The 285515-nt window shown below is 39.4% G+C and overlaps 8 protein-coding genes across 8 annotated transcripts; 5 read left to right on the top strand and 3 right to left on the bottom strand.

The window, feature by feature from the left end:
• Window positions 1–13457: 13457 nt before the first annotated feature.
• Window positions 13458–91830, bottom strand: gabra3 (gamma-aminobutyric acid type A receptor subunit alpha3). The gene is made up of 10 exons (XM_029447968.1): window positions 91348–91830; window positions 61996–62102; window positions 43923–44044; window positions 40734–40801; window positions 26668–26888; window positions 20723–20805; window positions 20109–20252; window positions 17795–17947; window positions 13978–14183; window positions 13458–13613 (listed from the first exon to the last, which is right to left on the bottom strand). The coding sequence occupies exons 2-10, from the start codon at window positions 62079–62081 to the stop codon at window positions 13458–13460; spliced, it is 1239 nt and encodes a 412-aa protein (XP_029303828.1). The 5' UTR covers window positions 62082–62102; window positions 91348–91830.
• Window positions 91831–147546: 55716 nt separating this feature from the next.
• Window positions 147547–205230, top strand: gabrb4 (gamma-aminobutyric acid type A receptor subunit beta4). Its single transcript, XM_029448013.1, has 10 exons — window positions 147547–148441; window positions 150323–150417; window positions 180534–180601; window positions 182016–182236; window positions 189874–189956; window positions 193312–193449; window positions 195439–195591; window positions 196794–197050; window positions 197748–197837; window positions 198097–205230. The coding sequence occupies exons 1-10, from the start codon at window positions 148362–148364 to the stop codon at window positions 198448–198450; spliced, it is 1539 nt and encodes a 512-aa protein (XP_029303873.1). The 5' UTR covers window positions 147547–148361; the 3' UTR covers window positions 198451–205230.
• Window positions 205231–214244: 9014 nt separating this feature from the next.
• On the top strand, window positions 214245–220708 carry LOC115019218 (V-set and immunoglobulin domain-containing protein 1-like). The gene is made up of 7 exons (XM_029448666.1): window positions 214245–214314; window positions 214422–214582; window positions 215511–215718; window positions 218953–219108; window positions 219192–219308; window positions 219793–219937; window positions 220026–220708. The coding sequence occupies exons 1-7, from the start codon at window positions 214272–214274 to the stop codon at window positions 220120–220122; spliced, it is 927 nt and encodes a 308-aa protein (XP_029304526.1). The 5' UTR covers window positions 214245–214271; the 3' UTR covers window positions 220123–220708.
• Window positions 220709–227430: 6722 nt separating this feature from the next.
• On the bottom strand, window positions 227431–236805 carry tmlhe (trimethyllysine hydroxylase, epsilon). The gene is made up of 7 exons (XM_029449005.1): window positions 236452–236805; window positions 236185–236361; window positions 230618–230897; window positions 230358–230477; window positions 229922–230158; window positions 229573–229711; window positions 227431–229292 (listed from the first exon to the last, which is right to left on the bottom strand). Exons 1-7 carry the CDS (start codon window positions 236597–236599, stop codon window positions 229161–229163), a joined length of 1233 nt encoding a protein of 410 aa, XP_029304865.1. The 5' UTR covers window positions 236600–236805; the 3' UTR covers window positions 227431–229160.
• A 4148-nt stretch (window positions 236806–240953) lies between these two features.
• On the top strand, window positions 240954–251891 carry mpp1 (MAGUK p55 scaffold protein 1). Its single transcript, XM_029448253.1, has 12 exons — window positions 240954–241313; window positions 245318–245446; window positions 245601–245679; window positions 246215–246300; window positions 246412–246480; window positions 248408–248604; window positions 249495–249598; window positions 249699–249779; window positions 249944–250024; window positions 250116–250318; window positions 250976–251050; window positions 251143–251891. Exons 1-12 carry the CDS (start codon window positions 241191–241193, stop codon window positions 251317–251319), a joined length of 1404 nt encoding a protein of 467 aa, XP_029304113.1. The 5' UTR covers window positions 240954–241190; the 3' UTR covers window positions 251320–251891.
• Window positions 251892–255519: 3628 nt separating this feature from the next.
• Window positions 255520–267006, top strand: vamp2 (vesicle-associated membrane protein 2). Its single transcript, XM_029448127.1, has 5 exons — window positions 255520–255872; window positions 260369–260468; window positions 260751–260909; window positions 261152–261203; window positions 262082–267006. Coding segments are annotated over exons 1-5 (330 nt in total). The 5' UTR covers window positions 255520–255870; the 3' UTR covers window positions 262099–267006.
• A 6748-nt stretch (window positions 267007–273754) lies between these two features.
• On the top strand, window positions 273755–279886 carry pcolcea (procollagen C-endopeptidase enhancer a). The gene is made up of 9 exons (XM_029448729.1): window positions 273755–273910; window positions 276373–276481; window positions 276580–276838; window positions 277805–277929; window positions 278042–278178; window positions 278671–278987; window positions 279070–279147; window positions 279226–279396; window positions 279541–279886. The coding sequence occupies exons 1-9, from the start codon at window positions 273822–273824 to the stop codon at window positions 279669–279671; spliced, it is 1416 nt and encodes a 471-aa protein (XP_029304589.1). The 5' UTR covers window positions 273755–273821; the 3' UTR covers window positions 279672–279886.
• A 793-nt stretch (window positions 279887–280679) lies between these two features.
• Window positions 280680–284046, bottom strand: tmem88a (transmembrane protein 88 a). Its single transcript, XM_029448732.1, has 3 exons — window positions 283604–284046; window positions 282077–282398; window positions 280680–281269 (listed from the first exon to the last, which is right to left on the bottom strand). Exons 2-3 carry the CDS (start codon window positions 282383–282385, stop codon window positions 280982–280984), a joined length of 597 nt encoding a protein of 198 aa, XP_029304592.1. The 5' UTR covers window positions 282386–282398; window positions 283604–284046; the 3' UTR covers window positions 280680–280981.
• Between the last annotated feature and the right edge of the window lie 1469 nt (window positions 284047–285515).

Below are 285515 nucleotides of genomic sequence, written 5' to 3'. Positions count from 1 at the left end.
ACCTAACGTGGGCAATTAATTTAGCTTTTGCCTGATATGAAACAAGCTAGCATGCTGGCTACGTGCTCTTAGTCACATCAAGCTAGACAGCCGTTTGCTGGAGGTTCAGTTAGCAACAGCGCTGACACGGGATAGCTTAGCTTTAGCTACCAAGACTACCTTGCTGGAGAATGGTTTTCTTCTTTACCCCGGGAACAACCTCTCAGGCTGCTGAGCACTCATTTCATTGGTAAACATAAACATAGGTGCTGCATTCAGCGGTTTATGTTAAGTGGGGTTAAGTGGGTAAAGTGGGCATAGTGTGTGTCATGAAACCTGACAAATATCTACAACAAGTAAGTAAAGTAGAGTGCAGAATCATGTGCACACATTTTAAATAGAGATGTTGGTGATAACTGTACAATTAAGGTACACATCTATAATAACGCTAGCGATATCTGCTTTTATTGAATGTTGAAATGCACCTGGATGATAATAGACTGTTTTACTTCACTACTCAACCAAACACGTTGTACTCTACCTGAGAGCCAAATCTGAGGGCAAAAAGCATTGTAACCAGGAAGGACACCCACTACATGTGATGCTTGTGATGGTGCGTTCATGAAGAATCCGGAAACTTCTAAATTCTTGTTGCATTTGAGAAACAAATTGCCCGTAAATGTAGACTTGTTGGTGTTTCTGTTCTATTGCTTCATCAGCACAGGGGCTCCTAAACCAACTGAGTATTACTTTAATTTCACCACACGTTCGAGTAATGACAAACTGCATAATAACAATTATTTTGTTAATCGGTTTCTTTCCCAGCAGGGAAACATCTATGGTAAAGACATTAATTAAATTCCCTGCTATGCATACAAAAATATTCTCACATGGGGTTTTTGGGATCGATTATCAGCAAGAGGAGTTCTGTTGAATGATTTCCATCCTGTATTTATAAAATGATCGAATGTGAACCAGATACACGTATATCAGAGCATTACATTTATCACCTTATGTTACCACTACTGAGTAACAGCAAAAATAAAGCTCAAAGCATATTCACACAGGACACATACTAGCAACAGTAATCTCTCCTCACATTTAGGCTTTAGTGTGGTAAATAAAAACTAAATTAAAAATATGTTCACAGCAGCGTGGGTTTATCTTTATTTCTCCATATTTGTTGTTTTTATATATTTTATAATGCACACATTTTAACATACTTAATTCGTATTTCAATTTTTTTTTACAACTTCTCTCTGTCTGTATATATCTTTATTCTTAAATGGAGCAACTGTAATTTAACCAAATGTCCCCCCAGGGGAGCAAAAAAGTATTTCTGCTTCCGATTCTGGATAACTGATGAGATTATATGTGGCAACTGTAATTTATTTAAGTTACGTATGATCTACTGTAGTTCTTTTACAGTTATTGATTAGCCCCAATTTTGTGAGAAAAACAATCCATACCCACTGCCACTTCATATGTAGGTGTCACTCCAAATGAGGAGTAGGTAATAAAAGGAATGGTGGGACACCTTCATTGCTGTTGAAGAAAGCACAGCACCATGTCGCTCCATTGACACGTCGCTCCGTTGTTTAGTCTTTTCAACGGTCCTTCCAAATGCACCACACCAAAGAAATAACTGAAGGTTATCAGATCACATGTATCCTCCTATAGGACACAAAAATGATCAAGGGCCACACTAATGGGAAGGTTGTACAATTTGGGTTACGATGGGACCTAAATATTTTTCCCTTGAAATCACTTCAATAAGTTTGAGGAACAGCAAAGTCTGATTTAAGTGAACTACAAAATACATAACTTGCCAATATAAAATGCACAAGTCCACAGAGAACTCATTTGTAAGCTGGTTTCCTCCATTCTCATTTGGCATTGTGTTGCCATCGTAGTAGGGGGGTAGTGACGTATTCTCCACACTAATTGGTTTGGGATTTGCTTCAATATGGCAAATACCTTTTCTCAAACAAGCCAGGGGAAATGGAGTGGAATGGATGAAGGTGAAGGGAATGAACTGACATGGAGAAAAGAGGAGAAGTGGAAAATGCTTTGGGATGCTTCTAATGTCTCCCACAGTGCCTGCTTTGGTTGGCCGATGCTCGCTTTTTTAAATAACCACACGCTGACATAATTCCATTAGTGTAAGGGTGTGTGTAGCACTCAGAGTGTTTGAAAGCTGGTCCAGCAAATGACTCTGTGTTGAAACGTTGTAATCGTGGCAATAACTGCTTTAGTATGCACAGTGAGGGAGTACATGGCATTGTGGTTTTGTGGTATGTGTATAGTGGTTGAAACTGAGCCTGAGTGTATAATGAGTTTCTAGTCTTGAAGATTATTGCATAAAAAAGATGAGTTTTATATGAAAAGGTAATTTCTTAATGACATAATTTACTGATAAATGCACAAAGAGGACTCACGAGGAGGAAAAGAGGTGAGTTAAAAATTAATATATACATAAATAAATAAAATGCATGAGAGGGACTGAAACTATCCAGTAGACTTCAATACAAACAGTTCCTGTGAGGGAAAAGATCCCATAAGTCTATTATTATGTTCATGCCACTCATATTACCATTGTTTTCTATTTAAGAAAAAGATGGACAAGTGTCACCATAGATCTGTGTGCCATGACTTGATCTGACCAATCAAAAGTGACATCTTCCTTTGTAGAAAAGAGATATTAAAGATATTAAATTAACATAATTAACTTGGAAGAGTCCAAACTGGGTGATTCAGGCCTCCATTCAGGAGCTAGAGGGCCCGCTGTCATTTGATAAGGAAACTGTCTCATCCGCACTCTTTCCCATGACTTTCTGCCCAGAAAAATGAAATGGACCCCATTTCAACATTGTTAAAAAGGGTAATACATTCTGTTCTCTCAGTCCCATAAGGAAAAATACTGACTCAGTTTATGATCCACTGGGGCCTATAAAGTCCAGGCTTCGTTTTAGGATGCTGAGAGGAGCAGGACGAGGGCGAAAGATCAACTGGTTTCCCAGCACTTGATCCTGAGGGATAAAGAGCCTCGAGATGCTGAACTCCTCAAGAACAAAACCTGTCAGACAGAAGCAACTTAGTGAAATCGAGACCCTTAAGGTCCGGTGGAAAAAGACCAATTAGACTGAGAAGAAACTAGAATATATTTTTCATCCTGTGTTTGTTCATAAAGGTTCAAGGCTGCATTGTTTATCAGGACACAGAGAAAGCAGATGATCACTGCCTATGGAGAAATATGAAAGCAGTATTTCTCAGCTCTATTTCATTTTCAACATTAGCCGGTTTTCTCCAGAGAGGGATACATCATTTTAATAGTGTGTATAACTGCACCCATATGTCAAAACACACTCGATGGGATTTGTTTGAATGTGCTACAGTTTGCAAATGATATACTTGTCATACTTTAAAGTGTTTTGTTAATATTTTCTTTATTTTGTTGACCACAGGATCTTCCCAACATTCCCGTAGTCCTTGTTCCCATGTCGATTTCATGCTCTACGTGTCATTTATCCGCATCTTTTATAATCATCTATGAATAAGACAATTTGTCCCTGAAAGAAGTGTCAGTTTTTGAGCTCATACAGAGCTGCATGTCAGTTTTTAAGCTCCCAGTCAACCCAAAAGCATTAGGATTCAAAGCTGGTTTGACTCTCCATACTGCACAAATGATGAGCCAAGTGTTGCCACAACTGAATCAACCCCTAGTTCAAATATGAAATGGATTATTTCGGAAGCAAAAACACAGGAAGACAGATGCACAAAATCCTGTCTCACACTTGTCAGTGCTGTCTGTAAGGTCTGTACTTTGCCGTTCTGTACACTTATGTTAGCTTATTGCTATGAAACCGAAAACAAAAAACAAACAACCGTTGCTAAATTAATTTTCATTTTGAATTTGAATGCTTCTGAATTACAGTTTTTAACCACTTTCAACAGAACAAGCTTTTTCTGAGTGTTGCTAGTGTCACCAGGGGGCGATATTACCATTTTTCCTCCCTATGTGGATTTCAGCATTTTCCATATGAGGCTTTTTGGATATTTGAAAAAGCACTATTACTTGGTAAATCTGAACCTTTTTAAAGACAGACCAATTTATTATATGGTTATAGCTCTTTAGCTGTTTCATGTGCACTAATATTAAGCATTTTAATGTCATAGAAGCAAAATCCACACTGTGCAGCTGCCAGACCACATTTGGAACTCACATTATACATTAATCTAGTTATTATAGTTCAACATAAATACACTATACTTCTTCCTACTCCTTTTCGGACCTATAATATTTATTTTCCTTGTTTAATTATGTTGTTAATGAGAAATCGTATATCAAGAGATTGCAATATGTGCACTGTTTTTCCTTTTTTTCCTTATTTGTTACAAAATAAATAAAATAATTCAAGCTGATTTGCAAGTTTGTTTTGCCTCCATTTATTTCATTATACTTTTTATTGCTTTGATTAGTTTTCTTTAGTTCTGAGGTGTTAAGTTATATAGTTTGTTTATTAAATATTGATTCAAATCATTTCACAGTTTGGGCTGCAGGAAAATTATAATTGCTACAGAAGAAGCTCCAAATGGGGGCACCAAATAAAACAAATAAATAAATAGATAAACGTTTGAAGCAGTCAGATTTGTATTTGCGTATATTTTCATTTAAATAACTAATTCCTAAGTGTATAAAATAAAGAATAAATCCCAGGCAGCAGACTTTCCTTTAGGCGAAACAAACGGACAAATAGAGCTATTTAAAAAAAAAAAGCAAATGTGGACAGCTGGGCCTGAGGACATGGCATCTAAATGGACAACAAATAAAGTATCTTCTGGGTCTAGAAGGTTTATGTTTGTCAGAATGGTGCGAAAATCAATGGACTCCTGAGGGGGCGGCTGTGCTCTGATAGGCCTACTCCTCTCTTCACCACAGAGCAGGAATCAGTCAAGGATATTAATCTAAACATCAGTCATGCATGGGGAACACCCCACAAGGAGAATAAGCTTGCTCATCCATGCATCTCTACGGGGAGGAAGGGGGGTTTTGAGGAAGGGAGTAGAATGGGTAAGTATGTCAGGGTATCATCTCAGGATATGTGATGTGGGCTGACTTTGGGCACACAGACGATAAAACCCAAATTGAAGAGGTTGGCACCATCAAATCCGAAATTCGCGCATAGCTCACTGAACCACATTATAATCTGTATAATAAATATGTCAGACAGATCTGAGAACGCCACAGTCCAAAGGACAATACGTGTCTCCCGTGTGGGAAAAGAAGCTGTATTTCCTGGAGTTCTATGTTAATGTAATTCATCATAGTGCAATCTAATCCTCCAGCCATTCCAATAAGACACACAAGTAGCTGGAAAATATTAAAATTCAGGGCCAGTCCATTTTCTTATTACCTAAAATATGCTGTGTTTCATTTTCTCTCACCACCTTTATGAAAATGTCTCCTCTGCCTCTCTGCTTCAACAGCTCGTATTGGGTTATCTTCCTAAGGACAAGTACAGATGTTGGGTTGTCAGCACACACTGACTGCAGGGCATCTTGAGCTTTCCACTCCACAGCTAATCTAATGTACCTTAACTGTCATCAGCTACAGAAACACGCCAACATAGTCAATCTTAACTCGCTAATCGATGGCATAACATAAGCTGAATATAAAACTAAACTCCTGGAAATACAGCCGGGCTGAGTAGAGGCAATCAATTCCACATTCAGCTATACTGCTACTGGATAACTCGATGATATTACAGTTGTTGAGAAAATGTTAAATAGTTGCAGAGATCTCAGCAGAGTGGAGTCTTGTTATGCTTCTCATATATTTCGGAAATGTACTTACTGAATACTAGTACAGCTAAATGACTTGTGACATTACAACAATAATATGACGTTCCACGGAGGTCCATGTAATGCTTTGTCTTGTTCAAGCACCCATGTGTGTGTGTATCCAGTGTCTCCTTCCTCCTCATTGAAGACCAGAGAAACTTTTCTCCATGTAAAGTTTTCATCGGGTCATAACATATTTATTTCCAAACCCATTTGTTATTCATTCTGAAGCCCTGGGGTCTTTGCTTGTCCCAGCAGCAGAGAACTGAAAGGCAGATGAATGGCCTCATCGTAATGTTTAGACCAGGCAGTCTGCTCGTGTATGCTTGAGAAATCATTAAAGATTATGAGGCAATCTCTTCCCAGGCAGATGAAGATGACAAACCATCAAACACGCTCATTTGAGAGAAAACAATTAGAGCAATTGTTTTGTTTTTTTTACAAATCTTATTTTGGCAGTTTTCTCTAGTTTAAGCCTTGTGTATACAGAGAAAGAAGACACGACAATGACATGCGACTTTTGGTTTAAGCAAAGCAAACAATTCGTTCTCAATGAAAGGATTGCAGCTGTTGAGTAAAGCCACATTCAGCAGACACCAGGCTGAACTCTGATGTTAAATCCTCACAGCTATGAACCTAAATGTTGAAGGCATCAAAGGTGCAATCAGCAGATTTCGACTCTTTAGTATGACCTAGTGACAGCTGTAGGAAACTACATTTGTAAATGCTCATAGAATAGAATTCCTATATTGTCATTGCACGAGGTACAACTACATTCAATAACGATCCCGAGGCTGCCTACGCACATATCAAACAGTAATACAGATAAGAATAATAAAAGCAAATGTTCAAAAAATTAAGAAAATAAGAGTTTACTGTGACCTATAAAAGCAGTAAGATGGTTGAGATATTGCACTTCTGGATACAAGGTGCAGACGATATACACACATATTTGAAGTGCAGTTGGACGTATAGCTGTAACTGTAAGTATTGTCGTGCTAAATAGTCAGTGGACACAGTGTCCAGATTATTGTATGGCTCTGGGATAGAAGTCTGTTTATTGTGATTTGATGGACCTGAAGTGTCTACCAGAGGGCAGCAGGTCAACAGATGATGTGTAATGTGTAATGTTATATTTTATTTCTATTTTAAGATACTCAATGAAGTATCTCTCTCCATCCATCTCCGTCCGTCCGTCTATCTGTCTGTCTCTCTATCTAGTTAACCTAAAAGGCAATTTGATTGATTTGATTAACATGTATTACTTTCCCAGAATAAAAATGTTTTTTTTTTTAATAGAATGAGAGTACTTGAAAATATGAAATAAATAAAGATAATTCCAGCATTATTTTTCACTCGAATACAAAACAAGCAACCTAATTAACAACAAAGCTACAAAAGCCTGCCCCGACAAACCCTTCAGGCAAAGTATGTGCCTGCGGGGCTCCAGTACCTGAACTAATCGCTGAAAAGTAGCATACACCTGGGGCCAGCCGTATCTTGCTCAGTGAAAACCACCAAGCTGAGCCGAGGTTCAGTGAACAAGGTGTCATCAAAGTAGAGGCGCCCTAAAGGGGAGGAAAAAAATCAAAGTAAACAAATGCTGGATAGTCCAGTTTTGCCTCACACATTAGTGGATATGTTGACAGCAGTTCCATCGAAAAGGATCTAATAAATCACATAAGTCTTCACAATAATTGTCACTGTTATTATAGTGATCTGTTGATAATAACTGTATTATTACTGTAGTTTGTACATTGTCAATAGTACATAGTTCGTTGTAAGTCTTTTTGCTATTATTTCTTTATCATAATAGATTTAAATGTATTGTCCAAGAGGAATATTTGTTTTCACAGCTAGTACACATAATGATTGACTGATTAATTGTAGTACCAATAATTACATAGTAAACAATAAGTAGTTGCTGATGTGTTACTTAGGTTTTAAACAGACCATATCATTGGGGAAGCACAACAAGAGACACTGTAATTGTGGCCAAAAGAATGCTTGCTCACACGGGATGTAGAAGAGACTAAATTGTTGAAAAGGATCCTGTACAAATGGGATTACATTGTATTCTGATGGAACAAATAATAAAAGAAATTCACCTGAATGCTTGAAACTGAGCAGTGGAAAGAAGCAGGCTGTCAGAGTTGACACCAGAAGCTGCCTCCAAAGGCTTGAAGATGGCGAGGCAGTGGACTTGTTCACCACATGGCTACGATTAAAGATAATAATGTGGTTGTCAGCGACATCAGTGGGAGGAAAGGTCAGGCTTTTAGAAGTTGAGAGATGCAGAAGGGTAGATTAAAGTTGACTCATTGAATGTCAGTCCACAGACGCCATGTCTGTGGTGCCTCTTATTCCCCTCCTCCACGTGCATTTCTAAAGCATCTAAAATGTCTGACTACTTTGACAATTTCTAATCCATAAAAAAGATCTCCTTTTATTTCCTGGACAGATTGGTGCTTTCAAAAAAGAGTCATGTTAAAAGGTTTCCATCTTACATGTACATGTAGATAGATATATGTTGAGCAATATGGTCATTTTAGATTTTGGTCAGTGCCACTAAACTGTAATTGTTTTCAGTGTGCTTATTTAATCCTGTGATAGTGATAGTTATGAGCTATAGGCCTATATATACATTTTGTGTTAATGTAAATTACATGGTTGGCTTGGTTTGGATGTATTTTACAAATTTGGTTTGCACGTAGATAACATTTACAGCTTTACTCTTTTAATTATGACAATTTTGTAAGAAAATAAATAGCAACATTAATTAGACTTAGATTTGACTAATATGCTTCTGGCCATATTTGACGATGGTGTGCTGTTGAATTAGATGGTCAAATTAGTCCAATTAGACTTTGAGAGATAGTTGGGAATGTAAATTAAGATTGGCCTTTATATGACTCCATAGTTGTGCTAGACAAATTAAGATCCTTAATTGGAAAAATGTAGCAATACCATGACTTAGAAATACTCCATTACGCCTTAAATTCTCGCAGTCAAGATGATACTACACAATGTTTACCTCCCAAGATACAGAGATAATTAACTTCAAAACTGGGATTCAAAAATGATTGAAACCACTGCCACAATAGTCTTTGGCAACGACAATCTCAAATAAATGTAATGGAGTAAGAAGTAAAAATAAAATAATATTATTTAGTATTTATCTATATATATATCTATCTATAGTATTTAATATAGTATTTAATATAGTATTTAAGTAGTTATTGCTGGGACACATAGAACAGAGACATTATTAATGTCATTAGCAACACCTGTGCTTTTAATACTACTACTATACTACTACTGTACAAGTCCACTGTGAGAAGGCCTATTGTGTGGAGTAAAAGCTTTTATGCCTGTCAGACAACCCTCATGACTAGGGACAGCATTATGTAGCTCACCTGCAGCCAATCATGTCATCAGGAGGACTTTGTGGAGAAGTATCCGTGTTAGGCTGCGCTCGGGCTCCTAGCTGGACTTCTGCATCCTGCATCACCTGTTGGCCTCCAGCACAAACTTGAAGCTGGAAGTGGAGTTTTCCTAAACTGCAGACTACAGTGTCTCTGCATAAAGACTTTCTTCATTCTTCTTCACTCTTGAGACGCAGACGCTAGGTAAGCTAAGTATTTGGTGCTTGTGCCTCTTGTCACTCTTTGTTTATGTGCTTTGCGATATGGCTGCCGAGGCTGGAAAGCTGTCGCATTATATATTATATATATATATAATATATTATATATATAATCTATATACTATCTATATGATCTATATATATATATTATATATTATTAATATATATTATATCTCGATGATATATATCCTCTTCTCTCTCTCTTTTCTCTCTTTCTCTCTCTCTTTCTCTCTCTCTCTATCTCTCTCTTCTTCTCTCCTCTTCTCATCTCCTCTTCTCTCTCTTCTCTCTCTCTCTTCTCCTCTTCTTCTTTCTCTCTCCTCTTCTCTCTCTCTCTCTTCTCTATGCTCTCTCTCTCTTATACTCTCTCTCTCATCTCTTCTCTCTCTCTTCCTCTCTCTCTCTTTCTCTCTTTCTATCTCGTCTCTCTTCTCTCTCTCTTCTCTCTCTCTAACTTATTCTCTCTCTCTCTCTCTCTCCTTCTCTTCTCTCTCTCCTCTCTCTTCTCTCTCTCTCCTCCTCTCTCTCTCTTCTATCTCTCCTCTCTCTTCTTCTCTCCTCTCTTCTCTCTCTCTCTCATCTCTCTCTCTCTTCTCTCTTCTCTCTCCTATTCTATCATTCAATTGTAATCGTAATCGTAAAATCGTAATTCAGCAATCCAGCTGATATGCAGCAACAGGCAAATGTGATCTGTGCAGCAAACGCATATTAACTAAAGCATATTAAACTTGCAAAAAAGCATGGCTTGAAGCAGACAATCTCTACCGTATGTCTAATGTTATACTGGGTTGTTATGTAACAGATGACCTTAAGTGTGTGGAAATTAGTTTAAAATGACCATAGGGCTTGACATTGGCACAGGTCCATTTGGCAGAGGGTACATTTGAGTATATAGGTATATAGTGGCATATATTATATCTATATATAGTATATATATATATAAGATATATATAGATATAAGAGATATATATATAAATATAATATTCTATAGATATAATATATATCATATACTAAATTATATTATTTAGTATATATATATATATAGATATATAGATATTATATAGAATATATATATAATATAGTATATTATTTCTATTATTTATATATATTAAATATAGATATATGTATATATATATTATATATATAATATTATATATATTATATATTATATATTATCTTATATATTTATATAGACATTACGGGTTAGAGATTGATTTTGCTTCCAAGCCATGCTTTTTTGCAAGTTTAATATGCTTTAGTTAATATGCGTTTGCTGCACAGATGACATTTGCCTGTTGCTGCATATCAGCTGGATTGCTGAATTACGATTTTTCCATCTCAGTTTATTCTCTGCAACGTTTGGAGGGTCTTTGTTGGGTGATGGCCACATGGCAGCTGGTGTCCTCACTTAGTGGATTCTACATAATCTGGTGTGAGGTTGTCTAATGTGATTATGGTAGGGTGGAGTTTATTATTGTAACTCTGCTATTTCTGTGAAGTGACACGAAGTGATGAACTTGGTGCGTGCTTGCTTGCAGGAAATGACAAGGCCAGGGCTAACACGCAACATATCAACCTTGTACATTCTGCATTCATATAAATCTGTTCCATGTGAGTTGGCTGACGGAAATGTTAAGATGCGTTTCTGCACCTTTTGAACTGCACCAAGTGCCCCCCAGCTGGCTGCAGCGTAATGGTGTCACCCCCTGTGCAGAACTGCATGTCTGTGAGATTGAAGACTCCCCCGAGTGGCTTTCGGTGGACCAGGCAATTACAGGGGATGTCTTTGGGCTGCAGTGTTCTCTGTAATGTCTTTCATTAACTTAAATCAGTTGTGTAATTCACCAAACACTCAGTCACACTAACCAAAACGTGAAAGCACTTTATCTTTATTCACTGTAAAGAACAGCAATTCCTGGACAAAAGGATGGAAACAGTTTGTCCGTAGCCCTACAGATAAACCTCAGTAATAGAAAGGTGGACACTTTTAAAACGATGATTAACAAAGGTTGAACACAAAGGGGAAGCATCTTTTATGGCTGAGAGGATTGCCCCTCATAAGTCAGTGAAGATTGGATAACTTCCTTCTCATCCTGGTGTAATGAGAGGGTCATTGATGAAGTCCTTTTTTCCACAATACTGACTTCATGTCACAGACAAGCACATTAGCCCTATTTGCATGTTACGTGTTAGTATCTATTGGCTTTCCATAATAACTGAGGTCACAAGTTCGTACAAATTACACACTGAAACAATTGCATTATAATTTCCTCATGCATAAATGGCCAACATATCTCTTAACTTGGCATTGTTCTAGAAATTAGAGCAAGCATCCTGTGATGTTATGTTGCTGCTTATGTGATGAAACATATTTGTTCATTAGTGGACATTATATCTCATGTGTTTTGTGATTGCTTCATTCGGGCTCTATATTTTCATAACACTCCACTTTATTTTTGTGATCCGTCCTCATTATTCCTACTAATATGTATGTTTCTGGTAGGGTGCCGGTTTCATATATAGAATGGGTGTCCAAATTAGGACCATCTGTCTACCAACAAACCCACATCAGGATTCTATGATTGTGGCTCGGAGAGTTCTATCCTGCATGTTATGCAAGATAAGCTGGATGTATCCCAGTAGAGCATGACCAATTGGGGCTCGCGGTGGGTGCTCTTAAAATGACTGAAAGGTTCCAAGGCAGCAATATACATTTCTGCCAATCACTCGGAGGACCAAATGTCAGACTATAAAAAACTGGAACTGGAAAAGGCTGTACTGATTATGTCAAACAGTTTGTACATTAGTAGCAGAAAATAGATTTGTGACACTGTCTGTCATAGTAGAAGAAATACGATTCTCACTATGTTGTGTCTGATGGAAGTATTCCAGCCTTTTATCTGCTAGTAGCAACTTAACAGCCACTTTTTAGATGAGCACTATTTACCATATAGGACAGTTTCATGATGTATTCACGAGCATAACACCAAACCGAGAAGGCCATCATTTAAATGTAGTTTAACTAATTTTATATATTGCCACTGTTCATATGTGCCGATCCATGCATCAGGAATAAATCCTTACAATCTGTACAACTAGTAATTCACCTTGCTTATGTCTACTGTTTTTAAATTTTTTGTTTTGCCACTGTTTTGTGCTGCCACCTTGACCAGGCTTTTCCCCAAAAGTAGTTTTTAAGCTTAAGTTAAAAAAAAGAAAAGAAAGAATTTAATATAAAGTAATGAAATGATACATTTTTCTAACAGTATAATATTATATGGTGGTGTTTGCCAGCTCTCTTGCTGTTTAGTGTTCAGTGCAGCTTTGTAAACCTCACTGGTTCTACACATTTTACACAATGTAATTTCATGCTATTCTTTTACGTCTTCGTAGCTCGATGCTAGAATCTTCTGAGGTAACTGACCTCAAAAAACTTCTGGGCAAACCATTCATTATTATTTAGGAGATGTGATATATTTTTTGACAGGAGGAAAACACATTTTATAGTCTCCTTCTCAGCACTGTCAATCAAAACACAGTACGCTACCGACACCTGATTCTGTCAATCAAGCGATCCATACGAATGTAGGAAAATAATTGATTTGTTCCTTTTCAATTACTGGAACAAACAAACAAAAGTATTTTATACATTCAGCACAGGACCAAGTGCTTTAATTTTGCTCATTACGTCTCAGTGCCTGCTCTGATGCCGTCTCATGTCTCTAATACATTTCATTTGATGTAATCACTTATAAAACATCTAAAAAAATCATGTTAAATTGAAGCACTGAGGTTATCATGAGAGATTTATCAGGTTTTATTTATGTGACTTATTCGTAGCTTCAGAGAACAGCATCTTTTTGGACCCCTGCATCCACCAAATAAAACCAGGTACAAACAAGCTAATCGTAACTGGCTGTCCTCTTAAACAAACAAACAGCCCAGACTATTTCCAAATTATAAATCTGCAAGCTATGGATTATTAAATTTCATGCTAGATGTAAGGGTGCCATCTTTTTGGGGGGAAATGAGCCTCCACTAACTTTAGGATGAAACATATGCTGCCATTCTGAATCAGGGCCAGTGTCTCTGGGAGTTTACCTCTCTTTCTGCTCCCACAGTTCCGCCCCACTGTCCCTGTTCCATTTGGCTGTTAATGAATAAATAAAAGCTCTCTTTATAGTCTTTATAGAGTACTCCGCGTTGCTTTAAGGAGGGGACTTTCTATCACTGTTTCCAAAGGGCAATTTGCCCAAGTCGCTCCTCCAGTGTAAAATGTGGACCTACTGAGCAAGTTGTAGCATTTGCCAAGGTTAACAAATCCAAAGACTGAACAATTAATCTGCAGAACAAAAGTGGAAAGAAACTCCTTTCTGAAAAACGGTTACATTTGATTTTCATGAAGACGCGTTGGTTTTTGTTGGTTCAGCATAAAAAGTGTGGCCGTGTCATATCCATTAAGTAAAAAAACAAAAAACAATACAAATGTGCATATAAAAGTAAGAATCACTCACCCTTATTTCCATGCCCTCTTTTTTCCCATCCCATGCCCAGCTGCGCTTGGTGAAGTAGTTGACTGTGGCAAACTCAATCAAGGCAGAGAAGACAAAGGCATAGCACACAGCCATGAACCAGTCCATGGCTGTGGCATAGGCCACCTTAGGAAGGGAGTTTCTAGCACTGATGCTCAGGGTGGTCATGGTTAGGACAGTGGTGACCCCTGAGGATAAAATGAAAACATCAGTAAATGGACCCTTTTCTTGCACACTTAAACACTTAAAGGAACATTAATTTTTTTCAACCTGGGTCAAATTTTGCATGGGATTTGCCATCATGGCTATCTTTTAGAGATGTTGGAAACCGTTTCCACGTAAGAGAAACTTTAGACGGGTTTCAGTCCAAATGTCCAATTTAGCTCAATCATTGAAATGACCTTTTATTAGCTTAAAAGGTCAATTTAAAAGATATAAGCTAAACGATGGTCCACTGCAGAACTTCAACTTTACATAATCTATTGTGTGAAATCATAAAGTACAGATACATGCCACTAACAACATTCAATGGTGTATAAACATTGTAAGTACACTGTGTCAGTCTCGCAGGTTCAAACTGCGAGACCTAGCTTCTGTTTGTATTTGTGTTCAAATATGTGTTTTCTGTCATCAAAAGATGCCCTTTATAAAGTCGTGTCTGGTGGAGTTGCAACGTCCAAAAATACCAACAACAAACAAATTAATATAAGTCCATTTAAAAACTATGTCAATAACACTCAAGTTGGAAAAATGCTAAATTTCCTTCCTGTTGGTATATGCACAATGATATCGGCATGTCATCTGTATCGACGGATAAAGGCTACATACAAAATATATACAGTAGGTTTTACATTCAACCTAAGTCTAAGGAGTGTTCTTACTTTGCCCAGTGAATGTGTACATTTTGAAAAGCATTTTATGTCTGGATATGCCAACAGGCCATCGTGATAACAGTAAGGATAATAATGTATTGATTCCACTAAAGGAGAGACTTGATGTTATGTATAACGGCATCGGCAATCGGCCAAAATGAATTATCGTGCATCCCTATAGACATGCTATGTCCTGCATACATTTAGTGAAAACCATCTCAAGTGCACGACTGCATAATGGTTGGCTTCAATGAAGACTTTACAGCACAAGTGCAAGGGAAAACAGACTTCCATCTACAGAAATCATTTCACATCCTGGCCTTTACATTCAGTGCTGCAGGCAGGGGATGAAATGTGGGTCATACTACATAAAAGCAATCACTTCATCTGTTCCAAACTATCTACTCTGACAACACGTAAAGTGGGCTCTAAAATGAAGATTGTGTTGCAGAACAGGGAGGCCACCCCATTTTAGTGAGTCATGGTTGAGAACTTAGAATATATGACAAAAAGATTGATGGGTAACTATTTACTTTTTTTTTAAAGGACGGATTGATTGATTTTCTGGTCCTGCATTTTGCATAACTTGACTATATTCCAACATTTTTACTTTGTGCTACGTTTCTGTTTAAATATGGTATGCTCCTCACAGGGGGAAAGTAGTTAGTAGTAGTGGTGGTGGTGGTGGTGATTGTAATATCAATGAGGGCATCCTTAAGTAAAAGTTATGAATCAAGAATTGCATCTCTAAAACTTGATACCCCCCAAAACAAATACAAATAAAATCATGCATACAAAGTACAACTTGAAATCCTACAAGGGAACAGAAATAAGTTTAGTTGCTGATGACTGGTACACAACAGACCCTTATTTGAGCTGATCAATGTGACTGTGTGAACAAGAAAACAGATGTGAACACTGCTGAGAATAGGTGGCTGTAATAGGCTTCTATTCCCTCCCTGACATGAGGGAAAAAAAAAACCCCTTTATTTGCATGCATCTATTGTCCCATGTATGCATGTATGATTCATTTCCAAATCAAAAAGCAAATTATTCAACAAACGTGGGTTAAGGGGCACTTCCATAGATTATGCAGCACAAGAACAACTCTTGAAAGAAGGAGAAGGGCAAATTACATCTCATCTTTGAGTATGGGGTGATCTAAGCAGACACAATGTTCCCAACATGGGTGGTGCTGGTTGGACAAATTTAATCTATTATTAATCATAGTACAAAAGGAAAATAACATGCGTCACATATGCATCTTTTTGAAGAGAATATATTCTGACAGGTTGAATTTGGTTAAATGTTTTGGTGTCCTTTTATTTAAAAACAATATATATATTTTTATACACGCACATAAGGACAGACAAAGAAAACAAGGATTATTAATGGTCATAATTGTGTGTGTGGATAATATTGTTATAATAATCAGTGTTTCCCCTAGGTTTACTGGATGAGGACGGTCAGAGTCATATTTATAAGTGTTCACATATTTTATTTTATAACAATAATTACAATAAATAATAACAATAACAATAATTAGAACAGTTTAGAATTTTTTTTTCCAATTGTTAAAACTAATCGTAAAACACTAACGCTCTGGTCGGGACTTGGACCAGCAGCAGAGAGCTTCACTGTGGCTGCTTGTAAAAGCAGAGCTAACATCTGCATCACTGCTGCTGATTCAGGATGTGTGCGTTTAAAAAAACGTGGATATTTTCGCCTGAGTTTCCAAACGTTGAGGTCGACGTCACTCCATTTATATATTTATAATTAATGTGTTGGATTTTTTACTTTTTTGCACTTTGTAGTGCTCTCCTCTCTTTCCTCTGCTCTGTCTCTGACTTTAGGTGTGTGTGTGTGTGTGTGCGTGCGCGCGTGTGTGTCAGGAGCGGAGCCCCGCCCTTCGCGAAACAGAGGAGAGAATGTGAATGCGCAAAGCAGACACTGAAACGTTTAATTTATTTAATAAAAGAGCACCTGTTTAATGTGAAAAGTGAGTTGTGATTTAGCGCTATATATATAAAATATATATATTTTTAAAACAACTTGAATTTCAGGGGGCGCGGGGTTCCGTTGTTGGGGGAAACACTGATAATAATACATATAAAGTAAAATAAGTTATAAAAAAGGTAAATATAAATGAGTGAAAAATTACATAAATTAATAGTTTGACATTTAGAAATGGCACAGCTTGAGAGCTGTCAATTCCTTATTTGAGGTATGTTACTGAGGTGAAGCTTTGTGTGTGTGAACATGTATATTGGACACTAAATGATGAGGATCTGATCTTCTGCCATTTCCTTGAAACTGATTTATTTTGTCCACTACTGCAAACGTCTGATCTGACCCTTTACTAAGAGCCCACAGTAACTTTGGTGGGATTATCTCTGTTTTTAAAACAGATTTGTCTTGTTCCGTCTAAATAAGAGCTCAGTGAGTAATAACACTTCAGGCTGCTGTTGACATAGCTGAGCCAAACATCCTCTTCAAGAGATGCGACACATCGTCTATCACCTGCCACACTTTACCAATGTGATACTTTCCAACTTTGCTTTGACTTATCTTTGATTAATAAGCGTTTGCAGTTACAGAGGTAGGAGAAAGTCAATACTGTGATAAAAGCTTTGACAAAAATTAATTGCCTGTTCATGCCCATGTGCACCTTAATTAATGCACTTCGCTATGTTTTGTACATCGTTATGTTAATTAGAACTTTTCAAGGGGAAGATTTTTTTAAGCCACCCATTTGTTTTGCAGTTTGCTGAATCATCTGATGATGTGAACAAAATGCATCTCTGCTCATTTATTTTGCTCTCTTACCTCATAATTCAAAAGCGGCACCGACTTGTCTGAGCTGTTCAATCAATCATTTAGTGCATTAAAAAAAAAAAGTTGTATCATAAACACAAGATGGCACTCACCAAATACAGTGCGAGCAGGAACCGATTCTCTGTTTAGCCAGAAGGAGACCTGAGACAGTATGACAGTCATGATGCACGGGAGGTAGGTTTGAATCACAAAATAGCCAATTTTCCTTTTCAAATGGAAATATGTTGTCATCACTACATATTCTCCTGAGGGAGAGGAGATAAACATAGAAAGAGACGGAGAGAGACATACAGGGTCATCATTATTAATACAGCTATGCCCAGTTGGGAGCAACATATGCTGAAATATTCAAAGTTAGATTTATTAAAGTTAGAACATTTGCATCATCAAAGTAGCTAATAGGATTTTCCTTAGTTCTTTATATGAGCCATTAAACCTTATTGATTCCATGTGCTTAGAAAGATTCAAAAGAGGTTGCCATGTGCACTTTGTATGTGTATATATATGTATGTATGTATGTATATATGTATGTATGTGTGTATATATATATATATATGTGTGTGTATATATATGTATGTATGTATGTATGTATGTATGTATGTATGTATGTATGTATGTATGTATGTATGTATGTATGTATGTATGTATGTATGTATGTATGTATGTATGTATGTATGTATGTATGTATGTATGTATGTATGTATGTACATGGAAGTTAAAGCTGTAAAATGTGTTGCTGGGAACGCGTATCTGCAGTGTACAACATTCTCAGAGCCATCTTTCAAGCCTTTGATCCTCAAAATACAGATTTTCAGTATTCCTCTAAATGCACATGTACATTCTTCTACAGTTATTTTTGCTGTAGATGTTAACATCGTCATTCTAACCCTTGATATTGAACATTTCCTGGAGCTCAGATTGTGTTACTGATGGCAGCAAATGTTCCCCCAAGCACAAGCTCTCATAGCTGTGTCTGTAATCTTTGTTGCAAAGATATGAGAAAAACAGCCTTTCATTCCCTAAGGTGTCCTTTCTGAGCAGACTCTAACCAGAGCTGAACTGGCCCAAATCCTCCCATCCCCGTGGCTCACTGCAGTCCATTAGGTTTAAAGTTGAAAGAAATTAGATTTTTTTCACGTCCAAAAGCTGAACAATTTTTTTTTTTTTTCGTACTTGTAGCCAGACTTTAGTTAGTCCTCTGCAATTCGCTTGACTTAAAGTTAAACCACCGAACAGCACTGCAATAACGACGGGCTCAAGGAAAGGTATCATCTGCAGAGTTCTAAAAGTGTTGTTATTTCAACAGCTTTCACAACACTTTTTGCCTCCACAGCTTCACCACAGTTACATCTCTGGAAATGGAAAGCCAGTGTGGCTCAGTTGTAAGCTATGCACTCTTTCAGTAATTACAAACTGCCCCACTGAAGCAACCTTTTATCTAGGTCTATAGCTTTGCAGTAATCAGTATTTCAGCACTTTTTCCAGTCTTCTTGCACTGTTACCTAAAGCTGAGAGATTGATGTTAAACTACCATGTTGTTCTATTTGTTGTTTTCCTGAGAGATCTCTATCAGAATGACGTGTCAACTAACAATATCTTATAATAGCTACCTACAAGAATTTTAAAACAGGGCCCTTTGTCTGAGGTGGTTGAACTATATTCTATATTACCTGATAAATGCCATGAATGTCTTTGTTCCTAGCACATGTCAGTACCAAGTCCTTACTTTGTTATTATTACTTGTTATTTTATTCCTTTACATTAGTGTTACCATTAGCTTTAAGTCCCCCAATGGGGAAATAAAGTGATTTGATGGTGTGGGACATATTTGATGATGAGAATTTAAGACCAAATTAATATGTAATCAAAAGCACAGGCTTGCAGACTTTCCTTTTAACTCTGTGTATATTGAAGTTGATTCTGGGCTAAAGCCCAACACAGAATGGAAATAAGACTTTCACCTCTGGCACATTTCCTAATGTTATCTTTGCAAATATGCTGAATAGTTTTCTGAAAAACCGAGAAGTCATCATTTTCATGATGGACCCAAATAGTGCAAGCTGATTCCAAAATGACAGGAACAGGAGGAAAGTGCAGACTGTTACTTTATGAAAACAAACTAAAGAGTGCCAGTTTATGTCCATAGAAAAGAAGGAAGGCAATTTAATTTACTACAAATGTTATGCAGAAAACTGATTTTTCAAAAGTGTTATCCCATGACACACTCATTTTGTTTCACTGCTTGCGGTATCCTCCGACGGAAACAAAGTTTGATTTGTCAAACTGCTCTAAAATTTAGCTTAGCTGTACAGTCTGTTTACCCTGCAGGTATACAAGCTTAACGTGGATCTAAATGTAAAGCACACTGTAAACTGCTCGCTGAGCTAAGGATTGCATATAGTGTACCTGTGCTGGAACTGATGGTTTCTTTGCCAATAACATGTCCCAGTAAGTCATACTGGTTCAGCCTGGAGCCATCCTCTGCAACAGCCACAGACCTCTCGTCTCCCTGGGTCCACAGGTAGATCACCTCGTTGTTGGTGTAAGCATCTGGGGGACAGACAGAACATCTGGGTGGCACAAAATGGCTGAGAAACTAAGGACATTCCCATCAGCCTCAGCCGTACTTTGTATTTAAAGCTACTAATGAGTAAATGGCAGCATACTAACACTGCACACTAAGATGGTGCGCATGGTAAACATCAGTAGTATAAGTACAGATTCACAGAGCCAGTAGCATGGCTGTAGACTTGGGTAAGAATTGATCTAGGGAATTTATCAAGGGAACTCTCACTTCAAGCCAGTGCTTGACTACTTTTTCTGTGTTGCTAAAAGAAACACTTCTTATGAAAGTTATCCCATAGTATCATATTCCTAGTGGTGAGTGCACTTTGAGTCTTCTGAAGTTTTTCCAGGACAGCAAAGGCGCCTAACGCCTGCAGAGAACAATCACTGTTGTTTCTGCAGTGCGATTTTTATATCAAAGTCTGTTTTTGTTGTGACCATCTGGACTGACTTACAACTTCCGAATTTCAGAGGACAGGCGTGTGCATCCATCGGGAAATCCTCCAGGTGCATGGGGCACTCGGCATGAATAGTCAACCTGAGGGGGGGCAGAGGGAGAGACGGGGAGAGACAATACTCCACGGGTCAGGCTGCAGTATGGTTACAAACACATCATGACATATGTGACCACAAACAAAACGGTGCATTTTCATAGTCCAAAATTCATCGACGGACATGAAGTGAATGTCCCTTGAAATTGTTTGAGGAAACTCGATGTCTCTATTGTTTTTTTACATGACAAAGTAACTGAGATGAGCCTTTATTGATCCCCAATAGCAGGTGTTGCAGTTGCACAAAGAAACAAAAAAAGGACAGATGGATGAAATGGAATCAATATAATTTATATATTAAGTAATAACCGTATAATCAATAAAAATGTAAATTATACAAGAGTATTGAACTCACTATTACAAGGCAAGCAGTACACGTATAGCACCCACAACCAGTGTTGTATTTCAAACTAATAGTGCAGTACGGTCTCAAGTGAAGGGACAGTGATGGTGTGATTAGTAGCCACAAAATACAGGACTGTCTCAGAAAATTAGAATATTGTGATAAAGTTCTTTATTTTCTGTAATGCAATTAAAAAAACAAAAATGTCATACATTCTGGATTCATTACAAATCAACTGAAATATTGCAAGCCTTTTATTATTTTAATATTGCTGATTATGGCATACAGCTTAAGAAAACTCAAATATCCTATCTCTAAATATTAGAATATCATGAAAAAGTATACTAGTAGGGTGTTCAACGAATCACTTGAATCGTCTAATTAACTCGAAACACCTGCAAGGGTTTCCTGAGCCTTGAAAAACACTCAGCTTGGTTCAGTAAACTAAATCACAAGTATGGGGAAGACTTTCTGATCTGACTGCTGTCCAGAGGACCATCATTGACACCCTCCATCAGGAGGGTAAGACACAAAAAGAAATGTCTCAAAGAGCAAGCTGTTCACAGAGTGCAGTTTCAAAGCACATCCACAAAAAGTCTGTTGGAAGGGGGAAATGTGGCAGGAAACGCTGCACAACCAAGAGAGATGACCGCAGCCTTAACAGCATTGTGAAGAAGAGTCGCTTCCAGAATTTGGGGGAGCTTCAAAGACAGTGGACTGAAGCTGGAGTCCAGGTATCAAAAGCCACTGTTCACAGACGTGTCCGGGAAATGGGCTACAATAGCCGTATTCCCATGGTCAAGCCACTTCTGAACTCAAGACAACGGAAGAAGCGTCTGACTTGGGCTATGGAAAAGAAGCACTGGACAGTTGCAGAGTGGTCCAAAGTCCTCTTTTCAGACGAAAGCAAGTTTTGTATTTCATTTGGAAGTCAAGGCGCCAGAGTCTGGAGAAAGGCTGGAGAGGAGCAAAATCCAAGTTGCTTGAAATCCAGTGTGAAGTTCCCACAGTCAGCGATGGTTTGGGGAGCCATGTCAGCTGCTGGTGTTGGTCCACTGTGTTTCATCAAGCCCAGAGTAAATGCAGCTGTGTACCAAGAGATTTTAGAGCACTACATGCTTCCGTCTGCTGAAAAGCTCCATGGAGATGAGGAATTCATTTTCCAGCATGATCTGGCACCTGCCCACAGTGCCAAAACCACCAGTAACTGGTGTACTGACCATGGCATTACTGTCCTCGATTGGCCTGCCAATTCCCCTGACCTGAACCCCATAGAGAATATGTGGGGTATTGTGAAGAAGAAGCTGAAAGACACCAGACCCAACAATGCTAATGAGCTAAAGGCCGCTATTGAAGCATCCTGGGCATCCATAACACCTCAGCAATGCCACAGGCTGATTGCCTCCATGCCACGCCGCATTGATGCAGTAATCCGTGCAAAAGGATTCCCAACCAAGTACTGAGTGCATTAATGGACATTTTCAAATGTTTGATTTTGTTTTGCTGTTATAAATCTTTTTTTTTACTTGGTCTGAGGAACTATTCTAATTTTTTGAGATAGGATTTTTGAGTTTTCTTAAGCTGTAAGCCATAATCAGCAATATTAAAATAATAAAAGGCTTGCAATATTTCAGTTGATTTGTAATGAATCCAGAATGCATGACATTTTTGTTTTTTTAATTGCATTACAGAAAATAAAGAACTTTATCACAATATTCTAATTTTCTGAGACAGTCCTGTATGGTATATGTAGCATAATATACCATCTGCTATAACAGCCTACACCAGAATAATATGTAATATATATATAAGTAATAATACTTAATGTTGGTCTGTAATATAAAGATAGAATACTATATATAATAGTACATATAGTACATTGTATAACATGCAATATAAGATGGTATTTAGAAATATAATAACATAATATACAGCATAGAGTATAAAACATAATATAGATAATATACTATAATAAAGAATAAATATAGTATAATGTGTAATACATATGTATTTGCAGTTTTTTTGTGCTGTAAAAACTGGAGGAAGACACTGCTCTCTCTCCGCCCGCTCGTAGCCACCGGCGGTAATGAGTGCTCAGCTTAACGACATAGAAAAACTCTCAGAAACCAGAGTTTATTTCCTTTGGTCAGATGGCCACAAAATGCACTCGAAGTCAATAGAGAAATGGTTCATATTATCTCACTCATACATGTTTAATCAACATGGAGATTACACAAACAAAACAGCAACCCATGAAGCCGTCCTATAGTAGACTGAGGTAAACTCGTAAATGGACCAAAAACTGAGTTTTTGTAACTCAATTTCAACATTTTATAGTCCATGCGTCAACTCTAAACTGGGTTATTTGAGCCACCGGGATGGGAACAGAACAAGTTAATGTAGCAAGTTTGTGTAGTTCTCATTTGTAAAACATGTCAGCTATACTGAATATGGCTTGATCCGTCTACGGTCTCATTCTTGTATTTGATATTGTACTGTATGTATTGTATACCTTAGTACTGTGTACAAATTTGACATGTACATTTGTATATTCTATGAAGAGCATGATAAAATCAGTAAATTGGTCTCCTTGTGTTGCACTAGCAACAAGCCTGTGTTTATTACATCCTCTTGGCTGTTCTATGGTGCTGCCTCATTACTGATAAGTCGCAATAAAACATGAATCAAATGTTAGCAAGGCACCGCTGCACATCATACAGCACGTAAACCAGCCTCTAATTGATGAAACTCATCTCATTGCTAGGCTGTACTGACATGCTGACAGAAGCAGAGGCAAAATAAAGGTTTACTAAATGTTTAATTACTTTGAACAAAGAAAGGAAACGAGACGTAAGTCTACAACAATGCGAGCGGCTCCTCGGGCCTTAGTGCTTTAAATAAGAGCCTCAAAGCTGCTTGCTTACATTCTCGCAATGCTAGCATGCTAATGTTTAGCATGTATAATGTTTGTCAAGTTCACCATCTTGGTTTAGCGTGTTAGCATGCTAACATTTGCTAAATAGGATAAAACGCATCGTACAACTGAGACTGATGGGAATTAAGTTTTAAAGGTATTTGGTCATAAACCAAAGTATTGGAAATGTTTAAATTCTAACCTGATGGCAACGCTATATGAACAATTACAGAATCAGTAAATTACTACAAATGATCTTCAGGGGGACATGAATATGTTTACTCGATGTCAGGGCAATCCATCCGACAGATGTTGGGATATTTTTAATAGATCCGTGCTGTAATTGCACCAACTGTAGTTGTAGCACAGTTATTTCTGTTGTTGGTTGTTTATAAGATGTTTTGTCCAATTTGGGGATTTAAGAATAAATAAATAAATTCTAAAAGTTTGAACCAAAAATATACCCCACTGTCTTTTGATGTGCCCATTTCTAAACCTTTCATAAATGAATATTCTCTATGCGGGGAACAGAATTGCTTTAGTTACCGCATAGTGTTGGAGGTAAACTGAGTGATACACACTCACAAAAAAAACAAGACTGCTGCAGCACTGGGAGACAATACCAGCTCCCTCAATGCAAAAATAATGATGCAATCCTGCAGAGCGGAGGCCTTCACACCATTTGTCAATTCAGATGCTGTAGACGTGCTGATTAAATGGATATAAGCGGCTGCTTAGTGAGGAGTATAAATCAACACATGGTACGATGGTGAGGCACTTCCTATGAAATTAGATTGATTTAAATTCTAAAGCTTCGTACCTGTGAAAGGTGCTCAGGCAAATTTAAGTTATCAGGCTCTCTTTTGGAGTGTTACCCAGTGCCTCTAACAATGCAGCCACTTTTTCCTTTAGATCCCCTTCAAAAAAGCCAATGCTCCATTATGAAGGAAAGGTAGTTCATGCATTGAATACTTACAAAAATAAAAAAAGTCCCATTGCATATTAGCCTCAGGGATTCTTGGGATATTTTGGAGGGTGTTAGTTAAAATGGAAATGGTCAAAAAGAATAAGTAGCTTTTAATACCATAAATAAACCGCAGGATCTGAATAAACCCCTTTGCAAATGCAACACAAGAGATAGCGACTCCAGAAATGATGTTTTGCTTAGTGGCTTGAAATTGAATAGAAATGTAGTTTCAAACTGTATATGTGATGACCGATAAGCTGGTTCCAAAAAGGATTTTTGCTTTTGTCTGGCAGAGGTTTATCATACTTTGCTTGATTCAGTCCTTGTAATATATATGTATATAGAGATCAAATGTCTTCCTTGGCCTTGGCAGAACTGCCACCACATCACAAATCTACTCATGTGGGAATACAAAATCAAATCCTTTCACGATTTAATTTTCACCCTTGAAAATCAATACTGATCTTGTGGACGAGCAACATAAAAGTATTTCTTTTAAAGTGCTTCAAGGCTCTGATGCAAAGGCTGATTGACAATGATTAGATGGATTGAAACTAAAAAATAATTTTTGCTCCAGTCATGTAGATAATGCTACTCACAGACTGTGACTAGCTGATGCTACTTGCAGTGTATTTTGGGCACGGCATGCTCACAGTGACACTCTTTGATCAAGTGATTATTCATCGAGTTGTGTGTCTGTGTGTGTGTGTGTGTGTGTGTCTGGAAGTCGGTTATCTGACGCTCAGACAGATGAAATGATCAGAAATGATACAGATAGCTGCTGCAAAAAACACCACAACTTTATTTTTAATCCCTGGACCTTTCATCTGGCACATCCTGACATTTGTGGTGTCAAGTGAAATGTCTTAACATCTATTGGATCCATTGCCATGAAAAGTTTGGTACAGAAATTCATGTCCCGCTCAGGATGACTTGTAATAACTTTGTTGATCTCCTGACTTTTCATCCGTCAGTATCGGCAGGTAAAATGTATTATTTGTCCAATATTTTTGTTAATGATCAATTACCTGCAAAGCTAATGACATTCCCACTAGAGATGGAAATAACGTATCCCTTCGCTGATTTGAATAATTCCGTTTCTTTCAGTTCAAAGATTCATATAGTCACTGACTACATAGTTTACTTGCTGTTTTTCTAAGCTAATTGAACACAACACCTTCCATTACATGGTTACACCATATGTGTTGCTTGTTCAAGCTGTTATGCTCATTTCAGTACAAAACTTGGCCACTACAACACGGTTTATACGTTTAAGGGCTCATTAAGACAACAGCTATTGATTCAGTCAGCGACAATGTTTGAATCAATTCAGTTTGAAGATTCTGTGTCAGAGTTATTGAACTACCTGCCAGCCTCCACTCTACTTTGTTGTTTAGGGCTCAGTAGCAAATGTTAAGATGCTAACGCACTAATCTGAGATTGGTGAACAAGGCTAACATTATACCTGCTAAACATCAGCATGTTGACATTATCACTAGGTTTAATTGGTGCGCTAACATTAGCATTTAGCTCAAAGCATTACTGTCCCTAAGTACAGCCTCACAGAGGCACGGCTGTAGACTAGTTAAAGTACAATACTCAACAAAGAAGTGGCAGTTGCTTACCTCATCGTGTAGAGAAGCGTGCCGTTGTCGACTAGTCGTAGCAGTTTGTTAGGAGTCGTCATGTTGTGGGCCACTGATTTCTTTCCGTTGTGGAAAAAGGTGTCAGGAGTCCAGATCTTACTGGCCAGGAGGTTGTTGAGGGGTAACACTTGCATGGGCCCGTCAAACTTCAGCCTCTCATCTCGCCAACTCTGACGGAAGAAGACATCGATGGTGTACTCCTGAGGGGAAAATAGTGCAGAAGTTTAGTTGGGAAGACAACGGTTCATACAGAGATGGAACTGGTTACAGAAAGGTAAACCATTTGGTTGTTGTATTTATTCCATTAAACATTAATGGATGCTTTTTATGGCAGACATTTTGACTTGTCATCGTTATGAGATGACAAAGAAATGTCATGTTAAAGATTGCTGCATTAGAAAAAAGAAAAAGAAAATCCAACATAATAATTTTTTACATGATAACACAAACAAATAACACGACGATGTTTTTAGGTGGAATCATCACATGTGGCAGCTGTTTGTGAACGTGCTTTCAGTCTGCCATCATTTTTAATAGCACAGGTGTGTGCCATGCTTTACCATCTGTCATCAACAAACGGCTTCAACAGAAAGAAAACAGCCAGCACATATAATATATTGTCCTTTTCTACAGTGATGGTTTCCTACGTCGTGTAATTACTACTCCGCTAACAATGTAATGTTTGACACAAATGAGCATCAGCAAGAAAGCTTGTAATACATTTGTTTCATCTTTTATTAATATGCAACAAGGTCTTTCGCCGTTGTCACTAACGCACACAACTACATCAAATAAAACGAATGCAGGAAGTAGCCAGTCAAAAGGAATTTATTTCACATTATTCATTCAATAGGACTTGGTGTCCTAGCAACAGACTTCCCTCATCAGCTCTGTGCAGTGGCTGTGCAGACAGAACGCAGCTGTCTTTGCAGAGTGAGATGGAAATAAGCTGTCTGTATCTCATGCCAGAGTACACATTACTGGTGATCAATATGTGTTTCTCTCTTATTCGCTTTGTGCTTTTGCTCGTACGGTGAAAGGGCTTGCGTAACTGCACTGCTCTGCTCACCAGTGAGCTGTAAGTGGTTTCTCCCTGAGTGAAAAAACTGATGAAGTCATTTCTCAGTGGGTTTAACAGCAGGAAGCCATCATCCTCAGCAGGAGAGGTGTACAGCTTCCACTCAACATATCAACAGGGTTTCTCTAAACAGCGCAGGGTGGACATCTGCTAATTGATGTGATTGACCTCCTGGCGGCCTGCATCCAGTACCATAAAGCACAGCCTCTGTCCTCACGACAGTGCTCTTAACTAGCCCAGAGAGCTTAACGGACACATAAAAGTTTCCCTTTCCCCCCCCCACCTATTGAGTTATGTTCCTCATTTATTTACTCTCTGTTCAGTAATGTCTAAGGTGTCTACAATCTCTACACATCTAATAACAAAACAGGGATTGAAAGAGTGTTAGAAAACTTTACTCAAGTAAAAGGTTTACTTGTTATTAATAACTTTGGTGTGTTATTTGATGATGCTCTATGGTATATACTATTACATTAAAGAACACCTTCAGGCTACAAAATAAAGTGCAATAACATGTCAACGTAAACAGACTAGTGGAAAAACATCACGCCGCATTAGAATTAATCAGAAATGAGGACAAAATTCAATACAAATTTAATTAAACAAATGACACCGCGCCGGGTGCAACAAACATTTTAAAGCTACATACATTAAATAAACTGCCACTTTAACAGCAGAATAAAGCATCACCACGGCAGCCAACACAGTTCAGACATTATAACAGCAGCTACAGCCTACAAACACGCATATTAAAGCCACAAAGAGAGCCTGCACAGTTTTTACACACACACTGCGTTGTAAGGCAACACACGTTTTCATTGAGAGAGTGAGTTACATCCATTAGTCTTATCCATAACCCATAATGACGTCATCCTCAACTGAGTGCAGTTTCACCTCCCTGAACATGGAACTCTGCCAAACCAGCAGCTTCTTCTTAGTTGCAGCTGCTGATTAAACACCTTTCTTCAGTTGTCTCACGGTTTATCATGACTTTTCATGGGACTTAGTATAAAAATGTTGTATCAATTATTGCCACTGTTGCTTCAGAATTTTAAGAAATGTCAGAAAGTCACAATTGACTCTACGGAGCAAACTCAAACGAGCGGTTGTCGGCTCTCTCTCCACTTCGAGGATGAGCAAGTGGAACATTGACAGGACGTCACAGGTAAAGTGACAAAGAGGGCAGAGGATAGGATTACGTCACTAAGGTAGATTTAACTTGCTAATGTTAAGTTAGCTATATTTTACAGTTTAAATATACATTTGCAATGTATTCTCTTTTAATATTCATAGCCAACTGATTATTAATATTTATAAGATATTTTGAAATAATGTTCCAGATAACTTTATGTTAACGTTAACGAACTCAGTGAACTATGGGTAACGTTACTTCAATAAACGTTTAAAAATAATTTCCAAAGATGTTGATATAAACGATGTATTAAATATTTCGGAATTAATTTTGTTTAAATATTTTTACAAGAAGAGAAAGTTGCCTGAAGAAAACGTTCCTTTAGCTAGGGAGGGGCTCGAGGTGTTTTGAATGGAAAATATGTAATGTTAGTACGTGTTGCATGATCAAATATTTGTAATGTGAGGGAATTATCTATTGCTATTCATTCTCAAATGTAACCTTATTAGAAAAGTAGATAAGCAGGAGTCGTGGATGTGAGTGAAGCAGGAGAGAGGCCAGAAAGAGATGTTTGAGGAAAGTGGCATCCCAGTATGATGAATGGGGACAACTCTAGCCAGCTGGCGGCCATTGCCCTCACAGTTCCCATCTCCAGAGTGAACTGTGAGAGAGACCTCAACTATGAATCGGGTAAGACATTTAATAAGTAACATCTGAAATCATGGATTGTTTGGTTTCTGTCAGTTTCCCCCACCCCGCCCCACCCCTTTTTGTTATTGTTTCTACATGTAGGTGAAGACAGACCTGGGAAATAGGCTGCGGGAGGACCATCTGGCATCCTGCGTGCTACCGAGCATCAATGGGCCACCTCTGGGCGAGTTTCCCAAAGACAGAGCCTTGGAGCTCTTCTCTCAACACAACAGGACAAATGAATTTCTCTCAGCCACTGAGGCTTATATTGTTTCTTTTTCTGTAATTTTATTAAATATTCTTAAATTACCTATTGATATTCACTCTGACACACCGCCCAGGTACTAAAACACCATTTCCCCCTGCTACTGAAAAAAAGTCTTGGAGGAATCACTGTACTAACGAATACGACTTTTAATGTAGCGAAGTGCAACACTTAAGTACACGTAAAATGAATATATATATTAGTCTAAAATACTCCAAAAAGTACAATGAAAATAAGTCTTCAAGTGTGATAGTAAAGAATTACTCTCTTCCTACTTGCACTAATTATACCACATTGACTTTGGTCATGAATTAAATGCCCAGTGCGAACAACAAAGGACTTTCCAGGTCACAAGAAAGACTAATGAACACACACACAGGCACTTGGACACACACTATGGTGATTTATTGTTCTTTGTCCTGTGTGTCTTAGACCAAAACTTTCTGGCAACCCTACAAGAAAGTTTGTTCTATCCTGGCACAGAAAGACACCGGACCATTTAAATCTCCATTACCACAGTAATACTCTTGTATGCACTTAATTCTTCTTGCTTTTTCTTTATGAGATCCAACAACATTGCCAAAACTCATCCCAATCAGTGTAAATCATCCGGTGATGAATAAACAGACCGTAGTGAGCTTGCCCCAGCTGGACAGAGCCATCATTTGTTAGTTTCCTTTGGACAGAAATCTCCTGTAAACACAGGGAATTAATTTGAAGATTGAAAGACAGGAATGAGGAAGAGCATAGTCGATCTCCACACAAGGCCAAATGGTACAATCAGTTCAAATGCCAGCTGGGGTTCCTCCAGGGACGGAGTGATTGATTTCTCCTCGACAGAGGAGACAGAGCGGAGCCTCTATCCAACAGTAGCTTTTTACTGTTTTTGTCTTTATAGCAACGAGGATCATGACTGGATTTACTGTAGCAAACAGCTATTATTTAAATGGAATTTGTAAACATATTTATGGCACCTGTTACAAATAGATTCATGAATACAGAATCACTCTTTACAGATGCTTTTTTATGCCTGCACATATATCTTTGGCATCCTGCCTTTATTGGAAAGCATAGTATAGAGACTCAGGATATGGGGAACAGTATGTCACAACTGTCCTTGGATTGATTAAAAGTGGGACTTTAAAGCTGCTACAATCAATATTCTTAGATTAACAATGGATCAAATGCGTATATGTGAATTGTGAAAGGGGTCACCCCTGGACCCACAGAGAATTATCACCTGACTGCAGTTCTGCTCAGTTCTGCGGAGCGTTTCAGCGTCTTCTCACTGTTTTAGTTTACGCTCACCTCTCTTTCCAAATGCTGATATGTTTTCAGCTTCAAAGCTGCTCTGATAAACTCACTTTGCATTTCCTTCCCAGCACCAAATGGTGTTCAGCACCTAAAGAGCCAAATGTGTTTCCTGTTTTAAAAAGGAGAGTGAAGGTTGGACTTCATCAGGTGAACACAAACATGACTTGTCAGCTCGATGTGTAAATAAGTCATAATAACTGTTTGTAAACAAATGTGCCTTATGAAATGTATTAGGCAATAATGTGCCAATAGACACACGCTGAGTACGCTTTCACATTTCATGGCGTTACCTTAGTTGCTGCATAAAAATATTTTTGTAGAATTTGATTCCCATATACCTGGTTTCATTCTGCAACGCTGTGCAGATCCTAATGCATTTAAAAATTAATAATTAGGTTTAACTATCTCTGTGGTTATTTGCATGTCGTTGTCCTATATGCCAAAATCTAAATGGGTCTCTACTGTTTTCAAGTCGAGGTCGATTACTGAACACTCAGTAAATACTGAAGAATTGTCACAGCAGTGCTGAAAAGAAAGCACAAACAGATAAAAATAGGGATTATGAAATGAGAGAAAGAACAAGCTTGTCACACACGCACTCAAAATTGTCTCCTTTGCTTATATGTAAGTGTAAAGAGGAGCGTTGGCAAGTAACAGCTAGCAGTGAGAGAATGAAAGGAAATGAGGAAAATGATGGGAAAGGCTGATAAGGTGCAGTTAAGGTAGGATGTACAGTAGACTGGGCTAAATGAGTCCAGTCGTTAAAAAAGCGACAGTGTCTGGTTCTCTGATAATGGCAGGAAGGTTGTGTCTAATACCTGATAGAATATTAATGCAGCCTTTTATCTTTAATGAATGAGTTCATTAATTAAAAAAAAAAAAAAGATATATCAAATTTTAATAATGTCATCACGTTTAAGTTTTAATTTGGTTTTTATTCATCATATCTGCACATTTTAGTCTAATGCTAATTAAGATGGGTTTTACAGCCAATGTGCAAGCTTTTTATTTGCATTTTATTTAATTATCTGATTAATAAAACTACACATGTCATTTTAAAAGCATTTGTTTCTTTTCAAAACATATATTACAAAAACACAATTAACTTAATTTTCTGAAGACACAGTGACACAAACAAGTTGCTGAATCCCCGAAATTGACATTTCAGATTATTTCTGCACAGTAAATTATTGTCCGACGTTCCTACTTCATACACGTGTTTTGTTTATCTACATCAGCTGACTGCTTTGACAAGTTAGATTTAGTGCCCCTGACGAGATATACTATGTGCTCGAGAGCCATTTCCCCAATTTATTTTGCAGGAACGTTGTGATATATGTAACGACGACTTGTTTTTGACAGTACACAGCAGACCAGAGATAACACTCTGATTAGCACGTGTGCGGTGACGATACCTGGAGGCGGTGTGTATCCATGCGACTTGGCTCTTCTGAACTTCACACTCTGGGCATTGTAATGATTAGTCAAAGATTTGATTAACATCTAGTCTAATTACTAGTCCTTCTTGCTCTCGGGTTGTCAATTATTCTCTCCTGCTTCGCTTCTTGTGTGCTGCTCACCTTCCCCTGCTGGGAGTGTAACCTGTGTGAGACTTGCAATGAGCTGTGAATCCCATACCAACTCCAATTATCTTCCGTGTTCATCAGCCTCTGCAGCTCTGACGCATAAACAAGTTTTAGCACTTTTAATTGTTTCTCTCTTCAGAGGCTAACATTTTGTTCCACAAGTATAATCAGAGTAGAATCACAAAGTGGTAAACAAATGTAAAACTGGAAAGATGTACGCATATTTGACAAGAAACACTTTTTATTTTCAAGATACAAATCATATAGACTGTGTAGGACAGAATGAATTCTAAAAATAGTCTTTATGTAGCGGAACATATAACATTTAAAACAATGATGAAACGATGATTAAATGAACTGAGCTGTAGTTATTGAGATGGTGAATAAAGATAGTTGAAGATTATGTCTTGAGGATGGTTATGAAGATTGTTATGATATAAATGTGTCCTATTAGTCTAACTCAAGTTTCGGCAGACAAAACCATTTGCTCACGTGTTGTCGTCAGGGATATGATTGCAGTGGGGTAATCTTCTCGATGCTCAGAAAAATGAACATGTTGAAACTAGGGCAAAAACAATAGGTTGCTCTTAATCCAAAGAAATCACTTCCTGCCATGGGTGCCAGTGTTGGGGTGTGAAAAGACTGTCTGTTCTGCTTTCAAGTTGTTCCCGCCCTGCACATGAATCATATTGTGACGCTTGGGAACATGATGACATATATGGTGAGGGGAAAAAATAAAGCCCTATTTTAGGAGTATATTTTCTTTTTTCGGCAGGGTGCTGAAATCTATGAGACAAATTAAAAATTCTCATGATAATGGGGCTTAATTGGGCTTGAACAAGGTCGACATGACTGATGCAGAATCCAGGAGTTCACCTTGAAATGTTACTAACACGAACCTCCATCTGTTCCGTTCGAAAGACCTTCAACTGCTCAGGTATTTTGGAGTTTAAGTTTCCCGAATGATGTGCAAATAGCTGTGTAGCGCAAATCTTTACCAGTGATTGTGAAACAATGTTGAGATCTGGCCATCACTGACATCTTCAGCCTAGCATCTGTGACTGCTTCAATCACTTCCCATTTTATCAGAGCAGACCTGTCAGATCTCACCATGAAATGACTAAATGTGCCGTGACACTACATACATGTGAATGGGATGAGACGGCGTAGACTTTCTGGGGGGAAAGGGGGGGGGGGGGGGTGCAGAAAAAAAGACAGAAGAAAAAATCAGCAAGAGTAAGTGAGAAAGGGGAGGCACGAGGTAGAGAAGCACATCCACCTACTTACCAGAGATCAGCATCAAGATCGTAACCCACATTCTGGGTCTTGGTGAGACACACTGCGGAAATTTGCCGTGGTCAGACACGACTCTGAACAACGTGCCCTGTTATCGTCTTAATACTCGAGTTTCACTCCAATTATGCAGTTAGTTCCCTCCTGTTGCGATAGTGGGACACTAAAGGCAGATGTGGTGTATTGGGCTCCAAGTGAATACTGAACGAGTGGCCCTGAGGGTGAGCGAGAAGCAGACATTTCTGGGACACTTGATGTAACGGAGATGGGTAATTGGACCACTGGATGTTCACAACATAAAGTATGAGACGCCTAGGGTAAAGAGTGTCTAGGAACATCTCAAGTTTTACAAGTTCTTCCGAGCATTTATGCTTCAGATTTTTAGCCATGCTAACGACGTTCCTCTAGGGATGGCAATGGCAGTTGGCCGATCCATCACTTTAGTCCAGACTGAAAGCCTGAAAGATTTGAACACTTGATGGATGGATTGCCATGAAACCAGAGGATGAATAATAACTTTGGTGATCCCCTGACTCCTCACTTGAGCACCATGAGCAGGTCTTTTACTGCAAGATGGATTGGCTCAACATTTTCCACACGATGTATCCTACAGACTATTGTGATCCCCTGACTTTTCCTCCAGCCCCACCTGGAGATTGACATTTGTGGTTTTGAGTGAAATATCTTGACTACTTCAATGGATTGCCATTAATTTGGTACACACATTCTTATTCCGGCCACGAGGAAGGATTGTGGTCATAAACTAAAGTATTGGACACATTGAAATATTGACCTGACCAATCTATTTAGAAAATGAGACTTTTTCAAAACTAGTAGGCAACAAGAGCCTCTACATAATGTGCAGTAGTGTTCCCTGACTGGGGGGATTTGGTATTAAATGCACAATCCAGTGCTATCTCAGTGTGCATGCTTTTTCCTCTAGCCTCCCCCTCTCAAAAAGCAATACGCTGATCTCAATACTCTCCTTAATCCTTAAATGTTGTTCCAGTCAATCTAAAACACTAGCATTGAATACATTTATTCGTGTCTTGACAGCTTCAAGGTAACCAATTAATGCCAGAAATTGGCTTATTTTTCATGTTCATTTGCATATTGAAATAGACGTTGATGTTTGTACCTTCTTGAGTGTGGATACTCGCAGATATTCAACAGCCAGGGCTGAATCTGGGTTAAGTTTCTGCGTTGCATCAAAAGCAATGGTAACATTTATGGAGCGGTATATTAGTTTATTGTGAGGAAACACATTCAATCCAACACTTATTAAAGAGTTAACAAGGTTTATTAAATAACTAATTAAAGGAATCTGGAGGTAAACAGCTAGCTCTGACAAAACAATGATGAAGTAACAACATAACAAGAACTAGACTAAACGATACTTTAAGCGTCCTTAACAGCCTACAGCGGGTTTTCTTCACTTTATTTTAATGACTAGATAGCTGCCCTAAATTACTCTGTTAAACTCTGATGAATTGTCTCCAAAACAGAACCTTCCTTTGGTGAACACATCAGGGAAATATCTTAAAAAGCCTCTTTCGACCTCTGAAATACCTCCAGGATTAGTCATTTCCTCTCCTTTAACTGACCTAGAAAACTGGTCCATGCTTTTGTTTCCCAGAACCGTTTACTGCAATGCCCAGTACTCCGGGTCTGTCCTGCTCCACACTCAAACAACACGTCCGACTCTTTTGTATTCAGTAGCGTGGAAACTCATGAACCAGAAAACACGATCGCACGACCCTGACCTACTGTATATTTGCCTTCAGCGACTCTGAATACCAGAACTCTGTGTTCTCAAATCCAAAATATACTTTTTAAAATCATGAAACAACTCGCCCTTTTAGTTCATCACGTATTTACCCATTTGAAAACCTGGTGCAGCTCTGCCCTTGCTAATGCAACAGTACTTGTTATTCTCTAAACTCAAAAGAAAAACTGAGCCACCCACTCACTCTGAGGATGCTCTGCCTTTTAGAAACTGATGCACATTTCACCAATTCAGGTCGTTCATTATTGAAGTTCAGAGTCGAGACCTACAGTACTTATTTAGTGCAGCCAACTATCCAAATTTGCTCACTGTACTGTATAATCGTCGGTCTTGTCCTCTGATTCCCTCCCCCTCAGAGCTCCTCGAGCTGATCTGTGACCACAATTTATTCCTGTGGATATCATGCAATCCCTTGAAGTAGCTCTCCTAAACTCTACTATCACATTGGTCAAATTGGTTGCAGATACAATCGGAGGAAATGATCAGTATATTTGTTTTGAATGCTAAGTGCAAAATATGCATGGGACGATATGAAAGTGTGATGTGATGAGTATCCTGGCCACAAATAATTACGTTTCTCGATATCCTCACGATAATCATCAAAACATTCCTAAAACTCTTTAAAATGGCACTTAAACATACTGTAATCATTTTACGTTACATTTTGTTAAGACGAAAGTATTTGTATTGCATCACAAATGGGACAAATCTTATATATGGTTATCATCGATCATAAGGTCCCCCTGCATAAATATAGGATACAAAAAAAACATTGTGAGTCTGTTCTTTCTTACATAATTCCTGATTTTTCTTAAATGAGGATCTATTTTACACTTTTCGACAGCTTTTTCAAGTCACTCACGAGGATAATCCCGATTAGCCTGGAGGAGAAATGGAAATTCACCACCACCAACTTATTGTGAGTGGGGGTTTTTTTATCGCAATCCCATTCCTAGAGAAAAATAAATGTTCTCACTCGTGCATTGTTTAAAAGAAATAATAATAATGATAAAAGAAATGCCTAAAATGTAGGAGTATTCACAGAATAACATGAAGCTCTCTCTCACAATGCCCACAACAATGTAAACATAGAACATATGAAAAAGATGTATATTGCTTTACACTACATGTATCACAGATGTAAAAAGTATGTAATCTACACATATTGCAATGCACATATTGACAGACTTGCAATGTGTTTTACAAGATACTAAGTCGTCTGTTCTGTAGTGTGATGCTGCCTGATCATTTTTTGAGGCTAGACCTTTGAAAAATCTTGAAAGGAAAAGCTTGAAGCGTTTATGCCGTGTTCATGTGCAGATAGAGACAGAAAACGCAGCGTAGCCCGGGGCCAGAGCCTTGCCTGGATAATGAACAGTGAAACCCTAACATCATCTAAAACTGACTAAGCGATGCAGAAATTTAGGAAATTCGATTATGTGGATGCTTTGGGTACTTCCCAAGTTTCTTAAATTACCTCCATGTTTCCCTCACGAGGAGAGGAAACGAGGAAATGTGTTTTAGAGAAAGGAGACGTCCTCTCATCTGAAGCGACGTCCATTTCTGATGACGGCGATCACAGCTGATCAGCTGTAGAGACTTTTGACAGAGTTTGTGTCTGCACACACGTGTACTGTGCTTGTATTAATAAAGGCACAGTTATCACTGCCAGAGCAGCAGCAGAATAACAACCTGCCGTCTGTCTTTAAACGGACTACTGTGTCCTACAGGGACCTTTTCTATGGGTAGAATGCATTTATATTATTTATGCATTGTTTACATTAATATGTATTGATATTCTGATTGTGAACTCATTATTTAATAACCCAGAATATGATTATGTTGAACACTACACATTTTGTTATGGCTCAGGAATAACCAGCCTCACATGTGACTGAATGGAAATGATAATAAATAAAAATGGAAATGTAAAAAGGTTTCTTGCTGAAATGCCAGCCATGGACCGATCATGTAAGAGGCCCCCCCGTCCCTACTACATAAAAGTAACGCTTGCAGACCGTTGTTTGTATTTGTTTTCCGTCTCTTTGTAATCTTTTTGCATCTCTTTCGGGTCGTATTGTAGTTCTTTTGCAACTCTTTGTGGTTGTTTTGCGTCTTTTTTTGCCGCTTTGCGTCTCATTGAGCATCTCTTTGTAGTTATTTGTTTGACTGTCCAACAAGAAATGTCAACAGGTCACTTCATACTGCGGTCCTGGGCCCCTGGGCCTGCACCTGGTAGGCCTGTTCCCCTAACCCCCTAACCCAAGCAACAATGACCGATAAATCCAAGTATTTTTCTCAATATTAAAAATATTCTAAAACAGGAAACTTGCAATTGTTCAATATATACATGTACCTGTGGGGAGAAAAGTGGTCAAAACTGTGTTATGCCTAATTTCCACTGCATACTCTGGCTCTACTCAATAACATTTTGTTAACATGTACTTTTCTCACTGTGGATAGTGCCCCTTCAGTGTAGGCGGAATTCCTAAAGTGAACGTCTGCACCTCGTCAGTTGTAGTTTTGCGGGCAGCCATTTTTCTAAAGTAAAAAATACGATAGTTTGACTATTTAAAACTGGTGGGTTTGTGCAGGACTGTATCTAAATAATGTAAGCTACCTACTTTGTGAGTGTGTGAATATCTAGAAAATAGTACAAGGCCATTGATCACAATAGTACAGCGATATGTTTGTATTGAGAAAATGTTGAATATGGTCTCTGCCACAGTTATGACTCAGACTGACTGAAATAACATTACACAATGCAAACAAAACACCTTTTGTCTTCTCTTCCAGGTTCAATGTAACAATTTGCAACAGGTGATCCATCTAGAACAGGGGTCGGGAACCTTTGTGGCTGGGAGAGCCATAAAAGAATAACACTTCTCCGAGTACTAATAGCGGTATCAGTGTTTCATTGAACATGTGCTCTTTTATTAAATAAACTAAACACTTACGTTATTTATCTCATTTATGTGCACATTCCAGTGTTTACTGCACGCGTGTCAAACTCAAGGCAATTATATCATATCTGTCATAACTGCCCGCCGGTTTTGGTAATTAAATCAATGCATGGCACAACCACGGGGAAATACATTTGAGGAAGTATCTAAGTATGTGAATGAAATGAAAGCAAAGGGAAACACACCACAGATCTCTGGGACGATGTGAGCTGGACTGTTTGTGCGACATAACGAAGCATCTCACTGTTAAACCTGCAGCTTCAGGGCCGTGTGATCACAGACATGTGTGATGCAGTGAGAGCTTTCTAAGCCGAGCTGCCTGTGGGAGACTCTGATGCAGAAGGAAACTTTGGTCACTACGTGTTTCCAAACACTGACAAACATCTCCACCGCTGTGTTCCCGACTGCATTCTGCTCATAAACTGAGCGCATTTGCCGACTTTGCAGCTCAGAAATGTAAATTGAACTGCTCAGCAATCCGTTTGCAGTTGACTTAAATGTGTTCCACATGCACTTTATCCAATATGTATATCCTGTTCAATAAATGTGGACCGTGTTTGGCCCTCGACGTACGTAGTTTTTAATGTTGGCCCTCTCTGTGATTGAGTTTGACCCCCCCGGTCTACTGCTTGCTTTGTGCAGTTTCTCCTCTGCTCGGTTTCGCGAAGGGCGCCTTAAACACCTTAACCTACAGCCAGAGACAGAGCGGAGGAAAGGAGAGGGGAGAACTAAAAACAAATCCGCTGCTAAATGTTTTACTTTAAAATGACTCAGTATAATTATTTATTACTTGTTAATCATGTTAAAATTGTCTGCTATCCATATTGCGTTATCGATAGAGCCATAGGTTCCCGACCCCTGATCTAGAAGAACTCATCAGAAATTAAGGGCCTTTTACAAAAAGATAATGTAGCCCTTAAATCATCATATAGTGAGCAATAAAACATGATTTAATGTAGCCTTTCCCAGAGATTATGTGTAGAGACGTTTGACAATAGACCCTGATGAGACCAATAAACTCAACTCAAAGTTCTGCAAAACCCACTAATCTTGCTGAGTCATACAGGCTGTCGAACAACCCAGTGCTCGAGGTGGTCAATTAGAGCTTCATGATCAGATATGTCAAATGTCACATAAGGTCCCAAGACGAAGCGAGAACCATCTCCAGCATCGGCTGTTTAAAGCAGGTCATCCGGGGCTCCTAATGGAATTTCTCCAGAATATTGCCGTTTAACGAAAGAGGGCCCTTTGTCTACAAAACAACGTTGGCTCTTGTAATACAAGGTCATGATTCAAATGTCATCTTTCCCTGCTGGTAAAAACTGCCCTACAGTTTTTTTCCCAAAGTAATTTGAGTGTGAGCTGAGTAATAATATTAACAATGGCTCATATCTGCAAGACAATCAGCTCCAAATCACATTAGTAGTGATTTTTTAAATGTGAATATATTACCCAATACAAATGTTGTTGCGCTTAAGTATTGCCCTTTTATTATGTTAACACAATTTTTTTTATTTTATATTGTCTAGCTCAATATGTGATATTAGTATTTTGGAAAAAAACAGTAACTTGATCTTTCGCAACTGAGATATTGTTGAAATTACAGTTTTTGTTCTGTTGTTTTCCTAATTTTCTAGGCCTAATAGACTAAACTATCTACACCTGACATGTAAAAGAATGCACATTCATTTTATGAATTATATTGTATATGAATTATAGGAACCTAAACTACCAAATGTGTCTATTGAAAGTCAGACAGAATGTGTGCATTCCTATCTGAAATTAAATGAGGTTATCCTACAAAGGAGGTTCACATGCTGCACAATCCAAAATGACAAACACTCTCCAAGTATTTTAGTCCGAGAAAACAAAAAGTAAAGTAACACTGATATCCTGCTGAGATGTGATGAGAAGGAAGGAGAAGAAATACAGACTCACCATGTCTGTATCCGACACTGGCCCAAAACTCGTCACATAGATGTTTGTCCTCACTTCTGTCACACTCTCTGAGGAAACAGAAAACAAGGAGCAGAACACATTACAGTGAAGTCTGTGTACGAAAAGCTTTGTAGCGGCTCCGTCTTTGTTAAGCTGATTGTTTGTGAACATGACGGTGAAGTCTGCCTGATGGCATTTAACTAAGCCGCTTCACAAAAATTCCACCATAATCAAGGGTTAGAGGAACACTTCACTCTAGATTTATGCACGCTCAGTGGAGAGTCGGTGCCCCTGTTGGACGGCTTAATACCTGGATTCTCACAGTCTTTGTCATTTTTCCAAAACCAAGTCAACTTTGTTGTGCCAAAGATTGCAGGTTTTAGAATAAATGCTGGACCAAGAACATTCGTAATTTTTCTAAAAATGTTCACCCAAGCATTGCTCGACGGTAATAATACTCCCAAGGTTTCTTCAACCTCAATTTAGAGGCAAAACGGTGCTCTGAGCCGCTTCACAGATGCTTTTGAAAGTCTTTAATTTGGCTCAAGCTAGTTTTGTCCACTACAGCAAAAAATCTGCTATGGGCCAGGCCCAAGTCTGTATCTTTAGAGAGAACACATCCCTTTTGACCCAAAATCATTTTAGTTAGCCTGCCCCAAAAACATTTAACAATCCCTAAGGGCCTACTGGCTCAGGAATAATATGCAGCAGTCAGCGTTAAGGATGCAGCTCTGTGTGTGTTTTACATTTGCATAATGGGCACACTTTGCTGCTATTACAAAATGATATGCACACATTATAACCACATTAGTCTATTGTTGTATGAATCTAGCATGACTTTTCCAGGACTCATCCGCTCTGTGTATTCCTATAGGGCCAGTGCAGTTCTTTAATTATAATTACATGTATCGTTGCGTTACATTACAAGCTCCCTTACCGCTTTTGTTCCGTCGAAATGATTTACAAATGATTCTTAATACTTTAACAATGATCCAATTTATCATCATACAACAAATTAGTCAGGACTTTTAAATGTGATATTCATTACGAGCTGTGGAATAATTGTTTCCAAATACTTCACAAACGATTTGAGTATAGCTTTGAGTAGGCCATGACATGAAAGTCGTGACGGATCAAAATGTTCCCTCTTCAGTGCGGGCTGCATCAGCTCCTCTGGGCCAAATGTGTGAATCAGGCTTTTGGGCCATTGGTGAGACAAACAGCTGCTCCCAGTGGTGAACAACTAGAGACTGATGAGTCTTTTCTCCCAAAGTGAATAGATTCTCGACTCTAACTGTGTCCCAGATCGAACTGACCACCCACAGGTGAAGTCTCCCACTGATCTTTGGCAAAGGGCCCCCTTGAGAGAGGAGATCCACATTCACATTAATCATTCCCGTGACACAAATGGCTCTCACAAATGTGTGATTATCACAACACCCAGTCAGCAGTTTGCATGGTGGGGGGAATAGAATGAGTTGCCCCTGTTTCTATTTACAACAATGCACCAGAGCGTAGAGCAGAGCTAATAGATGCCGCTGAAAATGAAATGAAATGGAACTTTTTTCTCCAGTTTCTATCTGTTTTTGTCTGAGAATGGTCCCACTTGACTGTCTCTCACTAGGATTGTGGGTGGGGGGGGGGGGGCACAGGGGTGGCCAACAGGAGGAAGATTGGTGTACGTGTAGAAGCTAGTGGCTTTGACTGACAGACCCAAATGTGTGTCCGTATGTAGGTAGATGCACTAATGATTAGAAAATTAAATCTGCAGATCAATAACCAAAATCTTGTTATTCACAATATATTCTGAAGAGTAGTATTTATACTATTTATTATGCTGCCACTTATTTTTACCATGGTTTTCTATCCATGTTATTTTACTGCACATGTGTTTGCCTCTTTTATTTAACATGTTAGCCTACTTATTTTACTCTGGTCTTTCATCTGCACTGTCCCTTTGCTGTTGTAACGCTGTAAATTTCCCGCTGTGGGACGAATAAAGGATTTCTGATTCTGACAGATCCATTTGCAGCATAAAATGACTGAAAGAATGATTTAAAATGATTTTATGCTGTCCTGCTACTCCAGGAAATGGCACATGTAATATCAACTACATTTAGAACGATCTGTGTTTTTTTCAGTATCTCTTGCATTGTAAAAAAGACACAAGTCTCTCAGTTTATTGGTATATACAGTAATAATAATACTATTAAACTTTAAAGCACTTTTCAAACACAGCAGCTTCCAAAGTGCTTCACAGCTGATGAGAAAATGCACAAAAGTACACAGCATGAAAACACACGTACAAACTATAAAAGGGAAACAGACACTCAACAATAAAAGCAATAAGGACGGCCGTTTATATTTGTGGGTTTCAATTCCATATCGTTGCAAAAACGGTAAAAGCACGGTCCACCTTTGTGTTGAGCCTGGACCGAGATATTTAACACCAAGTAAGAGAGATAAAGTACTCTGCAATACTCAAGACACACTAATAAAATGTGAATGTTAATGGATACAACTTGGGAAAATCAAATAGGTCTACCAATCTGAATAATTTGAGTTCTAATCGTATCAGTGCTCGTGGCTCGGTCAGCCTTTCCGTTCTTCTGTGTGCTTGCTGGTTGTTTCCACCGGCCTGTGTAAGCCTGTAGGTCTCTTGGACCTGGTAGGAAAGCACTACAAAGGGAAACATTCATGACTGTAAGCCCTGAGTGGTGCAGGCCTCACCAGCTCCTGGCCCTTGAAGATGTGAACCTCGGCACAGAGGCAGAATATGACATTAACGTCTTGTGCCTGGTTCCTCTCTCTGATTGTTGTCATGGAGGCCAGGTCATCCAGCCTGGTGGCTCTGCAGCCTGATGGCTCTGCAGCCTGATGGCCACGCTTGTGGCTTCAGCATCAAGCAGTAGAGCAGAAATGACCATTCCAGCTGGCTGGCTGAGAAATGGGAAAGCCTGCTTGAGCATGTGGACTTGCTGTTATGCAGTTTGTTGTCCTTGGGGGTGCGATGGATGAAATGGCATCAATTAGAGGGATTTTCACTGACATGTGCTTATTTGCCATTTCGGCATGATTGGACAAAGACTTCCACCAAAGGGAAAGTAGATTTTCTACACAAAGTGACCTGACAGATCTGTTTACAGCAGTGAGCCGTCTGTGATTTATCCAACATGTAGTGTTGCTTACCTCCCAGCCCTGGACGTAGCCTGTTGTCATATCCATCCAACAGCCTGTCTAGGATTCGTGTGAAAATGGTGATATTGTCTTTACTATCATCAGGCAACGGCTCTCTGTGTCCAACCACGGCCCTGCAGGAAGAAGAGGGGACAGGAGGGTGGAATCAACAGATGAAGATCACATGATGTGTAATAAAAAGTTAATATAAAAACTGATATATTGTTCGACTGAAGCACTGAGACTGCGGTGAGAAAGCCTGCTGTTTGTTGGGATCGGCCGTTGCATTCTTACAGTAAACACACAGGTTTAAATGTTTGGACACACAACACAACATTTCAATGATTTAATAATTAGGACATTACATTACAACCAACAGTCAGTATAAATGAATGAAGTGATGAATGAAATATTTTTATTTGGACATTTTAACACACTTTGATATAGAATATATTCAACATAATTCAATACTGTATACAGTATATGAACTGTTTCTGTCTAATTTCACCTCGCTGCTTTTACTATTTCTCTCGCAGTCAAAATCTCATGTGAGTAATAAGCCTCAGGTTTCAATCAATATGTGGATAATAATGTCTGGTTGTGTGTGTTTTATTTTTTTTACATTAATCTTTAGAGGCTGGAACGACAAAAAAGCGTTAAATTTATTATAATAAATTATTTCCCACGAAGGAAATACACTGCAGCATTTTATTAGATTCATCATATGCTATCAGCCACTGGTTATTAATTTACATGGCCCACAATCCCCTGCAGAACAATATTGTGGTGAGATGAAAAGGCCACTATACTGTAGGTGGAACACTGATGAGTTAATGAGTAGCATCTTTAATTAAACTTAAATCCCCTGAGGAGCTGACCTATAATATCCAAGTAATCCCCATCAACAAGCAGTCCATGTCCTGATGCACGATCACAGACGCAGCATAGTGCTGCTCGGCAAAGACGCAGCTTTAAGGAATTTAGAGCTTGAAGAGTAACTCGAATTTCCCCTGCATATTGCTTAAAAAGAAACCTGCACTCTCAACAGCAAATCTGTCTTCACTAGGCCTCTTAGAACGGCTTTCTGAGGCTTAATCTGTCCTATAATAACAACTCAACATAAGAGTCCATCTGAGCTACAAGCACATTAAAACAGGGCACTACTTAAAATGTACGCAATTGTAATTATTATTATTATTATTATTATTATCCGTTTGGACTGTTTATGGGTTGAAAATGACATTCTTGAAAAGCATTTGGGCAAATGACTTCAGCTAAGTGTCTATTACGTGACATATGCAGGCATAATGCATAAATATCAATTAAGCATCGCATCTTTATATTGTAATGCAGCCCATGTTGTACAGTATAATAAACCAGGACATGAAGATTTATGGAGCTAAGGTAAGTTTTTATTGATCCAATGGCATATGCGGGCGTGTATATTGGACATTAATATTGATAATATCGTCCTGTGGAAGAGAAAACAGAGTTAAGATGAATAGTCTTTCATCTCGCCCACTGAACCACAGCACAGGTGCCATCTATTCTCCTTCTACACAAACCACTTCACAACCCACCGCAGCTAAGTCACCATTCTTAAAGATGCAGACGACACAGACTCTTAACCAATAACACCGAAGGCCGATACCGTAAGCAGGTAGCCCAAGCAGCCACTCGGTGCCTTGATAATAACCTCCAGTTCAATAGAGTTCAGGCACAACCAAAACCCTACATGACTCAGGAGAACCCATAACCATCATTTAAGGTTTCTAATTTCTTTGCACACACATCAGCAACACACTGGAATGTAACATCAATACATACGTCACCATAAAAGCAAAACAAACACTGTTTTTTCTAAGAAAGCTTAAAACAAATCAAAGTAATAAATTAGCCTCATCCTTCAGTTTTACTCAGCCAACATCAAGAGCATACTCACCTCATCCATAACAGTTACACTACGGCAGCACAGACTACAGCGCAGAGTCAATAAATCTTACACGAGTAACCCCCCCCACCCCGTCAGTTAAACCACTATATCACAAACACAGAGTCTTATAAATAATGGTTGTGAATGTCGTCTTGTGATCATATGTATTAACATGCATTGCACACTCTGGCTAATGAAAAAGAAGCTACCTGTTGTGACGCCGTCACCGCGCTAACGACTCCGTCTGTAATTAACACTCAATAAGCAATTTTCATGGTGCACCATTCCCCGCACTGGATTCACATTACTTTTACATGTACGAGGGATTCACAGGAAACAAGGCATGCATGTAATCCAGCGTAAACGTATCTAATTGATATCAGCCTCAGTATTATATGTTCGCTTCCCACCAGCTGTATTTAACTCCTGTTATTGCAAACATAACATGTCCTGTTGCTTTACATTAAAAGCATTTCACTGGCGAAACACAGTGTAACTGTCAGTGTGAAGAGTCACAGGAAACACAAGGTTGTTGTTTTGTTTAGATTTGTAGACACATTTTTAATGAACAATTTTTTTTTGCGGTGTTGTGAAATCAACCAGTTATCAATTATGAATGACATCTTTATGAAGAAAGTACTAATGATTTGCTGGATGATGATGTTGGATCTTTGAGGCTCAGTCTCTCCAGAGAGACTGAGCCTTTTAACACTAAACTCATGATCTGCACCTTATTGAGTGGGGCACAGTTTGATATATTCTGGTTGTCAAATGGGTACCTAAGTGTATAATTAAGCTCTGACAATTTAATATACATATATATTTAATATATTTTTATATTTATAACAGTGTAACAGTGTACTCATAATGTGAAAGAAATATACATTTCACATGAATGCATGTTGGAGGTGGCTCAGACACCGAAAACACCAAATAAAGAAAGCTTCAGAGAGGGCTGGGACAAGCTAAACTGCAATAATATCTCACTTAACATGAATCATACATCAAACAAAAAGCCTTTCTGGCCTCTCATACAGCACCAGTGGAAACTCAAAAATTAATGAGAAACCTTTAGTCCCTGTGAAACCATTCTAATAATGCCTGCTCCACACTAAAATATCCACTTTGGAAAAACAACATACTTTTGTGGTGTGTAGTATATGTGTGTTTTACTGAAGCAACACACACACACACACACACACACACACACACACACACACACACACACACACACACACTCTCTGACACATATTCACATGCGATAACATCTTCCAGTATCAGCCAGCTGTTTAAATTCCCTGATTAGGACAAATAAATTGGGACATTGCCTCTGAAATTGACATAATTTTTGTTAAAACACACACGGCCGCTTGTTTTACGTCCTCCGTCCTCTTTATTATCCCCACTGTCTCTGCACAAGCATATAAATGCTTAAAAAGAAAAGAACGGGCAGACCAGTCATTATATTCCTCACCCTAACATAAAAAAACATTTAAAGAGAACAAACTCTACATCAGTCATTGTTGAATGTTGCATAAGCAGCACCAAAGGTAAAAGTACTGTGGGTGTAAATACTGGAAATGTAAAGACGGGCGTCTACAATGTTTCACCAAGCCTTACACTGTCGTCACTACAGTGTAGTGTATCTCCTCTCATTTCAATGTGATGCTAAATCTAACATGTCCTGCATTTATAAAATATTCATATTGACCATGGGTTTAGCACATAAATAATGTTAATCTTTAATAACTGCCATGCTGTCTGATTGCATTATTCTGTGCGGTCGCTATGAATTTGAAGTTTGATGGTTAAAAGTAAATTGTGAGTATTTGATCATGAGGCAAGCTTGGAAATCTGTGTTGATAAAAGGCCCCGAGACACATCTGGTTAGATCTGTCATGTAGTTTAATTGTTAATTATGCTTTTCTTTTTTCTACGCAACTGCACCCAAGTGACTGCTGATTGGTTGATTGGCACATGGTCACTAGTTGCTACAGGCCGGAAACAAACTTGCACAGACTTCTCCAAAGCTGTTCATCTTTCGGTTTATTTGAACTTTTACTAGACGGTGTTGCAGAAGTCTGACCTTTTACAGAACCAAAATTGACAAGTCATGCTAAACAATTTGTGACAAGACAATCACTGCCACGTCCAACAACACCTCGGACTTAATGGAGCGGTGAAGAATGTTAACCCGAGGCAGGTTCGACTGGAAGACAAACATATGTATTCTTTTGTTATGTTAAAAGTTCAAATTGTACATTTTTCGCCTGAGAAGTCCAACATCAAAAACTCTTATTACATGAAAAGCTATAATTTTGGTCAGATGATCATTAGATAGAAAAATACTCGGTCAAGAATATTGTCCAGAAGCGTATGGACAATTAACAACTTAATATAGTGTGTGCACGCAGACTTAACTTCACTGGACGTGTATTCTCTATGAGGAAGAGACACTCTGCATTGAAATGTTGCAACTAGAGTTTCTTAATTGGCCGTGTTCTGTAGAACTCTTTAATTATTGCTTAGTCCCATTTCTGCACCGGATTTGCAACGTTCTTCCTCTGAAATGAAGGGGACTCTTTCTCTTTTCCCTTTCAGAGATCTCTAAAATATTTTAGAGATTGTAAAATATTCAACTCGTGCAAATGGAAATTATTATTATTAGTGCACATAAGTTTACAGGGTTCGAAAACCGTAGTACGTGCATACCAAAGCCTTTGATGAAGACCTTGATGTTAGTCATTAATGTGGCCAGTTTGTATTGTGGAGGTCCTGTATGGTGAGTGATCGGCCCATATTCACCTTGTTGGCTGCCATCTGTCTATTGTCAAACAAGATGACATTCGCCCCTGGCAGTGGCCGATGTTTATCTGTTGTGTTGCATGAATTTTGCGCCGATTAAATGATTTGTTGGTTATTATTAACTCGGACAACAGTAACCAGCTGCTGATTCGGAGAAGAAGCCACTGGCTGGACACGACTCTGGCATAACGTCAGAGGGCAAAAGGCGGCGTGCACACGTGTGGTTTGTTTACAAATAAATGTGAAAGGACAAGTCGACCGTGTGGGAGTATTACACTCGTATTCTGTTTGAGAAACAGAAGTGAAGCCCTATTATCCTTTTTACATTTATATTTAATTACATTTCATTTATGTTTCACAAAACATTTTTTTGTTGTGCTTTGTAAGTATTTTCTTTGAGTTGTATAGCAAGAAGGTTATATTAAGCAGTTGTTTCTTTTGACTGAGCGCTCATTCAAACAAAGTGTAATGGAAAGCTTAGTGACGTGAAAACTGTTAATTTTTATTATCTTTGTATTCCTGGCACAAAAGGAGAATAAATAACTACAAAAACATCGTCCCAGAATTTCGAGACCTTGTAGGATGGTGGGAACAAATGTGTGTGGGCTGGACTGGATCTGATCCAAGGTTAGTGCTCTGAACCATCTGACAGGTGAGGCAGGCTTGGCCAGGGAAGAGATGTACTGTAGAGGTGGTCTCAGGCCACGCAGGTGCCTGCTGCCAGACAGGAGGTGTGGAGGAGGTGTGCAGTGAGTGGGGAAGCTGGAGTGAAGTGAGCAGTAACGAGAGCTGTTCGGGGGGGGGGGGGGGGGGTAGTGTGATATGAAGGTGCTTCATGAGCTGACAATGATGGCAAATAGATTAGTGAGGAGGAGTAATCGTTCAAGTTACAGTTCAAGTGTGTTCCATTCAGTGACTGATTTGACGTGTTTCATGAGGCCAGTTATTATATCCTACAGCTTCTGGATGTTGAATATTCGAAGCAGTTGGAAACTAAATCCTCTCTAATCACACGGCAGGGCACACATTTCATTATCAGCTAAAGAAAAGAGCACTGAGGGGACATCAAAAGAGACCTGCAGAAAACTCCACCAATTAAGAGCCGAGTCAAGAAACTGTGTTTGGTGAATGTCCTGGTCCTGTGTCACGTACGAAGCCTGGCCACAACCGACTTCAAGGTCCATGAAATGGGGAAACTTCCTTAATGTGATGCATTTAAAGGAGGTTGTTGGGGCGACATATGGGGCAGTGAGGGTTCAATCTGAAGTGTTAGCTAATGGGCTGTTTAAACCAATAAATCACATACACCAATAAACCAATTGTCACTTATTCAGACCATCAGGGAAAAAGAGAGAAATATATTTGTATTGTAGTTCATTGCCAATGCTGCATAGAGTTATAGCAGCTCTTCTTCCTTCCTTCTTCTCTTGCGTCATGTGTTGGCAGGAGGTGTGGGACAGGCAGGAGTTAATTCACACACATAAGATATCAGAAATCTAACTGAGTTGCTTTATGGGAAATTGTGCCAGAAGAAGAAGAAGAAGAAGAAGAAGAAGAAGAAGAAGAAGAAGAAGAAGAAGAAGAAGAAGAAGAAGAAGAAGAAGAAGAAGAAGAAGAAGAAGAAGAATTATTCTTAAATGTAGCTTGGAAATGTGAATATTGTTGAAATATGATAAAATAATATTAGAGAGGTAAAAACAAACTCTGATTGGCTCCCATCCCATCTCACACATTTGGCTGCTGCTGCTTTATGCATCTTGAATTCAAAGTGGGCACCTCCGGAAATGCATCGGCATCCTCCCCCAACTAACTCATCTCTCTCTAAGTGTGCTTCACCCCCTCTGGAGCGACGTGTGAGCCTCGAATGACTGATAAGAATCCTGATATCCATCCACCACTAAAGTGCCCAGACAGCGCACTTGCTGAACTGTCTTCCTGCTGAGAGCCGAGGGCGACCAAAATGGAATGGCAGGGATTAGTGAGGCTGCTCAGAGCTTTGTGGAGAAAATATATTGGAAGCTGATGACTTTTCTTGACTGTGGTTATGGGGGCACTGGTTTATTTATTATATATGTCGCAACAAATATTTAATTCCATCCTCCTGTCATCTAAATCCCACAATGAGGGAGAAAGCACGAGGGGATTTCTAATTAGCACATTCTTGATTAATAAATATTAAATTCTGAGCTTGAATTCATGCAGGAGTTAACCTTTACAACACAACTAATCTTTCTCACCAGGTCCTCCCACTCATTTTCTCTCCTAGTCTACCAACAATATATTGATAATGTTATGCAGCAGCGCATTATGCAGCATATTGTGTCTTACCAATGGATGCCTCGTAACATTCAAAGCCTTTACAATATGACTGATTTCTCTTTGTTTGCGTCTTACTTCTGCTTTCCACTTGCCTGTTTTTTGCAGATAATATGCACAAGAGAGAAACTGAAGGGGGATGTGATAGCTGCTAACGTACAGTAGCTAAGGCTGACTCCAGGGACAACTGTCACATCTATATTCGTTCATCTAGGACAAACTTTCTCATGTTATCTCTTTCATCCACTTTGGTTCCAGTATTTGAGAGGAGCTGCTAAAATAACTTTCTTTTTGGAATTTTGTAGAAACTGGAACTTGTGTAATGAAAAGGGAAAGCACTTTAAATATAGATTTTTCACATATCTTGACTACAAGAGACTGGGATGTCTTTAAAGAATGTATGTATGGATTTCAATGCACTGTACATACATTCTTGTTCCCCTCAGGATGAATTGTTTAAATGTTCCTTAACTTTTCATCTAAAGCCAGTCAGTTCAAACTATGTGTTGCCTGCACTATGAATACAATTCCCATCAGCTATACTTTGAGTTAAGTGCTAATTAGCAAATGATAGCATGCTAACATGCTAAACTCAGATGGTGAACATGGTAAACATTATACCTGCATAGAAACACGTTAACATCATTGTGAACATGGCATGTAGCTCAAATTACATATAGATTCTTAAGGCCGAAACACACCGGGGCTAGGCACGCGACACCACTCGTTGATGCGCGGCCTTCACGCCGTTGTCTTGAATTTTCATCTGCTTACATTCTGGCTCCTGTAGCAGCTATTCTTCTCGTCTCCCGTGGCAGCGTGACTCTCCTTACCTCTCGCTGTCTCTCGTGTGTGTCGATGATTAAATGAGGTTGTTGACGTCCAAAAATGTCCAGACCTATACGACCCACAATCCCGTCGTTATAAAGACGATGGCAAAAAAGATATTGCCTGGCGAGCCGTAGCTCTGGAGATCCACAGTAGAGTGGATCCACACGTGATCTTAATCTAATGCAGAGGTGGAAGAAGTACTCAAATCTTTTACTTAAGCAAAAGAAGTAATAGTGTAAACATACTCTTTCCCATTGGCACTTAGTGCGCAATGAAATATGAGGAAATGCGGCGCTGTGACGAGAGTGTGTGTTGTTTTAGCTTTAGGCTTGTCAAATATCACATTTCCAAGCTGTTAACACAATATCCATTGTAGAGCTGTAGCTTTATAGCTGTACAAAGTCTACACATCTTTAGACTTGGCCCCTATGCCCCGAAACTATGGAACACACTATCATTGCATATTCGACAATCAGATTCTGTGAGTCACTTTAAGAACCGCTAAAAGCACACTCTAGCCTTTTCTAAGATGGAGAACCTCATCTTTTACCGGTTTTACCCTACTGATTCACTGATCGTAGTTATTGCTTCATGTACCTCTATGTGCTCTCATGTGTTTTATGGAGATTATTTTGTATGTTTTTGTGAAGAGCTTGAGCTGCATTTTATGTATGAAATATACTATATGAATAACATATTTATATATAATATTATTATTATTGTTATTATTATCTTTCCCCGGTAACTTCCTCCAGCTCTTCCTCTGGGATGCCCAGGCGCTCCCCTGCCAGCTGGGCTGGAGTCCCTGCAGCATGTTCTGTGTTTGCCCCGGGGCCTTTCCCCAGCCGGCCATGCCTGGCACACTTCTTGCGGCTGACACCTAGGGGACGATTTTTGCAAATGCTTAAAACCACCTCCACTGGACACACTTTGTAATGTGTGTTTGCAGTATATGCCAAGTTAGTTTATGTGTCCACTGGGAACATTTCTCTAGAGCACGACTACTTTCCCCCCCCCACTGTATTGGTTTAAGAGAACACACTGTTACAAATGTGCCAAGAGATTTGCATTGGCCTTCTTGCTCACAGAAGAGGACTGCTGAAAGTATTTCAACTTGGGAAAAGGTTTTCAATAGTTGTTCAGCAATAATGACAGCCATGGCCAGCACTTCCTCCCCACCATCTGTTTAACACTTCCAGTTAAAGCAAGAGGTGGAGGCCAAATTGGGCCTCCTTGGCTCATTGATCACCATTAGAAGCCAAAAAGTTGGAGACTGTGTTTAACAGGCGCACTCTGTTCAGACAGTGGAACAAGAGGAGGGAAAATAAAATCAATTGGAAAAGGTTAATTTCCAGATGCTACTAGCGACAAATTGTCCAACACTGCTGTTCTATACCCTGTACTTGATGAGGTTGACAAAAAAGATGCACCTGCGACTGTGGAAGTTGGTTCAGTAATTTCTTGGAGCACTTTGCAGTCTCAGCTCTGCATAGGAGTTACAGAAAAGTGTATTTAGCTGGCGTTTCTGAGTAGCTACGATGTTGTGTGATGAAACTATGTGATGGCAGGTATATTGCTCAGGACAAGGAAGTGCAGTGTCTGAAGCTGTCTTCAGACACTGCACTTCCAAGGCCAAGCATCCGTCCCGTTCCAAACAGGCATGTTGTGCACTGCATCGTCCGCCAACATGATATTATCATACATGTATTTATTATTAACATGGTATCAATATTTCATTTTTTAAATACCGCGGTTATCGTCACTACCGGTGACCCTAACCCTAACCCTATATCACGACACCCCCAGATTTCACAGTGACATTTGCCTCATCCACTGAGAAATCACACATACACATACATTAAGTATTCAGACGTGACTCAGATAATTCTCAAATGCCAAACTGTTTTTAAATATAGAGTATCATTTAGTACATATTCTTCTTTTAAGATAAACTACTGTGTTATGTAATTACTATCCTTCCAAGCACTGCGTTCCTCTTTCCATTCAATACACATTCATCCTGTCTTTTCCTCCCACACACAGTCTCAATTCCCCAATCCATCGCTGTAAAAGCCTCTGCCTTACTTGATCTTGGATTTGAACAGTTTTCGCCTCTCTTGTTGTCCTTGATCTTTAACTAGCTTTAATTCACTGCCATGACAACCAAGGGCAGAGAGAGGGCAGGGAAATGTCTTTCCGTTGTCTGTTCAGACTGCAAAATGAAAGCTGACTCATCATCTGTAGGGCTTGGCGTACATACAAAATGAAAAGACTGGAGAAATGTTATTTGAAAAATAATGAGAGCTAGGCTCCGTTCAGTCATCGTAACATTGTAAATAATTATTTCAACCTAATGAGAAGATGCAGTCCAGGTTCAATGTGGCGATCCACAGAAAGCTTTAATCAAATTAATTCATTCAACATTTCATTTAAAGTAACATATCTATTAAAAAAATAGAAATCATGTAACTGTGATTAAAGGACATGCATTTTGCAAGAGAGAACAGATATGTTTATAAACACAGCACCACAAAAGAAATATGCTGGATAGGACAACAGCCTCCGTACAGCAGCAGGAATGATCTAACATAAAAATATGATCTGAAACGTGTGATATCCACGATTGTGATACCAACCTACTTTACGAGGCGTTTTTAGAAGAAAGCCACGGCTCTCGCTGTCACGTGCTGCACTGATATCCACAAATTACAAAAGCGCAATCGCCTGCATCAGTAGCATTGACGGGATCATTCATAACTGTAAGCATGCTCCATAGCATGAAGCGCTTCACAAACCTGACTCTTTAAAAGAATGTGGTTATTTTTTATGGAAGAGGAAGGGACCAGTAGGCGAGTTCATATGGTAAATGATTTCCTATAAAGCCCCAGGAAAGCTAGATTAAATACAACTCAATAGCTGGTGATCTTGAGGCTGACATTCAACCCTTTTTTAAATTCAAAATCTCATTACAATTGCCAAGGAATACAACGTTATTACAGCTAGAGGAGGCGGTGCAAACAGAATCCAATACATCAAATAGCACTGTGCTGAGTTTACACATAAATCCTGGCCGCACAGGCCATACTGCACTCCATGTTATACCCAACCATGGATAGTGAGTATATTTCCCTTTATGTTACCTAAAGTGTCTTAATTGAATGAACCTGAAGCCACAGGTAAAGGACACACAACACGGTCTCTCTCTTCTATAACCAACATATGCATCCCCATCTGGCTGAGCAGCATATGTCATAGCGTTTGGTCCTCTGTGAAACAAGAGGCTGAACATGTCAGAGCTCCTCTTTCTGATTACTCATATCCTTGACAGCTTTCATCGTTTTCCATCTCAGTAACACAAGCTCTCTCTCTCTCTCTCTCTCTCTCTCTCTCTCTCTCTCTCTCTCTCTCTCTCTCTCTCTCTCTCTCTCTCTCTCTCTCTCTCTCTCTCTCTCATGTACATGTAAATGTTATTCATTCTAGTGCATATTACGGACAGGTATGCTGTGTTAGAATAAATATATGCTAATGTTTTTGAATATTTGGTTAAGGAGGGTAAATATGCACCTTTTTTATATTTGCCAGTTTACATGAACACATTGCACACAAAAGTTGTCATCCTTCATTCATTGAGTTGTTGCCAGAATAGCCTCTGCAGTAAAAGCCTGTGTCAGTCACAGCAGTCTGTTCAGCATGCCGACCACATTGCGACATTAAGGACATTCAGATGACCTTCCATACACACAGCCACACCACACAGCTCTCAGAACAAGTTATGAAATAGAAATCTGCACATTTCTGATGAGATAACATACAGTATTGGATATTTGGTGGGAGAAAGTGATTTGCACTCGATGCGGGAGTGACCTACTCATGTGATGGGAATGTACAGTATAGAAATTAGGGCTGCAACTAGCAATTATTTGCATTATTAAATAATCTGCCAATTGTTTCTTTTCTACTGTATCTATTAAATGCCACAACATTCCCATCACAATTGCCTAAAGCCGAGATGGCATCCGCCAAAACCATAAGATATTCAGTTTACTATCACATAGAACAAAGAAAATCAGCAAGTTCTCACAGTTAAGAAGTTGAAACAACATAATAATGATGAATTAATAATATTCCCATTATCCCATGTATTCTTCTTCCTTGTCAAAATCTGGCACCTACATTTCCCACAATGTAACTGAAACACTTCTATGACATCACACCTCCATTTGTGACACCTCGGAGGAAGGTGGCAGAGCTGCAGGCACAACTCAAATCTGTGAAGATAGTGCTACCACAGTCACCTAACAGCAGCACTGCTGGTACCTATTAGTCTTCTATATTAGTACGCTTAAGGAACAATGGCTTCCTAATGTACAGCTGGAAGAGTTAAGTCATTCACAGCAGACCACGTAGTCACCTGGAGCTAATTACTGGCCTGTGTAACCACAGATTCATTACCAGTGTAATGAATATTTTCCTGCTAGCGCTCTACTATTATGATAACATGCCATGAATAAGGGTTACTACATTGTTAAGAATGCACCAAGTTATTTTCAATTTACAATCAAACACACTGAACAATTTCTACTGTCTCCTAAGTATCTTAAAGGTTGAACAGTTTCTGTCGGTATTCTAAATGAGCATTCAACACACTGAGGAAACTGACAAAGTAGTGCTGTATTTAAATAACGATACAGGTCCTTGTATTAAGGTTTTATCACAATTTAACACACTAATTTTGCATTCATCTTGTTCCAAACTTTGTTCCACTTTTTCCTCTGTAAGCGCTGTTAGAACATACTGTAAGTAAGATGCAATAATAGGGTTGTGCACCTCAAACCAAACGTTTGTGGGTAGTTTTAGTCTTATTACCAGTTTAACATCATTAATACTGCGAGCAGATCCACAGCTATGATCTGTTAAACTATCACAATATTAAAATGATACGCGCGCTGATAAACATTTGCAGATAATTCCATCTTAACTAGTGCTAGCACTTATTTAATTTAAGGTCACGGATCTTTGGGTTATCTTGAATCTGTGATTTTAGTTTCCTAAAAAGAACCGTCTTTCTTTACTCTGCCGAACATTGGATTTCAAAAAGCACAGGCTGGAGAGTGACAACCATACACCCTTATAGGAACTATTAAACTGTTGTTAAAATGTGCAGCACAGCTGGCTTGTGTGATATTATATTCTTTATTACTGCACAGCTTCTGTGCCTTTACGTTTTATGATGGAACTTTTGTTTTTCATCTGACTGAGAGGAACCTTCTCACTGGTTTTGAGCAGAAAACAATGCAGGTAACATTAGAAGAAACGGCTCACCTGCAATAGGAAAGGAGTGTGTGCACTGCAATTAGATTCAACTCTATAAAACAATCCTATTTTAAAACTCAGATGCATTATAGATTGGAAAGAAAGTAGATTTTTTTCCCGTTGTTTAATTATGCACCTACACTTTCCATTACAAATTCTTTGTTCACAACACTTTGAGTCAGTCTGTGCAACATTTAGGCTGTAAGAGTTTTAATCTGTATTGAATGCACTGTTTATCCATAGCGTTACCTCAGACAGAGATTTAACTTCAGAAGGAGTCGGGGGTGGATGTTGCTCGTGGCGAAGGATACGGGATGTACTGAAATGATTGTGTTTCATAGACAATGCTCCATGGAAAGCGAGTCAGAGCCGTGTTCTCAAGGGAGGAAAAGAAGGAGAAATGAAACACGTAAATAGGCGATATCATGCCGAAGATACGGCCTGAGCTATGTGGGAACAATCATTTAATCTAACACTTTTATGGATTGGTAATGTCTTGGGGGTCTATTCTGCGAGGTGTCCGACATTTAGTTCAGCATTTGCGTATTTCCATGACTGAGTGCTCCGTGTTCAACGTGCAGACATCTTCTGGGAAATCCAATTCATCATCAGTTCGATTCGTGTCCGTTGGGGTCTGCTAATTGGTTACTCTGAAGATCATTGCAGGGATGCTCACTATGTCAATAGAGAATTGACTGAAGCTCAAAAGTAATTAGTGCTCAGATCAATGACATTTTCAAAGAATGTGGTACACTGGTGTCACATGACTCTACTGTTGCTACCTGCATTATTGCTCTAGTTGTTTACAGCCAGTCTGCACATACTCTTAGAAATTAAGCTTTTCTAAGCCAGTTGCTTGACTGATCTGTTACCATGAATATTCTCAAGGAACTCAAGGTAATTGCAGAACATATCAATAAAACATCAGCAATAATTAGTGTAGCAACACTGGAAAAAGAAAATGGTTAAACTTCAGATTAATCCGTTTTAATTAATTACTTTTTTAAATTAATATTATTTTCAAGGTTTTGGCCGAATTCCCATCACTTGAGATTATACTCACGAGCTTAATGAACTTTTATCTAAACCACTATATTTGTAAGTGAAAAACAAGGTTATGGTTAAACCTGTTACATCATTCATTAATTTGAAGCATCCATTAAGTCTTACAGAGCTGGTTTCTGGTGTCCTTGTGTACCTGCACTTGTGTGTGTGCATGCAATTTGTCAATGCTGTCGATGGAGATGGTTTGAGTCCAATGTGACACTCACCAGGTAAAATTATACACCATTCATTAAATGTAATGCATATAATTGTTTTTTAGCCATAAACTAGAGCAGGAGGCACATATCCACTCATGTAACATTAGTTGCATCTTCTGAACCTTTGAATTTCTTTTCTTTTGGCTCTAAGTAGAAACAATTTGCCCGGTCATTCAATCAGCAAAGTGGCTCATCCATGAATACATTGCCTTTGTTCAGACCTGCGACACATTAACCTTGACAACACTACCGAAACAGAATGTTATCTGTTGACCAGGTCACATCTCAAAGTGATGCCCTTCTCTGCCACGCTGTGAATAATTCATGTGAGAGATTGGGTGAGAACACAAGTAGAGGCAACTTCACTTCAATCCATAGGCAAAGTGTACGTATCGCACTCTCATCCTTATAGCTATTGATTATGTGCCACGCTAGCCAGCAGCTCGGCAATGGATAACAAACAAAATAGACAACAAGACAGCCCGAGTGTCCACACTTGTTAGGTGTTGACTGTAGAAGCGGAAGGCGGGGGTTAGAAGCGAGGCGAGCTGAAGGATTGAAAGCCCTTCGCCGAATGGAAATAAACACATTTATATGTAATACATGGATTCCTGGGAATAATAGCTTAATCAGCTCTGTTTTACAGTGTGCAAGAAATGAGGAAATTTGGTGATGTACAGAATGACAGACCCTTATATAGAGGATTTGTCTGTTACACCTTAATCCATTAGGAAAGTCTCCTGCCTCAACTGTAGTAAAGCTGATTTGGAGCCCGCCGATAGCATCAATGGGCATCAGGGAGGCGGCAGTTCTCAGAGACAAGCAGCTCTGCTGATACGCAGATATTCTGGGAGCATTTGCATGCTAACTTTCTGAGGATTATTTCCAAACTCCAGCAACTTAAACTTTGATGGACAATTAATATGTACTTTCACTTTCAGAGGCCAATTTCTGAGAGAAATTCCATTTTTGGTACAGGTTCAGATTTCTCGAGAGGCAGTGCAATAATGTCTTCCCTCAAATGAACTAAGGCAAGGCCTCATTTAGCACAGGTTAAACTGAATAAATGTGCGAAGTAAAGACTGCTGTGCAAGGGCTTTGCATATGTGCACTACATCATGTCTCAAGTAATTGCAGAAAGATTAACATTTATGAAAATCCTTGTCACATGCTGTGTTAGGTCCATGCATAATGAATTGCATTGACTGCTTGGGCCCCGACGGAAAGGGTGTGATGACAATTTTCTGTCCCTGAATATGTCAACACTTTTCCATTATTACCTGCTGCTTTCATCACATCTAATGACTTTCCATATTTATTAACATCCTGAATGCTAATGCCAATAAATCTATCATCAATCTTCTTCTCTGGCTTCACGCTGCATGATCAAACCAAAACCAAGGCCTGCCGTACTTTTGCAGTTTTAACTATGAAAATATGAATTATCTATTAACACATTTGTGTTGTAGTTGCCACTGTGAAAGTAAAAGAGAGACAGTACTTTGTCCCTTATGATGAGAAACTGTGATGACATGTCAGTTATAAAGGTGAGTCAGACTTCAACTTGAGCCCTGATTTATTTTGCTTATACAGTATTTATTTACATTCTGGCAAATTAAAGTACGCTAGTTTAGCTATTAGCAGTTCCTCTTTGCAGTGTTCCCATGGATGTACAGACTACTGGATTACTTTGATACTTAAAAAAAACTTTGAAGCGTACATTTTCTCAACCAAGTTCTGGAGTTATAAGGATTTGGCATAAATAATGATATCCTCAGAAATTGTACATAACACTAAATCTATGGATATATCATGTGTTGTTAAGATTATAAAGGAGATTATTTTTGACACAAATTGTGTCTCAGAGTTTCTCACGTGCCGCCCTGCGGAGGCAGGCCTTGCAGTTTGAAAACTTCTAAACTAGATTGATGTGTTATCCTCAACTTTACACCTCATTCCAAAAAACCACGGGCATTAATATGCTGCTGCTACAACAGACTCTTCTGGGAAAGCTTCGCACAAAATGTTGGTACCTGGCTGCAGGGATTCAGGGAGAATCCCATTCAGCCCCAAGGACACCAGTGAGGTCAGCCACTGATGTTGGGTAATGAGGCCGAGCTCAGAGTCAGCATTTGGATTCATCCCAAAGGTGTTGGATGGGGTTGAAGTCAAGGCTCTGTGCAGGCCTGTCAAGTCCTTCCACACCAAACTGGGAAAACTATTTATTTTTGCACTGGGGGAATTCTCATGTTGAAAATAGGACTGTGTATCATGATCACATCATGATATAGGGGTAACTATTCAACATATTGCGATACTGTAAGCAGGCAATATATTGCAATATTTTAAATCTATAACGGTCATAGTATAAATAAATAAAATCTGAGTAAAGAAAGTTTACTTTGCTATGCAATCAAATCAGTGGGATCTGCTTTTGCATTTCTCACGGTCCTACCTCATAGCACTACGTTTTGTGCAATCTGTATATAATATAATATATAATATGTATAACATAATATCACAATACTCATGTCTTTCAACACAGTTGGATGCTATGTTGCTACATTATCACTGTTTATGCTGCAGCATTACAATGTCCCTTCATTGGAACTAAGGGGTCGAGCCCATACCATTAAAAACAGCCCCAGACCAATGGTCTCCTGGCCAAACATTTCTATTCAATATGTATAATTATAAACTGTGTGTGTTCCTAATGAGCAAGGAAAGCCAAGTGGCACAATGACAAAGACAACTGGGCTAATCCCCGTCACACTGTTCAGATTTCTCTCCCCTGCTTTTCCTTCAGGTTCGATGAGCCTTTCCTAGCGTGCAAAATCTTAAAAGTGATTTACACTCCGCTGCGTCTCCCTGCCATGACATCCTACCTTATCAACAATGCTAACATGGCAACCTTTGCAATCTTTTCATTTGAAATTACAAGGAGTGTGGTTAGAACGATTTCGAGACATGCTTTAGTTTTTTAGCTGACTCGAGCACACACACTGAGAAATGTGCAGGAGTGAAAATGATGTGAATGAACAATCAAGGCTGTGGTGTGCTGCACAAGGCAAATTAATTCACCAGTCAGTGCAATTCATACCAGTGCATAGGGGAGCACAAGATACATTTACAGTAAATGAGAAGATGAGTTCACTTTTCGTTTGCTCTTTTCTAATTATAACAAGGTGGCATGGATTTGAATCCTCAATACACTGTGGCTTGTCCAGATAGTCTGATTTACTGAGAGTGTAGTAAATAATAGATAAACCTTTCACATTGATCTTTCAATACTAAAGATTTTCCCAGGCAGCCGTGAAGTTATTTTTTTGTCAACACCATTACAGAGGTCTGGTTATTTCATTTGCCAAACTGCCATTTCACAGCTGAGGCCATCTCACTGTGTAATAACAGAAAAAAACATTTCTTGCTTTCTAATGGTGTCATTTAAATTACAACGTCTGCTGCAGCAGTGAGTCTGATTAATAAAGGTATTATACAAAACACAACACCGGAACATCAACCGGAGGGACGGAGTCGGGGGAATGAAATGGTTAGATAGAGAAAGGTAAATGGAAGACAGAGGGAGAGATAGGTGAAAGAGGTGAAATACAGTATGTTGTTGTACCTGGCTGCAGGAAGGAGGTTGAGGAGCAGGAGGAAGATCCACAAGCCCATGTGCAGTGATTTAGGCTTCCAAAGTGAAGCAGCCATATCAGTTTCAACAGAGGACTCCTGTAGAAATGACAGAAGAGGCAGAGGGAGATGATGTCATACAGTATTCACCGACAAAGGCTGGAAAACGGCTCGAAAGTGACTCGAGAAAACAATGTAAAAGTGTTCATAGCTTAACTGGTAAATGCAGAAGTGATGGACATCAAATGATCGACAAATTGATACTTTATTTCCTGCCTGTTTCTATCTGGTTTATATTTTTGATTTGTGTGATTTATGGTGTTTGTTTGGTCTTAAACTGATACTGACGATACAGCATGTGGCTGTCAAACACATCATATTTGACTATTCTTTTATTAGGAGACATAAATCAAACGGTGGTTAGAAAGAAATCGATGAAACAAATGATTTGTAAAGTTTATGAGACCCTCAGAAAAGGGGTGGGGGTGTATGTAAGATGATATAAAGCAAGTTCAGCATCACGCGTTGCCACCTAGCCTACTAACCCAGCGTAGTTAGTTTATTACGACTATGATCTGTTCTGCACACGTTTTCTGAAGCCAATGGATTTTTCTTTCCTCCTGAACACAAACATTTCCGTCTGTCCTTCCACAGTTAACTGAACAACCAAGACATCTAAAGCTTTGCATGCATTGCTGTGTCCCTCTCTCCTGCACGTCAGCGGACATTTTCCGACGGCAATTAACTTGGGTTGTGATATTTGCTGCGCGCTGTTTGGCACACCTGTCTGAGGTTCTCATCTGCTGATCCCAAACGCACCTGGTTACATGCGACTCAGGATCTTTTAATTGTATTACTTGTGATGAACAGTCAACAGCTAATCTCATATTAGGCTAGACACCGGGTGTAATTCATATTTAGTTTTATTATTTGGGCCCTGGGTGGGGTAGAAATATTACATTGCTCAAGCCTGTCAGCAGACAGAGCTGGTCTCTGGAGGTAATATCAGATACAGTAATGGCTGGAATATTTCCTAAATAATTTTATTATGTTCACTATATATTTGGCAAATTCTAATTTAGCTTTTTAATGTAACATAAGGATATGAAATGTTCACGTTGGGATACATCATCTTTCATTCTTCATTTTCTATTCTTTATGCTTTTAGTTTTTTGGTTAAAAGAGTTGCACTATTGTCAGGGGCTGAGAATCACGAGTTATATCGCGATACGATATTATATCGATTCTTTGGAAACTATACGATATTTGGAAATATCACAAAGTTTGCCTTGATATGATTTCCATTTGATTTCGGGGCCTGCGATCGATATAACACAATACCATATGTCCATTTAACACAATTACATTTATATCAACTTACAAAAAGAAACTAAAATATGGTTGGACAATTTTATTACTGAGCTCTTCCAGACATATAAATGAAAAACAATCTACTCTTTTTAATAAAAAGAATAAAAATAGACCTGTTGTTCTCATCGTGAACAACAGGTATCAAATGTTTTGTATCAGTTAAGAATTTCAAAATTAAGACATATCTTTATGTCTTTGTGTGTGTTATAGATATTAGATCATTGAATCGATTTATTGGTCCTTATCGATGAATCGTCTTCTACTTCTAATTTCTATTTTTGAGTTTAAAAAAAAGTAAAGCACAGGGTACGCCCTTGCACGGCCCCTAACTTATCTATACCTATAATTTCAATTACTGCCATCACAGATGTGTTACTAAATAATCAGGTCTAACTCAAACTGAATACATTAAATATTCCATCATCTAAATATGCTTGAACCAAACACATATACTATACTATTAAATCCATTCACTGTGAGCGCTTGTTTCTGTGCTTACACCCACACGACCCTCAGTATTCACGAGAGATGACGTCGATTTTGAGTAGCTCATAAACACAATTCGACCAATCACCACCGTGATAATACATCACATAAAACCCTGGAAGAAACCCAATAAACATCAGTACACCATCTCCTCATTCCTTATGTCTACACTCTATAGGTGTTGCATGGCAACTGCATTCATAACACCATCATTATTGGCCATCATTACAAGGCGATTAAATGACCTCTCGTTAAAGATACATGCATGCAGCCTGAAAACGGTAGGAAGATGAGGGAAAGGAAGCCAAATGACTGAGGTGAAGCGGGTACACGGCCACTTGAGCATGCACGCGTGTAGTGTGCAGCTGTGTCTTAGTTAAAAGGCTTTCATTGTGCTTCAGTGAGAATCAACCCCCCTCTTTATTGCCACCATACAGAGAGAAGATCAAACACTTTCCTGGGGGGGGGGGGGGGGTGGGGGAACGGTGTTCTCAGTGCCACTGTGGAGCGCTGATCATTACAGAAGGAGTAAACAAATGAGTGAATGTGAACATACACTTCAGGTTAGTGTTCGAATAGGAGGCTGCATTAATAATGCTACAACCTGTGACCGTCTGTCTACACTCTGTTTGTGATGGCTGTGACTTTAAAAGAGCTTTCTTAGTATAAGTAAAATATGTAGCTGAGCACCAACTGAAGTCTAGATCCACATCTAATAAGTCTTCTACCCTGGCAGTGATGCTCGTGTGCCAAAGAACTCTTGAGCTACCAGCCAATTATTTTTGAATGTCTTATGTGTGAGCAATTAGAGGTGCGTGAGCCAGTGGTACAAAACTTTGTTTAAAAACAATTAAGTGATACTTTGATGTCACTGCTTGTGGCATTTAGCATCATAATTACAAGCCTTACCTTCTCATTGTGCGTCAGCCGTTTAAAGGAACAGTTCACCCCAAAATCAAAAATAAATATCTACCAGTTATGCTATTTATCAATCGATTGTTTTTGGGTGTGAGTTGCCAAGTGTTGGAAATGGCACTGGGCTTGTTGGGCTCAAAGCGCAAAACAATACATTTGAAGCCAACAGCAATGTCTCAAGAAATCACAACCTGGTTACTCGATGTAATCCACAGACTTTGTTGTGAGCTAGGTTTTTTTTTTTGTAGGAACTATTTTCTTTCCACAGAACTACATCTGCCAACCGTATCATCACGCAGAAGGTCGTGCGCATCTACTCATGAATGAAAGGCTTGTGACAGAGCGATATGTAAACATCAATGGCTGTTAGCTAGCTAGCTCAGGTGAGCTCAGGACATTAGATGTACAGTTTACGGGTGTGGTTGGGTACAATGAAAAAAGTTCCTAAATGAAACTGCTCACAACAAGTTCTGTTATTCTATTAGCTTTTTACTGAATAATGTATCAAACATGTTGACAATTTCAATCAATGCACTTACAGGAGATTTGACAAGAAGCAATATACAGTGATATACTGCGTCACAAATCCAAGAGATGTTATTGATTATAAAAAATATTTACGGCTATCGTTATTAATCTGCGACTGTGTGTCGTTTTTGCCATAAAAAAGCAGACATCCATCTATTTTCTTTGCAATCAACCTTTAGCTGAGAAATACTAAAGTGTGTTACTTCAGCAACATGGGACAGAGATCACGATGGTCAACATGAAGTAACCTGCACATGAGATTATCCAGGTCATTTTACATGCATTCACCCAAAAACTGAGTAGCCACAAAACAGTAAATGTTGGCAATTAAACAGACTACATGTTCATGCAAATGAGCTCAAATATTATGTTTCCTAATTTCAGCACTCATCTCCCTTTCAACAGATTTCAAGCTCAAGGGCAGACCAAGTCCCAGACTGTGTCAGATGAAACCTCTCCTGTGTTGCTTAACAAATGATGGTAAACAACAGCTGACTTCCTAGATTATTTTCTTTTGTGCATATCATATTAGGCATCAGTGTTTTCAATCTCCTTTCTTTCCTTCTCTCTATACATGCGAACCGGGTTTGTGTCAAAACCAATTCTGGATCTGTTACGGTAGTACAGAGCGGACACAAGCACAGAACACAGACACATGGGATCCAATGAGCGTTATGAGGATTTAATGGCAGTAAGACAGGGAGGTGAGAGGTGCTGGAGAATGAAGGAGATAAGCAGGCAGACAGACAGACAGGCAGGCAGAAGGCTGGTTCTGAGCACAGGAAGACAAAAGGTTAGAACTGGCTAAAAACACAGCGCTACAAAGATTGCGCGAGAGCGGTCTGACGGAAACTACCACTTGCAGTAGAAACAACAATCTGACGATGAGTGGAGGGGACAACCGGAGGAGATATACTGCTGAGTGGCTGATTTGATAGGAGGCAGGTGGGCTGATGCAACGAGGACCAGGTGTGCAGTTGGAGCTGAAGAGGGAGACAGACACGCCCGTGCCACAGACATGCCCAACAGAGGGCACAGAAGAAGGAGAACAACAATCCATGTACTGAGGAACGGCTCTGCCCGTAACAGGATCATTATCTATTTAACATTTATGTTCTCCATAAATACTACAGGATGCCCTCTGGAGACATAGCTATCATTTCCTTGTTTTAATGTCTGTCTGAAAACTAGGTTGCTAATTTCCTGACATATTGCCACCCATTCAAGCCACTTCCACTCACATGAGGATCATCTTTGCGTATGAGTCATCTTTAAGGCTTTTAATGTCCTGGATGAATAAATCTTTCGAATATTAGATTTCTCTCTGCCTTGAGGTTCAGTCATTTCAACTTAGTGGTAGTAGAAAGGTAGGGTGGGTTCTCATTAGACAGAGACACAGAAACTCTAATATTGTGTTCAGCAGACAACAAAAGTAAAGTTTCAAAGGACTAAAGAAAAAAGATTGAATTATTCTCATTAGTCAGTCCATAAACTCCATCGTCTATCAAATTTCATATAGGATCTCTGTTCTGTTTTGTTTATTCAGTACATGTCTCCTCAACCCAAGCACCAATTAAAACTGCAGTGCAAAATCATCCAGGAAGTTTACTAGACATCACTCTTACAAGTGGCAGCAAATACTTTCCATAAGAAGAAGACAAACGGGCGTTAAATAAATGGTGGCTCACCGCCGCCTACAATAATACACCCGATTTATCAATACCTGTCACGCAAAGGGGCTCAGCGGTTCCTGGAGCTCAGATCGTGCTCGTATGATCGTATGAAGGGAGGATAAGAAGACATGGTGCTTTTGTTGGCAAATTAAAAATAGCTTGCCAGAGGTGACAGTAGAACTGAAGCACCCCCTCTTCTAACATTTGTTTTTCAATTCTACTGTCAGTTTTTTTTAATGCATTAAGTAATGTAATCACATCTGACAGAATTAAAAGGCTATAAATGCCTTTGTTGTTAATTAGATGAATAATCTGACTGGACGACTATGCTGAGTGATTTGTTGAACAATAAAGATAATAAGTGTTAAAATTGGAAGTGGCAGGGCCTAGCTTCATCCTATAAAGATGTCAGTTGGGGACAATTTGCTTCTTTAGTTATTTTTATAGTTAGGCAGTCATTTATGACCTAAAGGACATTCAAACTGTTGTATTATAAAGTTCATGGTATGTTTTCTATGCAAATAAATCCCACTGGTGCAATTACCGCAAAGGATGTCAAGGAACAGCTAACACCAAAAGGACATTTTGGACATCATCAGCCAATAAACACTGTCGACTGCAGTAATTTTTGGATTTAGGACACAGCTCTATAGCCATGTAATCCAAGTGGCTGTTCACTAAAAATAGCCTTAAATCCTGTCACATTTGCACTGAGCATCTATCAGTGATCTTTGTGGTCTGCGGTCCGTTTTGATATATTGGTGTGAAACTTTTGATTGACCTCAGTATAACAGTAGGTTTGTCATTTCTGCACTAACATAGTTAGTTGTTTATCACAATTGTTTATCACAAGCTAGTGCCTTTTAATTGCGTCAAAAACACAGATTTTAAGGAGATTATGTAAAAAGAAAAGAGGGGAAAATAAGAGACTACTGAAGATTGTCTCATTTAATATTGAAGTTTTTTGACATGGCCAGGAAAAACAGTCAATCGCCCGTCTATTATTGTATAGATTATTATAATTGTTTTCTAGTTGATTTTTTTGCGTGTGTTTATGAATTACCTCGAGGGTCGGAACAAATGGTCTCACGGGCCGTATACGACCCGGAGGCCGGAGGTTCCCCACCCCTCAGCTAAAGGGATGAATGTTGGAAATGTCCAGCTTCTGACACTCCAAGAGCTAGATAGAGATAGTACAGGCCTACAAACTTCACCAGACCACCTAAACATTGACAGTCAATTGTATAAGAATAGTGATAATATCCATTTTTACATAATCAATAGTGTTTAATGACATAACATCCACATTGGAACATGGAGAGCGGTGTCAACGATAAGAGATAGATAACGCCCTGCACAGGGAACACAGGTGGACCTAATGAGCGAGGACAATTTCCTTCTCTGTTTTGGGACTGTAGGCATGAGCGGTATTATGATCATTAAGCCTCATCACCGCTAAATGATCAATGTATTGGGCTGCCGGGCAAAACTGTTTCCACTGGGGCCCATCACTATTATGTTACAGCGTTGATCATTTGTCAAGATTTAGGTTTGTTCCTCACAGACATGTAATGAAAGTACAGTGGATACATTATAAACACAGAACCACATGACAATAAGCCTCTGTTGCCGTCTGTAGGGCAGAAGAAAGATTAATTTCATGCTGTCATTTTCATTGTGCTGTGCCAAGGTTTGGCTGACTACATTTCAGTATAAGTTCGCAGGTGCTGAAAGGAACTATAAAACTGTAGAATAAAACAGCCCAAGTGGTCCTGATAGTCCAGATATCAAAGATAAACATATCTCCTCTGAATTTATGGTGAAGTGAGTTGAATGTTTAGTGATAAACTTGGCAGGAATCTAAGGAATAAGATCTACAGTACTTGGAACAAGCTTACATTCCTTTTAACTGAACTTTTACAAGGGTGGTAAACTGTATGACATCCTGAAATCCACTGCCGTTGTTCATTAGCATAAAGAAATTAAAAATAATATATACCAGATGGAGTTATTTTTACAGAGATAGATTTGGACTTTTCATGCTGCGTGCGTGAATGAACCCGACAGTAGAGAGGGAATAGCAGAAATCTGGTTTTCAAAACGAGGCCAGAGTGCTTAAAAGCAAAAAACTGTCACAGCTTTTTAACATTTGTAATTAGATGTTCAGACACTTACACCTTTTTTCCAAAGTAAAGTGTGAACGGCTAGCACGAGAATGTGGTGGAGACATTCAAGTCACTGTCACTGCATGTGACAGTGACTATAACTTGATACTTGACAATGCAAGGCTTTCAGGGTCTTAAGCTCTCTTCAGGGCTGTGCAGCAGGAGACCAGAGACGAGTGATGAAACAATAACAGAAACTGCAGAGAAGTGAACATTTATTGTAATGCTTAAACCCACCGACATGCCATCTTGGCTTCCATAAAATCCTGATGGCTGGCTGCTCTAGGAATGGCCTCGTATAAGACTCCTCCCTGTCCTCTTTGATATCTTTCAACCCATTTTTCCTTCCCCTGTCTCATGAAAAAGTGAGGTTGTATTATGAGATGGATCCAACTCTGTGTCTGAGTAAAGCTTATTAGACTAACATGCTTCAATATTTCTATAAGCCTTCAACAGTTCTCACCTGTCAACTTGCTAATGATTAAGATCTATAATGCTGGCGTATTCTCTATAGATACAAACTGAATCTACAATATTTGATATTCATGTATCAAATATGTAAAGTGTACAGCCTAGACATTACTGGAGAGTGTTCCCAGACACTGGTACTGAAGAGTATTCATTCAATAACCCTGAATATTAAATAAGTTATTATTAATGAACTTGTAGATCCTTTCCACTCAAAAATTATTTTTTCTTATGTTTATGACCCTTAAAGTGTCTGACCTTAACTACACTGACTTGTGTGAAGGGGGAGTTTCAAACGAACCCCGGGCAAACTACATTAGTTACGTCACAATTTGAAATCGCTGTCAAATAAATTTACTTTTTAAGTGGCAAACCCAAGTTAAACAAAATATTAATCATAAAGTATTTTTACATACTTTAAAACGTGCCTGGAGGCAGGCCTTTGAATGAATTGTAATTATAAGGTTTTAACTGGGAAAAAGACCTGAAAAAGATATGTAACTGAAATCACACGTGATTATAAACACACTGTATTGTAATAGGGTAAGTGTCCCTGCAGTAACATTCATTATACACTGCTGGGAGGAAGAGATCTCATCAGATAAATAGAATCATCATGTAAATCAGTGTGACTTTTACAATTAGAGACACAGAACACCAAACTACTGCTGATCTGCATACAAGTCACTACAGCCATAAATTAAAAACACTGGAAAGCAGCTGTTAGATTAGGGACAGGGCGCCTGCCTTGTAGGTGAAATCTGTCAGAGTTCATCAAGGATTCCTAGTGAAGAGTAATACCTTCCCTAGCTCTCACCACCTGTGCACATGTATTACCTCAGGCCTTGTTACACTGTTTGCAACTCAATGCCTGCTCAATTCAGATTGCAGACCTTCACTGTTGTCTAGTTTACATTCTGTTAATCCTTTTAATGACGAAGTTAGTACTGTTGTTTTTATTTACATTTCACAAAGTAGCATTTCATGTAATGGGAGTAAAGTAAATAGGCCACATACACTGTGCAGTATGAGATCCCTCTTGCATACTGTACATGAGGGTATATGAGGCCATATATGGGAATGGGAGGGAAAAATCATTATTAGAGGAAAAACTGTCTGGCTCAAGTAATTCTCTGCGAGTTTCAACATCATCATTAAATAAACAGAAAAGGGAACAATAACATCATTAGCAGTGGTTCTACAGCTAAGATACATTATAAGCTTTAGGGCTTTAGAGCAAGAAAAATAAGTCATTGTTTGCTCAAGACAAGAGAATGAGAAGACCAAATAATAAAAAATAAATCTACAATACAATAATGTTGCTTGCCTGGTGGATCAACTGAAAAAGCAGCAATCATTTCCTCTGGATTTAAAATTCCACTGTATTACACAGGAAATACTGCTGATTTAATTTAGTATCTTCATAAAAAAACATATATTAAGAAGTGTTAAAATCTGTGACGAATATTTACCTGCACATATTTTTTTAGTTATTATATGTTCAATACAGTTAGGATAATAAATAATGTCAAATGTACCAATCATTAATTTACATCAAAAGTAAGCCACAAGTTCACACGATGACACTGATGGAGGCATCTAAACTAAACAGATGCAGGACATCACCTGCAATGCTTTTATTCTGAAAAGGAATGTTCTTGCAACATTAGTGAAATTTAATTTCAAGCAATAAAATAAATGTTAAACACAACGCTTGTGAAAGGCTTAACCAGACAAGATGCCTTCAAAGCTGATAGCATTACATGGCCAGCAGAGCGGGGCTCCACATGGAGGAGAAATTAATATCTCAGTTCACACTGTGACACGTTCTGTATCTCCTCAACGGATTATGATTACAGCTGGAACAAAGTCTCTGCCCATTAGGAGGGGTAACCAAACTGGCTTACAATGAGAAGAACTGGGTACAAGAAGGAAATGATTGAAAAAAATTGGCCCATTTGGTGGTTGGGTCAACCAAAAGTAATTTTCCTTTTTTCGTTTTATATTTGAGTTGTATTTCTATACTTGCAATTGGCATGTACTGTTTATATACCCCTGGGTGCCTCCCTAGGGAGGTGTTCCAGGCACGTCCAGCTGGGAGGAGACCCCGGGGAAGACCCAGGACTCGGTGGAGAGATTATATCTCCTCACTGGCCTGGGAACGCCTCGGGATCCCCCAGTTGGAGCTGGCGGATGTGGCCCGGAGAAGGGAGTTTGGGGTTCCTTACTGGAGCTTGCTGCCCCCGCGACCCGACCCCGGATAAGCGGTAGACGATGGATGGATGGATGGATGGATGGATGGATGGATGGATGTTTGTATACCATGTGTCCGCAAGTATTGATCTGTATTCTTGGAACTTCCATATACAAGCAGGAAACAACATTGCAAGTGGACATTATGTAATGGGAAGGATGCATCAGTGTTAGGATGTCTGTGTATTGTATTGGACACAAAGGAGATGTCATTGACCCACGTTTTCTTTTGTTTTAAGATACACAGCAACAAAAAAGGCACTGCTTGTTGAAGATTTGACATTTGCACAAATACATAGGCAGCTGTTACATGCATCTTTATGAAAACCCTTTCACATATGGTGCATCTTTTTTCTCCTCCTCATTCCTTGCGACATTTAAAACTGATCCACTCACAAAAATGAAGAAACCAGCTTTAATATGTCACATCTGTGACCGTAAATATCTTTGCTGCTGCTGCTTCCATAAAAACATACTTGCTTAAGAAGGTATTGAGATTGCATTGACAGTTAAGTGTTGCTCAGTACAGCAAAAGAGAGTGAAAAAGAAAAAGAAGATGCCTATCTGTCAGATGAATTTAAGATATGGAAAACTGGAGTTAAATTACACTTCCTATGACAGTGATTCATCAAACGGCAACAATAGGCTGAACATAGTGAGACTGCTCCCTTGTTGCCTGCATGGACACACATGTTTAGCCGGTCAGTTCACAGTGGCATTGACACAGCTCAGCTGTGTGTAGGGAATGATATTGCGGGTCAGCACAGCAACCTACTGCTGTGAGAATGCTATGGGAATACAAATGAGTGTGGGATGGCAAGGCATGCAATGGATACAGCATGCAATACCGTGTCAGTGGAGAGAGAACACAGGGTTTTGCTGTGGACTATATAGTGCTCCAGATTCACTGAAAAAGCGTAGAGCATGTACAGTATATGGGGTAATACAGTAATGTTAGGAACTTGAACCAAAGGGTTGAAAATTAGCATTAAAGTCTCAGGGAGCCCGGCCACACTGGTTCATGTACAAAACTGCATTGTCCCTTCAGGTTTTGTCAATATCATCCATGGTGGTATCTTAGTTATCACCTGTTATCACATGTGAATTGATGATGCACCCCCACTAATTGGCCCTGTGGGTGCCTGCATTATTCATGTGTAACAGCATGTTCCACTTGTTTGCATGGTGGTAATTGTTTTATGATTAACCTGCTGAACACTCAGTTCATCTTCTAAACCATTTTTAGCAATCTCAGTGTTATCTGATTTTTGGAACAATGTAGTTCTTTAAGTGCTTGGTGGGCTGCTTCAGGCCAGGAGGGTTTGCTGGCCCAATAAAGCTCCTTGCTAAGGTTTTACTGTAGACGTTAGTCCCAGTACGAGTATCAGTCTCTTGGCGCATAAAATCCAGAAAAGAAAATCTATTTAAAATAAGTACAAACCAAAAACTATTAGCTTTAAATAGGCAATGAGAACTCTCAATCACCTGAAGTCTAATAACAATAAAAAAACGAGTTTTCTGAAAGAGAAACTCTTAAAAATGGAAAGACTTTCACCGAAACAAATTTCACTATTGATATTTTAAATTGAAATCCATGTTTAGAACTCAAAATAAAAAACAAATACGCTAAAAAAACAAATGTAACTGAAAATATCATAATAAATCATTTCAAACGTATGACATTATGTGCCAAAACTAATTGTGTGTAAAGTCGAGAGAAAACAGATCCATCACTTCACTATGAACAAACTGTTGTCTACTATGCGAGACGCTGAGTCACCGCCCCATCAAATTCGTGTCCCAAAGGAACGCTGGCTTCAAGCCAGAAAGCAATAAATTATGAAGGAATCACTTTGTACAGGTTAGATTCTTGTTCATTTTTTATGTTGAGTATCCAATAAAGTATATTGCTAACAAGACATTTGAAGACGGGCCTAGAAGCAACAGCGGCTCTGCTATTTAAACTTTCACACTGTCTGGTTTTCTTAATGAGCTGAACCCTCCATGTCACATTGGGGTTTCAAGGCGCTATGCAAAATACTTTTCCCAACAGCTCCTCCAAACCACTCTGAAGTTAGCTTCTTATACTAATGAACCATTAATTTAATGTGTCGAGCATCAGATGTCTCACATCGTTTCCTTTTATGTAACCAGTAGGTGGGCCTCACTAAATAGTGAAGGACAAAATGGCACCCACTGCCTCGTTGATCCAAAAAGGTAAAATTCAATACATAACAATAGAATTCACAAGGTCATTACCCCTGAAACCAATTTTATATATATTGCACCACCCAGGGAAAATTAAATACATCACCAGCATTATTTAATTGTTGGTCCATTAACCTAGTCCACCCTGACTTAAATCACAGCTTTCTGGGTCATAAAGTGAGTCTGAAATAAAAGCAGCATTGATATTTCAATATAGTACAATCACAAGACTGGCAGACAGTCCTCCAAAGTCATCAGAGAAACAGGATAAGAGGCCGCAGGATAAACATTTGTCCAACTTCATCTTCGTCTTTCAGTCGTATGGTTTCACCAAGATTTAAGACCCAACAGTGCAAGAGCATGAGACGGACAGTTCTCTGATGGGACTCCCACGCCATTGCCATCAATCAAATGCTCCATATATCACTTCGTATCACTACTGTAACAAAACGGACTGTGCGTGAACATGGCAGGTGTTGTCCAGACCTTTATTCCTCTGAGTCTTTCCTATAGAGCCTCAACAGGTCAACCTTTCCACTTATCCGGGGAAATATCTCAGCCTGTGTTTGATGGACTGGCAGCACAGACATTCATGGTCCCCAGACAATGAATCGTAATGACTTTGGTGACCTTAACCTGACCTTAACATTTGCTGTATTGCCAACATTAGGTTTACATTTGTGGGCTTGAGTGGAATGTCTCGACTACTATGGGTTGCCATGAAATTAAAATAGTCATCCTTTGATTTTTTTCTTTTGAGCAATTCCCAGTTCAACATTTTCAGTATATGTATCTTCACCATGGCTGTAGACACTTAGCTTTGGTATACAATAAGGAGACTTATCATCCATTAGTAGCAGCCAATGAGTGTCAGGTTATTGGTATTTTAAAACTGTGTCCAAACGTTGAGCATTGGAACCATTATTAATCAAGAAATGTCCCAAATGAGTGATGAAATATTTTAGAAAACACAAACTGATCCTGTTAACGCTAAGTTTAAGTAAAGTAAAGCAGCATATTACATCATGCTTTTTTGTGAGAGTCAAGTGGGTCTTTATACAATGTCACTGAATCTATCAAACTTAAGAATGTGTCTCTGAAGTGGCTTGATCAGTAGCTATCGATCACACTAACAGGTAAAGTATTCATGGACCGGCTGGCCATTCAGTGTAAGTAGAAGATATAGCCATTACAAACATGAATGACAGCTATACAGCCTAACTGTAATTGGAATGCAAGGTTTCACTCTCAGGTAATAGCCATACAAAGAGCAGGAGAGATCAGCACGTGCAGTAGTCTGGCCCAACAGAATAATTTCAACCATTAATCAAACATCCATGCTGTGGTTCACCTTGAATCTCTTAGGCTCGTCTTTGCCACTTAGACGGAAATTGTGTTCGGTAAGTGTTCTTGTTTTCTTATCCTATCCAAACAATGATAATCTGTAAGGATTCAAGGATGTACACTACAGCAGCATGAGCTATACAGTCTAAAGTCTATCTACTTGAAGATGAGTGAAGCCGTTTTCAAAAGCAACAAGCTTATTTTATTTCCGGGAACAGATTTGATCCAATGTGATGCTCCAGTAAAGCCTTAAAGGTTTATTGGTTTTATGAAAAATATGCCCTCCTGGATGTTTGACAGGTCAGGGCTGCACATCTCTTGACTGAAACAATGCATTAAATAAATATGAAATTATCCATTTTAAAGCGAGATTTTCATCTTACCAGTTTCTTAAAATACCCTTGGATATTTTACAAGTATTTGCAGAAATATGTAATCTGTTTTAAAATTTGAAATGCGGACAATCAGTATAATGTGATACTGTTTAACACTTTGAATGGGTTTTTCAGTGTTGTGTGTTATAAGAAATGTCCATATATTGAATAAATACCGTCCTTTGACTGAATTTTAAAAAGGCAATTCATATTTTAACTTATCATCATTCAGCCAGATATGTAGGCGTGTGTGCCCCAGGCAAGAGTTGGCCACCCATTTCCCGCGTATGACACAGAGGGATATTACTGCTGGTGTTCTTCCCTGAAATACATTAGGCTTGCAAGAAATATTTCATCTTATCTCAAGAGCAGATACTGTGCCTCAAAAAAGACCATACGTTGCAAATGTGAGTCCCACATATCAAGGCACACGCATCACATTTTATTACCTTCTTATTATACCACACAGATGGATAGAAGACATATTTAAATTTGATACATGTTGGTACATAAATAAATTCATAGCTTTTCCAGTATCCTCCGCCAGTGTGAGTTACCTTTCCCCGTTCTTGATAATAATCCGATTTCCCTCCAGTGGGAATGAGGTGAGCGTGAACAGGGCCGTGTAGCTTTGGGTCCTGCCGTGAGTCTCTGTGGATGAGATGTTTACGGGGGCTTTTTGTGTGGCCAGTAGGATCCCACTTAGTGTGAATGATGGCAGCTGTGAGGGTGCCTCTGGCAAGTGAAACTCCAACTATGGCTGCTTGGTTTCATGTAGCGTACAGTGCCAGCTGCTCAGGCTGTGTAGCACTCCAGTGAGCATGACTGATTGTGGCTGAGGTAAGCACGTTTCTGGCAAGCATGATGCTTAACGCAGCAGAGATGAGTGCTACTATGGCTTGATCACGGAAGCTGGCTACTTGGATTGTGGCTACATTAGCCCAACTGTGGCAAGTGTGACTGAGTATCCGTGAAGGACAACATTCGGGATGCTCTGTGTGGGCTGCTGCTGCATAGGCTGAGACTGTGGAGACAGTGATTCTGGTGATCAAAGCAGCTTTGACTGCTGGTGCAGCAAGTTATCACTCTGGTGGAGTCTGCTGGTTGGGCGGAGGCTGTGATGAACACAACTGTAACAAGTGTGACCGACGTCAGGAGTGCGAGCCAGACTCAGTTAAGCACTGTTCATGCTACTCTGTTTCAAGCAGCAAAGGAGTGTGAGGCTGATAAGCTCCAGTACTTCTGCAATCTGGACACACACTGGTGAGTGTGTTTCTGGTTACCGCCGCCAAGAAGGCTTTGTTTATGGTTCAGTTCGGTTTGTCTGTTTATCAGAAGGTTTACGGAATAACTACTGACCTGATTTTCATGAACCTTGGTGGAAGGTGTAGCACGGGCCAAGGAAGAACTCATTACATTTTAGAGAGGGTCCGCATCACAGGGCGAATATACAAGGAAGTAATGTTTTTGGCTCGGTTTGTCTGTCTTTTTATGTGTTTGTTTGTCTGTCAGCAGGTTGAAGGGTCTAGTATGGGCAAAGGAAGAACCCATTACATTTTGAAGCAGATCTGAATTACGGGGCAGGTACATGAATAGACGTAATGTGCTGCATTAATTTGGTGAAAAAATTGTTCACCAAATTAATGCAGCACATTACGTCTATTCAATTGTTCACTTGGAAAATTCCCATCTTCTATGTAGTGTCTGTGTTGTTTCCACATTATGGCTTAAAGTCAATGAACACACTGAATTTTTGAAGAACAACTTCCCAACTCGGGAAATTGGACCATCCGAAGAGCAAGTGAACGCATCATTAGCCTTGACAGAGGTCTGCGCTTTCCGAGTGCCGTTCAAGTTGCAAATGTGGCCAGAGACACACAGTTTTTGTGATGCAATCAGACATTAATGTGACCACAGCAAACTATACTTGAATGGTTATATGTGATGTACATACAACAGCTATTAAACTAAAGTTGACTTAATATATAGTCAGCACTGATTACACCTCCTACATTCACCTACATCACACTTACACTGGCACAGCAGACTGACATCATGTCAGCCAGCTATCTTCAACCTCCAACCGTACCAATTGATTTGCAGGACAAGTGACTCATTGAACAGGGAATTGATTTATTTAGCTTGCTTGATGACTTAAAATCACAATTAACAGCAGGCTTAACTGATGCCTGATACGGCTAGCTTAAACAAGTTTAAGGAGCCAGATTGTGCTCCATGTACTTACATACATGCATACAAATGATCATTTTGAGTTATTTTGTACAAGGTTTTATGATTGAGTCTCATGAACACCACATTTTGAGGTGATTTATATGGTACCAGCCTTAGTATTTGTTAAGAGAATATAAAAACTAAGCACATATGCTGTGACTCTATTAGAGCTTGTTGGTAACTTAAAACAAAGCTCACAAAATATGAGAACAGATTCACTTAGTGAATAACAATCATTTATAATACTGGTGAGAGATTGTGAAATTAAAGTTTAAGTCGAGCTAAATAGACTTTACTTAGGCTATATTACCTGCATAAAGTAACTACTTTACAAATTAGTCTTAATTGAAAGTAAATAGTTTGACTACTTTCAAGGAATTCGACTAAAATGACATCTTTAAAATGTGTCGTATGGTGAAGTCTACGCTTGTAGAGAATTGAGTGCGCCTAGTGTTTCTTCTTCATCTTCTTCTTCTTCTTCTCATCTGCCTCTGAAAGACAAGGTAGCTTTCATTTATTTCGGTGCCTCTTATATACAGTAAACTGGTAAGATTACAGTCTGGGCTCAAAATAAACGGCAGCCTATGCTCCCAACAACGTTGCGAGTACTTTCAGTTACTGAGGCACTTTTCACAGTGAATATAATGTTCTTATCTTTCTCTCCGATGAGTTCAAAGACTGTTGTTTCAGAGTTCTGTGATTCAGAAGAAGAGAACAACATGGGGTGCTGCTGGGACCCACATATTAATATAACAGTAGTATAATACACTACTTTACATTCCCTGACACACCCTGGTGGCAGTATGCACCGGGTTATTTAATTATTAACACTGAGTAGATCAATAAAGGTATTGTAAGGATAGTGCTTTTTCAGGAGGTTATGCAGTTTATTGTTTAGTCTTCCATGGCCTACCAGCTTGTATTATGTTGCAACTGAAACTTACTGCAGAGTCCACATGTCAGGCCTGAGTGATTTCATCTTTTTAAACTCATTATCACAAATAAGTACTCCAAATATTAAGAAATTACTCATTAAACACAAATTACCACTCACACACAAAGTGGTCATAGCCAATCAATAGAAAACTCCGAGTCTGAGGAGACTGCTGCAGAAACAATTGATTAATCAATGAGTCTATCAACTGAACATAATTGATGGCAATTTTATTAACAGATTCATTGTTTTTGTCATTTTGTTAATCATTGGCTATTATCAGCATGAACACTGGTTTTGATTTGATTTGTCACTGTGGTGCAAACAACTTTATTTTAATGCACTTTTCTTTGATAAGACTTCAAGGCCACTAAGACTCTAACAATAGCTTCATTGGAGTTTGTATTCACTAAGGTTGCCCTGGTTTTTCTCTCCTTCCTCATCCATAATTGAAAACTTGCAAACATACTTCTTGAAAACCTTGACCGTTACTCGACACAGCACTAAACACAAAGCACCGGCTTGTTCAAGTTTAGTGTGTGTGCACCTGGCAGGTCATTTTCAAGTCTGCTGCATTGAAAATAGGAGCAGACAGCCAACAGGAGAATGCATTATTAAGTCAGAAAATAACTACACGTTTGAATTCACTTTTACAAGGTAATTAAGATTTATTTCCCACTTGGTACTGCATTTTCATAAGGCCATTACAGGGTTACTGAATCTGAGTAAACAAACCACGCATGTCATTCAAACACGTCGGGCACGTGAATTTAAACAACCCAACTATAGTACATTAATAGTTCAGTTTTCAGCAATCATTTATCAAAACAAAAGGTCAAAGATTTGATGCTTCCAGGTTCTCAAATGTGAAACCCTCATTTTTTTCCTTTTTTTTTGTTGCGCTGACAAACAAGACAATGAATTATGTCACCTTGTTATTATTGAGATTGGTATTTTTCACTTTAAAAATTGTTTTTTTTGTAGACCAATTTTATTTGAGAAAACAAGCATAACATTTATTGATAATGGATATAAATGTTAGTTGCAGCCCTAAACAAAACTACAATTTGCAGTCATGTATTGTGTCCCGCAACATCATCATGTCATAACAATACGATTCCACTCAAACAAAAGTCATTAGATTAATGCATTACTCTACGGCCCTCCAGCGTGTGTATCAGGACTGGAAAAGGGCCACGTTCTCCAGGGTAACCAGTGACAGGTTTTACAGGAGGACAGAGTCACTGCTGCAAGTCATCCTGTCCTCACAGAGAACTGTGTTCACATTCTTGGCATGAAGTCAAACTCGTTCAGGGTGGGTGCCAGCGTCCGACAAAGTTGTCTCTTCGCCTGTTTGTGATGTTCATGGATATGCATCGAGGCAAAGTCAGGGTCTGACTGTCCGTGACTTTAGGATGCCATCCCTGCTGATTGCAGAAACATGTCATCCTTTCTGCTTTGTGTTTGTGGATAGGGATGTCACGAGAACCGATTATTTGGTATCACGTCAATGCCAAAATTCTGAAAATGTGACTTTACTTTATTTTTCTACTGTACTGCAGGTACCATAAGTGCCGGGGGGCACAAGACTAACATCGTCCCGACTCAGTAAACTCACTATCGATGTGTCCTAGGGGATGGACCCTTTTTTTCCACCTGATAATGCTACATTGTAAACAATACAAATCCATGTTGAAATCGGCAGGAGGCGAGCTAGTTAACGTTAGCTGTTAGCAGCTGGTAACTATCGACATGCATTATGGTGCATTCAAGCACTAATTTAGTAAAAATGACCATAGAGGTGGTCGTTATTATGATTTGTTCAAATGTAATCTTGTAAAATATAGTGTTTGTCGAGAAATGGGAATTATGACCTGTTTAACTTTCCAAAAAAAAAAACAGTATGACAGCAGTAATAAGGGAATGCATGTTAAAGTACATTTAGTTTTTTACTGTGGTATCGAATTGGGTAGAGAGAATCGTGGAATTTCCCTGGTAGTGGTATCCACTACTGAATTTCTGGTATTATGACATCCCTACTTGTGGCTTAGTTAGCTTTTAACGTTTGTGCACATTAAATTACTAAAGATATAGTTACACATACCACTTCATACAGAGATCAGCCTCCACCTCAATTTTGCGCAGACAGGACAAACTACTTTTATTTAAGAAGAAGAGAAAGTCTTTGCATGGCCCCAGTTTTAATACTACCAAAGGATTGAATCAGTATTTATAGGTATGCCCCAAAGCTGTTGTAAAGGTCTTATGCAGGTGCTGTTAGTGCACATCATGCAGGACATAGTTAATAAAATCTCCTCTGCCAAGCGGGTACCACCCAGGCAAGCCTTATATATTTTAAGGATATTTTGTTGAGGTATATTGTGTCTTTAATGCACTTTCATGACCTATCAAATGTAATAAAATAGCACTGTCTCTTGATAAAAGTGCTTGCAAGGTCAGGAAATTGAGAAACATGTTTTATTATTATCGCTCTTTTAGTTGTGTTACCTCTCCATTTCATAGTTGAGATAAAAGAAAAAAGATATCTTAATAGCATTGTTAGCGCTCACAATGCCTTCTTTTTCTGTCTTAACCTTGACGTTGCTACAATGTGTTCAAAAACGCTGCAGTGAAACTTTTAACCAATGTCTAATCTCTAATGACTAATCTCTCTTGTTTTTCGCATCCTGTCACTGGAAGCCTTTTTTTCATTGATTTTCAGAACTGTTAATGTTTTTTAGTCTTTAAAATGACCTGGCACCAACTTGTCTCTAAACTTAAGATCCCTCGTGACAAAAATCCTCAGACTGGAGCCTCCTGAGCTTTTCTGTGTCAAGGTTAAAGACTAAAGGTGTTCATGCTGTTGCTGTCTGGACCTCTTATCTTTGAATGAGCTTCCAGCATAGTGGCATCGCAATTAAGGCCTTTTTTTAACATCTTTGATCTTTACTCTTCTTACATCCCTGCAGCCTTCTCTGATCTCAGTATTTTGCATTTGTTCTCTGTTTATTGAGGCATTCAGGTTAGTCAGTCATTATAACCTTGACTAACAGATTTCCTGTGGCAAATGCAGACAATCTGATAGTTATTGTTCTTGACAGCAACAATTTATGCTATAATTTAAACTGTAAAATCCCCTTGTGCATTTCAAAGATACATTTCAACAGCTATCATCACACCTACACCGTGTTGGAACATGGCAAGGCAACAGTGATGTAAGATAATCTCTGTGAAAGACATTTTCCTGTGCTATACCTTGTGCAATAAAGAGTAGGCTGAGACAGCATGAGGGTGGCCAAACGCTTCGCACATAAAATACCCACAATCATCTGGCAGCCTGTGATAAAAGAAAAAAAAGAATAATACTATGGTCTCTGTAGTGAGCTTACTTATAAAGAAGGGAACTGTTGATTTCTGAGCAGAAATGTGCTTTGAATTACACTGAGTTACATAAGGACATTGCAGTCCTCTGCGTAGGATATGCCATATAACAGTGTACATTCAACTTTCTATATGACAATGTGAGGAAAGATTCTAAACCTGGTTTAAAGGTTCAATGTGTAATTCGGAGCCAGCTGTACTAAAGGAATATGGGCAGTATTTCACCTCTAGTACTGTGTCCATACAATCTAAATTTATCAATCATCAAAACCATTAGTTATTAAAAACAACAACTATAATGTGTTAACCTGTTTATATTTTAGTTGTAGTAGTCATATTTATTGTATTCTAAGTTTTAGAGTAGTCTGAGAGTCGGTCTAAATAACACAGCTATCTCATAATCTTCACGTGGAGCTTAGATATCTGTGTGTTTACTGTGACGTTAGGCGCTGTACCGTCCGTGTAACGTTTTATTTTGATGGTTTGTATATTGGCTTGGGTCCGGACGGCAGACACGAGCAAACGACTCGTGTTTTTATTTCGTCCTCGGACATATTAATGCTTAAGAGCGTGCAGCAGCGACCGGCTAATATCCCAGCACCGGTAGTCACAGCGGGCTGACGGAGCGCTGGGTTCAACCTGTGTGACGGCAGCAACAGAAAGTTTGACTATTCGGCGGGGAGTCGTTTTCTCATTTCTGCCACTTTGGATTAAACCAAAAAAAACATATCAAAAATGTGCAGGGATCAGGGCTGTAATGTTGACAAGCCCTGAGTCTACCCGAGTCAGGCAGCTGTGCTTCTTCTCCCTCTACACTGAGGGCAGACTGGAGCTACAATGACTCACTATCACCTCTAGAGGAACAAGTGGTATTACAAGACTGGACGGAGCGACGCTAGTCTGTTAGCATACTAACTTCAGTATATATCTCTGCAGCACAACACATAGTCGTCTTTGACATAACGTCAACACTGTTACCTCTTCACTTCTGTTGAGAATGTGAGTTTATTGTTTTAATGTGTTAAGTTTAAATTCTGGCAGATCTCACACATTGAACCTTTAAATTACAAACCTCCCACTGCACAGGCAGGCACTCACTTTACATTTGACTGATAGCATTAATATTATTATTATTATTATTATTATTATTATTATTTGGTCACAATAATCGTGTAGTGAACATCTGATATTGTGACAGCCCTAGCTGTAACTAACAATTATTTTAGTTTATATGCCGATTTCTTCTCCATTGATCAATAAAATGTCAAAACAATACAGAAAGATAACTGTCGTAATTTCTTAAAGCCCAAGGTGACATCTTTAAATTGCTTGTTTTGTCCGACCAGGAGTCCAAAACTCAAAAATCTTCAATTCATTATTACATAACAAAACACAAGCAGTAAATCGTCACAAGGGAGATGCAGGTACCATAACTTGAACAACATTACTTGTTAAGCTCTACTGCTACTGCCTCCCATACTAATTGACGCCCAAGTTTTATTTTAGGGCAGTGCAATCCTCTGAAGTAAACACAAGTTATATAAAATGCTCTGGGTCATTTGCACGTACATTTTTCTAAATAGATAATATGAAGCTGAATAAATTAACAGCACAAACTCAAGAGATAATATCCACATGAGAGTGCTTTGTGAGACGTTTCCCATGCTCTCACGTGTTTGATTATTTTGCTTTTTGATATTTTAGGATGGGAGCAGATGCTTTATCAGTCAAGGATATGTCAAAATTGCAATTGAATTTGGATCAAGATTCATTGTACACTGCCAAAGCAGGATCACACACACCAAATTCACTGCTTTATTTTAATTAAATATTGTATCAGCACCAGGCTGTCTCAGAATAACCACAAAAACTTGTGTGCTCTTTCACGCCTCGCTGGGTGGGTTATATCTTGACATCCCGCACAGTTTCCCAGCAGTAAAAAAGATCAGTGTTAAAGTTGGTGGCCCCCCTCGGGACTCTTGTGACACACACAATTTAATTAGGTCCATTAAAACAAAAGAAAATCGTAAGACAATTAAAGCTCCTCTCTCCTCTTGACATCACAGAAAGCCCTCCGGACCATCGGTTCCCAATAATCCTCTCTCCATATCTTCAGCCAAAAACATCAGGCTACCGAGGCAACAGCTGTGTGCATCCCCTTTTTTCCAATGCTGTGTGACAAAAGTAATGCCTGAAGCATCACATTTCTAATTGCTATCGAGGTAAACCTGTGACAGAGATGGTCAATGTGATGTGTGAGAGCAGAATAATGGCATGTTTTAGGGGGGTCGTTTACAAGAGGTTATGCAACCATGGAAGGGTTTATTTGTCTATTCCTGTGTGCCTGCAGCCTCACAAACACCAGAAGTGCGCTGCCACTCCCTCTGCACACATCACACTTGACTGCAATTTCGGCCATGCACCTTGATTCACAATATATGCACCCAATGTCTTTGCCAATAACCTTCAAGCACTATTTCTCAACTTCTGACCACTCTCTCATTGACTTCGACTTGAAAAGCCTAAAATACCTCTCAGTCCTCTCCCAACTTCAATCGAAAGGTCAATATTTAATGCTTTACTTTTTTTTGTGTGCCAGTTGATCAAATTAAAGCACGGCTATAGAGAAAGGGTATAGAGAAATAGGTATAGAGAAGGTCACGCCTACAGTACAAACATGGCGATTTCACAGTGGCTCCAATCTGAAAAGCTGAGAAATGAAATGCCTGTTCTGATCTGCGATTTCTTGCTTTTGTTTTTGGCAGAACGTGATTCTGTGATGGTGATTATCTCCTCCCTTCTTTCTACAAACGGAGTGTGAGAAACAAAAGGTGAACATCTGCAATGACAATGGATCCTGAGCAGGTATTGTTAGACGATGAATGTTCATGAATTCATTTAGTGTGCTAAATTGTGCAAAAACGTTGCACAAAATGTACGTTTAAAAACAAATCTAATTTCAATGATAATCTAACAAGGACAATTTCAGTGGCGTAACGGTGGCAGATCCAACAGTCTTTCATCAAACAATCGTTGGCGATTTGATCTGCACATCAATGCACTTGTTGAAAATGTTTTATGCAGTTTTGGCAAGCAGGTTCAGTCCCTAAATATCTGAGATGTGCATTCACATGAGATCGCTCGTCAGGAGTCCTCTGCCAAAATTAAGTTATAGGATCTGTTTGTGGAATTGATACGTAATGAATAACAGATAAGGGAGAACATTTGTAAAGGATTAAGATCAGTGACAATCACAGAAATGATCATACATCGTTAGGCGTCTGGAGGTAACATTATTCCTGTGTGAGTGGAGCTTCCGTGATTAATCTTGCGCCTCTCCTGCACATAAATGGGGAAATGATGGGAGCTCACCGAGCCAAAGAATGAGCGAGGTGAGTAAAACTCTTGGAAGCAGCAAATATGTTGAGTAATTCCAGGGTAATGCAAAAGCACTCCACAACCTTAAAATATTAAATTTCTTCACTTCATCCTACAAATTATGTTTGGTTGTGCTGGATAAGTGAAGTAAGTGTGTCTCCGCGTCTCCCCCGTCTGTATTAACCCAGCATGGCCTTGTCATTGTCCTGCCTTGTTCCACTTTCGGTCATCTTTGCCCCCCTGGAGCCACGCTGTACATATACTTGATCATGATCATGGCTGAGCCTTCAATATACTTACAGGGCTCTTATGATTACCTCCTGTCATGTGTGATCATTATCATCATCAAACAGTGGCTTGATGCTGTAGTAGCCCCAAGTCCACGTGAGCTATGTGTTGCATCTCAGTACATATTGACATCTCCAAAACAAGCTTCTGTGCAAGGCATGTGAAATGTGTGTGTGTGTGCTAACATTACCATTAATTTATGGGTAGAATTTTTGCCTCCTACAAAAAGAAGAAAGTGCTTTCCCTTAACACTCCAGGAGACATTACCCTCGTTTATTTTGTAATCGCTCGAGATACTTTGCATTTTACTGCATCATCATGCATTACTCTGCCTCGAGGAACAATAAGGAAATGGTAATCCTCGCAACAATTTGCCTCCATCTCTGCTACCCATTTTATTTGGCTGCATCTGCATGCCAAATTTTAATAATAGCAATTAAGATGGCAATAAGATACTAAGATGGCGCCACGGACAGCTGCCTTGGTGTGTTGGCGCGCATTGTTTTGTCTTGTTTTGTTCGTAAACTCCGTTTTTTGTAATACCCTGAGCTCTTTCACTCAAGAAGAGCTCATGAACATCAGAGGAATCCAGTGTATTTATTTCCCAAGTTTCTCTGCTCATCAGTTAAATTATTGGACATTCTGGTCAAAGGTGCGCTCACCTTTGCTCATGCAGTTAAAGGCCGGAGGGGAAAACGCGAAAAAATGGAGTGCTTGTGCGTCTCCCACTACCTGGCATGTTTCTCTCCAACATGTGTTCACTGTCCAACAAACTGGACAAACTTCAGCTACTTGTGGCGAAAAAAGACTTTTCCTCATCCTCCGCTTTGTGTTTCACGGAGAAGTGGCTGTGCGAATCGATCCCGGACGCTGGGCTGAAGCTAGCAGGCTTTCAACTCTTCAGAGGGGATCGTGACACAGGAAACAGTGCTCCTGTTCTGGAACTATTTTTCTACTCCCCCCGTGAGTTTGCTTCATTCATTGTGGTCGGTGTTTACATTCCACCGCAAGCCAACGTGCAGGATGCGCAGCGCGTGCTCGCCGACCAGATCCTGTATGTGGAGCGGACATACCCGGACTCCTTAGTTATTGTCCTCTGTGACTTTAACAAAGGAAAACTCAATCACGAACTCCCCAAATATAAACTGTTAAACCGACCAGAGAGGGGAATATTTTGGACCACTGTTACACCACAGTCAGCTGTGCTTATCATGCCGTCCCCCGTGCTGTACTTGGTCAATCTGACCACGTCATGGTCCACCTGATTCCTGCATACAGGCAGAAACTGAGGCTCTGTAAACCTGTTGTGAGGACATCAAAGAAGTGGACCGGTGAGGCTGTGGAGGATCTTCAGGCATGTTTAGACTGTACTGACTGGGATGTTTTTAGGTCTGCTACCAACAGTCTGGATGAGTACACGGAGGCTGTGACATCATACATCAGCTTCTGTGAGGACAGCTGTGTACCATCACGCACCAGGGTGAGTTACAACAATGACAAACCCTGGTTCATAACCAAACTCAGGCAGTTACGGTTGGCAAAGGAGGAAGCATTGAAGAGTCAGGACAGCGAAAGGTTTATAGAGTCAAAGTACAAGTTCAGCAAGGCGGTGAGAGAAGCTAAACGACAGTCGTCTGAGAAACTACAACACCAGTTCTCAGCCAATGACTCTGCTACTGTCTGGAGAGGGCTAAGGCAGATTACCAACTATAAGCCTAGAGTCCCCCACTCCATGAGTGATTTGCACCTCGCCAATGAACTGAATGAGTTCTACTGTCGCTTTGGAAGACAATGGGACAGACCTGACTTTCCCTCCACTTTGAAGCATTGTGCTGATCAGCTGTCTCCAGTGTTCACAGATATTTTTAACACCTCACTGGAGACATGCCACATGCCAGCATGCTTCAAGGCCTCAACCATCATCCCCGTCCCCAATAAAACAAGGATCATAGGACTAAATGACTACAGACCCATCACCCTGACCTCTGTAGTAATGAAGACCTTTGAGCGCTTTGTCCTGTCCCACCTCAAAACCATCACAGACCCACTCCTGGACCTCCTGCAGTTTTCCTACAGAGCCAACAGGTCTGTAGTCGATACTGTCAACATGGCCCTCCACTTCAGACTCCGCAGGAGCCTACGCCAGGATCCTGTTTGTGGACTTCAGCTCTGCCTTCAATACGATCATCCCAGCTCTGCTACATGACAAGCTCTCCCAACTGAACATGCCTGACTCCACCTGCAGGTGGATCACAGACTTCCTGTCTGACAGGAGACAGCACGTGAAGCTGGGGAAACATGTCTCTGACTTCCGGACCATCAGTACCGGATCCCCCCAAGGCTGCGTTCTTTCTCCTCTGCTCTTCTCCCTGTACACTAACAGCTGCACCTCCAGTCACCGGTCCGTCAAGCTCTTGAAGTTTGTGGACGACAGCACCCTCATCGGACTCATTTCTGGCGGGGATGAGTCGGCCTACAGGTGGGAGATTGACCAACTGGTGACCTGGTGCAGTGTGAACCACTTGGAGCTCAACGCTCTAAAGACAGTGGAGATGATAGTGGACTTCAGGAAGAGCCCAGCCACACCTGCCCCAATCAGCCTGCGTGACTCCCCTGTTGACACAGTGGAGTCTTACGCTTCCTGGGCACCATCATCGCCCAGGACCTGAAGTGGGAGCTGAACACCATCAAAAAAGCACAGCAGAGGATGTACTTCCTGCAGCAGCTGAGGAAATTCAACCTGCCAAAGACGATGATGGTGCACTTCTACACTGCCATCATCGAGTCCATCCTCACCTCCTCCATCACCATCTGGTACGCTGCTGCCACTGACCGGGACAAGGTCCGACTGCAGCGTGTCATTCGCTCTGCGGAGAAGGTGATCTGCCATCCCTCCAGGACCTGTACGCCTCCAGGACCTGGAAGCGTGCAGGTAAGATTGCAGCAGACCCCTCCCACTCTGGACAAAGACTTTTTTAGTCACTCCCATCCGGCAGGAGGCTGCGGTCCATCAGGACTAAAACCTCACGTCATATGAACAGCTTCTTCCCCTCTGCAGTCGGCCTCATCAACAAGGCCAGAGACCCCCACTGACACTGTCTCACCCCCCCCCCCACCTCTACACGGTACATTAACGTACTGCTCAGCCGGCTGTCCTTGTGTTGTGTGTTGTACATTACCCCTACTGTATATATTGTTAATTGATAATTGTACATTTTTTATATTTATGCACCAACGAACCAGAGCAAATTCCTTGTAGGTGGAAACCTACATGGAAGTTAAAATGATTCTGATTCTGATTAGAAACACATCCTCTAATCACGGCACTTCAGATGTTAGCAGGTTCACTGTACAGTGAGACGCAGAAGCACAAAATATCTATCTGCAACTCTCTGAAAAGATAACACCACCCTCAACAAAATCTGTTTTCCCTGCTGGACAATAAATCTGAGTTTGCTTTTTCCTTCAATCACACAGCCATTTGCTGTGAAAAAGGGTCTCTCAGCTGCGGATGTCTCAACAGATGAAGAAACTGGCTGAGAAAAGTCATTTACTTGTGGTCACACTCATGAGTCCAGGGAGTCATCACATTATAAGCCCTGTAGCGTGCAGACTGAGAGATGACAGCAGGGGGGAAACGCTGCGAGGAGCTACAGATGACTGTGCATTACATCAAACGAGAGGTGTGGTAAATACATGAATATGTGATGTGCAGAGGAGGAACTCCTTAAAAAATGTGGCTGGCAAAAGGACATAGTAGAGAGCAGAAAAATGATCCTGCAAGACTCATTTTAACCTCAATCTGGATGATGTCCAGTAATTAAGACCAGAGCATGGCCTTTGACATTGGCTGGTTGAAACGCAGGAACAGATGAAGCTAAAATGTAATGCATTATCATAACTCTTCCTGCTGTTAAGTGTATGCATGCAAAGCCTGCTTTGTAACCTGTGCACACACATTTAAATATGCAGAACCAACAGGTTTTTATATGTGCAGCGCCTCTGGAAAAGTGCCAATTACTGTACCACATTGTGCACACAGATGCATCACAAATAATATTTTTTAAGAGCAGGGGGCACAATCCTTCTCCAACACTACTCATGGGTGGAAACCATTTGTTGCCCACACTTCTTGGGCAGAGAATAAACAAAACAACAATGCAACAGTAGAAAGTCAACAGTCTAAGAGTGTGTCTAGTTTGCGGTGACCCAATTTCACCTGATCTTTTTCATGGGGGAGATGCATGTGCATGTAATATTTTAATTATTGAAGCTGTTGGGTGTGATGTTATTGAAACATCATTCTACTTGGACATTGGTGTATGTGGCCATTAACACACTGCATAGGATGCATGGTCACTGACAGGGAGGAGGGGTGAGAGGATGCAGAGGGAGAGTGATGGGTGGAAACACTCAAACACACTCAGATTTCTTAAAGAGGGATTATGTTTTTTTTAATGCTTCTTCACTATATTCTACAGGAACACACAACTATATTGAGTTAAAGTATTTAGAGATACAAATCTCTTAAGTGAAAAACATGTGGCAAAATGGAAATTATATTTTTTCTTCTCGTCATAATATTGATCATCTGTTGTTGTTGTTTTTGCGTCAGTTGAATTGAATAATTCTGAAACTATTTTATTAGCCGGTGTGTGTGGGGGGGGAGAGACGCACCAAGCGGACAGACCCTGCGCTGTTACGGGGGTTTTGTTCCAAGGTTAAGTTGCCTCTGCTCAACAATCTTATCACTGGTTGCAGTAACTTGTCTCTGACAGGATTTCCCGCACGCTGGGTCAAAACGCACGAGGCGGGAGTTAAGCGGGTGCGGATTTATTTATGCCTAAAAACCGTCACGCGCGCCGTCGTTTAATTGCCCATTAACGGAAAGTAACAATCGCCTTAGTGTCGCATTGTGTATCCATTTGACTGTCCTGAGAAGTCAAGCTGGAGAAAGCTATTTAACACCGCCATTGTCTCAACTACACATAACCCCCCCCCCCCACACATGTGTCGCTTTACACTGCCCAAAACAACACTTAAATCCCTAACTAAGCCTTTATCATACAAGGCAACACTGAAGCATGCAGCGCCGCATCCTCACACACCAGCATCACCCCCACTTCAACATGCGAGGGAGACCTGTTAAACCATCAGTTATGCTGCGGTAGCTACACTCAAACAGCAGTTGTTGCATGTGAATGAAACATTGTCATGGAGCACATTTGAAATCATCTCCGACTATTACCCCGGCAGCGACATTTGCGAAACCTATAATAAATGACACGAAAAACAAAACATACCATAGGTAATGAGAAGCATTTAAAGAAATAATATTAAGCTCACCAGCTGCAATAAAGGGATGTGTATTTGTTGTTTCTTCTCTCTCCCTCTCTCTCTCTCTCCCTCTCTCTCTCCCGACTGGGTTTCCTTGGAGTTAATGAGGTTCTGACGCTTGGTCCGAGTGATTTCTCCCTCAGCTGTTATTGTCCATTGGGTTCGGGTTTTTTTTTCTTCTCCAGCGGTGAAATAATAAGGGAAATCGGCGTCCTCTCGCAAAGCTCTGCCCTCTTCAAACTAACCTTCCCGCCCCCTCTTTCTATCCATCTCAGATTGGTGCTGGTCAGGAGGGGCAAACCCTGAACCTAAGGGCTGCTTTAGAGGCGTTGATCTGTCACGCGCGGATCAATGCCCACATGGACATGCGGTGGACTTTTGCGGGAGGGCTCACTGTTATCCGACCAGCTTGTTAGTGATGCTCTCGACAGCTGTAGGGGACTCTTCCGCCCCCCCTCCTTGTGCGTTAGTGCACAGCAACCCTGCCAGGCGAGACACAGCAGTGAGTGGGCCCACTTATTCATCGGGCTCCGCAGTTCGACCACTGACGCAGGTGCCCAAGGTCCAACCGCGGCTGACAGAGATGCCAAGCCTGTGAGCTGCTGCTGACAGTGATACAGCAACCTCATGTGAGTCATTGCAGTAGTAGGGAAAAGAGAGCACATTCCCCACTCTGTGACCTTGGATTGGTGTGTGGTCTGATCAAACAGAGGAGCTGGGAAAATTCTGGGCAGGGGGAAAAGAAAAATGAGACATCTGTCCTTCAACTCAAAATGTGCACAAGGTGCCCTTGTACAAAGCATGTAATGTCACCTCTCACCCCTGCTCATACAGCGGCAAATAGTACAAGAGTGTGATGGTACCGTGCCAACTCCCAGGTGTGTTTGTTTGAGCAGCAAGCAGTCTCTGACATGGTTTTCTTTTCCGCTATACAAGATCTAAAATAAAATACAGAAAAACACTGATATGAGTGACCAGTCAGTGAGATTGTAGCTCACATTTAATTGAAAAATGACAGCTGCCATGGATTTGATAATTACCTCTGCCAAGGAGGTTATGTTTTCCGCTCAGTTTGTCTATTTTTCTGTTTGTATGTTAGCAGGATTACGGAAAAACTACTGAATGAAACTAGGTGGAAAGGTGTAGCATGGGCCAACCCATATAATGTGGAGTCATGTGGTGTCAGAATAACCGGCGAAATGATTTCCCAACTCTTGAAAAATTCACATGTACGCCTTCTCAATTCTGAACAACATCTCAGAAATTCACAATCAAAACAACTCCATTTACCTCTTCCATGAATAAAAAGGAGCAGGGCAAAGAAAACATCCAATGTTTCCTGCCCCCTGCTTGGAACATAAATAAACAATTGAATTAAATGGTCTAATGAAATTACAATTACTTGCAACGAATACTTACAGTAACATAAGAACAAGTAGAATCAAGAGCCATGCACAATACTTCACAATCAACTAAGCAAACAGAATACTTGTCACTTCATAAAGTCTAAGTACTACTTTGTTAAATATGTTTTCTTAAATGTAAAAGTATTTTAGAATTTTAGTACCCTTTAAAACATTCGGTAGAGAATTCAACAGTTTCACTTCAACCACTGGTTTTAAAGTAGTCAGATGCTTAAAATGAAATTTCCTTCTTTTGCTGAAGACAATTTGCAACATGATTACTTTTTAGAATTATTGCAATTCCTAATTCTGAAACCGCGCTGACTCTTTTTGTGTTTGCTCCCCATGCAAAGCCCCCAGTTAAATGTGCTGCTGTGTTCACTTTCATGTTAGCTATCACACATGTTGCTTTCATGTATTTCTTTTGGTCGAATAGTTCTTATACAAGCTAAAATAGAGGTTGCCTCTTTCAGTTTAACAAAGTTATGATAAGTGAAGCGGCAGAGGCATGCTGAGTGCTTCCTAACAATTTACCAGACTTAGATTATGTCAAAACCCTCATCTTTGATAAATAACGTTACAATGATGTTCAAACTGCCCTTAAATATACAATATTACTGCTAAATGTTACACAGTATTTGTGCTAAATTCTCTGTGACTGGTAGTGATTATTATGTTCGAGCTCTGGAAGCTCATGCAGTCAGACTTCTGTAGCGCGTGGTTAAACCAAATACACGCTTAATGTTCATGAGTAATAGATGAGCAACTTTAGCAGCCAAGGCCTCTGAGATTTAAGTTATCAGCTCAGCCGAAGTCCGGACCTTCAAGTGACTTAAGTAACCTATTGAGTGAACTTAACAAGATAGACAATAAAATATTTAAAGGATAGGTTCACTGTTTTTCAAACCAGATGTTATTTTAAAGTTGCTAATCGTTATGATGTAAATGTAGATTGCACAATGTAATGGCTATAGAATAATGACACCACCGGTATTAAGATTGGTTAACTTTAAGCCTCGCTTTCACTATGCAATTCTGTCTGCCACCGAGTACGATCTCCCAGGAAAATAGGGCTCGATTTACGGCGATTTAAGTCCGTCAATCATTGCGCAACCAAACCAGGAAGAGGATAGGGCTTGTTTTCCATGGTATCTATCGGTAGCTATCCCCAGTCCAAAGAGTATTAATGAGTTATTTGTAGTTACTATTCCCAGTAGCAGAAATGGATGACGGTTGAACAATTGAAGTAACTGTGGAAAACAAAATGCAGTGTGTCCTGTGTTGTTGGTGGTTGCTAGGCTCTGAAGATAAAAAGGAAAGCAATCCGGTTTTCTCTTTGCGACAGCGGTGCCATCAATAATACCAAGTTCGAAACGCTAGAGGGGAAAGGTTGTCTGTTTCCACTTTAAGTTTGTTTCCCATCATTTACAATAGTCCATCGGAAGACTTTGAAAACCGCTTGATTTCGAGAAACTCACAAGGTTTAAACACGTCAATAAGGGAAAATGTTGAGACCTTCAAAACACAGGATTACCTCCCCTTTGAATCCCTGTAGTTTGAATTTAAATACAGTACTTTCACCACCTATCGCCCGGCGAAAGGTGAGATTCCTCTCTGTGAGGTCCACCCCAAGGTGTCTCATCCTCGCCCCTAATTAAGTTGCTGTGGAAGGGTTTCCCCTCGTTCTCACTGAGGTATAAGGTTGGCGGTGCCATTTTCATTCATCATTTTCATTTATTGTTTCAATGTGAAGCCCTTTGAGACTGTAATTGTAATTAGAGGCTGTAATAAACTTGATTTGCTGTGAGCTCCTTTGGGCAAGGAGAGAGAGGCACCGGCCAGATCTGCCAAAGAGCCTGTGAGCCACGGATAGAGACACAGTTTAGGTGTCTGACTTCAGGTCCTGCATGCTTATTTTAGGGCGAGAATTATCCATGCTCCCTAAAGCTAAATGGTTCCCTGCCCATATCATCTATGCCACCTGCTGTATCCTGGTTTATTTCTTTAATCTTTCTTCTTCTTTGTTTTTCTGTGTAACCTCCGAGCATGTAAAACTCAGGTTAGCTAAAACAGCATGACATTTTACACCATTTTGTTTGTCTTACCTTCTTTAAGATATGTGGCTAAGCAGGAGCTTTAAAATGAACAAAGCACAATGTGCCATTTCCACACTTTACGGTTACCAAGTGCCTTATAGTTAGCTTCCTTTCAATAATTCCTTGAGCCTGCATAATCATGTCCTCCAGCTAATAATTATAAACTCTAGGAAAACTGACACTGAGGTATGTGTGTGTCTCGGCTGCTTTTGTTAATTAGTCCCAGCTTGCGGACAAAGATGTGTTGGCTTTTGAAAACACTGTATGCAGAAAAAGCCATAGCTCATTTTAATAATATACTTGATAATGATTGTGTAATGTAAAGCAAAAAGTACAATGTACAACACACCACATGGGAAATATTTTGTACCTTAGGTTTTGTCAACCCTATCAGCTCACAAACCACTACTGCACATCCCAGGTCCAAGCACTGTAATCTCTATCGTCACATTGTTTCGAGGAGCAGATTTGAGACTCAAAGGTTGTCATTTCAGATTGGATGTGAATGAGGAATTCTTATCGCTCGATATCATCTACTTCTGTGGTTCACTGAGTGAGACGCTTGAGCCTCAAGAGGTGCTGCCGACCAAAAGGTTGCACTCAGCGGCTCCAAGTTTTGAACACATGTATCCGAAAATGGTGTTGGTGAGCAATCTCAATGTAAGAGCCAACCTTTCGCTTTGTGTTTTCTCCTGCTTTCTTCTTTCCTCTGCATCTAATGAGTGTGACCTTTTTGACGTTTTGTATTCGTGAAAATGAGGCTGCTGTTTTTCCTACATCTATTATTGCGCTCTGGTCGTTTGTGTGTGTGTGTGTGTGTGTGTGTGTCTGGCGGGGTCTGAGCCACAGGTGCAAGGGTTGTCATTGCTGATAAATAAATGCAAGATGTTTTGGCGGCTTAACGTTTTGTCTGTCATGAAGACGAAGCAGCGTGTTAGATTCTTGGAGAAGAGCGCATTGTGTCGCCCGATGAATCATCTGTGAATAACTACAAATTGTGGAGCCCCCTTGTGACAGCTCTAAGTAGATGCTTGAATTAATGAACAATCAATCTCATCACTATGCATAAAACAATGTCATTTACATGATGCGCTGAATGTATATATTTACAGACAAAGCTTAAGTTCAGGCAGGAAACACAAGTTATGCACGCCACATCAACTTGCTATCAGCCTATTCTAATTACCTCTAATCACTTTCAGCATTTAATGCCTGGCAGTTCATTGAAGCTGTCAGCTCTTCATTTAAACCATCAGCTCCTCTGTCATTCAGTGGTTCTGCCACACTGCTCATTGTGTGGATTCACCAGCCCAGTCTCTTCCTCCTATGGTTCCCTAGTAATCACATACACTTGCAGTGGTATGTTTCTGTAGGCCTGTCCCTCATAGTAACTCACATTCCACATCTCAGCGATATGCGTTTGTATGGCTCTGCGCACCTCGGGGCCGATTTGATTTCGACTTTTGGCAGGGAGAACCGTAGAGGGTCTGTGTTGCCAAATACAACTGAGTAAACATTTTTTAATACAATAATAGTTTTTCACTCCACGACAGAAATGATTCTGATTGAAATGTGCACATTGCACAGAGCCAAACTTAGGAAGTGCTGCGATCATCACATAGCGTCACAAATCATTGTCAACAATATAATTAATCACCAAGCGCTTTGGGATTCAGCACATAAACACTGTTAGCTTGATGCTAATTGCTTTTGAAAGATATTGTTGCTTGTTAACAAGTCCTCTCCCCATCCATCAATCTGTCCGCTCATCATAACCATTTTCCCTGTTTCCCAGAGCCCTCGTTACCACAGCAAACACACTGACAAAAGAGGTCATTTGGCAGTGCGCTCCAAAAGGATTCAAGGTTGTTAAGGTTATGTATAGATCACCATCAGTTCAATAGAAATGTATAATGACACCACGACTACCACTTTGTTTCATGCTGCACAATGAAACTCCCTCAAAGCAATCTGAATTCAGACCATATTAGCTCAGAATAATCCCAGATGGGACAATGGCATTTCCTGCACAAGATGTGTGGCTGCTCTGAGGACAAAAGGTGCTCATGGCCAAACACGTCGCTGGACAGCAATGCTTCTCAATCCTGATTCTTGGCATTCGGAGAGCTGCTGATTTTCTATCCCATCACGTCGTTAATTGAAGCTCATTGCATTCTCTTAGTGCTTAATCAGCCCTCGATTAGACGGTTGAAACGAAGCCAAGAACATATTTAAACTGAAACCCTCTCCGCAGTCGTTCCCAGATGTATATACACAGCGGGCCTCCTGAGACTAGGTGAGCACTGCTTGTCCCAGAAGTGTGTTGTAGCCTATTTGTCTGTCGAGCAGAAAACACAAGTATATATTTGTTCTCAAAAACAGTTCTCTGGAGATCTGGATCAGATTGACTTAATCTCCAGGTTGTGTATTTGGGCTCTTTATTTCACAAGGGACAACTTTACTAACTTGGCTAAATAGTGTGAGACTTAAAGGTATATTATGTAATATTTCTGCATTAAAATGTCTAAATATTTATTTTGTTTAGTTGTGTACTTACATTATCCCAAAGGTTTCCAACTATTTTCAAACCTAGAGGAATCAGTCAAGGCAACGGTCCGTTTAATTTGTTCGCTCTTAATAGCGATGCATCAGCGTTGTGGTTGTTTGCCAGAAGCTGTCATGAATTTACATTGTATCCAGTTTTAAGCCACTTGAGATGGATGTCACTACACAGATAGAGTTCTGGGTTAAAACTGCAGCATTATATATTTTCACCCCATGGGGTCTTATTCCACAGTTTCCTTGTACTAACAGTTTGTGCTTGTAGTGACATTTCAATACAATTCTTAGAGTTACTATCCTTTCTAAGAATGTCTATACCCTATGTGCTAAAACTTTCTATGACGCCCATGTCTGTAATGCTTTGTAAACATACTATATTTTTTAAATTAGTTTAATCAAAACATCTTTTGGCAATGGCGGACAGTGGAGACGTGAAATAGTTCCAAACATTGGCAGCAAGGAGCAGAAATGTTCAGTCATGTGACACATAATATGGTGATTATTTGGAGTATTGATTCTAAAGTAGTAGAGTTATAATGACCTTATTGTCGTGTCATGCACACACAGTAGCCAACCCTCATGGGCTCAAAAGACCCCAGAAATACAGTTGTAGTGCTCAAATAAATGTTTGCATTTGTTAGTTTTAAGGCACTTTATTAGCACGAAGAGCACAAATGGATTTTCCAAATGATTGTAATGTCTCCTGAGATGGAAGATCGCTGCAGAGGCTCATCTACGGACAAGACTGAGCTACTTTTATTGAAGCTTTATTGAAGTATTCATTTCTACGTGATATGTAATTATATCACTTTATATGTATTCTGGTAGATGTGAAGATGAAACAGGAAATATTCTCCTACTTATTGCTGACCATATAAATATCTGTAGTTATACCAACAGTAAAGTAACTTATGGCTAATATAATATCTAAAAGGTATTTAGGTAAAGATATAATACAGCTTCTGAATGTGGTGGGTAATCAATAATAAACCTAAAGTTAAAGCTTCAATAAAAGTAGCTCAGTCTTGTCCGTAGATGAGCCTCTTGAATTCCACCGTGGTGTCAGGACAAACAGACGAGGACCCAGGAGCGCAATTTCGAGATCAAGGATTTATTGAAACACACACACACACACAACAGGACCGAATGAGGCACGGCAGTAGTACAGTTCAGGGATATTCAAAACTCGTAGTCGTAAGGCGGAAGGCAAGTCGGGTTTACCGGGGCTGGAGATCAGAGTAGTAGTAACAGGTCCGGGATCACAGATCAGGAGTCAGAGTTGAAGGCAGGCAGGCAGGCAGGCAGGCAGGCAGGCAGGCAGGCAGGCAGGCAGGCAGGCAGGCAGGCAGGCAGGCAGGCAGGCAGGCAGGCAGGCAGGCAGGCAGGCAGGCAGGCAGGCAGGCAGGCAGGCAGGCAGGCAGGCAGGCAGGCAGGCAGGCAGGCAGGCAGGGTTCCGATGCAAGCTTGCAGACGATCTGACAAGTGTGGACTGAAAAACAGGGCTTTCTATACAGGGCATGATGAGTGGTAAATGCAGTGCAGCTGGTAGGTTAACGAGGGTGGAGCAGAGCAGAGACAGGTGGAGGTAATCAGACAGAGTAGAGAGAGCAGGGAGCAGAGTGGCACATAATTGAAAACAATTAGTGGTGTTACCAGGCAGGGAGAGGGCTCATGACACGCGGTTGACAAAGCGATCTTCCATCTCAGGAGACATTACAATCATTTGGAAAATCCATTTGTGCTCTTCGTGCTAATAAAGTGCCTTAAAACTAACAAATGCAAACATTTATTTGAACACTACAACTGTATTTCTGGGGTCTTTTGAGCCCATGAGGGTTGGCTACTGTGTGTGCATGACACGACAATAAGGTCATTATAACGCTACTACTTTAGAATCAATACTCCAAATAATCACCATATTATGTGTCACATGACTGAACATTTCTGCTCCTTGCTGCCAATGTTTGGAAACTATTTCACGTCTCCACTGTCCGCCATTGCCAAAAGATGTTTTGATTAAACTAATTTAAAAAATATAGTATGTTTACAAAGCATTACAGACATGGGCGTCATAGAAAGTGTTAGCACATAGGGTATAGACATTCTTAGAAAGGATAGTAACTCTAAGAATTGTATTGAAATGTCACTACAAGCACAAACTGTTAGTACAAGGAAACTGTGGAATAAGACCCCATGGGGTGAAAATATATAATGCTGCAGTTTTAACCCAGAACTCTATCTGTGTAGTGACATCCATCTCAGCTACTAACTCTCAATTATCCTGAGGATGTACGCTTCTGAAGTTAAATAGAAAAATAAGAACATCATAAATAATGCACAATTAATGTTAATATTGAATGAAAGAAATTCAGCAAAACCTTGTAAGAATACGATGGCAATAGTAATACAATGATGAAGACTATCGACAATGCTCATACAATTCTAATAACGCTGGAAGAAGAGCTACATTATAAATGCCTCTTTTTAACACGAGAGGGATATGAAATGTATTTCTCATATTCTAGTAATGTGATTTTAGATTATCTGTGTGATAGGAAAATATTTTAAATTCACCACACATAACAAAGCAGGAAGGATTAGCAGGATGACAAGTAGCACGCATCCTGTGAGAAAAGTTTGCAAGGTACACACAATATACAATTGAGCCATCCGCATGTCGACTGTAAGGCCAGTTACATAACGTGACTCAGCGTCTCATACGTCAACATGTATTTTTGTCGCAATATCTTCTCTCACAATGAAAGCACATACAGGCTGTATACAGGTTTCCATGTAACCATGAGCATATAAAAATATGTATTTTTGATATTGTGGTTCACCCCATATTTTGTCTCTTACCTGCAGTGCTTTCACATAGTTCCCCCAGGTCCTCATCTTATTTTTACATTTTTCTATATACATATATAGATTTGTATAAATCATTTTGCACTATTTGTACATTTTGGTACATTTCTGTTTTGTAAATCTCATTGTTCTTACTGTATATTGCAACTGTACTTTGCAATTTTCCTCGGGTTTAATAAAGTTCTATCTTATCTTAAATCCTTGAAAGTTTGTGAATTTGAGGAAAAGGGATCGAGGCCTTGGAAGTTTTTGAAAATAGACAAAAATATATTTATTTAGCTCTTCAACTTGTTAATAAGTCTCTGTCTCTATCATTCAACTAAAACGATGTATTGTTGTGTGTGCTGTGTTAGAGAAGGCAAGAGAGCACATAGTCTGCCATCCCTGGAACGCAGCACACATTCAAGCCTCTCTCTCTCTTTTTAATTGTTGTCTGTGAGCTTCTGTAAAGCCTGCTAGTTCTCGTTATAAAACTTCTAACAGTTATCAACCTTGATCCGTGTCTCAAACTTTGCCCTAGTGAGTCCTTAAATATGAGGGAATTGGGCCTTGAAAATCCTTGAAAAGTCCTTGAATTGGATGTTTAAGAAGATGTGGGAACCCTGCATTTATCAATCTGGATTGTTTTGGTGTGAGCTGCCGAGTGTTTGAGATATCGGTCATAGAGATGCGTGTTTTCTTGCCTATTTATTGGAACTACTTGGCACTCGGTTTGTGGTGCTCAAAGCGGCAAAAATACATTTGAAAAAAACTCAACAGCAATGTCTCTTTCCAAAAAGGTTTACCCGGTTACCCGAGATCCTCCACATACCTTGTTGTGATCAGTTTCCTGTAGGAACTATTTTCTTCCTACTGATCTACACCGGCCAACCTGTTACCGCACAGATTGAAGCGTGCATCTACTCATGGACGAGATGCCATTGACAGTGCGAGATTTAACCATTAATGTTTTCTTCTTTAGCTAAACTGTAACGTTAGTTAGCTAGCTAGCTTTGAGCACCACAAGCCGAGTGCCATCTATGCTTGCCGCGGTAGTCAGTGTTTCAGGTTGTTCCAAACATACAGCGATTACATTACTTGCCCACCGCCCAAAACGTCTTTTGCTAAAAAAAAAATCTAATTTGTAAAACGTGTTATTAATACTAATAGCAATTATTAGCTGAGCGCCATCAACCAATATCTTTTCTTGTAAAATTTGATAATAATAATAAACAACACTACAGGTAAGAGGAAAAATACACATTTTAATTTAAGGTTTGGCTTGTATCAAGTGTGTGTGTGGGGGATCACATACTAACAACTTTTTAGATGTCCATCTCCAGGCAGGCCCTGGTGGTTTGAGCTTCATGTAGCATCAGTGAAAAAGAACTGCCAGTCAGCTCTATACTGTAGGGTTCAAAGACTCTGTGGTTGTGATGTGGGTTTTAGAAAGCAGAAACTATGCTTTCAAGATTTTTCTGTGATGGAGAATACACGAAAGAATGACTTTAGCCACGGAACATTTCCTGCTGCAGTCAGGCAGACAACTTTAGATACTTGAATTAAGCCGTGAGCTAACATCAGCCTTTAATTTGCACAAATGCTGTTTTTTATAAACATAATATTACTAGGAATGCAACAGCCTTGCATGTCTAACTATATTATGTGCACATACATTTATGTTGGAACAAAGTGTCATCAAATCCTGTGTTCATTGCACTTCTCTTCACTTCTGCCTTTCAATCAAATATCTCATATGTGAGGCTACTGAAAGTAACGTTTTTATTTAAATCACTATATTTTTGTTGTAGACACGTTTTGGGAAATGTGATGAATTCAGAAGATGAAGAGTGAAAGAAGCTTAGCTAGAAAGAGGAGATACTGTATGTCCTAAGAGGCTGCAATGTTAGTCTTCTGTAGATAAAGTTGGCACTGGCAACATAGCCATTTGCTGCAGAGCATGGAAGTAGTAATTCAAAGTAAACCAACAGAAATTAATTATTCATGTGTTATGAGAGACAACCATACATCATTATGGCATTTTAGGTGGAAAGGAAATAAGAAAGAATTATTGAGTAGGCACAAGTAAGGTCAGCCTGGGTACACAAGGGAATGGGAAATGCAAGCATACAAAATCAACTTTCTGTCATGCCAAAGAAAACAAACACCAGTCTGTAAGACCTGCCTTGCTACAAGAGTCCATCTTTCAGCTTTCTGTTTACTTTGGAGAGCTCGCTGTGCCATAGGAAGATGCAGTAAACATTTTAGTTCAGGCATATGGAAGTAAAAAGCATAAAGACAGGCAGCGGAACCACTCTGAGCCTGCAGCCAAGGCTGAACAATGAACAGTTTACAGCCTGAAAAAAATTTAGCCAGGGTTTCATCAACAGCCAAGGGCATCTTCACAGGCAGATAGAAAAAAGTGCAGTGAGCGGCTGTTGTGGAAGAGAAACGGCTTTACTGTATCTGGGACCCAAAGTCTGAAAATTCATCTCGAGGGATACTGTAGTTTGTGATATACAGCAATGGCAAGTCGTGGTGAGTAAAATGCAGTTACTGAAAGTCGAAGTCGGCCATTTTAATCTAATCCACTCCACCTCCATATGTATAGGTCCGATTTCGTTTTTTTTATTCACAATGATAAGGTTAACGTAAATCACCACCGGCTCTTTGACTCCTAAGAAATTAAAAAATGATTGATCGTATCACATTTTCTGACAATCAATAACGCCTGTCCAATGAAGGAAGGAGGAATTGATCAACATGGTGGCAGGAGGAGGCTGACAAGAAGGGTCACGACTTTTACAATCACAGAAGGAGTTATGGTAATTTAAGGCTCTGAAGCAATTATCTTGTCAGCGCCGGGATTCTCTGTATGATCAATGGACCAGTATGGCTTCATGTCTACAATCACTTTAAGTGTTCAGTAGCTTGCACAATGTGTTGGACCTTTCATAGCAAACAGTGCAATAATCAACACTGAGCTGTTTGTGGGACTTTAAGCCCCAGTTCAAATGTCACAACTCAAAGCACATCAGCACAGCCGCTGCACGATCACAACCAAGCGCTGGCTTGAGAAATGTGTGTGAGTGTGTGTGTGTGTGTGTGTGTGTTGTGTGTCACAGAGGTATGTGTGGGTTTGACAGTAGCTAGTGGGTCCATCTGCAGTCAAGACAGCAGCAAGGACTCCAGTGAAGCATATTAAATCCACCAAAGCAACTCTGTGGTAGGTCTTAGTCATCCTGTGGTTTCTATCAGAACAGAAAGCCGAGCTATACTTGTGAACAGTGGTCGTTGTCACTGCAGATAATGTTTTTGTTTTCATTATGAATTCCCTCTTTGATTTTTTATGAATCTTGTATGTAAAAAATTGTAAAAGAAAACTAAAAAGGATTTCTTCTTTCTTCCAACCAACAATCAAACAACCCAAAGATAATTATTTAACACTGATATAAAACAGAGAAAAGCAGCAAATCCTCACATTAAAAATGTTATCAGTAAATTCTTGGCATTTTTGCTTTAAAAAAACCGAGATTATTAAACTATTATCAACAGCCCACAGAAACATTAGTGTATTTAATTTGCTAAGTGTAAGAATGAGTTAATTCATTTGTTAAGAAATTCTATAAATATCGTAGTTTTTCTATAAATATATTTTTCTGCTAATCAACATCATTTGAGCATTAAGTACAAGCTTTATAAATTGTGATTTACCTAATAAAATCAAAAGGAAATTAGCTTATTTCCTTTCTTGCCAAAAATGAGATAAGAAGATTGATACCACTCACAAACATCTGTACGTTAAATATGAAGCTACCACCAGTAGGCAGCTAATGTAGCTTAGCATGAAGACCGGACATGTCACTTTTAAGCCTTTGTACGGATTAAATAAGCAAGGTACAACGTGTTAAGTAGTAAACTTCCGAGGTGCTGGCAGGCAGATTTTGTTACTTTTAAACAGAGCCAGCTGTTTTCCCCATTTCCAGTCTTTATGCTAAGCTAAGTTAGCCGCCTGGTAAATGCTTCATACTTAGTGGTATCAATCTTCTTTTGGCAAGAAAGCAAATAAGCATATATCCCAAAATGACGAGCTAGTCCTTCAATAAGTTCTTATAGAGCTCCTATGCATCATATTTTCTTTTATTACATGTAAGTCCACTGTTCAGCATGTCAGAACTACAACCTATGTTTGAAAGTCTACTATAAAGAATAATAAAAAACAACTGCTACATTTTACAAAGCCTCACAATGTTGTTGGACTTTCAACATAAGTGTTTTTATTGTTTTAGTAGTTCGCAAAGCTTTAATTTATCTGATTACAGTACTTCACAGCATAGAGATGCTGTGTCTACTGAGTGGAAAGATTGTAGCTAATAACACTGTCTGGTTCCAACAAAACACACTGGAACCGTTATTCCTCTTTATTCGCTCCCACAAGGGACAATTACCAGAAGACTGTGTCAGGTTTTCACAGTTACTCAGTTGAGGCCGTACACATGGCCCAACATTTAAGGACTCTCCGTCCTCTGGATTTGATGAAGGAATATTTTGATAATGAGGTGGCTGTGCCATTACACAGCAGGACACTTTTTTGAATAACACATTTAAAATTGAACAAAGTAACCCCATGTTTGCTCTGGGCACAGAGTGGAAGAGGAGTACTGTAGAAAGCAAGTTTGCCATAAATTCAATCCACTACCATGGGGCCATGGGGCTGTAATGTGAAGGTGAGAAATGCAGACTTGAACCTCGAAGACATCCACTACTAATGATCAGACTTTCCTGGAAAATATGTGTGGAGTAGAGGACGAATAACACTCTACCGTATAGGTATCACAAAGGGGAATTTGCTCTGTGCCCAGAGTCAAGACGGGTCTTATTAAACCCACACTAGAAACAGAATTATTTGGTGGGAAAAAAGACATCGAACAATGGCTGATTCTAGTCCTCCATGTCTACCTGACATTGTAGGTGTGCTCAATTTCCATTGCCTGTGGGGCTTTTGGGCAGCAACCATTATCTCAGTTTATAATGCAGTTTACTGCTTGCTTCTGTTGTTGGTGTAGTTTAGCTTCACTTAGAAATATCAGTGAACACAGTTTCAAAATAACAGGTTGCAATTGATAGCCTACAATGCTGTAATTATAATCAGGTGGTATTGGTCACCATGCTGGTATTTTCACATCACCAGCCTTTGGATTGAGCCTCATGGATGGAAATGTTGGTTTGTCCATCATTTTGGTACAGAATGAAATATCACAACAGCTATTGAGTGGATTGCCATGAAGTCTGGCACAGATATTAATGTTCCAGTGATGAGTTGTAATAACTTCACCATCATCAGACCGCAACATTCATTTGTCTTTGCTTTATGACCAAATGCCCGCAAAATGAATGGCGTTCTCTGTATCGGCCTCTGCTGTATTTTGTGTTCAGGGGAAATTACAAATGTTGCTTAGCATTTTAGTGTGCTAAAATAAGATGGGAAACATGGGAACCATTATACCTGCTAAAAATGACAAATAAATCACAGTGAAAGTACAGCATTACAGAGCTGTTAGCAAAGCTGTAGACTATTACTGGGAATCCACGCCCTCACACAAAGCATTGTTTTTATTGATTGATTCATTGTTTTTGCCTACAGTCAGTGTGGATTGATATTTTTCATCAAATGGAAGTGCGTCTATTCTGAGTGACGGAAAACAAAAAGGCTTTCTATGTGGTTTGGTCTGTAGTCTCGTTTTTAAACTTTGTCCTCTGTTTTTTCCCGTCCCTCAAGTGATAGTTGGTTTGTCTACTCTCTATCTTAATGCTACTGTATGATCAAGGTGGTATTTACCTCACAGTGGAGCTTGTATGGGTATCAGGCTAACAGTATTCTTGAGAATGACATTTTTATCAAACATTGTATTGTTGTTTTCACAAAAGGATTGCGTGGCTTGCAAATAAGACAAAAACAAACCATGTAATTCTCAAAGCACCTGTAAACTGTGAAATGCACCCCTAACCGCGCTGCCAAGCCTATAGTGCCTCGGTGCTGTTGTTCTTTTTGCATACATTTAAATGAAATAATATGCATACATTTTGCGAAACATTGACCGCTTTCTGTGAAAATGAGCCTCGTTGCAATAACAGTCCTATGACCAGGGAAATTATCAGCGTCTTCAGAGAGTTGGTGGTACCTGAAGTGCAAGGTCCGCTCAAACTCATTTATTTTGTCATGCAGTGACAGGATGCTGAGTTGTGTCATGAAAAATAAATGAGTAAAGCAGTATAACAGTATATGTCCTTTTTGAAAATACATACATACAAAAAAAGAATGAAAAATGTTATATAGCCAAAACAAATAAGCAAATGATTTTTTCCAAATCATAACAGAAGTTATCACATATTGCTTTTCATATACAGCAGGTCTAGACCGTACTCCATGATTTACAGAGACGCTCTATAACGTTCCCCCATGAGCAAGCAGTGTGACGGCAGCAAGGAAAAACTCCCCTTTAACTGGAAGACACTTCGAGCAGAACCAGGCTCAGGGTGGACCATCTACCTCGACCGGCTGTGTTGAGATACACACACGCACACGCACACACACACACACACACACACACGCACGCACACACACACACACACACACACGCACACCCGCACACACGCACACACACATACACACACACACGCACACACACGCACACGCACACACACACACACACAGACGCAGAGATGCACAGCAAAAATAATGACAATAATCATAAAAATAATAGAAATATGACTAATTCCTCTATATCAACAGCTCTGGCTCAGGCGGACTCTCACTCTTCATCATAGACGCTTTGGCCTGAAGCGCATTCATACTTGTGGATAATTGCAATCAGATAGATAAAAAGGGCAAATTGCACTCAGCTGCAAAACTTTATGGCTATGTTTGCACTGTAATATCATTAGCACAATATCTTTAGTGAATCGAACCTGAGACGGAGCAGATAGTGGGTGTAAATTATGCGCAATTCATGGTGCTATCAGCGGCCGCAGTCCATTATTTATAAGTGTCGGTTATACAATCAAGGATACAAAGACTTACATCCTAAAGAAAAGGTCAGTCACTCTCTTTTAAATAGGAGCTGCTGACACAAAGTAGGAAAAGAAAACCTGCAAATGTACGGAAATAATGTCAGAAGAACCCATTTTCTCCGACTCACAAGTAAGTTCAAAACTGCCTGATGGATGGCTGACAGACGGGTGTGCAGATATAACACAACCACTGTCCCACTGTTATAGTATATTCTGAACATAATCTCTCGCTTGTTCAGAGTAAGATCTGACATGTTGCAGTGCATTCCATCTGACAACATGAGTGCACTAGCCTTGTCAGTGCTGCTTCCCAAGCAGTGCAGATGGTGAAAAAGCATAAATTGTAAGAGCTTGTCAGGGATCTTGCCACAAACAGCAGCACGGTTAGTGTGGTAGGGTATAAATGTTGATGGTGTGCGTGGACTGCTAGCTGCAAGTGCTTATTACTGCTGGCTGAGAGTGCTCACACCTGCAGGGAAGCTGTCTGTAATGCTGGAACACAATAATGTGTCTTTTTAAAATGATTAACAAGTAATTGGTTATAACACATGTGTTTGATAGATAAAAAGGTGATCTATTACTATACACAATCATTTTGGACATCATTTAGCTTTATTCTGTAGCTGAAAGGCAAAATTGATTGATAGAAAAAGGAGGCTGCAACAATGAGATGCTGCTTTCATGGTACACGCTTTAGTGAGCTAAGCCACCAGAAGGGCCATTCCAATCTCTCTTTTAATGATCAAGTGAAGAGGGTGGTTCAATCTTACTCTTTCTCCTTTATTATCCCTTGCTGACCTCAAGAAAGCTATCATTGCTTTAATCTCTTCTTGTTTAGATTAGTTGATCTCATCCTCTACTCCAACTTCTGCAATTAATGCATCATGCAGCCACTGTACTCTTCACCTATAAAGAGAGTCAAGATAATATCGCGCCTATGTAAGCCTCACTAAACTAGTTTCTAGATAGCTTTAGAAAGTAGCCTACATTTCAAACCTTTTAATTCCTTCCTCAGATCTACTGGAGATCCCAGGGTATACAGTAAAGTCCCCTGCGTCTATAGAGTTCAACAGTGCGTTTTCTGAATTAATAACCCCTTTAATATTCTGTATCAAGGATTTTACTTATGTCGTAAACACGCATGATTGGTGGAGCTTGCTTTTACCGTGGAAATGTAAAGTCTGATTGTATAGAAGTCTATGAGAAAATAACCCTACTTCTCACTTGATTTATTTCCTCAGAAAAAAACAAGTTTATGGTCTTGATCATTGGTTTCAAGTCTTCTTCAATACAGCATTTTTGTTTAGTAAATTATGGTCACATTTACAGTAAAATAGACGATAAAGCAGCATGATACCTTATGATTGATAAGTCAGTACCACGGTGTTGTCCGGTCTGGGTGTCCTCCGTGTTTTCGCCTCAGAACTTTAACCTTTCTACGGTTTGTTTTCAGTTCATGAAAGTTAATTGTAACGCCTAAAAATGTGTGATGGTGATGGCCAAACCAAGATGGTGACGTCCAAAATGCCAAACTCGAAGATTTTTGGTCATGGTGACTACGTCCACTTCTTTTTTTTTTTTTTTATATATTTTTATTCACATGAAAAAGTGTAACAGTGCATTACAGCAAATAAGGCATTTTAATTTTTTTATTTAACAAAAGAACCCTTACCCACTTTCCCTCAACCCAGCCCCATCCCAACCCATTCCACCGACCCCTCTCCCGGAGCAATAAGGCAACAGTACACTAATTACATACCAAATGAAAGATACAATAATATACATGCACATATATATACATACCTGCATACATACACACATGTAAACCTACACATACTAACACATATATCAACGGATGTCACATGGGCTGCATATGTGGTGGACAGGGGAGTAAAGATATTGGAATTATAGGCAGATACAGGGAGAAACCCTACAGCGACACTCTATCAAGGGGGAAGACGGTCTACATAACTGATCAGTGGTCTCCAATGAGCATAGAACTTATCTGAAGAACCCCGGAGAGTAAACTTAATTTTTTCCAACTTTAAGAGAGACATAGTATCGCTCAGCCACATTTTAAGAGAGGGAGGTAAAGGAGATTTCCACAAGAGAAGGATTTTCCTACGAGCAATCAAGGAGGTAAAGGCAATGACATTGGTTTGGGTGTTTGTCAAGTTGATTCCATCTGGTGGCCTACGGAAAATAGCTACATGAGGGGATGGAGAGATTTTTAGACCTACAATTTCAGAAATACATTCGAAGAAAGATTGCCAGAAGGTAGATCATTTAGGGCACAACCAGAACATGTGAGTCAGGTCGCAGGGGGCCTGGGAGCATCTATCACACCTGTCATCGAATCTATCTGGATAAATCCTGGAGAGCGTAGCCTTGCTATAATGTAGTCTATGGAGAACTTTAAACTGTATTAGGCTAATACTAGCGCAACTAGAGGATGAGTTGACGGCTCTCAGGGCCTCCCTCCAAAAGTCATCAGAGAGGGTGATCTGTAGTTCCTTTTCCCAATTAGTTCTAATCTTATTAATGGCAGATTCCTCAACCGGAGAAAAAAGATCATAAAAATAAGAAACATGGCGCCTAGATAAAGTTCTTGCTTTAAGTACCAGATCCACTCCACTGGGAGGCAGAGTTTGGGGGAATTGTGGAGAGAGGGTCTTAACAAAATCCCTTAGTTGGAAGAATCTGAAAAAAATAGATCCTTTTAAATGAAAGGCAACCTGTAGTTGGTCAAAACTGGCAAACAGGCCATCAATGTATAACTCCCCTCGCCAAGTAAGAGAATCAGGGGTCAATTGTGGCTGGTAGAAATAGATGGTTATTACAGACAGGAGTTGCTTGAGGAAGAGTGAGCCAACCAAAGTGACGTCTAACTTGTGCCCAGATCTTTAGAGTGTTAATTACAACGGGGTTAGATGTGAACTGTGAGGGGGAAAGGGGCAGAGTGCTACACGCGAGGGCTTGAAATGACGTGGATCGACATGAGTTGGCCTCCACAAGACACCAGTCACTCTGGGGCGAAGTGAACCTACGTCCACATCTTATATACAGTCTGTGAATGCAACTCTAACCGCTGATAGTTCGATCGGAAATTTGGTCTGTGAGCTCACTTCTTTATTACACACCCGCAGATTTATTTTATTGTCAAACTTTTGTCCAAACTGGCTGAGTTATCAGACTACAAACAGCTCTGGAGCCTCAAAGGCTTCATACTGCTTATAAACATGCTTAAATGTGTAAAATCAGTACCTGCAAGATTAGAAAATCTTGGTTATAGTGAGCAAAAGACGGCAATCAGTGAAAATATGAACGGTGACCACTAGTGAGATGGGAAACTTGCATAAGGAGAACATTTTGGAGACAGGGTTGATAACCTAAGGTATGAACTCTCTACACTAAAATATTTACTTTGTGACTTCTCCTTCCCTTTAAGCACCGTGGAGCTGTTCAGCTCATCTGGAGTATCACCATGGTCTGCGCGGTGTCTCCCACAGTGAGCGCAGCTTGACAAGGCAGAAAGAAGCTGCTCAAAATCTGATTCCCGACTGCACACCTTGTATCTGCAACACTATCACATAAAGTATGTTTTCATCAACAACAAAAAAGTAAACCTCACATAGTTTACATCACAAGACTGGATTAGGCCCAGTTGTGCATGCAAGATTCTCCCAGCAGCATTACAGAAGCACCTGCCAAATGTTTTATCACAGCTGATTGTGAGAGTATTTGTTGGCCATTTCTTTTTATCTAACTGGAACAACCCCTCAGCTTGCCAACAGCTGAACTCAGGAGAGAGGCTTGTTGTTTGTTGAAAATAAACAGTGATGCTGTGAAGAATTTCCATCAGATGCATTACAACAAACATCTTTGGCATTGATTAATATTTAACACTTTTCTGAGTTCTTTAATTAAAGGCTATGAATAAAATAATCTTTGATTTAATGTGAGCTTTAAGGCTTTGTCCAGGTTTTAGTCACCCACCAATACATGAATGTTTAGCCTTACATGCTTAAATAATTAGTTTCAGGGGTCTGCGTAATCTCAAGATTTTACAGTGTTTCAAGATTTCCGGAATGAGAGGTTCAAATCGGTAAAATATAATATTCTTTTTATGACTTAATGGCATTCTTGGTTACGAAATTACACCAGCACCCCCTAATCATATGCTGAGCTGTAATGTTGGGGATTAGCCTTGGCCTATTTTTCCTTGTCACACTACAGTACGGAAGCTCTTCTACTGCTTCATACGTCTGCCTTTTCCTTCCTCATCCTGCTCCTTTTTTGCTCTTTTATTACTGTATCACAACCCTCAATGATCTTGCAGGAGCCCAACACACGATAATTTAATCGCACTCCAGCTTTAATACTAAGCTTTGATTGAAAGCACTGCAAAGCTGTAGGTATTTCAGTGCGCACACCCTTTTTTCACTGGTATTTTTCTCCAGTTCTTCTACCATTTCTCTAGTGCTTATATTTTATGTTCACATGACACAGTGTGGCTTTGCTTTTAACAAAGTATATAATGGGGATGTGAGTTTTTCTTTCACCGACTGTAAAGCTCTCACTCATCACCGCACCGTGTCCACTCAGGTTGATTGGCTGTCCTGTTCCATCAGGGGCTATTTCATTGGTACACACTTTAATCCGTGGTGGCATTCTGAGTTGGTTTGCCTTGTTATTTGTCCTCTTGTAGCACCAGTGCACTCTGTGAAATGGCTGCCTATTGCTACAGTAATTGTTTTCGCTATCAGCACCTAACATCCAAACTGAATTAGGGAAACAGCTTTTGTGCAGTCTGCTCTCTCTCTTTTCCAGACAGCTGGTGTGACAGCAACTTCTTGTAGCGTCTCTCTCCCAGTTCTTGAGAAAGCAGTATGATGGATAGTGCTCTGTGCAGTGCTGTGAAACATTCATTAACACCTTGAAAACCATATTCATGGCATCTGCTGGTATTCATAGTATCCTGATTTGTATGAATAATTAATTAATCATCAATCATTTTTCAATAAAACAAATCCCAAACATTTGCTTATTCCAGTTTATTAAAAAGTAAGGACTTGCCGCTTTGCTCTAAGAACAAAACAAGACATTGTTTGTCCTTTACGGTAGAGCGTCTCTGGATTTTACTAAATTGTAGATAACTTTCAATATAGTTTAGATATCAGATACTAAATTAGATATTAATACCAGCATTCATTTAGTGATTTTGAGGTCAAAAGATGTTGAAAGCTGGTCAAATGTGTTTGTAAAGTGACTGTCGTGTTCTTTGCTGTATCAGCAAGGACATTTCATTCTTGAAATATATATTCCTTTAATAACCCTGCTTCTGTGTCTATGAGCTATTAAATGACTACATCCCCTACACCTGCAGAGGTGAAAGACCTGAGTCACCGACAGTCCCCAGAGTTCCCCCCTCTGGGGAAGTAGCAGGTGAGGCCTTGGGAAAGCTATACTCATCTCATTTAGTCGCCCCCCACCTCCATCGCTGTGGGGTGTAGGACCCCCGCTGAATTCCATCTTCATAGGTGGTCACACCACATTTCATACATCACCTTTGTCTCTGGGAATGTTCCACTATTCTCTGACATTTCATGGCTAAACGATTAATAGATTCATTGAGAAAATGAGAGGCAGATTCATCTAATGAACAATAATTAGTTATTTGCAGTCAGATTTGTTGTGCTTGCAGACCACCTGCAGACCTACAGCACAGGATCTGAGATGCCGTATGTTGTTGATGTGGCTCGAGATAATTTGCCTGGACGAAGGAAAACCCTGACGGTGTCCTCACTGCTCCAGTCTCTCAGCGCTCATTCCTTTCTCATTGCTGGCTCCACAACGTCGTTAGCAAACCACGAATCATGAACCATGTTTTCCTCCTTTTTTTCATTTGGTGCTGTTGTTCAGCAGGTGTTACTGATTGTTACCATGGAAACATGGCTCTTAGTTAAGTTACAGGTGGCCTTAAAACAAGTCATTCTTTATTTTTGTATAATTTGCATTTAGGACACATACTCTGTCTGTCTTCTATGCAGCTGCAGATGTTCCTCAACTGTGGCAATGTCTTTAGCTAATATCTCTGATTAAACTGCTCATCTTTGCAACTGTCTGCTGTTGAATAATGTTGTAAAATGTAAAGTGATCATTTCATAATGCATGCTTTAAAGGGTTAAAGTAGCTTATTTTGCACAGGGTTTATAATCTAGACAAATAGCAGTGACACTTTTTATATCTATATAATGCATTATAAACATTCTTATAATGTGTTATAGTCTGCTTAGAGCACTGTATAATTATAGTTATAAGCACTCATAAATATTCAGAATACTTTATAACATTAATCACAAAACATTATTAAGTATGTTATAATTACTTTTAATGCATTATAAGACTTAGTTAAGACTCATTGACGTTTATTTGCAAGGATCATAATGTATTATAATTCCAATAGTTACATACATTATAATCATTGTTATAATACATTATAATGTGACTATAAATTACTCTAAGGGGTCATCGTTTGCTTTAAGTAAAAACATAAGTATATCTAGGCAAGAACAACACAATAGGTTGTAAAATGAATTTTTACTTTACTTTAAGCTGCATTTGATAACTTTCTTCAAAAATTACTTTTTGTCATATTTGCTGAAACTTTCACTATACTATATCCTGACATGTGCATGAAACAGATAATCTGTGAAAAGAAATGATGTTCTTCTATCCCCCTCCAGTGCTCCTAATGGCATTTGCAAGTTTCCGTCGCGCCAAAGGAAAGCAACCAATCAGAGCCGAGGAGTCTCCAACGCAGTGTCAATCACCGCTCGTGAACTTGCAGCAAACTGTCAAACGAGGCAGCGCTGATCAAATAACAATCAAGAATCTGTTACTGCATTGCCCATTTCTCATCTCAAATGTTTCCAGAGGCATATTTTAGTTTACTGTTTCACTGTAAAATGTGAACGTTTGCTCAGGATGGTGGGCAGTGCTTGTTTTTTGCGGCCAGGTCACAAACTTTCTAATTTTACAGCTACAAGTACGCTACAGTAACAGTACGCTGGAATATGTTTCTGAATACATTTGCAGCACTAGGAGCAGGCAGAGGAACCAGATTAGTTTCCCAGATTATCTCTCATGCACGACTGTCAGGACAGCTTCAGCAAATATGACAAAAAGTTATTTTTAATAAAGTTGTTTGAATCAAACAATGACCACTTATAGTAACTTATAATCAAACTATAATGCATTATAACAGTGAGTATAATGTATTACAACTATGTGTATTATGAATTATAATACACTATGATCCTCGCACATACAGTGTTAGTGAGTGACCAGAAATTATGAAGTATTATGATACTTTAACTTATACGTCATTATAAAATGTGTAATCCATCCATCCATCCATCGTCTACCGCTTATCCGGGATCAGGTCGCGGGGGCAGCAGCTCCAGTAAGGAAACCCAATCTTCCCTTCTCCGGGCCACATCCTCCAGCTCCGACTGGGGGATCCTGAGGCCCCAGGCCAGTGAGGAGATATAATCTCTCCACCGAGTCGTGGGTCTTCCCCGGGGTCTCCTCCCAGCTGGACGTGCCTGGAACACCTCCCTAGGGAGGCGCCCAGGTGGCATCCTTACTAGATGCCAGAACCACCTCAACTGGCTCCTTTCAACGTAAAGGAGCAGCGGCTCTACTCCGAGTCTCTCACGGATGGCTGAGCTTCTCACCCTATCTCTAAGGGAGACGCCAGCCACCCGTCTGAGAAAACCCATTTCGGCCGCTTGTACCCGGGATCTCGTTCTTTCGGTCATGACCCAGCCTTCATGACCATAGGTGAGGGTAGGAACGAAGATCGACCGGTATATTGAGAGCTTTGCCTTCTGGCTCAGCTCTCTTTTCGTCACAACGGTGCGGTAAAGTGACTGTAATACCGCCCCCGCTGCTCCGATTCTCCGGCCAATCTCTCGCTCCATCGTCCCCTCACTCGTGAACAAGACCCCGAGGTACTTGAACTCCTTCACTTGGGGTAATGGCTCATTCCCTACCCGGAGTAGGCAATCCACCGGTTTCCTGCTGAGAGCCATGGCCTCAGATTTAGAGGTGCTGATCCTCATCCCAACCGCTGCACACTCGGGTGCGAACCGATCCAGTGACTGTTGAAGGTCACAGACCGATGATGCCATAAGGACCACATCATCGGCAAAGAGCAGCGATGAGATCCTCAGGTCACCGAACTGCAACCCCTCTCCTCCACGACTACGCCTCGATATCCTATCCATGAAAATCACGAACAGGATTGGTGATAAAGCGCAGCCCTGGCGGAGGCCAACATTCACTGGAAACGAGTCCGACTTACTGCCGAGTATCCGAACACAACTCTCGCTTTGGGCGTACAGGGATTGGATGGCCCTCAAAAGTGACCCCCTCACCCCATACTCCCGCAGCACCTCCCACAGTATCACCCGGGGGACCCGGTCATACGCCTTCTCCAGATCCACAAAACACATGTAGACCGGATGGGCGTACTCCCAGGCCCCCTCCAGGATCCTTGCAAGAGTAAAGAGTTGGTCTGTTGTTCCACGACCAGGACGGAATCCGCATTGTTCCTCTTCAATCAGAGGTTCGACTACCGGCCGAACCCTCCTTTCCAGTACCTTAGAGTAGACTTTACCAGGGAGGCTGAGAAGTGTGATACCCCTGTAGTTGGCACACACTCTCTGGTCCCCCTTTTTAAATAAGGGAACCACCACCCCGGTCTGCCAACCCCTAGGCACTGTCCCAGACTTCCACGCAATGTTGACGAGGCGTGTCAACCAAGACAGCCCCTCAACACCCAAAGCCTTCAGCATTTCTGGACGGATCTTATCAACCCCTGCGGCTTTGCCACTGTGGAGTTGTTTGACTACCTCAGTGACTTCCATCAGGGAAATTGACGATGATCCCCCATCAGCTTCCAGCTCTGCCTCTACCATAGAGGGCGTGTCAGTCGGATTCAGGAGTTCCTCAAAGTGCTCCTTCCACCGGCCGATAACCTTCTCAGTTGAAGTCAGCAGGGTCCCACCCTTGCTGTACACAGCTTGGATGGTTCCTCGCTTCCCCCTCCTGAGGTGCCGGATGGTTTTCCAGAAGCACCTTGGTGCCGACCGAAAGTCCTTCTCCATAGCTTCTCCGAACTTCTCCCACACCCGCTGCTTTGCCTCTGACACGGCAGAAGCTGGCGCCCTTCTAGCCCTTCGATACCCTGCAACTGTTTCCGGAGTCCTCCCGGATAACATAACCCGGAAGGACTCCTTCTTCAGTCGGACGGCTTCCCTGACCACCGGGGTCCACCACGGTGTTCGAGGGTTACCCCCCTTTGAGGCACCTAAGACCTTGAGACCACAGCTCATCACCACAGCTTCAGCAATAGAGGTTTTGAACATCGCCCACTCAGGTTCAATGCCCCCAACTTCCACAGGGATGGCTGAAAAGCTCCGCCGGAGGTGTGAGTTAAAGATCCCCAGGACAGGGGCTTCCTCCAGACGTTCACAGTTTGCCCGCACTACCCGTTTGGGTTTACCAGGTCTGTCCAGAGTCTTCCCCCACCCCTTGATCCAACTCACCACCAGATGGTGATCAGTCGACAGCTCCGCCCCTTTCTTCTCCCGAGTGTCCAAAACATGCGGCCTCAGATCAGATGATACGATTACAAAATTGATCATTGACCTTTGGCCTAGGCTGCTCTGGTAGAGAATGTGTTATGATTATTGTTATAAAGCATTATGAATATTCATAGAGTGCTATCAGCGGATTATAATGCATTATTAGTATGTTTATAATACATTATAGACAGGGGCGTCATAGAAAGTGTTACCCAAATAGCTAGTTGCTATGCAGACTGACTCCCTGGTATTCCATATATATTATACATATATATATAATGTATATGCACGTCACGTACAAAGACAACATGGAGAATTTTCTTCTTTATGGACAAAGGGCCTTAATGTTAACAGCCAATGCTGGACAGACTATCTGTTGGATTTGGGTGCAAAGTGACCTTGGCCATGTCTGGAATGATGATACAGGAAGGGAGAGCTGACAGTGAATGTAAATCACGTACCGCTTTAGTTGATTGGAGTGCCTTATGCGGTCTAACAAGACAAAATATGGAGAACCAGTCTACGGCTGCAAAAAGAGCCACAAATAATGCATCTGCCTACAGTACCAAGAACAGGCCTTAAGAGCGAACGACAGTTTTATGCGCTGATTTTAAATGGTGTATGTCCTTCGTAAAGAGAGCGAGCACAGAGTGCACTCCGAGGGACTTGCCATCATAACCAATATGACAAACTGAGGCTGCAGCTGGGAATACCAAATTGTGGAAAAAGGACAGGCTTTTATCACAGACGTACTGCAGGAATGTGAAGAAGTAAACGACGGCGGCACAAGTGTTTGGATGGGTGTACTGTATGTGTGTTGTACCCATCTCTAAAAACGTCCTCATACATAAAGGCCCTAGAGAAATTAAAGTGGCTTTTTACAGTGTTGGCTGTGGGAGACTGCGTGAATAGTGAAGAGAAGAGGGGGCTCTCGTGGATCTGGCTGCACTAAGGCAATTCTTTTGTCTAGCTGTTCACCATGAAATGTAATTCTGTAAGCGGTAATATGGCATCTTTTTTTTTTGCAATCATGATCAATTGTAGAGACTAGAACCAATATGTGTAACACGGCTGCTGCTGTTTTTGTGTCTGCCTAAGAACCACAGTTTAAATGAGAGACAGTCCCAAAATGTGGCCCGACTCTTTTGCCATGACCCAGGAGGTCTCTGCAAAATGAAGAATAGTCCACATCAGTGAACTCATATTTATTTCCCCTGAAGCCAGCTCAGTAAGTCATGAATCACAATCACTATTCAAATCAGAGGTTTCATTGTCTCCACTGTTATTTCTCCAGTCAGTGCACAAAATACATTTCTGGGAGTAAATTATATCTCACACAAAGAGTATTCTCAGATTTAAGATCCTGGGAAGAACATTCTCTAACAGCTCAGTGTAGGTTTATTTGTTCTCTGCATAATTTCCGTTCAGTAACATCTTTGTTGTTGAGTTGGCATCGCACACCATTCATTGGGATTCAGGTTCTCAAACGCTCAATCCTGAGCATTTAGTATTTGTACAAAGGGGAACCAGAAATCTTGTGACATTTATGATTTATTTGTATTCGTTGCACCAACAAACGTACGTTAATTAAAGCATTTATCATAATGTATAAAAGTGATGAAACTAAGCATCAGACAAATAAATGTCAGTATATAAGTATATAAACCTGAAATCCAGCAGTCTTCATGTACACAAAGTCTCCCATTTCACATCATATCAACATTTTGATTTTAGAATTAAGCTGTGACCATGGTTGCCTGTATGGTTTGTACTAATGGTGGAAAGTAACTAAGTACTTTTACTTAAGTACTAATTTAAAAGTGCTTGTTTTTTACTAAAGTTTTTCCATTTTATGCCTCTATATACTTCTACTCCTACAATTTAGAGCCAAATATTGTACTTTTTATTCCACTATGTTTACCTGACAGCTTTAACCACCTCTTACTTTTAAAATGATACAATAAATCTTTAAAGATTAAACCAGTGACTTCCAAAAACACAGTGTAGGGTTTGGGCTCTTTAAATATGTGTGAGGCCCAAAGAGGTAAACTTATCCAATACACACACACACACACACACACACGCACACACACACACACACACACACACACACACACACACACACACACACACACACACACACACACACACACACACACAAACACACACACACACACACACACACACACACACACACACACACACACACACACACACACACACACTGTAAACAAAGACTAAAGAAAAGAGAAAGATTTGTAGGAAACCTTTTTTTATCTCTTCTTTATTACGACCCCTCAGATTTATCTTGTGATCCTTTGGAGGGGACCAGACCCGAAGGTTGGGAACCATTGACTAAGCTACCAAACGGTATATAAAGTAATTAAAACTTTCTAACTACTTATTACAAAATGTTTGGGTCGATGCATAACTTAAACTTAAAGCATATTGGGCTGATAATACTGTACTTTTACTTAAGTAGGATTTTAAATTTTACATTGTTGTAATGATACTTTTACTGAAGTAAAGTGTCTGACATCTTATTAATTCCCTGCATCATATTTGACAAATTGTGCAAATGAACCCAAATGGAAAACTAAATGAAATGTTTTCTCTTTGATATGTCAATCACAAAGTTTCCTTTATCCCGGAACAGAAGGTTTTTTTGATCTGTTTTCCAAGAACAGGATGAAAGTTTTCTGCTGCAAAAAAATCTTAACCTTATTTTTAGGAGTTACTAGGAAGGCCAAGCATTGCTCATTTTATCTTGCTTAAAATAAAGATGAGAGAGATCATGTTGTTCCAAGAGCAGCTTCTGTCTCTGACACCAAAACCTTGACACACGGATCAGAACATGCATGCTAGAGGTTAGCAAAGTGGTACATCTAACTTTGTCTGATCTAATAATAACAGCTGTGCTCTATAATTTCAATGCTCTTTTAACATTATCTCTCATACCCTTTCAAACACCACCAACAAATGATCTCTCAGTGACACAATAGACAACATGTTTTCAACTTTAGTCATCAGCAGCTCGTTCCATGTCCCTCTAACTTAATCTTTACATCCCAATGTATTTGGCTCTAACATCAACTTTACATACAAATGTAAATTATGTGTTGATGATGAGAGACGTTCATGACTGTGTAACAGTCCAGAAATATGCCCAGAATACGTTGTAAAAAAGTATTTCTCACTAACATTAAATATCTACGACTCAATAAGTAAAATCTTGTGTTAATAAATAATACTTAAGAAAGTTATTTTTTACAAATGTTAAGAGTTCAACAGTATTAACATCAGCTAATCTGCGTCATCAGGACTGTGTAGGTGTGTGTTGATCACATTTGATTGGCCTGACAACATAATAAAAACACCACACAATTGTTTTCACATTTTAATTCAACTGTTGCTAAATCCTGATTGGTGCTCAGGACTAATGACATCACCTTTTTCCAACTGAGCTCCTTCCCACTTTAAACCAGAAAGAAAAGCACAGACAAAAAACAAGTCTCTCATGCGGAACGCCCAAAACTGTCCAACCTTTGCAGAAAATGTTGTTGTAAGGTTTGCAGTAAATAAATGAGAAAGAAGGTTTTGTTGGGCTTTAATGCCTTCGGTCTAATGAGGAAACGTTGAATTTGCCACATTCAATACTATCAATGGCTGTCAATACTTGCCTTTACTCCAGTCTTTATAATATATGACAACATATGAATATTCAATGAATTATGAACAAAATACACATTTTCCTTTTACACTTGAAATATTATATAGAAAATAATGTCTACCACAGTTGTCACTACCTGCCAGAACCAGTTACTTAAATAATATATTACTGTGTCGGTCGTCATATTAATAGAACCTGTTCTCATCTCCCCTCAGAGATCAGGGTCAGAGGTCAGGGTCGGCTGCATAAGTGTCATATCCTCAGCTGGTGGCTTTCCAAATGCAGTGTGACATAGGGTATTGAAACGGAGAACATGCTTGAATTTAAAGAGCTATGAATTTTTTAGCCACTCAATTAGGGCTGCAACTAACGATTCTCTTCATTTTCCATTAATCTGCCGATTATTTTCTCAATTGATCGATTAGTTGTTTGGTCTATAAAAAAATAAAATGGTGAAAAATGTTAACTAGTGCTTCCAAAAGCCAAAGGTGACGTCCACAAATGTCTTGTTTTGTCCAAAATCAAAGATATTCAGTTTACTGTCATAGAGGAGTACAGGACCCAGAAAATATCCACATTTAAGAAGCTGGAATTTGCCTTTTTTTCTTCAAAAATTACTCAAACCAATTAATTGATTATCAATAGGCGACTAATTCAATAGACGACAACAAAAGATAGTACTTTTTTTAGTGGGTCATTAGTGGAAATTCCTAATATTTCAAGAATACACCATAAAGGGAAATAAAAAATGTTTTGCAACCTTTAATGTCTGATCTAGTTTTCTTTTTGCACCACATATTAAACAAAAGAAAAGACAACTGCCATCAGCAGAAAGGATACTTACTTACTTTGTCTTTAATATGTGTCTTCTAACATTACACATTTGTACTTCAATAGTGTCAGAATCTGCTCAGCAGCTTTCATCAGAGCTGTGGGTGGAAGTGAGATAATAACAGGGGCCATGCGAGGGCCAACACACATCCTGCATGGAGGAGTTGATCCATATGTAGCAAAGAGTAGCCTTATTGTAGGAGGAACTGTGCTTATAATGAAGCAGAAAAGTATAATAATGTTCAGGTTGGTTGTCTGTGTGCACTTTATAAAATCCCCCAGACCATCATTGAGGAGGAAGGACACAGGTTTGAGACACCATCCAGAGGATCAGAATGGTATTACAGGTGCAAAGTAAAAACGTGTAGTAGTTGAATTTCATTTCCTTCATACATCTGCGAGAAGGCTTCCTGAATCACAGCAGTGGTCACCAGATGGTGCTGCAAAGGCAGGTTTGATCCATGTGTTGCTCGACCAGGCAGGAGGATGAAGGAATGAGGAAGTGGAGGGTTCACTCGCATCATGATAATCATCATAACTCCGGTGCCTGGCGTGCGGACAAGTGACCGATGGCAGCTATAAATCCGGTACAATAGAAAAGAGGCTATTATATATGCTGTGGAGGAGAGTGATGCCTTGCACTTTAGAAATTAGAGAGGTCCGTGGGGACAATGCTCCTTACTTGTTAATGGAAAAGCCGTATCATTACTACAGACAATTCTTGCTCGTGGAAGTTGATGCATGGCAGCAGATGGATTGACTGTTGCTGTGAGCTGCATCTAAGATCAAGATATGCTTTGTTTTTTAAGAAAAGGAAAAAAACGTATCACCCAAATAAAATAATCACAGTAAAACAGTATTTAAAGAAACTTCAGAAGTTGTTTTTAATGTCACAATACAAATCAATCCATTAAAAATAAAAGTCTTGCATTTAAAATTGTGCCAAAATAAAAGTAAAAAGTTAAAATGTCCTTAAAGGATCAAAACTAAAAGTGCTCTTTCTGAAGAGTGAATGGTCTTTCTGTTGCAGCAACTTAATGTCAGTCCAGGAGTAGCTGCTTTCTACTGTCAGTTTAAACTACATCCTAATGCATCATATGTCAATCTTAAACCAGTAGGTTTGCTTATAAAGTTTCACTTATAAAGACACATATCATGTAGATATCAAGTATGAAATCCCTCAAAATTAAACCAAGTAAATTTAACATTTGGGAGCAATGCTTTACTAAATGCACTGCCCACTGCTGAATATTTGCAATCTGATTTCATGCACTAGAAGTTTCAGTGTCAAAGGCTCAGGGCATTGTGGATGTTTGGGTAAATAATGTTATGAGATGATAGATGCCAAACAGCAGGGGAGCTCAGGATATTTTCCAGAAGCCCAGAGGTTGGCACTTAAATGGGCGGTGGGCATGAAAACAGGAGCAGCAGATGGGGCGTCCCATTAGCAGTTGTCCTGTTAGCTAGGGCCAGCTGCCACTCTCTGGGTTTCTCTCTGGGCCCGTCTTCTCCCCTGAGTCAACAGAGTAAACCCATTTAGATTTTTAGGATTTTAGGCTTACTAGTGAACACGAAACTTGCAAACATAAAGCTGTGAGTACAAAGCAGACAAGGTAGGAGTCCAGTGTGTCACTTAAGCAACATCTCACAGTGTGTTCTTCACTTAAAAGAGTAGCTTAATATCAGTCTACCTTCTCTTATTGAACGTGTCCATTCTGTTTCACCTCTGATCACACCAAACATCATTAATGACAGTGGTTGGTGTGGTCAAAAGTGTGCTCTGTTGCACCTGTAACCACAACCAACAGCGATGTCACTGTAGCAAACCACTGGAGGTCAGCAAAAATACAATTCTCACGGTGTGTGAAGTTACTCTTTAACTAGCTCATACGGTTATTCAAAAGGGACAACCTCAGGTAGTCTGAAAAGTGAAGCCAATGTGGAAGTGCCTTAAACCTGCATCTTTGTAGTGGCAAACATATAAGTCTGATTGTATAGAAGTCTATGAGAAAATTACCCTACTTCTCACTAGATGTATTACACCAGTAAACATTTTCCTAATGCGTTTATGTTCTCAATCGTTAGTTTCAAGTCTTCTTCAACACAGCATGATGTTCATTTTGTAAATTATGGTCCGATTTAGAATAAAATAGACGATAAAGCAGCGTATGCCATAGGGCAGGGCAACCTTGTGATGACAGGTCGCTACCACACGATGTTGTCCGGTTTAGGTGTTACTGTGTTGTCTTAGAACCGTAACCCTTTCACACTGTGGAACTTAATCACCCAATGAAAGTTTATTGTAACATTTTGTGCATCTGTATTTAGCTCCACCTTCTCATCCACATATTGTCACTTCTGGTTAAAAAAAACCAAGATGAACACATAACAACTGTTAGACCTACAATATTCTTTAGATCTAATAATCTAGTGGAAATTGAACTTTGGAGCTGTTTCACCACACACTTTTTTTCCTTTTTTGCATTGCATTATGGGAAAATAGTGTGCATGAACAGCACATTCCAAAATTGACCAGATTTCGTCTGCATACTGTCTTCTTTGAGCATTCATCATTGTGTCACCTTTCTCCTCTGAACACAGTGCATTCTCAAAGCCTGCTAAGAATCTGTATGTAGTGTGGAATAGGGACACAGCAATAGATTAGAGCTATCCTAAACAAAATAAAAATCACCTCCACCTGTTGATTATGTCTTACTTAAATATCTTACATACTTAAAAGCTTACCTACAAATGATCACATATTTAACAGAGCAGTAACATAGCAGATTTCATTTTGAAAGATTTATAATGTAGATTTTGCTACGATGATGATACTGATGATGAGCGATAATAATAGTAGTACAAGTGGAGACAAATAAAACTATGAATGAAAAATTATACAATAAGTTAATAATTATTCACTAATAATAAAATAACCCCTTTTTGGATCAAAAATAAATAACACAGATATCTTTTGTGACTACTATTGACGATGAAGATAATAATAATAATAATGATGATGATGATGATGATGATGTACTAACGATGTATATGTGGTCATTGTGGCTAATAAAGTCAAAACTTCACATTGTTCCTCTGTTACTTTAATAATGACAAATGCTAATGATGGGATTTCCTCGCCCAGAAAAGCCAGCTATGTCTATAACTCACTCAGCTCCACCATTGGACACAGGGCATGGTTTCCTGGTTCCTTCACACCATTTCGTTCACTAATCAAACACACAGATACAGACTCACACATGCACTTCTCATACACATGTCCCAATTTTTCCACAACCGTTCTTCTTCACTCATCTTGTCTTTTTTTTTTTTCTTTTTTTTTTTTTTTTTAAATAGGTCTTTGTTCTCTGTCCATGTCTATTTTTATCCCAGCGTTCACGGGAGGAGTCAGAGAAATGACGAGGCTTGGGAGACTTGCTCATCTCCATGGCAACTATATTGCAAGCCTTCATCGTCTATTAAAGCCTTTTCTTCCGCGTTCTATACCTTTCATGCTCTCGTCTTTTTATCAGATTTGTTCAGGTCCGTATTTTATTGCATTTCCTCTCCACATGCTCTATGGAGGTTTTTCCCCATGCATGCTTCTTCTCCAGGATCCTCATCTCGCCATGCTGTTCACCCCTCACCAGCCCCCTCCCCCCAGCAGCGGATTGAGCTGTCTTTTTCTCTCTGAACCAATGGGCGTGCTGTTGTAGAGTAATTCTGTACTAGCCCACGCCTCACTCATGAGACACAATTTGGATGCCATTCATTTTGCTACCACTGTGAGGCCTACTTTCATGAGACCGAAAATCTCTGTGGGCTTTGTTCGGTTCAAGGGGGTTTCCCCATTTTTTCCCCATTTTTACTGAATCCTGCTGAGAAATGCAAATTTACTGGCATCTTACCCAGTCAATAACTGCAGTATGGCACCCTCTTTTGAAACACATGCTGTACTACTGGCCTTGTTTATGATTTCATTAGTAGAGGACATTTATCACTCTTAAGTTCAACATGCTTCTTATTCACCACATGTACATGGAAATATAAAATAGTTAATATATTTCTCTAGTAGATACAGTATTTGTTAAAGATATTTCCAATTAGAGCTGGATTTCATCTGAAGAATTTAATTTGAATTGCTTAGTCAAACGATTACATGACGTCATTTGAAATCATGTCACTGTGTGCACTTAATTAAGCAGTGCAAACAAACCAGCATCCGCATTATTCCATCACGGATTCCAGCCATTAGTCATCTCCTCATCAAAATATTTTCAACCATTGTAGCTCACTGTCTGTTTGAGGAACAGGACATGCATTCAATTCAATGTCCGGGATTCCTTCTAGTCACGTGGCCTGGCAGCACAAACATATGGTGTCAGTGGAAGCTTCTGTGTTCAGTGGCATTAGAAGAAGAAAAAACCCACATACAGGGAGAGGTACAGTCATAGGAGTTATAATGGTACCAACATGAAGGGGGTGGGGGCTTCTAAGGAGGCACTCCAATGAAACATAAGCAGGAGACAGAAATATACCACAGCCTCATGTTTAATACAGCCTGCACACCCTTAAAGGATAAAAGAATATGCTCGCACCCAGACTAACAATGCCAGGTGAGATAATGAAGTTAATTATGTGTTGCCTTTTGTGCCAGTCCACAAGCACTGACAGATGCCAGTAGCCCTGAGGAACTAAGTGCTCACCCATGGCCCTCCAGATTGCCCCTAAAATAAATCCTTTTCGCTGGTCCGCCCGTTCTCTATGGCAACAGTCGGCCCCCTCGGCGTCACCTGCCAGCGAGGGAGCAGGTGGACCCAGTGGGGCCAGGTGGAGGCTTCACCTGTCACACTTCCAGAGCTGTCCCACGCATGCCAACACAAACATAAACGGAGGCACAAATAGCCCAAACCTGTGATATTTCAACCCAGTTTAATTATGCAAAACACATGGAACCTGCTGTACACACACCCACACATGTAAACACACAGGCATTTATAAATAGACATGTTAACATGCGATTAGGTCGCATACAGAATGCAATATATAACACAGACTGTAGGTGTGGATTTAAAGGAGCTTTTTCCCATAAGCTCTTCTTGAAGTCTGTTTGGATTTCACAACTAATTGTATTTGTGAGAATAGTTTAATTGCAGTAACATATGTTCTTATGCTCTATTTTTCATGCAACAACAGCTATTTATGTGCAACTGTCTTTAGGGCAGATTATGTTGGAAGAAAACTGACGTTGCGCAATTCGTTTTCCTGTGATTAATTGCGATATGAAATAAAGAGACATTTTCAACAGATGGTGACAAAGTGACTCGTTGCATCATCTTTTCTGCAACCAAAATATTTCCATACAACTTACTTTTTTTGTTTTTTGTCTCTTGCTCATTTGCAGCTTGTGGTCGACGACTAGCAGTACCTGCATTAGCTGTTTTTTTATTGAAGAATGATTGACTTTGGTGTTTAGCTATGCATGCAGAGCCTGCATGTGACTCACTAGCAACACACTTTGTGTATCCAAGAAACCCTAAATCACTGCAAATGGTGTTCTATCAGACAGACTTCTCTTGTATATTAGTCATGGGAAATGAGAATCGTGCTCCTTTCGTATGAAGCACCAAAAAAGTTGTTGCAACATCGATGCTGAAACAATATATCGTGCAGCCCTAACTGTCTTTGTTATGGGTTTACTGACTGTAGGCTGATACATTTATAGTTCATTTCCATATTGACATTAAGCTCCATCCCTATTGGTAACATTCTACATTCAGCTGAAGAGAAGGTATCACTCCAAAGAGTACACTGTTGATAATCAGGCTGAGTGCTCTGCATGAACAATTGAAGGAGCAATCCTATGTGGAGTTGTGTGAGGGCTGCGTGTGACCCTTGACGTGAAGTGAGTGACAGTCAGGCAATCTACAACCGTATCTAAGGTCACAGCCCCCCACCCTGAAATACAGCGCAATCAATACTGGCAATGAGATGCGGTGTGACGGGTGGTCTATCAATACCTCCGGGCAGAAGGAGGTAGTTTCATAAATCAATTCTGTCTTTCAGGTTCTGAATATACAAGAGCACTTACAATGGCAGGACAAGAGGTCAGTAGTTTACTGTTTTTATCCAAACAAACACACATCTTCCAAGCAGAAATGATAATAAATGTTAATTAAATTGCTGCATTTATTAATTGCTATATATGATGTAGCAGAGATCTATTTTAAACAGGTAACTTTGCACATACAGTATTTCTGGAATGAAAGCAATATGCTTAATAGAGAAAACACAACATTACACTATAAGCCTTTTACTTGACAAATAGATTGATGATTTTGAACAGAGCAATGACAATGATGGAATATGCCATGATATTAAAATACTGGTCCAATGAACAGTACTTGATGTGTTGGCATTGACAACTGAAATCAATTCCAAATGCCATTAAAATTATATGTTTCTTCTTTTTTCATTCCTTGGCCTTGCTTGCTATCCCTCAGCGGTAACGGCATGATAAATGTGCAGGGAGAGAGTCGCACGCCACTTCTGGGCTCACAGTGTGGGACGAATGATGTAGTGGCTTCTAATACTCTTTACCAAAAAAGAAGCAATAGCTTTAGTAGACCAATGCTAGACCAGACCAGAGGATGTCAAGGGTTACTGATTGGAATCACATTTATTTATCTATCTGGTTCTGAAATGTCCTTCTCATCTTAAAGGCTGATACCGGAGCCCATTTGACGTGAGTGGTGACATGTGTGGACAATGTGATAATAACACTTTGTCGCCTGCTCAATATGTATATCCTATTCCCCTGAAATGGTGCAAGGGCACTGGGGTCTGGTCTCTGGTTCCACTGTTACCCACAGTTGGGAAATCAATGAAGCGCGTGCGCAAAAGGGCTCCCTTAGGACAATCCACATCTGCACAAATCAGCACTGTTTTGTCACCACCTTTTTCATCAGCTCTGTCAGATGAGATCAGAAGGCACAAATGTGCCACATTTCACGCTGGCCTTACTTCACACATCACAACAATATACATAACATTTTTAAAAAATGAGAGAAGTAGGCCAACCAAGTGTTATTATTATTGAATCATGACTAATAAGACGTGAATAGTGCTACCGTATAATATTTTTTTGTCATTTGGTGATAGCAATTGTTGTCAAATCACAATGTTTAATATGACTAAAAGTAAAATTATCAAAATCTGATCTTGCACTCTATCAAAACATACACTCTGTTTCTCTCTCATTGCACAATCCATCTGCTTTCCAGCCCCCTTTAGTGTGCTATGTTCTTGTCTTTGCTTGATGCTGTACAGCAGGGGTAGCCAACACGGTGCCGCGGGCACTTGGTCGTCCGCAGGGACTATGTGAGTCGCCCGCAGAGCATGTTTTAAAAATAGCACTAGTCACCATGGAGCTCCGTCAAATTTTTGTATTTGTATCTTTATTTTAAAATGACAATATTGAATGTAGAATTAAAAAAAACTAAAATGTTTTATGTATATATGAACCTGTCATGGGTCAGAGTTCCACGCGCAAGCTAAATCTCCATTTCCCTTTTCGCTGAGCAGCTACGATGGGGCGCTAGGTGCATTTTTTACCCTAAACATGGCAGAAAAGCGAAAGAAAACTAACTATTTTCACAATGATTGGGAGGAAGAATTATCTTTTACAACAGTGAAAGAAAAGTGTGTATGTCTCATTTGCGGGGTGACGGCAAAGCGGCACAATGTGGAGACACTTCGGTACGTGTTACACAGCTACCATGCTAACTAACTAACTACCATGCTAACTAACTAACTACCCAGCTGCAGCGCTGCGGGCAGAACAAGCCGTGAGTTAAAGGCAGCTTTGAGCAGCAGCAGTCTCTTTTCACGAGGCCGGTGAACAAGTCACAGAAAGCATCGGAAGCTTCATTTAGAGCTGCACATGTGTAATAAAGAACAAGAAAGCCTTTTCGGACGGAGAGGTCTTGAAAGGTGCAATGATGTTATTGAAAACACTGTTCTAAGACGAGAAGAAAGGTTCCGATGTGATCTCCACTCTCTGATGAAGTTAGTGTTTGTACAAACAGGATATGATTTGAAGATGTGACAGTTAATGATTTCCTATAAAATGTTAGAGAAGTGATACTTTGTACTAAAATATAACTGGTGTGATTTTGAACAAAATGCTACAAATGTGCTCATTCATACAAAACTGTCAATAAAGATATTTACAAAAATAACAGAGATGTGATAACTCTGACTTTCAAATGTTGAAATAGATTGAGAACATAAATAAATAATGTTGCATGTTTAAATATATCTGTGTTTCCTACCATAAATCATTGTTAATAATTATTGTGAGGAATAATTAACATTAACATGTGATCAGACAGTCTCTTCACATATATGAATAGTTATTATGATTATTATTATTATTATTATTAATGATAATATTATCACTAAAGGTGAACCGTGCAACTATGTTATTCAGGAAGTTTGTATCAAACAAGTAGCCCTTCGTATTATTCAGTACCCTTGAAGTAGCTCTCAGTATCAAAAAGGTTGGTGACCCCTGCTGTACAGTATATGAGTTTCTTCCCTCAGGTCTCTTAGACAGGCAGAACACTGAGCTGTGCACATTTAGGTTGACAGATTAGTTTACATTTGGTTTGACACAACAAGAGAAGGCCTTAGCTTGCCTGCAGTAATGACCGCTGCTTTCTGGGTTTGTTTAGTTTGAAAGCATGGCCTGCCAAGAGACATATGGAGGTCCATACCCTAAACCCAGTAGAACCTGCCCTTAAGGTCCCAGCCCCCGTGTCTTTGCAGTATGAGGTGAATCATCTATATGGGAATCCATATATAACAAGTTAAGCAGAAAAAAACCCTGGGGAAGATTCTGTTTCTAAATTAGTGGCCACTGGAGGCTGCATTACGGAAGAATGCATAATCAGGCTTCAAGTGCGCTTAATGCAGCGCTGACCATCTCAGAGAGTCATTCATGTGCTTCTTTGTAAAATTGACTGTGGTTATTGTACATGCTTTGTAAGCTTAAGTATGACATAAATCATTTAAAAGCTGATTGAGTCAAATGATTTTGATGATTTTCTTTTTTTTTCAGACAATGATATTGAAATATCAAACTAATACAGTTTGTGCTGCGTTTACCTGATTAATTCATTTCCATCTATGTAAGGCCACCTCTCTAAAAATGTAGCGCAGCTGCTTTGAAATGGCTCAGGTCCCCTGGCTGAACCCCACTACACAAACAGACACATGCACACAGACAGAAACAGACACACACACCTCATTTCCCCTAGAGTGGGCTCCGCAGCTGTTCCTGCTCAGAGTCTGCGTGATTTGGATCACTAGGGCCAGAACAAAAATCTACACGATTGTAGGAAAAATTGGTGCCTCGAGGAAGATGAGTATGAATGGAAACACATGTCAGATATTGAACAAAAATACATTCCAGATATAGGAGAACACACTTGCTGGTGCTTTTGGGAATGTCTTACAAGTCACCCAATTATGTGCCCTTAGGCAAAGTATTTGACCCTGAGTCGCTCAAATGGAGATCCCTGGTGGCAAAAACTTGATTCTAGCTGTACTTGTGTGCTCCCTGCTGCAACGTGTGTGACTTTATAAAGCTGGGCATTTCTAAAAAAAACTATCTCGGAACAGCCAACCTATCCTTATAGGAAGTTAAGTTAAAAAGAAACAAGTATTGATTCTAATCGTGCCAGGAGAGCTCAATACTAGATCAACTTACATGTGTATTTATAAAGTGGAAGTGACTACATCCAAAGTCCTGCAGATAGAACAAAGAAGGTGCAAACACATTGACTTTGGTGTTTAGAGTTCGGGGTGGGGGGTTGTTTGTTACAGCATTTGGTGGAAGGCAAGGGATCCTCTGCACTTGTAGTTAGTCTATCCATTATAAAGCTTCATCACAGTACATTTGTAAATATACTGTTATACTAGTGGTATTACGTAATTACAAAATGTGCGTCATCCAAACAAAGTTGAGGTTCTTGTGTTTGGTTGTGAACCCCTCTAATCATATGTTGTCTCCCGGTCTCTTGGAGGACAACCATACAAAGCTCAATGTTGACTTGTCTTGTGTTATCTTTGCTGTCATACTGCAAGTCCTGTCTGCACTCAGGTCAGGTCATAGTTTGATTGTCTTGTCTTTTTGTGGCTATATATATTGGAAATGTTAATTTTAATTAAAATATATATATTTAAAAAAATTATACATTGGGATTGTACTCACATTATTTTTGGGCTTACTGCTCGTTAGGTAAAGTGGTAGGTTACAATGTGGTGAAAACATTTAGCACCATGTATCCCTCTCTCTGCCTTTGGTGACAGACACATGACATGTCCCAATTCTATACTACAGCACTCATTCTAGGCACAATTTGATTATGTACTGATGAAAACTCATGATGAAAAAGTGACAAAATTAAGTAAACCAAAACCAGACAGAATGCATTTTTGAGTGTGTTGTCGATGGACACCCACAATGCAACAAAAACAGAAAATGGAGGTCTCAGTTGGAAAAAGTTGTATGAATTGTGAACGGCAGTGACACTGCTCCATGTCTTGTATTGTGTCATCTTCTTTTAGTATTTAATGGAAACGTTTTTTAAATATAATCTGCTAAAACAGTATACTATGATGACCAGTATGAAGAGCATATTGTATGGAATTAGTATGTAGGATTTGCGATGCGCCAATAGTTTCATTTAAATTGTTGTATAAACTGGCTAATGGCCTGCAAGACAAGGCACATTACAATATCGATTTATTTAAATCAAAGCCTTTGGTAGGTAATTAACTGTAGGTCTGAAAATATACTTAAAATCAGGTTATATAATTAATCAGAATATACATAATTATATTGAGTATAGTAATTAATGTAATATGTTTATGATTGTCATTACTGACATCTATTGGGGCAGTTTTTAAGGAAAGGAAGGGACATGTTTAACATCCAGCCTCTCCCTCACCCAGTGTATCCTCTTATTGATCTCATCACAATCAGGGAGACCAATGAGGTGTGAACAGTACAGCGGTTGCTGATTGCTTGAGACTGAAACGACGTTGACCTCAGGTCAGTTCATACTTTTCTTAGATATTGTAAAGAATATATAATGTTTTACTTGACCTCAAAATTAACATGAGACCTCATTTTAAAAGACATGTTCTGTATTTCAAAGACTTTAAACTCTATAGTCCCACACAGTGCCTTTCTCAGCCTAGTCTGACAAAACAAAATGCATCTTAAAAAGTCGTCACTTTCAAAGTAATGCCTTAATTCCATTAGCAGGGGCAGTAGCTGCAAAGTGACAACATCCCATTCATTAACTATGCAGACAAGCAGAGAGGGAAGACAGCAAAAAATCTATAAAAAAGTGTCAACAACAGAATTGAAAGTGGCAAAATGCCACTATAACTGTGCATATGTTGGTGTCAAACACGAGAGCTCTTGGCATAGTTAGCATAGTGTCAAATGGGAAGACAAGAGTTGTTTCACTGCAATTTCTATCATCCACTTATGCCAGGATAGATTAAGTGGTGGATCTGGATACTTGGATTGTGATTTGATGAGCCAGATGATGTACTTGAGTGGTTTGGTTTACATAGTGATCTGAATTGTATGGAGGCCATCCAGTCATACTGCTTAAATCAGCAATGTAAAATATCTGACAAGAGGTAGGGGCACTGGATATATTTGTAGCCATGCTCGGGGCTCCAGCTCCTATCTGCTAGTAGGATCTCAGTTGGAGAGGGCACCTGGTTGTAAATTCATCACTTCTGGGATATGAGTGGCCGTCATTGAGTCAATAGCTTGTATAATGGGGGGGGGGAGAACGTGTCCTTGCATGTTTGTTGCATCCATTGCCAGCCCACGACCAGATGTGTTGGCCAGGTAACAGACCTCTCCTTGTGAAGATGTGTTTAAGCACGAGAGACAGTGAGATGCTTCCAAATAATTCATTTAGAGTGCACTGTGGTCCACTGACCACGGCCATTTACTACCCATCCTACAGGCACAGTGACACAGTGTGTGAAAGGAGGCTTCTCCCGTCACCACTACATCTGACGTCAAAGATTTTTTCTAAATCTGTTTTTTGTGTTTTTATATAAGGATTCCAAATCCAGAAAAAAACAACGTTTTTGGCTCTTAAAAATATCAGCACTGTATTTTTGTCAGGAAAACTATTCTGATCTCCTGTTTCTGCAGCATGGGGGGGTTTCCTATTTGAAAGTGACTCCTGTGCCATTCCTGCTGCTGATGGGATCACACGGATGAAATATGAGAGAGATGCAGCATATTGTAGTACACCACAGTGGTCTACTACCTGTGTGATTTAAGATAGTGGCATCCAGGACGTCATCAATGGCTATTGTGGATAGATGGTGCAATTTGTACCCAAAGAATGTCCGATCTGATCATAATGCTGACATGATGGCTTCTACTAAGGACTCTCCAGAAATGTGAAACAATGTTTAGTCAAAACCATAGAGGTGAGAGGATTTTGTTCAGGCTAATTGCAGAGCGTATAAAACGTATTGATTGGTGAATAATGATTGGACAACGCATTGATTGGATAGCGTATTGGTAACCAGTCATCCTGTGAGGTCAGACGGTTTGTCAGCAGCTGTGAGTAAAAAGAAATCCAATGAATAGAATAAACTTGCCTGTTTCCACACCAGTTAACGTAATAAGACAATGATATAGATTAATATAAACAATTGGCTTCATTAGCAGCTAATTGTGTTGCTGGTACAGACAGCTATGGATAGCCAATTAAGTTCTGATAGCTATTAATCTAACAGTTAACCTGGACTGGTGGCCCCCAGGGCGTCATATTGGTTCTGGACTTGAATATTACTCCTGACTCCACTGCACTCTGCACACTGCTGGTGGTGGTTATTGTGGAGGCTTATACATAATAAATCTGCAACAGTGACCCACCACTGTCTCTGCTATCCACCCCCCCTCATATTATATTAAACATGTTCTAGATTAAAATGGCCATCCAGGGCTTGGTGTCCCTCTCCTTTTGACCGCCCTTTAGTACAGGTCAGCCAGTAACATAATGTACAATAACTATTCTGGAGTGCAGCAGCTAAGCTCATTATTCTGGTGTATGTTGACACAGTACATGATCTGTCCAACTGAGTGGCTGAGGTGTTACAAAGACCTTCCTCAGAACCTTGGGTTTGCCTGCTACCAGACGCTTGGCCTTGGGGGGCCAAAGAGTTAGCCTGCCTGGTTTCTATAGGAGGCTCCAGACTCTCCAGCTCATCAACATCTCAGCCAAGGAGGGCTTAACTGCATTCTTGGGAGTACCAAAAGATGGGTTTAGCTTGCTGTCAAAGTCGGGGAAAATAGGTATTGTTGTAATTGAGAAGGGAAAAGCCATCTGCGGTGGTGCACCACTGGAGCATTCAGCCAGGCCAGATGAAATTATATGAAGGCTGATGTACTGAAGACCGAGATGTGACTAATAGCTTCAGGATAAAATTGATTTGTTAGGCCCCTGAGATGATATTTGAGATTCTGGTGGATTTTCCCATGTATACTGTACAGCTAGATGCAGCTCTGAAATTTCTTGGTAGAAACTGGTAGGTGTGGTCTGGTGGATGTTTTGGCAGAAATAAGCATGTTGTCAGATTGTCTGTCATTGGCTATTTTGGTTAAGGCAAGCTTTCCGCAAACAAGTGTGCAATACTTCACAACGTTTTTGACTCCTTAAAACAAAGCAATGTTTACTTGTGACCTGAAATCATTGGGGTGCGTCTGTTTACTCAGTTTAACTAAAACATGACCATTTAAACTGAATCCTTCTTTTAATTCAATTTAGATGACAGTGGAACCTGATGGCAACCGTTATCATAAAAACTAAAAAGTCAAATACAAATGGAAGAACATGGAAGAAAACATTTTAATTGTAGTTGATCCACGTTCAGAGTACTGTGCGTGTGTAGTGCTCTGTTCACTGTGTGATTTGTCATTTAGCACTTAATAGTGTAGATATTAAATTCACAAAATAATGGTGACACGCATATTTAACAGAGGTATCCTTTACATATAATAAATGTACCGATCGCATCGGTGAAGCAAAGAAAACTGCAAAGACAGCACTTTTTCTTCTATATGCTTCAGACCAGCTACATAAAAAGAAGTTTATACTTTTTACACCTACTGAAATATAAGCCATCAATTTCACTGACATTTCATTTCAGTAAAACATTGTCACTGTTTTATTTGAATTCTTCAGCTTTATTAATTTGAGGAATACATTGTCGTTGCAATCTAACATTTATGTTAATTTCCGGATTGTGTGCCACACGTCCAGATATTTATAATGAAAGAAGGGTTGGTTATAACACACAGGCTCAAGGTCAGTATACAACCGGAGCTGATTCAAAAGCAAGTATCAGGCTAAATAATGTTTGCAATAAATTACAGCTCCACATTACTGTAAAGGGGTAATAAGTAAGATTTTACTGCCCCATCGCACAAAATGACCGTAATATATCTACGGTGGGTTGATGTGATTATTGATCAATACAAGTGAATCAACACAACTCACCAGGTGCCGAGATTTCCTCTCTATTTTGCAGGTGAAGCTTCCTGTGCATTGGAAATCTCAAGACATTTCCTCCCTCCTGCTTCAAGATGGAGGAGGGTGTTATGAGCAACAGACCTGCATCACATAAGACATTTAATTCTCATACTAAAAATAGTGCCTTTCTTTGTGTTACTGTATATTACTTAATCATTATATTTTATTTTTGCAACTCCACTCCCAGGTGTCTCAAGTGTCTGAGAAATAATTGGGAATTCTGAATGTGACTTTATGTCAGGCACAGCAGCTGGCAGTCATTATTGTGGAGGTGTGGTTGATGGAGGCTTGTGACCTGAGCACATTGGTGAGAACCCCCTGCTTTCTGAAAGACAGTGAGATAAGTCACAACAACTTCTAAGCTGTGTAAACCATCATTTCCTAATGTAATCAGAGAAGAGTCAGTCTGACATCTAAGGCTCTAAATCCTTAATCATATGAGTTGTTTCAAGGATGAACATGGTGAGTTTGATGTGTGATCCTCCTATTTAATGAAGATGAATTAAGAATCTCTGATTGTTATTCTGTCATGTGCTTTTTTCTTCTTCTTTTTTAAAGTTACATTCTGATAAAAACAGTAATAAACAGAGGTGTTCGCCAAAATCAAGTCAACAAATTTGATGACCTTACATTTGATTTGACAAAAATCTAAAAAGACTTGCAACACGACTTGGACTTTAACACGGATGACACGTGACTTCACTTGGACTAGACTTCTGACTTGAAAATACTTGAAACCTTCCCCCAAAGATTAAAAAGTATGTTATTTAAAAAGTGTTCCACAAATAAATACATTTCCCTTAATTTCCTTATTCAACTATAGCCTAACGTTAACGCTATTCAATCCCAGCATGTCAACACTTAATAATCCAGAACCAATCAGGTTGCAGGACAGAACCATTAGGAACCAACGTTACATTAATAAACGGCAGTTGTAAAAAACTTGACAAAAGTTCATTCCGTTTGCGTACAAACACTATGCGGTGCTCAACATTAACAAATTGCAGTATGCAAAATGTGCGGATCTAAACTGGCATTACATTTGGTGAAGAGGGTTTTATGACTTGTTCAGGAAACTGAAAGTTTAGGACTTGGTACTTGACTTGGGAGCTGTCACTCTTCACTTGGGACTTTCTTGACTTGAGACTTGAGTGTGAAGACTTGAGACTTATTTGTCTTACCTGGTCCCACCTCTGTTAATTAATACAAATGCCATGGGGTGTCAGCTCAGACAACAAACTAATGTATTGTTTTAGAGGGCATGGACAAATTACATATTTAGTTGTTTAATTTGGGGGACATGTTGCAAGATGATGTCAAATACAATATAATATAGTATAATTGATTAATGAGATTTTGTTACCTTCGGACAGAGCCAAGCCAGCTGTTACCACACGTTTCTTGTCTTTATGCTAAGCTAAGCTATTCGACTGCTGGTGATAGCTTTATATTTATGTACATATGTACAGGCATGAGAGTGGTATTGATCTTCTGATCTAACGCTCAGCAAGAAAGCAAACTTCAATATTTCCCACAATGTCCAACTATGAATATACTTACATTCCCTCCATTCTATTTACTGGAATAAAATGCGTACCTTTAAATTCCCTAATATGTGTCCTCAAATTGCGTGTGATTTTTGTGCTTCCTTGTGTAGCCATGACACACTGTCAGCACTGAGTTCATAGAGACGTTTTGGTCATTGACCTTCAAATTTCAGTCTTTCGTTGATAATTACAAACATTAAGGTTTAATACTGAAAATGTCTCTGAAATGCACCTTTAATATCTTACCTGCATGTCACCGTTAAGCCTAGCGTGTAATGTCTATCTATAAAAAATGATAGTGTCCATCCATGGCTCATTTAGCAAATAAGATAATATCTCTTCACATACCTGCCTGACAGAGTCACAGAGCCCCCCACTAATTTGCTGTATGACTTACTTCTCTGTGCCTATGTGATAAGCTTTGATAGTCACCTAATCTTGTAATTTCTTGGCAGCTGTGAGCTAACTCATCAATTACAAAATCCCAGTGGGGGATTGGATCCCAAAAGGAATTACTAAAAAATTATTATCCAATTATGATCTGCTTACAGCTGTGCAATTATACTTGACCACAGTTTGCTGTGTGACGAGAGGATTGCTGAAGTCCATCTCTTTTTCATCAACCCGCATGGATGTGGCTCAAAAACTTCACAGAATGGTCTGATGCATTGGTCTAAACTTAAATTATGAATCGACTGATCCCAATGCGAGCCCCAACCGGTGACTTTTCCCAACTAATTATAGCTGATGTTTGTTGATTTCTGAAAATAGCTTTAATACGTTTTTGACAAGTGCACGTGAACACTTGATGTGATTGTATTCATCTGTGCCTGTTTGAATTCATTTTGATAGCATTGTTATTTCAACAGTTCACAAATGAAAAGCAACATCACATTCTTTATTTAATTATCTAATTTCTCAAGTGTTCTGCCTGTTTCATATTCTGCAGGGAATCTTAACACAAATCAGAAAGGACGCAGCAACTCAAAATAACAAATATGAAAAAAACTGAATTATCTGACACAAATTATTGAAGACTTACAGCTGCCCTACATTACATGGCCGCTTTTAACGTGAAGCATGAAGAATGTTGTTGTTGCCTTATAATATAGTGTATGTACCTGAGAAGAGGGAACATTCTACACACTCTACATCCATTAATGGACAGGACACATGCTCGTAGAAGGTGGTTCAGTTCCTGGGAGAATTCCCTGCTCTTGTTTCTGATTGGAGCAGGAGAAAAACAACCTAAAGTGAATGAGAACCTTTTAGTCCAAAATGGACAGAAAGCCACATACTAGATTTCTGCAAGTCACAAAAAAACAGCTTATCTGTGTTTTAATGTTTCTGCTTGTCCCTGTGTATTCATCTTTTCTATTTGTTTGTTTGTTTGTTTGTTTACTGAACACTCCACACTCGATACTTGCTGCACCTACAGTTCCTTGCATCACTATGCTAACTCCTCTCTATAGACTTAAGAGCTTTTCAATGCATCTCAAAATATTTATGAATCTAAATACAGTTAGTTTGCTTCAGCAACTGAGTGCCAGCAGTGAATACTGCTGCAGAAACCAACCTATAGAGTCATATTTGCAGACTCAAGCATAAAAGTCCATTTGGGCAGTGCGAGAGACTATTGACTCGCTATTGGGAGGATGGCTAATGGCACTAGAAGAACATGTTTCTGTACGGAAATGGATTATGTTATCCCACCAGTTCATAGTGTACTGCGCCACCTATTTTGAAAACACGGGCATGATTGTATAATCTTAAGAGACAAATAATTATTGCATGTACATGTGCACGGTGTGTGCAGTCATGCAAGGCTTTGTGTATTTGTACATTTTTGTATTAAAGAATGTAATAAGCATCACAGCCCTCAATCTATTCCTTCTTTCTCGGCTCAACCGCGAGGCACATTGCCTTAGGTCTGTTTCATATTGTGAATTAATTATTCTCTGCTGGAATTGTGTTAGAGCGTGTGTGTGTGTGTGTGTTTTAGTGGCTGTGTGTGTACTTTGTTATTGCAAAGGAAATGACAGAGCATAGTATTATTTCTCATCTACCAAATCCAGACCTCATATTTTTGAATGCATTAACTCCATGGCTATTGTAAATGCATCTCCAATGCCAATCACATTCCTTTGAATTTCAAAGATGCAGAGAGAGAGAGAGAGAGAGAGAGAGAGAGAGAGAGAGAGAGAGAGAGAGAGAGAGAGAGAGAGAGAGAGAGAGAGAGAGGAGGACCGGGGGTGAGGGTGCAAGGTGGCTACTCCTCACTCTTTGTGGCTCCGTGCTAAAAAAAAATGAAACAATCTTAAATGCAGCTATGTGCACTGGAAAGCCTCTGCTTGCTGAATTTTAAAATACCTTTGGCACCATTGTTTTTTTCCCCCTCCTGTGTGTATACAAGCTGCAAGCAGTCACGCAGCTGTTTCCATGGCAATATCTATCTGTGTGAGGAATTCATTAACCCTTTCTCGAAGGAGTTCCGTGTAGAAATCCCACGTAGAATACAGATAGGAAAAGAGGAAGGGATGCTACACAGTGCTATTTTTGACAAAATGCTACATATTTTTGGCGTGTAGTGGTGAATCCATGTTTGCTTTTGGGTGTTGACATTCATTGTTTCCGTTTTATGGAGACAACTGAAGGCTGTTGCATCAGGCTTTGACATTTGAATTTAAGGAAAACTGAAATGAGGACACTTTGAATGCAAACAAGGGAATTACATGAGCTTTTACCTGAGGAATAAGAGAATGACCAAATGAAGCGTCCACCTTACTGCTTCAAGCCGTCCTTGCAGGGAGAAATATAGAGACTGTGTTTGATAAAAGATAAATCAATGGCATGCTGAAATGCACCTGGCTGAAAGACAGTGTAATATAAAAGATACATGGAGTATAAAAAAACAAAGAGGAATCCATAACATACATGCAGACAACATGTACTTACTCACACATGCAAAGACAAACAAGGACACTTACATACATACATACATACACTGACTCTCAAGAGGGAGAAAGAGGTAACGTTGTCACCAACGAAAGACTTTGCTGGACGACATATGCCTCACAGACGTGCTGTTTTCATATTGATAAATCATTGAGAAGATTAACCTCATGTCAGACCTTTACAAACACTTAATGAATTATTTTGATTTTATCAATAAAAGGCCACAAGGGTCTGGTTAAATATGCACCACCCCAAATGTTCTATAAATGAAGAGAGTTGCAAAGGGACATGGGTGAGGTATGGGACAGAATTACATATTCTTATTAGTGTTTGTCCTCCATCAATAGCTATTTAGCATCGAGTGTTGCGCCTCAGCCATGCTAATTTTGGAGCGGGCGAACCATGTGTCTGTTTGAGATGTGTACTCCTCTGGTGTAGAGGACAGATGAGAGTTTCAGGTCAGTTAGTTGCGTGCCGCCTGCAGGGTGACAAGCCCTTAGTTTTCTCACTCAGGAGCATGAACAGGTAGTCTGTGTGTTAAGCTGCCAGCTGGCTGTGGACCCACATTACATGTAATTGCACAAAACACAAAGAATAATTTTATTATGTCATTGTGACACATCTAACCTTTGCTTAGTCTGATTAGTATTATTCAGACCTCCTGAGGACAAACACGTCACATTATCATTATTGATCTTTTTAAAAATATCTTTTCAATATTCCTTGCCAAGACGTCCTTGTTTATGGTCAATCAGGATCATGTTCATTAATTTCCATTTAAGTTGGAACATTGGTACATTGCTGTGAGCAATCCAACATTAGAATTAAACAATCAAGCATGAAACCAAGTAATACATGTTATAGCATATATATCTTAATTTTTAAGGCCATGTTTAACAATCATGATATATGTTATTCTGTGTGAAGTCATAAATCATATACTGGAGTTCCATCTGCCATCCTGTGGTATATATACTACACCACATATAATGATCAATAGTGGATATTATTCATGTGATGCATCATTCTGGCTTGTTTACATGATTGTTTTTTTCCTGCAGAAACCTGAGGTGGGCAAAGCAAAAGCATTAGCATGCATTTCCCTTCTCTCTTGTGTGCTATCTATATGGTTTGAGTGTAAACAGTACACTTCACAAGTATTTGGAACATTGTGGTGCAGTTCAGCCTCAACGAGCAACACACTGCACTTTGATTGGGCTTTCTACGGTAGCATAGCAACAATTGCCTGGTTGCCTGCTTGGAGGTAGTGCTTCAGAGCTGTATGTTTTCAAAGCAACCAATCTCATCACTGCGGTCAATGAAAGGCATGATGTACATTGAAGTTGAACCTTCATTTTCTCAAAGCTTGTCAGGTGCACTGTCACACTGTGGGGTGGTGAGCTCTTGCAGTGTAACATACCATGGTGACCAGTTGATAATCATGACGTTTACCCCTATACAGATTAAAGCTGATTCAGCTGCGGTCAAACTCCTATTTATAGAACCTGGCACAGTGCTTACATAGATCACAATTTTTAACTTTACTCTGACTATACAGTCTGTTAATTAGGTCATAAATCAGGAGGTCAACAAAGGTCTCCATTTGAAAGGGCTTGGCTTGTGTGTGGCCGGGGAAACTGAAACACCTGTGGATCTTAGAAGGCTGCTGGCAGAGAATGTTTCACAATGCATACGTTTTGCTTTCCTCTTCGGTATGTATCTATACGTATGTATCTATATATTTGGTATATCATATCGTTTTGGTTGTTTTTTTGGTTGCAACTACTTTGAAATAAAGACTTTTTCCTATAAACTTCAGCATTGAACCTAAAAAAGTCATAATTAAAAAACCAATTCTCAACACTATGACCCCCCCTGTGTTGTAAGAGCAGCATAGCTCATTTAGAGAATAAGAGAGCCAGTAACATTACATAACATGTATGTTTGTGCCGTAAGGAGTTCAAGTTTAGCGTTGAAGATATCAAGTGAATCTACAGTACAGTTGGCAGTTTGTGCACAAATACTTTGCTGCATCTCCTCAAGACTAACAGAGTGTCTCTGGTGATTTTAGTTATGATCGTTACAAATGTGTTAGTAGCATGTAGTCACACACTGACACAAAATAAATCATGTATAGAAAAATAACCTGAATAATAGACCTGAGAGGTATCAATGCGCTGGAGTAGCCTCAACTGCCAAAAACTCAGAACAAGAATCTGTTTGATTTGGAGCGCAGTGGATAAAGTATGGAAGCGTTATATTATATTTGTATGTGATTGGTAGGTCTATTTATCTTTTGAATTACAATTTTAAAACCAGGAATGTGAGAAACGGTAAGATACTCTAATGTAATTAAAGTAGATGTGAGTGGGCCATCCCAGTCAAAGAGGTCTGGACACGCCACTGTCCATATAGTGTCCATCTAGTCCAGGTAAGTCAAGTCTTGTTAACACAATACAAAAAGACACTCAGGTCATCAAGTTCAGACTTGAATCAGGAATATTGCAGTCTCTGTCTCTCCAGGGAGGTCTCCTGCTCTGCTCTTACAAACCAAGATGAGGCAGCAGTGATACAGATTTAATTCAACCAGTCAAGGAGAGCCCTCTCATCGTGAGGTTGACCAAACATGAACTTGAGCCGTCATTGCACCTCATAGTTTACAGACTGCGTTGCCTCGAATTAAACTTAACTTCTTCACAAGAAGTCTTAATTGTGTTCTCTAATCACAGGGAGTACACAAAGTCCCACAGCACATTAACGTTAAGTGAACTCTCGTTAAGTCAGCCCCTTTTATAAAACACATACATTCACTTGTGTCAAAGACTCGTGGAGAAGTTGCGCGACGAAAGGATGAAACATGTTACAACAAAACACATCGGTTAAATGTATCATCTGTTACTAAGAGTCGATTGGGGTGTTTGACAGATATGAACAGCAAGAGAAACAGGGAGTGACTGGAAGGCACCAATGCATTAACCATGTGGTACTATTTATATCATAGGAGCAAGGGTGACCCAGTAACTCACATGTGTTATGCAACATATGAATGGACCAAAAAAGAGCATGGTTGATGCACATCTCATGGGCTTTGATCTCCTTGTCATATATGCCAATTATAGGTTATTGTAGTAAACAGGGAATGCTGTGAATCGAGGCACTATTGTGAGCGACACCGGCTATGGCGGAAAACACAGACTGAGCATGTACAGAGATTGTGGGGATCCATCTAGCATGGTGCCACACAGGTTCTAAAGCCTTATTGCACCCCATTACTGTACTTACTTACTTCAAAGAATACATATATGGACAAATCTGCTTTTTCCGCAATTATCGAGCATACAATTACCTATGCATGAATAGACTTATTAAAAAACAAGAGTATGTCAAGCTAGTTTATTCTTAAATGGCCTGGTGAATAATTTGCATTTAAATCACTGAATCACATTTTGAAAACCAATCTGGTACTAGTTAAATATCTATCCCGGATTCAAAGGTGAAAGCCCACTGAATTACTAAGTTTACAAGGTTACAAATAAACACACAATGTTTCTCTCCATGTAGAGTCTGTACAAACATTATTGGAGGGGTGTTGTCCCCCTATGTTTTACTTTCTTTTTTTTTTAAAACAAGGTATTTCCTAGGGTTATATTTCCGGCTCGTTAGTCTGTTTGTCTGTCAGCAGGATTACGGAAAAACTACTGCCACGATTTTAATGAAACTTGGTGGACGGGTGTAGCATGGGCCAAGAAGAACCCATTACATTGTGGAATGGATCTGTAACACGGGGCGGATACACAAATTATGTTTCGCTTTCGTTAAATTGCAAAATAGAGCATTTGTGCTGCATGTGGTGTCGGAATAATCAGAAAAATGACTTCCTGACATGGAACATTCATGTGAACACCCCTCAGGTCGGACCAACAACTCGGAAACAACTATCAATGTGTTGTTTAAAAGCTCTGAGCAATAAAATACAACACATCTTCTTTGTAGCGTCCATGTTGTTTCCAAGCTCATGAACCTACCGAAGTATGTACTTGTGAACTTGTGAAATTGTCTGCGCTCTCCGAGTGCCATTCCAGTTAATATTTGCTTTGGACCCTCCTCTTGACTAAGAAAAACATGCAGCATTATTCCCCCCTAATTTCTCAACTCAGACCTAATTTTAAGCTTAAGATGTTAATACAACAATCATTTATACATACCCAAATGAAACATGATGAATTACCACTCACCAACATTTTGGTAAACATAACACATAGTGTGTCCTGTTAACCCAACATTCTAGAGCTGGCTAAATTAAACAAATTAAAAAGATCCCCTTTTAAACTTTTTCATGTGAGGACAATTATGTTCATCCAGTAAAAGTATGTCCTCAGTGATTGTGGACAGTTAAAGTTCAGACATGGAGACTCCATGTCTGAACTTTAACTGTCCACTGCTCTCTATGAAACCACCTTTCACCTCTTGCTGCACAGAAACCCAAAACTCCTAGCCGGTTGTGTAAAAGCAATAAAAGAGCAGTTCTACGGATTAAACATGTTATTTAAGATTTTGGGAAGTTAGGATATTTGTGTATTACACTTTAGTTAGGATAGGAAAATTGTTTTAGGAACTGTTTATCAGTAATGGCTTACCAAACCGTTAAAATAAGATCTGTGGTGATAAGAGGTTTCTATAATACAGCCCCTGACTGTTGTGTAGATCAAGCAAGACTAGTCTTTGAATAAACTAGTTCATTTTTTGTACGTAAAATAAATAAATGTAAAAGTAAAGTCAACTTAATTTTATTATATAGATCAAGCAAGGCTAGTATTTTGCAATGATTTATTATGAGTGAACTAATTTAAACCGCACAAGGTTGATAAGATAATTGATTTCACCTCCAGTTTCTATTAAGATTAAGATTAAAATCTTTTTCCAGATTTTTTTGCCGATTACTGCTAAAGCATTTACTATTTCATATTTTTTGGTAGCCTTACAAAGGCCTTGTATGTGGTCTAGCATGACCAATACATAATATATATGGAAGAGAATTAGGGCCAGGCATAAGTGACAAAAAAGAAAGGAGGAAGATTTGGTGATTTCCGAACCTGCGGCTCCGCAACAAATAAAACAAGACCATTGTTTGTTGTGTGTGTATACCTAAAGAGGATTTAGTGAGTTTACGTAAATACATCTTGTTAAAGAAAAAATGCTCAATGTTGTGTGTTTTGAACAAATGCAGATTAACTTCAAAACTAGATATATTATTATATAAAGATACAAACTTGATGTGTTATTGTTAATATCAAAGATTTAATTATGCCACATTTAAATCGGCTCAGACGTTTTTTTCCCTCAAACATATGTCTCAACTGAGATGTCACACTTAATTTACTGATATACTAGAAAAGCGCTATATAACTCTAATGTATTATTATTATTATTATTATTATTATATAGTTTTTGATACTTTGCAATAGATTTACCATTTCTTAAACTTTGTTTGTTTGTAGGCATAACTTTTCTCTCCTGTGATGCAACAAGTATGAATTGTGAAAGGCAGTCTGTGTCTTGCAGAACATGTTATGCTAATTGCTCACCCTTGGGTGCAAGGTCATGGTCAGCACCAGTGTGCACTTTGATGTACTGTATGTAATTGCAATTCCATTACTTTTTCTTTTTTAAAGGTCCACATTATATAGGTCTTATGATAAGGGGATTGAATACAGTCCTAGGCCACGTCCATTCCAAAGCTCGGGCACATAAAGTCAAAATACAAATGTAGGCTTATTCTACTTTTTTCTTTTACGTTGACATTCATATATATTATTGATATTATTGTCCAAACCAGAAAACATCACTAGACAAAAAACCCAAATGTAATTTGTCCTTCTTTGCCATTTCATATTCTTTTTGTTCAGTGCTGTGACATCACCTATGGGAGGGACACACTGATTCTCCCTCCTTTCTGGTCATGGACAACAGCAGATAATATTGAAAAGCAACAAATACCTGTTAAGTAACAAAAAAAAGAAAAGAAGCTATGGATTGATTAACTCGGCTATTTCATCACAGTGTCCCTGGCAGTAATGATGATGAGGATGATGAGGAGGAGCAGGACAATGATGATAAAGCAAAAGTGTAGTGTGAGTGTGATATCACTGACACGACACATTTATTTTAAATGTATTATTGTAAATGGCGCCCCCCCCCCCCCCCCCCCCTTCCTATCATAACATAAATGGCTCCATGGTACATCAGTTGCTGTCTGCTTTTGTCCCACTGACACCCCAGTGGTGACAGCATTGGGTCTACTCCTTTAAATGAGCCTTTGCGCATAGCCTTCGAATCACCACAACTGCATCAGTGCTGGCTGGGTTGCTTAGCAACTGGACAGCACAGAGATCCCTGAAGAAAACCTCCTCCTCTGTTTAAAACACCAAGCTTGTGTGATTCTTGAATTGTGCGTTTGCAATTTCCAGTAAGCATGTTTTTTGTTTCAAAAACAAAAAAAAGAGCGTGATAAGGAATACAATAAATAAAAAACAATATTGCGCGTTTTCATGTTGTGTGTGCGCGCCTGATTTTGTATAGGTGCGTGTCTCTATGTGTGCGTGTTTCACAAAAATTGTGGCAAAGTGGAAGAAATGCATTAAAAAAAAACGCACCGGTACACACTCCCAGCACCCTAACGTGCTTCACAGAGAATAGACAGACAATTCAGCGTATGAACAGGCTGTCGCTAAGGAATTCACCTCAGGTGTCCCTCCTTTCCCCCCCGTAGGACATCATTTTAATTTCAACAAAAAAATCCAAAGGAGACAAGCTTTCCTCATCATGTCTCTTCGGACTGTTGAATGTCTGTCACTTGTGCGCTGTTTCGGGGAGAAGACGAGTGGACCACATTAACGTGTTGAAACGTCATTTAACGTTGGACAGCGGAGGCAAGTGGACTTTTCAAATAGCTTTTGCATCTTTGATATAAAATCCGACGCTGTGATACATGCATTGGCGTATAAGGGGCCATCCATATTTCTCGGCATCTAATTTTTCCACCAGAGGAGTGATATAGCCTTCTCTGACGTCTGCATCAGATATTACCCAGTGCTTTTTCAATGTGCATTTTCCCCTCAGTGACTTTGCGCTGATCTACATCATCAGCAGCAGCAGCAGCAACGGGGGAGAGAGAGAGAGAGAAAAAGGGAATGAAGATTTCTTCATTTTTCTTTTTTTTAAACCCACCGCTCCCCTTCAGCCGACCAGCGTTTCCAGCTCAAACAAATATCTTTTAACAACATCACGTTGTGGAATAGTCTGGCGCCGGAGCATCGCTGGAACCATGCCTCTTCTGCAGATTTGGACTGGGAAATTTCATCCACCAATTTGATCATCAAGAGGCTGCTGCTCAGTCATTCATGCCAGTGTTTGTTTTTTTAAGAGGAAGAATACTTGTCATCACTTTTAAAAGTATTGTGTATGCTGTTTTTTGAGCAAGATGTCTGATCTTCTGGTGTTGGTCGAGGGGCTCTGTGACCTGCACGGATTTCCATAGCCGGGGAAAACAGCGGGGGCCAATTACAAGATTTTTTTAAATCAAGAAGCCTATTTAATGAAGACATCGCATGCGTAGATGTAGGGTAGATTATTCGACATTTTTAAAAAAGGCAATTATTTTTTAATTGCCAATTTTTACTTTGTGCATTTTCTGGAGGACCACTGGACTGGTTGGATTATAGGAACTATATATAAGGATTTGTGGAGATGTTGGGTCGTCAAGAAGATAAATTATGTGGAATTTTCTCTGCTCTGGCGGCTTTGTCCTTCTTCTGCTTTGTTCAAAGGTAAGAAAACGTCGTTTAAAAAAAAAAAAAAAAAAGCTTTCACACCAATAGACGTGATTATCGGTCAATAAAAGGCTAAGATGTGGCACATCGCATTAACGGGGTACCTAGGCCTACTTATTAGGGGCATTGGTGCCGATATATGCTCTATTAGAAGGTGCTGTGGCGCGCGCGAGCGTAAAAACATGCGCGTGCATGGTATCAAGCCTATTGTGAAAACGTAACCTACTCCCGATATCAAAATGGGGATATGGAAAGGGCGACTTTCAGTTCAATCCTGCCAAAGAAGGACAGCCCTCAGTAGACAAGTGTTGGCTGATGATCGATTGATTGGCTGGTAAACAGTTAGATGTATGAGTCTGCAGTGCTGTAGCCACTCTGGAATGTACTTATTGTGTTCATCAAGTAATATTTCTATTCATATAATCTTCTTAATTAACCAGAACCAAATCATTCAAAATTGAAGAATAATCCCAGCAGGTTCCTGTTGCTTTGCAGACAGAGGAGGCAAGGGTGTGAGATTTCAATAAATAAACTCTGGTCCAGTTGAAATGTTTACAGCAGGAATTACTGCACCAGCCTTCATGAACATCATCACAGTCAACAGATCAATCACTTTATTGTTTTGTTGTTAAAGCCACTGATACATATCTCTCGTGGCCTACTCCTTTTCCTTGGCTGCAGTAACCCACAGCCTCACTTATGAGATTTAGGTGCTCAGTGAGAAGTGGGTCGCACTTCTTTCTGACATTTTTGATCCCTTTATAATAACCCCGAATAACAAATGAAAGGGGAGTAATCTTACATCAGGTGTCATTGATATTCCCCCTCCTAATGATGCTCAGGTGTCTAACCCACAAGTCCTGTAACCGGCCGGCTTGATGAACAGCTGCACTACCTATGAGCTAATTGAACAGTGCTTCCCTAACTGAGCCCAGGGCTAGTTCTCCTATCTGGGGAGCAATTTTAACCCACTTCCTCCCATCGTTTCTAACCCCTATAACGCTCATTCTAATCCACACCCTCCTCTGTAACAAGGAACCTCAGCTGGCGAGCCGGTCTCGGTCAGGTGATGCAGGTCATGGCACCAATGTTATAAGTGTCAGTCAGACTAGTGCGGACTATACGCTCCTCCTGGGGATAGTCTGTCTCCAGTCCAGGCTCAGACCAACAAAGCTTCTGACAGCATGATGGGAGGCTAGAGCTTATTTAAATACATGCCCACAAATAAGGCTGAGCTCTGTGAGCAAAAAAAATAAAATATCACAAATGACAATGACATTACGTTACTTTTAATGTCACTTTCTTTTGAAGGACGAACGTCAATAAATCACGTGACAGGTGTATCATCATCACAGCCCCTCAACTGATTAGAAGCTGCGTTACGGCAAAATGCATACACAAGGCACATTTTTTTTACCTTCCCCATGACAACACAACAGTCAGCATGCTTTTAATTGATTTGTCTGACAACTGACTGCAACATACAAAATAAAAAATACAGCTAAAAGTCTTTGCATTGTGAATGTTTATTCTTACCGTGACAGTCCAGAATTCAAAATGACTGAATTTAACTCATGAAATAGACACAACGGGACAAACTAATTTGACTACTTTTAGAAGAAATTGGTATACATGGATGAATTTATGTGTTGAGTGATGTTTGATGCATCCCAAGTCTTCTTACACTTTGTCTAAGTCTTACCCCGTTGATGTAAGGGCTTCCACTTCCATGGTTCATGTCGTTAACGTGCAGTAATCATTTATCATACAGTAGGTGTGCTGTAGACAATTTCTACTCAAAAAGTATGTCTGTTTTTGCTGCTTTTTTCCCCCCCATTACTCAAAATGGCTCTTACACTTTGTGGTTTCTGCCCTCAGCTCTTCCACTGGAAGCACCGGAATGTCTGTGGCCAAGGCCACCGTGGACAAGTTGCTGAAGGGATATGACATCCGTTTAAGGCCTGATTTTGGAGGTACGTGTTGCATCGGTTTTGGGTTCTCTGTCGAGGGCATGTGCGAGTCAAGGTGTGCGCACAGTGATATTCACAAGTCATTCCTCTGAAATCTGTTGAAGAGTGGGCCCGTGGCAAAATATAGGGAATGGTTTTGATGTGACTGCTACCATGTCATTACTATGCATCTATTCACATATCGAAGATGGCTGCTCCTCGAGAAGTAGGGCACACACGGAGAAGAGCAGTCAAACACTATGTTTTTTAAGACCAGGGATAATGAATGTATTGATGTTTTATTACTTATCTGATTGGAGGTGCTTTTATGGCGTCTTTGTATTACATAGTAGTGTTTCTAAGCATTTGATTTGCAGATCAGGGAAAAACACTTTTGCCCCATTAACTTTTATTGGAAATTGTGCATCTTTTACATCCGCTCTTTAGAATAATGGTTATTTTGATAATTGCTGAAAATAGAAGGCGTGGGGGACAAGACATTAGTGTATGTCATTTGGGTTGATTGTTTTACTGAAACTATTTAACCACAATAGATGTTTAGCAATATATAAATAGTTGGATTTTTCAACTGCATACTAGCCTTTTGCAAATAGCTAATGATCGGGCTACTTTAATGTAAAAAGGTTTAGAGAAACAAAATGTGTTTTGCAATTTAAGTATGGCCTGTACCTACATTGTATAGGAGGAATTTAAAGAGAATGTTTCCTGTTTCATCGCTCTGACATTAACATCTGGGGCCTGGTCTGTGCAAGGCCACTCACTGAAGACGCCATAACGCAACGCTGATTGACAGCCACAGTGATGGCTCTAATTGAATACAGTATATGATTGTACCTATTCATTTCAGCACCCGCTTTATTGTTCCTGCTGTACACACATGTATTTTAAAACATTGTGTTTATAAAAGCTTAAGACTACTTCCAAAAACAAAGAACAAAGGAGGCGTTTTACTTCCAGGGCATGTTAACAAAGTGTGATGTTCATTTAATGAGAGCAAGTAACACAATAGTTTGTCTGTCGCCACTTAAATCTGCTTCAGCTTTCGTGACCAAAAATATACTGTATATGGAAATATATCGACTTGCAAAATTCATGATCGTCCCATGTTTATCCACAATTACTAAAAATCTTAGTCAGAAATAATAGACGTGATATTCAACTTATTAAAAGAATAAACTTTAATGAATGGATGGTGGAGACAATGTGGCATGACTCATCTACAAAATATGTGAATACGCTACACAGTCAGGCTATGTGTAAAAAAGCTATACAACAATAAACAAAATCATGTAATGTTTACATGATACATGGTGATGTTCATTGCCTCAAGAACTTCATATATTTAATTCACTGTGGCAGGTTGGCTTTTTCTGTAATGCTAAATAACATGTTTATGTTTAGAATATTCAGTATGTTTCAAATGTACATACATTTACATTTTGTAGAAATAATTTGGCTGATTATTATTTTATTTAACAGATACCATCTAATGTATGACTATTAAGTTTATACTATTCACCAGTATCATTTCTAAATAGGCTGCGGGCAGCAGCTTGTCAGTCATGCGACGATATCACACTTGATGACAATGAGAGCAAGCAGTGAAAACTATATAGCAGGTGTGCCTCCTCGTATAACCTTCCTCTGGTTGGCTGCTCTGCCAAAAACAGACGCTCTAATGAAGGCTTATGTGCCAAAATACGTTAGCCTGATGTTAGCCATTGTAAAAAAAACATGTTATAGTTGAGGTTACGTCTTCGTTCTGTGTTTTGGAGTGCTGCCATTCCAGAGCAAAATGAGAGCAAGCAGCAAATAAATGTCTCACTCAGACAGATGAATCAACCGTATAATGCTCAACAGTAGTTATGAACATTTCACATTTAAGAATCTTTTACTTAAAGCCAGTGTCAGTCGTGGAAACTTACACCTTACTCTGCGCCATTGTAAGCCTTTCAAGTAGTGCCTTCATGACAGTTGGCAGCAATTTTAACCAATCTAAATGACTTTGCAGTTTAGATAAAATATTGGCACAGTTGGTTGTCTGTATCATTTTACCAATGTGCAATGCTTTAAATGTGCACGTTTTATATTAAACAAACAACTAATGGATTTACGCAAATACTGCAACAGCATCACTTTTTTTTTTTTATTAAATACAGTTCTCAGCAAAAATGTGAGGACTTGAAAAAGGAATTGTTTTGATTTCTGGTTCTAGATTTAATTATCTTTTGTATCATACTTCATTATTGTCAGGTTTTAAAATGTTTAGAGCTACTTTGACTTGAAGATGATTTCAACAAACATTTCTACTTCGGTGTTGGCCTCTTTAGTATTTGTTGGCTGTAGCCCACTAGACTAGAATAGTGGGCTACACTGTAGCAGCCTGTAAATGCACTGGAGTGGGTAGAGCACGTTTTAAAGAGTATCCCAGGCAGAGAGTAGCTGTGCTTTAGCCTCAGGCTAGGGAGCTGTAGTCCATCATGTCTTGATATTTCCAACATCAGTCAGCTACTTCTGTCGTGACACAACTGCTGACGACCTTCAGCTCTCCAGATTCAACAAAGAGGGTTTTAATTTGGAACAATGCTGGACACTGACTGTGACTCCTAACAGCCAACATATATTTGAAATAAAATAATAAAAACTCAAAGGTGTACACAGATGGAAAAAGACTATGGTTTTGAATGGTCAAAAGGTGGTTACCAACAGTGATGCCATAGGAGTTTACAGATGTGTTGTGGCCTTACCACCAGTATATATCTAGATGAAAAGCCCACTCTGCAGCCACTCTATTCAGACTCTGCCCTCTTGTCGCCATTGATGTGTGAGCCAAACTGGAATTCTAGAAATGGTACACAGACCCAAATGGCAGCTATCCCAACATTCAGCATCTTGCAGAGGAAGTGAATTGTAATTTATTTGTAATTATAGTCATTATTATATTTTATTATAATTTGCAGAGAAAATGTACGTGATATTTCCCCAGACTAATGCATACGTTGAAAATTGTGCATGTATCTCTTCTCTTTCATTATCTGCTTGTTTGGATTATAGCCCTTGGATGTGACTTCCTAACAAATTGCCCATCGTCATAGAGCTGAATCATAGACCACAACCCCCATGTAACCTGAATGATGCATTACGTAGATGTAGATTCAGCGAGATGACCAGAGCATTGCAGACCTGGCTAAAAAAGTTAGAGGAAAGCACCAATGCTTTTTGTTTTTTTACACATTTGAGATATGAGAGTATACTATTCAAAAAGATGTATACTAGTACTATTAATACCTAATCCAATACCTGAAATTAAATGTGCTTTGATAGGAGAAAGAACACACATATTGTTGGTCACTGTGTGGAAATCCAGTTACAGACAAAATTGACTTGAAGATTGATTGTGTCACTTCAGCCGATGTAATTTCAGAAGTGCCTGTTACCAGTATGTACACGCTTGCTACCTCAGTGCTATTTCATCTTATCCTATTTAATATTCAACCCTAATGAGAATAGGATGAAACACATTTTAGTTCCAATTTCACCTTCTGTAGTTACACTTTCTCACACACCAATGTCTCTTGTACGCTAGCTTTAACTAGATCATAAATGGGCAAATGCTTTTTTAAGAAGTAGATTCCTGGTTAGGCAGCTGATTCAAGGGGATGAGTGAAGATGTGTTAGGATAATATGGGCTGTTTGGGAGAATCAGTTAATTTGTGTAGGGAACTAAAGCTTATCGGGAGTATAGGGAGAGATTGGAACACTGGGACATTGCTAATGGGATTACGGATGAGGTTAAAAAGAGCTCGACTCTGCAAGGCTTTTCTTGTTTGTGCGATATTCCATATGAGCAGTTGGTAGCCTTGGTATTCCAGTTTCAAATGTCGCTGCCATTCCAGTAGGTGAGACCAGTTTGAGGCCTACAGTATATTGTGCAGAGTTGCACAAGTTGTTGGAGCACTGTGACTTTTGCATTGTGTTTGATGACATGCTCTAATACAGGCTGCTCTGAAGGTTTAAAGAGGATGGCATACAGTACAGGCCTTTCTGTTGGGAGAGTTCCCTTCCCTGACTTTCAAGAAAGCGCTTGAGATTTCTCAGGGACCTTAAGATGACTGAAAAACATGCAAAAAATATTCAGAAGGGACAAGGAGGAGTTTAAATGTCCAGGGTCATTACATTTGAGACTGATTTGTGGTGTCATTATCAGTCATGATTGGCTCAGGGAACTAACTGAATTGAGAAAAAAAATCAAGTACAGCACTGTATTCAAAGATACTATGAGTTTTTTAAGATGGAGCTGGGCACACTCAAGGGTTTTAAATTGTGGAAGCACATTGATCAATAGGCCACCCCATACTTTTACAAGCTCACCTTGTTCTTTATGCCATGAAAAGAAAAGTGTAGAAAGAGTTGGAGCATTTGCAAGGACTGGGGATGAGTCAGTGCATCCTTTCAAGAGAGTGGCATCCATTGTATTAGTCCTAAAATAAAATAATGGACACAAGACTAACATCAAAAGGGCCAAGGAATTATTCAAGTACAACCGCCTAGTGCAGAAGTAGCCAACCATATGCCATTGAGAGACAACCAAATAATTCTCTCACTTATTAGTATTCTTCCCAAATAGAGAGAAATCAGTACAATCACCTGCTGAGGTGATCAGACTGTTCGCCCTCCATGGCTCATGGTTGGCCACTCTTATATAGGAATAATATTAGTGTTAGTTCTAGTAGCAGTTTAGACATTGGATAGAGAACGACCTTATCCTGTCCCATATGTCTTATGTCAACACAACACAGGGTCTGGAAACAGATGCACCCTTTGGAGGACCAGAATGGTTGTTCCTCCCTGTGACTGATCACAGATCACGGATAAGATACATGACTTTCGGTTGAAAAGCAGCACCCCATTGTATGTCTGTTAGCTCAACATAGACAAAGAGATAGAGATCATCAACAATGGTTCCACCACCTCCTTACATGCCTTAGCCATCCCTTCAAAAAGCCGGTGTTCCTCATCTGTCCCGTTTGTACGCTCACTTAAAGTAAATTGATTGCCCCATCACAACAAAGTGTTTGCAGTCCATGGCCTGCTCAACACTGCAGTGACATGCAGTGGGACAACATTCACCTTTGACCTTTCATAGTGAGTTCATGAAACAGAATAGTATTATTTATATGAGTACAGCTCAATTGTACCTTGCCCCTAATGGTTTAGTCGAGCAAAGCAGTTCAGACAGTGAAGGAGGGCTTCAGAAGGATACGAGGGACCAGGACAGGTTTGCCTTGTTTTCTGAACCGTATCACGCCACAGACGGCCGCGAGCTGCGAGTTGCTTGGAGATATCCAAACCCAGAGGGGCCCCGTCTAATTTATTGTCAAAATGTCAGATTGGTGTGTCATTAATTTGCACCTTCTTCAAATGTATGACTTAAGACGAGAGTGTCAGCTTGCCAGAGCTACTAGTGGCAGCACCAGTCACACAACACTGTCGGCACTGATGCACCTGTTACCATCAGTGTTGTTGCCAGGAGAACAGACACCGGCAGACATTTCAGACTTGGAGGTTACAACCTTCTCACAATGATGAACAGGACCTTTTATACCGTCAACCCCTGATTGTCCTGCCCCTGTAAGGTTTCCTGTGACAACTGGGCTTCTTGCACAGGTCTCACTTGTATACAGCCTCTTGTTGAGTAAAACATGTCTTGTTGGTAAGGTATTTCTGATTCTCTGGCTGATAGTCTGTCTCATGTGTAGTTTCTTCTGAAACAACCCTGCGACTGCTTTTTCGATCTCTGGAGAGCAGCTCAGTGTCAGGCAGACGTCACTGAGCATGCTTTCCAATATTTTCAGTTTGCTTTGCTTCTCTTCTTTACCCAACTGAGAGGAATAAACTGCATCTGCCATTTTGATAGGAATAAATATCATCCAGATGCAACAAATTTGCTCTTTTATGTGGCTACTAAGAAATTCTATTCTTTATTCTAGCACAAATGCATAAGCTATATCAGCATTTAGTCAAATCTATCACCATGACTACATAGAGAGATATTTGTTTGCAGGATAAATGTGTCATTTTTTATGGGAATTGTTGATAATAATAATAAAAAGATAAAATAACAGTATCCTCATCCTTTAAGAGAGCTTTTATTTTTCATCAGTAAAAATATTAAGGTATGGATATGTGTATGTTGAATATACATACATTTTGCTACACATTAAGAAATAAGCAGATCATTATTACAGCTATTTATGCTACAGTTCCATCTCACATCAGCCTGGCTGTTTGGCAACACGGTATGTTGCAACAAAACAACAATGTCATTCATCTTGATTAATCACAGAATTTAAAATTATTGCAATTTTAGATAATCATTGCGTCTATACCAAATTTCAAAACGCATGGCACGGTTTCTCTGACACATGGCCTCCACACATACGGTATATGTTGGCACGGGGATTAATTTATTAAGTAGAGTAATGAAATACATGACCCAGCTAAATCAGTTTCATAAGAGGCCCATTTAATTATTTACCAGTCTCTCAATACATCTACAAATATGGTGTTACCTTGTGGTAGCCTGGACAATTATTTGAATACATTTATATGCAACAACAGCAACTAAATGAATGTTTTATGGCTGTTTGTTTTAAATTATGGTAAGGACGTGCAAGGCATGCTGCTTTGGCACGTGCATAGAGCATTTTAATCACATATTGTAACCTATAACATGACATTTCAAGTTCTTCTTTAGAGAAATTGTGCATTTATTCTACCTACTGTACACAGCCATTGTCTTCTCTGCTCATTACGTCGTTGTGCCTGAAAAGTCTCCGAGAGACTAAGCCTGATCATAACTGCTAAAGAGTATTTGTTAAGCCCAGTCTTTAGAATGGATTTATCGTGGAATAGTTTTTTTGATAGTATTTTACTTGTGCCACTTACTTAGGCAACTTGGTTGTTAGGTCTTTATCCATTTCTGCATGTGATCTAGTAAATTATTTCTTCATGTGTGCACTTCTTCTACCTGGGGTCATGGACGGTGGCCGATGGGGTTTGTCAGTCAGGAAAAAAAAGGACGGGGTGATCTGACATTGCTTCTGTCGCCGTTATTGATTTGCACATGGGAACTGGAATCATGTAGAGTAATGGGTCACCAGTGTGCAGACTTGTTCAGGATTCCGGCCAGAGAAAATTCACCACATTGATCTCAATATTAAAGAAAAATCAACAAAACAAATGTGACGTCCAGTCAGTTGGAAGAGAAACAGGACCCGGCTCAGCTCTCACCTCGGTCACACATTCGTCCTTCTGGAGGACATATATCAAATCAAGCTGTCATCATCACGGGAATGGGTTTTATGATCTCAGCTACCACCATTAACAAATCATGAAGGGTTACATATCACAAATGCTGTGAACGTGTCATGCTTCCTGCTGAGCCTTAACCCAGTGCAGGACATGTCTGGGCTACAAAGAACAGAATTAGTTCAAATGTATATTTACAGCGTTTTATGGATACAAACATAGTTATATGTGCCGGGGCAGGATCTTTTTTCTGAGAAGTAGACTGTACAAAGCTGTTACAGGACATAGCAAGATATGTGTGTGCTGGTCATGAAGAGTATAGAGTAAAGTTGAAAGCCCCCGCCCACTAGTAGGTAGGTAGCAGGCTCTGCTGAAGATTACCAGACTACACAAGTCATTTAATAGTATGTGCGCAGAACAAAATACATACTATACATAACATAAATTGTTTTTTTTGCCATCTGAATTTGATTTGAAATAGAACACGTAAAACACTGCAAATGGAAATTCATTATTTACATCATTAAATGTGAGGCGCTACACTGACAATGTGTGTGTATGTCTTTTCCCCATGATCAATGTACACTACATATCACAGTGTTTAATGTGATTACAGAAAACTGCAAGTTGTACCACTTGCAACATTATAGGGGGGAAATCACTCAGCAACGGGTTTAAAGCTCTTTCACTGATTAAAGTACACATTTATCTTCTTCTCTTCATTACATATAAAAGCTTAAAATATAAGTTGACTGGTTGGGTTGGTCTTTGATGACTAACTAGGTAATCTGCTCGGTGGCAACTCAGTGTCAGCCCGTCAATTGCAACTAAAACAGTTCATTTAACTCGGACTCTTGGGAAAAATTGAAACATGGACTGCGCAAACTACGACGTTGCGGTGCGATAATAATTCCACTTCAACATTAGATGACGATGGAAATGGAAATCATCAAATGCGGTTATGAATATGCTGTATAGCAGTCACGATTACTCTAGAAGTTTTATTGCATATTGTTTATTGTTAGGACTGTTTCATACTATTCAGCTTCTTTGCAGTGGTTGTTGATTATGTCAGCATTTACATTGTCTTTCTCTCTTTCCTATACTGAACATGGAAAATCATTTAGATTATCAGCACAAATACAGTTTCCTGATGCTTTCCTAAGCTACTCTGCTTCTTTACTTTGTCCTTGTCTGGCGTAATAAACAGTGATACTGGCTTAGTGTGTATTAAATGGTATTCTGTCAGTTGTGCAGCGGAGAGAAAATGAATTTCGCCGAGCATACTGTAGATGTGCATAAACAGGATGACAAAGAAACTGGAGAGCCTGTTAATGTATAACAGAAGGTGCTGAACTGGGGTAATTTATGAAGTGTTGTCAATTGTTGTAGATAGCCCTGCAGAATTTAGAAATCCTTGCTCAAAATTGCAAGTGGTAATCTTTTCTGTTCTGTGATTATTTTGGATGACTTCACATAAATGGCTTTATGTGTAGATGCAAAATGTTTCTGTGCAGGTTTTAATAGTGAGAGTTCACTACCTGTACCTTTTAGACAAAACTACAGCAAATAATGTGTTCTATCCCTTGACTGTAATGTGATGCATGGAGCCTCATGTGAGCGTTCATATACCCACAAAATCCTACGCACTGTCAAATTAATGGCTCCTTTTGCACTGTAGATCAAGAAATTAGACGTTGACAGTTGAAACTCCTCTTAAAACACAAAAACACAACAAAATATAGCTTTACAAATGTTGCTGAGCTATTGAATTACACTGTATGGTACCGTAAAGTTACCATGTATGTAACCAATAAAAGAATACAAGCCGTTAATGCAGTCATCGTCAAAATACATTTGAGTTTTATAAAAGTGATGGAATTAGAAAAAATAAATGTATGTACACTACATATTAGATTGTCCATGTATATGCATGTCCTCGTGTCTCATGTTGCTAATCGGACTGTAAACAATGAGCGGCGCACAGAAAAGAAAGTCTTGACCCGGATATGCGCTGGCAAGCCCCAGAGGCTTATCGACGTCAGGCCCATAGCCGATGGGTTTCGGGATTGCTGTAGTCATACTTCTCCACAGCAGGACAGCTGTCTCTCAAGGCTCCATTATGACTGAACTGAGTGCGTAACACAATGAACTATAAAGGAATTTGACGTGAGCCTTTAATTGTTCCAACTCACAGAACATTAGCGTATATTTTGCAGCTTAACGATCTAACGTTAAAAAGCATCAATAGGTGCCCGGAGCACAGGGGTGTAAGAGCCTGCCTCTATCTGTATGGCAGCTTGTAGCTATAACTGTAAGCACCTGATCTTTGGCTATAGGCGGCATTCATTGTATCCCTCAGTTCATCCTGCAGCCGTGTCATCAAAGTATGGTCACCTGTCCCTGTCTGCCGTACGCAGCCTGGCTTTTACTGATCTCATTTCCCATTGACCCAAATGAGCCCCAGCTGCAGCTTGATCTTGTTTGTAATGGAAAAGCAGTAAATGTAGCCATGAAACTGCAGATCAGTTGCAGTGAGACTGGTGCGGTGAATAGACACTTAATTGACCGAATATAAAAGAGAGAGCCCGGACGTATGAGTAAAAGCAGGAGCTGCCGCACTTTGTATTCACTTTCTAATGCACTATACTGTACATAATGTAAGTGTAATTGATCTTATGCTACGCTTTGTGTCCTGCGAGATAACAGACTAAATGCTCTTCACATACTGTATGTGTGCAGCTATTTACACAAATCCCTTCCCCCAAGATAGTTTGACCCTCTGTGAACATGACCGCTGATTGATGTGTGCAACCTGCAGCCATTAAGTGATATATGGTGGCAGTTCTTTCAAGACTGCTGGACACTTTTGCAATACTGAGGACAATCTCTTCGTCTCTGTGCTGCCGCATGTCAAATGATGGTCTGCTTTGCATACGGGCTGATAGCATAGGCCGTCGTAACTCAGTCTCAAAGTAATGCCTATTCAGCGCAAAACAGGAGTGTGTTGTCAGAATCCCAGGATGGATGTTGGGGCATGAACAAGTGGTATCTATCCTGATGAAGAGAGAACACCCAGTGATTTATTTCAGAGGAAACATGGGAAAAATGCTCAAGCTGGGCGCTTTTTCCTTCTCCCTTCACTTAGATTTTCTATTTGAATTAAATGAGGTGTGTATGTAGGCAGGCAGAGGGGGGCAAGGGTGGTGAGAGATAGCATGCAGGAGAAAGGACATACTTCATCTTCCCATTCAAAGTGTTGTTTTCAGCAACTTTGAAATGAAGGACAAAAATGCTGATAGAATTGCACCAGAATGTATCGCAGTGGACTGCAAAGTACAAAAACCCTAGGTCAGACATTGGTGAGGCATCCTGCATGCTGGGCTTTTTTTTTTCCCATTTCCACTCTCCTCTTCAGGTCCCAAGTGACTCACTTTTTGAACCTACAGTGATTGATAGGAAGTGTGCCCTTGACAGGATAGGCTGGCCAAGGGCAAGATGCAGCTATCCAATTGTTTCACATAGATAAACAAGGAAAGAAATGTCATTTACAGCATATGGAGATAGATGCTGTCATCCTCACTACCAGGAAGCACGCTTAAAAGCCCATCTCATTATTGAACTCCAACAGCCAGCCGTATAAAGCAGGTTTCCACATAGAACTGATGTGCGCATCATGCAGAGCTGGAGGAAAAAACTAAATATGAGAGCATAGATGTTGAAGTCAACAATATGAGAGTAGAATATATTATGGTAGGCTGTACTAATATGCCACACGGTCAGAGATCTTGATAATAATTGGACTTTGTAGTTGTATCCATTTTTGATGTTTGGCCTACTAAGTCTGTATTAGTATCTATTTACATGATCTATTATTCTACGACTTTACACCAGGGTGGAGATAAGTAGTACCACTCTCTTTTGAGTATGTGATGGCTCTGCATATAAAAAGACATAAAAAAATAGAAAAAGAGGAACTGTTCATCTGTAAGATTGTGTGTGCGTTTTTGATTGGGTAATTGATTCCAGGCTTCTACAAATGACATTCATTTAAGGACATTCAGGACGCCACAAGCTAACGGGAGTTCTAGTCCACAGTTTAGTCACTATGCTAATTCAGTGCACAATGTACATCGAACTGCTGCTAACCATAGCAACAGCAAATCTGCTCTGTGCTGTGTCGACCATAGTATAATCATGATAATGCACTCTGACGTGCTGTGATATAGAAAATAACCATTTTGTGTATTATCACTTAGATGCAATTTATTCAGTGTCAAAGCAGGAAGCAGAGTGATATTCAAGTCCAAGCGCTTTGACAGTATCCAAACTTTAATACTTAACTTAATGTATTGAGACATTGAGCGGCTGTAATATTGATTTTGCATAGATCCTCACTCCTTGACTCAAATATCATACCACACATTTTGTGGTATATGATAATTTTTCCCGCAACAACAGCTGTGTTACAATCATGCACATCAACTTAACGTTAACAAGCCGTGGCTCAAAACTATTGAGCTTTTTCATCACGAGAAGTAAAGAACTAAAGGAGCTGGCTGTTTGTTGGCACTGTTTTTTAAGTGCATGCTTTCAAAAGATGATCCATTATTCAAGATTTTTTGGGTACATTGACGTCGCGGGTACACTGTGGCTGGTCTTATCGAGTCATCAGTTTCAATCAAAGGCCGCTATACAAAGATTTAAAAATGACTTAAACATGTGGGATTTTGTATAACTGCTGCATATGTCATTTATTTATGAAGTCAAATGTCTACTGGACTGCCGTTATATACTACCTGCAAAGTGCTCATTTAGTTTATAATTTATACCGTCTGGTCTTCATTAAAGACATCTGAAATAGATCCATCCATTTTGCCTATAAGGTCACATGCATCTACAGTTCAAATATAGACATACGTATCCACTGACTGATGAGCTGAACTGTCTTCCTCGTAGCACAACACGCCTTCTCTATTCCTCTCCGTCTCCTTCCTTCTCCCTTTGAGTCTTTGAACACACACTGTCACTTTTCCTTTTGATTCCACTTTTCTCATTTGGTCTACGTGAGTTTATTTTGTTTTCCTCACTTTACATTTATGCAGTTATGTTTTTGATACACTATTTTTTCCTTGTTTTTGAGTCTGTCATTTAGAGTCTGTTATCCAGCTCTGTTGACTTTTGTTTGTCACATAGTTTTTTTTAACTTGTGAGATGTTCTTTTTCTTTGTTTCTTTTTTTATCTCACCTGCACAATATGACTTTCTCTGTTCCTTTGGTGTATCATCATTTCATGTGCAAATAAATGAACTCTAAACTCTAGATGGCAGTGCAGGAGAAGCAAAGAGTATTAGGTAGTCAGATTTATTCAGGTAAAAAATAAGTTTAATACGTGACGCACATATTTCTCTTAAACATCCCTTGCATCCTACACTGGTCAACGGACAACGACATGTTAGTCATTTACTCTCTTTGTTAAAAATCATTCGTGGTTTTTATATTGGCCCTTTCTTTATGACAGGATGATGTAAATATGAGGTTATTTGCAGGCCATAAAGTATTTTTTATGTAAAAGCAACACCCAGAATCCAGTTATTAATATTCTATCGCCATAGCATTAGAGAGATGGCAGGTAATATATGGGGGATGACTTTCCAAAGGTCCCTTGCTAGACATGAACCAAGGACGTGGTGATTCATCGTCGCTGCTTTAACCCCTAAACTTCCATTAGGGCCCCAATATTTCACATTTTATGTGTTGTCTTCTTAAAACGTTCTTTGGTTGCTGTAATTGTCATAACAGCTTGAACACGTGAGTAAATAAATAATCAGTTGTAATAAAAACGTGTTTGTCAAAATGGCAGCCAACAACATGATCCCCTATTCACTTGTATGCACACCCAATTTAGTGTAATGACCACAAATTGATTTATTAATAAAGAATTAATTCATGAATCCTACTCTCTTGAGACACATTAGCCATGATCGTCGAGGAGGATCTACACATAATTACCACAGGTTAATGTAATTATGCGGTCAGCTTCGGCAGGACTTACCATTACACGGCATGTCACTGAAGTAACTGGGATTTATCGCATGTAGGGTTACTCAGGAGATTAGCTTTGAAGGAGACAGTCTTTACAGAAAAGAACAACCTCAAAATCCTTACCTTTCCCATTTGGTCATACTTCAAAATGTTCACTTCCAAATCATAAAGGGACATGGAAACTATGGCATTGATTAAAACTGTCATTGTGTAACTTGCTGACTAAATGAGGTCTATAAGTAAATAAATGATAAGTTGGACCTTAAAGGACTATTAAATGAATCATACACTTCTTTAGCCAATATGTTTCGTAATGGCTTCAGGATAAATCCTGCAATGAGCACAGTTTGTCCTCAAATACCCACACTGTACATGCTCATGCTGACATTCTTTCTTTAAGACTCTTCAATTCTTTTCTTCTTAGAGTTTTATTACATGTTTAGTTTAGAATCATGACTCACACCATCTTGTACACACTGTGCTCTGTTAGTGCAGCACATTGCCGTCACATCCAGCTCTGCACTTCTTTCACCAGTATGAAGCATTATAATGTGATGTCCAATAGATTTCCCTCTGTTCAAATAGTTTTTCTGTCTCCAGTAAAGAAACTGTAAGCTAAATCTCACTGTTCGACCTAAACTTATAAGAGAGTAGGCATACCTTTTTGATTTACTTATATTGTTTAGTTATTTCCAAAACATAGACTCATTATTTAGCTTCTAACGCATTACGATTATACTACACATTTATGTTATACATTTAATACAATCGTATTATACAATCGGACTTCGTTTTGCAACCTGTAAAGTCAGCCCCTTCAGTCGTGGATATTAGTGACAATGCAAATTTAAGGCACGTCCGCATTGGCTTCACTTTTCAGACCCGGGGGGTGCCGCTTGGCTCTTGGCTACTGAAGGAACATGACGGTGCAACATGGCAGACTTTGTGAAGAGGGCCCACTCTGTTCTATATATGTATATGACTCTAAATTAACAAAAACACACTAATGAAACATACACTAATGAAAACATAGTTATGTATTTTATATTCTATTTCTGCCAATAGATCCCCCTAAATCCTACACACCGGTCCTTTAAATTTAACTAAACCCTTTACTGTAATTCACTCTTCATCCCTTCGGAGTACTTTAATAATGTTCCTCATGGGATTGTAATTTATGAGTTGGAAAGGCAGCCGGGTAATATGTGCTGTGTTTTATAATTCACTGACAAAATCTGTGTATGCAAGTAGGAAGCATTGTTCATATGCAGCCTCTTAGTGTGGAATCTAAGTAGGTTTCATATATCAGGTTGGAGGTTTGTGACAGGATAGGACGATAAGATGAGGCCACCTTTACTTATCCCCTGTCTCTCTGGCTCCCTGTGATGTACTGCCTCTGCTCTCCTGTTTTACCTCATCATTTTCTTTTTCTCGTCTCTTCTGTCCTGTTTTCACTCTTCGTGCCAGAGCTGCTTTAATGATTTTCCTTTATTAGCTATCACTAATCTACCTCGCTGTTTCTCTATCCATACAGTTGCAGTAACAGCGTACTGTACATTCATAGCTGTTCAGTAGTGTTAGTGGTTCAAATATTACATGTAGATTATTATCCTCCGATTATGGCGGAAGCTGCAAAGATGCCGTGTTACTTTTATTTGATCAGATCCCATTTTCAAAGGAGATCTGATGTGAAAAAAAATAAATAATAATAATACAGGGTACTGAAGGATTTAATATACATTAGAAAACAGTCAAAGAAGCAAGGTTTAATAATTATAATGAAAAATATATAGTATCATTCACTCGTGCATGCATGGGGTATTTGGGACCAACAGTACTGAACGCATAGGGAGGGCAATACTCTTATTGGCTCAAAGACAAATACACATTTTTGAAGGAAACTTGAAGCGTTTTTAAAGACAGGCAGTTTTTGTGTTTTCTCAAAAACAAACCTATGTAATGATTTAAAAAGAAAAAGGATTGATGGATACGGAAAGTGTACAGGTCAAATGTCTGAGGTTGGGAATATGTGACTAATGATAACGATGACTGAATAATTTGGCCTCAAGAAAAAGATTAAGCATTAAGAATTAGGAATGAATTGCCATTTTTAGTCAGGACTGACCTGTTGGTCAATAAAACTAAACTGCATAACTTAGATCAAATCAGGGACATTATGCTGAAACATCAAGTATATTATTTCCAACATTAACCTATTTACTGTAGATGTGAATTATTAAACAAAAAGAGCTTTTGACTGTAAAGAACAATGATTACTGTATATCCATACATGAGAAATACACAAACAATGTTGCATCAACTAATGACAGTGAAGAGGTAACATTATAATATGTTTTAGCTGCTATACTGACAAACAGTAAACAAGCATTTTATTTTGAAATGTTAACCGGGGAGCACTGTGGAGGAGAGCCAATTACACCATTTTTAAATCTTTTTGAATATTTATTAAGACCACATGGTGGCTCAGTGTTGAGCACTGTTGCCTCACAGCAAGAAGGTCCTGGGTTCCAATCTACCAATCTGTTCAAGACTGTGATCTTTCTGTGGGCAGTTTACATGCTCCTCCATGTCTGAGTGGGTTTCCTCCGGCTGCTCCACTTTCCTCCCACAGTCCAAAGACATGCCGGTTAGGTCAACTGGAAACTCTGAATTGCCCGAAGGTGTGAATGTGTTTGTCAGTTTATATGCGCGTTAGCCCTGTGATAGACTGGTGACCAGTCCAGGGTGTTCTCTCACGCCCAGTGCATGCTGGGATATAAGCTCCTCACAACCCCCGAAGAGAACATGTAGAAAATGGAAGAGTATGTATTAAATTCTAAAATTAAAATGAATGTTTTCTACTATGGCTATAAAGAAATATAAGAGCTTATATGTCTTACCTATCCATCTGCTATTGCTGGAACTGTATAAAAAAAATATTCCATTTATTTAATGGTGATGTTGATATCAATTTTTTTTATGCTTTCTGAATTATGAATTAAACACAGCACAGCCTAAGTATTCTCATTTTGTGAACGTCTAGGAATATTTAAGGTCTTGAGGGTGCAGCATGAATAAATTCAGCCAGCGCAGGCGACTACATTAGTTCCCTGTGGTGACCTATATACCTTCATTCATAAAGACAATCCACATTCACAACCTTGTGGACTAACGTGTACAAACTGTAGAACTACCTCCCTCTGAAGTACTCTCAATGTATGCAAGCCACTGACCTAGTTAAAAGCATGATATGAAATGTTTTTTTGGTGAGATTGTATTGTTATGTGCCTGTGTTGCCAACCATCTTTTAGGGAAGGCATTTAGGAAGTGTTTACATACCTGTATAGGTCATATACTAAATCAGTGGTTCTCAACTTTTTTTGGGCCAGCGCCCCCCTATCCATTATCCAGGTCCCTTACCGCCACCCCATCAAATAAAATGTAGGCTTGCTGTTTGTCTCCCCTGAATGTTGATTATTATTCTGTTTGTATTATTCTAATTATTATTCTTAGTATTTATAATTTATATTACATTTCAATTCTTGTAATATTTTTCTTATTATTAGGCGGCTATATTATGTTATTATAAAAACTCAAATTCTCTGAGATCGAAGTTACATAATAAAATTTCTAAATAATAATAAACATTATATTATTAAACAAATGTTTTGTTGTTTTTACCTTCAATTGCCCTGATACACTATGTACCCAGGGAGCAAACAAAGACATTTTATTAAGGAGTGTTAAACAAATGCAACGGTAAGAAGATTCAAACTTTAATCTGTGTCATAGACTGCAGCCAATCAGAGACGGGTCAGACATTCAAACTGTAACCGGTGTTAAACACAGCAGCCTCAGAAGTTCAGAACTGTGAAACAATTTGCACTCTTAAGTGATCCAACAATAATCCCCCCCCCCCCCCCCAACGGACCCCGTGTTTAATTTTATATAAATATGTAGCGTCAAATGTGCTCTTTTATTAAATAAACTAAACGCTTATGTTATTTATCTAATTTATGTACACGTTTACTGCGTAGCTTTGCTCATTGACATTCTCCCCGTTTCGCGAACAAACGAGAGGAAAGGAAAGGAGAGAATTACAAAGTGCAAAAAAGTCAAAAATCCAACACTTTAATTATAAATGGAGCGACGTCGACCCCAACGTTCAGAAACTCAGGCGAAAATATCCACACTTTTTAAACACACAGCCTGAATCAGAAGCAGTGATGCTGATGTTAGCTCTGCAGGTGTTAGCTCTGCTATAACGTTAGCTCTGCTGGTGTTAGCTCTGATTTTACCTCTACTGGTGTTAGCTCTGCAGGTGTTAGCTCTGCAGGTGTTAGCTCTGCTACTACAAGCAGCCAGAATGCAGCTCGTCCGCTGCTGGGCCAAGTCCCGACCAGAGTGTTAGTGTTTTAACATTAATTCAGATTAGTTTTATTCATGGTGTATCTTTGGAATAACATTAATGCTTTTGAACAGTGGTGGCTGAGTGGGACGGAGCTTGTTTTTGTTTTTCAAGCAGCACTTTATCGCTCAGCAAAATAAAAATAAGTCTAAAAGCACACAATGTTAACTTTTCAAACGCACTCGACTCGTCCTTTCAGCTCGTGCAGTTTGACATGTTTCGTGCTGTAATGCAGCTCGAGAGCCTTTTTCATGACCACAAGCGCATCCACACAAACACTGGCCTTTTACTTCCACAAAGAAATAATTGTTTGTCCATTTCTCCTGGAACATGCCGCATCCACCTTTCTCTTTGTTACACTCGCCATGCTGTGTTTGCTGATGTCAATGACAGTTTAATATTGAAGTTTTTTGACATGACGTGACCAAGTGATGACACGTTCCGCTCGTGTTGTGTTCAAGGACCCTGACCTTGACCAGGAAAAACAGTCAGTTGCCGGTTATATTCTATATCAGTTGGTAGATCTCAGACTTTCCACATTCACTCGGAATACAAAAGAAAACACAAGCAAATGAAAAAACATCTCCAATATATCTGCATCATGCCATCACAATGTTAAAATAAGGAAAGATAAAGAACATTTAGCTCATTTTCATCTTTAACACCACTGACGGATAGCTTTCATCAAGCACTGCATGTCCCAGCTGTATGTCTCACTTTTTAGTGTCCCCTGGAAACAGTTTCCGTTGTGTTGAGAGCTTCTTGCAGGGTGTTTCTATATTTGCAACGTTTTTTCCAAATACTGCGCACGCGTTGACAAATGGATGCTTCCGTGAGTCGTCAAGCTTATGAAGATGTTTTATAACTGCTTCACATTTTTTTCTGCTGCTTTCAGGGACATCATACAATTGGAGTATGTTAAGCGTCTAACTTCACGATATCACAGCCAAAGGTAGATGTTTTCTTGAAAAGGGGACATAATCACGTGAAGATTGGTACAATAATGAATTCAATAGCCCTGCCATAAACACTGTGCTGAATAACTGAATTTTAAGGTGTGATTGTTACTTTTAGATCTTCTGTGTTTGGTCAGAGTTGATGCCTTTCAAAGACACCATTTGGTTTGGTAATCCTTTTCTGTTTTCTCTGTACTTGTATTGTTTGCTCTGTGCCACGATGGAAATCATTGACTATGCCGCTGTATGACATGCAGGGGAAGAATTTGGTGCAGTGGTCTTCACTATTTTTTACGTGAGAGCCACATTGATAGGACAAAGTCAATAGGAAAGCCACTTTTACCGCAAAGTATGAAAAGCTACATCCAATCATAAAAAGCATGTCTGCTTATTAATCTGTCATCCCACCCAGAACATACAATATGCAACGCAGGGAACCAATGCATTCAAAAGCAGGATGCGTCGTTTGGAAATGCCCCTCCAAATGACTTCGCTTAAAACCAGAGTGGGTTTGTTTGCATATTAAGCACAAAGGGTTCGACTCGTGGAGGACAAATAACAATTCCTCTTACCACTTGTCTTGAATTTTCCTTTGCTTGTTTTGTATGGCTCGTACCTTTCTTTTTTAACGGGAGCACCTGTCCAGCATCTTCCTCTCGATTGGCGGTGGCTGGATGCTCCAAAGCCAAATCTTAATTTTCCTCGTTTGTCACGCTTTGTTTCTGTCCAACTGGTGTGCAACTTTTTTAATAAGAAATTGATCCATTTTACGTCTGTAGAAACACATGCGCTAACTAGCATGTAATTGTGAAACGAGTCGACCGGAGCCAAGCTAACGCGAGTATGAAGTGCCAGGTTGGTCGTAGTATCCTTCAATTTAAATGTTCAAATGTAGCGATATAAATTATTTTTTAGCAAATGTCCATATTCATAAGCATGCTTATGTTAACATATTTTAATGAGCTTAAGTTAATTTATTTCTATAATAGCACACCATGTATCTACCCGTCCAAGAGCACATTCACCATTGTAGTGCTGATAGACCGCCAAAACTGGTCCGTTTAGTGCCAAGCAAGTTTAAATATCTTGTTTCTAGTCTATATTTGCATCTTTTATCAATTATTATTATCAATTATTATTATCAATTATTTGTATTATTTGTAGACTAATAGAGCAGACACTGTGTTTTAATGGGTTATGTGTAATAGCCCTGCTTGTTTTTATGAAATATCTGTATTGACTCCATAATCATATCTATCACCCCTTTATTTAGCCCACTGCCAAGCGAGCCACCAATTAAAGCTTGGCGTGCCGCAGGTGGCTCGCGAGCCGAGCAATGAGTAACACTGATTTGGTGGGATGTAACATGTTGTTCTATTTGTTAATTTCTTGAGAAAAGGGCTTCATGAGGGCAGTGGCCATTGAAAACAAAAGCAAACACAGACTCGACTGGATAAATCATCATGCTTCTCTTGCAACACTGTAGGGAAAATGCTGCACAGTTGCTATGGAACCCTCTGTTGCTAGGCAATGGGTTGATTATCAGAGTTTTTTATATAAGAGGCAGAATGGTGTTTTCTTTGCCGTCCACCAAAGTTGCTTTGAGAACTGACAGGTTTTTACAACTGACAGGATCTGTGGATTAACATGACAATGATGTCCAAGATTCAAATGCAATTTATCCAGTTTGATACAATCATACTCTATATAATCAATTTGTGGCATACTGAATATTCAAACACTCCATATTTAGATGAAATGTAAACATCATGAAAGGTTTTGCGAGTAGACATCGATGTTGGGGGGAAAGCAGTGTTTCTCCTTTCTACGTATACCATACAAAACCATATCTGTGAGTGTCTAGCTTCCTTAAGAAGCCTCTTTAATCAGATTTCATCTCGTACCAATGCTGTATGGGGTACAAGGAGATATCTTTTCGTCTGATGGAAACTCCTTTTTTTGGCATAAGCACTGAATCTACCCAGATATGCTAAAATATTTAACTCAGCTCCTAATCTCAGCACCTGTGTGCTGGTAGGTTATGCTGCTCCCTTTATTAAAATTTCCAATTTATAAGCCGTGGACATGATGATGGAATATCATAATGTTGCCCTCTTGTGGTTGCATTCAGATATCAGCCTTTTATGAGTGAGGAAAGTAATCTGTCCTTTTTTAATTGTTGATCTTTAATTTTTTTAACTACTTTTGCATTGTACGTTTCCTTTGTTTTTCAGACTCATGAGATTAAAGGGTGTGTTGACAATTACTATCTTAAGCAGGCATTATTATTCTTCATAGTCGAAGAATATACTAATGTTATCATTTGTTTTTGTTTTTCCAAATTTGCTAAATTGAAAACAAAAGCAATGAGTACACACAGGGAGGTCTGCCTCTCTGGGCATCATCCTCAGTCTCTGCTTTGATCACATGCTTTCTGTCCATGTAGTCTCATGAGTCCCTAGAACACAACCCCCCTACTCCCGTAATGTCTGATAAAGCCTGCAATTATTCAAATGGCAGACATATCTTATATTACCCTCCATGAGACTAAAATGAACACTGCTAACCTTAACAACGGCCAGAGTAAGAATAGGACAGGTGTGTTTCTCTTGTAGAGAAAACCATGTCAAACTTCATTAAAAAAACATCAAATTTAATGATGCTTTGCTTATGATTAAACGGATATACAGGTAACGTTTACAAACATCAGGCAGTATTTACTTTCAGTTCAGTGGAATTTGTTTGTTCATTTATTGGTAATAACACAATTATAAAGAAACCAGTGTCAGACTCTGTCAAAGTTAGAAGATAAAGCTGTTTATGTAAACATATTTTATCTCTGAGGAACAATTAAGTGTACAGTAGGGATTTTGGCTGACATTGACAATCCATAATGGAAGCACTTAATGATTTTTGCTCATTTGTCAAGCACCAAGCTCTCTGACACACTAAAGAGAACAACATTACAAACTATGCAAACAGTGACATAGACTGCTACATGCTGTTTGATTCGGTGACAACTTCCGTGACATGAAAAGTGAAGCCAAATTTGGGAATGAATTAAACTTGCATTTTTCTAATATCGAACAGGGGGGCGACTCCACTGGCTGCAAAATAAATCAGATTGTATAGAAGTCTATGAGAAAATGACTTCTTGATTGATTTATTACCTCAGTAAACATTTTCCTGAAGAGTTTATGGTCTCAATTGCTAGTTTCAAGTCTTATTCAATTAAGCATGGTGTTAATTTAGTAAATTATGATCCCATTTAGAATAAAATAGACGATAAAGCAGCGTAGGTGAGGCTACCTTGTGATTGACCGGACACTCCCACGTCATTGTCTGGTTTGGGTGTTGTCCGTGTTTTCGTCTTAGAACTTCAAGCCTTTCACACTTTTCAGTTCTTTTTTATCGTTCAGTTGTACTTAGCTCCACCCCCTAATAAACAAAAAAGGTGGCGATGACCAAACTCCACAAACCAATGGTTAACTCACAGATACTACGTCCACTTGTTATATGCAGTCTATGTGTACAACCAAGAATAATTTCTTAAGCATTTGTACAACACTGACAGATACCATGGGATTTGGAGATGTTGGGTATCTAAGGTCCAGCTACTGTGGCTCAAATTAGAAAAACAAGATGACCGCTCCCTGACACTGAACATATATTGTTTTGATATAAGCCCGCATTACCAAGTAAATCATTAAATAGGGCAGCCTTACTGCTCACTACATCAGTGTAGCTTGTCTGCCCTGAGGCTAGATGAGACTGTCAGACTTGAAGCTGAATGTGGCGACACATTGTTGGAGTTGAGAGGACAGCATACATACATAATGAGCAAAGGAAGGGGACAGCTAGGCTAAATAAAAAAAAGGCAACTGTCAACAAGGAGTGAAAACTTGATAAGCGCAGCAAGATGCATGACTGGCTGGTTCTTGAACCATCTGGGGAATCTACTCGACGCAGCATCTATCGTCATCGCACAGTTCCCGACCTCGCAAAAAATTCCCTCAGCCATGATCCAGGTCAATCATCCGATGCAGAAACACAATTTAGATGTTGTGAGGATGATGTACTAATTGTAAACAGTTACCATGGGGATCATAAGGCAGGCAGCACCATTCAGTAAGCACCTAATGTAAATGTTACGGCATTTAGTTTCAAAATGCAGTTATGTTAGTATTATTAAGAAGGAATCTCCCATTAAAGATAAGAAGAATTAGGCCCATGACACTCCAGAAGCTAAGCAGTAGTTATTTCTCTCTGCTTACAGTATACAAGATTCCATTTAATTGTTTCCAGCATGATTACTTTTGTGAAAAGTGAATGCCATTTTATGATGCAATAAAAATACTATTTGTTTTTTATATGTTTAATTGATTGCTTATAGTTCTGCTCGATGGGTCTTTTGGGACAAGGTACTGTCAAAGTCCTTAGCACATTGTATACTCTAATAGGATAAGGATATCTGATGAGGTAATGATATCCAGGAAAGCCTTCAATTCTGCTACCCAATCAGAGGGATTGATCATAAATATTGCTTTTGTTACCTCCGCCAAGGAAGCTATGTTTTTGGTTCCGTTTGTCTGTCAGTTTGTCAGCAGGTCTACATTAAAACTGCTCCGATATTCATGAAACTTGAAGGAAGGGTGTAGCATTGGCCAAGGGTGAACCCATGTCATTTTGGAGTGGTTCCAAATCACAGGGCACGATAGTTGGAAAATATGCCAGTTTCTCAATCATTTTGCACTTAGCGATCAATATATCATTGGAAAGGAAACACACAACAGTGTGATCATTGTGGTCAGCAAGAGAGTCTGAATCTCTTAATATGCCCTCCAAGTTTTAGATGATGGTTGAAGCTTAGAAAGTCTTTGTCTTACACAGCTGTATGCATTAGAACAATCAACATGTCATATGGAGATTGTACTGTTTGCCTATGGGCTAAAATAAATACCATATTATTGCATAAATGGTTATTGATTATTAACTGTGCTATAAAGAAATTGTATAGTGGATTAAATGGATGGTTAGTTGCGATGGTAATACTAACAAAAGGATGGCAGGAAATATAAGGAAATGTCATCATATAAATGAACACCGTCTAATATGTATGTTTTCTTTCAATATTTCTTTAGTCCTTCACAAGTAAAAGGACAGCAGGGTTCTTACGTTTTTTGTATGAATTAATCAATCAAGATATACAACAGGTTAGTGAGCTTTAGAGGTGCTGGTAGGCATTGTGTTACCTTTGTAGTGAGCGAGGCTAGCTTTTTCCCTTCATTTCCAGTCATTATGCTTAGCTAAGCTAACCGACTGCTGGCTATTGCTATATATTTACCTGTCAGATATGAGAATGGTACTTTATAAAACTCACAAGTAAGCAAATGTGAGAATTTCCTAAAATGTTAAACCATTCTTTTAATGAAATTAAATAAATCACTGCAAAAATTATGCCATATTTTATTGTATCGCAGGGCTGCTAACTAGTTATGATCGGCATTTACACAATTTACAAAGATCTGTACAGATGTCTGTTTGTCCATTTATAAACTGATAGAAAGATGGAAATGCTCTAACAAAGTAATATGTCTTTATCGCTTCATAGCACCATGTGGAGTTTTACCTTATAAAGCATTTGCACAGCTCTGTTTGCCAGCATTACTTAACCTTTTCTTCCTTATTATTGGTGCACTGGTGCTTTTAAAGCATATTACCACTAACAACTGTTACGTCCTTTGCAGTGAGTTTGTGCTCATGGCGACTAAGCATGTGCATTCTCATGAGCATGCTGGTAGAACATGTAATCGGTACTCTGCCACGCCTTAAGTGGTCAACAAACCCAACAGGGCACTTTTGGGTCTTTTTGTAAAATTGCAATAAATCTGTTCTATCCGCTGAGTGCTGTCGCTGTGCCCAGTCCTGCAGGCAGCCACACGCTGGGTTCAGTCAAGAGGCAAAACTGGTTGACAATTTGAGATCAGTCCATATTGTTTCTTTGTCTATTATTATTTGTTTTAATGTACTCACATCTACATCCAGCCCATCATCTAGCGTCTGTTGAAAGCTGTTCCTATTGTGATATTGGCCTGACATTAGTATAAAATCAAATGCAGTGGACCTTTGGAAAAATAGTGCAAACAGTTTACACACTGATATGATAATTGTTCAGAGACAATATGTTTTGCCTATGGATGCTATGTTTTCTTTAACTCACTCCTTCCAGTTATATAAAATCCAGACTGTAAAAAAACATGACTGCAGTTAGCGCTTTGTTCATCTGAATATTCAAGTATTATGTGGAGAAAAGAAATCAAGCATTTTCTAGGCAATGTTGGAAATAGTGGTTGACACTGAATGGAGAAATGGTTATTTAAAGATGTAAAGGAGAGTTGTGAAGTGCAAGTACAGGTAGCGGTTTTTATTTTGAGAAAGCTGTGGTGACAAAGTGAGTGCTTCTGTTTCACTAAAACAGGGTCAAAATATGCAGAGAGAGCGAAGGAGAGATTTGGTGCTTTCTGTTTTCATCTAGCGAACGAATGTACTTTGACATCTCTGGGGAAAACTGTTACTGGTTGCCTTCACAAAGTGCGATGGAAAATGGTCCTACTTTCTCCCTTCTTTTTTTTTTGAAAGAGATGGGTCAGGGAATATGACAAAGCTTCAGGGCATTTAGTGTAGTGGGAGGAGTAGGGGGAAGGAAATAGGATTACAGAATAACACAGAGAGGATAGATGGGCCTTTTCGGTCAAGTGGTTTGCTTGTTAATATTTTAGTACAAGTGTTTGACGAGAAACCTCATAATTAAGCAATATCTGCAAGAAGGGCCCCATCAGAATAAATGATGTTTAAGTCATTTAGATGAATCAGGGTAAATTTTAACAAGTAGTGGTTATGGATTTGAGTCAGTTTCATACCATCATAGTTTTAAAACCGTTTGTCTTTTGACTATCTGATAGTGAATGGTGCATTCAGTAGTGTTGAACTCAAACAGAAAGAGCCCAGAGTTTTACATTAAAAGTTCTGAATGTCCCATAACTCTGTGATGTCATAGATGAGTACAGTCACGACTGTCTTCCCTCAGGCTCCGGGGGAGTATTTCCTGACCCTAATACCTTAGGATCGTAAGGAGAGCGCCGGATAGTACAGGATAGTACAGGATAGTACATAGTTTCCTTTGCAGCAGAGCTTACAAAAAGAGACCCAATTATAATCATATATTTCAAATTTAGAGGTGTATAGAAGCTTTGAGCAAATGGTCTAGTTGAGATAATTAATAACATATTATATGATGCATTTACTCAAATTAAACCGGCTGGTATTGCACACATTATTCCATTAAAATGCAGTGGTTGGTTCCCATGTTTTTTCTACATTGAACTTGAGAACAATTTGACTTACTTCTGATTGACTGAGGCCGCTGAGAACACCAATACTACTACTACTACTACTCCGTACTGCGTCCACTTGTTAACTTATGCAAACATTGCCCAACACACAGCTGCCACATGCTTTTCCAAACAATTAGCAATGCTTTACACATGAGGCATGTGTGCCAATGCAATTATATTGCAAGCTGCACCACTATAGCCATTTATAGTTCAGTTGGATTGATGCATGATTTTTGCCTTGTAGTTTTTTGTGCGAACAGTGCGAAACGTGACAATAGAAATACTCTTTAACTTATCATAATGAAGTAAATGTTGATTGCATAATGTAATGACACATAATTCTGTCTGCCCTTGGTGTACGATCTCCCGGGAAAATGGAGGCTCGTTTTACTGCACAAAGGAAGTGCGTCAACCATTGCACAACCAAACCAGGAACAGGATAGCGTTTTTGTTTTTTGTAGCTATCCCCAGAGACCAAAGAGTATCAATGAAAGTTTTTTGCAGTTACTATCCCCAGTGGCAGAAATGGAAGACGGTTAAACAACCAAAGTAACTGTGGAAAACAAAATGCAGTGTGTCCTGTGGTAGTTGCTAGGCTCTGAGGAAAATGGAAAGCGACCTGGTTGTCTTAACAACAATAATATCATATTGAAACGGTAGTTGTCTGTTTCCACTTTAAGAAACACGTCATCACTTGGTGCATAATTTATAGAATTATGGAATAACACAAATTCAACAGTCTCTGTGGTAGAAAGTTGGATCAGATCCTGGCAGTGTGCCCTGTAGGAGGGTGTCTACGCCTGCCCAAGCATGCAAACAAACGTGTGTTAAACCACCTGTTTAAGCCTTCAGTGATGGTCTTGGCTTCTCCATCGATTAGGGACAGTGAGCATTTGGTTGGACTTTGGTTGGGGTGCTTGGACCCCATTGTACTATCATGTAAGTCTAGTTTGTATTAGTTTTGAAGTAAGTGGATACACTGAAATGTTCTGATGTAATGCACAATGAATGATTTGATCAACTAAGTGGACATTGCACTTGGTGAAGTCTTACCCACATGAAAAACAATTATACATTGTCCTTGCTTTCCGAGCATTGGCTCATTGTTCAAACTATTTTCATTAAAATGTTTTTGTTTTCTGTGCTCATTCCTCTCTAATTTCATACAAGAGAATGTAAAATGTGCTCGATACTCTTAAGTTATTTAAGCCACAGACACAATGTGTGGGTCTATGCTGTCATTATAATGATAAACACTATAGTTAGTCAGGGGAAAAGCGCAGACTGACAGCTTTGTTTGGACTGTATTTTTAGCCATATCCAATAATAGGAATTATAGTTGTGTCATATGGCCTTTTTCATGCACTTAGATTCTTTATTTCAGGGTTGTGTATTCTATTTAGACAGATTAGGGTTATATTAGCAATTTTTATACATTGTCAAAAATATTTATGGGATCTGAACTGTACAAGTCTGCAAACTATATACATCACAATGACACATGCTGTCTTCAGTAACTGTCAAGATCTTTTTTTTCCATTCTGTTTTGCACTTCAAAGCGTTGTATTTTGAGAGGATTAGAAGAAAGGGAGAGTTGTAGATCTTTTCTGGTCAAACAAAGATCTTGCACTCTTTTCTTTTTTGTGAACCCGTGCAGTACATCCATCAGCTGAGTGTAGAAATGAATCACCCCGTCCTCTGTGAGTCCTACCTGACGCTTCAGATGTTGTCAGCTCATTGTTGTCACATTGTGCAGATAGGATTGCGCAGGGGAATGAGACCGAGCAAAGTTTTAAAGAGGGACAATGTGAAAACAAGTGATCTAAACTGAGGTGCAAGGACAAATCCGACAAAGAACAAACAACTAACTTCTGATTCTGAGCAGGATGGTAGGACAACCGTTCAGTTCTCATCATTAGCGTGTTTTGTTCTTGAATGCAGTGAGTCACAGAAAAGGACATGGACACACAGAGCGGCAGGAAGAGAAGGGGTCCACAAGGACAGGACAGGAAAAACAAAACAAATATACATAAACAGTAATGTTTAAATCCTATTTGAGTAAAAGTAGGTTCTGTACCTATTGATTGTGATGACACATGCAAAAAGTACATATTGTAGTACAGCTGTTTTCTATTATTTATGATCCTTATGCTAATGCCATTTCCACTATAATACTATGAAACATTATCTGAATATACTGATTCAGCACTGCCTCATAAACCAATCACTGAGATGTTTCTGCTGTTTCTGTTCGCTGTGTCAGCACTTCATATTTTGTGGCCCGATCATTCTCACTGAAGCGATGTAAGGCTGACACGGTTTGAAGAGGAAGGGACAGGGGGGGAGCGTGTTTAGCCGTTTAGGATAACATAAGGGCTAAAAATGCATAGAAGGAGAAAAAAATGTGTAATGATAGAACACTGAGAATCAGTATCAACAAATTTGTTCACTCACAAAACCCACTGCCTGGGGTAACAGCTTCTAAAATTGTGCTGGTTTTCTTTTTATCGCTGCTTGCTAGAAAAGGTATCAAGTAAAGAAAAGATAAAAGGAAGAAAAACAAGAAACTTTGAACAGACTCCAGCCCTCTCTGCACTTCTGTGTCTAGCTTCTTCAGCATTACTGTGGGTCTTGACATGTGTGGCTGTAGTCTGATGCTAATATTCCAAAGTTTTTTTGAATAAAACCTAATATGAAAAGAGCTGACAACAAAATGATCTCCAGGTTAGTGTCTTAAAAGGAGAGCTTCAGGCTCAGGGAATCCCCCCCCACTGTTGCACAACACATGGGAAGCATGTATTTCAATAGTATATGTATATGACATGTAGGCCTGTTACGATAACTACTTTGTTGGACAATATAAAATGCAAGAAATAATTGAGATAGTGGCATAATAATGCAAGTACACACTTTCAGAGAGCAATAAACTTCTAATTTTTAAGAATATTCAGACATAGGAATTGGAATGTGAGGAAAAATATTGAAATATCCTAAATAAATAAAATGAGACCATACAATCAAAACAATAAATAAAAGGTCAGCAAAAGTGATCGAGGTCATATCTAGGTATCGTACAATAAGTCGATAATGCAAAAATTATCATGATCATGTCCATATATTGTACGATAAGTCGCTAACACAAAAATGATCACGGTCATGTCCATATAGCGTAAAATAAGCCGATAACGTAAAAATTATCAAGGTCATGTCCATATATCGTACAACAAACTGATTGACGTAAAAAATGTTAGAGGTCATGTCCATATATCGTAAAATAAGTCGATAGCGTAATTATCACGACAAGCCCAATGACATGTATATGGAAAATGTCCCTATAATTAATGCAATGTTGTACACAGGCCTTATCTGTGTAATCACACACAACATAGAAACAGAATGTCTGAAGTCTCCTCTGTAACTCTTGGTTACAGTGACTGTGGGTACATGGGCTCTGTGAATGGATAATCCTTGTCAACCTTAAGATGTGTGAATACTGAAGTGGGCTTAGTGTTATCTGTACATGTAAGGGAGTTGATGTGCATAGCTGTTTACATTTCTACAGCATGTACTGTAATCATGTAAATGAGACACAGTCTGCTCTTCCCATTCCTTGCTAGCTTAGAAATTAGGATGGATGATTGCATTTTCCCAGTGTTGTAGCATAAACTGAGAGTAACTGGTCCTTACTCTCTGTATGAAATACACACTCTGGGCAGCAAAAGTAGTTCTACATGTCAAACATTCTACAATTCAAATAGTCTATCTGATGTTGGTGTTTTAACTAGGAATGTCGAAATCTAATTCATGGGTGAAATCTATCTATATAGTTGCAATGATGTACCAGTATAAAAAATGACACGTGACTGGGTATGCAACTGAAATAGTTTTAAGTTACACTGCTACACTGCATCAATTTAGTCCGCTAAAACTGTATTTGATAATACAGTAGCACATTATCCTTATTGTACTTTTTCAGTGACTTCAGTTTTTCATTTGTTCCCTCAGGTGCTCCAGTCATCGTAGGAATGAGCATCAACATAGCGAGCATCGACTCCATCTCAGAAGTAAACATGGTAAGTTTCAAACGTCTCTGTCTTGAGATCCCTCACTGGCTTCCCACCCACAAACCAGTTGTGATTGTTGGACTGAATTACACATTTATACAAAATTCCCACATATATCCACTGAATGAGACCTTTGGTTTTCATGGTAAACATAAAAATTACGTCATTCTGTCTCTTAGCACTGTCAGCTTGACTCCTCCCATATGGTTTTTAATACATTTTGATACATTGTGTTTTTTTCTTTCTTTCTTCCAAGGAGACTTGTCCAACTCCACAGCATACTTTGTTTTAAATATGTTCATGATATGCTTGAGATGTCTTCGTTCCAGTACGTCTTTGAATCATTAGTTAAAGTGGGAACATAGGAACACTTGATAAATCAAATGTAGATTAAATTGCCAATTTTATACTGTGTGAATTTTAATGCTCCTACTGGTTAAACAAAAAGCACGTTTGTAATACTTGTTGTTTTTTTAGACGGTCAAGTGCCAAACAAGGTTTTGTTTTCTGTGTTTTTGTCAAACCAATTTAGAGCAGCTTTCCTTAAATCTGCATTTGAAATTGCTCATTTTTAATGACAGATATGAGCGAGTGGGTTGATTGAGTTGTTTATCTGTAGTATGGCTGATCACTCATTAAGAACTGTGTGTTCATTCACTTAATACAAAACACTTTGGAACATTAATTACAAAACAGAATGTAAGGGATACTAGCTGTCTTAACATGCATCATGCTCAAACACATGAAGCGTGGGCGAACCTGCAATTAAAAAAATAGTCCGAGATGAATGGCACACTATATTTAAAAACATTGGACTGTGTAGGTTGAAAAAATGTGTAGGTTCATTGGTCTGACCGTAGACTAGTGCTTTGAGGGCAATGATGCATTAGCAGGCAGACATTATATCTCCACTTAAGCTCTTTCCCAGTTAGGTTCAGTATAATACAGAAGTACTGGCACATATGTATGTATTGGTTTGCTGCCCATGTCCTATTTTATAAATGCTGAGCAGTTTGTTTTTCTGATTGTGTAAAAAGGTAAAACTATTTTCATAATCTGAGAGTATGAAAACAGTTTTGGAGTGCCCTCGTAGCAGATGCATTTCTTTTATTGCTGTTGCGGCCTTATCACAAGTGCGTATTCCTCTTTTTGCCCTTCATTAAATTACATTGTGGTAAACCACTGAAGAGAGGCATTTTCATGTACTCATGTTCGTACACACCACATTGTTCCTGGCCCCTACTGGCATTATCTGGTAATTGCAATTTTAGGACTGAAATCCAAGGGATCACTCATATCGCAACATTGTTCATATCGCGCACTGGCGGGAAACAATAAGATAAACGGAAATGACAAAGTGTTCCCCTTGCTTCTGACCTTGATCTAAATGTTCTTTGTGACTTCATATACGTTTTCTACCCAGGACTACACCATCACAATGTATTTCCAGCAGAGCTGGCGAGATAAGCGTTTGGCCTATAGTGAGCTGAAGCTAAACCTGACTCTGGACAACCGTGTAGCAGACCAGCTTTGGCTCCCTGACACCTACTTCCTTAATGACAAGAAGTCCTTTCTTCATGGTGTGACAGTAAAAAACCGTATGATCCGACTGCACCCTGATGGCACTGTCTTATACGGGCTGAGGTAAGAACGCTGGTTTACATCAGCATTTATCATTTTAATTTGTGACTAATCATTACTGTATATGTTTTTGTTGTTATTCTTCCTGTTTGCTTTTGTTTTCTGCATTTCAACATGTATCTGCAGGCTGAACCTGAACTATTGAAAAGAAAAAGAATGACACGGCTATTGAAATTTTATGTAGCCAAAATAGTCAAATTCAGTACTGATAAGAAAACTGTTTCAGCAACACATGATCTGCGTTTATTGCAAATACATGGCTGCAAGTTTAAACTTAAATAATGTGCGTTAAAGCAATACTAAGTTCTCTACTTTTTTCTACATTTGTCTTCTTAAAATTGACATGATGTTCAATACACTATAAAAGCCACCACTGCTCACTTCAATACACTGATGCTATGTTCACACTACGAGCAACACAACTACAAAATGGCCAACCCTGGCTACATTGTTGCCAAATCGCCTCTGCAGTGTTGCTCAAGTGCTTGTTGACTTGACGTAGACATGGGCTTGTGCGTGTTGCATGTTGTGTCTGCGAACATGGATTCTCAGTTGAGAGCACAGAAAGCTTGCATAGCGTCAGCTTACTGAGCTAAATAACACAGTACCACTGCTAACATGCTTGTTACTCCCGTAATAGTGCCACCCTATGCCAAGGGTACTTTTTCTTGTTAGTGTCGCAGTGAAAAAAAGGGTAGGGTTGAATAGCAGCAGTGGGAACTGTCTAAATTTTAGATTGAACGGAACAGAAACTTATGGGGAAAGAGAAGGGGACGGGAAATGGTGAAACAAAAACATTTGATTGTTTGACGCTTCACTGTGTCATTGGAGCGCTTTGATTTGTAGCACGTCACACATTGAAAAGAACCGGGCGTCGGTTTATAGGTTCATGTCACCAGCTTCCTTTAAACATGACTTGTTGCCTGCTGCTTTATCACTAATAGTCTGAAGGTATTTTGCGGCTACAGACTTACTGGTCTGGTATGACCAGTATCTTATGGAGGCAAACGTTAACTTATGTTCACAAACTTTGTGTAGAAATCACGGCCCACTGGCTTTGAGACTCTCCTCCACTTGTTTGTTCTTGCAGTCCGAAGACAAAACAGGTTAGGTGAAGTGAACTCTGTGACTGCCTGTTCCCAGCGATTGACTAGAAACCTAGTTCAGGTTGTTTCTCTGCCTTTTGCTCAGTGCATGATGGGAGTTACCCAGAAAAGAAAAGTGGTACAGTATAGAGAAGGGATGGATGGATTGTTCCTGTCTTTTAAAATGTTACTTTGGGAAAGATTTAATAATGCAAGAAGATGAAGCCTCAGGAGAAAATATGGATATGCAGGAAATACATTTCACTCATGCTGGGATAGGCTTTACCCCTTTGTGACCCTTAACAGCATCACTAGTATTTGGAAATCTAGAGCAAGAGCAAACACTTAAATATTAGACCAGAGAAAACGGGAGCACTTATGGGAAGGAGGAGTGATATTTGCCAACAGTAGACTGCTCATGTCCCAGAGATGCTCGTGATAACTTTTAATTAGATAACTGCTGCCTTTATCAGTTGTCTCTGTTGCAGTAATGCAGCAAGTGAAAATCTTGATAACCTCAGAAAAACAAGCCCATCGCTGATACCACTTGGTCCTGTGGCAGGATGAATTATGACAGATGTATTTTTGGCAAGCAAAACAGACTTTAAAGCTTTATTTTTAAAGTTAATAGTCTACAAAGTTCTAAGTGTGACTCAGGACAAACAAAAACAATATTTTGAAAGGAGAGGGGTACATTAAATCCGAGATTCATTGTCCCAGAAAGGCTAAAAAAAGGTTCAAAATACTCACCACCTAAATGTCCCAGATCACTGCGACAAACTAGACAATTCAGTCAACAGTAAATGTGCACACAGGGACCCATCCAAAATCCCTCGGGGGCGGCTAAAAGTACGAAAGCATCCTGAGGTTTGTTCAAGCTCAGAATGGATCGCTGCTTTTCTTAACAAGTCATTAGAATAAAGCAGTTTGATGGAGGCAAAGAAGCTGGGAACGTGTTTTGTTCCATGAATAAAATAAAATGACAGTGACAAGGTGTAGATCATATGAAGTAATGAATTATTAATGCAATAATCAATATTCAGAAACTCTGAATTGGTGCTGACACAAAAGCAGATTTGATGGCAAAAGTTTTTTTTCTTTTTATGACTCTTCACAAGGTATCAAGTTTGTAAAAATGCAATCTCACTGCTGCTGAAGACCCTGCTGTAAATGTCTGCCCACTAGCTGAATCTTTAAGGTTTGTTCTTTACCCTCCGTGACAATCGCACATGGGCCTGGCAATGTATAAGTGCAATCTGGGAGAAGCATGGTGCCACCCTGAGAAGGGTCTGGAGCAGCATGCTTATATCATTTGTCAGAGGAATACGTCAGCAGATACTATTGGGGTGTGCTTCAATAAAGGCCAATCACATCACCTTCTGTCTTCGCCCTTCTGCTGCTGCTTAATGGCTACTGAACAGAAGGACCTCATGCATCCGACAAACAGAATAACCCCTTTGTTTAAATGCTAATACTGCATTAGTCAATTAATTAAATGTATCTTTGATTCTTTTTAATGTGTAGTAGATGAAAAACTTCAAATAAATAAAGCAGGTGGAAACGTGATCAATTTCACGCCATTTGGTGCCAAAATGACACTGCGCCACCTGATCTGAATAAACATACCATCTGCTCCACTCAGCATACGTACCTCATGCACATCCTAAGTTCCTTCGGAGTCACGAAAGTACCGAGCAGGCGCTGCACAAGCATAGTAAAATGGACTTGTGCCAGAAGAAAATAGAATTACACCTGCATTTGCACCTCTACTGGCTTTGTGCCTGCATTAAAAGCAGAAAGCTAAGGCTGTTGCTAGGGACACGAGCATCCTCCAACATCTCATCTTCAAGCCTACTGCACAGGGGTTTACGGTTACCATCACCCACTGCAGTAACTGGTTAAATGGCAGATGGCGGCGAGCCCTTGGATCTGTCCTCCAGACCATTTTTTCAGCAGTGTACAATAATTAGAAGCCGTGCATAATCTACATGCCATGGTGATTTCAGGACTTTTACAAACCTCCTGTAAGCATGCAATTAAATTGCTTTGTGAAAATGTTTGACTTTGCCCAAGGGTTGTGTGGACATTTCTTTCTGAGAACAATAGATGTAACTTTAACAACAGATGTTGTGTTCTCAGTTCAATTCATTTGAATGCTGCGTCTCTCAAGTTTGACCGCTTGAGGTTTTTTGTTGTCTTAAATGCATTTTCTTGTAAAGACCGCCTGTGTGAGTCCATCCCCCGTGCCACTTCTAAGCACGGTAGAATGCAAACTGTGGACAATCACATTACACACACGACTGCACCCAGTGTTGCTCTCTCACCTATCCACTCACTGTGAAATGTGCTTCTACTGGGTTTTGTCTTCTTTTTTAAAAAACATTATTTACCTACAGTGGTGCTTGCAGCGATTTCAATCTGAGCTGTTCGGATTTGTGTAGATCAACTTCTTCTATTTTCATATTCAGTTTAAGTACAAGCTCTACTTCACAACTCTGTCCACATTGTTTCACCCACTGATCTCACGCTGAGCGTTAAATGGTGCATTCTCTATACCTGCAGTCATTATTCTGTAGATGAACCAAGCAGATTGCATCAAGGTTTTAGATTGTTTCGAATTTCACCAGGTTTGTATTATTTTCCTACAAACAAAAATGCACATGTGCAATCAGGATTTTTGAAAAGATGCTATAGTCACATAACAAATAATTAATCAATAAACTTAGTTTATAGTTATCCTTATTTCCCGTAATGTAATGCTTTGATATAGATTTGTGGTTAACGCAAGCGACCAGAAAAGCAACCAGAAAAGTGAAGCCAATGTGGGAAGTGCCTTAAACCAGCATTATTTGTTATTGTCCAGCAGTGGGCCACTTTACTGTTTGCAAAAAGAAGTCCAATTGTATAGAAGTCTCTGTGAACATTCCCCTACCTCTCACTTGATTTATTACCTCAGTACTCAAGGACAAAGAGAACAATCCAAAGTGAATACAAATTAATACAATATTTTAGTTTTGATACTTTAAGTACATTTTGCTGATCATACAACTTTACTTTTTGTCATAATGGAACATTTTTACATTGGTGTACTGTTACTTTTACTTAAGTAAACGATGCCACTACCAATAGCATGTAAATCAAGTGGATTGGAGACCATGAACGGTCCATTAATGTGCATATGCCTGCCCATTAGTCCTTTCCCCAGGAGTGACTAGGAATTGTAAGAATCACATGATGGTGGCCTGTAGATCTAAAATCCGGGTCTGAAGACTGCTGAGTGGTGCAGGAGAGCGATTGTGTGTTGCAAAAAAACAAAGTCTTTGAAAACATCAATAAAAGAAGTTGCTGTCAGTAGAAAGTGTCAAGCTCTGTGAGCGCTATAGAGCAGCATTTTCTAACTTGCCTGTGAGTTGTGAGTCCATGAATCCAGTTTGGTAGTGCACTGATTCCTGAGACCATTGAGGGCTTTGTTGAGCAAAGCTTTCGCCAGATGGTGATTCTCTCTTCCTATCTCGTGTTCCTCTGTTTATTAAACCACGGTGTAGTACTATGATCTTCTTTTGGTAAGCAAGCTGCCTCACATAGAGGGATACAGGAGTAGACTGTGTAGGTGTTAAAACTATTGCTCATATATCTGAAAGCCTCCCTGTCTGTAGTGCTGAGCCTCTGGGATCCACCTCCAGATTGCTTTTAGTCGTCACATATGCTGGCAAGATACATGGTCTGAAAAGCCAAGAGGCCTGTAGTGAGTGGAATGCACCTTATTGTGAATTAAAGGTTTTTACTTCGGCAGACTCTACCAGTTAGCATTGTAACAATATTAAAGATGTTTTGCAACAATGATTTAAAACTTTTTTATAAATTGTCCATGAAGTCGTCTCACACCTCTTAGTGACATGAATGGATTACTGAACTGGCCTACCGGTCAGTGTCATGGGCCCCCCTGGCCTTTACTTGCAAACTGTCCCTCAAAGAGACACATACTGACCAGGAGGAGACACAAAACAAGCAAAAAAGACACAAAATGTCTACAAAGAGACACAACGACCAAACAAATGTCTACAAAGAGACATACAGCAGCAACAAAAAAAGGCTAAACAACTATAATGTCTTGCTCCTATGTAGGAAAGGTGGTGGGGCCTTTTGCATGTCTGTGCTTATGGACCCATTGTCTCATAATCTGCCCATGCTTAGTGATAATGACAAAACAATACAAATAATATTGCATACCACATTGAAATGTCCAAAGTAAGCAAACTGCTGAGTGTCAGCTGCAGTGCCTGCTCAGGTCTGAGCCCGCTGCTCTCTGGTGGGACTTTAAGTTGCTGACCTACATCTGCTGACATTTCTAAATCCCAGGCCCTCGCTGTGAGCCGTCCCAACTTGTGCCTACTCAATGAGGATTCTTGCCTGACTTGTTAACTGTCACATATGAAGTCAATTTTATTCGTTGTGGGTTCCCCCCCCCCCCCCCCCCCCCCCTCTGCCAGGGGGTAGAGAATTCATTTCTGTCTATTACTCCGAGCTGCTGCCACTGCCAGGGTTTCACTGCTTCACTGTGCTACCACTGTCTTTTAAGAACAGTAACTGTGTCTTGAGAGAATATGTCTTCCTGTGTATGATCACGGAGGACACAGGACCGCACTAGCGCTTTAGGTTTCAGGCTGTTTCTCCATATTTTAGTTTGTTCAATTTTTCATTCAACTTTGCCATACTTTTTTCTTTTGATGATGTATTTGTGTAATCCCTAATTCACTTTTTGGGGCCAAGGTTACTTGGTAGATTTGTAAAAAGGCTGTGGTTATAATATGTTGGTCTAAGTTTCTATAGTTCACTGTTTTCAGACTTAAAGGCCCTGAATTCTTTATTTCTCGTCCAGCTTCTTATTGTGAAAGATAGGATTCGGGCTGCAACTAACGCAATGCAACAATTATTGTCTGTACAAAATCCAAAGATATATCAGTTTAATTTGATATAACAGAGACAATCTGTAAATATTCTGGGTTTTGTATCTGTGTGTATAGTAGTAGCCATTTGTTTGTATCAAACTGCCGTCAACCGCTCTGAAGAGAAACATTATGGAAAATACATTTTCCCCCAATTCTGTTCCTGGAAAATCATGATTGCCAAGTGACCTTTCCTATTAATGTAATTAGGCATGATGTTATCTCCTCGCTGTGTGTGTACAGCAGGAGCAGTCCTGCTGTACACACACAGCGCAGAGGAGCACTGTGAGGCAGCAGGGAGGTGCAGTACAGCAGATCACAATGCAGTTTCACTAGCTTAATGCTTGTGCAGCAGAATGCAGCTCAATGTCATTGTGAATAATAAATATATACCTGTCACACATTTTGTTTATGCATTATTTTCTTTACCCTTCTGGTGCCTCCTGCTATCATGGATGTGTGTTAATCTGGCTCCAATCAGCTTCAGCAGAACATATTTTGTTTTCCAATTACCCGCCGACAGCACTCTGTTCACCCCACCATGACCAATTTACAAACTCAAGTAATGTATTTCCAATGCTTATTATCTACTGCATTACTTATTCTAGGTACTGTATATGCACATTTGCTTACTGCATGTTCAACCACACACAGTAGCAGCATTGGTGGCTTTGACTTTAACATGATTGATAATGTATCCAAAATGTGAATAAAAAAAAAAACTTCACATTACTCTCATCATGCTCTGTGTCAGAAACCACCGGCACGTTCTCAGGGGAGCAAGCTGGTGGCTTCTGACACCGAGATGATGAGCTGAAAATTAACTTTTCTATTTCATTTACACAGGAGGGCAGTAAGCAAATGAAAGCTAGTATGATGAACACATAGCAGCTGGTATAAACAGCAGAAATGTAATTACTAAAATCTGCTGCACCGGTAAATATTTCAGTTAAATGCCAAAGACCTCTACATGTGTAATTTGTAGCCAAAGCAGTTTTTTCCTGGCCTACTGGATTTATTGATATTAATAAACTGCTATGCATACATATTTTCCAAAGCTACCTGGCAGATATGCATATCTTGGAACGAGCAATAAGTAACGTGCATTGACAAAATCGCAGATGCTGAGCAGTTAGTGATCCATATAAAAAGGAAATACTTCTCCAGACTACTCACAGAAACATAAAGAGTAAATCTTATTTAAGAGTCTCTGCAAAAGGAGGAAAAATGCTGTGGAAAAATCCCCCAAAAAATAAAGTATCCGTTTTAATATAGGAGAGCATATTAAAGAGTCTCCAGCTCATGACCCTGAACCATGAGTGTGCTACACAGTTACGTACATTGAAACCCACTAACATGCAATATTGGCAAAATGTCTTCTCAATAATAATAAGTTTAAAAGCTGTGAATTATTGAACTGCTGCGGACACAAACAGCCACACAATGATTACTCTGAAAGTGCAACTTGTGCAACATGTTAAAGTAAATCTGTCTTTCTCTTAACCCTTTCCTTCATTTGTGTGACCACATTACACACAGCTGTTCTTGTGTATCCATGTCGTTATGATATCAGCTAAGTCTCTGCTCTGATTCTGTCTGTTTCTCTTAGAATAACCACCACTGCTGCTTGCATGATGGATTTGAGGAGGTACCCTCTCGATGAACAGAACTGCACCCTGGAGATTGAAAGCTGTGAGTATTATTTGACCTTAAGACCTTTAAACTGAGAAAGCTGTTTGCACTGGGTTATGTTAAAATCGTCTTATTGGTTACCTCTAAAAATGACACTTAATTGAGTACTTTTTTGTGGTAAATACATTTGTCTGAAATAATTTTGAGGTGTCATTAGGGAAATATTTGACGTCTCTGTAAATGTGTGCTATTTGTCAGATGTTTGACCTCTGCAGTTGATCACTGCCTTGAGGAATAGTGAAGAAATCCCAGTGCGTGCTGATGTGCATTGATTACTATTCCCTCAGTGTGACAGATAGACAGTAGTGAAGGCCAAATGATAGCATTAATATTAGGGATCCTACTTCACCCTCAATATGGCTCTTATCCCCTAAATAACACAAGTGTCACGCTAATATGACATCCACAGTAATAATAATAATTTCCCTGAATAATTTGCACATAGAACACATGCATGAAAGTAATAATCAGTTATTGGTTAAGTATCCTTTAGCATCTGATTAACCAGGAATGATTTATTAAGGGTGTGGTCAGAATGTAGATGCAGTAGCCTGTCATTATCTACCTTTGTCCTTAAAGGAACAGTTCAATGTTTTGGGGAATAAGTTTATTTGCTTTCTGGTGGAAAGTTAGATGGTAAGAACAAAGCAAGAAATAATCTGCATCAAACATACGAGATGTGTTACTTAACAGTGTTGTGAAGGTTACTTTTGAAATGTTCGGATTACTAGTTGCCCTGTTAAAAATGGTAGTACATAGTAATTACTTCCATTACTTCATCAAAGTATTGCAACTTATTACATTTGATTACCTTTTGATTACTTTTCTAACAAATGTTTCAAACTGTCAACAAAACTGAAAAGTCCTAAACGAGTTGAACCAGGAGTATAAACCTCACAACTGTACTCAACACAAACGTTTATTAAAGGTTCTTCACTGTAACTTGATTTAAGATTAGAACAAAATACATGTTATATTCCACATATAAGCTTTTTACTGATAACTCAGTAACTGTAACTGATTGCAATTACATTTATTTAGTAATTTCATTACCTAACTCTGCTTCATGTAACTAGTTACTCCCTAACACTGTTGATAAGCTTCCGAGGTTCAGGTAGGTGGATATTGTTACCTGTGGATGGAGCCAGGCTAGCTGTTTCCCCCTATTTCCAGTCTTTATGCTAAGCTAAGCTAACCATCTCCTGGCAGTAGCTTCATATTTACCGCACAGACATGTAGTATCAATCTTCTTATCTAAGTTTCAGCTAGAAAGCAAATAAACATAATCCTCAATAATTGTGTTCTTGATTGTTCTGCAAAATCTTTCCCCCCCAGAGCCAAAGAAAATAAGACAAAATTGCAGACTTTACATGATATCACACAAAATCATTGAATTTACTTTTCATGTCTTTTTTCTTCAAATGCTTTAATTTAGATAGATCAATATCCAGGAGAGAAATGTGCTCATGTTGTAATTAAAAATTGTATTTGCTTGATCATTTTCATTGACCACGCCATCAATCAACCCACTTGCTCAATAAAGCAGATATTTGTGGTTCTTGTTGTTCAAGATAAAAGTGCAGAGTGTTTACCCGCGGGGACATCAGTAGGCAATGAAATATGGATATGCCATGAATTAAGAAGGTGCAAGAATATGTGCTGTTTATGCTGGTAGAGTGCTCTGCACGAGTGGGAGTCATGCGCATTAACCATCAGTTTGATTGATTAGGCAGGCAGTTGTTTCAATTTCATGGACAATGTCACATTTCCTTAGCCTATAACCTCAGAGGGAGATTTAATGGTAATGAATCCTGGTCCCTTAGTGAGTTTAATGGCATCCAGGTCTGGATGCGGGGTAGTAGAATGTGAAATGTAGTAACACTTCCCGCACTGAGAAATTGCTCTGCAGTGAATGCATACTGGCCTATTGACATAAATCTTCTGCTGTGGTCACTTTCAATTGTGCTGCCAGTGGAGAATGTGTGGGAGCGCCATAGCAAGTGACACATGTTAATAAATATTCATGCAGGTAGTAATGCATGCAGTGATTTAAAGCTCCATAGGAGTCTGGACAGTGGAGCATGTGACAGCAGGCGGAGAGAACAGACAGATTTAAGTCTTAGGTCGGATTGTTTTCCACTGAAGGAGGATTTTTTGTTTTAGTGCTATCTTTGGTGCCGCATGGTCCTACAGGAGAAAACCTTTCTCTGTAAACCCCCTCTCCTCCCACTGTCTGACTGCAATACGCTGTGCATCTTTAGGATTAATTTATAAAGCTGTGTTTTCTTGTTGGAAACTGATTTGTACTTAGTTCCACCTGATTGAACCATCTCTAGTACTTGGTTCAAGATTGTTGAAAAAAGAAATCCCAAGCGCTGCAATTTTCAGAACCGACTTTGGTAACACTTTCTATGACGCCCGTGTTTATAATGCTTTATAAACATACTAATAATGCCTTTTAATCTGCTGATAGCACTGTATAATTATAATTATAATAACTCATAAATACATTACAAAGCATTTTTTACATATAAGGTCAAGTATCATATTACTTTATAATTGTCACTATTACTTTTATAACCAGCCTGCATTCTAAAAACAGTTATAATGTATTACATCTATGGGAGCTATGATACACTATGATCATTGCAAAAACAACATTGACCAGCAATAATACCTGACCTAATAAGTCTTTTTTAAATTCTTTATAATGCCGTACGATTAAAGATTATAATGCATTATAAATATGTTTTATTACAGACATGGGCACCAAATAAAGTGTTTTATTTTAACACACACAAAAGATGGCTGATGGCTTTGTAATAACCTTTTCAATCACATTTTATTTCATTGTATGTTTGTTGAAATTACTGGACATTTTTATTTAGAAAAAACACAATTAGTGATCATGTAAATACAGGCTGATAATGAATAAGGAAACAACGGAGGCAAATGTAATTACAATGACAGTTGAGTTGTAGACATTGACAAATCTCACTCTGATTACTGACGGCTGTGACATTGAAGAGTATACAGAATACTAATGAGTAGAAAAACGTTTCATGTTTATGTTGCATGTTTTACATTGCTGTATAATGTGTAACAAGAAGTGAAAAGGATGTTGTTGGGTTGCTCTGAGCGACAGTAGTGAAGCATATCGAAAGTAAAGAAGTAGAGTTTATAGGAACAAGTGTTTGATTTGTCATCGCGACCTCCACTCATTATCATAGAACAGACTTTAAGTAGAAACGTGTTTATCTTTAGTGGCTGTTTCACACTTACACTCCACATGTTTTATTGCTCTCTCCTGCACCCCCCCTCCCTCCCCTCTGAATTTGCCCTGACCTTGACACAGATGGATATACCACAGATGACATCGTATTCTTCTGGCAAGGAGGGGACAACGCTGTGACGGGTGTTGACAAGTTAGAGTTACCTCAGTTCTCCATTGTAGACATCCGGTTGGTGTCCAGGGAGGTCAGGTTTACTACAGGTAAGGAGACAAACATGCTTCTAATTAGGCTGAAAATGTCCACAGCATTCACAAAATGATTGTTACATGCTCTACAAACATCTCTGGATCCGTGTACATACGTCATTGTAACTGCAGGGAATGTGAGTATATTTCAGTCATGCAGAAAGAAATTTTTTCTTTTCAGTATAGCAGATTGTAGATAGTTATTTCCAGGTATTTATAAAATGTGCACTCACTTGCAAATACAACTAAGTGCAAGTGAAGTAGCAAACGTTGACTCATGTAATTATAGTAATTGTTCTTCAGGATGTTTCATCATCAGTGTTTCTTTCAGAATCAGAACTTCATTTAAGCACAATAAATGTGTAGGAATTGTTGGTATTTCAGTTCAAGCAGCATGAAAGTCGCTTTGGACAAAAGCGGCAGCTAAATGAACTGTAATGTAATGTCGCCTATTTGTTCTGTGTGACGCACGCGGTTCTCATCAAAAACAGACGGTGAACATGATCTGCTGATAGTCGTATTAACGTTACAGCTTTCACTACAGTTTTAATCAAATAAATAGCCTATAAATGACACCTATAATTAAATGAAACATTTTGTTATTGATGGCTATTATTAAAGGCAAACTCAAGGTAGAAAGATGGGGCTGGTCATGATAGAGTCCTTGGATGATGACAGTATTTTCACTACTGGAAGGCGTTATGTGATGTTCTTCCCCTTTTCTGCTTTACATACAAAATAATGTCAAAATGTCAGCATTTTTCTGTCGTCTATATTTGCATATTTGGTATTGAGTAGATCCAAAAGTAACGGAAAATAATCAAGTTACTTTAATATTGTGACATTTGGATTAGGTTACTGACTATAGTTTTTAACAGGTAATTAGTAATTGTATCGGAATACATTTCTAAAGTAACCCTCCCAACCCTGGTGGTGACGACATGCAGTGTGCTATATCAGATCTATATTGAAATCTCTGACACGTATAGAGATGGCACACAGAATGTGGACAAGTTTCAGAGTGAAAAAGCCCAATAAGTTCTACCAAAAGACAAAAGTCAAATTCAAGTGTAATCCTCACGTTTGACTTTAATGAAACCCGTGAACATTTGTCGCCACCATTAATCTAGGATGTACTTGGGTGATCTAAGCCACTTGTCGCAGGTTTGATGAAGTATGTATGCTAAGGTATTGATTCATTAAAAGATTTACAGGAACCTGGAGATGATGAGGTCATTCATCATTGTGTGTTCCCAATAGCAAATAGCCTTTTAGATTAAAACCATCATGCTTATCTGAAGCCTTTTTCTTTCTTTGGTGACAGATTGGAAATAAAAGTGTAGATGGAACACATAGAATGGAATTTAACTATATTTAGAGCAATTTGTAATGTTTCCAACCTCGTAAATATCGAGTTATAGCTGAAGCAGAGAGATCCTGCCTTGTTGTTTATATTGCTGTTTGCCTCAGCATTGTATTGTTGTGCTTGTTTAAATTAAAGTGCAGTCAAAAGAGCAATTAATGTCTTGGCACAAGTGGCTGATATTTTCCTGCAAAACGTACAATGGAATGAGTTATCACATACTGTATATTTTCCTTCCTCTCTTAGTGTAAGGGCATGCATTGCAATTATGCGCCTCTAAAACGCCCTTTTGGTAATGTGTAGAGGACAGAGAAAGTGTGAAAGGAAAGCGGAGCAGCTCTCTGTGACAATTCTCAGAGGGATGCTGGAGCTGCCTGCTGAGATAGGGGGTTGCAGAAAAATCTGCCGTGTTTGCGACTTTCTGCCATGTTTAATTGGAATCGAACTTGTCCCTGGAAAGGAATCCATCGCTTTGGGGAAATTAAGTGCTCCATCTGAACAAATGGAGAAATGACTACCCTGCGCGTTGTCAAAGTGCAGACTTTGGAACTCTTAAGTTGTGCCAATGTCCCCCCCCCCCCTCTCCATTCTCTCCTTTTTTTCACTGATCCAAACTATCCCTCCATCCCATCTCCTTACAGGTTCATATCCGAGGCTTTCGCTGAGTTTCAGGATTAAGAGGAACATTGGATATTTCATCCTGCAGACGTACATGCCCTCCATCTTGATCACCATCCTCTCCTGGGTCTCCTTCTGGATCAATTATGATGCCTCTGCAGCTCGGGTGGCCCTGGGTAAGACACAGCCACCGCTATATTGTTAACCTCCAACCAGGAAAATCCAGTGATTATCAGTGGAACTAGCAGCATGTGGCCGTGCATTAACTGGCACATACAAGTTTAAACACTGAAAGCAGACACACAGATGTCCTGATGTCCAAATATGGAGTGATGAGTAGTATTGAGAGCACTTATTACGTACGATGAGTAAGCTGAGAAACATGCTTACTTATAATATAACAAATGTGTCCCAATTACCTTAAAATAGAGCACACAATGTCCCAGTATTCAACAACACTAAGTTACACTTTCATTACATTTGTGATGTTTATGACATTTATATTACTGTGTATGAAAAGCTTTTACTCTGACCCAAAAAAACAAATATATGAGGAGTATTTACAGGCATCTGAAACTATTTCATTTAACTGCATCTAAATATTACTGAACTCTTTGTTTTATCCAAAGTACAAACCAATCTTCTAAGAAATGTTAGAACGACCAGTACAGACATTAGGGGCTCTGTAAAAACTTAACTTAGCTTGACAGATGTAAATAATAATGTGGTATTTGCCAATTTTCAATATCTCTTAGAGGGTGATTTTCACAATTATTCTGTAAAACTACAGCAGTGGTGGAATGTAACGAAGTACATATACTCAAGAACTGTACTTACTGTTAGTACAATGTTGAGGGACTTGTACTTAACTTGAGTATTTCCAATTTCTGTTCTCTATACCTCCACTACATTTTAGAGATCTTTACTGCACTAAATTAATCTGACACCTCATTTACTATACCAATACAAACTGTAAAATCATCTTACAAAATATGATCTTATTGATGAAACAGAATATAACGTAGTTACAATTAGCTTCACCTTATGTATATTTATTATTATTATAATTGTGCACTTGGACATTTACAATGCAGAACCTTTCATATATGTATTATTAACATTATTTTTTTAAATATTGCAGTTAACGTCAATAGTGGTATATCTATTTTATACCACTAGTATACATTTTATACTATTTTATACTTTTAGGAGTATCACGCGACACCCCTAATCTGAAAACTTCTTCCGTCTCTGAGCTTCAGTAACGTTGGTCAGATGATATCAGTTCAAATATTAAGTGTGTCCAAACGTAAAAGTGAAATCTAACTTCTGTGTGTGACGGTGAAATGTTTGTCTCTTTGTGTGCTGCTGTACTCAGGTGTGACAACGGTGCTTACCATGACAACAATTAACACCCACCTAAGGGAGACTCTCCCAAAGATTCCGTATGTGAAAGCCATCGACGTCTACCTCATGGGCTGTTTTGTGTTTGTGTTCCTGGCCCTGCTCGAATATGCCTTTGTAAATTACGTGTTCTTTGGCCGGGGCCCTGCGCAACAGAAGAAAATCAATGAGAGGCTGAACAAAGCCAACAACGAGCGCACAAGATACGAAGAGAAGCGCCTGAGGGAACAGGTTTGCATCTTCATCTCCTGCCTCTCTTTTACTCTCTGTGTCAGTCAGGGTTCAAGTACAAAACAGCTATGTTCTGCACATAAGATTTCTAGCCATTTTATCCACAGACACATATGCAGTATTCCCTGAAGTAATGTTCCAGAAGCATACTGATGCTACCACAGCCCAATATGTATTCACCAACCATCATCCATTGCTTCTACCTCAAGCACTGACTGCTTTTTATCCAGCATAGCCCTTTTCATAAGAGAGCGATTCATCTAGCTCAACAACAGCGGTGTAAACATTCTCATTTCTTATTTAGTCTACGTTATCTATGTTTATGCTGTAGGCTTCATTCATTCTCACTCAGCTACAATGTGTTTCAACATTTAAACAACGATGGGCTAAATGCAGAATTATGAGAATGCATTGGTATTTAATTTATGCAGAAGCAGCTGCTGAACTGGTCAGACTGAATGAAGCCCCCCCCAACACACACACACACACACACACACACACACACACACACACACACACACACACACACACACACACACACACTGTTTTTTGTGTAAATGCGATGCTTATTCAAAGTTGTTTACTGTTAACTTTATGTCTATATGCATTGTGTAATTTTGAGAAAATATGTGCTTATTTGCCAGAATTTTATAGCCGTTTTTTAATGTTCTCTTCATTTTTTCTTTCACATTGCAAGGACTCCATTTCCGTGCCGTTTCAAACCAACACCTTCAGGTCATTTACACAGCGAAGAAATCTGTATCTCGAGGAACAAAGAAAAGTTGGGGTACATGTATTTAGAAATCATATTAGCTGTAGGCCAGCCCTCACCGTAAAGTCAGATGCTGTTCTAATTACTTGTGTCACTTGTGAAAAGTCACTAATAGATATCTGTGTAAAGAAAATCTTTGTTAACTATTTCTGTGGCATGCAAGAATCCATACCATCCCTGCCTTTTGACAGCTAATATAAGTTTCATTATTGAGGGAATTTGGGGCCACTGCTCGACACGGCCCTCGCTGACTCTCTTTCCCCTCTCCTCGCAGGTGGACGCTTATGGAAACATACTCCTCACCACGCTGGAGATGAACAACGAAGTGATGCCTTCTGACGTGGGGAGCAGCGTCAGTGACTCTCGGAATTCAGTCATGTCCTTCGACAGCTCCGGGGTCCAATTCAGGAAGCCCATGGCGCCCCGAGACGGCTTCAGCCACCACTCTTTGGACCGGAGCGCCATGCGGAGCCGGGCCAACTGTCGGCTACGACGACGCTCCTCCAAGCTCAAGTTGAAAATCCCAAACCTGTCAGATGTTAGCACCATTGACAAGTGGTCCCGGGTCATTTTCCCTATCACCTTTGGATTTTTCAACCTAATCTACTGGTTGTACTATGTGAATTGATGTGCATCCCACTAGGAATCATGGGCCATATTTTGAGAGCACATTAAATTGGCTTTGATACAGTTCCAAAATATGTATACACATATACAAGTTGAACATATGTATATGCATATTTATATATATTATATTTATATATACATGTGTGAAATCTGAAGGACCTTTCTGCTGTACAAAGTATTAATAGGATGACTTGAATGTTTAAGAATAATTGCAAGAGAAGAATTTCAAGGCTTTGAGTTTCTCTTTCCTCCTGAAAGAATCAAACAAACACAAACACGAGATCCCACCCGGGGTTTTTGGAACTAAAGACTGCATGATATTTTTGCTAAATAAAACAACAACAAGAAGAAAAAAGAGAAAGTGAAAGCTCTTGAGAGAGAAAAGATGTCTCAGAGTCCCATTTACTTTTTATTGATACTTATTGTAATCAGAAATCCTCTACTGCAGCTCATGAAATCAGTGGTGGCTCGTCTGTTCAGGCATCAGCTGAGTGAGATCCTTGACACCCCCTACCCGTCCCCCGCCCCCGCCGCTTTCACCGAAACCCCCCCACCCCCAAAACCCCGCCCATGGATAACATGCACGGAAATCTCCGGTTCTACTATGTACAGCAACCTTGTTTGGATTATGTGTTGTTCCTTGGGTTTTTTGAAGTGGTATCGTTCTCTTTATCAGACATCAGCTCTGGCCTAATGGGCTCCATTAGAGGGCCGCGTGGATGGGATGATCGACCGCCGCATTCCCACCCAGAGTCAACGCAAACTTGTGTTCCTTTCTCTTCTCATGTTATTTTTAAAAACACGTCCTTTGGGGGAGAGGGAGGGAGGGATGGGGGGTCTTTTTCATTATGGTTGAAAACAAGTGCTGATTATTGTAGATATGATTTTGTCTTGAAAAATACTGTGATTTCAGAGAGTGTCGGAACATGTTCTAGAGCTAGGGCATTATGAGATAAAAGAGTCAAAGGTATGCATTACATACATTTTAATGGTGTGAAGAAGAAATATTCTATACATTTTATCATTCGGTATTTTCATGAAAGTATACTTGTACTGTTTATTTCCTCCTATTGATTGATTCTCATGCTCTTTAGATGCAGAGTTCATTGACGTCATATCCTGCTTTGTGTTTGCTAAAAAGGAAATGGGAGGATTGCTTTTGTGATTCGTTTGACAATGATTCCACAGCAGAGATGTAAGGACATGTATATTCAAAAAAAAGAGTCAACATATCAGCCCGCAGTTTGACCAGTTGTCATTCAGTATTAAGTATTTCTTTGTTTGTTTGTTGAGCATTCGTGTTGGAGTCGCAGTTTGTGAAGGCAAGATTATTTGATTGGGATAGTAATGGGCAGCCTGGGCAGAAGACGTGAGTGAGGAGGAGGATTCAGCATTTCACACTCAAACTCGATCAGTGCCGTCGCAAAAATGCTGGGAACCCCGAGGATCCGAAACATCAGCCTAATCAGGAATGATGCAGTGATTCTTGAGGAGAAAATGTGCGATAAATAGCCATGAATTTAAATAACGACCAAAAGGCCTATAATCCATATACATTATGGTTTTGTTTTTCTCTCAAACACACAAACACACACTGCATTTCCAGTGCTCAGGGTCAGTTGAAAATGAGGAAAAAGGTACTGTAGGACCCATTATTTTATAATTTCTTTTTAAATAAAAAACAGATAATCACATGTTTATAGGTTGCGGAATCCAAATCAGCCCCCAAACAATGTTAAAGAAATTAGATAGTTCCTGCGAATCCTTAAAATGTCTTAAATTTATTCATCTTAATCTAAAAATAAAGCCTTGATTGGTATTAAAATGTCTTAAATCAATATTTTAAAAGTCTTAAAAATGCTATTTATTTCTGATGTTGCATTATAAAATCTCAAAATTGTTGGTAACATCTATTTTTTTAATATAATTTACCAAATGTCTCTTAACGTCATGCAGATCCGGATAGGAAAGAATTGTGCAGAAAATAAATCAAATTTAATTCTAAGTGGCATTAAAGAGGTCTTTAAAAGTCTTAAATCTAACTTGCCTTAAATTATAGGAACCTTGAATTAAGATGAAGTCCGATCATTAGATGGCTGAGGCAGATAGACAGTGAAAAGAAGGAATAAAATCCTCCCTTGCCTGTTTAGCTTCAGCTGAAGTGCAGATCAGCATCTTCCTCAGTGTCATCTTCACTGTAGGCACAAACAGGCTCTGAGCAAAACCTACACAACAAGTTTTCATTAGAATACGCAGCGCAGCAAGGTACCTGAGAAATACAAATGGGAAAAAGAAAAGAAAATGTTCATACTGTACACAAACACATGGGGACAAGAGGAAGATGGAATGTCTGCAGAGTAATTTGTCATGAGAAACATCCACTCCCCTCTGGAGCGCAGGGTGTAGTATGCATACGATGTCTTCAAAAAGGAATACTGATCAGAAAGCAATTTGTCTCCGTAAGTCAGAGTGACGTTTGTACAGTGACGTGGCCCGAGCTGTGATCCCAGTTTGGTATATCTTTCTGTTAAATTTGATGCATCGTTGTCATTGTACTGTGGAAGCAAATGAAAAGAGAGAAAGTACAAAAAAAAAAGATCCCCTTTAAGTATGAAGTAATCCATGAAAATATACCGGACGACGGGATGAGAGTAACATGCTGAGTGTTATGTTTCTGTCTGCAGCTGAACAATCTGTTGTTTGTCTCTCGAGTCAACTGTGAGGTCCAAAGGATTACATGACCAAAACATAGTGATAAATCTTAAATGTGAAGAAAGTCAATTTGTTGTTATTTATGAGAAAGTTGACAATGAGTCAACCAGTGCCGCAACGGACTAAATTAGCAGTTTCTATTGTGTTATATAGAGAATGCATATTGAGTAATACACTGTGGTAAGAGAAAAGGCTAAAATGGTGGCATATGTGCACAAATTCTTCAAAAGTTGCCAAATGGAAGTGAGGCAAGATTGAAATGCAATGAACTTGTAATACAGTAGCATCAGTTGTGTCAACGTGGGTGTGTACAATGCTAGTAGCGGCTAATGTAGCCTCGAGGCGCTAGCCTCAAGCAGAGATGAGGAGTAGCCTGGTCAGCTCACATCTTTCTAACTCTACACCCCCAAAATTTATTTCATCTTCAAACTCCTCCTGGACCTAACTGACTCAAGTGACATCACTTGAGGCAATATATCAGACTTCACACAGCTCCCCCTGGAGCCACAAAAGGCTTTATAATACTTTTTCCCCCCCCACATATGCAGTAGTTCTCCCTAAGACCTGTAAACAGACTTTGGCGTGTGAAATCGGTGGAGTTCCCCTTTTACTAACAATATACATCCCTGAGATATGCATGCTGCAATTTAACTTCTCATTTGAGACGCTGCAATTACTAGATAGGGTTCTCTTTTTGCCAATTACTTTTTGCAATAAGATAAAGAGCAGATCTTGATTGTGTTCCCACAGAGTATATTACTTCATGGTTGGTACAATGGTTCACTCATGTTTCAGGTTACCTTGTCCTTAAGAAAGGTGATAATAGTTAATAATCATGAATGCAAGTTCATTCAAATAATACCCTTTACAAAGAGTTTTTTTTGTTGTTGCATCATTTCATCCTGGTGTGCACACTAACAGCTTGTCAAACCGTCAACGGTAATATGATGGATCTTTAGTAAGAGTGTGAGGGTACAATTTGGTCCAGTGCAAAAACAAACACATTTTGTGTGTAAAAAATATGGGACTTAAGGCAACCATTTAAGTGTTATTTTAAGTAAAACAATAGAACATGTTTGACCAGGAAGAAGCCTAATCTACTCTGTGGTTTCAACTTGCACTTACATTGTGTAATGCAAACTAGCACAAATATCAAATTCTCAATCAGGTCCCTGTATTCCCAGAATTTCATATAAATAAGCCTATTCAGGTATTAACTCCTCTTGTTTTAGATGGTTGATGCGTATCTTTAATAAACTCCAAACTCATACAGAGGAGAAATATTAGCAGCCCTCGCATGCTCGCAAAATCTACTCATCACTCATCTCACTCAGAACATGTATTACCTGCTTTCTGGACTGGAAATCAGCACATTCATCCCAAAAGCTGTGAGGATCTTCTGTTCTGTTCTTTTACTTTAGGATTTGCTTATACAAGAAAGAAGATAGATTTCTTTTGACACATATGTTTGAGGAGTAGAGGAGGAGAAAAAAAAGTGTTGAACTGATTTCAATGTGAATTTTCTTGCCTCTAGTGTATATGTGTAATTACATGTGAATTGTACTGTAAATATGATATCTTTCACTTAATAGTTCTTAATGCATGAACAAAAACATGGCAGTTCGTAATACCAGCTAGCCTCACTGCTAATGGCATGGACCGCTTCTCTAGCATTGGCATACTTCTGCAAACGAAACCTAAAAAATGAAACACAAGAAATACATGGTGTGAACAAAATGATGGAGAAATCACATCAAAGTCCTCTCACAGTGACGGAGTTTCTGGTGGCTCTGAGCTCGTATTGGTTCACCTGCTTCCTCAAGAACAAGGCTAACGCTGCTAAAAGATTCCTGAAAACTACAGTATGCCTTGGTTCACTGTCAGCGAATGGGATGGTGCCATCTTGAATGAAATTCTCCAGTTGGGCTTTCCCATTTACTACACCCGAATTTAGGATTTGTGTTAGATTTCAGCACAGAATACATGTAGAGTTTACCTCAGACATCAACAAATCACAGAATTGTCTGGGAATCTACGAAAAAATATTAAGGGCATGATCGGCTAGCTGGCTTATAGAGGCTAGAGGAGCAGGATGGCCTTAAAAAGGCGAGTGGGATGTTCTTTCCTGCTCCTCAATAAGACAGTCATGTGTGCCCTTGAGCAAGGCACCTAGCCAATTGTCCAAGTGCAGCTGCTCACTTGCTAACAATAGAAGTCTATGTCTGTGCGGTCTCGCTCCTGGATGAAAATGTGTTTAGCTATGTGAGGGTATTGATAGGAAATTGTCCCCTGGATAAATGCAAAGATAAAAAATAGTTCCACTAATGTCCCTCGGTTTGTTCAAGTAAGCTAAGCCTAGTATTGTAGTGCTATAATTACAAGCTAGCATCTAATAAGGTAAAAGTTATAAATCATGTCATTTGTTGACTCCAGTCTTGCGTTTCATCTAGGATTACATCCCGATAAAAGACATGCACGATATCCCGTGAACACAAAACTAAGCCCTCCATAAAAGAGGGGACTATGATCGTACAAGAAAATGTCATCCACCAAACACCAGAACAAGGCTGACAGACTCCTCACTGTTGGAAGAACTTTTGCTGGTACATTCATTATTTTGTGTGTACCTTGTAGGTTTTGTTTTGCATGACCTGAGTTTTGAAAGGTTTATTTTCATATCTTTTTACTCCCGCACCATCCGATTCATCTCCACAGCCAGGTAAAAGAAGGATCCAGTGTTTACATGCTCAAATTGCACTTGTTTTACAGCCAGCTCTATAAATCTTGTGAAACAAAACTGTTCGTAAAACTGGAGGGAAAATGTAAACGTACATGGTGTGATCCGTGCGAATCACAAATATGTACTTCTATACGATGTATTTACTGTAAATCACACAATTTGGAATAGATGCACCAAGTGCATGCTGTAGTTTTATCAGGTTCAGCATAAGCATTAACATCAATCGCCCTTCAACTATAAAGGATGTAAAGGATGCTCTTGAGTAGCATCTGAACGTAAGCCATGTGATTGCACACTGAGTGGGTGTTCCCTGTATTTTCTCTTTAATAAGTTGCCTCTGGTTATGGTCTGTTGTTCATTACTGTATGATGAAGAAGCTGTGCTGATTCCCAGTTACACATCAGTATACCTCCCTGAAGCATACCAGTGAGACTCATGTTTAACCAGTGAGTGAGGAAGATTTTACAACACTTTATAAAAATTGGCAATGGAAAGAAAGAAACCCACAAGACCAACAGCCCATTTAATTTTCAACATGAATTGATAAATGATTTGATTCATTTCTGTGTTCATTTCTGATTTATTGTATTTGTTGCATTTGTTATGGATTGTTATTCTTACTGTTGTTGTTGTTTTATCATAAGAAGGAACTGTAATTCATCTGATATACTGGCACTGGAAGAAAAATGCATTTGGTTTTTGTACTGTAATTGTTTTGTTCACATTGGGCGCTTATTTGGTTCAGTTGTTTAATAAGGTGTTTGATTTCATTTGGAGTATCAGTACTCATGGAATCAACATGTGTGTAGTATGAAGTTGTATTTTTTTTGTCAGTGCAAATTAATGTTATAGTGTCAATCAGCTTTTTTAGGTGTTTGAACAAAATGTGTTTTTTACAAATACAAGGTGTTCAAGTATGTGGTATAAAAAGGGTTATCATTCAAACAACAGACTTTTTACAAATAAAGGCTTATACAGTAAAAACAGCTGATGTCTTTTCATTTGCCATTTGAGGACTAATATAGTACATTGTTTCATTTGACTTTTTATTCATCTATTTTTATATATTAGTCCACAAAAGGTAAATAGCATACAATTTTGCAAAAAAAGATGATGGAATCAGGTATTAACCATTGTTGTTCCAGGTTGTTGTCAGAGTGCTCACCTCTTATTTGGTGTCTTACTTTTGACTGTTGGACACGAAGAACAAAATTTGCGAAAAATCAAGATCTTCTTTTTATTTGATTACAAAACGTTGCGCGTTTATGAGAATATACCTTTTATCATATCCTATTTCCTGAATAAAGTGACTCCTCCTGACAAGTGTAATATTTGTCCCCTTTTCAATTCAGGAACCATTAAATAGTTGTTATTTTTACATTGTTGACAAATATAACATAAGCAAAAATATAACCTTAGCAAAACAATTGTATAAAGTAGTATTGAGGCTTGTCTGGGGCAGTTTGAGTTCTGCATCTACAAAGCACTAGATAGTTCATTTGTTTTGTTTGAAGGACGGATGTAGTTGAAACTCTTTGGTGAGACTTTTTGTCCTCTAGTGGAGGACATGATGCTATTAATGGCAACACATCTGGATATTCTTATTTTATTATTTTTGGATCCACTCTGGGCTTGAACCACAGAAAATGTTTAGGTGGTGAAGGTGAAGAGAACAGCCGCTAAATGTGACTGCACCTGGAGCACAGAGAACAGTAATGATCCAGTAAGACATTTGAAACATTATGGTCCACATATGCCTCTAAGCATTAGGAAACAACATACTTACATCCAAAACAGCTCATTGATTTTATAGATTTATAGCAGAAGTGGTTTGGGGGCTCTTTGGGTGCAACCTCTGGCCCAACTTTGAGTCTTATGTAAAGCAACAAACTGATTAAAGTTCAATGTGTGCTCTATAAAATGTAAACAAAGTAGTTGCCCCCGCCACCAAAAGTAAAAAAACAGGACTTGAATCTCCTATCACTTTAAAATTAACTGACAGGAGTCTGTTACAAACGTATTAATGCCATCTGATGCTGTTTAAGGGCTTTCCATTAGTAATATGTGTAGACATATCTTTAAAACAGGCATTTAAATCTTTGGTAGGTAACATTGGAGAAGCCAGCAAGAGTTAGATTCTTATTTATTTTTATTTTCAAACTGAAAAACCCAGTCCAATGTTTCCAACTTTTTTTAACATGACTATTGTTAGTACTCACAGCTGTCAAGCTAGCAGCTTGTAGACGACTCCGGTGACGCGCAATGAGTACACGGCAGATTGGACAGATTTATTACAGTCCTGCGACATCCCTGTTGGGATGTTAAGAGTATCAAAAAATATTTCTTGAAATATATTCACCCCCTAGCTTAAACAGTCTTTCATATACTCTACTACGGGTGTTGTGGTTTCCTCTCACAGTCCAAAAACATGCAGGTCATGTCCACTGGAGACTCTAAATTCCCTGTAGGTGTGAGTGTGAACGTGTCTACATCTGTATGAGCTATGTGATAAACTGGAAACCATGCCTCAATGCATGCTGGGGATGGATTCTAACCCTTAAAGGGATAGTTCAGGTTTTTAAAGTGGGGTTGTGTGAGGTACTTATCCATAGTCAGAGTATTACCTACAGAAAATTGCGTGCCGACCGCTAACTGATAGGTAATACACTGACTATGGATAAGTACCTCTCACAACCCCATACACAAGTCAAAACTCTGGTTTATATGTGCATATCAATGTATTTGTCATTTATATGGACACATATAATTTAATGTAATCAAATTCAACACATAGCAGAGTTGGTTGTTAATTGTGCATTGGTGGCTTTAAATAGTCATCAGTTCCAGGCTTCATTAATGATTATTGAGAAGTGACATCCCCAGACACTAATACTTCAATGTCTTGTGGAGCAGGATCTGGGGCCTCGTGTGGGAATGATGCACATGCTTTCAAATGACACATACACAGCTCGGTGTGCAACGTTTAGGATTTACAGCATGGGAAGAAAAGTGGACCTGAGTGCATATACATGCATCATGTGTATGCATATTTGTGAAATGATTGATGCATGGGACATAGTGATGCATTATTTATCAGTGTTATTACAATACAAAATTAGTTTTCTAATAGCAACTTTTGATGTGGATATATTACCTCACTATGCAGTCCGAGGCATTATGACATGAAACTGAATGTGAGTTATATTACCTGAGCTCCTGTCCTAGAAACCTGGACGCACAAAAACCTAAAAGTATTTTAGATTCTAATTGATTCAATACAAGTTTTTGAAAACAGTAAGAGAATAAACAAGACTAAGTGTCTCCAGCCATGCTAGCATCTCTGTGAGGCTCAGGCACATTGGTAGCTTTTAGTTAAATGCTAACAGTGACGTGCTAGCATGCAGGTGTTTTGCAGGTTCACCATCTTAGTGTAGCGTGTTTTGCAGGTATTTAGTCACCAATCAGGACCCATCAGCTATCAGTATGACTATTATAAGCCTCTGGAGGCAAGAGGCAATATTTCGGGGGTTCTGGTGTAGCCAGCGGATTTCCAAGACTTCCTTCAGTGCGGCTGTATTGGCCAAGGAAGCTAAATTTGCGGCTGCGTCAGAAGCCTGTGTGCAATGCATCCTGGTACATGGAGCCACTGCCGGCAAGGCTCCGCGAGTAGGGGAGGTCAGCTTTCTCAGTCAATATAGCACGCACTGAGGAATTATTGCTTCAATGGACTACATTTACCATCAACGTTGATTGGACATCCACATGAAAGATGAATAATTTTCCCTTTAAGATATTCAAAAAGGGGTTTTAAAACAAAATGTTGATGTTAAGCTCATTCACAAGCACAATGATCCACTAATTCTCTAATAGAGTGCCAAATGTATGCAATGTTTTGCCTTTGTAAAAAAAAACGACAAAAAACGTTTTGGTTAAGCTACCAAGCCTCGTAGCAGTTGTAGACATAACCTCAAACATGCAAAACAGTCATCCAGTGACCATTAAGATAATAGCTACAGCCTACCCCGCTCTTGTTTTTTCCCAGTTCTGTTTTTTTTCTGCTCCATATCAGTTCTTTTTTTAGATAAAGCTGTTTCACTATAAATAATGCATAGGGGCAAGAAATGGCATGCAGTCAGCACAGTTAATAGAAGAAGGAATCCTTCTCTAAATATCCAGTTTATAAAGTACATAGTATGTACCAATGTTCTACACAACATGTTTAAAATGCATACAGTGTTTTAGAATTATTTCTCAACACAAAGCCTTTAAAAAACAATTGGACTTTTGAATAAGGAAAGTATTAAATGTGCAGTAGAAATAATTCTTCCTCTCTTCTTCTTTTACAAATCTAATGACAAGAGCGTTGTTATCTAAAAATCTCAATTGTTAAACAATTGATTAGTAACTAAAATGACTCTTCTTAAGCTTCGGAGAACCCGGTTAATACCAGAACCTACACATATTAACAAGACTGATTTGAGGTCAGAGGTCATATATTGATTCCAAGGAATGAATAAACGCCTAAACGATAACCGGGGATCTTAATAGTTGGACAGAATCAATGCTACTAATATGAGACCAGGTCATAAAAGGTTGTAGTGAAGCAGCTCCGCCAAGGATATTATTATTATTTTATTATTTGTCATTTAGCCGATGCTCTTATCTTCCTACAGTGACAGTCCCTCTGGGACCTTGTATTCTTGGAAGCCTGATCACTAGACCACCACCCTAAACATATTCATTGCTGACCACCCACCATCATGTTTTTGGTTCAGTTTGTTTGTCTCTCAGCAGGATTTATGAAAACTACTGGTCCGATCTTCATGATACTTTGTGAAAGGGTGTAGGGTGTGTTTTCTGTTTTCTGCCACTTTGGATTTAGTCCAATAAACAACCTAACGTAACGTTACTCGGACTACAGCCCCGGTTATCATTAGTGCCCAGTAAACACAGATGGATCAGCCCCACGTGAAGATTATAAGAGAGCAGAGTTCTTTGACTTTCACCAGTTTTGTTACATTTTGACTGACAGGCATTACACAGGAGTAATACACAATATAAAGAATAAATTACAATACAATAAATATGCCAAACTACTAAAACTATACTATGAACATTAGAGATTGTATGGACCCGGTTTAGAGGTGAAATACTGCCCCCCATTTCTTTAGAGCAGGTGGCTCAGAATTACATATTGAACCTTCAATGTCCTTTAAGGGCAGTTGGCCTTGGAGGAGGGCTGCGCTCTCACAGTGCCTTTCTAGTTTTGAATGTGAGTTCATTGCAACAACATCCCCAATAGAGATGCAGTCATAGAGCTTCAGTTGGTTCATTTGGACAGTCTAAAAAAGCACACTGCATCTGTTTTAAAAGTGATCCCATCACAATGCTTGAATGCATCAATAAAACAGATGCTAGCAGAAAGTTAGGAGATGAAACAGATTGACTTCTATTTACTGTAAATGGCTGAAGATCTATTGCCCTAAACTTTCCTGGGATATATTCCACAAAATCTATTTGATTGATCGCTGTATTTAAACGTATTGTGTCCAAGCTCTTTGTTGTTGTTGCTGATGTATTTCATCATGCTTAGCCTCCTGTACTAGCCGTGGCCTCTGTAATGATCCTCTCCTGGCGTGTCCTCCTTCAGATATGAGGCAGATTTAATGCACAGGATTGTCTCACCTAATTGATTTCTTTTAATTTACTCTCAGTGTCCTCCATCGGGCACTCTGACAGTTGATTACGCTGCTAAGTGAGTTCACCTTGAGAGGAGCTAAGGTATATAAATAATATGTCCAACATGAAAGGATGTACAGAGATCAACCTATAGATTAAATCTAGATCGAATTATACAACTCATTACAAAATATTGAAAGTCACCTTTGGAAAACCTCAACGAAACAAGAATACGTACAAATACTACTGCTTCACATGAGTACTCGTGTTTAGTGTGGATTAAAGGTAACACGTGCAGTCTCGCTGGTTTGCTGGAATTTTCCTCTTTGTGCATTGGACTGCATAGTATAGTTGAGAAGACAGGATACAGAGTCGGTGGAGTAGCTGCGCCCTCCATTTCTGTGTTCTATTGTCAGCACTCCATATAAAAACATAAAATATTGAAAGGATGCATTAACATGGGTCAGGAATTGATGGCTGTTCCTCTGTGGGGGGGGGGGGGGGGGGGAACTGAAAGTGGTCAAAAAGCAGTGGATGCTTTTGCTTTGTGGATTATAAGGCTTGTGCTTTCTGCTACGTATGGGCTTTTAATAAACTGTCTTAACTGATTCTTAACGATGGATTAAGTTCGACCGATAATGAAATATTTGGGGCATTTAAAAATGTATTTATTTCTTTTTTATTCAATAATGCCAAGCTGTTGGTGTTACAGTCATAATTACCTTGACCGTGCAATAAAACTCATGTTAACAAACATTACTGTAGACTCTAAAACACAGTGGGGCTACTGATCCGGGGACAAGATGTACAGTTTACAACAGATTTACTGTAACTGATTTGTTCTTGGATTTGCCAGATAAATAACATCCAATAAAATCATCAATTAATCAGTCAGTAAACAGTTAAATCTAGTGTTTTACCCTCAAAGCAAGAATCACAAATTAAAGCTCCATCTTTGACTTGATAAAATGTCAAGTCTGCTCCTCCTGTAGCGCGGCGCGTCCGTTTACTTTGCTTTTACAGGATGTTCATCTGTGTTGCCATGGACGTCTTGTTGGGGGTTGAAAAGAGAGTGAAGAGATGAAGAAGAGTGGAAACATAATGTGTCTAATAAAATATTAAGACACATCTCTTTTAAGCAATACCCCCCTCCCCCCCCCCCAGGGATATCGTTCAGAAAATCCGGTGGTACAGAACAAATGGTGGTGATGGTGGAGCAGAGTTGAGATTATAATAACATATATGTGCCAGAGAAAATGCTAACGCTGCACATTGTGTGATGAACATAACTAAGTATAGGTGCACATGCCATCGGTGTCAAAGTCAATTTTCACAATTAATTGATACTGCGTGTCTTTGTTTGAGCTCCTCATTGCCCTCCAACATTTGCATTACCCCATGAATATCAATCAGCGCACAAGATCTGAAATCTCGCTCCAGTATTTTATATTAGACGAAGAGAAAGCTTTAAAACATTGGCTTTGTATGCCGCATGGAAAACACAAACTACCTCTTGCCAAGTGAAATCTTTCAGTTAAACTGTGATAAGATCACAAGTCAAATGCGTAAAATGATACTTTCCTGGCAAATCTCAAGAGCCTGCCTCTCAATTTATTCTGGCATTTTCCCTGGATGGAAATCAGTCACTAAAGGACAGATTTTAGATGATCAAAAATACCATTAGAGTGAGAATATGGGAACATAATGTGTCTTAGGGAAGCGTACTGTTTCTTTATGCCAATAAGGGTCAATAACCGGCACTTTATGAAAGTTATTGCTAGAATGCACACTGACGGGCTGTCAATTACACGATTTTCTGATGTAAACGTTCTCCCTCCGTCTGCCCTTTGTTTCAAGCTCTCTTCCTTTGTGACAGGTCACCTTCTTCAGTAACAGACTCCATGTCTCAGAGATGAAGTATCAGGAGATGTTGCCTCTGACTGCCTGTGCCCCACTTTCTTTTTAAATATAGGTTTATTTGCACAGTTGTGTCTATCTTTGTGAAAGCAGTGTTTCATGCTTGCATTTGATGCCAATGTGAGATGATAGTTCAGTGTCACTGCTTTTGGCTTTTAGTGCCAAGAGAAAAAAACAAAAAACAATGGAAAACAAAGGAGACCTTTACTTCTGCGCAAGTCAGATGATGTTTCACACGCATGTCTGTGGTCGTGTGGTCTTGTTCTCGCATATGATTTGGTTTTGTACCATCACTATTCTTATAAGTAGTACGGTTGCTTGGTACCTCTAGGGACAGTAAGTGAAATCATGCTAAATATCTGGCCTATATAAATATATATAAGGAGGTTGAGAGCAGGAGAGGAGGAGGACAGTGTGTGTCGCTCTTGGCTTACACACACACACACACACACACACACACACACACACACACACACACACACACACACACACACACACACAAACACCAGACATCTAACAGCCTGGCCTGTCATCTGCTGGCCAATTTATGAACTGCATTCCTGCTTTCCTCAATAGCAACAGCGGTGACGGTATTTCAACCAAACCATACTGCTACCAAATACACTATACATAAATATGTATACATTACTACAATAATCAACTGATAAATATTTGATTATATGTTGATGTTGTTGTTGTTGTTGTAACGTAAAATGTATTTTCAGACAGGTCTGTCCACAAGGAAGAAATAGCACCACACCTCCGAAGAGTACTCTGCTGTTTCTGAGCCAGAGCTCTGATTCACTGGCAGTCTGCTGACAGGGAAACACTGGCTGTAGTGGGTGGATGAATATGTCTGTGTGGAGGTATTGCACTGAATCCTGCTGGAGGTTTGTGTTGGAAACCAGGAACCCACCTTCATTTCACTGTGTGAGATACGCTCTCTAGGTTTGTGCATGAAGCTCGGAGGCGGATTCGTCATCTGCTCTCCACTTGCATTGAAAGTGTTACCTGAAGAGTCATCAGTGTGATGGATTGTGGTCTGCCAGTCCACCACGCTGGTCCAGACTGATATTTGTGTGTAATGTGATGTGCAAGTAAATGATAAACCACAAAGAACAGTAGCACAAACATGGGAAACCACAAATAAAAAATGTACATTTTAAAATGTAAATCTTTAGTAAAAAGGGTAACATTTTTAATTCATAGATATCACCATGAGCCTTCCCACAGTTGATTACTTAAACTGAGACCATCTTAATGTGGCATTATCTAATGCTAACTTTTGGTGAATTTAGGAGAAATCTACTGATGCAAATGGAAACATTTAGTAAAACAATTAACACCTAAAGGTGTACAGTATGTTGGATGTTCTTTCCAACGCATGAATAAAAACATGTCTTTGCCTGTAGTGTCTCGCCTTAATAGTTTTGGAATATAATAATGAATAGATAGATAATAAAAAACTGTCCCAAGATTAGAAGTGTGAACTTCCCTTAAATAAAAGGGAACCATATAACAGTGGAGCATTTATTTAACAGCTTACGTCAGAATGGATAATCAGTATTTCCAAAATGTAACAGGTTTGCATTATTTATCATTGTATTCATTCTTTTGGGTTTTTCCACTTGACTTTACGGAACAAAATGCAACATTCACTTTCACCTCTTATCACTTATTAACTTGACAACAACTGGCAACGCTGGCAACTGGATTCTTCGTAATGTTTCTTAGTCTTGGATCCTGATAAGTTGCACATGAGTCATGCTGTTGATTTGATTTATTTAAAGCCTGCCCCTTGTTATTGGCCAAACACATACAGCTGCTGACACATGTTGTGTTCTTCACACAAAGTCTTGAGAAACCGAGATCGTCTCACTTCCCGTCCTACCACGTTAGTGGCTCCTGGATAATGAGCTCCACACGCCTCCATCCACTTCCCACGTTATTCACCCCCCTCCAGTCACCCATGATCAACATTTTTCACATTGTTAATCGCTTATGTCAGCTTTTGGTAATTATAGACAATTAATCATGTGTGATTCACTGTCTCTCTCTCTCCGTCAGCATTGTGCTCCGTGCTGTGTGAGTGAAAACGACAAAGGTGAAACTGCCTTTATTAAGTAGGCAGCACCAGGGAGTGAACTCCCCAATGATAAGCAGCGTGTTGCAGTGCTTTGGCTTACACTTCCTTGAGGCGAGCGATAAAGGCCAGGTGGAGATTAAATTACATTAATTCCTTCGCCAGAAGCCCTGACCCAGAGTTACTTACAAGACAAGGAGGATGGAGTGATGAGCTGTAGAGAAACTACTGCCAAAGTAGTGAAAAATGAATTAACCATCAGAGTCCCAACACACTAACCTGCCATATAAAGTCCACAAAGACACACAATAGGCTGTAACTTTATTTGCTGTAATATAAAATGCACACTGTATATACTGAGTTATTCATAGGCCTATATGTATAACCATGTACGTTTTTTCCTAGTTTTCATCGGCACACACCCAAAATTATTAACGGGTAAATCGAGGTTTTTAAAAAAAACAACACACACCCAGTCTGGCAAACATGGATATGCAAACATTGTGTTATCAACATGCACATTATCAGCCAGTCCATTACCACTCATACTGTAACCTTGCCTATGACACTGTAACGTTTTTTTTTTTTTTTAATCCTCTCTTCCGGTGCTGTGTACAAGAGTCAGCGGTGGAGAGCGTGGAAAGTTCAGTGCTTCAGAAGACCTGTGAGCGTGCTCCAACATTCTGAGAAGATGTGCCCCACGCTGCGCTTGTTGGTGCTCGTAAGCATTATAGGTGGGTACATTTCTGCTTGTCATTCTGTGTTTTGGGCAGTTTTGGTCATGTGTATGTTTGAATGACTTATTAATGTTTGATTTTGGATTGAACTTGTTGTTTTGTAGGATGCGTTGAACTGATCACAGTCAGCACTCCGCATAAATATGTCAATGTTACAACGGGTGGAAGTGTCGTACTCGAATGTATGTTCGTCACAACTGGAGAGACCACCGGCCTCACCATCCAGTGGGACTTTGTTTCATCGTCCTCCCTGACGCCACAGCAGGTAGATACACACTGCAGCTTGTAATTCAAATGCGTAGCATTATCTACTGGGATGGAAGGGTAGTGTAACATCAGGTTTAGAGACTTCCTCATTGGTAAGAGGTGAGTATCAGAATATTTCACAATACGTTTACTGAGCACAAAGCAACCTTTTTCCCTCTCCGTTTGCTTTCAGTCCAATCGCTCATAGTGTTTGTTTAATGACTGCACAAAGCTTTGGGTGATACTGTAAAGACATTAGTCATTTTGTGTTTCTTTCAAGTTCAAAAAGTCACTGCTCTTTACAAAAGCGGCCATGTTGTCGTTTTTTCCTTGGTAATTCAAATTCAACACACATCGAGCTGGATGTACGCTGAGTGGAATCAACATTTCAGTTGCTTTCATTTTAGATTAACTTCATTACAGAGCTTAAACTTTCACCAAAAACACATCTTGTGCACAGGTTAGGGCCTTTTTCCGCATGTATGGCGTATATTCTTGAGCAACCGTCTGGAGACACACCTCACTGAGACAACAACGCCTCTGATTAAGAAATCAGATAACAGCAGATTTGAAAAAAAACACCATTTTAGTTTGATTATTATTTAGAGTTAGTAATTTATTTAACAGGACGATTTATGTTTATTTAGCTGCCACAGATACGTTTAACAAAATGGCACCATCCACTGGACATAATTACACTAAAGTCATTCATTTAGGCCCGGGGACAACTTGTAGTTGTATTATTTATTTGAAAGTGAAAAACATACGTATTTCTCCTTTTTCATACTTTTATTTGATGATAAGTAACAAATCTATTTTCTCGCAATGCTGTTTTTAACCAACTGAGTTACAAATGTGCAGTTTCATAATAAAATCATTGAGTATCTACTGTACATACATTGTAACCATGTGTTTATTGTATCTAACGTGTTGCCATGTGCTTTCAGGTGTATTACTATCAATCGGGAAAGGATGTAATTACCAAATTGTATGAGGGCAGGATTCAGCCTCCCTCTTCTCCCGGCAAGACCAGAAACGCCTCAATTATAATAAGCAACATGCAGTCATCAGATGCCGGAGTCTACACCTGTCAGGTTCACAACTTTCCTGATGTGGACGGACAGTCTGAGGCCAATATCATTGTGAATGTTCTCGGTAAGTTGTTTCACTCTAGAGGGTGTAAAGTGAAAGGTTTGCTGCTAAGGAGCTTTAAATATTGTACATTTACTTTGAAAATAAACAAGTTAGTTTATTCATCCATTGGTTGTTACTTCCAGTAGAAGCAGTGGTGGAAGAAGTATTCAGATATTTTACTGGAGTATAAGTAGCAATACTACAGTGTTACAAGGAAATGTAAACGCACAAAAGTATTAGCATCAAAACATACTTACAAGTACAAAAAGTGAAAGTACTCATTATGCAGAATGGCCCATTTCAGATTGATTATAAGTATTGTTGCATTAATGTGTTCATCATTTGAATGTTGCTGTTGATACTGGACAGCTTAACCTATAATTATGCATCATCATGTATTAGTTGATTTATTTTGTGTATTATTAGAGTAACAAGTAGAATTATAAAGTGTCATTAAATGGAGTACCTCAAAATTGTACTTAAATAGAGTACTTGAGTAAATATATTTAGTTATTTTCCAGCACTGAGTAGAAAGAAAAATAGTCAAGTGAGTAAAAGTTTTCTTTTTTTAAAGTATATAATAGAAATAATGATGTGTATGTATCCATACAGAAGAAGAGAAGAGGTGTAATCAGGAAAAATAATCAACAACACTGCACACTGGGTGTGTAGGGGCTTTCTGGGCCACACCCGTCAGCAGTATCGGCTGAGTGTTTGCACTGTGAGAGAAAGCAGAAGTAGCTGTCGACATGGGGCTCCGCTGGTGTTTTTATACCGGCGTTAACATTGTTTAAAACCGTGATTACTGTACAGAGAAGGAAGAGCCAAAGCAAAAATAACTGACACGTTGTGTGTTTAAATCCAATAATAACCATTATTTTCTCAATATTTTTCATGTGAAAGTAGGGCTACATCTTCTATGACGTCAATGTCTATAATGCATTATAAACATACAAGGTGTAATAATATACTGATAGCACTGTATAAGTATAGTTATAAGCACTCATTCTTAATGCTTTATAACATTAATCATAACACAATATAAAGCATTTTATAATGAGTTATTGAAAGGATCATAGTATATTCTATTCCTATAGTTATAATCATTTTACAGTGCATTATAATCACTGTTACAACGGAGTAAAATTAATTTTACAACATCTTTTGAGTAGTTCTTGCATAGATTTCATGATACTTTTTGAATTTTACTTAAAACAAACAATGACCACTTACCTTATAATCACATTATAAAAGCATTATAACAATTTTAGAAACATTATAATGTATTACAACTATGGGAATAATAATACATTATGATCCTTGCAGAATTATGTTAGTGAGTGACCAGCAATGATGAAGTATTATGACATGCTTTATAATATGTTGTGATTATTGTTATAAAGCATTATGAATATGTATGAGTGCATATAACTATAGTTATACAGTGATATAAGCAGATTAAAATTGATAATATGTATGTTTATAATGCAGTATAGACATCGGTGTCACAGAAAGTGTTACCACATGTTTCAGTGCTGAGATTAATGTCTCTATATTCAGTGTTGTAACATTAACACATCTATTAAAACAGCGGCCCTGAATAGCGAGATTAGGAATCACATTCAGTTTGAATCCTCTCATTCATCGAGTTACCAGGGACAACCTCGCAGGCCTCAGTATCCTCACTAGTTTCCATGGTTACTGCAGCAGTCTCCTCATTGTCAGTGTTGCAAATTAGAGGAGGACTGTGACTGCATCCTTGTACTGAATACAGAATATATATCAGCATCTGCTGCATACTAAACACACGTCTTGTATTTCATAACCTTTATGAAAACGTTTGCCGGACAGTTGCTGCATGCTGAATGTGATTAAGCGCTGTATGAATATGTATGGCTGTTCTCATGCTGATTGTCACACGACCAAAGATTTTCATCATCCCCTATTGTTGCATAGAATTATGGTAATATCTTAAGGAGAGTGAGTAGGTCATACATTACAAAAGAAAAAGCTTTACCTTTGTGGTGAAAACACAGTAGATATAAAAAAAGACATTTTAATTTTAAAGAAAAGTGTAATGACTAGTAGAAAGGTATACAGTAAGGATTCATTCTCAGGAGAGTTGTAAGGCCACTCCCAACACCTACTGCCTCGTGATGCCTAATGAACACACGCAATGTTTGATTAACACTGAGCAAAGGATATATCAACAAACTCAAATCTGTAAATTGTCGTTGTCACAAGGCACACAGATTCACGTGTCATCTTTTGATGTGACTGTATAGAGTCTATATAGACTATAACCAATTTTGGAGTATACAGTGCAGCTCCTATCTGTTGGACTGTAATCAATATACAGGATGATATATTCAGCATGAGCCAAGGCCGTAATTGTAATACAGTCAGGATACTCCAGACCCCCCGCTTAATATGTCCCACCCCCCATGTTACATGAACCCAGTATTTCGATTTCATGCTACTTTCTTATACATCAACTCCACTACATATCAGGAGGAATATATTGCAGTCTTCACTCCACTGCATCTATTTGACAGATATAGTTACTAGTTATTTTTCAGATTTGACATATGATGAGTTTTAAAGTAAAATGCAATGTTAAAGACTAAACCACTGGTCCACAACCATTTTGACCTGTAACCCCTTCAGATTTTTATTTTTTTCTTCTTTCTAACCGTCATTAATTATCTCACGACCCCCAGATTTATCTTGGTATCTGGCCCAACCCCCGTGTTGGCAAACATTGGACTGAACAACCTAACTGTATGTACAGTCATTTAAACTAGCTCCACCTCGGCCAGGTACAACATTAAAGTTAATGCATCACTATGAACAATCTAATAATGTCATATACAATTACATTTCACTGACATTACTTCTACTTCCGATACTTTAAGTATATTCTGGTGATAATATCTGACTGAAGTAAGTATTTGAATGCAGGATGCTTTTACTTGTGAAGGGTCTGAGTTCTTCTTCCACTCCTCTCATAAAGTATAATTATAGATATACATTGACTGACCAATGTAAAATGCGTAATATATAATCATATCAGATTTAGTGTGAGACAAATTATATTAATAAACCTCTCAGGATCAATTCAGTCTGAAGCTCTTTCTGAAATATCATAACAAAAATCAATAATTTCTCCTGATTGAACATGTGCTTCATAATAATGGTAGTAGTAGATTTACTAAATATAAAGTCACCTAATGCATCCTCCTTGTGCCCTGTCAGAGAGGCCCTCTGTGCCTTATTGCTCCGTCCACGGTGATGTGGAGTCGGGTCACCTGGTCACTCTGACCTGCCACAGTGAGCGAGGCAGCCCGAACCCGACATACACCTGGATCAGACTGGATCAGACCAAGACAAGGAGGCCCGTACTGGGGAGAAGTCAGTACTGCATGTGTGTTCGTTTGTACTATACTATGCGCATCAATGCTTTTTTATAAACATCTGTGCACTTGTTTCTTCAGCCACCAAAACTGGAATACTGGAAATCAGAAACATATCCCAGTTTGAGTTTGGAGAGTACCAGTGCAATGCTACAAATTCGGTGGGATTTTCAATTTGCACTATAGAGCTGAATCATGGTAAGTTTTTTTTTTCTTTTTTTTATGTATGTACAAAACATTACGGAAGCCATGAGAGGCAAGTCCCTTTTTATTTTACTCTCATGTTGAAAGAAAACATGAATGCTAACATGGAGTAGTGTTGCACTTCAACCTCTTGTGGATGAAATGAGAATTACGACACAAAAATTATCCAAAGAACATTCACCTGCCTTAACTTTTCAAAGATGAAAAAAAGTAACTAATCATCCTGGTAAAACTTTTCTTTCCCCAGAGTTAAACCCCTCCCCCCAACAACCACCATCATCTGTTTCACAAATGAATTTGGATAAATGATCACCTGGCAAAACCTTTTGATATCATCTGTTCTTAAGTCATAAACACAAAAAGTATTTATATCAGACTTAGAAAAAGGATCACCACAGTATTTTTCCTCACTTGCCTTCCGTACAAACTGTACATCAACACATATACTAAAAGGCTTTATTCACTTATGTTTGCACAGAAGTGGGAGATGGAGTGATTGTTGGCGCAGTGATCGGCGCGATGCTCGGGTGTGTCCTGATCATCCTGGTCGTGTGGTTCATCGCTCACACTGTGAAGAAGCACAAATACAAAGCTGTCAAAGCATCAGAGGCCAACGAGATGAAGTGAGATTTTAGCTCCTTGATGTTGTTGCATTTCATCATGTCATTCCTAATTCAAGTGTGTAACATCAACTCTCTCTCTGCCCACGAGGAGGAGCTCTCCTCGGGCCCTGGAAGCCTCAGATAGCGTTCCCGTGGCAACCACAGCCGGCAACCTCCACGCTGAGGGAGATGAGCCACACGCCTAAAAAAAGGCCTGCAGAAAACAACTGGAGCAACGTCACTCCTCTGAACAACAGGATGTCTTAGCACACGTCATTCTCACATTTAATCAATATGACCGAGCTCATGTTCGTGTTTGAACTTTTTTGTTACATGTTTTCTGATTCTAGAAAGTTTTTGTGCTCAACATGAATTCAGTCTTGAACAGCTTTTTTTTATCTGTCTTTTTTGTTTACTTAAAATTGGCTTGAATGTAGACACAATGTTTGTTTCACCATTTCACAGTTAGTATGCCAACCAAACCATGTTGATGCGCACTGCATTGGATATACAGGCTACATAATATTACAACCAAAACTTGAATTTATTGTATGAAATAGGACATTAAAAATTATTGTGTTAAAAGACTAAATATAGTCCTACATTCAAATCTTTTAAATGATAAAATATCTTAAGTACAACAATTACAATAGAAAATGTAATTCTTTTCTTTTATATGCAAACTAACTACTAAATGAGCTCCCAGATCTCTCTTTAGTAGATCTTTCATATTACAAACAAATACAAATCCAGCTGCGGATGAAGTTTGACTGTTTTATGTAATAACGTTCAGAGATCCTGATTAAATAAAATATTGTGTTTTCTGAGTCATTGAGTCATGAAGCTCGTCTAGTGTGACCATAACTGATAATAACAAGTTCCATCTAGGTGGCAGCAAACATACACTAGAGCCTCTTAATGCAGCACTGCGTCAGGTTAACAGTCCCTGAGATCTCCATGAAGATTTGTCTTATGGGTTTCAGAGCTTTCTTTCTTTAGTATTCTGAGAGACGTGGGCGGTTTATGAGACAATGAGCCCCAGGGCACAGACCTGCAAACATGTCTTTCCTATGTAGGAGCAAGACAGAGACTTTATAGTTGATCAGCCTCTTTGTGTTTCTTGTTTTGCGTCTCTTTGTAGTAGCTCTATGTTTCTTTGTGGTCGGTACGTGGTATCTTCAAGTGACATTTTGAAGGTGAAGGCCAGACGGGCCCCTGAGACTTGTCCCTGTGACCTGTAGGCCTGTTCAGTAATGCATCCCTGGTGAGGGGTCAGATGACTTTAAAATGTTATTCGAGCCATGTGGCTACAGGAGTTGCCCTTTAGAGCACTGCGTACAAACACCGTTCTAACATCTGTTCAGCTGCTCACACGGGGAGAAGCTGCTGGAACTCTTTGTGATCTGACAACAATATTAACGATCTGACAAGCACCTTCAAGATAATGGTTAACTTCTCAACTACACAGGGATACTACTTTCATTTCATTTCATATTTATTTGATAGGGACGAATACAATATAAAGATTTAAATCTTTACTATATATAGATTGTATATATCAAGAATAGACGTTTCTTATCTTGAGATTATTCTGCAGATTTTCATTTCAGCCAGTGTGCTTATGTGGAATGCAAGTCATACTGTACAACCACAGCAGAACTCAAACAGGTTTTTAGGGTTTTGCTCGGCTAATTTCAGCGACAGTTTCACACTTAACTAACAAATCATCAACCTACCAGTAAATGTGTGAAGTCAACCATCTTTACGTGGAAATTAAGACAATAGTACTGGCTGTGAATATTCTTACAATTTAAAGGACTTTTTTAGTTTGCTAATTGAATGATAGACAGAGCGACTTACAGTGAACTAACTACAGGGACAGTCCGCCTGGAGCAACTCAGGGTTAAGTGCCTTGCTCAGGGGCACAATGGAGGCAGCTCTGGTATTGAACTCACAACCTTCTGGTATTAAATTTGGAAGGTGTACCACCAGATGTCGTAGAAAAAAGTCTTCCCTCCAGGCCAGAGGTGAAGTTCGGACCTCTTCCTTTAACACTTAAAAACTAATAAGCTATAGACGGTCTGATTTAAGAAAATCACTGGAGAAGAGCAAAGTCAAATACAAAAGAGTTTATTCTTGTACAAGTACAGATCCAAACTCTGAAGACACAGCCGGCTGAGTCTGACCAAGTAATGATCTGGGCCCCCTTCTTATACCTTAGTTCACATACTACACCGAGGATGAGGCTAAAAAGGTCGTCCATTTCTCGTCGTCCAGTTCTCCTACTAATAAATCAAACTCTTGTATTTCTACCTCTGAATTAGCACCTGGAGTGATTCTAAATTTCCTGACATTGTCACGGTCCAATCTGTATCCCTAGTGTTTTCCCTGTCTCTTTGTGTGTGTGTGTGTGTGTGTGTGTATCACAACATCTTCTTGCCTTACGACAAGGGTCCCGTAGTGTAGTCGAGTTTTCAGTTGAGTTTCGTACACTAGCAGCTGAGGCCGGTTGGAACGACTCAGCTCTCGAGGGAGTTTTTCGTACAGGGTTAGAGGATGCTGTTAAGGATGAGTTAGCGGTGATGGACGAGTCTGCCAGCTTGGATGACTTAGTGTCGTTAGCCATAAGATTGGACAACCGTCTTAGGGAACGACGCAGGGAAAGGGCTAGTCGGTCCTCAAGGTTGTCTCCTTCTCAAGTAATTCCTCCTTCTCCAGCTAGACTCGGTGCAAATCTTGTTGTTTACCCTAATACCAAGGAGACTCAAGGTGGGACTCTGTATGTATTGCGCTCACTCCGGCCATTTCCTGGCCTCCTGTCTCCAGCGACCAAAAGAGGGAGCTCGTCAGTAAGGATGGGGATACTGGCGAGCAAGACCACTTCTTCTGTCCCACAAGACCGAAGACCCCTGAAGGCCACATTGTTGGTGAACCAACAAGCTCTCTCCCTGCCAGCCCTGGCTGATTCTGGAGCAGATGAGAGTTTCCTGGACGCCCAACTAGTGGTCTCGGCCGGTATTGCTACTCAACCTCTGTCTACGCCCCTATCTGCTAGAGGGTTGAATGGAAGGTTCCTGGCCCAGGTCACTTATATCACTGAACCACTTCATCTCATCCTGTCAGGCAACCACCATGTTATGCCTTCTCCCCACACACCCCTAGTATTAGGCCAGCCCTGGTTGAAATTGTACAACCCCCAAGTGTTTAACTGGTCAAGTCAAGAGCTGGAGCTCTTTTTGTCACTCCTCCTGCCTGCAGTCTGCACTTTCCCCATCGGGTTGCACCAGACCCACATCCAAACCCGAGTCAGCCGACTTGTCTGCAGTTCCTGCTGTTTATCATAACCTGGGAGAGGTCTTTAGTAAACAGCGAGCCCTGTTTCTGCCTCCTCGTCGACCTTACGACCATGTGCCATTGACACTCTTCCCGGCGCTCCTCTACCTTCAAGCCGCCTATTCAACCTGTCCCGACCTGAGCGAGAGGCCATGGAGGTCTACATCCGGGACTCTCTCGCGGCTAGTCTCATAAGACCATCTTCATCCCGTGTGGGAGCGGGCTTCTTTTTTGTAGCTAAGAAGGACAAATCACTTCGGCCATGTATTGATTATCGGGGTCTGAACAACATCACTATTAAGAACAAGTATCCCCTGCCCCTCATCAATTCAGCCTTCGAGCCATTACATGGAGCTACCGTCTTCTCCAAGCTCAACCTCAGGAATGCTTACCATTTGGTCCGCATACGGCAGGGGGATGAGTGGAAGACGGCATTCAACACCCCCCTTGGTCATTTTGAATACCTGGTGATGCCATTTGGACTCACCAATGAACCCGCCGTTTTCCAGGCTCTAGTGAACGATGTCCTCCGAGACCTGCTGAATCGTTCTGTATTTGTGTATCTGGATGACATTCTGATTTTTTTTCCCGCACTTTGGAGGAGCATGTACAACACGTGCAACAAGTTCTCCAATTTAAAATAAAATAAATAAATTGTTTGTGAAGGCCGAGAAATGCAAGTTTCATGTAGATTCGGTGAACTTCCTGGGGTACATTATCGAGAGGGGGCAGGTTAGGACGGATCCAGAGAAGGTTCAAGCAGTGGCTCAGTGGCCCCAACCTACCACTCAGAAGCAGCTTCAGTGTTTCCTGGGTTTCGCTAACTTCTATCGCTGGTTCATTAGGGACTACAGCCGGGTTGCCGGACCCCTCAATGAACTTACATCCCCGGCGGCATCCTTCTCATGGACTCCTCAGGCTGAGGCTGCATTTACAGAGCTGAAGAGATGGTTTACGTCAGCTCCGGTCCTCATTCATCCTGACCCAGCTTTGCAGTTTATCGTCGAGGTGGATGCCTCCAACTCCGGAGTAGGGGCAACAGAACTATAACCTCGGCAACAGGGAACTACTTGCGGTTAAGCTGGCGTTGGAGGAGTGGAGATACTGGTTGGAGGGGACTGAGCAGCCGTTCATCGTCTGGACGGATCACAGGAACCTGGCTTACATTCAATCTGCCAAGAGACTAAATTCACGGCAAGCTCACTGGGCATTGTTCTTCGGCAGGTTCAATTTCACACTGACTTTTCGTCCAGGTTCCAAGAACGGTAAATCTGATGCTCTGTCCAGACTGTTTTCCATTGACCAGGATTCGGCCACTCCTGATACTATTGTTCCCTCTTCCAGCATAGTGGGCGTCGTTACGTGGGAGATAGAGGGAGTTATTAGGAATGCTCAAAAGGATCAACCTGATCCTGGTAATGGTCCTAATAACCGTCTATTTGTTCCCAATTCTGTGCGCTCCCAGGTTCTTCAGTGGGTTCATGCCTCTTGTTTTGCCTGCCACCCAGGGTTTAACCGGACACTTTCTCTGCTTCGCCGTCACTTTTGGTGGTCTTCGATGGAGGTTGATTCCCGTGCCTTTGTTCTTGCCTGCATGATCTGCGCCCGCAACAAGGCCTCCCACCAGGCTCCTTCCGGTTTGCTTCGGCCACTCCCAGTTCCTAGTCACCCATGGAGTCACATAGGTTTGGATTTTGTTACTGGTCTGCCACTTTCCGAAGGAAACACAGTTATTCTTGCCATCGTGGACAGATTCTCCAAGGCCGTACACTTCATACCCCTTCCCAAGCTCCCCACTGCCTTCGAGATTGCCGGTCTCCTGGTCAGCCATGTGGTCCGTTTACATGGCATCCCCAGTGACATTGTTTCTGACCGGGGACCACAGTTTTCGTCTCAGGTATGGAAGGCATTCTGTCGTGCTATTGGGGCATCTGTTAGTCTTTCCTCTGGTTATCATCCACAGAATAATGGGCAGACGGAGCGGGCCAACCAAGACCTGGGGTCCATGCTACGGTGCGTCACAGCTCAGAATCCCTCTTCCTGGAGTGTTCATCTTCCCTGGATCAAGTATGCCCACAATTCGCTCTCCTGCGCCGCCATCGGTATGTCTCCATTTGAGTGTTCTTTGGGATATCAACCACCTTTGTTTCCAGTCCAGGAGGACGAGATTGCAGTGCCTTCAGTCGAAGCTCATCTGTGTCGCTGCAGGAAGATTTGGAGGGGTGCTCGCTCGGCTCTGCTGAGTACCACTGAGCGTAACCAACGCATCGCCGACCGTCACTGGACCCCCGCACCAGAGTAGCAAATAGGTAAGAGAGTTTGGCTATCTTCTAAAGACATTCCATTACAGGCGGAATCCAAGAAGTTAAAGCTTTGTTTCATTGGTCCATTTGAGGTGGAGAGGGTAATTAACCCATCCGTGGTCAGACTAAAATTACCATCATCCCTGAAGATTCATCCCACCTTTCATGTATCTCAGTTGAAACCAGTTTCCTCTGGTCCTTTGTGCCCACCTACCGTCACCCCTCCACCCACCCGAATCATCGACAACCACCGGTACACGGTCCGACAACTGTTGGACATCCACCGACGGGGCCGTGGTTACCAGTACCTGGATTAGGTGGGATACGGTCCAGAGGAGAGGATGTGGTTGTCCCGCCGGCTCATACTGCACCACTCTCTCATTCGGGATTTCCACCGGGACCACCCGGACAAGCCTGGTGGGTCGCCTGGAGGCTGCCGTTGAGGGGGGGGGGTACTGTCATGGTCCCATCTGAATCCCTAGTGTTTTCCCTGTCTCTGTATGTGTGTGTGTGTGTGTGTGTGTGTGTGTGTGTGTGTGTGTGTGTGTGTGTGTGTGTGTGTGTGTGGCATGGGCGCGGCAAAAGACTTCAGCAGCTGATATCATTCAACCCATCAACTCCAATCTGCTCACCTGTCCACATTCAACTCATCCCAGCATATTTTATCTATCCCGGTCTTCCTGCCACTCATCTCCAGATTGTTGTTTCTACTACCCCGGATCACTGCATAACTTGTCGCTCAACTCCTGTTTGACCGTCTGTCTACCCGTCTGCTTACCTGCCTGCCTGCCTGCCTGCCTGCCTGGTGTACCATTATTCTCTCACCATCTGCCTACTGGAGAGTATTGTATAAATAAACTATTTAAACTTACTCCGTTTCCAGAGTCTAGTGTTCTTCGCCTGGGTCTCCTCTGGACGTACCCATAACAGATATAAGGCTTTTAGAGGGTGTCATCAGGTCTTCAGCTTAGTTTAGGTCAGTAGTGCCCTTTTCACAGGCACATGTCACTCCTTAGCTCATCATCGATATGCTAAAGTTTCTTCACCCCTCCCCTAGGGCCTCATAAGTGGGTTGACCGGGGGCGTACATTCACTATCCGCTGCCTCCGCCTTTTTCCAAACATCTGAATTTACACTGAACTATGTCTTCATATCTGCACCTTCTCACTATGTAAATATGCATTTGTAGATGTTTCATAAACTGACTGTGTATATTGACTATCATACATCATTGTAATTGTACACACTTTCATCTTATATGTTTGATACAAAGTACTTGATGGATAAATAATACTACAACACAGACCACTAGGCCATCACCACCCCAACCCTCATCACACACATACAGATCAAAATATCTCAACAACTACTTGATTGTCAGGATATTTGGTGCCGACATTCTTATCATAGGCGCCAATTCCAGGCCGAGGACCCACATGGGCCAAGCAGTCGGGGCCAAATCTACATTAATTTGATATCAAACCCGATCCAGCATACACTGCACTGCGGCGGCATAGCCCATGTTGCAAAACAAGTAACACTTTCCTCTTAAAGATGTAAAGTCAATCGTGAGTGGAAACAAATCCAATTTGTATTATATAGTAGCTGTGTGGGCCTAAGGGTTGATGGTTAATGGACTGTATTTTACTGCACGTGCTTGTATGCTTTCTTTGCATTTGTAACTTTAGATAGCCTATTATAACGGTTTGTATTAATAGGCGGACGCTTCAACTGTTTTGAGCACCCACCGGCAGAAACATAGATGACCTATGACTGTAATAATCCTGTCTGATTGGTAATGTTACTGACCCAATCCCATTCTCCATTACACCATTTCATATGATCATATGATTGTAAGAGCTCAACAATACCAAGCCATTTTAAAACGTATACATTTAATTGTTTCCAGTGTAATTCAAGAGACATTCAAGACTTTAAGATGATACAAAAAACATCACCAAATGTTAATTACAAAATAATGAACATGATGAGTAATGCCTACAACAGGCAGCAGGAATGAGACATTAAACAATTGTTGAACAAAGAAGGCTTTCATTGCAAATGTAATGAAGCCTCTTTTACCTGTGGCGTTAATGCCTAAATTAATAATGAATTCGACTTTGGCTACCAGAAATCAGTTTAGTTTTATATTACATAACCCGTTGAAACTGGAAATTGATAGCCAATTAATTAGTGAACGAATGGGGGACCAGAGAGTGGACCAGGGAGAATCAGTAAATTATATCTTTGATGTTGACAAATTAGAATTGATAGATTAATGCAATGTTCAGCAGCTGGGAGTTAAAGAGGCCCTAGGGACGATTGTGAAGCGATTCAAAATAAATTCAAATTTTTGGTGTAATGCTTCCTGAATATGCTCCTTACTCTAGTAATCAACCCATTAATCCAGGGAAATGTAGGCCTAATGTTCACCTGACGGTTCAACAATATTAACGATCTGACAGGTACCTTCAAGATAATGGTTAACTTCCCAGGGATACTACTTTTCATTTCATTTCATGTTTATTTGATAGGGACAAATACAATATACAGATTTAAACCTTTACTATATATAGATTTTATATATCAAGAATAGACGTTTCTTATCTTGAAATGATTCTGCAGATTTTCATTTCCTTAAAATAAATTAATAAATGGTTAGGGGAAAAGCTTGTGCCAGTCTGTGGTATGCAAGTCATACTGTACAACCACAGCAGAACTCGGCTCGGCTAATTTCAGCGACAGTTTCACACTTAACTAACAAATCATCAACCTACCAGTAAATGTGTGAAGTCAACCATCTTTACATGCAGATATTAAGACAATAGTACTGGCTGTGAATATTCTTACAATTTTAAAGGAGTTTTTTAGTTTAAATGTAAATGATACATTTGGAAACAAATAAGCAATTCAAAAAACAAATTCTTACCTAATGACTACATCAGATTTACAGAAAGGCACTTCTTGACAGTGATTCTAAAAATCATCTTGTTCAAATAAGTTTGCATTTAGACTGAGACAACTCACATTACATGACATTACAGGTCATTTAGCAGACGCTCTTATCCAGAGCGACTTACAGTGAACTAACTACAGGGACAGTCCGCCTGGAGCAACTCAGGGTTAAATGCCTTGTTCAGGGGCACAATGGTGGCAGCTTTGGTATTGAACTCTGATGGGAAAAATCCAGTAACTAAGTAATTAACACAGCAAAAGGCAAGAGGTTAAACTGGGGGCTAAACGCAGCAGGGACAGGAGACAAACTGCTGAGGAACTGTAGAGCAATAAAAGAACAGTCATCAGGTGATGGATCAGCACATCTGTTACTCACTGTAAACAAGTAATAAACATCAAAGACGATCTCTCTGAATAGATGTGTTCCTTTTGATCTCTGTAAATTCATACCTTTTGATCATCTTCGTATGAATAACTCGGCTCCTTCTTGCAAGAATATAGATTAAACCCTTTTATTTTATTTGAATCCTGACTTCGTGGTGTTATTAGGAATATTTGAATCACTTTCTCCATCTCTGTACCTCAGCAGCGAGCTGTTTCATCTTTACTACAACATAGTCAAAACGATAAGGCACCAAGGTGAATGTCTATGATCAGGCATGCAGACCGAAGCAGCGTGCAGAGCTGAGGACGTCGTCTCTGGTCAGATAGCATCCGCAGAGCTGCCTCAGGCCGGTGAAAGACTCCCTCCCATGCATGACACGCCAGTTGTCTATGAAAATGACCTCAAGAAAAAAAGAGGATAAAATCCTTAGGTTACACTGAATCACACTTACATTTGTGCCTTTCTGTTTTTCAATTATCTGAAGCTGTACATTAATTCATTGAAATCCTTGAAACGATAATGTATAACTGGAGAGACAACAAAATTCAGGAACTTCTATCGTCAAAATAGTCCCACAAATTCAAGGAACAGCAAGAGGCTCTGTTGTTTATGACCAAATTACAAACCGGCTATGTGGCCGCGGTGTTCGTTCATAAGAGGTAACAGCTTAACTTCCTTACTTTCCCTGGAGTCAGTTTCACCCACAGCTCGTTCTCTGGCCGCCTAAGTTCTTTTGTCAACTCTCGATGTGCCACGTACCATGGCTGAACAAGGTCATGGGGAATTGTGTTAATCACTGATCTGTCATAGTTGTTGTATCTGTTGGAAAAACAATAAAATCTGGTATTTAAAACATACAGAATATTCCTTTAAAAAGAAATAAACTATTCTTACTACTGAGGATCTGTAAAGTTTCTCAACCAAATATTATAACTAAGTAGCGAGACGCTTTAAAATCCTAACATTTGAATTCACTACTACACAGACATACTGTAGGTAAAATGACATCAAATTAATGCGCTGACATACCGGATCAGGTACATTTCATTGTTCCAAGGATAGACGTTGATCAAGGGGCCGAAGCCTGTCATGTGGTTTTGGTGGTTGTCAGAGCTTTCAATGTACTCGTGCCTAATGGGTGAACGTGCAAGCAGCTCAAAGTTTTCAGGAGATTGCTGCCGTACTGTTTCAGCGGCGTAGAACCCATCCACAAGTAAGTTCCTTCCCCCAGTTCCCTCATGCTTAAGGCAGTGGAACACCTGGATTCTGCAACAGCAATCAGCGGTGACAAGTTAGAAAACTCAACTTTTCCTGAGATTCATTTGAAGATATATTAAAAAGGAAACTATTGTATTGAGGTCTGTCAGCTGTTTCAATGCTTCACAAACACAATGCATTCTGCTCAGTTCCTTTGTGTTGCCGTTGTTTTTTAAATCTCATATCAGTTGATCTCTGCAGCACCTACCCACATGGTTCATGGAAGTAAGAGGTGTCAGTGTGACGGTCCAGGCCCAGCTGGCTATAGGCAGTATCTCCTCTGGATAAATCTGAAGTAAAACACCACATTCTTCCATAGGTAGTCTCCCTTGTGGATCAGTAACACAAAAAACACAAGTGGATTAGGAAGTAGTGGACAGAGCCAAACATCCTCTGCGCTGCCCGTGAATATTGCCATTGAAAGTAAATTGCTAATGCAGAATAGTTACATGAAGAGGCACCTGTTACCTGATAAGACTGACTCTCTGGGTGACTGCCTCTGTGGCCTCGACCGTAGCTGGGACATCATCTACAAAAGCGATCCCATACAGAAGATAGTTTTGAAGAAACTTCTTTACTTCGTCATCACAGCTCATAAACGTGTCCCATTTGGCAGAGGGTATATTTGCATTTTTATAGATGTCTGAATTCCAAAAGATGCGTGGCTGGATGGTGCTCTGCTTCTTTCCTTCATAGCTGTTCTCAGCTAGCCAGCTAAGGCTGTACTTTGACACGTGACCTCCAGGCCCTGGGATACAGAAATGAAAAATATTAGGTACAATTAAAATGACGTTAAATATTATGCATGACCTGATTTAGAATTATCTTAATCAATTATTTATGAAAGGTGGCAAGAGACAACTTTTCAAATGTCCCCCTCCTAGGGATTCCAAGTGCTATCATTTTACCTAGCCTACTACTAGCGACACATGTTTGGACTTATTGAGAACATCAAGGGAAAAGATACTTAAATATATTATATTGTAACAGTTTAGGGTCTCTCTTCTTGCGCCCTGCACAAGCAGTCTCTCCCTCACTACAACCGACACAACTAAGCTTTATTCAAATGATTGCGTGATTGATGACGTTGCCAATATGCAAATGATGATTATGACGTCATCTGACGACTTTAAGCGGCTTTGGTGCTAGTGCTAGTTACTTTCATTGAAAACAAGTTGGCAGCACTGCACCGGACACACTGCATTTAGTTTTTCAAGGCTTTGTGCCATACATCGAGCCTTCATTTTGCCAGGAGATCATACCTGGTGGCAGACAGAATTGCATAGTGAAAGCGTTTTTCCACCAAAATTAGCGCGTATATGCAGGTTTTTGTTAACACGGGATAACCTGCTAAAAATAGGCAATAGACTCCTTTCCCATTGCCAGTAGAAGAGCATGCCTTTTCCTGTTTTTGGCACCGGAAGCATGGATAATAAACAACGGTGGAGGCCAGTGAAAAGGTTATGGTGGTTACTATTTTTTTATATCTGTTACTTATTTTGTCTCTCTTTTAAATTCTTTATGATTGTTGGAACAGTGAAAGTTCCAAAATTACTGTTTCTGTCAATGGAGTCTGGTGGCTTTGAGGAGAGCACATTAATTCAATGCTTTATATACTATCAATTATAATAATTGTGCAAATCCTTGTTGATCTTATTTATTATATATTCAATTAGATATATTATATATTCACGTCACAAAGCCTTCCACTGGAAAAGGGGCATTAGCATGTCCACCTGGGTGTCGTGTTTCCATTACTGCCAATCTGAGCTGGAGTGGATAACTACCTGAGACTACAGCAGAGTTATTTGCCCTTTGAATGAATGCCGATTGTAATCTTTAGGGCTTTTATAGGTAACCAATCTATACGCTGATGTTTGTAATATTACGTTGTGCAATCAACATTTACTTCATAATAATAAATGAGTCCTTGTGTCAAGTGTGTGTCATGTTCATGAACAGAAACATAAATGGAAAAACTCAGAATAACCTCTGTACCTGCAGTAAATCAGGTCATATAAGATTACAGAATAGCTCATAAACGCTTGCCATCCACAGTACTGTAAGCATACAGCAAATAGATCTGATCTACGAGCAACATGAGTATCCATAAGGGCCATTGAGAATTTAGCAAACCAAGTCTGTGAGGGCCAATGTTGATGGATAGGATAGAAACCCAGACTGAGTTGACCTTGAATATGCAGCACTACACTGTGTATATGCCAGTGTTCCCACAGGAGAATGTGCATCATCAACTGTCTTAAGGCTGACAGGTCCCTATTTGTCAGTTTGTGTAAGATTCAGTGCCACTCTTGTGTAACAGCCCAGCAGCCCACAGGGAGGCATCATTCAGTTTTTAGGACAACCCTGAGTGGCATAAGCCAGACAGACGCCCAAAGCGAGAGAGCATGGGCATCTCCAAGCTGCCAGACTCTGACTGCACTGCTATGGTATTAAAAGCTTATAGTGATGGTATCTCCCTTTCCATATTGGCCTGTCACGAAATAATTGCGATAGATGATATTATTGCCATTCTAAGACCATCGTATGCCAGTATAATAGCACAATAATGCAAGTACACCCATTCAAATGTTTAAGGATATACAGACATTGAAATTGCAATGTGAAAACAATATTAAAATATCCTAAATAAATAAAACATAAATAAAATAAAACTACACAACCAAAACAATAAATGAAATGGATTCTCAAGCTCTGTTAACAAAAATGTGCAATGTCTGCACAATGCCCAAGTTTTATAATGATAGGAAAAACCCTGCAGTTTATTCTGGCATCATGTTGGCGACATTCTTATATCCATATATTGTACAATAAGTCGATATTTACGTAATTATCGTTGGAGGCCTTCCTGTTTCCTTTTCCACACTTGGCTGATACAGAACTGTTTATTCCTCTTACTCTAAAATGAGGCAAATAAATCCCTCATGGCTTATTTTCCCCTTTGTGATCGGGGATGGGAACAGGAGGAAGAATGGCTCAGGCTAGTTTGGATTTAAGTTGGAAACTATGACTTTTACATTTATGTTACATTGTGTCCAAATACCAGTACCTTTAATGTGTCCTTGTACATTAGAGCTGCAACTACTGACTATTTTCATTATCAAATTATCTGCCGATTATTTTCTAGATTAATTGTTTGGTCTATAAAATGTCAGAAAATAGCGAAAAATGTCCGTCCCAATTTCTCAGAGTCCAGGTGATTTCTTTAAATTTCTTGTTTTGTTAGTCTAAAACCCAAAGATGATAAAACAGAGAAAAGCAGGACATTTCCATGTTTGAGATGCTGGAAGCAGCAAAAATACAGATTACCGAATAATCTATTTAATAAAATATATCAAGATTTATTATTACTCTTTACACAATAAAACACCCCCATCACAGAGGGAAAAGGCCACTTCACCTTTGCATGTGAAGAGAACTTCATGTCACGTGTGATGATAATGTGCTCTAATGTTTGACTCTTTAAAGCTGTATCGTCCCTTTCAAAGGGATAGTTCGGATTGCTTGCTGCCTCGATCGGTAAGTTTGTTTGTGTTATTGTGTGACTTTGGTGAACTAACCCTGTAAAACATCAAAATCACACAATAACACAAACAAACTTACCGATCGAGGCAGCAGTAGACCAGCAACCCCTCGTGTTCTGCGAGGTAAAATGACTGTTGGCTTGAAGATTACTTCGATAACTGCTTTCAGTTCCCCAAGGTAAAGCGGTGAAAATATTCAAATGATAGCAAAAACTTGTATTGATTTTTTAAGGTTGCTAAAATACATTTTACTGCTGACCACCCACAGCAGTACATTGCCTATCTTCCATGCCGGTACTCCTGTCTGCTTCTCCAAACTAGGGGCGTGCCGACTATAATTTACTTTAGGTAATACCTTGACTATGGATAACTAACTCATGCAACCCCACGTCAAAACATCAGAACTATCCCTTAAAGTGTTGTATGTGACTGAATTATCCGAGAGACAATTCCTAGAGTAATTGACTAACCTAAGGTTACATGCTGTAAATCATTTGTCTTTTATAGTTTAATTTCTTGGTGCTTGTGTTGTAACTTTGTGATTTCCCAGTCAACTCCTCTCAGAGATGCAATGGAGCATAACAATGTTGTAGTAACATTCAAAACTATTTGTTCTAAATGCATGGTTAGATCAACTGTTACAAATGTGTTTTCCCTATACAATGCACAGTTACATTGTTTACCCAGAGACCCACAAACCAACCAGTACTGCTACACAGTGCAGTGGACCTTGGATCTCTGACTGAGAGTACTGACTTTATTAGTGTCATTACAATGGAATAGGGCTGTGCGATATGGGGAAAATCAAATATCACATTATTTTTGACCATGTACCTTAATATCGATAGTGTGACGATATTGTAGGGTTGACTATTGATGCTTTCACAAAATATACACACAGCGAGATTTTTGATAAATAATCATCACAAATGTGGATCAGTGGCGGTTCTAGACCAATATCACTAGGGGGGCCTGGCTGGGGCCAAGTGTTTTGTCAGAGGGGTACTTTCAACCCGGGACAAAAGAGACGAAGCAGTATTCAAGCCTTCAATATTTTTAGTTAAGTATAAATAATCGCGCACAACAAAAACAATACCATGATTGGTATGTTCCTGACTGATTACAGCATATCTCCAGTAATCAATCATGGCATGCATGTTTTTATTTAGGTTTTTATTTAGGTTCCCATAGTAACGAGTCAGACCATTCATTCTAGTGATGGGAGATTCAGCTCTTTTGGCTCTTAGGCTCCCAAATGGCTCTTCATTTAGTATCACTCGGAGCCTTATACTTTAGCCTAATTTAGCAATTATAAATGGTTTGTGTGTTGGCAATTTTTTATTCAGTGCTTTCATAAAAGCCTTATTTTTATGCATTTTCTTTCGTTACAAAAAATAATACAGTTACTATTGTTTAACATTTAATCAAACCTTTAAATGAACAACTTAACACATGAACCACAGCAAACAAATCAAATAAATAAAGGCCAAAGTCTTAACATTATGACACTTAGATAAAAGTCTTTAGTGCAGTGCTTCATTTCTTCACTTTCTCCCGACTCGCTTGCATTTAAATCCGGCTCCGTCTCTCTGTCTTTCTGTCGCTCTGCGTGTACCTGGCCTGTACCACTACACCATACCTGTCAACCCTCCCGTTTTTCCCGGGATTATCCCGTATTTTTCCTTATATCCCGCTGTCCTCCCGTTTAAATATTTCCCCGTAATTATCCCGTATTTTTAACCTTTCAAAAAAAAAATAGGCCTAATTTAAAAAAGTGTGCAGTGGTAAAGTGGCCTCCGGTAGAGCAGGTGGCAGTATTGTTTAACTTTAGCTGAAAAACGTTATCCGCCAGTAAACACGCATAAGAAGAAAACAGGAACAATAACACAGAAGAAGACGAAACACTATGGATGAGAGTCACAGTGAACAGTGAACGGGAGATGGATAGACACGCAGTTGTACCTGCCAACAAAGTTAAAACTTTATGCAAGTACCTGGCCAAATGGGAGGAGACCTTCCCTTATTTAATAAAAAGCAGAGTCGGGCAAACTCGTGCTTTTTGTAAAGTGTGCCATTCAGATTTTATCATTGCACACGGCGGAAAAAGCGATGTTCACCAGCATGAACAATCGTCAATGACTTCATTTGTCTTTGGAGCGTCTGCCCCCGCGTGTGATTGACCGCATGGTGTACCCATCAAAATAAAGTTCCGGCCCTGCCTGGACCGTCGCAAAAAATCAGAACCTTTTGTATATTGAACAATATTCGTTCGGAGGGGGTCCACAGGTGGGTCCAGGCTCAGTGTTACAGGGGCACTGGCCCCTGTTGCCCCCAACTCTTAAGCCACATTACGAACTGGTCTCGTATCACGATATCGATTGCCCAAATAATGCATGTATTTAGCATGAGGTGCAGACAGTGTCATATGACTTGAAAGTACATTAAAACACTTTAGTTTAGCCTTTTGTTTGTTTATATGTTTAGACTTACACGTGAGTATCAAATGGCCATCTTCCACAGTTGTAATGTCAGGGCGGATGGTGAGGTCTATACTCGCAGTGTCCAGGTTTCTCTGGTTGGTGCTGGAGTTGTATGAAGAGGCTGAGCGGCAGTGATCCCGCAGCCACACGTAGTTAAAACGCATCGGCGCACCTCCATAGTTGAGCTCTGGTGAATTCATATAAGCATGATGATGGTTAATAGTGAGTTTTGCCTCACACATATGTATTAATTGTGTTACAATGTAATTCAACTCACCGAGACCATCTTCGAGTGACTGAAAGGTTGCTGAACGTGCAGCACACGCGCGGACCGACGTCTTGTGACTCCATAGTGACAGTGTGTTTCTGACTCCTGACAGCAGTTGAGCTTGTTTCAACGCATTGTGCAATAACTTAGTTAACATGTCCGACACCGTAAACACAAATGTGTGATGAATAAAATTGGAATTAAACCCCAAAACGTAAAACGATAAACCCCCTTCTTTCACGAAAAGCCGCCGCGCACACCTGCTACACACGCGATATGTCTCTTGCAATTTATACAGTTTGTACAGTAACTAGGTACTAAAACGGTATTGTTGTGGTGAAGTAGTTAGGCACATGCGCAGTTCCTTTGAACTTAATACCCGTATGTTGGTGTGTGTTGGTTGTAGAATGACTTTGATATTTCTAAACTACCTATTAAGCTATCTGCTTTTTGTCATCTTATATACAATCATAACTTTACCTTACACGTGATCCATTTATGGAGATGCATAGGCCTATTAATAAAGTGTTTTTAATTTTTTTTTTTTACAAAGAATAAATGGAGAAAAATATAAAATATAAAAATATAAAGTTTGGTCTACAAATAAAGGATAAGAAAACAGAGTTTGTGAATAATAATTTAATTATTTTGGTAATATATATATATATATATATATATATATATATATATATATATATATATATATATATATATATATATATATATATACATTTGCTGCATATCTAAAAAAGATTCAAAATGACCTGTATCTTTATAAATATCTATGTATCTAATTCCTGATTGACAACTTGTGTTTTTATTTCATTATTATTAATTTCCTTTTGTTTATTGTTGTTGTTTGCTCGGTTGTTTTTGTTGTAGTGATCCATACTGTCTTGAATAAGACAGGTGCCCTTTGGATGTGACAAAAAAATGTAAGAATATTTATTGTGTAAAACTAATCATAATATCAAATTGTACATACATTAACAGAAGTTTCTGCTCAATTTCCCTGGACTTTTACATGAATTTACAGAAATGTTCAATCTTATAAACACTTTTTAAAAGTGTTTTAATAAAGTAATAAAACTGCCAAACTGCACAATAAACCCTTTAAAGAAAAACATGTTTTTTTTCCTTTTAGAATTTTATATTATTGACTATCCAAATACAATTTTCATTGTATTTTCTTTTATCATATTCTTGTATCTGTACCATTGTGTTGAGTACAGGTCTGCAATGTGTGTATAATTGAATGTTTTTTCAATAAAAAAATTACAAAAACAGAAAGACTTCAATTTTGGAGGCTGTAGTTTGTAGTGTTGTTGAACTGTATTCCATTATACTGAGAAGTGTTTGTGTTATTAAGCCTACGCTCGAAAAAAACAAAATAGAAGCACCTGTCAGTATATTGCAATATAATTCAAGTGTAGGCTACATGTCCACACAATCTAGTGAGGAGGTGGAATCAACCAAGATAAGTCATAACATCTGAGTGCACAGCAGGAATGTAGGCCTGTGCTTTTGATTAGATTCAACGGACAAAGAGAATAAACCGGTCTTTTGGTCTAATCTGAAAGCTTCTATTAGCAGCAAAGAAGGGGACAGGCAAGTCCCTTAAACTAACTGTGTGAGTCTAGTTGAGTAGAGGTGACAGGTGTGCAGGCAGGTGAGTGATCAGAGGACTGCAGGGAATTGTTCAGCCAGGGGGTGGAAGCCACCTACAATGCCACCCTCTGACAAGAGACTTAACACATAGGTTTATGGGATTATGAGACAATGGGGCCTGAGCACAGACACGCAAAATACTCTACCACCTCTCCTAGCAGCAAGACAGAAAGACTTTATAGTTGTTTAGCCTGTCTTTGTTGTTGTTTGTGTCTCTTTTGTGGTAATTTTGCGTCTTGTTACGCATCTCTCTGAGGTTTTCTGTCTGTTTGTGGTCATTTTGTGTCTCTTTGCAGTCATTTAGTGTCTCATGAGAGGTGGGGAATAAGTGGGAAGAAGGCAAGTAACTGGATGTGACATGACTAGACACGTAAGGAATACAACATGACACTGATAAAAGCGAGTAGTTAGAGGGTGAATGAGGTGAGACTGTGACAGACGTAGCGTGTACTGCTCACCCTGCAGCATGAAAGGCCTTTTCTACTATGACAACCTGAAGGCTATTTGAATGAGAGGCAGGAGTGAAACTAAAAGATTGCAAAGCATATTCATGAGGAGTTAGGCACGGTAGCAGGCACGGCCATGTTATCGGTGATACAAACCTGCATGTTGGCTCCCTCTGGAGTGCATTCCGGAAATTGGCTGCTTATCACTCTCATCACCTAACTGAAAAACTCTTCCCTTCTTCCCACTTAGCCAGTCTGTTTGGGTGTGCTTCACAATGAAGAGCAGGGGCTCAGCTCTCTGTGCAGAATAACCATGGCCCTACTGCACACTGGGGTATATAAAAAATATATTTTTTTTATTTAAATACGTATCTACTAACACCAAGGTTGGGCAGTAGCGGATTACATGTAGTCAGGATTGTGCAATCAGATTACAATAAAGAAGTAACTATGATAACATTACTTTAGAAAGAATGTGTAATCAGATTAAAGTTACATTGTCAAGGATGAGTTGATTACATTTTTGATTTTGTCTTTAAAATATGGCAATTAAAAAAAAAGATGAAACGTTTTCCTCTTAGGTTGCCAGGTTTGTTAATGGTGACTTTACTAGTGTTTGTTCTTGTTTTTAAAGATGATATATGGATAATGGAGTTTTTATTCCTTTTTATTTACATTGAAAATGGTAGACATACTTCTGCAGTAAGTGCTCCATGTGGCCTTTGATTAAAAAACAACAGCAACAAAAACAACATCCCACATGTTGTGGAATACACAGTAGGCCTACACCTTAAGTTTGTGCCAGTACTGTTTTGAAAGGATAATAACATTTGTAAAACTTAAAATGATAATAATATTTATGAAACTAAACAATGTTGTGGCTGCGTCCATTATTTTTAAATAAAGTGCAATATATTCAATGTTTGATATTGAAGTAATCCAAAAGTAATCCAAAGGTATTCAAGTGAGATTACCTTTTTTTTGTAAAACAATAGATTACGTTTCATATTACAAAAATTGACACGCACTCATTTCTATTCAGTAACTGATTACATTTCAAAGTAATATGACCCAACCCTTCAGGCCTTATCGTCAAAGTGCATGAATGTTTTTTTTATTTTGCATTTGTAGATATTAGTAAACATACATGGGAAGACACAATACTGTATGTTATGGGCCCCAGAGCTGATATTATAGAGACTGCCTTTGCCATTTAGTTCAAGGGTGTCTACCCGACTCACTCGTGTATAAATAAATCACGTGATCGGATTGCTCTCCCGTTAGTGATAGTTAAGAGCACCCAGACATACGAACGGCAGCCTGGCGCTTTGTTTTATAATGGGCATCTCTGCAATCCAGCTGTTGGGATGACTCCGTTATTTTTGCTTCCTTTTAGCCTGATAGTGCAGCCCTGCTGAGCACGCTGCGGTAATGCCACATTCATGTACTGTCGGAAATTTGAATGTTTGAATTGGGTATCAACAAACTGAGAAGTTAGATCAGAATGTGACGTTATCTATAATTATTGTATGCTACTATTATTCACTGTCGACTCCCACCCATGTATGTAAATCAGATAAATTAAAAGTTAAGTTAGTTGGAGCAGATTTTAAAATAAAAATTGTAAAATTTGAAATAGCAGTAAAAATAATAATAAAAAGACTATAACAGAGCAAGGAAACCAAACTGCAATGTATACGTTTGCTTCTAATGTTTATAAGACTACAGTTAACTGTCTTACGTACTGTATATATAAATATAAAGTATTAAATGGGAAATCAAGACACAGAAATGAAGGCATCTCCAATTAAGAACATCTGAATCGGTTTTAATAGCCAAGTAAGTGTGTACACATTCAAGGAATTTGACTCCAGTTTTGTTGTTCCTAATGTAGGCCTACATACACATAAATATACATAAAGCTAAAAACAAGCACAACTAGAGATCATCTTGAGATGGGATCACACCAGCTGGGATGCCAAGTCGGGCCAGGGTAAATTGGGGGGGGCATATTCCTCTTTCCCACTTCCTCCCCCCCTACCTCTTGCACCTTTGCTCAGACCACACCCATCTTCGAAATCATTGTTTTCCGAATAATCAATTAGTTGATTTAATCTACAGATCTGAAGAACTGAGTTTTTCCACAATCATGCAAAAGCACTACTTTAAATATTGTGTTTACCAAATATGTACTTCATATATTACTTATAAAACAAGTTATTTCGCATTTAAAAACAATAATAATCGACTAAAGGGATCTTAGTCGTCTAAGACGAAAACGACAAATTGACATGCATTACCTAATCATGCATGGCAACGTGAACAACTCGAGTAGTGGGATTTTGGAGTTTACAGGGTGCACCTGAAGCCACCATAAGCCTGCCCCTCTGAGCAGCAGTCAGTTGCATGTTTACTTGCTTTGTCAGCGGTGTCCTCTCAGCAGCACATATCTCAGGCACCTCAGCTGCTGCTGAACAAAACCTTGGACTTTTATCTCATAGAGTGACTTATCACACTGTCAGGGCTCCTTATCAAGACGCTCCTCTCTCGTAACGTCTTGTGGCCAGCCCCTTTGCGGACCTTGAGTGGGGGCACGTCGGGTTCACAGGGTGTTCTTTTCTAGCTAACGGAACGATGACGTTAAAATCCAATAAAAACGAACCCGCTGTCATACTGGAGTCGGTGAACAGCGTCCGGACAGCCCTCTCCGACCTGTACCTGGAGCAGCTGCTTCAAAATAAACCAAAGTCTGACAAGGTAGGGTATTGTTTTTACCTTTTTTATTTTCATACCCCTAGATCTTGATATTTGCTTCCGGGAAACAGATATGGGGCACTTGATCGTTGTTTGTTTCTTGACAAGATCCCTAAAAATAGACGCAGTCGTGTTTTAATCATAACACAGCGAGTGGATGCGTTGATCTTTTACCAAAGTGCTACAGTATGTAGATCATTCTTCTCAAATCAGCAGGTCAGAAACCACTGCATTGCTCATTATTGCTCAGTCAGCCATAGTTTTATCCCAGTAGACGTTACATTGGCAATTTCACTTCTGCAATCGCCCCAAAACTACATGGGAATCATATGACGAATTGGGGAAACGTAGCTATATCTAGATGTGATCAGGATACAATGTTATGCAATATTAAAGAAGATAGATAGATGGATGGGTAACAAAGTAAATGTTTATATTAGTGCTGCTGTGTAACTTTGCCTTCAGCTACAAGTGCTGCTGCTACTGATTTAGTGTCAACTGTCAGCTGAGCTGAGGCGAGGCATGTTGTTTACTACATCATATTGTACCAGGTTGGTATTTTAGACATACACTTGTTTTCAAGTTGAGGCCGGATTATGTTATGAAATCATTGACTTTGCGTTTAAGCTAGGCAAAACCTGATATGTGTGACCACAAACCGTTTTCATGATTTGGAAACTTCAACCCTTGATGACCTCCAGGCCTAGACTTGGCAGCCAGTCCTTCAGAGGGAACTCTTTGTCCTAAACCTCTTCTCAGAATTTGAAGTGTCAGCACTGAGCCACTGAGGGAAAGGGTGAAGGGAGGAAACTCCTTTCTCTACATCAGCAGTTTGCAGTTCAATAGCCTTGAGTTACAATCTTGCCAACGTGTTCGTCTGCTCATTGCCAGTTTGTGAAATCAGTGTCTTTAAGTTGGGTCACATGGTTCCTAATCTCACAGTGTGTATTTTACATGACATCTGATTATCATTTATTTTGATGAAAAAATAACATTTCAACGTTTCATTTCCTGTGACGAATATCTATCCTTTGAAAATGTCAAGGATAAAAATAACTTATTTCCATTCTGGTCCTCTTTCCAAGAAGACAAATAAAGCGATACAAGTTTACAGATGACCAAGGTAACTTGTACCATCATGTAGAATACATTAAAGATCACTCTCGCACACCCAACTAAAGTGACACGAGAGGGTGGAGCTAAGTATAACTGAACGCTGATCAAGACATTTTAGGCGACTGAAATGCCACAATTAACTTTCATGAACTAGAAATTCACTGTGAAAGGATTAAAGTATGACTAGAAAACATTGTGGCAGCGACCTGTCGATCACAAGGTAGCCAAGCCCTAAAGCATACCCTACTTTATCTTCTCTTTCAGTCCTAAATGGGACCTTAATTTACAAAAAGAACATAACGCTGTATTGAAGAAGACTTGAAACTAGCGTTTAAGACCATAAACTCATGTTTAAAATGTTTACTGAGGTAATAAATCAAGTGAGAAGTGGGGTCATTTTCTCATAGACTTCTATGTAATCTGATTTCTTTTTGCAACCAGTGGAGTCGCTACCCCTGCTGGATGATAGAGTTTTTAACTTGACCTTGATAATGAAAATAAGTAAAGTGAGGCGGCCTTTACTGTTCTTTACATGTTCCAGCTCAGCAGTGTTGTTCTGCCTTACACTTCACTTACATACACATTCATGCATTTCAACACAAGGACAACTACACAACTTGATATTTTAGCCACACTTTTTGCTGTAATTTTAAGAGCCAAACAAGTTGACACAAGCCAGTCCTCAGTCCTCCATCCCATTCTACGTCTCACCTGACTGCGTGTTTTCGTTCAGGACTGGCTTTCAACCGCCTTCTCAGCTATTTCTGTGTAATCTATTCAAACAAACCCTATAGGTCAAATATTGATCTCCCATTGTGTTCCTTCAAGAGATAAATACTTATTTGCTTTTTGGACAGCACATTGTGACAAAGCAGATGAATACCTTTCCAATCATGTATCTCTTTATACTCTGATAGTGTGAGTGATGGAGCTGATGGAGCTCATTGTAAAAATTCGGAAGAGACGCATTTAATAAAAAATACCTTTCAGTGCCCATTTAAATCTAATCATGTGAATATTTTAGCATACAATCCTCTATTGTCTTCTCTATGTGAGCAATATGTTACTTCTTTTCAGATAGGCTCTGTTGTTTTGTGCTAAAGCTTTAAGTTTTAGGCTTAGTCAGCAAAACTATCCAATATTTGTGGATATAGGTTTATCTATGGAAGCCAATGTGATGAAAAATGAAAAAGAAAGATGGATTAGCATCGCAAAACAATGAGAAACTTTCTCAAAGTGACTCAGTATTATTCTAAGACAGTTTGCCCTTATGTTAAGATACCAAGTTTTTCCTCATAATGACTTACAGGGTGTGTTTTATTTGTATTTTCCATCGATAGGCTAAATTGTCTTTTACTGGCGGAAATGTGCTTCATATTTAACAGTTATGCCATACAATAATAATAATAATAATAATAATAATTAAAATAGTTTCTTTATATTGGGGAAAAAACTATAAATGTCATTATACTATACAATTTATGGTACTTTTTAGTAATAGTTTATTTACGTCATAAGATCACAAATATGTGGTTCCACAAAAAGACTTTCCCATTGTCTTTAGAGCAACTCTAAACTGAACATAGAGTTTTGTTATAGAAAAAACAAGTGAGACACCTTTTGGAGCACAGAAATAAACAGAACAATCTGTGTACATTGTTTCAGGATATATTTACATGTGGTGATTGTGTCTGCAGCCAGATTGCTGTAAATATTCCTTTCCTCAGAGGATGTAATTTTATCGGCCATGGGACTCCACCCAAATACTCCCTCTTGGCACGAGCCTGGTAAATAACTATCATGTTGCACAGAAAAACAACTGCTTGGCTTTCATGTCCTGCATTCAGTCAAACATTGATTACTAAACAATTTGTAGGTATGTATATGTTATAGTAAATATAATAATGTTACAAAGAAAAAGCATGTTGAGAAATATACATTCAGTAAAGATTCCTGCCTGTGTAACACACTATACTGCTGTTACAGTATTCTAGGGCTGAGGTTATAGGCGAGGAGGAAGGGGAAGACGATAATGATATTTATTGGTTTATTGTAGGGCTGAAAGATAGCCGGTTACTGTTTTATTTTTTTTGCTGAAGCAGTGCTGATGTGTCATTTCCAGGCAGAAAATTTGTGCTGATGCAGGAAGTCGTGTCTCTGACGCCAGTTTAGTGACCAATTCATATACTTCTTGATATTGTGCATTCATTGTTCTATGTTATACACGAGTGCTACATCCACAGAATGCCAGGTTACTCCCCAGGGATCATTATCTTATACATTAAATGTTATTCCTTAGTTATTGCATTGTCTTAATTCGTCAGAGGAGCTCTTTCTCATAAAGCTTTATAAATATGTGGATGTCTTCTGTGACGGTGATCTGGACAAGAGGCCATCTTTGTTGCTCACTATAGAATAGCATGGACATTTTCTGGGGATAGGGATTTCCTGCTTTGGACTCGTATTTGGGTACATTTAAGAGTAAAATCACAGTATGAAGTCAGTCTTAGATTTCTACACCAAACTTTGAATAAGAATTCAAACACTATCATTTGTAACATTGTCCAAGAAGAATTAAGCTTCTTTACACGCATGCTACTCTTAGATGCGATCACCTGATCAGACTGGTGGTATCCATGACCACATGGACCAGGTGGACCAGATCACAGGGCGTGGCTAATGAGGGGTTATAACACCGGGTTAATTTTCAACCTCGAACATATGTTGAAACTGCAAATGAAACAGGGCTGTTGGCACACATACAGTTATGGGAAACACCAGTGTCATAAAGGAAGGTTTGAACTATGTTTTTCTTTTAATTTTGAGCAAAGGAGTTACCATTTCATTTGACAAACATTAAACAAATATTCTATCTTTTTTTGTTTTAACAGGCCGCTATGCAAACCTATGAGAATAAGGGAGCGGAGGTTTACACCAACGGTAGCGCTGGACACATGAATGGCACAGAACTGACCAGGATGAGAGAAGTGGAATTTGAAAAGAATCCTTCAGAGCCAATGGTACACTCTCTGCCTCCACACACACACACACACACACACACACACACACACACACACACACACACACACACACACACACACACACACACGCACACACACACGCGTATATTTGTGTTGCTGATGCGTCCTTGTTGACTGTGGTCTTTGTCTGCAGGGTGTCACTCTGAAGCTGAACAACAAACAAAGGTGCACTGTGGCCAGAATATTGCACGGGGGTATGATTCACAGACAAGGTAAATAGATCACGTGTGTGTGTGTGTGTGTGTGTGTGTGTGTGTGTGTGTGTGTGTGTGTGTGTGTGTGTGTGTGTGTGTGTGTGTGTGTGTGAGAGAGTTTGAAAGAAAGTTATCTTCCCAAAAGGTGAATAGTCTATCCCTGTCACAGCAAATCTATCTTAGTATTAGCATCGGTAGAGTCTAAAACTGATGTAGAAAAGAAAAGCATTGAATAATAAAGATTGGAGACATGTTGGTGCTGCTGCAGTGTTTATTGCTTTTCATGTTAAAATATTTCTAACTTATGACATACTTAATTCTTTTGTTTTACATGATGCTGGTAGGCTTTGAGATGTTTGACTCTCTTATGCTTGTGTTAACCACAGACCTTATTTCAGGCATTTTACCAAAAACCCATTGACTTTGGGACGAGGTAACTATAAGTTACTCTATTTCCAGGCTGTAGGACTCATTCCTACACAAACACTGAGCTGGAACACAGAAGAGCATATTTGGACTTACCTCACTTTATTCGTGTCTTCTCTCTCTCCAGGGTCCTTACACGAAGGGGACGAAATAGCAGAAATCAACGGGAAAAGTGTGACAAACCAAACTGTGGATCAGCTCCAAAAGATCCTAGTACGTTGATACCTTTTCTAACTTCGACACTTAACGACAATGCAAATCTTTATGAAAGTATTGTACTTATACAACTAGACATGTGTAAAACTGTGTCATCTTTACACGCAGAAAGAAACCAACGGAGTAGTCACAATGAAGATCGTTCCCAACGTGCAGAGCCGATCCCGAGCCTGTGAGGTAATAAAACAGCCGGCACAATATGCTCTCAGCCGTGGTATTGTGGTGAATTCTGCGTTTTAATTTTTGTTCTCTCCGCACTCCTTTTACATTTGCATGAGTAAACCAAATGATCTCTACACTCAGAGCCAATGGTAACTTCTAGTGGTGCATTGTAATCTACACAGATGAACTTGATTGCATTTCTTTCCCTCTACAACTTACTCTTTTAAAAAGATTTTGTTCTTTGTTAGGTGAATCTTCTGTTAGTCAATGAACAACCCAGGTGACTATAAAACTGAGTTTAAATTCAAAGAACATCTCTCACATTAGCTTTGCTACTTTGTTTTCAACCACTTTGGTAGTGCGTTTCATCCTGCCATCGACTGGCCACATCACATTCTCTCCGGCCGCCATTCGTATGCTTCCTTTGCATTAACGATGGCTCACGGCTCGATTCAACAACATATAACTATAGGTTGTGGCAATGTGTAAGAATTGAAAATGCTTGAATTGAATGACTACAAAGAAGAAATACACTGCATTCAGTGATGTTCACTGCATTAGGTTCCGACTTTGCTGTGGTCAGTGATGGCAGTCTACTTTAAAAGCTTATAGTCCAGTATCTGTAGGCGTAGTTAAGACGCTTTTCATTCTTTAAGTCTCAAAAAAGCATCATTTTTGGTGACCCAGACCACTCTAGTATCCCCACTCTTAGTACATCATAGTACTAATGTTGTCTGTGTACAGCTGCCACTGGAGTAACTTTGGGGAAACTACAAATGTTCCTGAACTCTACTAACAATAGTGATTCTTTACCCTGCAGAGAATGTACACGTGTTCCTGCTGTGATCTTTGACAGTTTAGGCAAAAGATTTGTACATAAACTGATCTCTCTTAAAAATGAATATTACAAATCCCAGCGAGAGTTAGTATTCTAATTCAGAGTAAGAACGAGCTGTATGCAGCTGCTCAATTGGGGGAAAAGATGCATCTTCAGTTTACTCTCTTACATGTTTTCTGCATCTCGGCTGCAGGATGAGAATTGATGATTTGTTGACTTAGACCTCACGCCTGTTGGACCTGCGAGAAAATGGTTTGTATTTACAATAAGAATTGAGCTGTCCAAGATCATGTCACGAACGTGTAAATTCTGTGTGAGGGGGAATTTCCCAATTAACATTTGCAGAATCTAAATGTATGTTTGAAAGTCCTAATATTAATATTTATTCTTGAGAATTCAGATGCATGTGCAGGTACATTTGCTGATTTATAATGTTAAGCTCTCATTACAACAATATAGGTGGATTTTGCTCGCTGTCAGCAAGCCGTTAACAGCTATTGATGCATTGGTAAATAGAGAAATACACATTGAGCAATCACTGTAGAGCTGAGGTTGATATTTTTGAACATTTGCTCGACACTTCTTTATGGCTTAAAGATTGAAGAAGAACAAAATGTCGAATATTTCATCTCAAGCTTTGCATGAGTTTACTCACTTACTTAGAAGCCATCTGTGTTTAAATTGGTTCCCTATAAACCTCGCTTCCACCGTAAATAAACAATAACAATAAAAGCCCTAGATATTCACTGCACTGAGTGCATTTAGCTAATATGCAACTCAACAAAATAGCTTCCTGCAGATGTCCTCAGGTATGGGAACAACCAGAGTAATGGTAACTGTGGAAACTGCACGACAAAAGAGTCTGAGATCGGGGTTTCTAGTTCTTTGGGATTTTTTACGGTTGTTTCTTGCTTTGGACAGTAGACTTGATGCGATCGATCTGTTCATGTGAATATCAACAGACATAACATATGTTATCAATGTCTCTGTTGGGAAGTTTGTTTGGAAACAAATGCAGTGTGCCCCGTGTTCTTGTTGTTGGTAGCTCTGCTGTAAACAGAAAGCGGTACTTGTCTTTGCGTTAACGTCACTCTTCATCTACAGATGTACATGAGGGCCCAGTTTGACTATGACCCGGCCAAAGATGACCTCATCCCATGCAAAGAGGCAGGTCTGAAGTTTCAAACTGGTGACATCATTCAGATTATCAACAAGCAGGATCCCAACTGGTGGCAGGGCAGAGTGGAGAGCAGCGTTGCTGACTTTGCTGGACTCATCCCCTCCCCAGAGCTACAGGAATGGTAAACAGCTCTGTCATACTATCTGACGAAGAATCCTGCAGGATGAAGACACACTTACCTTGACATTTACATACAAGATTTACATAATATTATGTGCCAAGGGCGGAGGTTTAATTTCATCCGGGGGGGTGGCCGGTTGGGGCACATATTAGGCAGGGGGTTGTGGGTAGTCCTCCCCTAGGAATATTTGAGCATCAAACACTTAAGTTCTGCATTCTGATGAGTTGTTATGCACTGATTTATGGTGGAAATTTCTTTATTTATGTAAAAGAAAACACACAATTCAGCACCACCTATTCACATCAATGATACATTAATTCGTTCTAATATGTTTATAAACCCCTGGACTGTAATAGCTCATGTTTTTTTCAGCAATATTTCTGCTCATGTTTAAAACGTTCTGCACATTCAAAACATGTCCCACATAGCTGTGTTCTCTGAGAAGTTGTAATATTTTGAGAAAGAAAGTGGTAATATTACGAGATAAAGATGAACAAACGTGATTCACTGAAAATAAAGTCCTAATATTTAAAGAAAAAAACTACCTGGCCTATAGTCTGCTGTGCAGAATCGGGCAGCTGCTTCTGCTGGGGTATGGCAACCACACGCATATATGCAGTACACCCTATTACTAAAACCAGTAGTAATAATAATGTCAAGTTCATATATGGTTATGATTACATTTGTCAATGATTACTTTGGACGGTGGTGGTGCGGCCTGTCTAAGTGTTTACTTTTCAATATTATTTTATTTCAAATATATACAGTACCGGTCAAAAGTTTTGAGTGGTACTGTATGTTAGAATTACTGCCATGTTGTGTGCAGCATCAGCATTGAACTTTGCAAAAATATTCTCCAATCCTAAATGAAATCTCTTTTCCCGCTGCAGGAGGGTGGCAAGTAAAAGCAAGGCCAGAGAGGGCAGTCAGTCCTGCAGCCCATTCGGAAAGAAAAAGAAGTGCAAAGACAAGTACCTGGCTAAACACAGCTCGAGTGAGTGTGTCACTGGAATCATGTTTGATTTCTTTTTGTTGCTAACTTGCACTATAGTTTGGGTTTGTCTGAAGCGAAACCTAAATCCCTTTTGTTGCAGTTTTTGACCAGCTGGATGTGATTTCTTATGAGGAGGTTGTTCGGCTCCCTGCTTTCAAAAGGAAAACACTGGTGCTTATTGGTAAGCTCAGATGCACTATTTATTGTGGTATCTAATTCTTTAAGACATTTTCTCCTCATCTGTACTTACACACATGTTCTCAACATATTACACATTTTGAAAAACAAAATGTCAAATCTCAGATTGAACTGTTTTTGGAGAATAAACAATTCTGCTGTTTTTAGGTGCACCTGGCGTAGGAAGGAGCCATATCAAAAATGCACTATTGACTAAATACCCCGAGAAGTTTTCCTACCCTGCACCACGTAAGTAGACTTTTTGTTTTTTTTCCTTTCAATAGATCAGCCAAGTTTGCTCAATCGTCCTTTTGGCTAAGTCCTTAATCCTTCTCCACAGACACCACCAGACCCCAACGTAAGGAGGAGGAGGATGGACAGGAATATTATTTCATCTCCAATGAAGCCATGACCAAGTGCATCTCTGGAAATGAGCTTCTGGAGTACGGCAGCTTCCAGGGAAATATGTTCGGTACCAAAATTGAAACCATCCAGAAGATCCACGAGCAAGGCCAAATCTCTTTGCTGGATATAGAACCGCAGGTTAGCGTTCACAGGTCGTTCTGAAGACATGAAAGGAATAATGGTTATTGAGGGAAATTGTACTTTTATTTTAACATTACCTAAAATCAACAGGTGGCTTTTTATGCCTCTTTGAGCTTTTTGAAGGTATTTCAAATGGAGACATTGATCTACACAAACCGAGTAGCAGCCCAGAGTGGCTGTTGGCAGGTTAACAGGGAGTGGAACATTTGAAGTATATGTTTCTTATAATATAAATTCATAAGAAACTGCCTAAAGCATATATTCATATTATTTTCTGTATATTACTAATTAAATTATGTTCGCAGTCTGGGATATGTCAATGATTAGCAACAACATTGATTTAAATGCATTTATTTATTTGCAGGAAACCAGGAAAACGTCATGTATTTGTTAAACATGAGCAACATAAACAATATATGATTTTGAAGTCAGGGCTCTAGATTAAAAGCCTAATATAATGGAATACATGATTTTATGCTGTAATGGCTGCAGGATAAAAATGTGCGATTCAATTGGTGACATTGTTGTCCTTAAGGGTCTGAGTGTCTGTATTTTGGCTACACAGTTTATTACTAAAAATGTCCCTAGTGAGGCACAAGGGTTGTATCAATCTAACGAAATTCTTCTTTTCATTTCTTTAACAATTCAACGCAGACCTTGAAAGTCTTGCGGACTGCTGACTTTGCACCTCTCGTGGTGTTCATCGCTCCGACCAACACAGCTGCCCAGGTGCTAAATCTTTTCTGAATACACTCGAGTACTTTTAAAACGCCACAGTCAATCAGCCTGCAACTGCTTATCCTCTGTGTCTTGCCTCCTAGACGGAAAACCTGCTGATGATCCAGAAAGAGTCGGACGCCATTTTGGCCACATATAGACACTTCTTTGATGTGGTTCTTGTCAACAACGACGTGGATGAAAGCGTGAAAGGTGTGGAGGAGGCCATGGAGCATGCCACCTCCACCCCACAGTGGGTGCCTGTATCTTGGGTGTACTGACAGATGTCTGGCACCAGTGTAATACCTTTTTATGTTTGTTAAAAAGCAGTGCAATATCACTCCTTACACGGCACGAGTTAGCGATGTCCCAGGTGTGTATGGGTTTACTTTTGTTAATTGTCAGAGATTTTTTTCCCACAAATGCATCCGAATAACAAGCAATATGTCGAAAGGCTTAGAACCTCACCAGGGATGTTTTTGTTTGGCTGTTTTAGGCATTTGTGCTTCAGGTTTTCGAGGGTCATGGGGTAGTTTTGGTGCCACACATCTTTGCGATTGTTAGAATGTGAGCAAATGCAAAATAGGACCACAACTGTGAATGAAATCCTCCCTTTTTAAATGACAGGATTTTTAACATGTAAAACATTATTTCTGGATTCATTGTCTGTTTGTTTTTTTGTTATTAGATTGTGCCATGAAATTGAGATTCTGAAACTCAGTGTGTGTAACTCCATACAACCAAAATGTCTTCTACACCAAACCTTCACTTGTTTTGTCTCATCAAAATTGTATACCTCATGGTAAAGGCACTTTTAAACAAAAAAATAAATTTCCCAGCTCTGTTTCAACTGCTTCTTTGACTGTATTTCATGTGGATACCTATTCTCCAGAGCCCTTTAGGAAAACACCAAAGGGCGCAAAAGTTCCTTCGACTTGATCCACATAAGACAGGAAAACACATGGCGGTGTCACCGTAACATGAAGGTGTTTTATACTATTTTATAGTTTTCGGTGACATGTTGTCAGTTTGTCGAGACTAGACTTTATTTTACGTTTCCTGTCTACGTGGTTCATCATGTCTGAACCCAATATTCCATACTTCAAATCGCTATAATAACATATTAGAATGTCTATTAAGAATGGTGTGTGTGTGTGTGTGTGTGTGTGTGTGGGGTGCAGGGGGGGTATGTCTGCTTCAATTTTTTCCAAAAGAAGTCATGACTCATGGCTTTGATCAATTATAGATGGAGACTTGTGTATCTGAGCTGTATAATACAAGTGATGTTGCTTTTTCTCCCACACATTGAAATGCTTTCCCTCCTCCGCAGTGTGGGAGACATCGTTTCTGGTTATACATGACAATGAATTTGTCATGTATAACCGAGCGTTGTCAGAATTGTGTACTCAATTGAATCTTAACATACCATGAGAAAAACATTTTGTTTTTGTTCATTCTATGTAATTTCAAGTATAAAAATATGTAAATCTGAAATTCAGTTAGTATGAATTAGCTATATTTAATATGCATTTTGAATAGCAGCACTACATCAAGCGACATTGAGTAATGGAAGTGAAAACATCGTAGAGCAACTGTATATTTGGTGTGGTGAGTTGAAACCTTGCACTGGCTGCAAACAGATGTGCAATAACAAGGGATGCAGTAGCACATTGTGATATATACTATATACTTACACTTAACACTTATTTTCTTGTCTATATTTCCCACCTTGACGCTCAGAAAAGAGGTATGATGAGGAACACTATAGACTTGGGGAAAAAGATCAATATGACCTACAAAGTTTAAGGATGTCAGGAATACAATATAAGAAAGTGTTTACTCAGCATAAAGTTTCACATGAAGGTATGAAAATATGTCACAAAAAAACTAAAAGATATTTGAAAAATGGATCAGCTGCATTCACTCCTCATGTCTTCTGAAGTATACTCCCAACAGGTCTAGACTTCTGCAGATAGCAACTGAATACAAGAGAAACTCAGGTATAATATCTGACTAGTGTGTAATAAATTGTAGATACCTAAACCTACATTTTTCAAATTCAAATGTATTTATACAGCCCAATATCACAAATTACACATTTGTCTCAGTGGGCTTGAGTGACATGCTGCACATTCACATCAATTTTTCAGGGATGTAAGCAAGAAAACCAAGCTGTCCTATAGCACCACCATGTGGGTTCCACCAAGTTAACATCTCCCTTTGAACCAAAAGATTAAACATACGTCCTTTTTGGAACTATGCAATGTGTACATGCATCGTTCAGATGACAATGTTTCAGTTCTGTTGCAAAACGATTCCCCTACAACATATGTGGGAAATGATTGCAGTTGTTTGGTAGATATGTAATTGTATAGGTTATATAGACTAAAGAAAAAAATATTAAATAAGGTTTCAAATGTTTTTGTTCAGTTTTGACAGTAATGTTGAAAAAGTGTCACACACTTCAAATATGCATTTCTGCTGAATAAAAGCAAAATGCAGATGATGCGAGAATGTGCAACACTTTTTTCTACTTCCGGTGATCAACACCTCACTACAACCAGTGGTGTGTGTTACTTCTCTAGTATTTTAAGTAGTGTTACTTACAACATGCAATGTTGCTGCCTGCCAACAGAACATTTCTTGTTTCTTAATCTTTAGCTGAAGCAAATGGCATAAAATGCAACTGTTTCTGTGAACAGATAAACGTTTAGCTTGTAGAAGTTGCTTCTTTAAAAAGCCCAATCTGTGATTTATCCAACTAAATAACAAACAAATACATTACGGGCATATCCACATGTGTAATTAGAGGGTTTGACTTGTGTGTTTCTCAACTTTGAACGTTTAATCTTGATTTGACCAGCATGTAAATCATTGTGTAATTTTGTTTTGAAAGCAGTTTTATGAAGAATATGTTATATTAACTTTTATATTATTAAATAGATGAGCCTCAGGTATATACACAGTTGAATATGAAAACATATTGTGAATATGCAAAGGATAAAAATGAAAATTGCTTTATTTTCCGCTAAACAAAAAAAAGAAAGTGTGTAAAATGTATTTGGTCGGGCAAGAGTTCACTTGTTAGACTCATGTGATTTCAACCTGCGTAATTTACTTGCACCTACAGGACTAATGCTGCGCAGACAGCCAATTGATGTGTCAAGTGAGGTTTAGTAGGTTGTAACTGAATGTTTGAGTGATTGGATTTAATCTGACGTCCTCCAGTGTTAGTTATCAGCAGCGTACAAGACACTTGGACCACAGAACAAATATATACACTGAGGTGTCCCTCCCAATATCAGTATGATTATAATGCAACATCCTTTATGAGGGGCACATACAGTTAGTTTATGTTCTCCTGTTGCAGACATGTTGGTGAAGCATTTTCCCACTGATGTTCTGATTATTGATTAGATCACAGTTGCTTTTTGGTCTTATGGTAATTACAGTAATACAACACATTTTAAAAAGGTTATTGTCTTGACTCATGTCTAATAATAGGTTCAAGACCACTATACGCATGGGAAAAACAATTAAATGTTATGGAAATGTTATTGCCACTAACAAATGAAGAAACATTAATTATGTGTACTGTATGTATTTCCTTATTGGCTTAGACAGCTGTTTACAGAGAATGCTAAAAATATAGTATGGGTCATCATTGTTTTACAACAAGTTAGTGAGAAGGCTGTGAATCATCTAATTACAAAACAATGCTATGTATCTACTCTAATCTAGGGGGGTTAGATTAGGATTTTTTTTATATTCTATTTTTCATTTCGAGAGTAAAGTCGAAATGTAATACTGTCAGTATATGCGCTATTGCTAGTAGTGTCAACTTTATTCTCAACATTAAAAAAAAAAATCTTCTTATGTCTGGCACTAGTACTCTTCCATAAATCTATTGGTTATTTGGTAATGATTTATATATATTTGTTTTACTTTGCTTGGGAAACTCCCGAATCTCCCTCAGGAAGCAGAAAGGCCCTCAAGCATGAGAACATGTAACACCCTACCCTCACAATAATTATGTCAGATTTATACAATTTACAGTAGCATGCTGAATGTAATGCAGATCACTGTCAGACTGAAATACTGGTTAAACCTTGTTCCTCAAACAAAAGGATGGTAAAATGCTTTTCAGGTGAGTTTACCCTCCACTACATCCCTGTAGTCTACATATTTACTATGAATGATAATCAGACACCTTCTGCGAAACTCGCCACACCCCCTTTCGAGGAACGCCATTTTGTTGACACACAGATTTGCAATCAAAATAATCTCCTTTAATGAAGCTTTAAACCTAAACATGACCCTGACATGTAATGTATGTGAAGCAAATATGCATAGAGTCCTAAAAACAGCATTTATAGATAAAATAACAGAGCTGTCCCGGGTGATAAAACGGTGTGTCTGAAGTCTCCGGTGGTCACCCATTTCAACATGAAACTGGCCGCGATTGACGTCACCGAGCCATTTTTGTTCACCTAATCCAGGCGGCTGTTTATTGCACCTTCATTATTGCACGGACTCTGACAGCACCGGGCTCCATTATTTGCCTGCAGGTACCGCGTCTGCCGTAGAAATAGGAAGAGGAAAATAGCTTTTGTAGCGAGGGGGAAACACTTCTCAGTCAATACAGATACAAGGCAGTGCTCCTCCTAGGCTATATAGGCAGGGAAACGCCACAATAACCAACCAAAGGGTGCCAGAGGGTAGAGAGGAGCGCAGAAGGCAATCCACATCCATCTGCCAGCCAGCCACTTAGTAAGCGCTAACATTTCCAGTCCTGATTTCAGCACAGCTGTCCAGCCAATACTACCAGGAAAATGTGAGTACAACATCGTTTAAAGCTCTCTTTTTTTAAATCCTTTATTTATTAATGAATTTCGTCCTGACGACTGATGTTGGCAGACTATCTGGGATTAATGGTGTCTGAACGGTCTCTTGTGTGTCTTTGCCATTAAATACTGAGGTTATTTTACTGGAGTCACGTTTGTCTGGATATCATTGTTATATCCTGCTGTTGAATTTAATTTTACACCTGTTATTTCTCTGATAAAACGACCCAAACGTAAAATATAGAGGCTAACGCATCGGCCTAACCTTGGAGCAGACGGAGGGTGTATCGCCTTTATACACATTATTAGTCTTATTTTTCGGTGTATGCACGGTAAACGAGCTCCGTGTTTATCGCGTGCCTCTTTTTTTATTTGGTCGTCTGGTAATATTAGCCGGCTGGAGCCAGCACGAGCGCATCTTTTTCCAGTTCGGACTGGTTTGATTTGAAAAGGACACCGTCTGTGTGCGATTACCCACAGGCTAATTAAAACCACATGAAGAAAACATCAAGTACAATAACGCTGTTTTGTCCTTCCTGAACATTTACAGGCCTATCATTTGTGTCGCTAAACCACAGGTGACGATTAGGCTAATTCAAGAAACAGCAAGGGCACCATGTTGAACATTCACAGCGTCGACATTATTCGACGAACAGTCTATAGTCCTTCTTATAGACGATGATATTATTAGCTCTGAAGAAGGCTTAGGCCTAGTTTACGTGATATTTGCAACCCACAGCGGGGGGGGGTGGGGGGGGGATAGCCTAGCCTCCTATTGTATGTCGTCGATTGTCGTGCGAGGGCGGACAGCTATATATCTCACTATATTTCAGGCTGTTTGAGACTTCAGGGGCAAATGAACCCTGTGAAATGTCACTCTTCCTGTGCATTGTTTGCCCTTTTCTGTTGTCGACGGATACTAATATATAAAGAGGTAGACTAAGGAAAGAAGTGCCTGTGACAACGTCGTCTGTCAGTTTTTATATAGCAGTTAAAACGTTGGTGCCGACACACGACATGTCATTTAGCTGTGGCGACATGTTTGTTCCCTCTGTGGGATGTATGTAACATTTGTCACCGACGTTTTGGTTTGAATTCTTCATCCAAGTGCTTAAAATCCATTTCCCCATTATAATGAACCTCCCCGCCCTCTGTGTTGTAGACCTCCACTGTATTTACAGGCCCCGTCGTGCTCGTCGTGAAGCGTGATCCCTTACAGGACGTTATATAGGCCTGGTGTGTCCGTGTATATGATGAGAAATGGAAAGAAGTGAGTGTTTTGTGAGTCAGGTTCCCGTTCAGTGACATCAAACTGAAAAGGATAGTGAGGCTGGGATCAGACGGTTTCTGGTATGGGCTGCTGTCCAGTGCTGAAATGTCGCTCTCCAGTGCTCAAAGTCAGACAGGCAGGGTGCTTTTTCCATGACAGTGAACAAACAAACATACACCCATTCTTTAGTTTTTATGTGTGCATATGATAAAATAAAACAAAATAGAATAAATAATACAGTAACATAAGAAAATGCACAGGTGGGATGAAGAAAACCCTGAGGGCTTGTCAAAAGAACCCTCTTAACATTAAAAGACAGCGGTCACCAATTTACAATGTATATCTCTATATCTACTATTAAGGTACAAATACTGTAAAATAAGATACCTAATTTCATCAGGGACCACAGAAACACAGGCCCAGGCCCCACAATGACGTAGGAGCCCTCTTTGGAAACCACATGACTATTTCTATCTGTCTGTCAAGATGGTTGAGTATTTCGCCTTCATGGCAAACATGATATTAGCAGTTTCTTTGGTTTGGTTATGTTTGTATTTTTGATGTTTGATTGAGAAGTGAATTCCTGTTTTTTCTGTTTTGTTGTTTTACCTTTACTATGCTCTGGGAATGTGGTGAAACTGAAGTATGTGCTCTCTGCATCTAGTTACCTCCACATGCAAAGGTAAAGTGTTTTCTGACAAAATGGCTGAAATTAATGGGCTAACGGTTGAGCTTTTGAGACAAGTGAAATAGATTCACTGGGTTACATTCAGCAACAATATATATTGACCAGAAATGAATAAATCTATCAGTAAAGAGGTGGTGATATTATAGATTATGCACCAAAGTGGCAGAGATCACCCCTCCTGTGTTTGGAGCTTCCATGTTTGCCCCTCCATCCAACGCAGCAGGCTGTGTTCACAGGATGTGGAGGCTGGGGAGAGATCTTGTCTCTGCCCTGGCTACTCTTCCTGGTTGGTTGAAGTGCCAGTTCAGAGGTGACGAGACGCATTGCTGGCAAGTCAAAAGAACCACACCGTGGTTACACAGATGACATAAAGTTTAACATCAGGCAGTGAATGTCGGCCATTATTTATCTAACACAGCTTTTGATATTTATATATACTGTCATTGTAGAATGATAAAAATATAAATGAAACAATACTGTATATCTTGGTTTGAGATACATAATGATAATTTACCATTATACTGTACTTATCAGCCTTGGGTGTTTTATAGTTGCAGTTTCTATTAGGGCTGGTTGGCAGCTGACAGGGACCACGGCACCATGAGGCCAACTATTCAAAAGGATTTGTTGTTATTAGAGGATTAGTAATGTGTGAGCGTGTAAAGGTGACCTTTATACAGAGTTTTTCTCACACTGGTAGAGCAGCTGAGTTACAACCAAGGTTACGTGTCAGAAGATACTACAGATTAGTCAATCTCACATTCTAATTTTAGAAACAGTTCCTCTGTTTATTTGTATCGATTGCTCCGGATTGATAGATAGCAATAAAGCGTGCTAAATCAAGCATTCTTGGCTACTCCACACAACATGAAATATTTAAGTATTTTAAGCTTTGTCCAATTGCTTTTCTTCATTTATGCATCACTCTGCTGCTATATGAAGTTGCATAATGTTTAAGATGTAATGTTCAGACTATGGTAAACCTTTCAGTTTATACAGGCACTTATTAATATTGAAGGAAAACTGATATTAGTTAGTCAAGAGAATCATGTCGCATATAAAATCTTTTGAGACTGGCTTGTAGTTCCTTTTATTATTATGGTGAATTAATTGTACTGTTGTTGTGCCTGCTGTGATGATATGCAGAGTTAGATTTTTATTTTTACTTTTTGTTTCTTTCAAATTAGAAAACATTCAACATGGAATACAAAGAAAATGCAGTAAAAGTACATTTCTAGGATGCATTTGATTTTTAATGTTAACGTATAGCCTTTAGAATATTTTTTTAGAAATAGGAGAATATTGTACATGGTGACTTTGACACATTTGGAAATTCTGCCAATTTTGTATATTTAGGTAAATTGTGGCTCAGCTGTTACGTGAGGTTGTGCTCTATGTTTTTGATGAATGGTCTGTAGTTGTTGCTGTCACTCAACACAGGTTTTCGTTCATCTATCATTTACACAATCCACAACAGGGGCTTAATGGACCCACGGAGCTTTTACTTTGCAGTGGTAAACGAAACTCTCGCTTACACTGCCTGTCTCCCACTGAGGACATTATTGTTACACAGTGCATCCAAAATAATTTAGATCCTTGTAGTTCGCAATACACCACAGTTAATCTTCCAAATTCTATAAATTAGATCTGATTCTAGCTTGAATCTCAACTCTCAACTCAATGTCTGCACTTCTCCATCCTTTTGATACAAGGCAGAGTACCAGTAGTGTCTCCATGACATTATCTGTTAGCTCCAAGCACTGTCCAATCCACAGCAAAGCCCCATAATCTGTGAGCAAATATACTGACTGAGTGAGTTGAAAACAACAAATGATCCCCCAAATAATATATTTGTTAGCCACCCCACAATAAATATTTGTCTTTTTTATTGCTTTTCAAAAGAGGTCACATCACACAGAACAAAGGCATCATGAACAGAAAAGAAAAACAATAATATCCATTTAACTAATAAAACTAAATAATTACATTTCAATTCATGAATAAAATAAATTCAAATAAATGAATACAAAATTATAAAAATACATATACACAAGGCCTTACCTATCATAATACCATCACTCGCATATCCAATAGTGGTGACATGTAGGGCACGTCTCATATCTAAGTATGACCATCCCTCAGATATACTAATAACACCTTATTGGGCATATAGTTATTATTCATATGTTATAATGTAAGTTACTCACCCAACACATTTCTATCATTCACATATAGTAGCAATGTTCCTACCTCCACCATCACAACATCATTTATTACATTGCTCATATAGGGCATGAGTGTAATTCAAATATTTGATCTGTATTCCAACATTTGAAGAGTTAACTCTGAACAGGCCGAGTAAGACGCATAATTAAGAAATCCTGCGATGCTTTTAATATGTGTATTCAGTATTAGCTAGAACATTGTTTTGTTTGTTTGTTGCTATTGTGTTCTCGAAGCTTTCTTAACTTTTTCTCAACCGGTATGCTTTATATAACCACTAAATATTTATATATTTTTATTATCAGGTCTGCCCCAGCTGGACCCCCTGCAGCAGATGGAGGGAATCAGCCCCCCAACCTCACCAGCAACCGTCGTCTGCAGCAGACGCAGGCGCAGGTGGACGAGGTGAGTAAACATCTCTCTGCGAAACCAAAGTCGTGTTGTCAGGCTCAGATGTAGACATTTAAGGTTTTAGCATTGTTCAATGGTCACTTACTGGTAACTCAATCTGCTCTGGTTGCTCACATACAATTCAAATTTCAACATGATTTGACGTGATACTTAATGAACGACTTTCAATCATAATCCTCATCCACCAGGTCAGCGCCATCCTGTCAGGAGCGTCACACGGAGTCATTCTCTCCTGATAGCTGATAACACTACATTGCTTTGCGTGTCTTTTCCCAGGTGGTGGATATCATGCGTGTAAACGTGGATAAGGTTCTGGAGCGTGATCAGAAGCTGTCAGAACTGGACGATAGGGCCGACGCCCTGCAGGCTGGAGCCTCTCAGTTTGAGACAAGCGCTGCAAAACTGAAGAATAAATACTGGTGGAAGAATGCCAAGGTGAGGACATGCAGACAGGCTTACTTGAATAGCAAATGCCTTTGTAACAAAGCAGCCTTAAGTTTCCCTGTTTACAGACAAATGAGAAAAAAAAAAAGTGTGAATAGTAACACAGACAGGAGCAGACGATGTGATTTTTTGTGCTTTTAAGAAATGTAGTTTACACATACTGTAAGTGTGGTCAAATTGAAAAAATGACAAATTTTACTTGCTTTTCTAATGACTTTTTCTGAAAATCCCAGATGATGATTATCCTGGGTGTGATATGCCTGATTGTCCTCATCGTCATTGTTGGTAAGAATCCTTTTACTCTTTTGCACACATCAATTTGTCCATGGTCATCTCAATTATATCGGGGAGATATTATGAAAAACTCACTTTTTCAGCACTTGTGCAGATACATGTGGGTATCTGGAGTGCCTAACAGCCCAGAAACTGTGAAATAAGAAAACTCAGTCAGTTTTTTGTGGGCTGCATAGTCCATAAAACATGGGATTCAACAAGCCGTTCAGATTTGGCTCCTCTTCCGATGTCACATGCAGGCTCATAAGAATATAGTGTCTCCACCCACAGCTTGAGAACCTTTGTACAGGTGCGCCTATAGAAATAGAATGAGTGTAGAACGGACATTCCCATTTAAATCAACATAGCACGGTCAGAGCAGCGGCCATTTTTATGTGTGCTGTTGCCATTGCAAAGAATTGTGACCGTTGTGGCTAACTCATTCTATTTCTATGGTCAGTGCACAGTGCTGAGCGACATTTTGTTCTTAACTACTCAAATGACCACAGCAAACAGTTTAATGTACGTACTACTCAAAAATGGTTCTATGGGTGTTGCACATTTTTCTTGCAAGCCAATCAGAGCAGACTGGGCTTTCTCAGGAGGGGGGCTTAAAGAGACAGGTGCTGAAAAAGAGTGTTTCAGGATATATTCAGACAGACGGTATGAGAAAAATAATGTGTTTTTTTTAACATTAAACGTGTAAACCTGTTGGAGTAAAACCCCAAAATACACTTATAAACCTGAAAATGATTTGAAATATGAATGATATGTCGCCTTTAATCAACTGTTCTGCACATATACACTGTATGTAATAAGGCATGGGTAAGAAACATATGCATTACTTTAAACAGTATTAATCAGACGTTCCTTTTCCTTTCTTTCTACAGTGTACTTCAGCACCTAAGAAGAGTTGCTCCTACCCCAGTCTAATCCTTCCTTGCTCCAGAAAAGAAACCCTCAAATTGGTTGACAAAATTAACCATAATTTATTATATATATCTCCCGATTAGCCTCGATATAACACCCCTAAACCTTCAGGGCCCCATGGCTCCCCCACTTCCACCACCTCGCCTCTGGACCCCCGTCAATATTTGTCCTGTGAGTGTGTGTGGCCCTGTCTCCTTTCTGGGTCCTCTTGGCTTTTCTAACCTGCCATACTGAGAACCAAACACTTGACGATGGAACAACAGAAAAGGAAACCACGATTGGCGATAATTGTTACATAACTGATATATATAGTTCTTTGTAGAGTTTTATTCTGATATATACTGTTTTGTAGGTGTGTGTGCGTGTGTGTGTGTGTGTGTGTGTGTGTGTGCATTTTGTATTTTTTAATTTTTGTATTAATTTTACGTATGCTTCAGCGTTAACTACTGCCTATTAATCAAAGTGTGTATCTTGCATGTTATCATCATCTGTCTGTCCCCTACTTACTCTCTCTTTTTGGTGTATTTTTGCACAGTGGAGTCGGTCTCCATTTCATTATGGAAATATCCTTTGATTTTCAAGTTCATCTGTGTTACTCGTGTCCACTAAAAGAAAGTCCAACATAAGCCAGAGAACTAAAACTTGTGCTAAGAAAATATCATCAAGTTACACAAATGTGAGCTATTACACAGACAAAACTGCCCTTGAGATTTCCCCAGGTTACTTCTCAGCTCCAGATTTCTATAACTTGATGCCATCAAACAATTCCAGTCTTAGCTTCTTTGCTGGCTTTCTGAGAGAGTTGGTGCTCAGTCATTGATCAAACATACAAATAGTGCATGAATTGTTAAACTAATCCCTAGTAATCATCATAATTTCCGAGTCCTTTCCATCTGATCCTCCCAGTATCTGTGTAATTTCTCCATTTCACTCCTCTAATAACTTTCATCTTTCACCCTATTCTGTCTGTCAGCATGCTTGAACACCTCAATTTCTTCTGATCATTTCTAAACTGCCATAGAACAGTTGGACCAATGTCTGTAGATGTTTCTTTTTTTATTTGAATATTACGTAGTGTCTTATTTCGAAAACATTCCTTCATTGCAGTCTAGTGCAAATGGTCTTACCGTAGCACATGTAAGTGTAAGTATCTTTAAAAAAATAAATAAGAGGCGAGCGTCGAAGCTCGTGTCGAAAACGTCGGTCATACAAAACATAGGAGAAAAAATAGTTATAGTTAATAGCCGTAAGGTTAAGTTGTGGATAGACAGGTTTGTCCAAATGATTTTCTTTTGTAATATGAGTGATGTTATCTTAACATTACACTTACAGTATACTGTGGAGATGTCATTAATGTCAAACTGTGGATATGGGCTTGAAAAACAATTCTAATGCCAGGTGATAAAATGGGGCCGTTGCGTAAATTGATTAATTTCCATAATGCAAAGGTTCATTCTTCCTGGCCCGTTACTTACATGGACACTGAAAAGCCTTCGTCTCCAGTCACTTCTATTAGTTACTGTAGAATATTTCCTGTCAAACACACCCTCACACTTTTAGTGTGTGCAGGGGGAGTGGCTGACTGCAGAGAAAGGAATCTGTTTTAAAATGCACAAACAACCTTGTTTTTGATGGCGCTGTCTGGCTGGTCAATAGCCTGGCCAAAGGAGATCCTCGTGCAGCAAAACCTCTCCACTTGAAGAGCACATAAAAAAGAAAAGAGAGAATTCCGCCTTATTTGCAAATCCAGGAACAGGGGCCGAGGCGAATGAGGAAAATGTCCAAGTCACAGTTGAGTTTTTGGTCAGCAACTTTGGGGTAGGCTCAGAAATTGAACTGTCAAAGGTTTAGCGACAAGAAACGTGAGAAGCAACTATTCAAAAAGATATAACAGTAGCACTCGTAAGAAGAGTGTTTTGCTAGCGCAGTGGTTCTGTCTGAGTGTTTCTCCCTATAGTTAAGGCCTTTTTTTCTTTTTTAAATATAATAGATTCTATTTTTATTATAGTATATTTTTGTGTGAAACAGACAGGTAAAGAGGAAGTGTGCAATCAGTGCTATTTGCTGCCCACAGCAGTGAGCTCCTCTTTACCTCTGTCTGGTGTGTTTTTTGTAATTCAGCTCTGTGCGTTATACACTGCCAAGCAACAAGGGAGAGGCTTCTATTCTTACTGCAGTTATTTCTTTCATTGGTGCCCTCGCTGGTTTGGTCTTAAAAACATTCTTTTACATGTTTCTGGCATCTACTCCTGTCCGTACTACCCTTTTGGCTGTTTTATGAGCAGGAGAGCAGGGCAATATGATGCACTTGTTTTTTAAGGCTCTGTCAAACTAAGGCCTTGTACACATGAACGTGAGATGACAAACAAATCTAAATCTACGCTAGTTTCAGATCTAATCTAAGATCTTAAATTGTTCGAATTCACTAATTCAACAAAATCTCTGTTTCATGAAACAGACGATTTTTAAGTGTGCATGCCTGCATTAATAAATGCTAAAAAGGAAGCAACTCAGCTCATGCTTCACTGCCACTAATGTCATTGTAAACGATCCTAAAATGTGTACATTTAGATTTCAGATCTTACAGCAATCGGTGCAAATATATAAAGACTACGAAACCACCAACGATATTTCAAAACATGTGTGAGTAAAGCCTTAGTAGCCTTGCCTCTTTTCAACATGACTTTTTATCTTCCCCACCAGCTGAGTAGACCAACCTGCCCCCCTTTGCTCAACTCACTGATTCAGAATCCTACAGTGTGCGTGTGTGTTTGTGTGAGCGCAGGTGCATCAATGTGTGTGTGTGTGTGTGTGTGTGTGTGTGTGTGTTTAGAATAGCTCTGTGTGGGGAATATCCCCAGTTTATCCTGACAGATTAGGCCGCTTAAATCTCAGAGTGAGGGCACGTTGTTTCCTTGACCACTGAAGTACACAAGCAGACAGGTCGCAGATCTGCCGGCCAGTTCTATTAGGAAGGACCCTAACCTTAGCAAACCCCCTCCTCCCCTTCCCATGTTTTCCTCCAAACAGAGCAAAAGTAAACTGCAGAAGATTACCAAAGACCAGATTTCCATGCTTACGCTGCCAATTGCCATCAAAAACAAGCGGAGAGAAACAGGTTATCCAAACTATCTAAGTCTGTTTTAACTAGCTAATACCCTTACCCTATTTATCCACAGATTACAGGACCTTTTAACTATTACACACTATTTATATGGTGTGTCAGTTTGGCTTGTGAGTGTGCCATTCTAATATGCAAGTTAAACCAAAACACAAGGGCCGCATGCTCCAAATCTCAAATACAGTCTGCCCCAGAAGAGCCTCTCTAATCTGTGACAAGTTTTTAGACACATGATCCTATAACTAATAATAGCACAACTCTTCCTTTTTTGTCTCCATAGTGCTGCCAAGTTCTAAAACGAAAAGACATATAAACTAACTATAGCTATTAAAAAATAAACCTAGAAAAAACGTTATAAAAAAATCTGCATTGTTTGGTGTTGTAATATGGGGGTGTTTTGGGGGGTAGGGGGGTCCTATATCCTCAGGTTTAAGGTATTAGCAATTTACCAAAATATATATGAGGACAAAACTATATAAGCAAAGTGTATAATTGGGATTTTGGCAATAGAAAATCATTATAGGGTTACAAATGTGGTCCTTTTAGCCATCCTGCAGGAGTTAACCACACAGTGGGCTGAAGTGAAATAACACTACTGATTGGGGTAGGACTTCTGTGTTATCCATAAATCCAACTGTTGTGAGTGCTCAACCAATTTGGTCACGATAGTGAAAATGAAGTGAGTGCTCTCTTTTTCCCGTTGCTTTACTGTCTGTATGAAAAGAAGTGTGTATATATTTTAACACCGTGGCACTTTTTCTGTTGTGATTCATTCGTTTTTGGTGAGATGGGAACATGATTCTGTGGAGAATATTGTCTTATGTCAACCTCAAGAATTGTTCAGTGATTTCAATTTAAATGCTGCGTTCAGGTCATTTGGGGGGCGATCCGAAATGCGAGCTGCCAACACGTAAAGAGTGTGCAGACCATCTCCCAGGTTTGAATTATAACTTGTGAACCTGTAATTCAAATTTGGAAGGAAACAAGCCGAAAGAAAGAGACCAACAGGAGATTCAATCCTTCGACTCAGCGTCATGTAATACGTAGAGAGCGGGCGGGGAAATGTTCCCCAATGTTTACTGTCACCCCCAAATGGGATGAATGTAGCAATAGGAGGGAACCTTTTGAGTCTCTGAATGTTCACTGGATGGCTATAATTGTACAATATTCTACTCAATATATGTTTATTTTGGAACCGAATATTGTGTTTTTCTTTTCGCATCAATTTAGTAATAACTCCAGATGTCACTGAATTCTTTGTATGTAAGCGCTGATGGGTAAAGGTAAAGAAAATGGGAAGTTAATGGGGAAAAAAAGTATTTTTACCTTCAATTGTCCAGAATGCTTAGAATGATTCTACAGTTTACATCAGATTGCCGTTTGTATCTACAAGATATATTTTTTGTTTAAATCTGTTTATTTTTGAGGAAAGATTTTGATTTCTCTTTGGGACTGGGGTTTCTGGGATGAAGGCCCATATTGCCCCTGGTCATCTGGCCTTACAGGAGGGACAGGACTGGAGGATCATGGGCAATGTGCTCAGTTTTATCTTTTTGTTCTTTTCTTTTACTTTTCTATTATTTATTGATAGATTTATTGTGCTGTCATTTGGTATGGGATTAGAAACTAAACAAGGTTGACTCAACGTAAAGAAGAGGAAACTGAATGAAAACTAAAGTACATAAAATAATTGTAGTGTAAATCTATCAATGTCTTATTATATTGATGAACATCATGAAATATATGTATATTGGAAAAACAGTATCTATGACAACTTGTACTTTTGTGTGTGCTTCACGTGCTTTGTGGGTGTGCAACAATGGGCGGATGCAATTTTGACCGCAATTCTGGGACCTTATCTGACCTGTATGAATAAGCATAAATTTATTATCAATACAAAGATAAAACTCTTGCTGCTTTAATTTATCTTAAGTACATGCACGTGTGTCTCGAAAATACCAAGAGACCACGAGTCATAAAAGGTCACATTTCTGGTCCAGTCACTTCAGAGAGTCTAACATCCATCTAACATACACATGTGTGCACACACATGGTATGTGCACTTAGTCCCATCTATCTGCTGTCAAAATCTATAATCCCCTCTCTCAATGAGTATGAGGAACCATATGTGTTGGAAAGTCAGGAAAAAATGCAACTCTAAATCACATTATCAATCTATAAACCTCACATTATCTTCCATCTAATGGTGTATGTCAGCAGCTTGTGTATGTTGGATTTGCACATCACTGTGTAACAGATGCAGATCTCAAAGAGAAGCATTATTAAACCTCATGCAGTGCATTAAGGTTAAAAATACTCCAGGGATAGATATTACCCAGACATTTCCATTCATGCAGAATAATGGAGCAGTGCCCTGGTTCATCCTGTTAGTGTTCAATTTGGAAGACGTAGAGGCTGCGGCGAATCAATCTAAGAAACTTCTTGTTCAACAAAGCATTTATTAATATGATAAGACAAGCATGGAAAATGTACCCAGCTGGGTGACCATCCTGTTTCACAAACCTCCTCTCTCCGCCGTTCTACAGAATGGTCCCGCCTCCTGGTTACATCCGTGTATATATCATTTCCGGTCTTTGACGTCTGACGTCATCACGTCACATCCTACGGGGTCTGACCGACTCTGTCAGGGGCGCTCTCTTATTACGCATTCACGATATCACAGTGATTATGATCACAATGAGTCACAATTATCCCTCATATGATAAGACAGTTATGAGTGAGTTAAGCTTCTTACAAGTCTAAGTATGAGCTTTATTTAATACATCTAGTACCTAACATTTCTTCATATCAGCTATTTAAATACGAGCACTTGTCAGTTATTACACAAGAGGATACATTTATTAGTTAATTATATCACAATCCCATTGCCAGTCTTTCACCATAGTAGTCGTGGTATAGTCGTGCAGGAGCAATGGAAAAAAGGATGTAGATAACAGTCTGTTGTAAAAGGAGCCACCAGTGAGAGGCGCTTCCGGCTACTTTTACTTTGAAGTACACGAGTCGGCTCCATCAAAAGCCCGATAATTATCACACTTCCTGCTCTTATTTCGCTTTATCTTTAACTCATAATGATTTCATGTAGGCTATACATGGCATAAACTGCCCGACATGTCTCGCTAGTTCTTAAAAATGCTAGTAAACGCGGAAAAGAAAGGTTCATTTAGCGCATTATTAGCGGGTTTTCGTGCTTGGTGAAGGACAGCTGACACATAGTAGACGCTGGCATTTCTATCATTTTCTTTCTTCAGTTGCTTGGTCAGCGCAAAATACATTTGTCCCTGTGCCCACGACTGACTGAGCTTCAAATCAAATCACTTGTCGGGACTCGGGCCACAGCACACCGGAACTACCGGCTAAATAATACTACATGATAGGCCTAAGCCAAAGCCTAATAAGCTTCACTATGGGACTAATGGTGTCTGGTGTGGTTATATCACGTTGCTATTAGTAGAAATATACAACTATATGTGAGGGAGGAAAAAAGGTTAGTCCATGGTAAATAATTTAACTACACGGGCACTGGTTATAGAAGTCGAATGAACCCACGTGTAGTTTAAAGCTTTCACCACCAGGTGTCACCATGTACATATTGTGGACCTCACAATAATGTCTGACAGTGTCCAGAGGGAAAGATGCCTCAACTCATCGTAAATAAATACCACAAATGTTTACGTTACATAACACCACTGCACATAAACAGGATTGATTTGTGGATTAAGTGATTATGTTAAAAACACATTTCTCTATATAAAGGGATCCATCATTGTAAGCGCTGTAGGTTTGTGCTAGAGGATGAAAAGTGAACAGAATGTTTACCTTTTTGTTGACATGGTAGTGAGGTAATTTTAAACACTATACATATAAGTATACAATAAAAAAGTGGGAAAAGTCCCCTTTTTTATGTATTAGCAAGTAGCAATGGTACATCACTGCAATGACGGTTATAAGGGTTTTAATACGTTTTTCACCCCATAGCCTATTTATCTCCAGAGAGGGGAAATCATAATTGTTTTTGGGCAGGTCTAAATTAAATGTGTGAGTATCCTTTTGTTTGCGTTTTGTATGTGTATCGTTAGACTTTGGAAGAACTAAACCTAAGAGGCTGGTGGTGGTGGTCTACCCCTAAAATCACATGTGGCTCCAGCCCTTTACAAGAACTGAGTGGACAAATCATATTTTATTTACCATTACAGCATTTTAGTTCAACATGGCCTCAAATGTGCATCTTAATTACAAAATGTAGGTCCTTTAATTAAGGTACAAATCAAAGTGTAGTTTCCTGCGATGTTATATTTTACGGCGTTAGCGAGCCGCCTTGCTACATAAAAAATAACCTAACCCTAAACTTAGTATGTCATAAAGGGTTTACAGACTTTTAATTTGAGCCATTCTTATATTTCCTATTGAGGGATTTTAATCGACTATCTGCTTGGTTTAAAAAAACGTTTAAGTGTAACAATCACTTAAAACATTTCTTTGAAGAAAACGTTTCAGTCAGCAGTTAGATCATAGCAGGGACATTACGTTATGTGGCATGCACACGTTATGTGGCATGCACTATAATCAATTAGCTACCAAGCTGCTCCAAGCTTTGGATAATACATAATATTTTTGTCCAAAAGATTCATCCCAAAAAGAAGTTTATTGAACGAGATTGATTTGTTCGGCACATTCAACACAATAAGAGATGTCTTTATGAAACATCTTCTTCGGTGATCTTCTTTCTCTCTCTGGTTCTATTGTTTTCTCTAAACAAATGAATACATGAGTGTGATTTCATTTGTCTGCTCTAAATAAAACAACATCAAAAATGTCAAACGCTTCAACCACAAAAGCCATCTGTTGAAATCTCACATCAATTTCAACTTGCACATTTCCAACATTGCCCAACAAAACAGAGAACACGTGAGCCTAGGAGGTTGCTAGCTTAATGGGCATTTAAAACAAATTCTTTATGGATCAATTATCACTTTAAATGTACATGTTGTGTCTGCAGCCGATCATCAGCACAGTACAGATATTACACAGTGAAGTTGTCTTATTAAGGCTTTTAATGGATCATCGGCAGGCTGTCAGTTAAAACTGGTATTCTTGAAGAGAGAGTCACTTCAAATGTAAAGCAGAAGAACTTTCACAGCCTGTAAACACCCACACAGGTGTTTTAAAAGTGTAAAACCAGTTAAAATGTACAGAATAACATCACAGTTAACTACACTTTGATTTGGGACCTGGATTTAAAATGAAGATTTGGGGCTTTACTTAATGGATACATTAATGGATTAATGGATATAAACTTTTAAAGTGAGTATTCATCATTATCTTGCAATTCTAGCCACATTTACGTAAAAGTTATGTAGGCTTGCTGTAATTTAACTGGCCCCTTGGAAAGAACAGCTGGCCACAGTTTGCTACACACACACAATTAGTCATCCTTATAGTTAGTAAAGTCATGCATGACTAGGAGGATGTCTGAAATTTATGCTGTGCTTTTCATTTTTGAAAAAACAGAGGAGCACATTTGTGTCTATTTCTTTTTCCACTGTGAGAGACATTTACTTGCCCAGCTATGCTATTGTCATTACCATTCTTGCAATTTCTTAGAAATGATCACGTGTCTCCTGAGCAGTTGCCATGAAAAGTGAGGAGAGGCTCACCGCTCTAGGTGTGTTATTGTACGCTTTAACATGTGCATCTACAGCGTGTTTTAGGGTCGTTATTAGAAGATTTCACTTCAATGCAACATACAACATGAGCTCTTTAGCACATTATCCTTACACTGAGCAAACAGTATCCCACTTTCTCATGCACTGCACAATGATGTGTATCTCTTTGAGACAACTCAGATGCTGTAAGTGATGATGACAAATGACTGGAGTTCTTTAGTGCCTGGCTCCATCTGTAATGTTCTTTTAGGATGTCTCAGATTATCACCAGGAACATCATTTCCAGTCAAAACTTTATCTCTGTGCTTGCGTTTCTATTTATTGCTGAGGTCACTTGAAAATTGTCCAAGACTGATCTTTTTTTAAACTGCGAAGAGAACATTTGAGAGGAACCACAATTACAGAGAACAGATTGGTCTATACGGGTGTTATGCAATCATCACGTTCGGTCCGTCACCTTTCCAAATGGACTCATTCATTTTGTATGCCACCTCTCTGGCGCAGTGTCCCATTGAATAGTGATTTATGGATCTGAGAGATTATCTTGGACATAATAGGAGAGTAATTTGCAGAGGGAGTGTGTGGAGTAATAATACAGTCATCCGTTGGCTCAGCGAGGCATGAACATGGCCTAACTCCAGTGTTCATCCAAAAACTATTTTTCACTTTGTTAAACCGTCACTATCAGGTCGTTTTAAGTTTGTTTTCCATTTTTCTCAATTTCTCCAACCCCTCCTCTCCCCCACCATCGGTCTCTCCCCCTCACAACAGTCATCTACTCCCGCACTGCTGTTCCCTCTGACTCTCCAAAAGGAATGCACATCCAACTCGATGGGCTCCTCAGGAGTTATTGCAGAAACTTACACCCTTGGCTTGGAGTCTTGCTAAGAGTAAAGGTCACTGTTACTCCCACACATAATGGCAGTGGCTGCACAGTTGTGCACACTCAGACGCTGTCCGCCCCCCAGCAGACTCTGCACGTCATTGAATTCCTGCCTCTGCTGCTTCTTATCAGGAATTTGGGTTAACACAAACAGAGCACAGCAGGACAAGGGAATGCTCATTTCTCCATCTCACTGTGAGGAGTTCACTTTAAAAGAACTGATTAAGTCATATGTCACATGTACCTGGAGTCTCAATCTCTCTGTACTTTGTGCTTTTATGACCTGTCCGTCCTGGCTGCTCCAGACTTTGATCAAGGTGTTGCAGCTTTGTCGTCTGCAAAAGCAGCTGCTTTTATAGCATTATTGAAACAGCATCCCCTCCACAGACCTCAGTAATGTAGGCCAGAGGGTTTGCTCTTCAGTAAATCTTAACAGTGGAAGAATACTCCCCCCTCTAGAGTGTTATTCTTGCCTTGTATTGCGAGGGCAAATAGACACTCTGACTCAGATGTTTTGGAGCCAAAGGAGCCCCTGGGGCTTAGGGAAAAGAGGTAAAAGGAAAGAGATCATTAGTTTTATGATATTTCTTTGTCTAGATCCTATTGAAGTTGATTTCGGACCCTGTATGTGTTTTGTTCAAACTAGATGGCTAAATTTAATCATTCTATCAAGAAACAATTCTGTTTAGTAAAGAGGAGACACTGCAGATGAATAGGGTAAAGAAAATCACAGATATCACCATGAAACTTCTGCAGTTGATCGCTTACATTAAGGCAATTATTGTTTGTGTTACAAGTTTTCTGGAATTATATGTTTCAATATGTAAATCAGGCATTATTTTTTTTATGATAATTTGCTTACATTTCTAGAACAGAAATCTGAATTTTGGATGAAACCAGGTTCAAAATTCTTGTTTCATTTTTGCACAGGGAATCTTCGACATCTCTTTCTGTCAGTCCATAAATCCCCAAATACTGTATAAAAACAGCCATTAAAATAAATCATTTTTACAATGTAAAATGTTCTATAAATCAGGCTATGGATGATTTATAGATAAACCCCTCTTTAAAAACCTTCAGAATCTAGATAGGAATAAAACTGGTGTATGTAAGTGCTACTGAAGTGGAGCTTTCTGGCTCAGAGTGTGAGAAAAAATGTCCTTTGAAGATACGTATTGTAAAATTCCATACATTTTGCAAGACACTACAAGTGAATAGGGTAAATTTAAATATGTTAATAAGGCATTATCTAATGCTAACTTTTAGTGAATTTAGGAGAAATATACAGACGCAATTAGTCAAAGTGAAGTAAAATAAACAACTACATTTGTATTTTGGATGATTTCTTCCTGATCGTCTGAAAGAAGACATGTTATGGAAGCAAAAAATCTCAAAATTGACGTTCGCATGAAAAACAATGTTTTGCCTGGGGTGTTGTCGTGGAATGTAAAGATTTATGGTGTTACTAGTTGAGTGCCTCAGGCTTTGCACCCACCTGTGCACCCTGCATAATCATCAGCCTGACACTCAACATGGACCTCAATGGATTTAACGTCCATCCAAAACAAATTTTAAGCTTCTTTAACTTAAATTTTAATCATGTAGAGAACCGGAAACATCTGCTGTAAAAAGTTACAATCCTTTCTGAATGTCCACAAAGCCTCAGTCACAACTTCTGTCATTACCCCCCTCTGCACCTCTTTCCTAGATACCCTCTCTGTTATATTGAAACCAGGGTTATTATGGTGCAACATCTGGCTCTAATTAGAGCCTTCGCTTCACTCCCTCCCTCCCCACTCACGTCATCCCCCTCTCATGGCTCCTTGTCACTGCTGCTGTCCTTTCAGCATCTCTGTCCGTCTCTTCATCCATTCTAGAAGTCTCTCCCCCCTCCTTCATACTCTCCGCCCAGCCCGAGCAAGCGGCCTCCCCCCTTATCTTTCCCCTCTTGCCTCCTGCTACCATCTCTCTTTTCTGTAACAGTCTGCTTCGCTTTGTGTGCACGCTGCATCATGATGAATGTGGACTGCATCTGGGGTCTCTCCTTGTTCCTGTCTCTGAGTTTAGGATGGACAAAGGCTCAGCAGACCAACCACACCAGGTGAGGAGAATGCTTGAGAAATGTGTCGTGGACAGAGTCCTCTTAAAAATAAACTATAATCTTCATTTACGTGACTTCAGGCTACTATTCTTAGTTTGAAAACTAATTGAGTTCACACAAGCCTTTAACTTTAGGACTAAAACACTCTGAATTCCTTCCTGTCTCGGTAAGCACATTCTTTCCAGTTCACTGTTTGATTGGGCACAGAGTTGTCCTGTTGGTTTTTGGCTCATGATGTGAGGCATGCTGAGTCTGCAGTGGCTGAGCCGACACAGATGTTAATGCTTTTGGTTGTGCCTGTGGGGTCGAATCGGAACAACTTGGCTCTGGCTCCGGACATCTTGACTCTAATCAGCAAGCGTCTGACTTTGCTGGGGTTCTGCTGTCTGAGCTTGTAGTTGGTGGGAAACTGTTTTTCCACTGCGTCTAAGTATATGTTTACTACTTCAGAACGGGGGGGGGGCTGACAAATGTTTTTCTAACTTTCTTACTTCTTGTGAAATATCATGGAAAATGTAAACAGCATCTTTTTCACAGATGAGCCAGAAACAACACACCACAAGCTCTAAATATCTGTGAAATTTGCAACTTCGTAATAACAAGCATGAGGTGTTCTTTGTCTCACAAGTAAACAAATGGGTCTTATTTATCCCAGATGACAACAGCCTGAAATAGGACATCTTCGTTTCGACAGTCAGTGAGCTCTTTGAGTGTTTGGAAAGCAACATAATTTATAACAGAAAGTAGCACCATGAGGTTGTTGGATTAGTCAGTCAGCTGTAAAATGTGCTTGTCAGCTACATCCGAAAATGGAGCTACATATTTCTTTCCTGGCACCCTCTATGACACTCATCAGTTGTGAGCTGTGTGTGGCATAACTTCATTTATCGTTAGTAGCTATACAGAAACCCCTACAAGTAACCAGCCGACATCACTAAACTCTTCATGATAATTTGTCAAAGGTTTTCGGTGCATTTCAACATAAAGTTAAGAATGTGGATGCTCATGTATTGAGCTTTGTTATGTTTGTATGGAAGTTGACAACACTTTCCTCTGATAGATCATTCTTGATACCTGAAAATCAGGTAACAAAACAATCAACAATGTGTTACTTTTGATGATTTCAGACAATTTGCTGTCTCTTTGTAAACTCTGGAAAGCCTAACCTCAACCTGGACTGCAACCAGAACCTTTAAAATTATTTAAAACTATAATCCCGAAAATAAACTCTAACCCATAAAAGCTGAAACTCTTTTCATTACTGTGTTGTATGAAAATATGAATAAGACAAAGATAATGAACAAACTATTTTTGAAACAATTGAAGAAATTCTTAAAACTCTCAGACATTATTATAAAATAAAATGTACATAATTAATTAACAGTTTTTAATGCAATTGTTCCCAATAACATATACATTTTTATATCAAGTTTTATTTCATGTCACTTTTCAGAACAGTTGTGTTGTCACCACCCCCCTCCCCTTTCAGCTAATCACATGTCCCCTGCCTCTCTTAACCAAGCTAGCTCAACAACTGACAAATTACAGAAGTTAGCTCCTGTTAGCTCGAGCAACAAAAATGCTTAATTAAGTAATTCACACAGTAACTAAACCTCTTTAGCTCTCAAGCCCTAACGTTAGCTTATCAAGGCTTCTCATGCTACCTTTCTAGCCGGCTAACTAGCTAGGACGACTTGTGAACTTAGAATATTAGGCCTACTCAGTATTAACGTGAAGAGCCAGTGTCAGCATTGTTAGCTAGCTCCTGTTGGCCAGAGCGGACACAGAGAAAGACATATTTACAATCAAAATACTGCAGAGGTAACGCTGAATAAACCAGTTTACAGAGCTGTAATAAACCACAAACACCGCCTAGCTAGTTAGAAAAGCTATACAAATGTAGGCCTACTCGAATAGAAGTTTTAATTATTCAACAAATAAATTATAATTTCAAAAATGATTCTATAATATATGTTTTATTTTGCACAATTCATTCATGAACTATTTATTTTATAAACACTCATGTATTTCTTTAATAAGCTATAGGCTACACTTTGGCACTCCATACATAACAGTTAGTATCAACACTTGACTTATCAAATAAAGTGAGGCCTCACATCTATTTTTGGGTTTAATATTTCATGATTTAGATGAATGAGTATGAATAAATGAGGGCTTAAACAGGTTTCTTTTTTCATTTATTTTACTTGCTTGTACTAAGGTCATCTAAATACATATTTAAACAGGGGAAATAAAATGCAACAATAAATGTAGCAACAACTTGTGGTCTGACAGTCAGATTATGACAATTCTTATTTACTTAGCAGTAGGCCTACACTGTAAATTATGTCACTGTAAGGGGGTATGGGATTGTATTAATGTACTTATATTGTCTCAAAGACATATAATGCCATTAGTTCTGCCCATGATCTTTTCTCCCCACTGTGTTTCCTTCACCACAGGCCTGTGTTCTACTGTGGGGGAGACCTGGTCACAGACTCAGGCTTTGTTGGCAGTGAGGGGTTCCCGAGCTTCTACAAACCCAACAGCAAATGTACCTGGCGTATCACCGTGAGTCACTTATCCTGCAACATGTCTAAAAACGGATCCCTTTCCTGTCAGTGTCTCTGTGTCTGATTCATATAGGCTACAACCTCTTTGTTTTCCAGGTCCCAGAGGGAAATGTAGTCATGCTCACTTTCCGAATTTTTGACCTGGAGGCTGACTCACAATGTCGCTATGATTATCTGGATGTTTACAATGGCCATTCCAACTTGGTGCAAAAACTAGGCCGCTTTTGTGGAACTTTCCGTCCTGGCGCTCTTATTTCTACCACAAACACCATGATGCTAGAGATGGCGTCTGATGCTGAGACACAGGGCAGAGGGTTTGTGGCCTATTTCAGTGGAGCCAAACCATATGTAGATGGTACGTGGTCAGAAATATTATTCATTCTATTTTATACTATACTATTTATACTACTTTTTAAAGGCATTTATTATGACATAATGTATATACTATGACATCTTTTGTGGCATTTTTTTTATGACATTCTATACTATGACGTTTTACACTGACTTTCTTTTTGACATTTGTTATAATATACTATACTATGATATGTTTATGGTACACTATGCCACGACATTTTTTATGGTATACTATACTATGACTTTAAAATAAAAGTTTGATTACATGCTATACTATAACCTTTTTATGATATGTTTTGACATACTATACTAAGTATAATAATAATAATATATGTATAAAGCATGTCAAGCATGTCAAAAAAAAGAAAAAAGTGATAGTATAATATGGCCAAAAAGTCATAGAATAGTATTAAGAAAAATATCTAGAAATCATTATTATTTTTTAAAGTCATAGTATAGTCTTTTATGATAAAAGTCATAACCAGGGTACAAAAAATTCAATGTCAATGTATCGTATGCCAAAAGAAAGTGATAGTGTACTTTATCGAAAAATATGAAGAATTCACAGGTTGAAAAATATTATAGAAAAAGTGAAAGTATAGGAAGTAGAAAAATAATCATAGTTTAGTATGTCAAAAGATATCATGAAAAGTCAAAGTAGAGTTTTCGATTTTCTTTTTTTTTAAAAAGTAATATGTCAATGACGAAAAATATGAAAAAGATATAGTATAGTATGCCATAAACATGTCACAAAAAAGTGAAAGAAATATATAAAAAAAATATATATATAATATATAAAAAATACATTAAAAAGTCATAATATGTTGTGTCGAAAAATATTCTAGAAAATGTCATAGAATGGCACAGTAAGTCTTTTTTTTTTAAAGTAATTTCAAAATCAGTACGTCAACATACTTCTTACAGTCTACTGTTGTCATTCTCATGGAGTGTGTACGACTTGTTTCAGACCACCAGTTCTGTGGGGGAAGGATGACAAAGGACCAGGGAGAGATAAAGACGCCCAACTGGCCTGACAACAAATACCCTGCAGGAACCAGCTGCTCCTGGCTCATCACTGTGGAGCCTGATATGGTCGGCAGCACCTTCACTCTTAACATTTTACAAGTCTCTACAAACACACCATGAAATACAACTGTTTGAGTGATCATTTAAAGTGTTATTTCTCTTTCTGTTTGGGTACCAGGTAATCCAGGTGAAGTTTGGTAAATTCGTCTTGGAAGCTGACGCCTATTGTCGGTTTGACTATGTGGCGTTCTTCAACGGTGGAACGAAAGATGATTCGAGGCTGATTGGAAGATACTGTGGCGATCGGGCCCCACAGTGAGTGACAGATATCTCTAAAGGTGTTTGTTGGCCTTTAAGGTTATTTTGAAATGAGTACTCTTAGAGGAATACTTCATCTGCAATGTAACCATTTGTATATCAATTACTCACACCGTGTTACCTTGAATTCTTGAAGACTTCGCAGGTCTCCACGATGAACTAAGAATTCAAAACTGTAGAAAAGTCTCATTTATGCAGTCGTGTGCTCACTAATTCGCAAACACACACTTTGCTAAAACCATACTATTTAAAACAGTTCTGCATAAACAGTCTCACACTTGTGCAGGCGCTCTACTAAAGTCCAAAGTGTTGTTTATAAAAGGTTTTGCTGTTAAAGGCGGCCCCCATTTACTTCAATTCATCAAGACTTTTCTCTGTTTTCAAGAATTCATGGTAACACAGGTTGAGTAATTGAAATACAAATGGTAATTTTGTGGGTGAAGTATACCTTTAATTTTCCACTTCATCTTCTTTTTGTCTCTTGTCCAGGCCCTTCATTACCAGCGGCAATGTGCTACTGGTCCAATTTGTGTCTGACCTCAGTGTGACATCTGACGGATTCTTTGCCGACTATACCAGCGTCCCACGTGGTTCTCAGATTTTAACATTCGACTCAGGAGCCGACACAAGGTCCATCCCCTCAAGGCCTGCAGTGAAACCGGCTGCACCTAAACGTCCTGCCGCCACCACACAGCCACCCGTCCCCACCGCCAAATATGTGCCATCTAAACCCAAACCAGTGAAACCCACGAAAGGCCGTGGACAAGGCACCACAGGGAATGACGGGACAAGACCAAAGAGGCCTGGTGGGTGATGTCATGTGCACGCTACGCTTCTGTTGTGCAGATGATCTAAGTGACATCTTTTATGCATTCTTTATGCTTTTAGTCCATCAAAACCCTCTGTGTGCCAAAGCCTGTAAAAGAGACGGAACCATCAAGACCAGTTTCTGTGCCAGTGAATTTGGTAAGTTTCCAACCGTTTCAATATGCAACAAGTAACCGATCCGATGTTGTGTTCTGACTGAGCCCTCCTTATTTGCAGTGATAACCGGGAAGGTGAACTCTCTTTCCCCCGGTCCCCGAGGCAGTCTTCTTATTAGCATCTCCCTCACTAAGGCCTACAAGGCAGGTCGACTAACAATTACGCAAATCGGAGAGAACATGTCGGTTAAACTGGTGTCACAGTGCAAGAAGTGCCCGTTGCTCCGCAGAGGTATCTTGTATTTACACACACACACACACACACACACACACACACACACACACACACACACAATTGTGATACACATTTTATACGCAATTTCATTTACTCAAAAATATGATACTGATTAAACTTTCTGGTCATTTCTTCCGATAGGTGCCAACTACATTATCATGGGTCAAGTTGGCGAAGACGGACGTGGTACCCTGGAACCCGGTGCTTTCACAGCTCCGTACAAACCACCTCATCACAAATTATTAGTGAACATCAGCAAGCAACCATGTTAATGCCACACATCTGTAAAGGCCAGGACATTTAGACGACATATCAAACACACAAATCTAGACAAATGTGAAATACAGACCTATTAAAGTATTACAGAAAACATAACAACAGTTTCATCCGACATTTTTAAGAAATACAAATATTTTTATTCACACCCTTGCCAAACCTTGTCTACCTTTGTAAATTATATGAATAAAGGTTTTATATATCTTTCAAATGGTTTGAATGCATACTTATTTATAACTCTGCAGCGCTAACTCCAACTGTGTCTCTGATCCCACCTAATAATTTGAAGGCTAATAACACTCAAGATAAACTACTGTATTGCTAAGGCAACTTTGTTGTTTTAACTGTATTCATCTTTTAACATAAGAACTGCATCAAATTGTGTATCCACGTGTGTATATTCTTAAAACATATAATGACCAATACTACACTATCTCCTAAGGGCCAGAGTCCAGTACTCATAATTACTGGCTGAACATAAATATCCATCACACACTAGATCACATTATTGACAACATTTCAAGATACTGCTTAGAAAATATAATAATAAAGGTATTTTTCATGAAGTACATTATTAAGAAAGTTAAAATACAAGTCAATGTATTGTATAGAAGTGGCAATAATATGCAATTACTAACAGTCACCAGTAGAGGTAGGTGAAGGTCAAAAATAAATCTAACTTTGAGAAAGGTTTTCTTTGACACAAACATCAGTTATGTGGCTGACTTGAAATGTAATATTACTTTTGAACAAATTATGATTTGACAAGAACATTTTTTCAAAGTTACAGTTATAAGTTTTATACAATAATACAAGTTTGGACATATGAGAATAGACAACATGTGCTAAAGCTAAAGAACAGCTGAAGGAACATTGTCCCATAAAGGTTTGTGTAATAAAATAACAAGACAAAACCTTTACACTCAGACGCCTTTGATCACATATACTACAATCAAAATCCACAAACTACGATTTACAATAATGATGTTTTATGAAACTTTGAATGGGTTACAAATATTTTACTCTTTAATCTATATTCAGTTATACTTCTTTAAAATTCACCCACTATTAAATGAAGTTCACAGTCCATCCTGTTTCAGTTTGCAGGTCGAGTGACACTTTATTGTAAAAAGGTATAAAATACATTTAATACATTGAAATTGTATTTTAAAAAAGCAATATTGACTACCAAACAATCATTATAAATGATGAAATAAGATGGCTTTTTACAATGGCTTTTCATAAAAATAAAAAATCATTAAACAGGGATACATATTACAACCATATACAACCCTCCTCTCCTCTCCTACACCCATACACTACCCTTCCCCTCCCTCTCCGAAGCTCCCTGCTGGCCACAGCAGCCTCCTGCATCAGCCCTCCTGTGGCGGGACGCGGGCAGGTTCTTGTAGACGGCGCGGCTGTAGGGAATGAAACACATTCCCAGCTGGAGGTGTCGGGCCAGGCGACAGTAGGCGGCAAGAGCCAGGACCAGCAGAGGGGTGAGCAGCAGAAAGCCCACCACCAGCAGAGCCACGCAGCCGCCGTCATCCAGCATGTCTGAGCAATACAGAGATGTTCCGTGGGGCTGCACCTGGAGAGCGAGAGGAGGAGGGGATGAAGGAGTGAGGGCATGGATGCAAAAAGTATAGAGGACACACACACACACACACACACACACACACACACACTCACACACACACACACACACATTCATTCTTGAAGACCTATACCCTAATCATAACCACTACTTAACTAATCCTACTTGTAACATTAACCCTAACCTAACCTTAAACCATCTTCACCTTAAGATTTAATCATTTACGTTAGGGGGACTTGCATTTTGTTTCCAAAAGGAAGGCGAGTTTGCACAATGTGACTGCGTAAAAATGAGTAACGGACACAAAACTACCTCTCAAACTAGTTCGTTTTGAGTGTGTGTGTGTGTGTGTGTGTGTGTGTGTGTGTGTGTGTGTGTGTGTGAGAGAGAGGGGGGCAGCGTGTTAACACAGTTACATTGTGGGGGCTTGCCTTCTTTTTGGGGACAAAAACCAAGTTCACAGTGGAGAAGTGAGTAATTAAGTATACACACAGGAACCAGAGCAGCTTAGTCACAGCTGCAAAAAAAAAAAAGAATGCTCCAGGATGATCCAGTTAAATTTTGGAAACAGTATCAAATGTCAGGGAAAACATTTTTCTTTCTCTTTGTGCAGTTTGACTGACAGTCAAAATCCTTTCCTGTTAGTACAAAGGACTTCTTGTATATTAACTTTAGAAAAGATCCATCATGACTCTAGCAGTATTCTATTAGTATGGAATATGGGATTTGGACAAAGCACCAGTCTTGTTGTCAATCTGCGTATGCTCACACTTCTTTCAGACAAAAAAAAAAGATTGTTACCGTAGAGTGGCAGAGGAAGCCGAATATGATCATGACAAGAGCAGGGGTGAGGATGGTGCCAAAGATGATGCTGGCCAGCCCGCCGTTGATCAGCGCTATGATCAGATTCTGTGCAGTGACCAGCACCGAGCATGCCCAGCAGTCTAGTGAGCCCCTTAACTCCAGGGGGGTTTCAGCGGCTTCGCTGCCACCCAGAGAGTATGGAGGCGGTACCACGACCCCTGACCCCGCTCTGGAGGGGGAGCCCGGCTCAGTGTGGGGCTGATCGGATACATTCTTCTCAAGCGTGCCGTTCCATGACAGACTCATCTTTCCTTGTAGTCTATGCAGCGGGGAAGAAAATATATAATTATTATTCTGCATTGCAGTTACTTTAATATTACCCTGCTGTAAGGACTGAACGTCTGTATAAACTCCATTTGTGTTTCACAATATTGAGATGTTGTGTTGTGTATGTGTGAGCCAAGTATGCTGCACTTTGTTAAAAAAGGATTTTCATGAAATATGTTGTCTATTTTCTGTATGCGCTGATTTAAAAGATCTAAAAGAATGTTAATCCATGAAATAATGGGTTCCTTAAATAATGTGGTGAGAGGTGTGGAACGTCAACACAGATAACTGCACAGCTCTAAGTGCGAGGAAATGGGGCTCGACTGACCCCACCTCTAAACTCCAGCATAACCACGACCCAGAACAATGAACAGCTGGAAAACTGAAAATCCCACTAATCAGAGTGTCAGAACAATGTTATGACTTTAATTTTGAACTAACAAATGCTGTGCTCCAACTTTCTTTTCACACATTGATGGTAGATAGAGTGTAAGCTTTTATTTCCATGTCTGATTTTACTTTTATTTTGTAAACTCAATGAGAAAATGACGGCCAACTTCCACCATTTCCCTCCGTTCTCGAGTGTGTTAGCAGTTACCGATATTGATGTTATATAACCATGAGTTCAATAACAAGCAATCTTTCATTTTTGTTCTGTCTGTCAACATCATTTAAATTCAATTAAAGTTCACTAAATGTGTACGCTTCTTCCATCATCTGCTCACTTGTTTGAGATGCTTCTTAAGGAGAAACCCTCCTGTAAAACAGCATTCATTCATTCATCGTATGATTTTAAACACTTTTTTCAGTTTTGGGAATTTATGTGGCTTTTTGTATAAATAGCAATACAAATCTGAAGATTCCGATTTAAAGGTTTCCTGTTTGTTTTTTTAAAAGCTTTTACTGTTTGTGAGTGTCTGTTCAGTCAGGTCTGTCCTTCATTCAATCCTGGAGCAGCTCAAACACTTGCCTTTTGATGACGTCATTAAAACAGCCTTCTTATTTCCAGATGGATCAACTTCAGAAAATCAAAACTAAATCTCCATGATCATAATATTAGTGAAGAAACATGTTCAGAATCATGTACTGCATACATTCAAGTTAAACTGAGTCATTTTGTTAGTTCAGGATGAGCACTTTTTGGTTTCTTTATCATGGTTTTATAAAAACAAACATGATGGAGTTTGTTGTACTCACTCTGCTGTAAACCTGGTGAAGTGTCCTCCTGCAGCTCGCAGCTCGATGGTGGCGGCAGATGATGCGGCTTTGAAAGAACCTGTAGAGCTCTGATTGAAAATCCAGATCTTGTGAGTGGTAACCGAGTGAAGTTTCAACTACTTAACTAAATCTAAAAAGCTTTTTGAAAACTATAATCAGCTATTTGCCTGCTTTTATGAATCAAAATGTCTCCCTCAGACCTCCTGTCGAATGGGTCAGAAAAGAGCTCTGTAGACTTGAGGCAAATCCTGCTTTCCCACTGGCTTCAGCGCTTCCTTCCCTGACATTCTGTTTCCTCACTCCGACTCCAGTTTGAGATATGATTGAGTGTGTAAATGGTGACCAGTGTGCGCATGTGTGTGTGTGAGTGTGTATCCTGTGTTGCCTCTAATGCGAATGCACAGAAAGCAGGCTGTGCTGTGTTAAAGGCTGCTGCTAGTGTCTGAGCAGGGGAGCAGTGGAGGGGTTCTGTGATAACCCCTGGAACCAGGGGGAGGGAGGAAGAGTGTTTATTTGGATAGATTAGAGGAGTCAGGGTATGCTGCCTAATCCACACTTTACAACCTAACTGAGCACTTTCTCTACTCCACTGTCAAAAACGGAAAAGGTGGGTTTCAAAATTCAAAACAAATGAGCTTGTTTTATATCGACGTTCATATTAAATAATAATTCTCATACAGCCAGTAAACTCAATTTGTGGCTTAAAGACTGACTGTTACCTAAAGTGTAGGCAGCACGGGCACATTATAAGACAATGGACCCCGGGGCACAGACATGCAAAAGGCCCCACCACCTCTTCTACAGCACAGAGGGGAAACACACAGACGTTATAGTTGTTTAGCCTCTTTTTGACTTTGTTTTGTCTCTTTGAAGTTGTTACTCATCTCTCTGTGTTTTAGTTTTATGTGTCCCTTTGTAATTGTTTTAGTATTTTTGTAGCTTTTATAGCATCTGTGGTTGTTTTCACACTTTTTGTAGTCTCTTTGCTCCACTTTGTAGTTGCTTTGTCTCTCTTTGTGGTCATTTTGGGTGTCTTTGTAGTTGCTTTGTGTCTTTTTGTGGTCATTTAACATTTGTCTGTAGTTGCTTTTTGCCTCTTTGAAGTCTCTTTGTGTCTCTTTGCAGCTGTTTAGCATCTTTTTTTGTCATTTTGTGTCTCTTTGTAGTCGTTTTATGTTTCTTTGCACTCATTTTGAGTCACGTCCTGGTTGGTTCATGTGTCTCTGAGTGACATTTTGTCGGTATGGGGGGGGCAGCCAGTTCTGACCCCTTTAGGCCTGTGCCCGGTAGACCTGTTCAGTAATCCATCCATGAGGCCGTGCTACAGTCTGTCATACTATACTGTACTGATAAAGGGTGTGAACAATTAGACTCCTCAAATACTCCAAAAAGCACAGAGCTCTGAAATGAGAAGGAACAAGCCGAGCCAGGGTTGCTTAAGATTGGTCTCAGAAGCAGGAATGACAGAGGGTTGGCCCTTGACCTTTTGATGAAAAGCAGAGCTTGGCTTTCAGAAAACATAAGGAAATGAGGATGGGGGTGGTGGGGTGGTGGGGTGGGGGCACCGCCTAATTTGGTGGGGGAAAGCAGCTATCATGGGACTGATAAGAAACCAGAGAGGCTCAGTTCAAAGAGGGAAATTAGAATTTTGATATGAAAACTCATTATTTCATGCTGCTGTGTTTATTTACTATTGCTTCACAGGGGTAGATATATAGTCCTTAGAGAGAATAAGGGCATTTTAACAGTTGGTACAAGGAAAAAAGATCAAAGAGTCTGTGGCATTAGTGTGCTGGCTAAACAAATGCAGGAGCAATGGGTGGTTATGTCATTAACAATGCCACAGAGTATGTTGTTTATATGCGTATGTCAATGTCTGAGGGGGTTGGTA

The sequence above is a fragment of the Cottoperca gobio genome, chromosome 14, assembly GCF_900634415.1.
Source record: "Cottoperca gobio chromosome 14, fCotGob3.1, whole genome shotgun sequence".
In the NCBI taxonomy this organism is placed as follows: Eukaryota; Metazoa; Chordata; class Actinopteri; order Perciformes; family Bovichtidae; genus Cottoperca; species Cottoperca gobio.
The sequence above is the reverse complement of the archived record's forward strand: the minus strand, read 5'-3'. Positions and strand labels throughout refer to the sequence as shown.

Excerpts from the sequence above, each read along its gene's own strand:
- gabra3 (XM_029447968.1), bottom strand. The coding sequence starts at position 62,081 with ATGGCTGCTTCACTTTGGAAGCCTAAATCACTGCACATGGGCTTGTGG. Across the intron at positions 14,184-17,794 it reads TCCTGCTCGCACTGTATTTG|GGGTCACCACTGTCCTAACC; the intron begins GTGAGTGCCATC and ends TTTTATCCTCAG. Across the intron at positions 13,614-13,977 it reads AAGAGGGCATGGAAATAAGG|CCAAATGGAACAGGGACAGT; the intron begins GTGAGTGATTCT and ends ATTCATTAACAG.
- gabrb4 (XM_029448013.1), top strand. The coding sequence starts at position 148,362 with ATGTTGGGTCGTCAAGAAGATAAATTATGTGGAATTTTCTCTGCTCTG. Across the intron at positions 189,957-193,311 it reads CACCCTGGAGATTGAAAGCT|ATGGATATACCACAGATGAC; the intron begins GTGAGTATTATT and ends ACCTTGACACAG. Across the intron at positions 197,838-198,096 it reads AGGAACAAAGAAAAGTTGGG|GTGGACGCTTATGGAAACAT; the intron begins GTACATGTATTT and ends CTCTCCTCGCAG.
- LOC115019218 (XM_029448666.1), top strand. The coding sequence starts at position 214,272 with ATGTGCCCCACGCTGCGCTTGTTGGTGCTCGTAAGCATTATAG. Across the intron at positions 215,719-218,952 it reads TATCATTGTGAATGTTCTCG|AGAGGCCCTCTGTGCCTTAT; the intron begins GTAAGTTGTTTC and ends GTGCCCTGTCAG. Across the intron at positions 219,309-219,792 it reads CACTATAGAGCTGAATCATG|AAGTGGGAGATGGAGTGATT; the intron begins GTAAGTTTTTTT and ends ATGTTTGCACAG.
- tmlhe (XM_029449005.1), bottom strand. The coding sequence starts at position 236,599 with ATGTTAACTAAGTTATTGCACAATGCGTTGAAACAAGCTCAACTGCTG. Across the intron at positions 230,478-230,617 it reads CAGAGAGTCAGTCTTATCAG|GGAGACTACCTATGGAAGAA; the intron begins GTAACAGGTGCC and ends CTGATCCACAAG. Across the intron at positions 229,293-229,572 it reads TGAAACTGACTCCAGGGAAA|GTCATTTTCATAGACAACTG; the intron begins GTAAGGAAGTTA and ends TTTTTTCTTGAG.
- mpp1 (XM_029448253.1), top strand. The coding sequence starts at position 241,191 with ATGACGTTAAAATCCAATAAAAACGAACCCGCTGTCATACTGGAGTCG. Across the intron at positions 245,680-246,214 it reads GGGTATGATTCACAGACAAG|GGTCCTTACACGAAGGGGAC; the intron begins GTAAATAGATCA and ends CTCTCTCTCCAG. Across the intron at positions 250,025-250,115 it reads GTTTTCCTACCCTGCACCAC|ACACCACCAGACCCCAACGT; the intron begins GTAAGTAGACTT and ends CCTTCTCCACAG.
- vamp2 (XM_029448127.1), top strand. Across the intron at positions 260,469-260,750 it reads CGCAGGCGCAGGTGGACGAG|GTGGTGGATATCATGCGTGT; the intron begins GTGAGTAAACAT and ends GTCTTTTCCCAG. Across the intron at positions 260,910-261,151 it reads ACTGGTGGAAGAATGCCAAG|ATGATGATTATCCTGGGTGT; the intron begins GTGAGGACATGC and ends TGAAAATCCCAG.
- pcolcea (XM_029448729.1), top strand. The coding sequence starts at position 273,822 with ATGATGAATGTGGACTGCATCTGGGGTCTCTCCTTGTTCCTGTCTCTG. Across the intron at positions 276,839-277,804 it reads AGCCAAACCATATGTAGATG|ACCACCAGTTCTGTGGGGGA; the intron begins GTACGTGGTCAG and ends GACTTGTTTCAG. Across the intron at positions 278,988-279,069 it reads GACAAGACCAAAGAGGCCTG|TCCATCAAAACCCTCTGTGT; the intron begins GTGGGTGATGTC and ends TTATGCTTTTAG.
- tmem88a (XM_029448732.1), bottom strand. The coding sequence starts at position 282,385 with ATGAGTCTGTCATGGAACGGCACGCTTGAGAAGAATGTATCCGATCAG. Across the intron at positions 281,270-282,076 it reads GCTTCCTCTGCCACTCTACG|GTGCAGCCCCACGGAACATC; the intron begins GTAACAATCTTT and ends CTCGCTCTCCAG.